This window comes from Poecile atricapillus, chromosome 6 (assembly GCF_030490865.1).
Source record: "Poecile atricapillus isolate bPoeAtr1 chromosome 6, bPoeAtr1.hap1, whole genome shotgun sequence".
Taxonomy (NCBI): Eukaryota; Metazoa; Chordata; class Aves; order Passeriformes; family Paridae; genus Poecile; species Poecile atricapillus.
In genome coordinates, this window is record NC_081254.1 from 909,445 (window position 1) to 1,197,802 (window position 288,358).

The window sequence follows — 288,358 nt, forward strand, 5'->3', positions numbered from 1 at the left end:
GGAGAACACCTTTGTCAGGAGCTTGCACCTCCACCTTACACACACACAGATTTGCATCACATCTAAATGGCCAAGCTCTTTCTTAGAAAAGTTGAAAGCTGCTGTTAGAAGGCTGTGCTCTTTGTCAGATGGAAGCAACAGCACGCACATAGAAGTTTGGCAAGAACTAAAGAGCCACAGAAGAGCGTGGTCTAGCAAAATGAAACAGGAAAAAGCATTTGCTGCATGTGCCCTTGTTGTCGCCTAACAACAGGTAGCAGCATAAACCAGATGCGGGTGAAGATCTTGCAGGCGACATCTGACGTCAAATGAGCAAACGGGCTTACCACAGCTGCGGTCCTCTGGCAGTCTGAAAGCTTTGCGCACAAGCCGGATGCTAAGCGCCTTCCTTTGCCTTTTGGCAGTGCTCGTGCATTGCCAGCAGTAGGCGGGAATGGTCACTTACCCAGAGACACGTTTCGTTGTGCCCGTTGCTAAGCGCTCTGGAGCACTGTTTATGACATAAGCGGAACACCTCTTGCCGTTCCATTCTCAGAGCTCCTGAGTTAAGTAATCTGCTACTCTTGGTGCGAATGCCAGAGGAAAACATTTCCAATGTGTCTGGCAGGGAGAAACTGAACCTGGAGAACACCTTTGTCAGGTGCTTGCACCTGCACCTTAGACACACACAGATTTGCATCACATCTAAATGGCCAAGCTCTTTCTTAGACAAGTTGAAAGCTGCTGTCAGAAGGCTGTGCTCCTTGTCAGATGGAAGCAGCAGCACGCACATAGGAGTTTGGCAAGAACTAAAGAGCCACAGAAGAGCGTGGCCTAGGAAAATGAGGCAGGAAAAAGCATATCGCTACATGTGTCCTTGTTGTCACCTAACAACAGGTAGCAGCATAAACCAGATGCGGGTGAAGTTCTTGCAGGTGACATCTAACGTCAAATGAGCAAACGGGCTTACCACAGCTGCGGTCCTCTGGCAGTCTGAAAGCTTTGCACACAAGGCGGATGCTAAGCGCCTTCCTTTGCCTTTTGGCAGTGCTCGTGCATTGCCAGCACTAGGCGGGAATGGTCACTATCCCACAGACACGTTTCGTTGTGCCCGTTGCTAAGCGCTCTGGAGCACTGTTTATGACGTAAGCGGAACACCTCTTGCCGTTCCATTCTCAGAGCTCCTGAGTTAATCAAACTGAGACTCTTGGTGCGAATGCCAGAGGAAAACATTTCCAATGTGTCTGGCAAGGAGAAACTGAACCTGGAGAACACCTTTGTCAGGAGCTTGCACCTCCACCTTACACACACACAGATTTGCATCACATCTAAATGGCCAAGCTCTTTCTTAGAAAAGTTGAAAGCTGCTGTTAGAAGGCTGTTCTCCTTGTCAGATGGAAGCAGCAGCACGCACATAGGAGTTTGGCAAGAACTAAAGAGCCACAGAAGAGCGTGGTCTAGCAAAATGAAACAGGAAAAAGCATTTCCTGCATGTGCCCTTGTTGTCGCCTAACAACAGGTAGCAGCATAAACCAGATGCGGGTGAAGATCTTGCAGGCGACTTCTAACGTCAAATGAGCAAACGGGCTTACCACAGCTGCGGTCCTCTGGCAGTCTGAAAGCTTTGCGCACAAGCCGGACGCTAAGCGCCTTCCTTTGCCTTTTGGCAGTGCTCGTGCATTGCCAGCACTAGGCGGGAATGGTCACTATCCCACAGACACGTTTCGTTGTGCCCGTTGCTAAGCGCTCTGGAGCACTGTTTATGACGTAAGCGGAACACCTCTTGCCGTTCCATTCTCAGAGCTCCTGAGTTAAGTAATCTGCGACTCTTGGTGCGAATGATAGAGGAAAACATTTCCAATGTGTCTGGCAAGGAGAAACTGAACCTGGAGAACACCTTTGTCAGGAGCTTGCACCTGCACCTTAGACACACACAGATTTGCATCACATCTAAATGGCCAAGCTCTTTCTTAGACAAGTTGAAAGCTGCTGTCAGAAGGCTGTGCTCCTTGTCAGATGGAAGCAGCAGCACGCACATAGGAGTTTGGAAAGCACTAAAGAGCCACAGAAGAGCGTGGCCTAGGAAAATGAGGCAGGAAAAACGCTACATGTGCCCTTGTTGTCGCCTAACAACAGGTAGCAACATAAACCAGATGCGGGTGAAGATCTTGCAGGCGACATCTAACGTCAAATGAGCAAACGGGCTTACCACAGCTGCGGTCCTCTGGCAGTCTGAAAGCTTTGCGCACAAGCTGGATGCTAAGCGCCTTCCTTTGCCTTTTGGCAGTGCTCGTGCATTGCCAGCAGTAGGCGGGAATGGTCACTTACCCAGAGACACGTTTCGTTGTGCCCGTTGCTAAGCGCTCTGGAGCACTGTTTATGACGTAAGCGGAACACCTCTTGCCGTTCCATTCTCAGAGCTCCTGAGTTAAGTAATCTGCTACTCTTGGTGCGAATGCCAGAGAAAAACATTTCCAATGTGTCTGGCAGGGAGAAACTGAATCTGGAGAACACCTTTGTCAGGTGCTTGCACCTGCACCTTAGACACACACAGATTTGCATCACATCTAAATGGCCAAGCTCTTTCTTAGACAAGTTGAAAGCTGCTGTCAGAAGGCTGTGCTCCTTGTCAGATGGAAGCAGCAGCACGCACATAGGAGTTTGGCAAGAACTAAAGAGCCACAGAAGAGCGTGGTCTAGCAAAATGAGGCAGGAAAAACGCTACATGTGCCCTTGTTGTCGCCTAACAACAGGTAGCAGCATAAACCAGATGCGGGTGAAGATCTTGCAGGCGACATCTAACGTCAAATGAGCAAACGGGCTTACCACAGCTGCGGTCCTCTGGCAGTCTGAAAGCTTTGCACACAAGGCGGATGCTAAGCGCCTTCCTTTGCCTTTTGGCAGTGCTCGTGCATTGCCAGCACTAGGCGGGAATGGTCACTATCCCACAGACACGTTTCGTTGTGCCCGTTGCTAAGCGCTCTGGAGCACTGTTTATGACGTAAGCGGAACACCTCTTGCCGTTCCATTCTCAGAGCTCCTGAGTTAATCAAACTGAGACTCTTGGTGCGAATGCCAGAGGAAAACATTTCCAATGTGTCTGGCAGGGAGAAACTGAACCTGGAGAACACCTTTGTCAGGAGCTTGCACCTCCACCTTACACACACACAGATTTGCATCACATCTAAATGGCCAAGCTCTTTCTTAGAAAAGTTGAAAGCTGCTGTTAGAAGGCTGTGCTCTTTGTCAGATGGAAGCAACAGCACGCACATAGAAGTTTGGCAAGAACTAAAGAGCCACAGAAGAGCGTGGTCTAGCAAAATGAAACAGGAAAAAGCATTTGCTGCATGTGCCCTTGTTGTCGCCTAACAACAGGTAGCAGCATAAACCAGATGCGGGTGAAGATCTTGCAGGCGACATCTGACGTCAAATGAGCAAACGGGCTTACCACAGCTGCGGTCCTCTGGCAGTCTGAAAGCTTTGCGCACAAGCCGGATGCTAAGCGCCTTCCTTTGCCTTTTGGCAGTGCTCGTGCATTGCCAGCAGTAGGCGGGAATGGTCACTTACCCAGAGACACGTTTCGTTGTGCCCGTTGCTAAGCGCTCTGGAGCACTGTTTATGACATAAGCGGAACACCTCTTGCCGTTCCATTCTCAGAGCTCCTGAGTTAAGTAATCTGCTACTCTTGGTGCGAATGCCAGAGGAAAACATTTCCAATGTGTCTGGCAGGGAGAAACTGAACCTGGAGAACACCTTTGTCAGGTGCTTGCACCTGCACCTTAGACACACACAGATTTGCATCACATCTAAATGGCCAAGCTCTTTCTTAGACAAGTTGAAAGCTGCTGTCAGAAGGCTGTGCTCCTTGTCAGATGGAAGCAGCAGCACGCACATAGGAGTTTGGCAAGAACTAAAGAGCCACAGAAGAGCGTGGCCTAGGAAAATGAGGCAGGAAAAAGCATATCGCTACATGTGTCCTTGTTGTCACCTAACAACAGGTAGCAGCATAAACCAGATGCGGGTGAAGTTCTTGCAGGTGACATCTAACGTCAAATGAGCAAACGGGCTTACCACAGCTGCGGTCCTCTGGCAGTCTGAAAGCTTTGCACACAAGTCGGATGCTAAGCGCCTTCCTTTGCCTTTTGGCAGTGCTCGTGCATTGCCAGCACTAGGCGGGAATGGTCACTATCCCACAGACACGTTTCGTTGTGCCCGTTGCTAAGCGCTCTGGAGCACTGTTTATGACGTAAGCGGAACACCTCTTGCCGTTCCATTCTCAGAGCTCCTGAGTTAATCAAACTGAGACTCTTGGTGCGAATGCCAGAGGAAAACATTTCCAATGTGTCTGGCAAGGAGAAACTGAACCTGGAGAACACCTTTGTCAGGAGCTTGCACCTCCACCTTACACACACACAGATTTGCATCACATCTAAATGGCCAAGCTCTTTCTTAGAAAAGTTGAAAGCTGCTGTTAGAAGGCTGTTCTCCTTGTCAGATGGAAGCAGCAGCACGCACATAGGAGTTTGGCAAGAACTAAAGAGCCACAGAAGAGCGTGGTCTAGCAAAATGAAACAGGAAAAAGCATTTCCTGCATGTGCCCTTGTTGTCGCCTAACAACAGGTAGCAGCATAAACCAGATGCGGGTGAAGATCTTGCAGGCGACTTCTAACGTCAAATGAGCAAACGGGCTTACCACAGCTGCGGTCCTCTGGCAGTCTGAAAGCTTTGCGCACAAGCCGGACGCTAAGCGCCTTCCTTTGCCTTTTGGCAGTGCTCGTGCATTGCCAGCACTAGGCGGGAATGGTCACTATCCCACAGACACGTTTCGTTGTGCCCGTTGCTAAGCGCTCTGGAGCACTGTTTATGACGTAAGCGGAACACCTCTTGCCGTTCCATTCTCAGAGCTCCTGAGTTAAGTAATCTGCGACTCTTGGTGCGAATGATAGAGGAAAACATTTCCAATGTGTCTGGCAAGGAGAAACTGAACCTGGAGAACACCTTTGTCAGGAGCTTGCACCTGCACCTTAGACACACACAGATTTGCATCACATCTAAATGGCCAAGCTCTTTCTTAGACAAGTTGAAAGCTGCTGTCAGAAGGCTGTGCTCCTTGTCAGATGGAAGCAGCAGCACGCACATAGGAGTTTGGAAAGCACTAAAGAGCCACAGAAGAGCGTGGCCTAGGAAAATGAGGCAGGAAAAACGCTACATGTGCCCTTGTTGTCGCCTAACAACAGGTAGCAACATAAACCAGATGCGGGTGAAGATCTTGCAGGCGACATCTAACGTCAAATGAGCAAACGGGCTTACCACAGCTGCGGTCCTCTGGCAGTCTGAAAGCTTTGCGCACAAGCTGGATGCTAAGCGCCTTCCTTTGCCTTTTGGCAGTGCTCGTGCATTGCCAGCAGTAGGCGGGAATGGTCACTTACCCAGAGACACGTTTCGTTGTGCCCGTTGCTAAGCGCTCTGGAGCACTGTTTATGACGTAAGCGGAACACCTCTTGCCGTTCCATTCTCAGAGCTCCTGAGTTAAGTAATCTGCTACTCTTGGTGCGAATGCCAGAGAAAAACATTTCCAATGTGTCTGGCAGGGAGAAACTGAATCTGGAGAACACCTTTGTCAGGTGCTTGCACCTGCACCTTAGACACACACAGATTTGCATCACATCTAAATGGCCAAGCTCTTTCTTAGACAAGTTGAAAGCTGCTGTCAGAAGGCTGTGCTCCTTGTCAGATGGAAGCAGCAGCACGCACATAGGAGTTTGGCAAGAACTAAAGAGCCACAGAAGAGCGTGGTCTAGCAAAATGAAACAGGAAAAAGCATTTGCTGCATGTGCCCTTGTTGTCGCCTAACAACAGGTAGCAGCATAAACCAGATGCGGGTGAAGATCTTGCAGGCGACATCTGATGTCAAATGAGCAAACGGGCTTACCACAGCTGCGGTCCTCTGGCAGTCTGAAAGCTTTGCGCACAAGCCGGATGCTAAGCGCCTTCCTTTGCCTTTTGACAGTGCTCGTGCATTGCCAGCAGTAGGCGGGAATGGTCACTATCCCAGAGACACGTTTCGTTGTGCCCGTTGCTAAGCGCTCTGGAGCACTGTTTATGACGTAAGCGGAACACCTCTTGCCGTTCCATTCTCAGAGCTCCTGAGTTAAGTAATCTGCTACTCTTGGTGCGAATGCCAGAGAAAAACATTTCCAATGTGTCTGGCAGGGAGAAACTGAATCTGGAGAACACCTTTGTCAGGAGCTTGCACCTGCACCTTAGACACACACAGATTTGCATCACATCTAAATGGCCAAGCTCTTTCTTAGACAAGTTGAAAGCTGCTGTCAGAAGGCTGTGCTCCTTGTCAGATGGAAGCAGCAGCACGCACATAGGAGTTTGGCAAGAACTAAAGAGCCACAGAAGAGCGTGGTCTAGCAAAATGAGGCAGGAAAAACGCTACATGTGCCCTTGTTGTCGCCTAACAACAGGTAGCAGCATAAACCAGATGCGGGTGAAGATCTTGCAGGCGACATCTAACGTCAAATGAGCAAACGGGCTTACCACAGCTGCGGTCCTCTGGCAGTCTGAAAGCTTTGCACACAAGGCGGATGCTAAGCGCCTTCCTTTGCCTTTTGGCAGTGCTCGTGCATTGCCAGCACTAGGCGGGAATGGTCACTATCCCACAGACACGTTTCGTTGTGCCCGTTGCTAAGCGCTCTGGAGCACTGTTTATGACGTAAGCGGAACACCTCTTGCCGTTCCATTCTCAGAGCTCCTGAGTTAATCAAACTGAGACTCTTGGTGCGAATGCCAGAGGAAAACATTTCCAATGTGTCTGGCAGGGAGAAACTGAACCTGGAGAACACCTTTGTCAGGAGCTTGCACCTCCACCTTACACACACACAGATTTGCATCACATCTAAATGGCCAAGCTCTTTCTTAGAAAAGTTGAAAGCTGCTGTTAGAAGGCTGTGCTCTTTGTCAGATGGAAGCAACAGCACGCACATAGAAGTTTGGCAAGAACTAAAGAGCCACAGAAGAGCGTGGTCTAGCAAAATGAAACAGGAAAAACGCTACATGTGCCCTTGTTGTCGCCTAACAACAGGTAGCAGCATAAACCAGATGCGGGTGAAGATCTTGCAGGCGACATCTAACGTCAAATGAGCAAACGGGCTTACCACAGCTGCGGTCCTCTGGCAGTCTGAAAGCTTTGCGCACAAGCCGGACGCTAAGCACCTTCCTTTGCCTTTTGGCAGTGCTCGTGCATTGCCAGCACTAGGCGGGAATGGTCACTTACCCAGAGACACGTTTCGTTGTGCCCGTTGCTAAGCGCTCTGGAGCACTGTTTATGACGTAAGCGGAACACCTCTTGCCGTTCCATTCTCAGAGCTCCTGAGTTAATCAAACTGAGACTCTTGGTGCGAATGCCAGAGGAAAACATTTCCAATGTGTCTGGCAGGGAGAAACTGAACCTGGAGAACACCTTTGTCAAGAGCTTGCACCTCCACCTTACACACACAGAGATTTGCATCACATCTAAATGGCCAATCTCTTTCTTAGAAAAGTTGAAAGCTGCTGTTAGAAGGCTGTGCTCCTTGTCAGATGGAAGCAGCAGCACGCACATAGGAGTTTGGCAAGAACTAAAGAGCCACAGAAGAGCGTGGTCTAGCAAAATGAAACAGGAAAAAGCATTTGCTGCATGTGCCCTTGTTGTCGCCTAACAACAGGTAGCAGCATAAACCAGATGCGGGTGAAGATCTTGCAGGCGACATCTAACGTCAAATGAGCAAACGGGCTTACCACAGCTGCGGTCCTCTGGCAGTCTGAAAGCTTTGCGCACAAGCCGGACGCTAAGCGCCTTCCTTTGCCTTTTGGCAGTGCTCGTGCATTGCCAGCACTAGGCGGGAATGGTCACTATCCCACAGACACGTTTCGTTGTGCCCGTTGCTAAACGCTCTGGAGCACTGTTTATGACGTAAGCGGAACACCTCTTGCCGTTCCATTCTCAGAGCTCCTGAGTTAATCAAACTGAGACTCTTGGTGCGAATGCCAGAGGAAAACATTTCCAATGTGTCTGGCAAGGAGAAACTGAACCTGGAGAACACCTTTGTCAAGAGCTTGCACCTGCACCTTAGACACACACAGATTTGCATCACATCTAAATGGCCAAGCTCTTTCTTAGACAAGTTGAAAGCTGCTGTCAGAAGGCTGTGCTCCTTGTCAGATGGAAGCAGCAGCACGCACATAGGAGTTTGGCAAGAACTAAAGAGCCACAGAAGAGCGTGGCCTAGGAGAATGAGGCAGGAAAAAGCATATCGCTACATGTGTCCTTGTTGTCACCTAACAACAGGTAGCAGCATAAACCAGATGCGGGTGAAGTTCTTGCAGGCGACATCTAACGTCAAATGAGCAAGCGGGTTTACCGCAGCTGCGGTCCTCTGGCAGTCTGAAAGCTTTGTGCACAAGCCGGATGCTAAGCGCCTTCCTTTGCCTTTTGGCAGTGCTCGTGCATTGCCAGCACTAGGCGGGAATGGTCACTTACCCAGAGACACGTTTCGTTGTGCCCGTTGCTAAGCGCTCTGGAGCACTGTTTATGACGTAAGCGGAACACCTCTTGCCGTTCCATTCTCAGAGCTCCTGAGTTAATCAAACTGAGACTCTTGGTGCGAATGCCAGAGGAAAACATTTCCAATGTGTCTGGCAGGGAGAAACTGAACCTGGAGAACACCTTTGTCAGGAGCTTGCACCTCCACCTTACACACACAGAGATTTGCATCACATCTAAATGGCCAAGCTCTTTCTTAGAAAAGTTGAAAGCTGCTGTTAGAAGGCTGTGCTCCTTGTCAGATGGAAGCAGCAGCACGCACATAGGAGTTTGGCAAGAACTAAAGAGCCACAGAAGAGCGTGGTCTAGCAAAATGAAACAGGAAAAAGCATTTCCTGCATGTGCCCTTGTTGTCGCCTAACAACAGGTAGCAGCATAAACCAGATGCGGGTGAAGATCTTGCAGGCGACTTCTAACGTCAAATGAGCAAACGGGCTTACCACAGCTGCGGTCCTCTGGCAGCCTGAAAGCTTTGCGCACAAGCCGGACGCTAAGCGCCTTCCTTTGCCTTTTGGCAGTGCTCGTGCATTGCCAGCACTAGGCGGGAATGGTCACTTACCCAGAGACACGTTTCGTTGTGCCCGTTGCTAAGCGCTCTGGAGCACTGTTTATGACGTAAGCGGAACACCTCTTGCCGTTCCATTCTCAGAGCTCCTGAGTTAATCAAACTGAGACACTTGGTGCGAATGCCAGAGAAAAACATTTCCAATGTGTCTGGCAGGGAGAAACTGAACCTGGAGAACACCTTTGTCAGGAGCTTGCACCTCCACCTTAGACACACACAGATTTGCATCACATCTAAATGGCCAAGCTCTTTCTTAGACAAGTTGAAAGCTGCTGTCAGAAGGCTGTGCTCCTTGTCAGATGGAAGCAGCAGCACGCACATAGGAGTTTGGAAAGCACTAAAGAGCCACAGAAGAGCGTGGCCTAGGAAAATGAGGCAGGAAAAACGCTACATGTGCCCTTGTTGTCGCCTAACAACAGGTAGCAGCATAAACCAGATGCGGGTGAAGATCTTGCAGGCGACTTCTAACGTCAAATGAGCAAACGGGCTTACCACAGCTGCGGTCCTCTGGCAGTCTGAAAGCTTTGCGCACAAGCTGGATGCTAAGCGCCTTCCTTTGCCTTTTGGCAGTGCTCGTGCATTGCCAGCACTAGGCGGGAATGGTCACTTACCCAGAGACACGTTTCGTTGTGCCCGTTGCTAAGCGCTCTGGAGCACTGTTTATGACGTAAGCGGAACACCTCTTGCCGTTCCATTCTCAGAGCTCCTGAGTTAATCAAACTGAGACTCTTGGTGCGAATGCCAGAGGAAAACATTTCCAATGTGTCTGGCAGGGAGAAACTGAACCTGGAGAACACCTTTGTCAGGAGCTTGCACCTCCACCTTACACACAAACAGATTTGCATCACATCTAAATGGCCAAGCTCTTTCTTAGACAAGTTGAAAGCTGCTGTCAGAAGGCTGTGCTCCTTGTCAGATGGAAGCAGCAGCACGCACATAGGAGTTTGGCAAGAACTAAAGAGCCACAGAAGAGCGTGGTCTAGCAAAATGAGGCAGGAAAAACGCTACATGTGCCCTTGTTGTCGCCTAACAACAGGTAGCAGCATAAACCAGATGCGGGTGAAGATCTTGCAGGCGACATCTGACGTCAAATGAGCAAACGGGCTTACCACAGCTGCGGTCCTCTGGCAGTCTGAAAGCTTTGCGCACAAGCCGGATGCTAAGCACCTTCCTTTGCCTTTTGGCAGTGCTCGTGCATTGCCAGCACTAGGCGGGAATGGTCACTTACCCAGAGACACGTTTCGTTGTGCCCGTTGCTAAGCGCTCTGGAGCACTGTTTATGACGTAAGCGGAACACCTCTTGCCGTTCCATTCTCAGAGCTCCTGAGTTAAGTAATCTGCTACTCTTGGTGCGAATGCCAGAGGAAAACATTTCCAATGTGTCTGGCAGGGAGAAACTGAACCTGGAGAACACCTTTGTCAAGAGCTTGCACCTGCACCTTAGACACACACAGATTTGCATCACATCTAAATGGCCAAGCTCTTTCTTAGACAAGTTGAAAGCTGCTGTCAGAAGGCTGTGCTCCTTGTCAGATGGAAGCAGCAGCACGCACATAGGAGTTTGGCAAGAACTAAAGAGCCACAGAAGAGCGTGGCCTAGGAAAATGAGGCAGGAAAAAGCATATCGCTACATGTGTCCTTGTTGTCACCTAACAACAGGTAGCAGCATAAACCAGATGCGGGTGAAGATCTTGCAGGTGACATCTGACGTCAAATGAGCAAACGGGCTTACCACAGCTGCGGTCCTCTGGCAGTCTGAAAGCTTTGCGCACAAGCCGGATGCTAAGCACCTTCCTTTGCCTTTTGGCAGTGCTCGTGCATTGCCAGCACTAGGCGGGAATGGTCACTTACCCAGAGACACGTTTCGTTGTGCCCGTTGCTAAGCGCTCTGGAGCACTGTTTATGACGTAAGCGGAACACCTCTTGCCGTTCCATTCTCAGAGCTCCTGAGTTAATCAAACTGAGACTCTTGGTGCGAATGCCAGAGGAAAACATTTCCAATGTGTCTGGCAGGGAGAAACTGAACCTGGAGAACACCTTTGTCAGGAGCTTGCACCTCCACCTTACACACACACAGATTTGCATCACATCTAAATGGCCAAGCTCTTTCTTAGAAAAGTTGAAAGCTGCTGTTAGAAGGCTGTGCTCCTTGTCAGATGGAAGCAGCAGCACGCACATAGGAGTTTGGCAAGAACTAAAGAGCCACAGAAGAGCGTGGTCTAGCAAAATGAAACAGGAAAAAGCATTTGCTGCATGTGCCCTTGTTGTCGCCTAACAACAGGTAGCAGCATAAACCAGATGCGGGTGAAGATCTTGCAGGCGACATCTAACGTCAAATGAGCAAACGGGCTTACCACAGCTGCGGTCCTCTGGCAGTCTGAAAGCTTTGCACACAAGGCGGATGCTAAGCGCCTTCCTTTGCCTTTTGGCAGTGCTCGTGCATTGCCAGCACTAGGCGGGAATGGTCACTATCCCACAGACACGTTTCGTTGTGCCCGTTGCTAAGCGCTCTGGAGCACTGTTTATGACGTAAGCGGAACACCTCTTGCCGTTCCATTCTCAGAGCTCCTGAGTTAATCAAACTGAGACTCTTGGTGCGAATGCCAGAGGAAAACATTTCCAATGTGTCTGGCAGGGAGAAACTGAACCTGGAGAACACCTTTGTCAAGAGCTTGCACCTCCACCTTAGACACACAGAGATTTGCATCACATCTAAATGGCCAAGCTCTTTCTTAGAAAAGTTGAAAGCTGCTGTTAGAAGGCTGTGCTCCTTGTCAGATGGAAGCAGCAGCACGCACATAGGAGTTTGGCAAGAACTAAAGAGCCACAGAAGAGCGTGGTCTAGCAAAATGAAACAGGAAAAAGCATTTCCTGCATGTGCCCTTGTTGTCGCCTAACAACATGTAGCAGCATAAACCAGATGCGGGTGAAGATCTTGCAGGCGACTTCTAACGTCAAATGAGCAAACGGGCTTACCACAGCTGCGGTCCTCTGGCAGTCTGAAAGCTTTGCGCACAAGCCGGACGCTAAGCGCCTTCCTTTGCCTTTTGGCAGTGCTCGTGCATTGCCAGCACTAGGCGGGAATGGTCACTATCCCACAGACACGTTTCGTTGTGCCCGTTGCTAAGCGCTCTGGAGCACTGTTTATGACGTAAGCGGAACACCTCTTGCCGTTCCATTCTCAGAGCTCCTGAGTTAAGTAATCTGCTACTCTTGGTTCGAATGCCAGAGGAAAACATTTCCAATGTGTCTGGCAGAGAGAAACTGAACCTGGAGAACACCTTTGTCAAGAGCTTGCACCTGCACCTTAGACACACACAGATTTGCATCACATCTAAATGGCCAAGCTCTTTCTTAGACAAGTTGAAAGCTGCTGTCAGAAGGCTGTGCTCCTTGTCAGATGGAAGCAGCAGCACGCACATAGGAGTTTGGCAAGAACTAAAGAGCCACAGAAGAGCGTGGCCTAGGAAAATGAGGCAGGAAAAAGCATATCGCTACATGTGTCCTTGTTGTCGCCTAACAACAGGTAGCAGCATAAACCAGATGCGGGTGAAGTTCTTGCAGGTGACATCTAACGTCAAATGAGCAAACGGGCTTACCACAGCTGCGGTCCTCTGGCAGTCTGAAAGCTTTGCACACAAGGCGGATGCTAAGCGCCTTCCTTTGCCTTTTGGCAGTGCTCGTGCATTGCCAGCACTAGGCGGGAATGGTCACTATCCCACAGACACGTTTCGTTGTGCCCGTTGCTAAGCGCTCTGGAGCACTGTTTATGACGTAAGCGGAACACCTCTTGCCGTTCCATTCTCAGAGCTCCTGAGTTAATCAAACTGAGACTCTTGGTGCGAATGCCAGAGGAAAACATTTCCAATGTGTCTGGCAGGGAGAAACTGAACCTGGAGAACACCTTTGTCAGGAGCTTCCACCTCCACCTTACACACACACAGATTTGCATCACATCTAAATGGCCAAGCTCTTTCTTAGACAAGTTGAAAGCTGCTGTCAGAAGGCTGTGCTCCTTGTCAGATGGAAGCAGCAGCACGCACATAGGAGTTTGGCAAGAACTAAAGAGCCACAGAAGAGCGTGGTCTAGCAAAATGAGGCAGGAAAAACGCTACATGTGCCCTTGTTGTCGCCTAACAACAGGTAGCAGCATAAACCAGATGCGGGTGAAGATCTTGCAGGCGACATCTAACGTCAAATGAGCAAACGGGCTTACCACAGCTGCGGTCCTCTGGCAGTCTGAAAGCTTTGCACACAAGGCGGATGCTAAGCGCCTTCCTTTGCCTTTTGGCAGTGCTCGTGCATTGCCAGCACTAGGCGGGAATGGTCACTTACCCAGAGACACGTTTCGTTGTGCCCGTTGCTAAGCGCTCTGGATCACTGTTTATGACGTAAGCGGAACACCTCTTGCCGTTCCATTCTCAGAGCTCCTGAGTTAATCAAACTGAGACTCTTGGTGCGAATGCCAGAGGAAAACATTTCCAATGTGTCTGGCAGGGAGAAACTGAACCTGGAGAACACCTTTGTCAGGAGCTTGCACCTGCACCTTAGACACACACAGATTTGCATCACATCTAAATGGCCAAGCTCTTTCTTAGACAAGTTGAAAGCTGCTGTCAGAAGGCTGTGCTCCTTGTCAGATGGAAGCAGCAGCACACACATAGGAGTTTGGCAAGAACTAAAGAGCCACAGAAGAGCGTGGTCTAGCAAAATGAGGCAGGAAAAACGCTACATGTGCCCTTGTTGTCGCCTAACAACAGGTAGCAGCATAAACCAGATGCGGGTGAAGATCTTGCAGGCGACATCTGACGTCAAATGAGCAAACGGGCTTACCACAGCTGCGGTCCTCTGGCAGTCTGAAAGCTTTGCGCACAAGCCGGATGCTAAGCGCCTTCCTTTGCCTTTTGGCAGTGCTCGTGCATTGCCAGCACTAGGCGGGAATGGTCACTTACCCAGAGACACGTTTCGTTGTGCCCGTTGCTAAGCGCTCTGGAGCACTGTTTATGACGTAAGCGGAACACCTCTTGCCGTTCCATTCTCAGAGCTCCTCAGTTAAGTAATCTGCTACTCTTGGTGCGAATGCCAGAGGAAAACATTTCCAATGTGTCTGGCAGGGAGAAACTGAACCTGGAGAACACCTTTGTCAAGAGCTTGCACCTGCACCTTAGACACACACAGATTTGCATCACATCTAAATGGCCAAGCTCTTTCTTAGACAAGTTGAAAGCTGCTGTCAGAAGGCTGTGCTCCTTGTCAGATGGAAGCAGCAGCACGCACATAGGAGTTTGGCAAGAACTAAAGAGCCACAGAAGAGCGTGGCCTAGGAAAATGAGGCAGGAAAAAGCATATCGCTACATGTGTCCTTGTTGTCGCCTAACAACAGGTAGCAGCATAAACCAGATGCGGGTGAAGTTCTTGCAGGTGACATCTAACGTCAAATGAGCAAACGGGCTTACCACAGCTGCGGTCCTCTGGCAGTCTGAAAGCTTTGCACACAAGGCGGATGCTAAGCGCCTTCCTTTGCCTTTTGGCAGTGCTCGTGCATTGCCAGCACTAGGCGGGAATGGTCACTATCCCACAGACACGTTTCGTTGTGCCCGTTGCTAAGCGCTCTGGAGCACTGTTTATGACGTAAGCGGAACACCTCTTGCCGTTCCATTCTCAGAGCTCCTGAGTTAATCAAACTGAGACTCTTGGTGCGAATGCCAGAGGAAAACATTTCCAATGTGTCTGGCAGGGAGAAACTGAACCTGGAGAACACCTTTGTCAGGAGCTTGCACCTGCACCTTAGACACACACAGATTTGCATCACATCTAAATGGCCAAGCTCTTTCTTAGAAAAGTTGAAAGCTGCTGTTAGAAGGCTGTGCTCCTTGTCAGATGGAAGCAGCAGCACGCACATAGAAGTTTGGCAAGAACTAAAGAGCCACAGAAGAGCGTGGCCTAGGAAAATGAGGCAGGAAAAACGCTACATGTGCCCTTGTTGTCGCCTAACAACAGGTAGCAGCATAAACCAGATGCGGGTGAAGATCTTGCAGGCGACTTCTAACGTCAAATGAGCAAACCAGCTTACCACAGCTGCGGTCCTCTGGCAGTCTGAAAGCTTTGCGCACAAGCCGGATGCTAAGCACCTTCCTTTGCCTTTTGGCAGTGCTCGTGCATTGCCAGCACTAGGCGGGAATGGTCACTTACCCAGAGACACGTTTCGTTGTGCCCGTTGCTAAGCGCTCTGGAGCACTGTTTATGACGTAAGCGGAACACCTCTTGCCGTTCCATTCTCAGAGCTCCTGAGGTAAGTAATGTGCGACTCTTGCTGCGAATGCCAGAGAAAGACATTTCCAATGTGTCTGGCAGGGAGAAACTGAACCTGGAGAACACCTTTGTCAGGAGCTTGCACCTGCACCTTAGACACACACAGATTTGCATCACATCTAAATGGCCAAGCTCTTTCTTAGACAAGTTGAAAGCTGCTGTCAGAAGGCTGTGCTCCTTGTCAGATGGAAGCAGCAGCACGCACATAGGAGTTTGGCAAGAACTAAAGAGCCACAGAAGAGCGTGGTCTAGCAAAATGAGGCAGGAAAAACGCTACATGTGCCCTTGTTGTCGCCTAACAACAGGTAGCAGCATAAACCAGATGCGGGTGAAGATCTTGCAGGCGACATCTAACGTCAAATGAGCAAACGGGCTTACCACAGCTGCGGTCCTCTGGCAGTCTGAAAGCTTTGCGCACAAGCCGGATGCTAAGCACCTTCCTTTGCCTTTTGGCAGTGCTCGTGCATTGCCAGCAGTAGGCGGGAATGGTCACTTACCCAGAGACACGTTTCGTTGTGCCCGTTGCTAAGCGCTCTGGAGCACTGTTTATGACGTAAGCGGAACACCTCTTGCCGTTCCATTCTCAGAGCTCCTGAGTTAATCAAACTGAGACTCTTGGTGCGAATGCCAGAGGAAAACATTTCCAATGTGTCTGGCAGGGAGAAACTGAACCTGGAGAACACCTTTGTCAGGAGCTTGCACCTCCACCTTACACACACACAGATTTGCATCACATCTAAATGGCCAAGCTCTTTCTTAGAAAAGTTGAAAGCTGCTGTTAGAAGGCTGTGCTCCTTGTCAGATGGAAGCAGCAGCACGCACATAGGAGTTTGGCAAGAACTAAAGAGCCACAGAAGAGCGTGGTCTAGCAAAATGAAACAGGAAAAAGCATTTCCTGCATGTGCCCTTGTTGTCGCCTAACAACAGGTAGCAGCATAAACCAGATGCGGGTGAAGATCTTGCAGGCGACTTCTAACGTCAAATGAGCAAACGGGCTTACCACAGCTGCGGTCCTCTGGCAGTCTGAAAGCTTTGCGCACAAGCCGGACGCTAAGCGCCTTCCTTTGCCTTTTGGCAGTGCTCGTGCATTGCCAGCACTAGGCGGGAATGGTCACTTACCCAGAGACACGTTTCGTTGTGCCCGTTGCTAAGCGCTCTGGAGCACTGTTTATGACGTAAGCGGAACACCTCTTGCCGTTCCATTCTCAGAGCTCCTGAGTTAATCAAACTGAGACACTTGGTGCGAATGCCAGAGAAAAACATTTCCAATGTGTCTGGCAGGGAGAAACTGAACCTGGAGAACACCTTTGTCAGGAGCTTGCACCTCCACCTTAGACACACACAGATTTGCATCACATCTAAATGGCCAAGCTCTTTCTTAGACAAGTTGAAAGCTGCTGTCAGAAGGCTGTGCTCCTTGTCAGATGGAAGCAGCAGCACGCACATAGGAGTTTGGAAAGCACTAAAGAGCCACAGAAGAGCGTGGCCTAGGAAAATGAGGCAGGAAAAACGCTACATGTGCCCTTGTTGTCGCCTAACAACAGGTAGCAGCATAAACCAGATGCGGGTGAAGATCTTGCAGGCGACTTCTAACGTCAAATGAGCAAACGGGCTTACCACAGCTGCGGTCCTCTGGCAGTCTGAAAGCTTTGCGCACAAGCTGGATGCTAAGCGCCTTCCTTTGCCTTTTGGCAGTGCTCGTGCATTGCCAGCACTAGGCGGGAATGGTCACTTACCCAGAGACACGTTTCGTTGTGCCCGTTGCTAAGCGCTCTGGAGCACTGTTTATGACGTAAGCGGAACACCTCTTGCCGTTCCATTCTCAGAGCTCCTGAGTTAAGTAATCTGCTACTCTTGGTGCGAATGCCAGAGAAAAACATTTCCAATGTGTCTGGCAGGGAGAAACTGAATCTGGAGAACACCTTTGTCAGGTGCTTGCACCTGCACCTTAGACACACACAGATTTGCATCACATCTAAATGGCCAAGCTCTTTCTTAGACAAGTTGAAAGCTGCTGTCAGAAGGCTGTGCTGCTTGTCAGATGGAAGCAGCAGCACGCACATAGGAGTTTGGAAAGCACTAAAGAGCCACAGAAGAGCGTGGCCTAGGAAAATGAGGCAGGAAAAACGCTACATGTGCCCTTGTTGTCGCCTAACAACAGGTAGCAGCATAAACCAGATGCGGGTGAAGATCTTGCAGGCGACTTCTAACGTCAAATGAGCAAACCAGCTTACCACAGCTGCGGTCCTCTGGCAGTCTGAAAGCTTTGCGCACAAGCCGGATGCTAAGCACCTTCCTTTGCCTTTTGGCAGTGCTCGTGCATTGCCAGCACTAGGCGGGAATGGTCACTTACCCAGAGACACGTTTCGTTGTGCCCGTTGCTAAGCGCTCTGGAGCACTGTTTATGACGTAAGCGGAACACCTCTTGCCGTTCCATTCTCAGAGCTCCTGAGGTAAGTAATGTGCGACTCTTGCTGCGAATGCCAGAGAAAGACATTTCCAATGTGTCTGGCAGGGAGAAACTGAACCTGGAGAACACCTTTGTCAGGAGCTTGCACCTGCACCTTAGACACACACAGATTTGCATCACATCTAAATGGCCAAGCTCTTTCTTAGACAAGTTGAAAGCTGCTGTCAGAAGGCTGTGCTCCTTGTCAGATGGAAGCAGCAGCACGCACATAGGAGTTTGGCAAGAACTAAAGAGCCACAGAAGAGCGTGGTCTAGCAAAATGAGGCAGGAAAAACGCTACATGTGCCCTTGTTGTCGCCTAACAACAGGTAGCAGCATAAACCAGATGCGGGTGAAGATCTTGCAGGCGACATCTAACGTCAAATGAGCAAACGGGCTTACCACAGCTGCGGTCCTCTGGCAGTCTGAAAGCTTTGCGCACAAGCCGGATGCTAAGCACCTTCCTTTGCCTTTTGGCAGTGCTCGTGCATTGCCAGCAGTAGGCGGGAATGGTCACTTACCCAGAGACACGTTTCGTTGTGCCCGTTGCTAAGCGCTCTGGAGCACTGTTTATGACGTAAGCGGAACACCTCTTGCCGTTCCATTCTCAGAGCTCCTGAGTTAAGTAATCTGCTACTCTTGGTGCGAATGCCAGAGAAAAACATTTCCAATGTGTCTGGCAGGGAGAAACTGAATCTGGAGAACACCTTTGTCAGGTGCTTGCACCTGCACCTTAGACACACACAGATTTGCATCACATCTAAATGGCCAAGCTCTTTCTTAGACAAGTTGAAAGCTGCTGTCAGAAGGCTGTGCTCCTTGTCAGATGGAAGCAGCAGCACGCACATAGGAGTTTGGCAAGAACTAAAGAGCCACAGAAGAGCGTGGTCTAGCAAAATGAAACAGGAAAAAGCATTTGCTGCATGTGCCCTTGTTGTCGCCTAACAACAGGTAGCAGCATAAACCAGATGCGGGTGAAGTTCTTGCAGGCGACATCTAACGTCAAATGAGCAAACGGGCTTACCACAGCTGCGGTCCTCTGGCAGTCTGAAAGCTTTGCACACAAGGCGGATGCTAAGCGCCTTCCTTTGCCTTTTGGCAGTGCTCGTGCATTGCCAGCACTAGGCGGGAATGGTCACTATCCCACAGACACGTTTCGTTGTGCCCGTTGCTAAGCGCTCTGGAGCACTGTTTATGACGTAAGCGGAACACCTCTTGCCGTTCCATTCTCAGAGCTCCTGAGTTAATCAAACTGAGACTCTTGGTGCGAATGCCAGAGGAAAACATTTCCAATGTGTCTGGCAGGGAGAAACTGAACCTGGAGAACACCTTTGTCAGGAGCTTGCACCTGCACCTTAGATACACACAGATTTGCATCACATCTAAATGGCCAAGCTCTTTCTTAGAAAAGTTGAAAGCTGCTGTTAGAAGGCTGTGCTCCTTGTCAGATGGAAGCAGCAGCACGCACATAGAAGTTTGGCAAGAACTAAAGAGCCACAGAAGAGCGTGGTCTAGCAAAATGAAACAGGAAAAAGCATTTCCTGCATGTGCCCTTGTTGTCGCCTAACAACAGGTAGCAGCATAAACCAGATGCGGGTGAAGATCTTGCAGGCGACTTCTAACGTCAAATGAGCAAACGGGCTTACCACAGCTGCGGTCCTCTGGCAGTCTGAAAGCTTTGCGCACAAGCCGGATGCTAAGCGCCTTCCTTTGCCTTTTGGCAGTGCTCGTGCATTGCCAGCACTAGGCGGGAATGGTCACTTACCCAGAGACACGTTTCGTTGTGCCCGTTGCTAAGCGCTCTGGAGCACTGTTTATGACGTAAGCGGAACACCTCTTGCCGTTCCATTCTCAGAGCTCCTGAGTTAATCAAACTGAGACTCTTGGTGCGAATGCCAGAGAAAAACATTTCCAATGTGTCTGGCAGGGAGAAACTGAACCTGGAGAACACCTTTGTCAGGAGCTTGCACCTCCACCTTAGACACACACAGATTTGCATCACATCTAAATGGCCAAGCTCTTTCTTAGACAAGTTGAAAGCTGCTGTCAGAAGGCTGTGCTGCTTGTCAGATGGAAGCAGCAGCACGCACATAGGAGTTTGGAAAGCACTAAAGAGCCACAGAAGAGCGTGGCCTAGGAAAATGAGGCAGGAAAAACGCTACATGTGCCCTTGTTGTCACCTAACAACAGGTAGCAGCATAAACCAGATGCGGGTGAAGATCTTGCAGGCGACTTCTAACGTCAAATGAGCAAACCAGCTTACCACAGCTGCGGTCCTCTGGCAGTCTGAAAGCTTTGCGCACAAGCCAGATGCTAAGCACCTTCCTTTGCCTTTTGGCAGTGCTCGTGCATTGCCAGCACTAGGCGGGAATGGTCACTTACCCAGAGACACGTTTCGTTGTGCCCGTTGCTAAGCGCTCTGGAGCACTGTTTATGACGTAAGCGGAACACCTCTTGCCGTTCCATTCTCAGAGCTCCTGAGTTAAGTAATCTGCTGCTCTTGGTGCGAATGCCAGAGGAAAACATTTCCAATGTGTCTGGCAGGGAGAAACTGAACCTGGAGAACACCTTTGTCAAGAGCTTGCACCTGCACCTTAGACACACACAGATTTGCATCACATCTAAATGGCCAAGCTCTTTCTTAGACAAGTTGAAAGCTGCTGTCAGAAGGCTGTGCTCCTTGTCAGATGGAAGCAGCAGCACGCACATAGGAGTTTGGCAAGAACTAAAGAGCCACAGAAGAGCGTGGCCTAGGAAAATGAGGCAGGAAAAAGCATATCGCTACATGTGTCCTTGTTGTCACCTAACAACAGGTAGCAGCATAAACCAGATGCGGGTGAAGTTCTTGCAGGTGACATCTAACGTCAAATGAGCAAACGGGCTTACCACAGCTGCGGTCCTCTGGCAGTCTGAAAGCTTTGCACACAAGGCGGATGCTAAGCGCCTTCCTTTGCCTTTTGGCAGTGCTCGTGCATTGCCAGCACTAGGCGGGAATGGTCACTATCCCACAGACAAGTTTCGTTGTGCCCGTTGCTAAGCGCTCTGGAGCACTGTTTATGACGTAAGCGGAACACCTCTTGCCGTTCCATTCTCAGAGCTCCTGAGTTAATCAAACTGAGACTCTTGGTGCGAATGCCAGAGGAAAACATTTCCAATGTGTCTGGCAGGGAGAAACTGAACCTGGAGAACACCTTTGTCAGGAGCTTGCACCTCCACCTTACACACACAGAGATTTGCATCACATCTAAATGGCCAAGCTCTTTCTTAGAAAAGTTGAAAGCTGCTGTTAGAAGGCTGTGCTCCTTGTCAGATGGAAGCAGCAGCACGCACATAGGAGTTTGGCAAGAACTAAAGAGCCACAGAAGAGCGTGGTCTAGCAAAATGAAACAGGAAAAAGCATTTCCTGCATGTGCCCTTGTTGTCGCCTAACAACAGGTAGCAGCATAAACCAGATGCGGGTGAAGATCTTGCAGGCGACTTCTAACGTCAAATGAGCAAACCAGCTTACCACAGCTGCGGTCCTCTGGCAGTCTGAAAGCTTTGCACACAAGCCGGATGCTAAGCACCTTCCTTTGCCTTTTGGCAGTGCTCGTGCATTGCCAGCACTAGGCGGGAATGGTCACTTACCCAGAGACACGTTTCGTTGTGCCCGTTGCTAAGCGCTCTGGAGCACTGTTTATGACGTAAGCGGAACACCTCTTGCCGTTCCATTCTCAGAGCTCCTGAGGTAAGTAATGTGCGACTCTTGCTGCGAATGCCAGAGAAAGACATTTCCAATGTGTCTGGCAGGGAGAAACTGAACCTGGAGAACACCTTTGTCAGGAGCTTGCACCTGCACCTTAGACACACACAGATTTGCATCACATCTAAATGGCCAAGCTCTTTCTTAGACAAGTTGAAAGCTGCTGTCAGAAGGCTGTGCTCCTTGTCAGATGGAAGCAGCAGCACGCACATAGGAGTTTGGCAAGAACTAAAGAGCCACAGAAGAGCGTGGTCTAGCAAAATGAGGCAGGAAAAACGCTACATGTGCCCTTGTTGTCGCCTAACAACAGGTAGCAGCATAAACCAGATGCGGGTGAAGATCTTGCAGGCGACATCTGACGTCAAATGAGCAAACGGGCTTACCACAGCTGCGGTCCTCTGGCAGTCTGAAAGCTTTGCGCACAAGGCGGATGCTAAGCGCCTTCCTTTGCCTTTTGGCAGTGCTCGTGCATTGCCAGCACTAGGCGGGAATGGTCACTATCCCACAGACACGTTTCGTTGTGCCCGTTGCTAAGCGCTCTGGAGCACTGTTTATGACGTAAGCGGAACACCTCTTGCCGTTCCATTCTCAGAGCTCCTGAGTTAATCAAACTGAGACTCTTGGTGCGAATGCCAGAGAAAAACATTTCCAATGTGTCTGGCAGGGAGAAACTGAACCTGGAGAACACCTTTGTCAGGAGCTTGCACCTGCACCTTAGACACACACAGATTTGCATCACATCTAAATGGCCAAGCTCTTTCTTAGACAAGTTGAAAGCTGCTGTCAAAAGGCTGTGCTCCTTGTCAGATGGAAGCAGCAGCACGCACATAGGAGTTTGGAAAGCACTAAAGAGCCACAGAAGAGCGTGGCCTAGGAAAATGAGGCAGGAAAAACGCTACATGTGCCCTTGTTGTCGCCTAACAACAGGTAGCAGCATAAACCAGATGCGGGTGAAGATCTTGCAGGCGACATCTAACGTCAAATGAGCAAACGGGCTTACCACAGCTGCGGTCCTCTGGCAGTCTGAAAGCTTTGCGCACAAGCCGGATGCTAAGCGCCTTCCTTTGCCTTTTGGCAGTGCTCGTGCATTGCCAGCACTAGGCGGGAATGGTCACTATCCCACAGACACGTTTCGTTGTGCCCGTTGCTAAGCGCTCTGGAGCACTGTTTATGACGTAAGCGGAACACCTCTTGCCGTTCCATTCTCAGAGCTCCTGAGTTAAGTAATCTGCTACTCTTGGTGCGAATGCCAGAGAAAAACATTTCCAATGTGTCTGGCAGGGAGAAACTGAATCTGGAGAACACCTTTGTCAGGTGCTTGCACCTGCACCTTAGACACACACAGATTTGCATCACATCTAAATGGCCAAGCTCTTTCTTAGACAAGTTGAAAGCTGCTGTCAGAAGGCTGTGCTCCTTGTCAGATGGAAGCAGCAGCACGCACATAGGAGTTTGGCAAGAACTAAAGAGCCACAGAAGAGCGTGGTCTAGCAAAATGAGGCAGGAAAAACGCTACATGTGCCCTTGTTGTTGCCTAACAACAGGTAGCAGCATAAACCAGATGCGGGTGAAGATCTTGCAGGCGACATCTAACGTCAAATGAGCAAACGGGCTTACCACAGCTGCGGTCCTCTGGCAGTCTGAAAGCTTTGCGCACAAGCCAGATGCTAAGCACCTTCCTTTGCCTTTTGGCAGTGCTCGTGCATTGCCAGCACTAGGCGGGAATGGTCACTTACCCAGAGACACGTTTCGTTGTGCCCGTTGCTAAGCGCTCTGGAGCACTGTTTATGACGTAAGCGGAACACCTCTTGCCGTTCCATTCTCAGAGCTCCTGAGTTAAGTAATCTGCTACTCTTGGTGCGAATGCCAGAGGAAAACATTTCCAATGTGTCTGGCAGGGAGAAACTGAACCTGGAGAACACCTTTGTCAAGAGCTTGCACCTGCACCTTAGACACACACAGATTTGCATCACATCTAAATGGCCAAGCTCTTTCTTAGACAAGTTGAAAGCTGCTGTCAGAAGGCTGTGCTCCTTGTCAGATGGAAGCAGCAGCACGCACATAGGAGTTTGGCAAGAACTAAAGAGCCACAGAAGAGCGTGGCCTAGGAAAATGAGGCAGGAAAAAGCATATCGCTACATGTGTCCTTGTTGTCACCTAACAACAGGTAGCAGCATAAACCAGATGCGGGTGAAGTTCTTGCAGGTGACATCTAACGTCAAATGAGCAAACGGGCTTACCACAGCTGCGGTCCTCTGGCAGTCTGAAAGCTTTGCACACAAGGCGGATGCTAAGCGCCTTCCTTTGCCTTTTGGCAGTGCTCGTGCATTGCCAGCACTAGGCGGGAATGGTCACTATCCCACAGACAAGTTTCGTTGTGCCCGTTGCTAAGCGCTCTGGAGCACTGTTTATGACGTAAGCGGAACACCTCTTGCCGTTCCATTCTCAGAGCTCCTGAGTTAATCAAACTGAGACTCTTGGTGCGAATGCCAGAGGAAAACATTTCCAATGTGTCTGGCAGGGAGAAACTGAACCTGGAGAACACCTTTGTCAGGAGCTTGCACCTCCACCTTACACACACAGAGATTTGCATCACATCTAAATGGCCAAGCTCTTTCTTAGAAAAGTTGAAAGCTGCTGTTAGAAGGCTGTGCTCCTTGTCAGATGGAAGCAGCAGCACGCACATAGGAGTTTGGCAAGAACTAAAGAGCCACAGAAGAGCGTGGTCTAGCAAAATGAAACAGGAAAAAGCATTTCCTGCATGTGCCCTTGTTGTCGCCTAACAACAGGTAGCAGCATAAACCAGATGCGGGTGAAGTTCTTGCAGGTGACATCTAACGTCAAATGAGCAAACGGGCTTACCACAGCTGCGGTCCTCTGGCAGTCTGAAAGCTTTGCACACAAGGCGGATGCTAAGCGCCTTCCTTTGCCTTTTGGCAGTGCTCGTGCATTGCCAGCACTAGGCGGGAATGGTCACTATCCCACAGACAAGTTTCGTTGTGCCCGTTGCTAAGCGCTCTGGAGCACTGTTTATGACGTAAGCGGAACACCTCTTGCCGTTCCATTCTCAGAGCTCCTGAGTTAATCAAACTGAGACTCTTGGTGCGAATGCCAGAGGAAAACATTTCCAATGTGTCTGGCAGGGAGAAACTGAACCTGGAGAACACCTTTGTCAGGAGCTTGCACCTCCACCTTACACACACAGAGATTTGCATCACATCTAAATGGCCAAGCTCTTTCTTAGAAAAGTTGAAAGCTGCTGTTAGAAGGCTGTGCTCCTTGTCAGATGGAAGCAGCAGCACGCACATAGGAGTTTGGCAAGAACTAAAGAGCCACAGAAGAGCGTGGTCTAGCAAAATGAAACAGGAAAAAGCATTTCCTGCATGTGCCCTTGTTGTCGCCTAACAACAGGTAGCAGCATAAACCAGATGCGGGTGAAGATCTTGCAGGCGACTTCTAACGTCAAATGAGCAAACCAGCTTACCACAGCTGCGGTCCTCTGGCAGTCTGAAAGCTTTGCGCACAAGCCGGATGCTAAGCACCTTCCTTTGCCTTTTGGCAGTGCTCGTGCATTGCCAGCACTAGGCGGGAATGGTCACTTACCCAGAGACACGTTTCGTTGTGCCCGTTGCTAAGCGCTCTGGAGCACTGTTTATGACGTAAGCGGAACACCTCTTGCCGTTCCATTCTCAGAGCTCCTGAGGTAAGTAATGTGCGACTCTTGCTGCGAATGCCAGAGAAAGACATTTCCAATGTGTCTGGCAGGGAGAAACTGAACCTGGAGAACACCTTTGTCAGGAGCTTGCACCTGCACCTTAGACACACACAGATTTGCATCACATCTAAATGGCCAAGCTCTTTCTTAGACAAGTTGAAAGCTGCTGTCAGAAGGCTGTGCTCCTTGTCAGATGGAAGCAGCAGCACGCACATAGGAGTTTGGCAAGAACTAAAGAGCCACAGAAGAGCGTGGTCTAGCAAAATGAGGCAGGAAAAACGCTACATGTGTCCTTGTTGTCGCCTAACAACAGGTAGCAGCATAAACCAGATGCGGGTGAAGATCTTGCAGGCGACATCTGACGTCAAATGAGCAAACGGGCTTACCACAGCTGCGGTCCTCTGGCAGTCTGAAAGCTTTGCGCACAAGGCGGATGCTAAGCGCCTTCCTTTGCCTTTTGGCAGTGCTCGTGCATTGCCAGCACTAGGCGGGAATGGTCACTATCCCACAGACACGTTTCGTTGTGCCCGTTGCTAAGCGCTCTGGAGCACTGTTTATGACGTAAGCGGAACACCTCTTGCCGTTCCATTCTCAGAGCTCCTGAGTTAAGTAATCTGCTACTCTTGGTGCGAATGCCAGAGGAAAACATTTCCAATGTGTCTGGCAGGGAGAAACTGAACCTGGAGAACACCTTTGTCAGGAGCTTGCACCTCCACCTTACACACACAGAGATTTGCATCACATCTAAATGGCCAAGCTCTTTCTTAGAAAAGTTGAAAGCTGCTGTTAGAAGGCTGTGCTCCTTGTCAGATGGAAGCAGCAGCACGCACATAGGAGTTTGGCAAGAACTAAAGAGCCACAGAAGAGCGTGGTCTAGCAAAATGAGGCAGGAAAAACGCTACATGTGCCCTTGTTGTCGCCTAACAACAGGTAGCAGCATAAACCAGATGCGGGTGAAGATCTTGCAGGCGACTTCTAACGTCAAATGAGCAAACGGGCTTACCACAGCTGCGGTCCTCTGGCAGTCTGAAAGCTTTGCGCACAAGCCGGACGCTAAGCGCCTTCCTTTGCCTTTTGGCAGTGCTCGTGCATTGCCAGCACTAGGCGGGAATGGTCACTATCCCACAGACACGTTTCGTTGTGCCCGTTGCTAAGCGCTCTGGAGCACTGTTTATGACGTAAGCGGAACACCTCTTGCCGTTCCATTCTCAGAGCTCCTGAGTTAATCAAACTGAGACTCTTGGTGCGAATGCCAGAGAAAAACATTTCCAATGTGTCTGGCAGGGAGAAACTGAACCTGGAGAACACCTTTGTCAGGAGCTTGCACCTGCACCTTAGACACACACAGATTTGCATCACATCTAAATGGCCAAGCTCTTTCTTAGACAAGTTGAAAGCTGCTGTCAAAAGGCTGTGCTCCTTGTCAGATGGAAGCAGCAGCACGCACATAGGAGTTTGGAAAGCACTAAAGAGCCACAGAAGAGCGTGGCCTAGGAAAATGAGGCAGGAAAAACGCTACATGTGCCCTTGTTGTCGCCTAACAACAGGTAGCAGCATAAACCAGATGCGGGTGAAGATCTTGCAGGCGACATCTAACGTCAAATGAGCAAACGGGCTTACCACAGCTGCGGTCCTCTGCCAGTCTGAAAGCTTTGCGCACAAGCCGGATGCTAAGCGCCTTCCTTTGCCTTTTGGCAGTGCTCGTGCATTGCCAGCACTAGGCGGGAATGGTCACTATCCCACAGACACGTTTCGTTGTGCCCGTTGCTAAGCGCTCTGGAGCACTGTTTATGACGTAAGCGGAACACCTCTTGCCGTTCCATTCTCAGAGCTCCTGAGTTAAGTAATCTGCTACTCTTGGTGCGAATGCCAGAGAAAAACATTTCCAATGTGTCTGGCAGGGAGAAACTGAATCTGGAGAACACCTTTGTCAGGTGCTTGCACCTGCACCTTAGACACACACAGATTTGCATCACATCTAAATGGCCAAGCTCTTTCTTAGACAAGTTGAAAGCTGCTGTCAGAAGGCTGTGCTCCTTGTCAGATGGAAGCAGCAGCACGCACATAGGAGTTTGGCAAGAACTAAAGAGCCACAGAAGAGCGTGGTCTAGCAAAATGAGGCAGGAAAAACGCTACATGTGCCCTTGTTGTTGCCTAACAACAGGTAGCAGCATAAACCAGATGCGGGTGAAGATCTTGCAGGCGACATCTAACGTCAAATGAGCAAACGGGCTTACCACAGCTGCGGTCCTCTGGCAGTCTGAAAGCTTTGCGCACAAGCCAGATGCTAAGCACCTTCCTTTGCCTTTTGGCAGTGCTCGTGCATTGCCAGCACTAGGCGGGAATGGTCACTTACCCAGAGACACGTTTCGTTGTGCCCGTTGCTAAGCGCTCTGGAGCACTGTTTATGACGTAAGCGGAACACCTCTTGCCGTTCCATTCTCAGAGCTCCTGAGTTAAGTAATCTGCTACTCTTGGTGCGAATGCCAGAGGAAAACATTTCCAATGTGTCTGGCAGGGAGAAACTGAACCTGGAGAACACCTTTGTCAAGAGCTTGCACCTGCACCTTAGACACACACAGATTTGCATCACATCTAAATGGCCAAGCTCTTTCTTAGACAAGTTGAAAGCTGCTGTTAGAAGGCTGTGCTCCTTGTCAGATGGAAGCAGCAGCACGCACATAGGAGTTTGGCAAGAACTAAAGAGCCACAGAAGAGCGTGGTCTAGCAAAATGAAACAGGAAAAAGCATTTCCTGCATGTGCCCTTGTTGTCGCCTAACAACAGGTAGCAGCATAAACCAGATGCGGGTGAAGATCTTGCAGGCGACATCTAACGTCAAATGAGCAAACGGGCTTACCACAGCTGCGGTCCTCTGGCAGTCTGAAAGCTTTGCGCACAAGCCGGATGCTAAGCACCTTCCTTTGCCTTTTGGCAGTGCTCGTGCATTGCCAGCACTAGGCGGGAATGGTCACTATCCCAGAGACACGTTTCGTTGTGCCCGTTGCTAAGCGCTCTGGAGCACTGTTTATGACGTAAGCGGAACACCTCTTGCCGTTCCATTCTCAGAGCTCCTGAGTTAAGTAATCTGCGACTCTTGGTGCGAATGATAGAGGAAAACATTTCCAATGTGTCTGGCAAGGAGAAACTGAACCTGGAGAACACCTTTGTCAGGAGCTTGCACCTGCACCTTAGACACACACAGATTTGCATCACATCTAAATGGCCAAGCTCTTTCTTAGACAAGTTGAAAGCTGCTGTCAGAAGGCTGTGCTCCTTGTCAGATGGAAGCAGCAGCACGCACATAGGAGTTTGGAAAGCACTAAAGAGCCACAGAAGAGCGTGGCCTAGGAAAATGAGGCAGGAAAAACGCTACATGTGCCCTTGTTGTCGCCTAACAACAGGTAGCAGCATAAACCAGATGCGGGTGAAGATCTTGCAGGCGACATCTAACGTCAAATGAGCAAACGGGCTTACCACAGCTGCGGTCCTCTGGCAGTCTGAAAGCTTTGCGCACAAGCCGGACGCTAAGCGCCTTCCTTTGCCTTTTGGCAGTGCTCGTGCATTGCCAGCACTAGGCGGGAATGGTCACTTACCCAGAGACACGTTTCGTTGTGCCCGTTGCTAAGCGCTCTGGAGCACTGTTTATGACGTAAGCGGAACACCTCTTGCCGTTCCATTCTCAGAGCTCCTGAGGTAAGTAATGTGCGACTCTTGCTGCGAATGCCAGAGAAAGACATTTCCAATGTGTCTGGCAGGGAGAAACTGAACCTGGAGAACACCTTTGTCAGGAGCTTGCACCTGCACCTTAGACACACACAGATTTGCATCACATCTAAATGGCCAAGCTCTTTCTTAGACAAGTTGAAAGCTGCTGTCAGAAGGCTGTGCTCCTTGTCAGATGGAAGCAGCAGCACGCACATAGGAGTTTGGCAAGAACTAAAGAGCCACAGAAGAGCGTGGTCTAGCAAAATGAGGCAGGAAAAACGCTACATGTGCCCTTGTTGTCGCCTAACAACAGGTAGCAGCATAAACCAGATGCGGGTGAAGATCTTGCAGGCGACTTCTAACGTCAAATGAGCAAACGGGCTTACCACAGCTGCGGTCCTCTGGCAGTCTGAAAGCTTTGCGCACAAGCCGGATGCTAAGCGCCTTCCTTTGCCTTTTGGCAGTGCTCGTGCATTGCCAGCACTAGGCGGGAATGGTCACTTACCCAGAGACACGTTTCGTTGTGCCCGTTGCTAAGCGCTCTGGAGCACTGTTTATGACGTAAGCGGAACACCTCTTGCCGTTCCATTCTCAGAGCTCCTGAGTTAATCAAACTGAGACTCTTGGTGCGAATGCCAGAGAAAAACATTTCCAATGTGTCTGGCAGGGAGAAACTGAATCTGGAGAACACCTTTGTCAGGAGCTTGCACCTGCACCTTAGACACACACAGATTTGCATCACATCTAAATGGCCAAGCTCTTTCTTAGACAAGTTGAAAGCTGCTGTCAGAAGGCTGTGCTCCTTGTCAGATGGAAGCAGCAGCACGCACATAGGAGTTTGGAAAGCACTAAAGAGCCACAGAAGAGCGTGGCCTAGGAAAATGAGGCAGGAAAAACGCTACATGTGCCCTTGTTGTCGCCTAACAACAGGTAGCAGCATAAACCAGATGCGGGTGAAGATCTTGCAGGCGACATCTAACGTCAAATGAGCAAACGGGCTTACCACAGCTGCGGTCCTCTGGCAGTCTGAAAGCTTTGCGCACAAGCTGGATGCTAAGCGCCTTCCTTTGCCTTTTGGCAGTGCTCGTGCATTGCCAGCACTAGGCGGGAATGGTCACTTACCCAGAGACACGTTTCGTTGTGCCCGTTGCTAAGCGCTCTGGAGCACTGTTTATGACGTAAGCGGAACACCTCTTGCCGTTCCATTCTCAGAGCTCCTGAGTTAAGTAATCTGCTACTCTTGGTGCGAATGCCAGAGAAAAACATTTCCAATGTGTCTGGCAGGGAGAAACTGAATCTGGAGAACACCTTTGTCAGGTGCTTGCACCTGCACCTTAGACACACACAGATTTGCATCACATCTAAATGGCCAAGCTCTTTCTTAGACAAGTTGAAAGCTGCTGTCAGAAGGCTGTGCTCCTTGTCAGATGGAAGCAGCAGCACGCACATAGGAGTTTGGCAAGAACTAAAGAGCCACAGAAGAGCGTGGTCTAGCAAAATGAGGCAGGAAAAACGCTACATGTGCCCTTGTTGTCGCCTAACAACAGGTAGCAGCATAAACCAGATGCGGGTGAAGATCTTGCAGGCGACATCTAACGTCAAATGAGCAAACGGGCTTACCACAGCTGCGGTCCTCTGGCAGTCTGAAAGCTTTGCGCACAAGCCGGATGCTAAGCACCTTCCTTTGCCTTTTGGCAGTGCTCGTGCATTGCCAGCACTAGGCGGGAATGGTCACTATCCCACAGACACGTTTCGTTGTGCCCGTTGCTAAGCGCTCTGGAGCACTGTTTATGACGTAAGCGGAACACCTCTTGCCGTTCCATTCTCAGAGCTCCTGAGTTAAGTAATCTGCTACTCTTGGTGCGAATGCCAGAGGAAAACATTTCCAATGTGTCTGGCAGGGAGAAACTGAACCTGGAGAACACCTTTGTCAAGAGCTTGCACCTGCACCTTAGACACACACAGATTTGCATCACATCTAAATGGCCAAGCTCTTTCTTAGACAAGTTGAAAGCTGCTGTCAGAAGGCTGTGCTCCTTGTCAGATGGAAGCAGCAGCACGCACATAGGAGTTTGGCAAGAACTAAAGAGCCACAGAAGAGCGTGGTCTAGCAAAATGAGGCAGGAAAAACGCTACATGTGCCCTTGTTGTCGCCTAACAACAGGTAGCAGCATAAACCAGATGCGGGTGAAGATCTTGCAGGCGACATCTAACGTCAAATGAGCAAACGGGCTTACCACAGCTGCGGTCCTCTGGCAGTCTGAAAGCTTTGCACACAAGGCGGATGCTAAGCGCCTTCCTTTGCCTTTTGGCAGTGCTCGTGCATTGCCAGCACTAGGCGGGAATGGTCACTATCCCACAGACACGTTTCGTTGTGCCCGTTGCTAAGCGCTCTGGATCACTGTTTATGACGTAAGCGGAACACCTCTTGCCGTTCCATTCTCAGAGCTCCTGAGTTAATCAAACTGAGACTCTTGGTGCGAATGCCAGAGGAAAACATTTCCAATGTGTCTGGCAGGGAGAAACTGAACCTGGAGAACACCTTTGTCAGGAGCTTGCACCTCCACCTTACACACACACAGATTTGCATCACATCTAAATGGCCAAGCTCTTTCTTAGACAAGTTGAAAGCTGGTGTCAGAAGGCTGTGCTCCTTGTCAGATGGAAGCAGCAGCACGCACATAGGAGTTTGGCAAGAACTAAAGAGCCACAGAAGAGCGTGGCCTAGGAAAATGAGGCAGGAAAAAGCATATCGCTACATGTGTCCTTGTTGTCACCTAACAACAGGTAGCAGCATAAACCAGATGCGGGTGAAGTTCTTGCAGGTGACATCTAACGTCAAATGAGCAAACGGGCTTACCACAGCTGCGGTCCTCTGGCAGTCTGAAAGCTTTGCACACAAGGCGGATGCTAAGCGCCTTCCTTTGCCTTTTGGCAGTGCTCGTGCATTGCCAGCACTAGGCGGGAATGGTCACTATCCCACAGACACGTTTCGTTGTGCCCGTTGCTAAGCGCTCTGGAGCACTGTTTATGACGTAAGCGGAACACCTCTTGCCGTTCCATTCTCAGAGCTCCTGAGTTAATCAAACTGAGACTCTTGGTGCGAATGCCAGAGGAAAACATTTCCAATGTGTCTGGCAAGGAGAAACTGAACCTGGAGAACACCTTTGTCAGGAGCTTGCACCTCCACCTTACACACACACAGATTTGCATCACATCTAAATGGCCAAGCTCTTTCTTAGAAAAGTTGAAAGCTGCTGTTAGAAGGCTGTTCTCCTTGTCAGATGGAAGCAGCAGCACGCACATAGGAGTTTGGCAAGAACTAAAGAGCCACAGAAGAGCGTGGTCTAGCAAAATGAAACAGGAAAAAGCATTTCCTGCATGTGCCCTTGTTGTCGCCTAACAACAGGTAGCAGCATAAACCAGATGCGGGTGAAGATCTTGCAGGCGACTTCTAACGTCAAATGAGCAAACGGGCTTACCACAGCTGCGGTCCTCTGGCAGTCTGAAAGCTTTGCGCACAAGCCGGACGCTAAGCGCCTTCCTTTGCCTTTTGGCAGTGCTCGTGCATTGCCAGCACTAGGCGGGAATGGTCACTTACCCAGAGACACGTTTCGTTGTGCCCGTTGCTAAGCGCTCTGGAGCACTGTTTATGACGTAAGCGAAACACCTCTTGCCGTTCCATTCTCAGAGCTCCTGAGTTAAGTAATCTGCGACTCTTGGTGCGAATGATAGAGGAAAATATTTCCAATGTGTCTGGCAAGGAGAAACTGAACCTGGAGAACACCTTTGTCAGGAGCTTGCACCTGCACCTTAGACACACACAGATTTGCATCACATCTAAATGGCCAAGCTCTTTCTTCGACAAGTTGAAAGCTGCTGTCAGAAGGCTGTGCTCCTTGTCAGATGGAAGCAGCAGCACGCACATAGGAGTTTGGAAAGCACTAAAGAGCCACAGAAGAGCGTGGCCTAGGAAAATGAGGCAGGAAAAACACTACATGTGCCCTTGTTGTCGCCTAACAACAGGTAGCAGCATAAACCAGATGCGGGTGAAGATCTTGCAGGCGACATCTAACGTCAAATGAGCAAACGGGCTTACCACAGCTGCGGTCCTCTGGCAGTCTGAAAGCTTTGCGCACAAGCCGGACGCTAAGCGCCTTCCTTTGCCTTTTGGCAGTGCTCGTGCATTGCCAGCACTAGGCGGGAATGGTCACTTACCCAGAGACACGTTTCGTTGTGCCCGTTGCTAAGCGCTCTGGAGCACTGTTTATGACGTAAGCGGAACACCTCTTGCCGTTCCATTCTCAGAGCTCCTGAGGTAAGTAATGTGCGACTCTTGCTGCGAATGCCAGAGAAAGACATTTCCAATGTGTCTGGCAGGGAGAAACTGAACCTGGAGAACACCTTTGTCAGGAGCTTGCACCTGCACCTTAGACACACACAGATTTGCATCACATCTAAATGGCCAAGCTCTTTCTTAGACAAGTTGAAAGCTGCTGTCAGAAGGCTGTGCTCCTTGTCAGATGGAAGCAGCAGCACGCACATAGGAGTTTGGCAAGAACTAAAGAGCCACAGAAGAGCGTGGTCTAGCAAAATGAGGCAGGAAAAACGCTACATGTGCCCTTGTTGTCGCCTAACAACAGGTAGCAGCATAAACCAGATGCGGGTGAAGATCTTGCAGGCGACTTCTAACGTCAAATGAGCAAACGGGCTTACCACAGCTGCGGTCCTCTGGCAGTCTGAAAGCTTTGCGCACAAGCCGGATGCTAAGCGCCTTCCTTTGCCTTTTGGCAGTGCTCGTGCATTGCCAGCACTAGGCGGGAATGGTCACTTACCCAGAGACACGTTTCGTTGTGCCCGTTGCTAAGCGCTCTGGAGCACTGTTTATGACGTAAGCGGAACACCTCTTGCCGTTCCATTCTCAGAGCTCCTGAGTTAATCAAACTGAGACTCTTGGTGCGAATGCCAGAGAAAAACATTTCCAATGTGTCTGGCAGGGAGAAACTGAATCTGGAGAACACCTTTGTCAGGAGCTTGCACCTGCACCTTAGACACACACAGATTTGCATCACATCTAAATGGCCAAGCTCTTTCTTAGACAAGTTGAAAGCTGCTGTCAGAAGGCTGTGCTCCTTGTCAGATGGAAGCAGCAGCACGCACATAGGAGTTTGGAAAGCACTAAAGAGCCACAGAAGAGCGTGGCCTAGGAAAATGAGGCAGGAAAAACGCTACATGTGCCCTTGTTGTCGCCTAACAACAGGTAGCAGCATAAACCAGATGCGGGTGAAGATCTTGCAGGCGACATCTAACGTCAAATGAGCAAACGGGCTTACCACAGCTGCGGTCCTCTGGCAGTCTGAAAGCTTTGCGCACAAGGCGGATGCTAAGCGCCTTCCTTTGCCTTTTGGCAGTGCTCGTGCATTGCCAGCAGTAGGCGGGAATGGTCACTTACCCAGAGACACGTTTCGTTGTGCCCGTTGCTAAGCGCTCTGGAGCACTGTTTATGACGTAAGCGGAACACCTCTTGCCGTTCCATTCTCAGAGCTCCTGAGTTAAGTAATCTGCTACTCTTGGTGCGAATGCCAGAGAAAAACATTTCCAATGTGTCTGGCAGGGAGAAACTGAATCTGGAGAACACCTTTGTCAGGTGCTTGCACCTGCACCTTAGACACACACAGATTTGCATCACATCTAAATGGCCAAGCTCTTTCTTAGACAAGTTGAAAGCTGCTGTCAGAAGGCTGTGCTCCTTGTCAGATGGAAGCAGCAGCACGCACATAGGAGTTTGGCAAGAACTAAAGAGCCACAGAAGAGCGTGGTCTAGCAAAATGAGGCAGGAAAAACGCTACATGTGCCCTTGTTGTCGCCTAACAACAGGTAGCAGCATAAACCAGATGCGGGTGAAGATCTTGCAGGCGACATCTAACGTCAAATGAGCAAACGGGCTTACCACAGCTGCGGTCCTCTGGCAGTCTGAAAGCTTTGCGCACAAGCCGGATGCTAAGCACCTTCCTTTGCCTTTTGGCAGTGCTCGTGCATTGCCAGCACTAGGCGGGAATGGTCACTATCCCAGAGACACGTTTCGTTGTGCCCGTTGCTAAGCGCTCTGGAGCACTGTTTATGACGTAAGCGGAACACCTCTTGCCGTTCCATTCTCAGAGCTCCTGAGTTAAGTAATCTGCTACTCTTGGTGCGAATGCCAGAGGAAAACATTTCCAATGTGTCTGGCAGGGAGAAACTGAACCTGGAGAACACCTTTGTCAAGAGCTTGCACCTGCACCTTAGACACACACAGATTTGCATCACATCTAAATGGCCAAGCTCTTTCTTAGACAAGTTGAAAGCTGCTGTCAGAAGGCTGTGCTCCTTGTCAGATGGAAGCAGCAGCACGCACATAGGAGTTTGGCAAGAACTAAAGAGCCACAGAAGAGCGTGGTCTAGCAAAATGAGGCAGGAAAAACGCTACATGTGCCCTTGTTGTCGCCTAACAAAAGGTAGCAGCATAAACCAGATGCGGGTGAAGATCTTGCAGGCGACTTCTAACGTCAAATGAGCAAACGGGCTTACCACAGCTGCGGTCCTCTGGCAGTCTGAAAGCTTTGCACACAAGGCGGATGCTAAGCGCCTTCCTTTGCCTTTTGGCAGTGCTCGTGCATTGCCAGCACTAGGCGGGAATGGTCACTATCCCACAGACACGTTTCGTTGTGCCCGTTGCTAAGCGCTCTGGATCACTGTTTATGACGTAAGCGGAACACCTCTTGCCGTTCCATTCTCAGAGCTCCTGAGTTAATCAAACTGAGACTCTTGGTGCGAATGCCAGAGGAAAACATTTCCAATGTGTCTGGCAGGGAGAAACTGAACCTGGAGAACACCTTTGTCAGGAGCTTGCACCTCCACCTTACACACACACAGATTTGCATCACATCTAAATGGCCAAGCTCTTTCTTAGACAAGTTGAAAGCTGCTGTCAGAAGGCTGTGCTCCTTGTCAGATGGAAGCAGCAGCACGCACATAGGAGTTTGGCAAGAACTAAAGAGCCACAGAAGAGCGTGGCCTAGGAAAATGAGGCAGGAAAAAGCATATCGCTACATGTGTCCTTGTTGTCACCTAACAACAGGTAGCAGCATAAACCAGATGCGGGTGAAGTTCTTGCAGGTGACATCTAACGTCAAATGAGCAAACGGGCTTACCACAGCTGCGGTCCTCTGGCAGTCTGAAAGCTTTGCACACAAGGCGGATGCTAAGCGCCTTCCTTTGCCTTTTGGCAGTGCTCGTGCATTGCCAGCAGTAGGCGGGAATGGTCACTATCCCACAGACACGTTTCGTTGTGCCCGTTGCTAAGCGCTCTGGAGCACTGTTTATGACGTAAGCGGAACACCTCTTGCCGTTCCATTCTCAGAGCTCCTGAGTTAATCAAACTGAGACTCTTGGTGCGAATGCCAGAGGAAAACATTTCCAATGTGTCTGGCAAGGAGAAACTGAACCTGGAGAACACCTTTGTCAGGAGCTTGCACCTCCACCTTACACACACACAGATTTGCATCACATCTAAATGGCCAAGCTCTTTCTTAGAAAAGTTGAAAGCTGCTGTTAGAAGGCTGTTCTCCTTGTCAGATGGAAGCAGCAGCACGCACATAGGAGTTTGGCAAGAACTAAAGAGCCACAGAAGAGCGTGGTCTAGCAAAATGAAACAGGAAAAAGCATTTCCTGCATGTGCCCTTGTTGTCGCCTAACAACAGGTAGCAGCATAAACCAGATGCGGGTGAAGATCTTGCAGGCGACTTCTAACGTCAAATGAGCAAACGGGCTTACCACAGCTGCGGTCCTCTGGCAGTCTGAAAGCTTTGCGCACAAGCCGGACGCTAAGCGCCTTCCTTTGCCTTTTGGCAGTGCTCGTGCATTGCCAGCACTAGGCGGGAATGGTCACTTACCCAGAGACACGTTTCGTTGTGCCCGTTGCTAAGCGCTCTGGAGCACTGTTTATGACGTAAGCGAAACACCTCTTGCCGTTCCATTCTCAGAGCTCCTGAGTTAAGTAATCTGCGACTCTTGGTGCGAATGATAGAGGAAAATATTTCCAATGTGTCTGGCAAGGAGAAACTGAACCTGGAGAACACCTTTGTCAGGAGCTTGCACCTGCACCTTAGACACACACAGATTTGCATCACATCTAAATGGCCAAGCTCTTTCTTAGACAAGTTGAAAGCTGCTGTCAGAAGGCTGTGCTCCTTGTCAGATGGAAGCAGCAGCACGCACATAGGAGTTTGGCAAGAACTAAAGAGCCACAGAAGAGCGTGGCCTAGGAAAATGAGGCAGGAAAAACGCTACATGTGCCCTTGTTGTCGCCTAACAACAGGTAGCAACATAAACCAGATGCGGGTGAAGATCTTGCAGGCGACATCTAACTTCAAATGAGCAAACGGGCTTACCACAGCTGCGGTCCTCTGGCAGTCTGAAAGCTTTGCACACAAGGCGGATGCTAAGCGCCTTCCTTTGCCTTTTGGCAGTGCTCGTGCATTGCCAGCACTAGGCGGGAATGGTCACTATCCCACAGACACGTTTCGTTGTGCCCGTTGCTAAGCGCTCTGGAGCACTGTTTATGACGTAACCGGAACACCTCTTGCCGTTCCATTCTCAGAGCTCCTGAGTTAATCAAACTGAGACTCTTGGTGCGAATGCCAGAGGAAAACATTTCCAATGTGTCTGGCAGGGAGAAACTGAACCTGGAGAACACCTTTGTCAGGAGCTTGCACCTCCACCTTACACACACACAGATTTGCATCACATCTAAATGGCCAAGCTCTTTCTTAGAAAAGTTGAAAGCTGCTGTTAGAAGGCTGTGCTCCTTGTCAGATGGAAGCAGCAGCACGCACATAGAAGTTTGGCAAGAACTAAAGAGCCACAGAAGAGCGTGGTCTAGCAAAATGAAACAGGAAAAAGCATTTCCTGCATGTGCCCTTGTTGTCGCCTAACAACAGGTAGCAGCATAAACCAGATGCGGGTGAAGTTCTTGCAGGCGACATCTAACGTCAAATGAGCAAACGGGCTTACCACAGCTGCGGTCCTCTGGCAGTCTGAAAGCTTTGCACACAAGGCGGATGCTAAGCGCCTTCCTTTGCCTTTTGGCAGTGCTCGTGCATTGCCAGCACTAGGCGGGAATGGTCACTATCCCACAGACACGTTTCGTTGTGCCCGTTGCTAAGCGCTCTGGAGCACTGTTTATGACGTAAGCGGAACACCTCTTGCCGTTCCATTCTCAGAGCTCCTGAGTTAATCAAACTGAGACTCTTGGTGCGAATGCCAGAGAAAGACATTTCCAATGTGTCTGGCAGGGAGAAACTGAATCTGGAGAACACCTTTGTCAGGTGCTTGCACCTGCACCTTAGACAAACACAGATTTGCATCACATCTAAATGGCCAAGCTCTTTCTTAGACAAGTTGAAAGCTGCTGTCAGAAGGCTGTGCTCCTTGTCAGATGGAAGCAGCAGCACGCACATAGGAGTTTGGCAAGAACTAAAGAGCCACAGAAGAGCGTGGTCTAGCAAAATGAGGCAGGAAAAACGCTACATGTGCCCTTGTTGTCGCCTAACAACAGGTAGCAGCATAAACCAGATGCGGGTGAAGATCTTGCAGGCGACATCTGACGTCAAATGAGCAAACGGGCTTACCACAGCTGCGGTCCTCTGGCAGTCTGAAAGCTTTGCGCACAAGCCGGATGCTAAGCACCTTCCTTTGCCTTTTGGCAGTGCTCGTGCATTGCCAGCAGTAGGCGGGAATGGTCACTTACCCAGAGACACGTTTCGTTGTGCCCGTTGCTAAGCGCTCTGGAGCACTGTTTATGACGTAAGCGGAACACCTCTTGCCGTTCCATTCTCAGAGCTCCTGAGTTAAGTAATCTGCTACTCTTGGTGCGAATGCCAGAGGAAAACATTTCCAATGTGTCTGGCAGGGAGAAACTGAACCTGGAGAACACCTTTGTCAAGAGCTTGCACCTGCACCTTAGACACACACAGATTTGCATCACATCTAAATGGCCAAGCTCTTTCTTAGACAAGTTGAAAGCTGCTGTCAGAAGGCTGTGCTCCTTGTCAGATGGAAGCAGCAGCACGCACATAGGAGTTTGGCAAGAACTAAAGAGCCACAGAAGAGCGTGGCCTAGGAAAATGAGGCAGGAAAAAGCATATCGCTACATGTGTCCTTGTTGTCACCTAACAACAGGTAGCAGCATAAACCAGATGCGGGTGAAGTTCTTGCAGGTGACATCTAACGTCAAATGAGCAAACGGGCTTACCACAGCTGCGGTCCTCTGGCAGTCTGAAAGCTTTGCACACAAGGCGGATGCTAAGCGCCTTCCTTTGCCTTTTGGCAGTGCTCGTGCATTGCCAGCACTAGGCGGGAATGGTCACTATCCCACAGACACGTTTCGTTGTGCCCGTTGCTAAGCGCTCTGGAGCACTGTTTATGACGTAAGCGGAACACCTCTTGCCGTTCCATTCTCAGAGCTCCTGAGTTAATCAAACTGAGACTCTTGGTGCGAATGCCAGAGGAAAACATTTCCAATGTGTCTGGCAGGGAGAAACTGAACCTGGAGAACACCTTTGTCAGGAGCTTGCACCTCCACCTTACACACACACAGATTTGCATCACATCTAAATGGCCAAGCTCTTTCTTAGAAAAGTTGAAAGCTGCTGTTAGAAGGCTGTGCTCCTTGTCAGATGGAAGCAGCAGCACGCACATAGAAGTTTGGCAAGAACTAAAGAGCCACAGAAGAGCGTGGTCTAGCAAAATGAAACAGGAAAAAGCATTTGCTGCATGTGCCCTTGTTGTCGCCTAACAACAGGTAGCAGCATAAACCAGATGCGGGTGAAGTTCTTGCAGGCGACATCTAACGTCAAATGAGCAAACGGGCTTACCACAGCTGCGGTCCTCTGGCAGTCTGAAAGCTTTGCGCACAAGCCGGACGCTAAGCGCCTTCCTTTGCCTTTTGGCAGTGCTCGTGCATTGCCAGCAGTAGGCGGGAATGGTCACTATCCCACAGACACGTTTCGTTGTGCCCGTTGCTAAGCGCTCTGGAGCACTGTTTATGACGTAAGCGGAACACCTCTTGCCGTTCCATTCTCAGAGCTCCTGAGTTAATCAAACTGAGACTCTTGGTGCGAATGCCAGAGAAAGACATTTCCAATGTGTCTGGCAGGGAGAAACTGAACCTGGAGAACACCTTTGTCAGGAGCTTGCACCTGCACCTTAGACACACACAGATTTGCATCACATCTAAATGGCCAAGCTCTTTCTTAGACAAGTTGAAAGCTGCTGTCAGAAGGCTGTGCTCCTTGTCAGATGGAAGCAGCAGCACGCACATAGGAGTTTGGAAAGCACTAAAGAGCCACAGAAGAGCGTGGCCTAGGAAAATGAGGCAGGAAAAACACTACATGTGCCCTTGTTGTCGCCTAACAACAGGTAGCAGCATAAACCAGATGCGGGTGAAGATCTTGCAGGCGACATCTAACGTCAAATGAGCAAACGGGCTTACCACAGCTGCGGTCCTCTGGCAGTCTGAAAGCTTTGCGCACAAGCCGGACGCTAAGCGCCTTCCTTTGCCTTTTGGCAGTGCTCGTGCATTGCCAGCACTAGGCGGGAATGGTCACTTACCCAGAGACACGTTTCGTTGTGCCCGTTGCTAAGCGCTCTGGAGCACTGTTTATGACGTAAGCGGAACACCTCTTGCCGTTCCATTCTCAGAGCTCCTGAGGTAAGTAATGTGCGACTCTTGCTGCGAATGCCAGAGAAAGACATTTCCAATGTGTCTGGCAGGGAGAAACTGAACCTGGAGAACACCTTTGTCAGGAGCTTGCACCTGCACCTTAGACACACACAGATTTGCATCACATCTAAATGGCCAAGCTCTTTCTTAGACAAGTTGAAAGCTGCTGTCAGAAGGCTGTGCTCCTTGTCAGATGGAAGCAGCGGCACGCACATAGGAGTTTGGCAAGCACTAAAGAGCCACAAAAGAGCGTGGCATAGCAAAATGAAACAGGAAAAAGCATTTGCTACATGTGTCCTTGTTGTGGCCTAACAACAGGTAGCAGCATAAACCAGATGCGGGTGAAGTTCTTGCAGGCGACATCTAACGTCAAATGAGCAAGCCGGCTTACCACAGCTGCGGTCCTCTGCCAGTCTGAAAGCTTTGCGCACAAGCCGGATGCTAAGCGCCTTCCTTTGCCTTTTGGCAGTGCTCGTGCATTACCAGCACTAGGCGTGAATGCTCACTATCCCGCACACACGATTCGTTATGCCCGTTGCTAAGCGCTCTGGAGCACTGTTTATGACGTAAGCAGAACACCTCTTGCCATTCCATTCTCAGAGCTCCTGAGTTAAGTAATCTGCGACTCTTGGTGCGAATGATAGAGGAAAACATTTCCAATGTGTCTGGCAGATAGAAACTGAACCTGGAGAACACCTTTGCAGGAGCTTGCACGTGCACCTTAAACACACACAGATTTGCATCACATCTAAATGGCCAAGCTCTTTCTTCGGCAAGTTGAAAGCTGCTGTCAGAATGCTGTGCTCCTTGTCAGGTGGAAGCAGCAGCACGCACATTGGAGATTGGCAAGCACTAAAGAGCCACAGAAGAGCGTGGCCTAGGAAAATGAGGCAGGAAAAAGCATATCGCTACATGTGCCCTTGTTGTCGCCTAACAACAGGTAGCAGCATAAACCAGATGCGGGTGAAGTTCTTGCAGGCGACATCTAACGTCAAATGAGCAAGCGGGCTTACCACAGCTGCGGTCCTCTGCCAGTCTGAAAGCTTTGCACAGAAGCTGGATGCTAAGCGCCTTCCTTTGCCTTTTGGCAGTGCTCGCGCATTGCCAGCACTAGGCGGGAATGGTCACTATCCCAGAGACACGTTTCGTTGTGCCCGTTGCTAAGCGCTCTGGAGCACTGTTTATGACGTAAGCAGAACACCTCTTGCCATTCCATTCTCAGAGCTCCTGAGTTAAGTAATCTGCGACTCTTGGTGCGAATGATAGAGGAAAACATTTCCAATGTGTCTGGCAAATAGAAACTGAACCTGGAGAACACCTTTGTCAGGAGCTTGCACCTGCACCTTAAACACACACAGATTTGCATCACATCTAAATGGCCAAGCTCTTTCTTCGGCAAGTTGAAACCTGCTGTCAGAAGGCTGTGCTCCTTGTCAGATGGAAGCAGCGGCACGCACATAGGAGTTTGGCAAGCACTAAAGAGCCACAGAAGAGCGTGGCCTAGGAAAATGAGGCAGGAAAAAGCATATCGCTACATGTACCCTTGTTGTCGCCTAACAACAGGTAGCAGCATAAACCAGATGCGGGTGAAGTTCTTGCAGGCGACATCTAACGTCAAATGAGCAAGCGGGCTTACCACAGCTGCGGTCCTCTGGCAGTCTGAAAGCTTTGCACACAAGCCAGATGCTAAGCGCCTTCCTTTGCCTTTTGGCAGTGCTCGTGCATTGCCAGCACTAGGCGGGAAGGGTCACTATCCCACAGACACGTTTCATTGTCCCCGTTGCTAAGCGCTCTGGAGCACTGTTTATGACGTAAGTGGAACACCTCTTGCCGTTCCATTCTCAGAGCTCCTGAGTTAATCAAACTGAGAGTCTTGGTGCGAATGCCAGACGAAAACATTTCCAATGTGTCTGGCAAGGAGAAACTGAACCTGGAGAACACCTTTGTCAGGAGCTTGCACCTGCACCTTACACACACACAGATTTGCATCACATCTAAATGGCCAAGCTCTTTCTTAGACAAGTTGAAAGCTGCTGTCAGAAGGCTGTGCTCCTTCTCAGATGAAAGCAGCAGCACGCACATAGCAGTTTGGCAAGACTAAAGAGCCACAGAAGAGCGTGGCCTAGGAAAATGAGGCAGGAAAAAGCATATCGCTACATGTGCCCTTGTTGTCGCCTAACAACAGGTAGCAGCATAAACCAGATGCGGGTGAAGTTCTTGCAGGCGACATCTAACGTCAAATGAGCAAGCGGGCTTACCACAGCTGCGGTCCTCTGCCAGTCTGAAAGCTTTGCACAGAAGCTGGATGCTAAGCGCCTTCCTTTGCCTTTTGGCAGTGCTCGCGCATTGCCAGCACTAGGCGGGAATGGTCACTATCCCAGAGACACGTTTCGTTGTGCCCGTTGCTAAGCGCTCTGGAGCACTGTTTATGACGTAAGCAGAACACCTCTTGCCATTCCATTCTCAGAGCTCCTGAGTTAAGTAATCTGCGACTCTTGGTGCGAATGATAGAGGAAAACATTTCCAATGTGTCTGGCAGATAGAAACTGAACCTGGAGAACACCTTTGTCAGGAGCTTGCACCTGCACCTTAAACACACACAGATTTGCATCACATCTAAATGGCCAAGCTCTTTCTTCGGCAAGTTGAAAGCTGCTGTCAGAAGGCTGTGCTCCTTGTCAGATGGAAGCAGCGGCACGCACATAGGAGTTTGGCAAGCACTAAAGAGCCACAGAAGAGCGTGTTCTAGCAAAATGAAACAGGAAAAAACATTTGCTACATGTGTCCTTGTTGTCGCCTAACAACAGGTAGCAGCATAAACCAGATGTGGGTGAAGTTCTTGCAGGCGACATCTAACATCAAATGAGCAAGCAGGCTTACCACAGCTGCGGTCCTCTGCCAGTCTGAAAGCTTTGCACAGAAGCCGGATGCTAAGCGCCTTCCTTTGCCTTTTGGCAGTGCTCATGCATTGCCAGCACTAGGCGGGAATGGTCACTATCCCAGAGACACGTTTCGTTGTGCCCGTTGCTAAGCGCTCTGGAGCACTGTTTATGACGTAAGCGGAACACCTCTTGCCGTTCCATTCTCAGAGCTCCTGAGTTACGTAATCTGCGACTCTTGGTGCGAATGATAGAGGAAAACATTTCAAATGCGTCTGGCAAGGAGAAACTGAACCTGGGGAACACCTTTGTCAGGAGCTTGCATTTGCACCTTAGACACACACAGATTTGCATCACATCTAAATGGCCAAGCTCTTTCTTCGGCAAGTTGAAAGCCGCTGTGAGAAGGCTGTGCTCCTTGTCGGGTGGAAGCACCAGCAAGCACATTGGAGATTGGCAAGCACTAAAGAGCCACAGAAGAGCGTGGCCTAGGAAAATGAGGCAGGAAAAAGCATATCGCTACATGTGCCCTTGGTGTCGCCTAACAACAGGTAGCAGCATAAACCAGATGCGGGTGAAGTTCTTGCAGGCGACATCTAACATCAAATGAGCAAGCGGGCTTACCACAGCTGCGGTCCTCTGGCAGTCTGAAAGCTTTGCACACAAGCCGGATGCTAAGCGCCTTCCTTTGCCTTTTGGCAGTGCTCGCGCATTGCCAGCACTAGGCGGGAATGGTCACTATCCCGCACACACGTTTCGTTGTGCCCGTTGCTAAGCGCTCTGGAGCACTGTTTATGACGTAAGCGGAACACCTCTTGCCGTTCCATTCTCAGAGCTCCTGAGTTAAGTAATCTGCGACTCTTGGTGCTAATGATAGAGGAAAACATTTCCAATGTGTCTGGCAAGGAGAAACTGAACCTGGGGAACACCTTTGTCAGGAGCTTGCACCTGCACCTTAGACACACACAGATTTGCATCACATCTAAATGGCCAAGCTCTTTCTTAGACAAGTTGAAAGCTGCTGTCAGAAGGCTGTGCTCCTTGTCAGATAGAAGCAGCGGCACGCACATAGGAGTTTGGCAAGCACTAAAGAGCCACAGAAGAGCGTGGCCTAGGAAAATGAGGCAGGAAAAAGCATATCGCTACATGTACCCTTGTTGTCGCTTAACAACAGGTAGCAGCATAAACCAGATGCGGGTGAAGTTCTTGCAGGCGACATCTAACGTCAAATGAGCAAGCGGGCTTACCACAGCTGCGGTCCTCTGCCAGTCTGAAAGCTTTGCACACAAGCCAGATGCTAAGCGCCTTCCTTTGCCTTTTGGCAGTGCTCGTGCATTGCCAGCACTAGACGGGAAGGGTCACCATCCCACAGTCACGTTTCGTTGTGCCCGTTGCTAAGCGCTCTGGAGCACTGTTTATGACGTAAGCGGAACACCTCTTGCCGTTCCATTCTCAGAGCTCCTGAGTTAATCAAACTGAGACTCTTGGTGCGAATGCCAGAGGAAAACATTTCCAATGTGTCTGGCAAGGAGAAACTGAACCTGGAGAACACCTTTGTCAGGAGCTTTCACCTGCACCTTACACACACACAGATTTGCATCACATCTAAATGGCCAAGCTCTTTCTTAGACAAGTTGAAAGCTGCTGTCAGAAGGTTGTGCTCCTTGTCAGATGGAAGCAGCAGCATGCACATAGGAGTTTGGCAAGCACTAAAGAGCCACAGAAGAGCGTGGCCTAGGAAAATGAGTCAGGAAAAAGCATATCGCTACATGTGTCCTTGTTGTCGCCTAACAACAGGTAGCAGCACAAACCAGATGCGGGTGAAGTTCTTGCAGGCGACATCTAACATCAAATGAGCAAACGGGCTTACCACAGCTGCGGTCCTCTGGCAGTCTGAAAGCTTTGCGCACAAGCCGGATGCTAAGCGCCTTCCTTTGCCTTTTGGCAGTGCTCGTGCATTGCCAGCACTAGGCGGGAATGGTCACTATCCCGCACACACGTTTCATTGTGCCCGTTGCTAAGCGCTCTGGAGCACTGTTTATGACGTAAGCGGAACACCTCTTGCCGTTCCATTCTCAGAGCTCCTCAGTTAAGTAATCTGCGACTCTTGGTGCGAATGATAGAGGAAAACATTTCCAATGTGTCTGGCATATAGAAACTGAACCTGGAGAACACCTTTGTCAGGAGCTTTCACCTGCACTGTAGACACACACAGATTTGCATCACATCTAAATGGCCAAGCTCTTTCTTAGACAAGTTGAAAGCTGCTGTCAGAAGGCTGTGCTCCTTGTCAGATGGAAGCAGCAGCATGAACATAGGAGTTTGACAAGAACTAAAGAGCCACAGAAGAGCGTGGCCTAGGAAAATGAGTCAGGAAAAAGCATATCGCTACATGTGTCCTTGTTGTCGCCTAACAACAGGTAGCAGCATAAACCAGATGCGGGTGAAGTTCTTGCTGGCGACATCTAACGTCAAATGAGCAAACGGGCTTACCACAGCTGCGGTCCTCTGGCAGTCTGAAAGCTTTGCGCACAAGCCGGATGCTAAGCGCCTTCCTTTGCCTTTTGGCAGTGCTCGTGCATTGCCAGCACTAGGCGGGAATGGTCACTATCCCGCACACACGTTTCGTTGTGCCCGTTGCTAAGCGCTCTGGAGCACTGTTTATGACGTAAGCGGAGCACCTCTTGCCATTCCATTCTCAGAGCTCCTGAGTTAAGTAATCTGCGACTCTTGGTGCGAATGATAGAGGAAAACATTTCCAATGTGTCTGGCAGGGAGAAACTGAACCTGGAGAACACCTTTGTCAGGAGCTTTCACCTGAACCGTAGACACACACAGATTTGCATCACATCTAAATGGCCAAGCTCTTTCTTAGACAAGTTGAAAGCTGCTGTCAGAAGGCTGTGCTCCTTGTCAGATGGAAGCAGCAGCATGAACATAGGAGTTTGACAAGAACTAAAGAGCCACAGAAGAGCGTGGCCTAGGAAAATGAGTCAGGAAAAAGCATATCGCTACATGTGTCCTTGTTGTCGCCTAACAACAGGTAGCAGCATAAACCAGATGCGGGTGAAGTTCTTGCTGGCGACATCTAACGTCAAATGAGCAAACGGGCTTACCACAGCTGCGGTCCTCTGGCAGTCTGAAAGCTTTGTGCACAAGCCGGATGCTAAGCGCCTTCCTTTGCCTTTTGGCAGTGCTCGTGCATTGCCAGCACTAGGCGGGAATGGTCACTATCCCACAGACACGTTTCGTTGTGCCCGTTGCTAAGTGCTCTGGATACTGTTTATGACGTAAGCGGAACACATCTTGCCTTTCCATTCTCAGAGCTCCTGAGTTAATCAAACTGAGACTCTTGGTGCGAATGCCAGAGGAAAACATTTCCAATGTGTCTGGCATATAGAAACTGAACCTGGAGAACACCTTTGTCAGGAGCTTGCACCTGCACCTTACACACACACAGATTTGCATCACATCTAAATGGCCAAGCTCTTTCTTAGACAAGTTGAAAGCTGCTGTCAGAAGGCTGTGCTCCTTGTCAGATGGAAGCAGCAGCATGAACATAGGAGTTTGGCAAGAACTAAAGAGCCACAGAAGAGCGTGGCCTAGGAAAATGAGTCAGGAAAAAGCATATCGCTACATGTGTCCTTGTTGTCGCCTAACAACAGGTAGCAGCATAAACCAGATGCGGGTGAAGTTCTTGCTGGCGACATCTAACGTCAAATGAGCAAACGGGCTTACCACAGCTGCGGTCCTCTGGCAGTCTGAAAGCTTTGCGCACAAGCCGCATGCTAAGCGCCTTCCTTTGCCTTTTGGCAGTGCTCGTGCATTGCCAGCACTAGGCGGGAATGGTCACTATCCCGCACACACGTTTCGTTGTGCCCGTTGCTAAGCGCTCTGGAGCACTGTTTATGACGTAAGCGGAACACCTCTTGCCGTTCCATTCTCAGAGCTCCTGAGTTACGTAATCTGCGACTCTTGGTGCGAATGCCAGAGGAAAACATTTCCAATGTGTCTGGCAAGGAGAAACTGAACCTGGAGAACACCTTTGTCAGGAGCTTTCACCTGCACCTTACACACACACAGATTTGCATCACATCTAAATGGCCAAGCTCTTTCTTAGACAAGTTGAAAGCTGCTGTCAGAAGGTTGTGCTCCTTGTCAGATGGAAGCAGCAGCATGCACATAGGAGTTTGGCAAGCACTAAAGAGCCACAGAAGAGCGTGGCCTAGGAAAATGAGTCAGGAAAAAGCATATCGCTACATGTGTCCTTGTTGTCGCCTAACAACAGGTAGCAGCATAAACCAGATGCGGGTGAAGTTCTTGCTGGCGACATCTAACGTCAAATGAGCAAGCGGGCTTACCACAGCTACGGTCCTCTGGCAGTCTGAAAGCTTTGCGCACAAGCCGGATGCTAAGCGCCTTCCTTTGCCTTTTGGCAGTGCTCGTGTATTGCCAGTAGTAGGCGGGAATGGTCACTATCCCACAGACACGTTTCGTTGTGCCCGTTGCTAAGCGCTCTGGAGCACTGTTTATGACGTAAGCGGAACACCTCTTGCCATTCCATTCTCAGAGCTCTTGAGTTACGTAATCTGCGACTCTTGGTGCGAATGATAGAGGAAAACATTTCCAATGTGTCTGGCAAGGAGAAACTGAACCTGGAGAACACCTTTGTCAGGAGCTTTCACCTGAACCGTAGACACACACAGATTTGCATCACATCTAAATGGCCAAGCTCTTTCTTAGACAAGTTGAAAGCTGCTGTCAGAAGGCTGTGCTCCTTGTCAGATGGAAGCAGCAGCACTCACATAGGAGTTTGGCAAGCACTAAAGAGCCACAGAAGAGCGTGGCCTAGGAAAATGAGTCAGGAAAAAGCATTTGCTACATGTGTCCTTGTTGTCGCCTAACAACAGGTAGCAGCATAAACCAGATGTGGTTGAAGTTCTTGCTGGCGACATCTAACGTCAAATGAGCAAACGGGCTTACCACAGCTGCGGTCCTCTGGCAGTCTGAAAGCTTTGCGCACAAGCCGGATGCTAAACGCCTTCCTTTGCCTTTTGGCAGTGCTCGTGCATTGCCAGCACTAGGCGGGAATGGTCACTATCCCGCACACACGTTTCTTTGTGCCCGTTGCTAAGCGCTCTGGAGCACTGTTTATGACGTAAGCGGAACACCTCTTGCCGTTCCATTCTCAGAGCTCCTCAGTTAAGTAATCTGCGACTTTTGGTGCGAATGCCAGAGGAAAACATTTCCAATGTGTCTGGCAGGGAGAAACTGAACCTGGAGAACACCTTTGTCAGGAGCTTGCACCTGCACCTTACACACACACAGATTTGCATCACATCTAAATGGCCAAGCTCTTTCTTAGACAAGTTGAAAGCTGCTGTCAGAAGGTTGTGCTCCTTGTCAGATGGAAGCGGCAACACTCACATAGGAGTTTGGCAAGCACTAAAGAGCCACAGAAGAGCGTGGCCTAGGAAAATGAGTCAGGAAAAAGCATATCGCTACATGTGTCCTTGTTGTCGCCTAACAACAGGTAGCAGCATAAACCAGATGTGGGTGAAGTTCTTGCAGGCGACATCTAACATCAAATGAGCAAGCGGGATTACCACAGCTACAGTCCTCTGGCAGTCTGAAAGCTTTGCGCGCAAGCCGGATGCTAAGCGCCTTCCTTTGCCTTTTGGCAGTGCTCGTGCATTGCCAGCACTAGGTGGGAATGGTCACTATCCCACAGACACGTTTCGTTGTGCCCGTTGCTAAGCGCTCTGGAGCACTGTTTATGACGTAAGCGGAACACCTCTTGCCGTTCCATTCTCAGAGCTCCTGAGTTAAGTAATCTGCGACTCTTGGTGCGAATGATAGAGGAAAACATTTCCAATGTGTCTGGCAGGGAGAAACTGAACCTGGAGAACACCTTTGTCAGGAGCTTGCACCTGCACCTTACACACACACAGATTTGCATCACATCTAAATGGCCAAGCTCTTTCTTAGACAAGTTGAAAGCTGCTGTCAGAAGGCTGTGCTCCTTGTCAGATGGAAGCAGCAGCATGAACATAGGAGTTTGACAAGAACTAAAGAGTCACAGAAGAGCGTGGCCTAGGAAAATGAGTCAGGAAAAAGCATATCGCTACATGTGTCCTTGTTGTCGCCTAACAACAGGTAGCAGCATAAACCAGATGCGGGTGAAGTTCTTGCTGGCGACATCTAACGTCAAATGAGCAAACGGGCTTACCACAGCTGCGGTCCTCTGGCAGTCTGAAAGCTTTGCGCACAAGCCGGATGCTAAGCGCCTTCCTTTGCCTTTTGGCAGTGCTCGTGCATTGCCAGCACTAGGCGGGAATGGTCACTATCCCGCACACACGTTTCGTTGTGCCCGTTGCTAAGTGCCCTGGAGCACTGTTTATGACGTAAGCGGAACACCTCTTGCCGTTCCATTCTCAGAGCTCCTGAGTTAAGTAATCTGCGACTCTTGGTGCGAATGATAGAGGAAAACATTTCCAATGTGTCTGGCATATAGAAACTGAACCTGGAGAACACCTTTGTCAGGAGCTTGCACCTGCACCGTAGACACACACAGATTTGCATCACATCTAAATGGCCAAGCTCTTTCTTAGACAAGTTGAAAGCTGCTGTCAGAAGGCTGTGCTCCTTGTCAGATGGAAGCAGCAGCATGAACATAGGAGTTTGACAAGAACTAAAGAGCCACAGAAGAGCGTGGCCTAGGAAAATGAGTCAGGAAAAAGCATATCGCTACATGTGTCCTTGTTGTCGCCTAACAACAGGTAGCAGCATAAACCAGATGCGGGTGAAGTTCTTGCTGGCGACATCTAACGTCAAATGAGCAAACGGGCTTACCACAGCTGCGGTCCTCTGGCAGTCTGAAAGCTTTGCGCACAAGCCGGATGCTAAGCGCCTTCCTTTGCCTTTTGGCAGTGCTCGTGCATTGCCAGCACTAGGCGAGAATGGTCACTATCCCACAGACACGTTTCGTTGTGCCCGTTGCTAAGCGCTCTGGAGCACTGTTTATGACGTAAGCGGAACACCTCTTGCCGTTCCATTCTCAGAGCTCCTGAGTTAAGTAATCTGCGACTCTTGGTGCGAATGATAGAGGAAAACATTTCCAATGTGTCTGGCAAGGAGAAACTGAACCTGGAGAACACCTTTGTCAGGAGCTTGCACCTGCACCTTAAACACACACAGATTTGCATCACATCTAAATGGCGAAGCTCTTTCTTCGGCAAGTTGAAAGCTGCTGTCAGAAGGCTGTGCTCCTTGTCAGATGGAAGCAGCGGCACGCACATAGGAGTTTGGCAAGCACTAAAGAGCCACAGAAGAGCGTGTTCTAGCAAAATGAAACAGGAAAAAACATTTGCTACAGGTGTCCTTGTTGTCGCCTAACAACAGGTAGCAGCATAAACCAGATGCGGGTGAAGTTCTTGCAGGCGACATCTAACGTCAAATGAGTAAGCGGGCTTACCACAGCTGCGGTCCTCTGGCAGTCTGAAAGCTTTGCGCACAAGCCGGATGCTAAGCGCCTTCCTTTGCCTTTTGGCAGTGCTCATGCATTGCCAGCACTAGGCGGGAAGGGTCACTATCCCAGAGACACGTTTCGTTGTGCCCGTTGCTAAGCGCTCTGGAGCACTGTTTATGACGTAAGCGGAACACCTCTTGCCGTTCCATTCTCAGAGCTCCTGAGTTAAGCAATCTGCAACTCTTGGTGCGAATGATAGAGGAAAACATTTCCAATGTGTCTGGCAAGGAGAAACTGAACCTGGAGAACACCTTTGTCAGGAGCTTGCACCTGCACCTTACACACACACAGATTTGCATCACATCTAAATGGCCAAGCTCTTTCTTAGACAAGTTGAAAGCTGCTGTCAGAAGGCTGTGCTCCTTGTCAGATGGAAGCAGCAGCACGCACATAGGTGTTTGGCAAGACTAAAGAGCCACAGAAGAGCGTGGTCTAGCAAAATGAAACAGGAAAAAGCATTTGCTACATGTGTCCTTGTTGTCGCCTAACAACAGGTAGCAGCATAAACCAGATGCGGGTGAAGTTCTTGCAGGCGACATCTAACGTCAAATGAGCAAGCGGGCTTACCACAGCTGCGGTCCTCTGCCAGTCTGAAAGCTTTGCGCACAAGCCGCATGCTAAGCGCCTTCCTTTGCCTTTTGGCAGTGCTCATGCATTGCCAGCACTAGGCTGGAATGGTCACTATCCCAGAGACACGTTTCGTTGTGCCCGTTGCTAAGCGCTCTGGAGCACTGTTTATGACGTAAGCGGAACACCTCTTGCCGTTCCATTCTCAGAGCTCCTGAGTTAAGCAATCTGCAACTCTTGGTGCGAATGATAGAGGAAAACATTTCAAATGCGTCTGGCAAGGAGAAACTGAACCTGGAGAACACCTTTGTCAGGAGCTTGCATTTGCACCTTAGACACACACAGATTTGCATCACATCTAAATGGCCAAGCTCTTTCTTCGGCAAGTTGAAAGCTGCTGTCAGAAGGCTGTGCTCCTTGTCAGATGGAAGCAGCGGCACGCACATAGGAGTTTGGCAAGCACTAAAGAGCCACAGAAGAGCGTGGCCTAGGAAAATGAGGCAGGAAAAAGCATATCGCTACATGTGCCCTTGTTGTCGCCTAACAACAGGTAGCAGCATAAACCAGATGCGGGTGAAGTTCTTGCAGGCGACATCTAACGTCAAATGAGCAAGCGGGCTTACCACAGCTGCGGTCCTCTGCCAGTCTGAAAGCTTTGCACACAAGCCAGATGCTAAGCGCCTTCCTTTGCCTTTTGGCAGTGCTCGTTCATTGCCAGCACTTGGCGGGAAGGGTCACTATCCCACAGACACGTTTCGTTGTGCCCGTTGCTAAGCGCTCTGGAGCACTGTTTATGACGTAAGCAGAACACCTCTTGCCGTTCCATTCTCAGAGCTCCTGAGTTAATCAAACTGAGAGTCTTGGTGCGAATGCCAGACGAAAACATTTCCAATGTGTCTGGCAAGGAGAAACTGAACCTGGAGAACACCTTTGTCAGGAGCTTGCACCTGCACCTTAGACACACACAGATTTGCATCACATCTAAATGGCCAAGCTCTTTCTTAGACAAGTTGAAAGCTGCTGTCAGAAGGCTGTGCTCCTTGTCAGATGAAAGCAGCAGCACGCACATAGGTGTTTGGCAAGACTAAAGAGCCACAGAAGAGCGTGGCCTAGGAAAATGAGGCAGGAAAAAGCATATCGCTACATGTGCCCTTGTTGTCGCCTAACAACAGGTAGCAGCATAAACCAGATGCGGGTGAAGTTCTTGCAGGCGACATCTAACGTCAAATGAGCAAGCGGGCTTACCACAGCTGCGGTCCTCTGCCAGTCTGAAAGCTTTGCACAGAAGCTGGATGCTAAGCGCCTTCCTTTGCCTTTTGGCAGTGCTCGCGCATTGCCAGCACTAGGCGGGAATGGTCACTATCCCAGAGACACGTTTCGTTGTGCCCGTTGCTAAGCGCTCTGGAGCACTGTTTATGACGTAAGCGGAACACCTCTTGCCGTTCCATTCTCAGAGCTCCTGAGTTAAGTAATCTGCGACTCTTGGTGCGAATGATAGAGGAAAACATTTCCAATGTGTCTGGCAGATAGAAACTGAACCTGGAGAACACCTTTGTCAGGAGCTTGCACGTGCACCTTAAACACACACAGATTTGCATCACATCTAAATGGCCAAGCTCTTTCTTCGGCAAGTTAAAAGCTGCTGTCAGAATGCTGTGCTCCTTGTCAGGTGGAAGCAGCAGCACGAACATTGGAGATTGGCAAGCACTAAAGAGCCACAGAAGAGCGTGGCCTAGGAAAATGAGGCAGGAAAAAGCATATCGCTACATGTGCCCTTGTTGTCGCCTAACAACAGGTAGCAGCATAAACCAGATGCGGGTGAAGTTCTTGCAGGCGACATCTAACGTCAAATGAGCAAGCGGGCTTACCACAGCTGCGGTCCTCTGCCAGTCTGAAAGCTTTGCACAGAAGCTGGATGCTAAGCGCCTTCCTTTGCCTTTTGGCAGTGCTCGCGCATTGCCAGCACTAGGCGGGAATGGTCACTATCCCAGAGACACGTTTCGTTGTGCCCGTTGCTAAGCGCTCTGGAGCACTGTTTATGACGTAAGCAGAACACCTCTTGCCGTTCCATTCTCAGAGCTCCTGAGTTAATCAAACTGAGAGTCTTGGTGCGAATGCCAGACGAAAACATTTCCAATGTGTCTGGCAAGGAGAAACTGAACCTGGAGAACACCTTTGTCAGGAGCTTGCACCTGCACCTTACACACACAGATTTGCATCACATCTAAATGGCCAAGCTCTTTCTTCGGCAAGTTGAAAGCTGCTGTCAGAAGGCTGTGCTCCTTGTCAGATGGAAGCAGCGGCACGCACATAGGAGTTTGGCAAGCACTAAAGAGCCACAGAAGAGCGTGTTCTAGCAAAATGAAACAGGAAAAAACATTTGCTACATGTGTCCTTGTTGTCGCCTAACAACAGGTAGCAGCATAAACCAGATGTGGGTGAAGTTCTTGCAGGCGACATCTAACATCAAATGAGCAAGCGGGCTTACCACAGCTGCGGTCCTCTGCCAGTCTGAAAGCTTTGCACAGAAGCCGGATGCTAAGCGCCTTCCTTTGCCTTTTGGCAGTGCTCATGCATTGCCAGCACTAGGCGGGAATGGTCACTATCCCGCACACACGTTTCGTTGTGCCCGTTGCTAAGCGCTCTGGAGCACTGTTTATGACGTAAGCGGAACACCTCTTGCCGTTCCATTCTCAGAGCTCCTGAGTTAAGCAATCTGCAACTCTTGGTGCGAATGATAGAGGAAAACATTTCAAATGCGTCTGGCAAGGAGAAACTGAACCTGGGGAACACCTTTGTCAGGAGCTTGCATTTGCACCTTAGACACACACAGATTTGCATCACATCTAAATGGCCAAGCTCTTTCTTCGGCAAGTTGAAAGCCGCTGTGAGAAGGCTGTGCTCCTTGTCGGGTGGAAGCACCAGCAAGCACATTGGAGATTGGCAAGCACTAAAGAGCCACAGAAGAGCGTGGCCTAGGAAAATGAGGCAGGAAAAAGCATATCGCTACATGTACCCTTGTTGTCGCTTAACAACAGGTAGCAGCATAAACCAGATGCGGGTGAAGTTCTTGCAGGCGACATCTAACGTCAAATGAGCAAGCGGGCTTACCACAGCTGCGGTCCTCTGCCAGTCTGAAAGCTTTGCACACAAGCCAGATGCTAAGCGCCTTCCTTTGCCTTTTGGCAGTGCTCGTGCATTGCCAGCACTAGGCGGGAAGGGTCACTATCCCACAGTCACGTTTCGTTGTCCCCGTTGCTAAGCGCTCTGGAGCACTGTTTATGACGTAAGCGGAACACCTCTTGCCGTTCCATTCTCAGAGCTCCTGAGTTAATCAAACTGAGACTCTTGGTGCGAATGCCAGAGGAAAACATTTCCAATGTGTCTGGCAAGGAGAAACTGAACCTGGAGAACACCTTTGTCAGGAGCTTTCACCTGCACCTTACACACTCACAGATTTGCATCACATCTAAATGGCCAAGCTCTTTCTTAGACAAGTTGAAAGCTGCTGTCAGAAGGTTGTGCTCCTTGTCAGATGGAAGCAGCAGCATGCACATAGGAGTTTGGCAAGCACTAAAGAGCCACAGAAGAGCGTGGCCTAGGAAAATGAGTCAGGAAAAAGCATATCGCTACATGTGTCCTTGTTGTCGCCTAACAACAGGTAGCAGCACAAACCAGATGCGGGTGAAGTTCTTGCAGGCGACATCTAACATCAAATGAGCAAACGGGCTTACCACAGCTGCGGTCCTCTGGCAGTCTGAAAGCTTTGCGCACAAGCCGGATGCTAAGCGCCTTCCTTTGCCTTTTGGCAGTGCTCGTGCATTGCCAGCACTAGGCGGGAATGGTCACTATCCCGCACACACGTTTCATTGTGCCCGTTGCTAAGCGCTCTGGAGCACTGTTTATGACGTAAGCGGAACACCTCTTGCCGTTCCATTCTCAGAGCTCCTCAGTTAAGTAATCTGCGACTCTTGGTGCGAATGATAGAGGAAAACATTTCCAATGTGTCTGGCATATAGAAACTGAACCTGGAGAACACCTTTGTCAGGAGCTTTCACCTGCACTGTAGACACACACAGATTTGCATCACATCTAAATGGCCAAGCTCTTTCTTAGACAAGTTGAAAGCTGCTGTCAGAAGGCTGTGCTCCTTGTCAGATGGAAGCAGCAGCATGAACATAGGAGTTTGACAAGAACTAAAGAGTCACAGAAGAGCGTGGCCTAGGAAAATGAGTCAGGAAAAAGCATATCGCTACATGTGTCCTTGTTGTCGCCTAACAACAGGTAGCAGCATAAACCAGATGCGGGTGAAGTTCTTGCTGGCGACATCTAACGTCAAATGAGCAAACGGGCTTACCACAGCTGCGGTCCTCTGCCAGTCTGAAAGCTTTGCGCACAAGCCGGATGCTAAGCGCCTTCCTTTGCCTTTTGGCAGTGCTCGTGCATTGCCAGCACTAGGCGGGAATGGTCACTATCCCGCACACACGTTTCGTTGTGCCCGTTGCTAAGCGCTCTGGAGCACTGTTTATGACGTAAGCGGAACACCTCTTGCCATTCCATTCTCAGAGCTCCTGAGTTAAGTAATCTGCGACTCTTGGTGCGAATGATAGAGGAAAACATTTCCAATGTGTCTGGCAGGGAGAAACTGAACCTGGAGAACACCTTTGTCAGGAGCTTTCACCTGCACCTTACACACACACAGATTTGCATCACATCTAAATGGCCAAGCTCTTTCTTAGTCAAGTTGAAAGCTGCTGTCAGAAGGCTGTGCTCCTTGTCAGATGGAAGCAGCAGCATGAACATAGGAGTTTGGCAAGCACTAAAGAGCCACAGAAGAGCGTGGCCTAGGAAAATGAGTCAGGAAAAAGCATATCGCTACATGTGTCCTTGTTGTCGCCTAACAACAGGTAGCAGCATAAACCAGATGCGGGTGAAGTTCTTGCTGGCGACATCTAATGTCAAATGAGCAAACGGGCTTACCACAGCTGCGGTCCTCTGGCAGTCTGAAAGCTTTGCGCACAAGCCGGATCCTAAGCGCCTTCCTTTGCCTTTTGGCAGTGCTCGTGCATTGCCAGCACTAGGCGGGAATGGTCACTATGCCACAGACACACGTTTCGTTGTGCCCGTTGCTAAGCGCTCTGGAGCACTGTTTATGACGTAAGCGGAACACCTCTTGCCATTCCATTCTCAGAGCTCCTGAGTTAAGTAATCTGCTACTCTTGGTGCGAATGATAGAGGAAAACATTTCCAATGTGTCTGGCAGGGAGAAACTGAACCTGGAGAACACCTTTGTCAGGAGCTTTCACCTGCACCGTAGACACACACAGATTTGCATCACATCTAAATGGCCAAGCTCTTTCTTAGACAAGTTGAAAGCTGCTGTCAGAAGGCTGTGCTCCTTGTCAGATGGAAGCAGCAGCATGAACATAGGAGTTAGACAAGAACTAAAGAGCCACAGAAGAGCGTGGCCTAGGAAAATGAGTCAGGAAAAAGCATATCGCTACATGTGTCCTTGTTGTCGCCTAACAACAGGTAGCAGCATAAACCAGATGCGGGTGAAGTTCTTGCTGGCGACATCTAACGTCAAATGAGCAAACGGGCTTACCACAGCTGCGGTCCTCTGGCAGTCTGAAAGCTTTGCGCACAAGCCGCATGCTAAGCGCCTTCCTTTGCCTTTTGGCAGTGCTCGTGCATTGCCAGCACTAGGCGGGAATGGTCACTATCCCACAGACACGTTTCGTTGTGCCCGTTGCTAAGTGCTCTGGATACTGTTTATGACGTAAGCGGAACACATCTTGCCTTTCCATTCTCAGAGCTCCTGAGTTAATCAAACTGAGACTCTTGGTGCGAATGCCAGAGGAAAACATTTCCAATGTGTCTGGCATATAGAAACTGAACCTGGAGAACACCTTTGTCAGGAGCTTGCACCTGCACCTTACACACACACAGATTTGCATCACATCTAAATGGCCAAGCTCTTTCTTAGACAAGTTGAAAGCTGCTGTCAGAAGGCTGTGCTCCTTGTCAGATGGAAGCAGCAGCATGAACATAGGAGTTTGGCAAGCACTAAAGAGCCACAGAAGAGCGTGTTCTAGCAAAATGAAACAGGAAAAAACATTTGCTACATGTGTCCTTGTTGTCGCCTAACAACAGGTAGCAGCATAAACCAGATGTGGGTGAAGTTCTTGCAGGCGACATCTAACATCAAATGAGCAAGCGGGCTTACCACAGCTGCGGTCCTCTGCCAGTCTGAAAGCTTTGCACAGAAGCCGGACGCTAAGCGCCTTCCTTTGCCTTTTGGCAGTGCTCATGCATTGCCAGCACTAGGCGGGAATGGTCACTATCCCAGAGACACGTTTCGTTGTGCCCGTTGCTAAGCGCTCTGGAGCACTGTTTATGACGTAAGCAGAACACCTCTTGCCGTTCCATTCTCAGAGCTCCTGAGTTAAGCAATCTGCAACTCTTGGTGCGAATGATAGAGGAAAACATTTCAAATGCGTCTGGCAAGGAGAAACTGAACCTGGAGAACACCTTTGTCAGGAGCTTGCATTTGCACCTTAGACACACACAGATTTGCATCACATCTAAATGGCCAAGCTCTTTCTTCGGCAAGTTGAAAGCTGCTGTCAGAAGGCTGTGCTCCTTGTCAGATGGAAGCAGCAGCATGCACATAGGAGTTTGGCAAGCACTAAAGAGCCACAGAAGAGCGTGGCCTAGGAAAATGAGTCAGGAAAAAGCATATCGCTACATGTGTCCTTGTTGTCGCCTAACAACAGGTAGCAGCATAAACCAGATGCGGGTGAAGTTCTTGCAGGCGACATCTAACGTCAAATGAGCAAGCGGGCTTACCACAGCAACAGTCCTCTGGTAGTCTGAAAGCTTTGCGCACAAGCCGGATGCTAAGCGCCTTCCTTTGCCTTTTGGCAGTGCTCGTGCATTGCCAGCACTAGGCGGGAATGGTCACTATCCCGCACACACGTTTCGTTGTGCCCGTTGCTAAGCGCTCTGGAGCACTGTTTATGACGTAAGCGGAACACCTCTTGCCGTTCCATTCTCAGAGCTCCTCAGTTAAGTAATCTGCGACTCTTGGTGCGAATGATAGAGGAAAACATTTCCAATGTGTCTGGCAAGGAGAAACTGAACCTGGAGAACACCTTTGTCAGGAGCTTGCACCTGCACCTTACACACACACAGATTTGCATCACATCTAAATGGCCAAGCTCTTTCTTAGACAAGTTGAAAGCTGCTGTCAGAAGGCTGTGCTCCTTGTCAGATGGAAGCAGCAGCATGAACATAGGAGTTTGACAAGAACTAAAGAGCCACAGAAGAGCGTGGCCTAGGAAAATGAGTCAGGAAAAAGCATATCGCTACATGTGTCCTTGTTGTCGCCTAACAACAGGTAGCAGCATAAACCAGATGCGGGTGAAGTTCTTGCAGGCGACATCTAACGTCAAATGAGCAAACGGGCTTACCACAGCTGCGGTCCTCTGGCAGTCTGAAAGCTTTGCGCACAAGCCGCATGCTAAGCGCCTTCCTTTGCCTTTTGGCAGTGCTCGTGCATTGCCAGCACTAGGCGGGAATGGTCACTATCCCGCACACACGTTTCGTTGTGCCCGTTGCTAAGCGCTCTGGAGCACTGTTTATGACGTAAGCGGAACACCTCTTGCCGTTCCATTCTCAGAGCTCCTCAGTTAAGTAATCTGCGACTCTTGGTGCGAATGATAGAGGAAAACATTTCCAATGTGTCTGGCATATAGAAACTGAACCTGGAGAACACCTTTGTCAGGAGCTTTCACCTGCACTGTAGACACACACAGATTTGCATCACATCTAAATGGCCAAGCTCTTTCTTAGACAAGTTGAAAGCTGCTGTCAGAAGGCTGTGCTCCTTGTCAGATGGAAGCAGCAGCATGAACATAGGAGTTTGACAAGAACTAAAGAGCCACAGAAGAGCGTGGCCTAGGAAAATGAGTCAGGAAAAAGCATATCGCTACATGTGTCCTTGTTGTCGCCTAACAACAGGTAGCAGCATAAACCAGATGCGGGTGAAGTTCTTGCTGGCGACATCTAACGTCAAATGAGCAAACGGGCTTACCACAGCTGCGGTCCTCTGCCAGTCTGAAAGCTTTGTGCACAAGCCGGATGCTAAGCGCCTTCCTTTGCCTTTTGGCAGTGCTCGTGCATTGCCAGCACTAGGCGGGAAGGGTCACTATCCCAGAGACACGTTTCGTTGTGCCCGTTGCTAAGCGCTCTGGAGCACTGTTTATGACGTAAGCGGAACACCTCTTGCCGTTCCATTCTCAGAGCTCCTGAGTTAAGCAATCTGCAACTCTTGGTGCGAATGATAGAGGAAAACATTTCCAATGTGTCTGGCAAGGAGAAACTGAACCTGGAGAACACCTTTGTCAGGAGCTTGCACCTGCACCTTACACACACACAGATTTGCATCACATCTAAATGGCCAAGCTCTTTCTTAGACAAGTTGAAAGCTGCTGTCAGAAGGCTGTGCTCCTTGTCAGATGGAAGCAGCAGCACGCACATAGGTGTTTGGCAAGACTAAAGAGCCACAGAAGAGCGTGGTCTAGCAAAATGAAACAGGAAAAAGCATTTGCTACATGTGTCCTTGTTGTCGCCTAACAACAGGTAGCAGCATAAACCAGATGCGGGTGAAGTTCTTGCAGGCGACATCTAACGTCAAATGAGCAAGCGGGCTTACCACAGCTGCGGTCCTCTGCCAGTCTGAAAGCTTTGCGCACAAGCCGCATGCTAAGCGCCTTCCTTTGCCTTTTGGCAGTGCTCATGCATTGCCAGCACTAGGCTGGAATGGTCACTATCCCAGAGACACGTTTCGTTGTGCCCGTTGCTAAGCGCTCTGGAGCACTGTTTATGACGTAAGCGGAACACCTCTTGCCGTTCCATTCTCAGAGCTCCTGAGTTAAGCAATCTGCAACTCTTGGTGCGAATGATAGAGGAAAACATTTCAAATGCGTCTGGCAAGGAGAAACTGAACCTGGAGAACACCTTTGTCAGGAGCTTGCATTTGCACCTTAGACACACACAGATTTGCATCACATCTAAATGGCCAAGCTCTTTCTTCGGCAAGTTGAAAGCTGCTGTCAGAAGGCTGTGCTCCTTGTCAGATGGAAGCAGCGGCACGCACATAGGAGTTTGGCAAGCACTAAAGAGCCACAGAAGAGCGTGGCCTAGGAAAATGAGGCAGGAAAAAGCATATCGCTACATGTGCCCTTGTTGTCGCCTAACAACAGGTAGCAGCATAAACCAGATGCGGGTGAAGTTCTTGCAGGCGACATCTAACGTCAAATGAGCAAGCGGGCTTACCACAGCTGCGGTCCTCTGCCAGTCTGAAAGCTTTGCACACAAGCCAGATGCTAAGCGCCTTCCTTTGCCTTTTGGCAGTGCTCGTGCATTGCCAGCACTTGGCGGGAAGGGTCACTATCCCACAGACACGTTTCGTTGTGCCCGTTGCTAAGCGCTCTGGAGCACTGTTTATGACGTAAGCAGAACACCTCTTGCCGTTCCATTCTCAGAGCTCCTGAGTTAATCAAACTGAGAGTCTTGGTGCGAATGCCAGACGAAAACATTTCCAATGTGTCTGGCAAGGAGAAACTGAACCTGGAGAACACCTTTGTCAGGAGCTTGCACCTGCACCTTACACACACACAGATTTGCATCACATCTAAATGGCCAAGCTCTTTCTTAGACAAGTTGAAAGCTGCTGTCAGAAGGCTGTGCTCCTTGTCAGATGAAAGCAGCAGCACGCACATAGGTGTTTGGCAAGACTAAAGAGCCACAGAAGAGCGTGGCCTAGGAAAATGAGGCAGGAAAAAGCATATCGCTACATGTGCCCTTGTTGTCGCCTAACAACAGGTAGCAGCATAAACCAGATGCGGGTGAAGTTCTTGCAGGCGACATCTAACGTCAAATGAGCAAGCGGGCTTACCACAGCTGCGGTCCTCTGCCAGTCTGAAAGCTTTGCACAGAAGCTGGATGCTAAGCGCCTTCCTTTGCCTTTTGGCAGTGCTCGCGCATTGCCAGCACTAGGCGGGAATGGTCACTATCCCAGAGACACGTTTCGTTGTGCCCGTTGCTAAGCGCTCTGGAGCACTGTTTATGACGTAAGCGGAACACCTCTTGCCATTCCATTCTCAGAGCTCCTGAGTTAAGTAATCTGCGACTCTTGGTGCGAATGATAGAGGAAAACATTTCCAATGTGTCTGGCAGATAGAAACTGAACCTGGAGAACACCTTTGTCAGGAGCTTGCACGTGCACCTTAAACACACACAGATTTGCATCACATCTAAATGGCCAAGCTCTTTCTTCGGCAAGTTAAAAGCTGCTGTCAGAATGCTGTGCTCCTTGTCAGGTGGAAGCAGCAGCACGAACATTGGAGATTGGCAAGCACTAAAGAGCCACAGAAGAGCGTGGCCTAGGAAAATGAGGCAGGAAAAAGCATATCGCTACATGTGCCCTTGTTGTCGCCTAACAACAGGTAGCAGCATAAACCAGATGCGGGTGAAGTTCTTGCAGGCGACATCTAACGTCAAATGAGCAAGCGGGCTTACCACAGCTGCGGTCCTCTGCCAGTCTGAAAGCTTTGCACAGAAGCTGGATGCTAAGCGCCTTCCTTTGCCTTTTGGCAGTGCTCGCGCATTGCCAGCACTAGGCGGGAATGGTCACTATCCCAGAGACACGTTTCGTTGTGCCCGTTGCTAAGCGCTCTGGAGCACTGTTTATGACGTAAGCAGAACACCTCTTGCCGTTCCATTCTCAGAGCTCCTGAGTTAATCAAACTGAGAGTCTTGGTGCGAATGCCAGACGAAAACATTTCCAATGTGTCTGGCAAGGAGAAACTGAACCTGGAGAACACCTTTGTCAGGAGCTTGCACCTGCACCTTACACACACAGATTTGCATCACATCTAAATGGCCAAGCTCTTTCTTCGGCAAGTTGAAAGCTGCTGTCAGAAGGCTGTGCTCCTTGTCAGATGGAAGCAGCGGCACGCACATAGGAGTTTGGCAAGCACTAAAGAGCCACAGAAGAGCGTGTTCTAGCAAAATGAAACAGGAAAAAACATTTGCTACATGTGTCCTTGTTGTCGCCTAACAACAGGTAGCAGCATAAACCAGATGTGGGTGAAGTTCTTGCAGGCGACATCTAACATCAAATGAGCAAGCGGGCTTACCACAGCTGCGGTCCTCTGCCAGTCTGAAAGCTTTGCACAGAAGCCGGATGCTAAGCGCCTTCCTTTGCCTTTTGGCAGTGCTCATGCATTGCCAGCACTAGGCGGGAATGGTCACTATCCCGCACACACGTTTCGTTGTGCCCGTTGCTAAGCGCTCTGGAGCACTGTTTATGACGTAAGCGGAACACCTCTTGCCGTTCCATTCTCAGAGCTCCTGAGTTAAGCAATCTGCAACTCTTGGTGCGAATGATAGAGGAAAACATTTCAAATGCGTCTGGCAAGGAGAAACTGAACCTGGGGAACACCTTTGTCAGGAGCTTGCATTTGCACCTTAGACACACACAGATTTGCATCACATCTAAATGGCCAAGCTCTTTCTTCGGCAAGTTGAAAGCCGCTGTGAGAAGGCTGTGCTCCTTGTCGGGTGGAAGCACCAGCAAGCACATTGGAGATTGGCAAGCACTAAAGAGCCACAGAAGAGCGTGGCCTAGGAAAATGAGGCAGGAAAAAGCATATCGCTACATGTGCCCTTGGTGTCGCCTAACAACAGGTAGCAGCATAAACCAGATGCGGGTGAAGTTCTTGCAGGCGACATCTAACATCAAATGAGCAAGCGGGCTTACCACAGCTGCGGTCCTCTGGCAGTCTGAAAGCTTTGCACACAAGCCGGATGCTAAGCGCCTTCCTTTGCCTTTTGGCAGTGCTCGCGCATTGCCAGCACTAGGCGGGAATGGTCACTATCCCGCACACACGTTTCGTTGTGCCCGTTGCTAAGCGCTCTGGAGCACTGTTTATGACGTAAGCGGAACACCTCTTGCCGTTCCATTCTCAGAGCTCCTGAGTTAAGTAATCTGCGACTCTTGGTGCGAATGATAGAGGAAAACATTTCCAATGTGTCTGGCAAGGAGAAACTGAACCTGGAGAACACCTTTGTCAGGAGCTTGCACCTGCACCTTAGACACACACAGATTTGCATCACATCTAAATGGCCAAGCTCTTTCTTAGACAAGTTGAAAGCTGCTGTCAGAAGGCTGTGCTCCTTGTCAGATGGAAGCAGCAGCATGAACATAGGAGTTTGACAAGAACTAAAGAGCCACAGAAGAGCGTGGCCTAGGAAAATGAGTCAGGAAAAAGCATATCGCTACATGTGTCCTTGTTGTCGCCTAACAACAGGTAGCAGCATAAACCAGATGCGGGTGAAGTTCTTGCTGGCGACATCTAACGTCAAATGAGCAAACGGGCTTACCACAGCTGCGGTCCTCTGGCAGTCTGAAAGCTTTGCGCACAAGCCGGATGCTAAGCGCCTTCCTTTGCCTTTTGGCAGTGCTCGTGCATTGCCAGCACTAGGCGGGAATGGTCACTATCCCGCACACACGTTTCGTTGTGCCCGTTGCTAAGCGCTCTGGAGCACTGTTTATGACGTAAGCGGAACACCTCTTGCCATTCCATTCTCAGAGCTCCTGAGTTAAGTAATCTGCGACTCTTGGTGCGAATGATAGAGGAAAACATTTCCAATGTGTCTGGCAGGGAGAAACTGAACCTGGAGAACACCTTTGTCAGGAGCTTTCACCTGCACCTTACACACACACAGATTTGCATCACATCTAAATGGCCAAGCTCTTTCTTAGTCAAGTTGAAAGCTGCTGTCAGAAGGCTGTGCTCCTTGTCAGATGGAAGCAGCAGCATGAACATAGGAGTTTGGCAAGCACTAAAGAGCCACAGAAGAGCGTGGCCTAGGAAAATGAGTCAGGAAAAAGCATATCGCTACATGTGTCCTTGTTGTCGCCTAACAACAGGTAGCAGCATAAACCAGATGCGGGTGAAGTTCTTGCTGGCGACATCTAATGTCAAATGAGCAAACGGGCTTACCACAGCTGCGGTCCTCTGCCAGTCTGAAAGCTTTGCGCACAAGCCGGATCCTAAGCGCCTTCCTTTGCCTTTTGGCAGTGCTCGTGCATTGCCAGCACTAGGCGGGAATGGTCACTATGCCACAGACACACGTTTCGTTGTGCCCGTTGCTAAGCGCTCTGGAGCACTGTTTATGACGTAAGCGGAACACCTCTTGCCATTCCATTCTCAGAGCTCCTGAGTTAAGTAATCTGCTACTCTTGGTGCGAATGATAGAGGAAAACATTTCCAATGTGTCTGGCAGGGAGAAACTGAACCTGGAGAACACCTTTGTCAGGAGCTTTCACCTGCACCGTAGACACACACAGATTTGCATCACATCTAAATGGCCAAGCTCTTTCTTAGACAAGTTGAAAGCTGCTGTCAGAAGGCTGTGCTCCTTGTCAGATGGAAGCAGCAGCATGAACATAGGAGTTAGACAAGAACTAAAGAGCCACAGAAGAGCGTGGCCTAGGAAAATGAGTCAGGAAAAAGCATATCGCTACATGTGTCCTTGTTGTCGCCTAACAACAGGTAGCAGCATAAACCAGATGCGGGTGAAGTTCTTGCTGGCGACATCTAACGTCAAATGAGCAAACGGGCTTACCACAGCTGCGGTCCTCTGGCAGTCTGAAAGCTTTGCGCACAAGCCGCATGCTAAGCGCCTTCCTTTGCCTTTTGGCAGTGCTCGTGCATTGCCAGCACTAGGCGGGAATGGTCACTATCCCACAGACACGTTTCGTTGTGCCCGTTGCTAAGTGCTCTGGATACTGTTTATGACGTAAGCGGAACACATCTTGCCTTTCCATTCTCAGAGCTCCTGAGTTAATCAAACTGAGACTCTTGGTGCGAATGCCAGAGGAAAACATTTCCAATGTGTCTGGCATATAGAAACTGAACCTGGAGAACACCTTTGTCAGGAGCTTGCACCTGCACCTTACACACACACAGATTTGCATCACATCTAAATGGCCAAGCTCTTTCTTAGACAAGTTGAAAGCTGCTGTCAGAAGGCTGTGCTCCTTGTCAGATGGAAGCAGCAGCATGAACATAGGAGTTTGGCAAGCACTAAAGAGCCACAGAAGAGCGTGTTCTAGCAAAATGAAACAGGAAAAAACATTTGCTACATGTGTCCTTGTTGTCGCCTAACAACAGGTAGCAGCATAAACCAGATGTGGGTGAAGTTCTTGCAGGCGACATCTAACATCAAATGAGCAAGCGGGCTTACCACAGCTGCGGTCCTCTGCCAGTCTGAAAGCTTTGCACAGAAGCCGGACGCTAAGCGCCTTCCTTTGCCTTTTGGCAGTGCTCATGCATTGCCAGCACTAGGCGGGAATGGTCACTATCCCAGAGACACGTTTCGTTGTGCCCGTTGCTAAGCGCTCTGGAGCACTGTTTATGACGTAAGCAGAACACCTCTTGCCGTTCCATTCTCAGAGCTCCTGAGTTAAGCAATCTGCAACTCTTGGTGCGAATGATAGAGGAAAACATTTCAAATGCGTCTGGCAAGGAGAAACTGAACCTGGAGAACACCTTTGTCAGGAGCTTGCATTTGCACCTTAGACACACACAGATTTGCATCACATCTAAATGGCCAAGCTCTTTCTTCGGCAAGTTGAAAGCTGCTGTCAGAAGGCTGTGCTCCTTGTCAGATGGAAGCAGCAGCATGCACATAGGAGTTTGGCAAGCACTAAAGAGCCACAGAAGAGCGTGGCCTAGGAAAATGAGTCAGGAAAAAGCATATCGCTACATGTGTCCTTGTTGTCGCCTAACAACAGGTAGCAGCATAAACCAGATGCGGGTGAAGTTCTTGCAGGCGACATCTAACGTCAAATGAGCAAGCGGGCTTACCACAGCAACAGTCCTCTGGTAGTCTGAAAGCTTTGCGCACAAGCCGGATGCTAAGCGCCTTCCTTTGCCTTTTGGCAGTGCTCGTGCATTGCCAGCACTAGGCGGGAATGGTCACTATCCCGCACACACGTTTCGTTGTGCCCGTTGCTAAGCGCTCTGGAGCACTGTTTATGACGTAAGCGGAACACCTCTTGCCGTTCCATTCTCAGAGCTCCTCAGTTAAGTAATCTGCGACTCTTGGTGCGAATGATAGAGGAAAACATTTCCAATGTGTCTGGCAAGGAGAAACTGAACCTGGAGAACACCTTTGTCAGGAGCTTGCACCTGCACCTTACACACACACAGATTTGCATCACATCTAAATGGCCAAGCTCTTTCTTAGACAAGTTGAAAGCTGCTGTCAGAAGGCTGTGCTCCTTGTCCGATGGAAGCAGCAGCATGAACATAGGAGTTTGACAAGAACTAAAGAGCCACAGAAGAGCGTGGCCTAGGAAAATGAGTCAGGAAAAAGCATATCGCTACATGTGTCCTTGTTGTCGCCTAACAACAGGTAGCAGCATAAACCAGATGCGGGTGAAGTTCTTGCAGGCGACATCTAACGTCAAATGAGCAAGCGGGCTTACCACAGCTGCGGTCCTCTGCCAGTCTGAAAGCTTTGCACACAAGCCAGATGCTAAGCGCCTTCCTTTGCCTTTTGGCAGTGCTCGTGCATTGCCAGCACTAGGCGGGAAGGGTCACTATCCCACAGTCACGTTTCGTTGTCCCCGTTGCTAAGCGCTCTGGAGCACTGTTTATGACGTAAGCGGAACACCTCTTGCCGTTCCATTCTCAGAGCTCCTGAGTTAATCAAACTGAGACTCTTGGTGCGAATGCCAGAGGAAAACATTTCCAATGTGTCTGGCAAGGAGAAACTGAACCTGGAGAACACCTTTGTCAGGAGCTTTCACCTGCACCTTACACACTCACAGATTTGCATCACATCTAAATGGCCAAGCTCTTTCTTAGACAAGTTGAAAGCTGCTGTCAGAAGGTTGTGCTCCTTGTCAGATGGAAGCAGCAGCATGCACATAGGAGTTTGGCAAGCACTAAAGAGCCACAGAAGAGCGTGGCCTAGGAAAATGAGTCAGGAAAAAGCATATCGCTACATGTGTCCTTGTTGTCGCCTAACAACAGGTAGCAGCACAAACCAGATGCGGGTGAAGTTCTTGCAGGCGACATCTAACATCAAATGAGCAAACGGGCTTACCACAGCTGCGGTCCTCTGGCAGTCTGAAAGCTTTGCGCACAAGCCGGATGCTAAGCGCCTTCCTTTGCCTTTTGGCAGTGCTCGTGCATTGCCAGCACTAGGCGGGAATGGTCACTATCCCGCACACACGTTTCATTGTGCCCGTTGCTAAGCGCTCTGGAGCACTGTTTATGACGTAAGCGGAACACCTCTTGCCGTTCCATTCTCAGAGCTCCTCAGTTAAGTAATCTGCGACTCTTGGTGCGAATGATAGAGGAAAACATTTCCAATGTGTCTGGCATATAGAAACTGAACCTGGAGAACACCTTTGTCAGGAGCTTTCACCTGCACTGTAGACACACACAGATTTGCATCACATCTAAATGGCCAAGCTCTTTCTTAGACAAGTTGAAAGCTGCTGTCAGAAGGCTGTGCTCCTTGTCAGATGGAAGCAGCAGCATGAACATAGGAGTTTGACAAGAACTAAAGAGCCACAGAAGAGCGTGGCCTAGGAAAATGAGTCAGGAAAAAGCATATCGCTACATGTGTCCTTGTTGTCGCCTAACAACAGGTAGCAGCATAAACCAGATGCGGGTGAAGTTCTTGCTGGCGACATCTAACGTCAAATGAGCAAACGGGCTTACCACAGCTGCGGTCCTCTGGCAGTCTGAAAGCTTTGCGCACAAGCCGGATGCTAAGCGCCTTCCTTTGCCTTTTGGCAGTGCTCGTGCATTGCCAGCACTAGGCGGGAATGGTCACTATCCCGCACACACGTTTCGTTGTGCCCGTTGCTAAGCGCTCTGGAGCACTGTTTATGACGTAAGCGGAACACCTCTTGCCATTCCATTCTCAGAGCTCCTGAGTTAAGTAATCTGCGACTCTTGGTGCGAATGATAGAGGAAAACATTTCCAATGTGTCTGGCAGGGAGAAACTGAACCTGGAGAACACCTTTGTCAGGAGCTTTCACCTGCACCTTACACACACACAGATTTGCATCACATCTAAATGGCCAAGCTCTTTCTTAGTCAAGTTGAAAGCTGCTGTCAGAAGGCTGTGCTCCTTGTCAGATGGAAGCAGCAGCATGAACATAGGAGTTTGGCAAGCACTAAAGAGCCACAGAAGAGCGTGGCCTAGGAAAATGAGTCAGGAAAAAGCATATCGCTACATGTGTCCTTGTTGTCGCCTAACAACAGGTAGCAGCATAAACCAGATGCGGGTGAAGTTCTTGCTGGCGACATCTAATGTCAAATGAGCAAACGGGCTTACCACAGCTGCGGTCCTCTGCCAGTCTGAAAGCTTTGCGCACAAGCCGGATCCTAAGCGCCTTCCTTTGCCTTTTGGCAGTGCTCGTGCATTGCCAGCACTAGGCGGGAATGGTCACTATGCCACAGACACACGTTTCGTTGTGCCCGTTGCTAAGCGCTCTGGAGCACTGTTTATGACGTAAGCGGAACACCTCTTGCCATTCCATTCTCAGAGCTCCTGAGTTAAGTAATCTGCTACTCTTGGTGCGAATGATAGAGGAAAACATTTCCAATGTGTCTGGCAGGGAGAAACTGAACCTGGAGAACACCTTTGTCAGGAGCTTTCACCTGCACCGTAGACACACACAGATTTGCATCACATCTAAATGGCCAAGCTCTTTCTTAGACAAGTTGAAAGCTGCTGTCAGAAGGCTGTGCTCCTTGTCAGATGGAAGCAGCAGCATGAACATAGGAGTTAGACAAGAACTAAAGAGCCACAGAAGAGCGTGGCCTAGGAAAATGAGTCAGGAAAAAGCATATCGCTACATGTGTCCTTGTTGTCGCCTAACAACAGGTAGCAGCATAAACCAGATGCGGGTGAAGTTCTTGCTGGCGACATCTAACGTCAAATGAGCAAACGGGCTTACCACAGCTGCGGTCCTCTGGCAGTCTGAAAGCTTTGCGCACAAGCCGCATGCTAAGCGCCTTCCTTTGCCTTTTGGCAGTGCTCGTGCATTGCCAGCACTAGGCGGGAATGGTCACTATCCCACAGACACGTTTCGTTGTGCCCGTTGCTAAGTGCTCTGGATACTGTTTATGACGTAAGCGGAACACATCTTGCCTTTCCATTCTCAGAGCTCCTGAGTTAATCAAACTGAGACTCTTGGTGCGAATGCCAGAGGAAAACATTTCCAATGTGTCTGGCATATAGAAACTGAACCTGGAGAACACCTTTGTCAGGAGCTTGCACCTGCACCTTACACACACACAGATTTGCATCACATCTAAATGGCCAAGCTCTTTCTTAGACAAGTTGAAAGCTGCTGTCAGAAGGCTGTGCTCCTTGTCAGATGGAAGCAGCAGCATGAACATAGGAGTTTGGCAAGCACTAAAGAGCCACAGAAGAGCGTGTTCTAGCAAAATGAAACAGGAAAAAACATTTGCTACATGTGTCCTTGTTGTCGCCTAACAACAGGTAGCAGCATAAACCAGATGTGGGTGAAGTTCTTGCAGGCGACATCTAACATCAAATGAGCAAGCGGGCTTACCACAGCTGCGGTCCTCTGCCAGTCTGAAAGCTTTGCACAGAAGCCGGACGCTAAGCGCCTTCCTTTGCCTTTTGGCAGTGCTCATGCATTGCCAGCACTAGGCGGGAATGGTCACTATCCCAGAGACACGTTTCGTTGTGCCCGTTGCTAAGCGCTCTGGAGCACTGTTTATGACGTAAGCAGAACACCTCTTGCCGTTCCATTCTCAGAGCTCCTGAGTTAAGCAATCTGCAACTCTTGGTGCGAATGATAGAGGAAAACATTTCAAATGCGTCTGGCAAGGAGAAACTGAACCTGGAGAACACCTTTGTCAGGAGCTTGCATTTGCACCTTAGACACACACAGATTTGCATCACATCTAAATGGCCAAGCTCTTTCTTCGGCAAGTTGAAAGCTGCTGTCAGAAGGCTGTGCTCCTTGTCAGATGGAAGCAGCAGCATGCACATAGGAGTTTGGCAAGCACTAAAGAGCCACAGAAGAGCGTGGCCTAGGAAAATGAGTCAGGAAAAAGCATATCGCTACATGTGTCCTTGTTGTCGCCTAACAACAGGTAGCAGCATAAACCAGATGCGGGTGAAGTTCTTGCAGGCGACATCTAACGTCAAATGAGCAAGCGGGCTTACCACAGCAACAGTCCTCTGGTAGTCTGAAAGCTTTGCGCACAAGCCGGATGCTAAGCGCCTTCCTTTGCCTTTTGGCAGTGCTCGTGCATTGCCAGCACTAGGCGGGAATGGTCACTATCCCGCACACACGTTTCGTTGTGCCCGTTGCTAAGCGCTCTGGAGCACTGTTTATGACGTAAGCGGAACACCTCTTGCCGTTCCATTCTCAGAGCTCCTCAGTTAAGTAATCTGCGACTCTTGGTGCGAATGATAGAGGAAAACATTTCCAATGTGTCTGGCAAGGAGAAACTGAACCTGCAGAACACCTTTGTCAGGAGCTTGCACCTGCACCTTACACACACACAGATTTGCATCACATCTAAATGGCCAAGCTCTTTCTTAGACAAGTTGAAAGCTGCTGTCAGAAGGCTGTGCTCCTTGTCCGATGGAAGCAGCAGCATGAACATAGGAGTTTGACAAGAACTAAAGAGCCACAGAAGAGCGTGGCCTAGGAAAATGAGTCAGGAAAAAGCATATCGCTACATGTGTCCTTGTTGTCGCCTAACAACAGGTAGCAGCATAAACCAGATGCGGGTGAAGTTCTTGCAGGCGACATCTAACGTCAAATGAGCAAACGGGCTTACCACAGCTGCGGTCCTCTGGCAGTCTGAAAGCTTTGCGCACAAGCCGCATGCTAAGCGCCTTCCTTTGCCTTTTGGCAGTGCTCGTGCATTGCCAGCACTAGGCGGGAATGGTCACTATCCCGCACACACGTTTCGTTGTGCCCGTTGCTAAGCGCTCTGGAGCACTGTTTATGACGTAAGCGGAACACCTCTTGCCGTTCCATTCTCAGAGCTCCTCAGTTAAGTAATCTGCGACTCTTGGTGCGAATGATAGAGGAAAACATTTCCAATGTGTCTGGCATATAGAAACTGAACCTGGAGAACACCTTTGTCAGGAGCTTTCACCTGCACTGTAGACACACACAGATTTGCATCACATCTAAATGGCCAAGCTCTTTCTTAGACAAGTTGAAAGCTGCTGTCAGAAGGCTGTGCTCCTTGTCAGATGGAAGCAGCAGCATGAACATAGGAGTTTGGCAAGAACTAAAGAGCCACAGAAGAGCGTGGCCTAGGAAAATGAGTCAGGAAAAAGCATATCGCTACATGTGTCCTTGTTGTCGCCTAACAACAGGTAGCAGCATAAACCAGATGCGGGTGAAGTTCTTGCTGGCGACATCTAACGTCAAATGAGCAAACGGGCTTACCACAGCTGCGGTCCTCTGGCAGTCTGAAAGCTTTGCGCACAAGCCGCATGCTAAGCGCCTTCCTTTGCCTTTTGGCAGTGCTCGTGCATTGCCAGCACTAGGCGGGAATGGTCACTATCCCGCACACACGTTTCGTTGTGCCCGTTGCTAAGCGCTCTGGAGCACTGTTTATGACGTAAGCGGAACACCTCTTGCCGTTCCATTCTCAGAGCTCCTGAGTTACGTAATCTGCGACTCTTGGTGCGAATGCCAGAGGAAAACATTTCCAATGTGTCTGGCAAGGAGAAACTGAACCTGGAGAACACCTTTGTCAGGAGCTTTCACCTGCACCTTACACACACACAGATTTGCATCACATCTAAATGGCCAAGCTCTTTCTTAGACAAGTTGAAAGCTGCTGTCAGAAGGCTGTGCTCCTTGTCAGATGGAAGCAGCAGCACGCACATAGGAGTTTGGCAAGCACTAAAGAGCCACAGAAGAGCGTGGCCTAGGAAAATGAGTCAGGAAAAAGCATATCGCTACATGTGTCCTTGTTGTCGCCTAACAACAGGTAGCAGCATAAACCAGATGCGGGTGAAGTTCTTGCTGGCGACATCTAACGTCAAATGAGCAAACGGGCTTACCACAGCTGCGGTCCTCTGGCAGTCTGAAAGCTTTGCGCACAAGCCGGATGCTAAGCGCCTTCCTTTGCCTTTTGGCAGTGCTCGTGCATTGCCAGCACTAGGCGGGAATGGTCACTATGCCACAGACACACGTTTCGTTGTGCCCGTTGCTAAGCGCTCTGGAGCACTGTTTATGACGTAAGCGGAACACCTCTTGCCATTCCATTCTCAGAGCTCCTGAGTTAAGTAATCTGCGACTCTTGGTGCGAATGATAGAGGAAAACATTTCCAATGTGTCTGGCAGGGAGAAACTGAACCTGGAGAACACCTTTGTCAGGAGCTTGCATTTGCACCTTAGACACACACAGATTTGCATCACATCTAAATGGCCAAGCTCTTTCTTAGACAAGTTGAAAGCTGCTGTCAGAAGGCTGTGCTCCTTGTCAGATGGAAGCAGCAGCATGCACATAGGAGTTTGGCAAGCACTAAAGAGCCACAGAAGAGCGTGGCCTAGGAAAATGAGTCAGGAAAAAGCATATCGCTACATGTGTCCTTGTTGTCGCCTAACAACAGGTAGCGGCATAAACCAGATGCGGGTGAAGTTCTTGCAGGCGACATCTAACGTCAAATGAGCAAGCGGGCTTACCACAGCAACAGTCCTCTGGTAGTCTGAAAGCTTTGCGCACAAGCCGGATGCTAAGCGCCTTCCTTTGCCTTTTGGCAGTGCTCGTGCATTGCCAGCACTAGGCGGGAATGGTCACTATCCCACAGACACGTTTCGTTGTGCCCGTTGCTAAGCGCTCTGGAGCACTGTTTATGACGTAAGCGGAACACCTCTTGCCGTTCCATTCTCAGAGCTCCTCAGTTAAGTAATCTGCGACTCTTGGTGCGAATGATAGAGGAAAACATTTCCAATGTGTCTGGCAAGGAGAAACTGAACCTGGAGAACACCTTTGTCAGGAGCTTGCACCTGCACCTTACACACACACAGATTTGCATCACATCTAAATGGCCAAGCTCTTTCTTAGACAAGTTGAAAGCTGCTGTCAGAAGGCTGTGCTCCTTGTCCGATGGAAGCAGCAGCATGAACATAGGAGTTTGACAAGAACTAAAGAGCCACAGAAGAGCGTGGCCTAGGAAAATGAGTCAGGAAAAAGCATATCGCTACATGTGTCCTTGTTGTCGCCTAACAACAGGTAGCAGCATAAACCAGATGCGGGTGAAGTTCTTGCAGGCGACATCTAACGTCAAATGAGCAAACGGGCTTACCACAGCTGCGGTCCTCTGGCAGTCTGAAAGCTTTGCGCACAAGCCGCATGCTAAGCGCCTTCCTTTGCCTTTTGGCAGTGCTCGTGCATTGCCAGCACTAGGCGGGAATGGTCACTATCCCGCACACACGTTTCGTTGTGCCCGTTGCTAAGCGCTCTGGAGCACTGTTTATGACGTAAGCGGAACACCTCTTGCCATTCCATTCTCAGAGCTCCTGAGTTAAGTAATCTGCGACTCTTGGTGCGAATGATAGAGGAAAACATTTCCAATGTGTCTGGCAGGGAGAAACTGAACCTGGAGAACACCTTTGTCAGGAGCTTTCACCTGAACCGTAGACACACACAGATTTGCATCACATCTAAATGGCCAAGCTCTTTCTTAGACAAGTTGAAAGCTGCTGTCAGAAGGCTGTGCTCCTTGTCAGATGGAAGCAGCAGCATGAACATAGGAGTTTGACAAGAACTAAAGAGCCACAGAAGAGCGTGGCCTAGGAAAATGAGTCAGGAAAAAGCATATCGCTACATGTGTCCTTGTTGTCGCCTAACAACAGGTAGCAGCATAAACCAGATGCGGGTGAAGTTCTTGCTGGCGACATCTAACGTCAAATGAGCAAACGGGCTTACCACAGCTGCGGTCCTCTGCCAGTCTGAAAGCTTTGTGCACAAGCCGGATGCTAAGCGCCTTCCTTTGCCTTTTGGCAGTGCTCGTGCATTGCCAGCACTAGGCGGGAATGGTCACTTACCCAGAGACACGTTTCGTTGTGCCCGTTGCTAAGTGCTCTGGATACTGTTTATGACGTAAGCGGAACACATCTTGCCTTTCCATTCTCAGAGCTCCTGAGTTAATCAAACTGAGACTCTTGGTGCGAATGCCAGAGGAAAACATTTCCAATGTGTCTGGCATATAGAAACTGAACCTGGAGAACACCTTTGTCAGGAGCTTGCACCTGCACCTTACACACACACAGATTTGCATCACATCTAAATGGCCAAGCTCTTTCTTAGACAAGTTGAAAGCTGCTGTCAGAAGGCTGTGCTCCTTGTCAGATGGAAGCAGCAGCATGAACATAGGAGTTTGGCAAGAACTAAAGAGCCACAGAAGAGCGTGGCCTAGGAAAATGAGTCAGGAAAAAGCATATCGCTACATGTGTCCTTGTTGTCGCCTAACAACAGGTAGCAGCATAAACCAGATGCGGGTGAAGTTCTTGCTGGCGACATCTAACGTCAAATGAGCAAACGGGCTTACCACAGCTGCGGTCCTCTGGCAGTCTGAAAGCTTTGCGCACAAGCCGCATGCTAAGCGCCTTCCTTTGCCTTTTGGCAGTGCTCGTGCATTGCCAGCACTAGGCGGGAATGGTCACTATCCCGCACACACGTTTCGTTGTGCCCGTTGCTAAGCGCTCTGGAGCACTGTTTATGACGTAAGCGGAACACCTCTTGCCGTTCCATTCTCAGAGCTCCTGAGTTACGTAATCTGCGACTCTTGGTGCGAATGCCAGAGGAAAACATTTCCAATGTGTCTGGCAAGGAGAAACTGAACCTGGAGAACACCTTTGTCAGGAGCTTTCACCTGCACCTTACACACACACAGATTTGCATCACATCTAAATGGCCAAGCTCTTTCTTAGACAAGTTGAAAGCTGCTGTCAGAAGGCTGTGCTCCTTGTCAGATGGAAGCAGCAGCATGAACATAGGAGTTTGACAAGAACTAAAGAGCCACAGAAGAGCGTGGCCTAGGAAAATGAGTCAGGAAAAAGCATATCGCTACATGTGTCCTTGTTGTCGCCTAACAACAGGTAGCAGCATAAACCAGATGCGGGTGAAGTTCTTGCTGGCGACATCTAACGTCAAATGAGCAAACGGGCTTACCACAGCTGCGGTCCTCTGCCAGTCTGAAAGCTTTGTGCACAAGCCGGATGCTAAGCGCCTTCCTTTGCCTTTTGGCAGTGCTCGTGCATTGCCAGCACTAGGCGGGAATGGTCACTATCCCACAGACACGTTTCGTTGTGCCCGTTGCTAAGTGCTCTGGATACTGTTTATGACGTAAGCGGAACACATCTTGCCTTTCCATTCTCAGAGCTCCTGAGTTAATCAAACTGAGACTCTTGGTGCGAATGCCAGAGGAAAACATTTCCAATGTGTCTGGCATATAGAAACTGAACCTGGAGAACACCTTTGTCAGGAGCTTGCACCTGCACCTTACACACACACAGATTTGCATCACATCTAAATGGCCAAGCTCTTTCTTAGACAAGTTGAAAGCTGCTGTCAGAAGGCTGTGCTCCTTGTCAGATGGAAGCAGCAGCATGAACATAGGAGTTTGGCAAGAACTAAAGAGCCACAGAAGAGCGTGGCCTAGGAAAATGAGTCAGGAAAAAGCATATCGCTACATGTGTCCTTGTTGTCGCCTAACAACAGGTAGCAGCATAAACCAGATGCGGGTGAAGTTCTTGCTGGCGACATCTAACGTCAAATGAGCAAACGGGCTTACCACAGCTGCGGTCCTCTGGCAGTCTGAAAGCTTTGCGCACAAGCCGCATGCTAAGCGCCTTCCTTTGCCTTTTGGCAGTGCTCGTGCATTGCCAGCACTAGGCGGGAATGGTCACTATCCCGCACACACGTTTCGTTGTGCCCGTTGCTAAGCGCTCTGGAGCACTGTTTATGACGTAACCGGAACACCTCTTGCCGTTCCATTCTCAGAGCTCCTGAGTTACGTAATCTGCGACTCTTGGTGCGAATGCCAGAGGAAAACATTTCCAATGTGTCTGGCAAGGAGAAACTGAACCTGGAGAACACCTTTGTCAGGAGCTTTCACCTGCACCTTACACACACACAGATTTGCATCACATCTAAATGGCCAAGCTCTTTCTTAGACAAGTTGAAAGCTGCTGTCAGAAGGTTGTGCTCCTTGTCAGATGGAAGCAGCAGCATGCACATAGGAGTTTGGCAAGCACTAAAGAGCCACAGAAGAGCGTGGCCTAGGAAAATGAGTCAGGAAAAAGCATATCGCTACATGTGTCCTTGTTGTCGCCTAACAACAGGTAGCAGCATAAACCAGATGCGGGTGAAGTTCTTGCTGGCGACATCTAACGTCAAATGAGCAAGCGGGCTTACCACAGCTACGGTCCTCTGGCAGTCTGAAAGCTTTGCGCACAAGCCGGATGCTAAGCGCCTTCCTTTGCCTTTTGGCAGTGCTCGTGTATTGCCAGTAGTAGGCGGGAATGGTCACTATCCCACAGACACGTTTCGTTGTGCCCGTTGCTAAGCGCTCTGGAGCACTGTTTATGACGTAAGCGGAACACCTCTTGCCATTCCATTCTCAGAGCTCCTGAGTTACGTAATCTGCGACTCTTGGTGCGAATGATAGAGGAAAACATTTCCAATGTGTCTGGCAAGGAGAAACTGAACCTGGAGAACACCTTTGTCAGGAGCTTTCACCTGCACCGTAGACACACACAGATTTGCATCACATCTAAATGGCCAAGCTCTTTCTTAGACAAGTTGAAAGCTGCTGTCAGAAGGCTGTGCTCCTTGTCAGATGGAAGCAGCAGCACTCACATAGGAGTTTGGCAAGCACTAAAGAGCCACAGAAGAGCGTGGCCTAGGAAAATGAGTCAGGAAAAAGCATTTGCTACATGTGTCCTTGTTGTCGCCTAACAACAGGTAGCAGCATAAACCAGATGTGGTTGAAGTTCTTGCTGGCGACATCTAACGTCAAATGAGCAAACGGGCTTACCACAGCTGCGGTCCTCTGGCAGTCTGAAAGCTTTGCGCACAAGCCGGATGCTAAGCGCCTTCCTTTGCCTTTTGGCAGTGCTCGTGCATTGCCAGCACTAGGCGGGAATGGTCACTATCCCGCACACACGTTTCTTTGTGCCCGTTGCTAAGCGCTCTGGAGCACTGTTTATGACGTAAGCGGAACACCTCTTGCCGTTCCATTCTCAGAGCTCCTGAGTTAAGTAATCTGCGACTTTTGGTGCGAATGCCAGAGGAAAACATTTCCAATGTGTCTGGCAGGGAGAAACTGAACCTGGAGAACACCTTTGTCAGGAGCTTGCACCTGCACCTTACACACACACAGATTTGCATCACATCTAAATGGCCAAGCTCTTTCTTAGACAAGTTGAAAGCTGCTGTCAGAAGGTTGTGCTCCTTGTCAGATGGAAGCGGCAACACTCACATAGGAGTTTGGCAAGCACTAAAGAGCCACAGAAGAGCGTGGCCTAGGAAAATGAGTCAGGAAAAAGCATATCGCTACATGTGTCCTTGTTGTCGCCTAACAACAGGTAGCAGCATAAACCAGATGTGGGTGAAGTTCTTGCAGGCGACATCTAACATCAAATGAGCAAGCGGGATTACCACAGCTACAGTCCTCTGGCAGTCTGAAAGCTTTGCGCGCAAGCCGGATGCTAAGCGCCTTCCTTTGCCTTTTGGCAGTGCTCGTGCATTGCCAGCACTAGGTGGGAATGGTCACTATCCCACAGACACGTTTCGTTGTGCCCGTTGCTAAGCGCTCTGGAGCACTGTTTATGACGTAAGCGGAACACCTCTTGCCGTTCCATTCTCAGAGCTCCTCAGTTAAGTAATCTGCGACTCTTGGTGCGAATGATAGAGGAAAACATTTCCAATGTGTCTGGCAGGGAGAAACTGAACCTGGAGAACACCTTTGTCAGGAGCTTGCACCTGCACCTTACACACACACAGATTTGCATCACATCTAAATGGCCAAGCTCTTTCTTAGACAAGTTGAAAGCTGCTGTCAGAAGGCTGTGCTCCTTGTCAGATGGAAGCAGCAGCATGAACATAGGAGTTTGACAAGAACTAAAGAGTCACAGAAGAGCGTGGCCTAGGAAAATGAGTCAGGAAAAAGCATATCGCTACATGTGTCCTTGTTGTCGCCTAACAACAGGTAGCAGCATAAACCAGATGCGGGTGAAGTTCTTGCTGGCGACATCTAACGTCAAATGAGCAAACGGGCTTACCACAGCTGCGGTCCTCTGGCAGTCTGAAAGCTTTGCGCACAAGCCGGATGCTAAGCGCCTTCCTTTGCCTTTTGGCAGTGCTCGTGCATTGCCAGCACTAGGCGGGAATGGTCACTATCCCACAGACACGTTTCGTTGTGCCCGTTGCTAAGCGCTCTGGAGCACTGTTTATGACGTAAGCGGAACACCTCTTGCCGTTCCATTCTCAGAGCTCCTGAGTTAAGTAATCTGCGACTCTTGGTGCGAATGATAGAGGAAAACATTTCCAATGTGTCTGGCAAGGAGAAACTGAACCTGGAGAACACCTTTGTCAGGAGCTTGCACCTGCACCTTACACACACACAGATTTGCATCACATCTAAATGGCCAAGCTCTTTCTTAGACAAGTTGAAAGCTGCTGTCAGAAGGCTGTGCTCCTTGTCAGATGGAAGCAGCAGCATGAACATAGGAGTTTGACAAGAACTAAAGAGCCACAGAAGAGCGTGGCCTAGGAAAATGAGTCAGGAAAAAGCATATCGCTACATGTGTCCTTGTTGTCGCCTAACAACAGGTAGCAGCATAAACCAGATGCGGGTGAAGTTCTTGCTGGCGACATCTAACGTCAAATGAGCAAACGGGCTTACCACAGCTGCGGTCCTCTGGCAGTCTGAAAGCTTTGCGCACAAGCCTGATGCTAAGCGCCTTCCTTTGCCTTTTGGCAGTGCTCGTGCATTGCCAGCACTAGGCGGGAATGGTCACTATCCCGCACACACGTTTCGTTGTGCCCGTTGCTAAGCGCTCTGGAGCACTGTTTATGACGTAAGCGGAACACATCTTGCCTTTCCATTCTCAGAGCTCCTGAGTTAATCAAACTGAGACTCTTGGTGCGAATGCCAGAGGCAAACATTTCCAATGTGTCTGGCATATAGAAACTGAACCTGGAGAACACCTTTGTCAGGAGCTTTCACCTGCACCGTAGACACACACAGATTTGCATCACATCTAAATGGCCAAGCTCTTTCTTAGACAAGTTGAAAGCTGCTGTCAGAAGGCTGTGCTCCTTGTCAGATGGAAGCAGCAGCATGAACATAGGAGTTTGACAAGAACTAAAGAGCCACAGAAGAGCGTGGCCTAGGAAAATGAGTCAGGAAAAAGCATATCGCTACATGTGCCCTTGTTGTCGCCTAACAACAGGTAGCAGCATAAACCAGATGCGGGTGAAGTTCTTGCTGGCGACATCTAACGTCAAATGAGCAAACGGGCTTACCACAGCTGCGGTCCTCTGGCAGTCTGAAAGCTTTGCGCACAAGCCGCATGCTAAGCGCCTTCCTTTGCCTTTTGGCAGTGCTCGTGCATTGCCAGCACTAGGCGGGAATGGTCACTATCCCGCACACACGTTTCGTTGTGCCCGTTGCTAAGCGCTCTGGAGCACTGTTTATGACGTAAGCGGAACACCTCTTGCCGTTCCATTCTCAGAACTCCTGAGTTACGTAATCTGCGACTCTTGGTGCGAATGCCAGAGGAAAACATTTCCAATGTGTCTGGCAAGGAGAAACTGAACCTGGAGAACACCTTTGTCAGGAGCTTTCACCTGCACCTTACACACACACAGATTTGCATCACATCTAAATGGCCAAGCTCTTTCTTAGACAAGTTGAAAGCTGCTGTAAGAAGGTTGTGCTCCTTGTCAGATGGAAGCAGCAGCATGCACATAGGAGTTTGGCAAGCACTAAAGAGCCACAGAAGAGCGTGGCCTAGGAAAATGAGTCAGGAAAAAGCATATCGCTACATGTGTCCTTGTTGTCGCCTAACAACAGGTAGCAGCATAAACCAGATGCGGGTGAAGTTCATGCAGGCGACATCTAACGTCAAATGAGCAAGCGGGCTTACCACAGCTACGGTCCTCTGGCAGTCTGAAAGCTTTGCGCACAAGCCGGATGCTAAGCGCCTTCCTTTGCCTTTTGGCAGTGCTCGTGCATTGCCAGCACTAGGCGGGAATGGTCACTATCCCGCACACACGTTTCGTTGTGCCCGTTGCTAAGCGCTCTGGAGCACTGTTTATGACGTAAGCGGAACACCTCTTGCCGTTCCATTCTCAGAGCTCCTCAGTTAAGTAATCTGCGACTTTTGGTGCGAATGCCAGAGGAAAACATTTCCAATGTGTCTGGCAGGGAGAAACTGAACCTGGAGAACACCTTTGTCAGGAGCTTGCACCTGCACCTTACACACACACAGATTTGCATCACATCTAAATGGCCAAGCTCTTTCTTAGACAAGTTGAAAGCTGCTGTCAGAAGGTTGTGCTCCTTGTCAGATGGAAGCAGCAGCATGAACATAGGAGTTTGACAAGAACTAAAGAGTCACAGAAGAGCGTGGCCTAGGAAAATGAGTCAGGAAAAAGCATATCGCTACATGTGTCCTTGTTGTCGCCTAACAACAGGTAGCAGCATAAACCAGATGCGGGTGAAGTTCTTGCAGGCGACATCTAACGTCAAATGAGCAAACGGGCTTACCACAGCTGCGGTCCTCTGGCAGTCTGAAAGCTTTGCGCACAAGCCGCATGCTAAGCGCCTTCCTTTGCCTTTTGGCAGTGCTCGTGCATTGCCAGCACTAGGCGGGAATGGTCACTATCCCACAGACACGTTTCGTTGTGCCCGTTGCTAAGCGCTCTGGAGCACTGTTTATGACGTAAGCGGAACACCTCTTGCCATTCCATTCTCAGAGCTCCTGAGTTAAGTAATCTGCGACTCTTGGTACGAATGATAGAGGAAAACATTTCCAATGTGTCTGGCATATAGAAACGGAACCTGGAGAACACCTTTGTCAGGAGCTTTCACCTGCACCTTACACACACACAGATTTGCATCACATCTAAATGGCCAAGCTCTTTCTTAGACAAGTTGAAAGCTGCTGTCAGAAGGCTGTGCTCCTTGTCAGATGGAAGCAGCAGCACTCACATAGGAGTTTGGCAAGCACTAAAGAGCCACAGAAGAGCGTGGCCTAGGAAAATGAGTCAGGAAAAAGCATATCGCTACATGTGTCCTTGTTGTCGCCTAACAACAGGTAGCAGCATAAACCAGATGCGGGTGAAGTTCTTGCTGGCGACATCTAACGTCAAATGAGCAAACGGGCTTACCACAGCTGCGGTCCTCTGGCAGTCTGAAAGCTTTGCGCACAAGCCGCATGCTAAGCGCCTTCCTTTGCCTTTTGGCAGTGCTCGTGCATTGCCAGCACTAGGCGGGAATGGTCACTATGCCACAGACACACGTTTCGTTGTGCCCGTTGCTAAGCGCTCTGGAGCACTGTTTATGACGTAAGCGGAACACCTCTTGCCATTCCATTCTCAGAGCTCCTGAGTTACGTAATCTGCGACTCTTGGTGCGAATGCCAGAGGAAAACATTTCCAATGTGTCTGGCAGGGAGAAACTGAACCTGGAGAACACCTTTGTCAGGAGCTTTCACCTGCACCGTAGACACACACAGATTTGCATCACATCTAAATGGCCAAGCTCTTTCTTAGACAAGTTGAAAGCTGCTGTCAGAAGGCTGTGCTCCTTGTCAGATGGAAGCAGCAGCATGAACATAGGAGTTTGACAAGAACTAAAGAGTCACAGAAGAGCGTGGCCTAGGAAAATGAGTCAGGAAAAAGCATATCGCTACATGTGTCCTTGTTGTCGCCTAACAACAGGTAGCAGCATAAACCAGATGCGGGTGAAGTTCTTGCTGGCGACATCTAACGTCAAATGAGCAAACGGGCTTACCACAGCTGCGGTCCTCTGGCAGTCTGAAAGCTTTGCGCACAAGCCGGATGCTAAGCGCCTTCCTTTGCCTTTTGGCAGTGCTCGTGCATTGCCAGCACTAGGCGGGAATGGTCACTATCCCGCACACACGTTTCGTTGTGCCCGTTGCTAAGCGCTCTGGAGCACTGTTTATGACGTAAGCGGAACACCTCTTGCCGTTCCATTCTCAGAGCTCCTGAGTTAAGTAATCTGCGACTCTTGGTGCGAATGATAGAGGAAAACATTTCCAATGTGTCTGGCAGGGAGAAACTGAACCTGGAGAACACCTTTGTCAGGAGCTTTCACCTGCACCGTAGACACACACAGATTTGCATCACATCTAAATGGCCAAGCTCTTTCTTAGACAAGTTGAAAGCTGCTGTCAGAAGGCTGTGCTCCTTGTCAGATGGAAGCAGCAGCATGAACATAGGAGTTTGACAAGAACTAAAGAGCCACAGAAGAGCGTGGCCTAGGAAAATGAGTCAGGAAAAAGCATATCGCTACATGTGTCCTTGTTGTCGCCTAACAACAGGTAGCAGCATAAACCAGATGCGGGTGAAGTTCTTGCTGGCGACATCTAACGTCAAATGAGCAAACGGGCTTACCACAGCTGCGGTCCTCTGGCAGTCTGAAAGCTTTGCGCACAAGCCGGATGCTAAGCGCCTTCCTTTGCCTTTTGGCAGTGCTCGTGCATTGCCAGCACTAGGCGGGAATGGTCACTATCCCACAGACACGTTTCGTTGTGCCCGTTGCTAAGTGCTCTGGATACTGTTTATGACGTAAGCGGAACACATCTTGCCTTTCCATTCTCAGAGCTCCTGAGTTAATCAAACTGAGACTCTTGGTGCGAATGCCAGAGGAAAACATTTCCAATGTGTCTGGCATATAGAAACTGAACCTGGAGAACACCTTTGTCAGGAGCTTTCACCTGCACCGTAGACACACACAGATTTGCATCACATCTAAATGGCCAAGCTCTTTCTTAGACAAGTTGAAAGCTGCTGTCAGAAGGCTGTGCTCCTTGTCAGATGGAAGCAGCAGCATGAACATAGGAGTTTGACAAGAACTAAAGAGCCACAGAAGAGCGTGGCCTAGGAAAATGAGTCAGGAAAAAGCATATCGCTACATGTGTCCTTGTTGTCGCCTAACAACAGGTAGCAGCATAAACCAGATGCGGGTGAAGTTCTTGCTGGCGACATCTAACGTCAAATGAGCAAACGGGCTTACCACAGCTGCGGTCCTCTGGCAGTCTGAAAGCTTTGCGCACAAGCCGCATGCTAAGCGCCTTCCTTTGCCTTTTGGCAGTGCTCGTGCATTGCCAGCACTAGGCGGGAATGGTCACTATCCCGCACACACGTTTCGTTGTGCCCGTTGCTAAGCGCTCTGGAGCACTGTTTATGACGTAAGCGGAACACCTCTTGCCGTTCCATTCTCAGAACTCCTGAGTTACGTAATCTGCGACTCTTGGTGCGAATGCCAGAGGAAAACATTTCCAATGTGTCTGGCAAGGAGAAACTGAACCTGGAGAACACCTTTGTCAGGAGCTTTCACCTGCACCTTACACACACACAGATTTGCATCACATCTAAATGGCCAAGCTCTTTCTTAGACAAGTTGAAAGCTGCTGTCAGAAGGTTGTGCTCCTTGTCAGATGGAAGCAGCAGCATGCACATAGGAGTTTGGCAAGCACTAAAGAGCCACAGAAGAGCGTGGCCTAGGAAAATGAGTCAGGAAAAAGCATATCGCTACATGTGTCCTTGTTGTCGCCTAACAACAGGTAGCAGCATAAACCAGATGCGGGTGAAGTTCATGCAGGCGACATCTAACATCAAATGAGCAAGCGGGCTTACCACAGCTACGGTCCTCTGGCAGTCTGAAAGCTTTGCGCACAAGCCGGATGCTAAGCGCCTTCCTTTGCCTTTTGGCAGTGCTCGTGCATTGCCAGCACTAGGCGGGAATGGTCACTATCCCGCACACACGTTTCGTTGTGCCCGTTGCTAAGCGCTCTGGAGCACTGTTTATGACGTAAGCGGAACACCTCTTGCCGTTCCATTCTCAGAGCTCCTCAGTTAAGTAATCTGCGACTTTTGGTGCGAATGCCAGAGGAAAACATTTCCAATGTGTCTGGCAGGGAGAAACTGAACCTGGAGAACACCTTTGTCAGGAGCTTGCACCTGCACCTTACACACACACAGATTTGCATCACATCTAAATGGCCAAGCTCTTTCTTAGACAAGTTGAAAGCTGCTGTCAGAAGGTTGTGCTCCTTGTCAGATGGAAGCAGCAGCATGAACATAGGAGTTTGACAAGAACTAAAGAGTCACAGAAGAGCGTGGCCTAGGAAAATGAGTCAGGAAAAAGCATATCGCTACATGTGTCCTTGTTGTCGCCTAACAACAGGTAGCAGCATAAACCAGATGCGGGTGAAGTTCTTGCAGGCGACATCTAACGTCAAATGAGCAAACGGGCTTACCACAGCTGCGGTCCTCTGGCAGTCTGAAAGCTTTGCGCACAAGCCGCATGCTAAGCGCCTTCCTTTGCCTTTTGGCAGTGCTCGTGCATTGCCAGCACTAGGCGGGAATGGTCACTATCCCACAGACACGTTTCGTTGTGCCCGTTGCTAAGCGCTCTGGAGCACTGTTTATGACGTAAGCGGAACACCTCTTGCCATTCCATTCTCAGAGCTCCTGAGTTAAGTAATCTGCGACTCTTGGTACGAATGATAGAGGAAAACATTTCCAATGTGTCTGGCATATAGAAACGGAACCTGGAGAACACCTTTGTCAGGAGCTTTCACCTGCACCTTACACACACACAGATTTGCATCACATCTAAATGGCCAAGCTCTTTCTTAGACAAGTTGAAAGCTGCTGTCAGAAGGCTGTGCTCCTTGTCAGATGGAAGCAGCAGCACTCACATAGGAGTTTGGCAAGCACTAAAGAGCCACAGAAGAGCGTGGCCTAGGAAAATGAGTCAGGAAAAAGCATATCGCTACATGTGTCCTTGTTGTCGCCTAACAACAGGTAGCAGCATAAACCAGATGCGGGTGAAGTTCTTGCTGGCGACATCTAACGTCAAATGAGCAAACGGGCTTACCACAGCTGCGGTCCTCTGGCAGTCTGAAAGCTTTGCGCACAAGCCGGATGCTAAGCGCCTTCCTTTGCCTTTTGGCAGTGCTCGTGCATTGCCAGCACTAGGCGGGAATGGTCACTATGCCACAGACACACGTTTCGTTGTGCCCGTTGCTAAGCGCTCTGGAGCACTGTTTATGACGTAAGCGGAACACCTCTTGCCATTCCATTCTCAGAGCTCCTGAGTTACGTAATCTGCGACTCTTGGTGCGAATGCCAGAGGAAAACATTTCCAATGTGTCTGGCATATAGAAACTGAACCTGGAGAACACCTTTGTCAGGAGCTTTCACCTGCACCGTAGACACACACAGATTTGCATCACATCTAAATGGCCAAGCTCTTTCTTAGACAAGTTGAAAGCTGCTGTCAGAAGGCTGTGCTCCTTGTCAGATGGAAGCAGCAGCATGAACATAGGAGTTTGACAAGAACTAAAGAGCCACAGAAGAGCGTGGCCTAGGAAAATGAGTCAGGAAAAAGCATATCGCTACATGTGTCCTTGTTGTCGCCTAACAACAGGTAGCAGCATAAACCAGATGCGGGTGAAGTTCTTGCTGGCGACATCTAACGTCAAATGAGCAAACGGGCTTACCACAGCTGCGGTCCTCTGGCAGTCTGAAAGCTTTGCGCACAAGCCGCATGCTAAGCGCCTTCCTTTGCCTTTTGGCAGTGCTCGTGCATTGCCAGCACTAGGCGGGAATGGTCACTATCCCGCACACACGTTTCGTTGTGCCCGTTGCTAAGCGCTCTGGAGCACTGTTTATGACGTAAGCGGAACACCTCTTGCCGTTCCATTCTCAGAACTCCTGAGTTACGTAATCTGCGACTCTTGGTGCGAATGCCAGAGGAAAACATTTCCAATGTGTCTGGCAAGGAGAAACTGAACCTGGAGAACACCTTTGTCAGGAGCTTTCACCTGCACCTTACACACACACAGATTTGCATCACATCTAAATGGCCAAGCTCTTTCTTAGACAAGTTGAAAGCTGCTGTAAGAAGGTTGTGCTCCTTGTCAGATGGAAGCAGCAGCATGCACATAGGAGTTTGGCAAGCACTAAAGAGCCACAGAAGAGCGTGGCCTAGGAAAATGAGTCAGGAAAAAGCATATCGCTACATGTGTCCTTGTTGTCGCCTAACAACAGGTAGCAGCATAAACCAGATGCGGGTGAAGTTCATGCAGGCGACATCTAACGTCAAATGAGCAAGCGGGCTTACCACAGCTACGGTCCTCTGGCAGTCTGAAAGCTTTGCGCACAAGCCGGATGCTAAGCGCCTTCCTTTGCCTTTTGGCAGTGCTCGTGCATTGCCAGCACTAGGCGGGAATGGTCACTATCCCGCACACACGTTTCGTTGTGCCCGTTGCTAAGCGCTCTGGAGCACTGTTTATGACGTAAGCGGAACACCTCTTGCCGTTCCATTCTCAGAGCTCCTCAGTTAAGTAATCTGCGACTTTTGGTGCGAATGCCAGAGGAAAACATTTCCAATGTGTCTGGCAGGGAGAAACTGAACCTGGAGAACACCTTTGTCAGGAGCTTGCACCTGCACCTTACACACACACAGATTTGCATCACATCTAAATGGCCAAGCTCTTTCTTAGACAAGTTGAAAGCTGCTGTCAGAAGGTTGTGCTCCTTGTCAGATGGAAGCAGCAGCATGAACATAGGAGTTTGACAAGAACTAAAGAGTCACAGAAGAGCGTGGCCTAGGAAAATGAGTCAGGAAAAAGCATATCGCTACATGTGTCCTTGTTGTCGCCTAACAACAGGTAGCAGCATAAACCAGATGCGGGTGAAGTTCTTGCAGGCGACATCTAACGTCAAATGAGCAAACGGGCTTACCACAGCTGCGGTCCTCTGGCAGTCTGAAAGCTTTGCGCACAAGCCGCATGCTAAGCGCCTTCCTTTGCCTTTTGGCAGTGCTCGTGCATTGCCAGCACTAGGCGGGAATGGTCACTATCCCACAGACACGTTTCGTTGTGCCCGTTGCTAAGCGCTCTGGAGCACTGTTTATGACGTAAGCGGAACACCTCTTGCCATTCCATTCTCAGAGCTCCTGAGTTAAGTAATCTGCGACTCTTGGTACGAATGATAGAGGAAAACATTTCCAATGTGTCTGGCATATAGAAACGGAACCTGGAGAACACCTTTGTCAGGAGCTTTCACCTGCACCTTACACACACACAGATTTGCATCACATCTAAATGGCCAAGCTCTTTCTTAGACAAGTTGAAAGCTGCTGTCAGAAGGCTGTGCTCCTTGTCAGATGGAAGCAGCAGCACTCACATAGGAGTTTGGCAAGCACTAAAGAGCCACAGAAGAGCGTGGCCTAGGAAAATGAGTCAGGAAAAAGCATATCGCTACATGTGTCCTTGTTGTCGCCTAACAACAGGTAGCAGCATAAACCAGATGCGGGTGAAGTTCTTGCTGGCGACATCTAACGTCAAATGAGCAAACGGGCTTACCACAGCTGCGGTCCTCTGGCAGTCTGAAAGCTTTGCGCACAAGCCGGATGCTAAGCGCCTTCCTTTGCCTTTTGGCAGTGCTCGTGCATTGCCAGCACTAGGCGGGAATGGTCACTATGCCACAGACACACGTTTCGTTGTGCCCGTTGCTAAGCGCTCTGGAGCACTGTTTATGACGTAAGCGGAACACCTCTTGCCATTCCATTCTCAGAGCTCCTGAGTTACGTAATCTGCGACTCTTGGTGCGAATGCCAGAGGAAAACATTTCCAATGTGTCTGGCAGGGAGAAACTGAACCTGGAGAACACCTTTGTCAGGAGCTTTCACCTGCACCGTAGACACACACAGATTTGCATCACATCTAAATGGCCAAGCTCTTTCTTAGACAAGTTGAAAGCTGCTGTCAGAAGGCTGTGCTCCTTGTCAGATGGAAGCAGCAGCATGAACATAGGAGTTTGACAAGAACTAAAGAGTCACAGAAGAGCGTGGCCTAGGAAAATGAGTCAGGAAAAAGCATATCGCTACATGTGTCCTTGTTGTCGCCTAACAACAGGTAGCAGCATAAACCAGATGCGGGTGAAGTTCTTGCTGGCGACATCTAACGTCAAATGAGCAAACGGGCTTACCACAGCTGCGGTCCTCTGCCAGTCTGAAAGCTTTGCGCACAAGCCGGATGCTAAGCGCCTTCCTTTGCCTTTTGGCAGTGCTCGTGCATTGCCAGCACTAGGCGGGAATGGTCACTATCCCGCACACACGTTTCGTTGTGCCCGTTGCTAAGCGCTCTGGAGCACTGTTTATGACGTAAGCGGAACACCTCTTGCCGTTCCATTCTCAGAGCTCCTGAGTTAAGTAATCTGCGACTCTTGGTGCGAATGATAGAGGAAAACATTTCCAATGTGTCTGGCAGGGAGAAACTGAACCTGGAGAACACCTTTGTCAGGAGCTTTCACCTGCACCGTAGACACACACAGATTTGCATCACATCTAAATGGCCAAGCTCTTTCTTAGACAAGTTGAAAGCTGCTGTCAGAAGGCTGTGCTCCTTGTCAGATGGAAGCAGCAGCATGAACATAGGAGTTTGACAAGAACTAAAGAGCCACAGAAGAGCGTGGCCTAGGAAAATGAGTCAGGAAAAAGCATATCGCTACATGTGTCCTTGTTGTCGCCTAACAACAGGTAGCAGCATAAACCAGATGCGGGTGAAGTTCTTGCTGGCGACATCTAACGTCAAATGAGCAAACGGGCTTACCACAGCTGCGGTCCTCTGGCAGTCTGAAAGCTTTGCGCACAAGCCGGATGCTAAGCGCCTTCCTTTGCCTTTTGGCAGTGCTCGTGCATTGCCAGCACTAGGCGGGAATGGTCACTATCCCACAGACACGTTTCGTTGTGCCCGTTGCTAAGTGCTCTGGATACTGTTTATGACGTAAGCGGAACACATCTTGCCTTTCCATTCTCAGAGCTCCTGAGTTAATCAAACTGAGACTCTTGGTGCGAATGCCAGAGGAAAACATTTCCAATGTGTCTGGCATATAGAAACTGAACCTGGAGAACACCTTTGTCAGGAGCTTTCACCTGCACCGTAGACACACACAGATTTGCATCACATCTAAATGGCCAAGCTCTTTCTTAGACAAGTTGAAAGCTGCTGTCAGAAGGCTGTGCTCCTTGTCAGATGGAAGCAGCAGCATGAACATAGGAGTTTGACAAGAACTAAAGAGCCACAGAAGAGCGTGGCCTAGGAAAATGAGTCAGGAAAAAGCATATCGCTACATGTGTCCTTGTTGTCGCCTAACAACAGGTAGCAGCATAAACCAGATGCGGGTGAAGTTCTTGCTGGCGACATCTAACGTCAAATGAGCAAACGGGCTTACCACAGCTGCGGTCCTCTGGCAGTCTGAAAGCTTTGCGCACAAGCCGCATGCTAAGCGCCTTCCTTTGCCTTTTGGCAGTGCTCGTGCATTGCCAGCACTAGGCGGGAATGGTCACTGTCCCACAGACACGTTTCGTTGTGCCCGTTGCTAAACGCTCTGGAGCACTGTTTATGACGTAAGCGGAACACCTCTTGCCGTTCCATTCTCAGAGCTCCTGAGTTACGTAATCTGCGACTCTTGGTGCGAATGATAGAGGAAAACATTTCCAATGTGTCTGGCAAGGAGAAACTGAACCTGGAGAACACCTTTGTCAGGAGCTTGCACCTGCACCTTACACACACACAGATTTGCATCACATCTAAATGGCCAAGCTCTTTCTTAGACAAGTTGAAAGCTGCTGTCAGAAGGTTGTGCTCCTTGTCAGATGGAAGCAGCAGCATGCACATAGGAGTTTGGCAAGCACTAAAGAGCCACAGAAGAGCGTGGCCTAGGAAAATGAGTCAGGAAAAAGCATATCGCTACATGTGTCCTTGTTGTCGCCTAACAACAGGTAGCAGCATAAACCAGATGTGGGTGAAGTTCTTGCAGGCGACATCTAACATCAAATGAGCAAGCGGGATTACCACAGCTACAGTCCTCTGGCAGTCTGAAAGCTTTGCGCACAAGCCGGATGCTAAGCGCCTTCCTTTGCCTTTTGGCAGTGCTCGTGCATTGCCAGCACTAGGTGGGAATGGTCACTATCCCACAGACACGTTTCGTTGTGCCCGTTGCTAAGCGCTCTGGAGCACTGTTTATGACGTAAGCGGAACACCTCTTGCCGTTCCATTCTCAGAGCTCCTCAGTTAAGTAATCTGCGATTCTTGGTGCGAATGATAGAGGAAAACATTTCCAATGTGTCTGGCATATAGAAACTGAACCTGGAGAACACCTTTGTCAGGAGCTTTCACCTGCATCTTACACACACACAGATTTGCATCACATCTAAATGGCCAAGCTCTTTCTTAGACAAGTTGAAAGCTGCTGTCAGAAGGCTGTGCTCCTTGTCAGATGGAAGCAGCAGCATGAACATAGGAGTTTGACAAGAACTAAAGAGTCACAGAAGAGCGTGGCCTAGGAAAATGAGTCAGGAAAAAGCATATCGCTACATGTGTCCTTGTTGTCGCCTAACAACAGGTAGCAGCATAAACCAGATGCGGGTGAAGTTCTTGCTGGCGACATCCAACGTCAAATGAGCAAACGGGCTTACCACAGCTGCGGTCCTCTGGCAGTCTGAAAGCTTTGCGCACAAGCCGGATGCTAAGCGCCTTCCTTTGCCTTTTGGCAGTGCTCGTGCATTGCCAGCACTAGGCGGGAATGGTCACTATCCCGCACACACGTTTCGTTGTGCCCGTTGCTAAGTGCTCTGGAGCACTGTTTATGACGTAAGCGGAACACCTCTTTCCGTTCCATTCTCAGAGCTCCTGAGTTAAGTAATCTGCGACTCTTGGTGCGAATGATAGAGGAAAACATTTCCAATGTGTCTGGCATATAGAAACTGAACCTGGAGAACACCTTTGTCAGGAGCTTTCACCTGCACCGTAGACACACACAGATTTGCATCACATCTAAATGGCCAAGCTCTTTCTTAGACAAGTTGAAAGCTGCTGTCAGAAGGCTGTGCTCCTTGTCAGATGGAAGCAGCAGCATGAACATAGGAGTTTGACAAGAACTAAAGAGTCACAGAAGAGCGTGGCCTAGGAAAATGAGTCAGGAAAAAGCATATCGCTACATGTGTCCTTGTTGTCGCCTAACAACAGGTAGCAGCATAAACCAGATGCGGGTGAAGTTCTTGCTGGCGACATCTAACGTCAAATGAGCAAACGGGCTTACCACAGCTGCGGTCCTCTGGCAGTCTGAAAGCTTTGCGCACAAGCCGGATGCTAAGCGCCTTCCTTTGCCTTTTGGCAGTGCTCGTGCATTGCCAGCACTAGGCGGGAATGGTCACTATCCCGCACACACGTTTCGTTGTGCCCGTTGCTAAGCGCTCTGGAGCACTGTTTATGACGTAAGCGGAACACCTCTTGCCGTTCCATTCTCAGAGCTCCTCAGTTAAGTAATCTGCGACTCTTGGTGCGAATGATAGAGGAAAACATTTCCAATGTGTCTGGCAGGGAGAAACTGAACCTGGAGAACACCTTTGTCAGGAGCTTTCACCTGCACCTTACACACACACAGATTTGCATCACATCTAAATGGCCAAGCTCTTTCTTAGACAAGTTGAAAGCTGCTGTCAGAAGGCTGTGCTCCTTGTCAGATGGAAGCAGCAGCATGAACATAGGAGTTTGACAAGAACTAAAGAGCCACAGAAGAGCGTGGCCTAGGAAAATGAGTCAGGAAAAAGCATATCGCTACATGTGTCCTTGTTGTCGCCTAACAACAGGTAGCAGCATAAACCAGATGCGGGTGAAGTTCTTGCTGGCGACATCTAACGTCAAATGAGCAAACGGGCTTACCACAGCTGCGGTCCTCTGGCAGTCTGAAAGCTTTGCGCACAAGCCGGATGCTAAGCGCCTTCCTTTGCCTTTTGGCAGTGCTCGTGCATTGCCAGCACTAGGCGGGAATGGTCACTATCCCGCACACACGTTTCGTTGTGCCCGTTGCTAAGCGCTCTGGAGCACTGTTTATGACGTAAGCGGAACACCTCTTGCCGTTCCATTCTCAGAGCTCCTGAGTTAATCAAACTGAGACTCTTGGTGCGAATGATAGAGGAAAACATTTCCAATGTGTCTGGCATATAGAAACTGAACCTGGAGAACACCTTTGTCAGGAGCTTTCACCTGCACCTTACACACACACAGATTTGCATCACATCTAAATGGCCAAGCTCTTTCTTAGACAAGTTGAAAGCTGCTGTCAGAAGGCTGTGCTCCTTGTCAGATGGAAGCAGCAGCACTCACATAGGAGTTTGGCAAGCACTAAAGAGCCACAGAAGAGCGTGGCCTAGGAAAATGAGTCAGGAAAAAGCATATCGCTACATGTGTCCTTGTTGTCGCCTAACAACAGGTAGCAGCATAAACCAGATGCGGGTGAAGTTCTTGCAGGCGACATCTAACGTCAAATGAGCAAACGGGCTTACCACAGCTGCGGTCCTCTGGCAGTCTGAAAGCTTTGCGCACAAGCCGGATGCTAAGCGCCTTCCTTTGCCTTTTGGCAGTGCTCGTGCATTGCCAGCACTAGGCGGGAATGGTCACTATCCCACAGACACACGTTTCGTTGTGCCCGTTGCTAAGCGCTCTGGAGCACTGTTTATGACGTAAGCGGAACACCTCTTGCCATTCCATTCTCAGAGCTCCTGAGTTACGTAATCTGCGACTCTTGGTGCGAATGCCAGAGGAAAACATTTCCAATGTGTCTGGCAAGGAGAAACTGAACCTGGAGAACACCTTTGTCAGGAGCTTTCACCTGCACCTTACACACACACAGATTTGCATCACATCTAAATGGCCAAGCTCTTTCTTAGACAAGTTGAAAGCTGCTGTCAGAAGGCTGTGCTCCTTGTCAGATGGAAGCAGCAGCATGAACATAGGAGTTTGACAAGAACTAAAGAGCCACAGAAGAGCGTGGCCTAGGAAAATGAGTCAGGAAAAAGCATATCGCTACATGTGTCCTTGTTGTCGCCTAACAACAGGTAGCAGCATAAACCAGATGCGGGTGAAGTTCTTGCTGGCGACATCTAACGTCAAATGAGCAAACGGGCTTACCACAGCTGCGGTCCTCTGGCAGTCTGAAAGCTTTGCGCACAAGCCGGATGCTAAGCGCCTTCCTTTGCCTTTTGGCAGTGCTCGTGCATTGCCAGCACTAGGCGGGAATGGTCACTATCCCGCACACACGTTTCGTTGTGCCCGTTGCTAAGCGCTCTGGAGCACTGTTTATGACGTAAGCGGAACACCTCTTGCCGTTCCATTCTCAGAGCTCCTGAGTTAATCAAACTGAGACTCTTGGTGCGAATGATAGAGGAAAACATTTCCAATGTGTCTGGCATATAGAAACTGAACCTGGAGAACACCTTTGTCAGGAGCTTTCACCTGCACCTTACACACACACAGATTTGCATCACATCTAAATGGCCAAGCTCTTTCTTAGACAAGTTGAAAGCTGCTGTCAGAAGGCTGTGCTCCTTGTCAGATGGAAGCAGCAGCATGAACATAGGAGTTTGACAAGAACTAAAGAGCCACAGAAGAGCGTGGCCTAGGAAAATGAGTCAGGAAAAAGCATATCGCTACATGTGTCCTTGTTGTCGCCTAACAACAGGTAGCAGCATAAACCAGATGCGGGTGAAGTTCTTGCTGGCGACATCCAACGTCAAATGAGCAAACGGGCTTACCACAGCTGCGGTCCTCTGGCAGTCTGAAAGCTTTGCGCACAAGCCGGATGCTAAGCGCCTTCCTTTGCCTTTTGGCAGTGCTCGTGCATTGCCAGCACTAGGCGGGAATGGTCACTATCCCGCACACACGTTTCGTTGTGCCCGTTGCTAAGTGCTCTGGAGCACTGTTTATGACGTAAGCGGAACACCTCTTTCCGTTCCATTCTCAGAGCTCCTGAGTTAAGTAATCTGCGACTCTTGGTGCGAATGATAGAGGAAAACATTTCCAATGTGTCTGGCATATAGAAACTGAACCTGGAGAACACCTTTGTCAGGAGCTTTCACCTGCACCGTAGACACACACAGATTTGCATCACATCTAAATGGCCAAGCTCTTTCTTAGACAAGTTGAAAGCTGCTGTCAGAAGGCTGTGCTCCTTGTCAGATGGAAGCAGCAGCATGAACATAGGAGTTTGACAAGAACTAAAGAGTCACAGAAGAGCGTGGCCTAGGAAAATGAGTCAGGAAAAAGCATATCGCTACATGTGTCCTTGTTGTCGCCTAACAACAGGTAGCAGCATAAACCAGATGCGGGTGAAGTTCTTGCTGGCGACATCTAACGTCAAATGAGCAAACGGGCTTACCACAGCTGCGGTCCTCTGGCAGTCTGAAAGCTTTGCGCACAAGCCGGATGCTAAGCGCCTTCCTTTGCCTTTTGGCAGTGCTCGTGCATTGCCAGCACTAGGCGGGAATGGTCACTATCCCGCACACACGTTTCGTTGTGCCCGTTGCTAAGCGCTCTGGAGCACTGTTTATGACGTAAGCGGAACACCTCTTGCCGTTCCATTCTCAGAGCTCCTCAGTTAAGTAATCTGCGACTCTTGGTGCGAATGATAGAGGAAAACATTTCCAATGTGTCTGGCAGGGAGAAACTGAACCTGGAGAACACCTTTGTCAGGAGCTTTCACCTGCACCTTACACACACACAGATTTGCATCACATCTAAATGGCCAAGCTCTTTCTTAGACAAGTTGAAAGCTGCTGTCAGAAGGCTGTGCTCCTTGTCAGATGGAAGCAGCAGCATGAACATAGGAGTTTGACAAGAACTAAAGAGCCACAGAAGAGCGTGGCCTAGGAAAATGAGTCAGGAAAAAGCATATCGCTACATGTGTCCTTGTTGTCGCCTAACAACAGGTAGCAGCATAAACCAGATGCGGGTGAAGTTCTTGCTGGCGACATCTAACGTCAAATGAGCAAACGGGCTTACCACAGCTGCGGTCCTCTGGCAGTCTGAAAGCTTTGCGCACAAGCCGGATGCTAAGCGCCTTCCTTTGCCTTTTGGCAGTGCTCGTGCATTGCCAGCACTAGGCGGGAATGGTCACTATCCCGCACACACGTTTCGTTGTGCCCGTTGCTAAGCGCTCTGGAGCACTGTTTATGACGTAAGCGGAACACCTCTTGCCGTTCCATTCTCAGAGCTCCTGAGTTAATCAAACTGAGACTCTTGGTGCGAATGATAGAGGAAAACATTTCCAATGTGTCTGGCATATAGAAACTGAACCTGGAGAACACCTTTGTCAGGAGCTTTCACCTGCACCTTACACACACACAGATTTGCATCACATCTAAATGGCCAAGCTCTTTCTTAGACAAGTTGAAAGCTGCTGTCAGAAGGCTGTGCTCCTTGTCAGATGGAAGCAGCAGCACTCACATAGGAGTTTGGCAAGCACTAAAGAGCCACAGAAGAGCGTGGCCTAGGAAAATGAGTCAGGAAAAAGCATATCGCTACATGTGTCCTTGTTGTCGCCTAACAACAGGTAGCAGCATAAACCAGATGCGGGTGAAGTTCTTGCAGGCGACATCTAACGTCAAATGAGCAAACGGGCTTACCACAGCTGCGGTCCTCTGGCAGTCTGAAAGCTTTGCGCACAAGCCGGATGCTAAGCGCCTTCCTTTGCCTTTTGGCAGTGCTCGTGCATTGCCAGCACTAGGCGGGAATGGTCACTATCCCACAGACACACGTTTCGTTGTGCCCGTTGCTAAGCGCTCTGGAGCACTGTTTATGACGTAAGCGGAACACCTCTTGCCATTCCATTCTCAGAGCTCCTGAGTTACGTAATCTGCGACTCTTGGTGCGAATGCCAGAGGAAAACATTTCCAATGTGTCTGGCAAGGAGAAACTGAACCTGGAGAACACCTTTGTCAGGAGCTTGCACCTGCACCTTACACACACACAGATTTGCATCACATCTAAATGGCCAAGCTCTTTCTTAGACAAGTTGAAAGCTGCTGTCAGAAGGCTGTGCTCCTTGTCAGATGGAAGCAGCAGCATGAACATAGGAGTTTGACAAGAACTAAAGAGCCACAGAAGAGCGTGGCCTAGGAAAATGAGTCAGGAAAAAGCATATCGCTACATGTGTCCTTGTTGTCGCCTAACAACAGGTAGCAGCATAAACCAGATGCGGGTGAAGTTCTTGCTGGCGACATCTAACGTCAAATGAGCAAACGGGCTTACCACAGCTGCGGTCCTCTGGCAGTCTGAAAGCTTTGCGCACAAGCCGGATGCTAAGCGCCTTCCTTTGCCTTTTGGCAGTGCTCGTGCATTGCCAGCACTAGGCGGGAATGGTCACTATCCCGCACACACGTTTCGTTGTGCCCGTTGCTAAGCGCTCTGGAGCACTGTTTATGACGTAAGCGGAACACCTCTTGCCGTTCCATTCTCAGAGCTCCTGAGTTAATCAAACTGAGACTCTTGGTGCGAATGATAGAGGAAAACATTTCCAATGTGTCTGGCATATAGAAACTGAACCTGGAGAACACCTTTGTCAGGAGCTTTCACCTGCACCTTACACACACACAGATTTGCATCACATCTAAATGGCCAAGCTCTTTCTTAGACAAGTTGAAAGCTGCTGTCAGAAGGCTGTGCTCCTTGTCAGATGGAAGCAGCAGCATGAACATAGGAGTTTGACAAGAACTAAAGAGCCACAGAAGAGCGTGGCCTAGGAAAATGAGTCAGGAAAAAGCATATCGCTACATGTGTCCTTGTTGTCGCCTAACAACAGGTAGCAGCATAAACCAGATGCGGGTGAAGTTCTTGCTGGCGACATCTAACGTCAAATGAGCAAACGGGCTTACCACAGCTGCGGTCCTCTGGCAGTCTGAAAGCTTTGCGCACAAGCCGGATGCTAAGCGCCTTCCTTTGCCTTTTGGCAGTGCTCGTGCATTGCCAGCACTAGGCGGGAATGGTCACTATCCCGCACACACGTTTCGTTGTGCCCGTTGCTAAGCGCTCTGGAGCACTGTTTATGACATAAGCGGAACACCTCTTGCCGTTCCATTCTCAGAGCTCCTGAGTTAATCAAACTGAGACTCTTGGTGCGAATGATAGAGGAAAACATTTCCAATGTGTCTGGCAGGGAGAAACTGAACCTGGAGAACACCTTTGTCAGGAGCTTTCACCTGCACCTTACACACACACAGATTTGCATCACATCTAAATGGCCAAGCTCTTTCTTAGACAAGTTGAAAGCTGCTGTCAGAAGGCTGTGCTCCTTGTCAGATGGAAGCAGCAGCATGAACATAGGAGTTTGACAAGAACTAAAGAGCCACAGAAGAGCGTGGCCTAGGAAAATGAGTCAGGAAAAAGCATATCGCTACATGTGTCCTTGTTGTCGCCTAACAACAGGTAGCAGCATAAACCAGATGCGGGTGAAGTTCTTGCTGGCGACATCTAACGTCAAATGAGCAAACGGGCTTACCACAGCTGCGGTCCTCTGGCAGTCTGAAAGCTTTGCGCACAAGCCGGATGCTAAGCGCCTTCCTTTGCCTTTTGGCAGTGCTCGTGCATTGCCAGCACTAGGCGGGAATGGTCACTATCCCGCACACACGTTTCGTTGTGCCCGTTGCTAAGCGCTCTGGAGCACTGTTTATGACGTAAGCGGAACACCTCTTGCCGTTCCATTCTCAGAGCTCCTGAGTTAATCAAACTGAGACTCTTGGTGCGAATGATAGAGGAAAACATTTCCAATGTGTCTGGCATATAGAAACTGAACCTGGAGAACACCTTTGTCAGGAGCTTTCACCTGCACCTTACACACACACAGATTTGCATCACATCTAAATGGCCAAGCTCTTTCTTAGACAAGTTGAAAGCTGCTGTCAGAAGGCTGTGCTCCTTGTCAGATGGAAGCAGCAGCACTCACATAGGAGTTTGGCAAGCACTAAAGAGCCACAGAAGAGCGTGGCCTAGGAAAATGAGTCAGGAAAAAGCATATCGCTACATGTGTCCTTGTTGTCGCCTAACAACAGGTAGCAGCATAAACCAGATGCGGGTGAAGTTCTTGCAGGCGACATCTAACGTCAAATGAGCAAACGGGCTTACCACAGCTGCGGTCCTCTGGCAGTCTGAAAGCTTTGCGCACAAGCCGGATGCTAAGCGCCTTCCTTTGCCTTTTGGCAGTGCTCGTGCATTGCCAGCACTAGGCGGGAATGGTCACTATCCCACAGACACACGTTTCGTTGTGCCCGTTGCTAAGCGCTCTGGAGCACTGTTTATGACGTAAGCGGAACACCTCTTGCCATTCCATTCTCAGAGCTCCTGAGTTACGTAATCTGCGACTCTTGGTGCGAATGCCAGAGGAAAACATTTCCAATGTGTCTGGCAAGGAGAAACTGAACCTGGAGAACACCTTTGTCAGGAGCTTGCACCTGCACCTTACACACACACAGATTTGCATCACATCTAAATGGCCAAGCTCTTTCTTAGACAAGTTGAAAGCTGCTGTCAGAAGGCTGTGCTCCTTGTCAGATGGAAGCAGCAGCATGAACATAGGAGTTTGACAAGAACTAAAGAGCCACAGAAGAGCGTGGCCTAGGAAAATGAGTCAGGAAAAAGCATATCGCTACATGTGTCCTTGTTGTCGCCTAACAACAGGTAGCAGCATAAACCAGATGCGGGTGAAGTTCTTGCTGGCGACATCTAACGTCAAATGAGCAAACGGGCTTACCACAGCTGCGGTCTTCTGGCAGTCTGAAAGCTTTGCGCACAAGCCGGATGCTAAGCGCCTTCCTTTGCCTTTTGGCAGTGCTCGTGCATTGCCAGCACTAGGCGGGAATGGTCACTATCCCGCACACACGTTTCGTTGTGCCCGTTGCTAAGCGCTCTGGAGCACTGTTTATGACGTAAGCGGAACACCTCTTGCCGTTCCATTCTCAGAGCTCCTGAGTTAATCAAACTGAGACTCTTGGTGCGAATGATAGAGGAAAACATTTCCAATGTGTCTGGCATATAGAAACTGAACCTGGAGAACACCTTTGTCAGGAGCTTTCACCTGCACCTTACACACACACAGATTTGCATCACATCTAAATGGCCAAGCTCTTTCTTAGACAAGTTGAAAGCTGCTGTCAGAAGGCTGTGCTCCTTGTCAGATGGAAGCAGCAGCATGAACATAGGAGTTTGACAAGAACTAAAGAGCCACAGAAGAGCGTGGCCTAGGAAAATGAGTCAGGAAAAAGCATATCGCTACATGTGTCCTTGTTGTCGCCTAACAACAGGTAGCAGCATAAACCAGATGCGGGTGAAGTTCTTGCTGGCGACATCTAACGTCAAATGAGCAAACGGGCTTACCACAGCTGCGGTCCTCTGGCAGTCTGAAAGCTTTGCGCACAAGCCGGATGCTTAGCGCCTTCCTTTGCCTTTTGGCAGTGCTCGTGCATTGCCAGCACTAGGCGGGAATGGTCACTATCCCGCACACACGTTTCGTTGTGCCCGTTGCTAAGCGCTCTGGAGCACTGTTTATGACGTAAGCGGAACACCTCTTGCCGTTCCATTCTCAGAGCTCCTGAGTTAATCAAACTGAGACTCTTGGTGCGAATGATAGAGGAAAACATTTCCAATGTGTCTGGCATATAGAAACTGAACCTGGAGAACACCTTTGTCAGGAGCTTTCACCTGCACCGTAGACACACACAGATTTGCATCACATCTAAATGGCCAAGCTCTTTCTTAGACAAGTTGAAAGCTGCTTTCAGAAGGTTGTGCTCCTTGTCAGATGGAAGCAGCAGCATGAACATAGGAGTTTGACAAGAACTAAAGAGTCACAGAAGAGCGTGGCCTAGGAAAATGAGTCAGGAAAAAGCATATCGCTACATGTGTCCTTGTTGTCGCCTAACAACAGGTAGCAGCATAAACCAGATGCGGGTGAAGTTCTTGCTGGCGACATCTAACGTCAAATGAGCAAACGGGCTTACCACAGCTGCGGTCCTCTGGCAGTCTGAAAGCTTTGCGCACAAGCCGGATGCTAAGCGCCTTCCTTTGCCTTTTGGCAGTGCTCGTGCATTGCCAGCACTAGGCGGGAATGGTCACTATCCCACAGACACACGTTTCGTTGTGCCCGTTGCTAAGCGCTCTGGAGCACTGTTTATGACGTAAGCGGAACACCTCTTGCCATTCCATTCTCAGAGCTCCTGAGTTACGTAATCTGCGACTCTTGGTGCGAATGCCAGAGGAAAACATTTCCAATGTGTCTGGCAAGGAGAAACTGAACCTGGAGAACACCTTTGTCAGGAGCTTGCACCTGCACCTTACACACACACAGATTTGCATCACATCTAAATGGCCAAGCTCTTTCTTAGACAAGTTGAAAGCTGCTGTCAGAAGGCTGTGCTCCTTGTCAGATGGAAGCAGCAGCATGAACATAGGAGTTTGACAAGAACTAAAGAGCCACAGAAGAGCGTGGCCTAGGAAAATGAGTCAGGAAAAAGCATATCGCTACATGTGTCCTTGTTGTCGCCTAACAACAGGTAGCAGCATAAACCAGATGCGGGTGAAGTTCTTGCTGGCGACATCTAACGTCAAATGAGCAAACGGGCTTACCACAGCTGCGGTCCTCTGGCAGTCTGAAAGCTTTGCGCACAAGCCGGATGCTAAGCGCCTTCCTTTGCCTTTTGGCAGTGCTCGTGCATTGCCAGCACTAGGCGGGAATGGTCACTATCCCGCACACACGTTTCGTTGTGCCCGTTGCTAAGCGCTCTGGAGCACTGTTTATGACGTAAGCGGAACACCTCTTGCCGTTCCATTCTCAGAGCTCCTGAGTTAATCAAACTGAGACTCTTGGTGCGAATGATAGAGGAAAACATTTCCAATGTGTCTGGCATATAGAAACTGAACCTGGAGAACACCTTTGTCAGGAGCTTTCACCTGCACCTTACACACACACAGATTTGCATCACATCTAAATGGCCAAGCTCTTTCTTAGACAAGTTGAAAGCTGCTGTCAGAAGGCTGTGCTCCTTGTCAGATGGAAGCAGCAGCATGAACATAGGAGTTTGACAAGAACTAAAGAGCCACAGAAGAGCGTGGCCTAGGAAAATGAGTCAGGAAAAAGCATATCGCTACATGTGTCCTTGTTGTCGCCTAACAACAGGTAGCAGCATAAACCAGATGCGGGTGAAGTTCTTGCTGGCGACATCTAACGTCAAATGAGCAAACGGGCTTACCACAGCTGCGGTCCTCTGGCAGTCTGAAAGCTTTGCGCACAAGCCGGATGCTAAGCGCCTTCCTTTGCCTTTTGGCAGTGCTCGTGCATTGCCAGCACTAGGCGGGAATGGTCACTATCCCGCACACACGTTTCGTTGTGCCCGTTGCTAAGCGCTCTGGAGCACTGTTTATGACATAAGCGGAACACCTCTTGCCGTTCCATTCTCAGAGCTCCTGAGTTAATCAAACTGAGACTCTTGGTGCGAATGATAGAGGAAAACATTTCCAATGTGTCTGGCATATAGAAACTGAACCTGGAGAACACCTTTGTCAGGAGCTTTCACCTGCACCTTACACACACACAGATTTGCATCACATCTAAATGGCCAAGCTCTTTCTTAGACAAGTTGAAAGCTGCTGTCAGAAGGCTGTGCTCCTTGTCAGATGGAAGCAGCAGCATGAACATAGGAGTTTGACAAGAACTAAAGAGCCACAGAAGAGCGTGGCCTAGGAAAATGAGTCAGGAAAAAGCATATCGCTACATGTGTCCTTGTTGTCGCCTAACAACAGGTAGCAGCATAAACCAGATGCGGGTGAAGTTCTTGCTGGCGACATCTAACGTCAAATGAGCAAACGGGCTTACCACAGCTGCGGTCCTCTGGCAGTCTGAAAGCTTTGCGCACAAGCCGGATGCTAAGCGCCTTCCTTTGCCTTTTGGCAGTGCTCGTGCATTGCCAGCACTAGGCGGGAATGGTCACTATCCCGCACACACGTTTCGTTGTGCCCGTTGCTAAGCGCTCTGGAGCACTGTTTATGACGTAAGCGGAACACCTCTTGCCGTTCCATTCTCAGAGCTCCTGAGTTAATCAAACTGAGACTCTTGGTGCGAATGATAGAGGAAAACATTTCCAATGTGTCTGGCATATAGAAACTGAACCTGGAGAACACCTTTGTCAGGAGCTTTCACCTGCACCTTACACACACACAGATTTGCATCACATCTAAATGGCCAAGCTCTTTCTTAGACAAGTTGAAAGCTGCTGTCAGAAGGCTGTGCTCCTTGTCAGATGGAAGCAGCAGCACTCACATAGGAGTTTGGCAAGCACTAAAGAGCCACAGAAGAGCGTGGCCTAGGAAAATGAGTCAGGAAAAAGCATATCGCTACATGTGTCCTTGTTGTCGCCTAACAACAGGTAGCAGCATAAACCAGATGCGGGTGAAGTTCTTGCAGGCGACATCTAACGTCAAATGAGCAAACGGGCTTACCACAGCTGCGGTCCTCTGGCAGTCTGAAAGCTTTGCGCACAAGCCGGATGCTAAGCGCCTTCCTTTGCCTTTTGGCAGTGCTCGTGCATTGCCAGCACTAGGCGGGAATGGTCACTATCCCACAGACACACGTTTCGTTGTGCCCGTTGCTAAGCGCTCTGGAGCACTGTTTATGACGTAAGCGGAACACCTCTTGCCATTCCATTCTCAGAGCTCCTGAGTTACGTAATCTGCGACTCTTGGTGCGAATGCCAGAGGAAAACATTTCCAATGTGTCTGGCAAGGAGAAACTGAACCTGGAGAACACCTTTGTCAGGAGCTTGCACCTGCACCTTACACACACACAGATTTGCATCACATCTAAATGGCCAAGCTCTTTCTTAGACAAGTTGAAAGCTGCTGTCAGAAGGCTGTGCTCCTTGTCAGATGGAAGCAGCAGCATGAACATAGGAGTTTGACAAGAACTAAAGAGCCACAGAAGAGCGTGGCCTAGGAAAATGAGTCAGGAAAAAGCATATCGCTACATGTGTCCTTGTTGTCGCCTAACAACAGGTAGCAGCATAAACCAGATGCGGGTGAAGTTCTTGCTGGCGACATCTAACGTCAAATGAGCAAACGGGCTTACCACAGCTGCGGTCTTCTGGCAGTCTGAAAGCTTTGCGCACAAGCCGGATGCTAAGCGCCTTCCTTTGCCTTTTGGCAGTGCTCGTGCATTGCCAGCACTAGGCGGGAATGGTCACTATCCCGCACACACGTTTCGTTGTGCCCGTTGCTAAGCGCTCTGGAGCACTGTTTATGACGTAAGCGGAACACCTCTTGCCGTTCCATTCTCAGAGCTCCTGAGTTAATCAAACTGAGACTCTTGGTGCGAATGATAGAGGAAAACATTTCCAATGTGTCTGGCATATAGAAACTGAACCTGGAGAACACCTTTGTCAGGAGCTTTCACCTGCACCTTACACACACACAGATTTGCATCACATCTAAATGGCCAAGCTCTTTCTTAGACAAGTTGAAAGCTGCTGTCAGAAGGCTGTGCTCCTTGTCAGATGGAAGCAGCAGCATGAACATAGGAGTTTGACAAGAACTAAAGAGCCACAGAAGAGCGTGGCCTAGGAAAATGAGTCAGGAAAAAGCATATCGCTACATGTGTCCTTGTTGTCGCCTAACAACAGGTAGCAGCATAAACCAGATGCGGGTGAAGTTCTTGCTGGCGACATCTAACGTCAAATGAGCAAACGGGCTTACCACAGCTGCGGTCCTCTGGCAGTCTGAAAGCTTTGCGCACAAGCCGGATGCTTAGCGCCTTCCTTTGCCTTTTGGCAGTGCTCGTGCATTGCCAGCACTAGGCGGGAATGGTCACTATCCCGCACACACGTTTCGTTGTGCCCGTTGCTAAGCGCTCTGGAGCACTGTTTATGACGTAAGCGGAACACCTCTTGCCGTTCCATTCTCAGAGCTCCTGAGTTAATCAAACTGAGACTCTTGGTGCGAATGATAGAGGAAAACATTTCCAATGTGTCTGGCATATAGAAACTGAACCTGGAGAACACCTTTGTCAGGAGCTTTCACCTGCACCGTAGACACACACAGATTTGCATCACATCTAAATGGCCAAGCTCTTTCTTAGACAAGTTGAAAGCTGCTTTCAGAAGGTTGTGCTCCTTGTCAGATGGAAGCAGCAGCATGAACATAGGAGTTTGACAAGAACTAAAGAGTCACAGAAGAGCGTGGCCTAGGAAAATGAGTCAGGAAAAAGCATATCGCTACATGTGTCCTTGTTGTCGCCTAACAACAAGTAGCAGCATAAACCAGATGCGGGTGAAGTTCTTGCTGGCGACATCTAACGTCAAATGAGCAAACGGGCTTACCACAGCTGCGGTCCTCTGCCAGTCTGAAAGCTTTGCGCACAAGCCGGATGCTAAGCGCCTTCCTTTGCCTTTTGGCAGTGCTCGTGCATTGCCAGCACTAGGCGGGAATGGTCACTATCCCACAGACACGTTTCGTTGTGCCCGTTGCTAAGCGCTCTGGAGCACTGTTTATGACGTAAGCGGAACACCTCTTGCCGTTCCATTCTCAGAGCTCCTGAGTTACGTAATCTGCGACTCTTGGTGCGAATGATAGAGGAAAACATTTCCAATGTGTCTGGCAAGGAGAAACTGAACCTGGAGAACACCTTTGTCAGGAGCTTTCACCTGCACCTTACACACACACAGATTTGCATCACATCTAAATGGCCAAGCTCTTTCTTAGACAAGTTGAAAGCTGCTGTCAGAAGGCTGTGCTCCTTGTCAGATGGAAGCAGCAGCACTCACATAGGAGTTTGGCAAGCACTAAAGAGCCACAGAAGAGCGTGGCCTAGGAAAATGAGTCAGGAAAAAGCATTTGCTACATGTGTCCTTGTTGTCGCCTAACAACAGGTAGCAGCATAAACCAGATGTGGTTGAAGTTCTTGCAGGCGACATCTAACGTCAAATGAGCAAACGGGCTTACCACAGCTGCGGTCCTCTGGCAGTCTGAAAGCTTTGCGCACAAGCCGGATGCTAAGCGCCTTCCTTTGCCTTTTGGCAGTGCTCGTGCATTGCCAGCACTAGGCGGGAATGGTCACTATCCCGCACACACGTTTCGTTGTGCCCGTTGCTAAGCGCTCTGGAGCACTGTTTATGACGTAAGCGGAACACATCTTGCCGTTCCATTCTCAGAGCTCCTGAGTTAATCAAACTGAGACTCTTGGTGGAAATGCCAGAGGAAAACATTTCCAATGTGTCTGGCAAGGAGAAACTGAACCTGGAGAACACCTTTGTCAGGAGCTTTCACCTGCACCTTACACACACACAGATTTGCATCACATCTAAATGGCCAAGCTCTTTCTTAGACAAGTTGAAAGCTGCTGTCAGAAGGCTGTGCTCCTTGTCAGATGGAAGCAGCAGCACTCACATAGGAGTTTGGCAAGCACTAAAGAGCCACAGAAGAGCGTGGCCTAGGAAAATGAGTCAGGAAAAAGCATATCGCTACATGTGTCCTTGTTGTCGCCTAACAACAAGTAGCAGCATAAACCAGATGTGGTTGAAGTTCTTGCTGGCGACATCTAACGTCAAATGAGCAAACGGGCTTACCACAGCTGCGGTCCTCTGCCAGTCTGAAAGCTTTGCGCACAAGCCGGATGCTAAGCGCCTTCCTTTGCCTTTTGGCAGTGCTCATGCATTGCCAGCACTAGGCGGGAATGGTCACTATCCCGCACACACGTTTCGTTGTGCCCGTTGCTAAGCGCTCTGGAGCACTGTTTATGACGTAAGCGGAACACCTCTTGCCGTTCCATTCTCAGAGCTCCTGAGTTAAGTAATCTGCGACTTTTGGTGCGAATGCCAGAGGAAAACATTTCAAATGCGTCTGGCAAGGAGAAACTGAACCTGGAGAACACCTTTGTCAGGAGCTTGCATTTGCACCTTAGACACACACAGATTTGCATCACATCTAAATGGCCAAGCTCTTTCTTCGGCAAGTTGAAAGCCGCTGTCAGAAGGCTGTGCTCCTTGTCGGGTGGAAGCACCAGCAAGCACATTGGAGATTGGCAAGCACTAAAGAGCCACAGAAGAGCGTGGCCTAGGAAAATGAGGCAGGAAAAAGCATATCGCTACATGTGCCCTTGTTGTCGCCTAACAACAGGTAGCAGCATAAACCAGATGCGGGTGAAGTTCTTGCAGGCGACATCTAACGTCAAATGAGCAAGCGGGCTTACCACAGCTGCGGTCCTCTGGCAGTCTGAAAGCTTTGCACACAAGCCGGATGCTAAGCGCCTTCCTTTGCCTTTTGGCAGTGCTCGCGCATTGCCAGCACTAGGCGGGAATGGTCACTATCCCAGAGACACGTTTCGTTGTGCCCGTTGCTAAGCGCTCTGGAGCACTGTTTATGACGTAAGCGGAACACCTCTTGCCGTTCCATTCTCAGAGCTCCTGAGTTAAGTAATCTGCGACTCTTGGTGCGAATGATAGAGGAAAACATTTCCAATGTGTCTGGCAAGGAGAAACTGAACCTGGAGAACACCTTTGTCAGGAGCTTGCACCTGCACCTTAGACACACACAGATTTGCATCACATCTAAATGGCCAAGCTCTTTCTTAGACAAGTTGAAACCTGCTGTCAGAAGGCTGTGCTCCTTGTCAGATAGAAGCAGCGGCACGCACATAGGAGTTTGGCAAGCACTAAAGAGCCACAGAAGAGCGTGGCCTAGGAAAATGAGGCAGGAAAAAGCATATCGCTACATGTACCCTTGTTGTCGCTTAACAACAGGTAGCAGCATAAACCAGATGCGGGTGAAGTTCTTGCAGGCGACATCTAACGTCAAATGAGCAAGCGGGCTTACCACAGCTGCGGTCCTCTGCCAGTCTGAAAGCTTTGCACACAAGCCAGATGCTAAGCGCCTTCCTTTGCCTTTTGGCAGTGCTCGTGCATTGCCAGCACTAGGCGGGAAGGGTCACTATCCCACAGTCACGTTTCGTTGTCCCCGTTGCTAAGCGCTCTGGAGCACTGTTTATGACGTAAGCGGAACACCTCTTGCCGTTCCATTCTCAGAGCTCCTGAGTTAATCAAACTGAGACTCTTGGTGCGAATGCCAGAGGAAAACATTTCCAATGTGTCTGGCAAGGAGAAACTGAACCTGGAGAACACCTTTGTCAGGAGCTTTCACCTGCACCTTACACACACACAGATTTGCATCACATCTAAATGGCCAAGCTCTTTCTTAGACAAGTTGAAAGCTGCTGTCAGAAGGTTGTGCTCCTTGTCAGATGGAAGCAGCAGCATGCACATAGGAGTTTGGCAAGCACTAAAGAGCCACAGAAGAGCGTGGCCTAGGAAAATGAGTCAGGAAAAAGCATATCGCTACATGTGTCCTTGTTGTCGCCTAACAACAGGTAGCAGCATAAACCAGATGCGGGTGAAGTTCTTGCAGGCGACATCTAACGTCAAATGAGCAAGCGGGCTTACCACAGCTACAGTCCTCTGGTAGTCTGAAAGCTTTGCGCACAAGCCGGATGCTAAGCGCCTTCCTTTGCCTTTTGGCAGTGCTCGTGCATTGCCAGCACTAGGCGGGAATGGTCACTATCCCACAGACACGTTTCGTTGTGCCCGTTGCTAAGCGCTCTGGAGCACTGTTTATGACGTAAGCGGAACACCTCTTGCCGTTCCATTCTCAGAGCTCCTCAGTTAAGTAATCTGCGATTCTTGGTGCGAATGATAGAGGAAAACATTTCCAATGTGTCTGGCAAGGAGAAACTGAACCTGGAGAACACCTTTGTCAGGAGCTTGCACCTGCACCTTACACACACACAGATTTGCATCACATCTAAATGGCCAAGCTCTTTCTTAGACAAGTTGAAAGCTGCTGTCAGACGGCTGTGCTCCTTGTCCGATGGAAGCAGCAGCATGAACATAGGAGTTTGACAAGAACTAAAGAGCCACAGAAGAGCGTGGCCTAGGAAAATGAGTCAGGAAAAAGCATATCGCTACATGTGTCCTTGTTGTCGCCTAACAACAGATAGCAGCATAAACCAGATGCGGGTGAAGTTCTTGCAGGCGACATCTAACGTCAAATGAGCAAACGGGCTTACCACAGCTGCGGTCCTCTGGCAGTCTGAAAGCTTTGCGCACAAGCCGGATGCTAAGCGCCTTCCTTTGCCTTTTGGCAGTGCTCGTGCATTGCCAGCACTAGGCGGGAATGGTCACTATCCCGCACACACGTTTCGTTGTGCCCGTTGCTAAGCGCTCTGGAGCACTGTTTATGACGTAAGCGGAACACCTCTTGCCGTTCCATTCTCAGAGCTCCTCAGTTAAGTAATCTGCGACTCTTGGTGCGAATGATAGAGGAAAACATTTCCAATGTGTCTGGCATATAGAAACTGAACCTGGAGAACACCTTTGTCAGGAGCTTTCACCTGCACTGTAGACACACACAGATTTGCATCACATCTAAATGGCCAAGCTCTTTCTTAGACAAGTTGAAAGCTGCTGTCAGAAGGCTGTGCTCCTTGTCAGATGGAAGCAGCAGCATGAACATAGGAGTTTGACAAGAACTAAAGAGCCACAGAAGAGCGTGGCCTAGGAAAATGAGTCAGGAAAAAGCATATCGCTACATGTGTCCTTGTTGTCGCCTAACAACAGGTAGCAGCATAAACCAGATGCGGGTGAAGTTCTTGCAGGCGACATCTAACGTCAAATGAGCAAACGGGCTTACCACAGCTGCGGTCCTCTGCCAGTCTGAAAGCTTTGCGCACAAGCCGGATGCTAAGCGCCTTCCTTTGCCTTTTGGCAGTGCTCGTGCATTGCCAGCACTAGGCGGGAATGGTCACTATCCCGCACACACGTTTCGTTGTGCCCGTTGCTAAGCGCTCTGGAGCACTGTTTATGACGTAAGCGGAACACCTCTTGCCATTCCATTCTCAGAGCTCCTGAGTTAAGTAATCTGCGACTCTTGGTGCGAATGATAGAGGAAAACATTTCCAATGTGTCTGGCAAGGAGAAACTGAACCTGGAGAACACCTTTGTCAGGAGCTTTCACCTGCACCTTACACACACACAGATTTGCATCACATCTAAATGGCCAAGCTCTTTCTTAGACAAGTTGAAAGCTGCTGTCAGAAGGCTGTGCTCCTTGTCAGATGGAAGCAGCAGCATGAACATAGGAGTTTGACAAGAACTAAAGAGCCACAGAAGAGCGTGGCCTAGGAAAATGAGTCAGGAAAAAGCATATCGCTACATGTGTCCTTGTTGTCGCCTAACAACAGGTAGCAGCATAAACCAGATGCGGGTGAAGTTCTTGCTGGCGACATCTAACGTCAAATGAGCAAACGGGCTTACCACAGCTGCGGTCCTCTGGCAGTCTGAAAGCTTTGCGCACAAGCCGGATGCTAAGCGCCTTCCTTTGCCTTTTGGCAGTGCTCATGCATTGCCAGCACTAGGCGGGAATGGTCACTATCCCGCACACACGTTTCGTTGTGCCCGTTGCTAAGCGCTCTGGAGCACTGTTTATGACGTAAGCGGAACACCTCTTGCCGTTCCATTCTCAGAGCTCCTCAGTTAAGTAATCTGCGACTTTTGGTGCGAATGCCAGAGGAAAACATTTCCAATGTGTCTGGCAGGGAGAAACTGAACCTGGAGAACACCTTTGTCAGGAGCTTGCATTTGCACCTTAGACACACACAGATTTGCATCACATCTAAATGGCCAAGCTCTTTCTTCGGCAAGTTGAAAGCCGCTGTCAGAAGGCTGTGCTCCTTGTCGGGTGGAAGCACCAGCAAGCACATTGGAGATTGGCAAGCACTAAAGAGCCACAGAAGAGCGTGGCCTAGGAAAATGAGGCAGGAAAAAGCATATCGCTACATGTGCCCTTGTTGTCGCCTAACAACAGGTAGCAGCATAAACCAGATGCGGGTGAAGTTCTTGCAGGCGACATCTAACATCAAATGAGCAAGCGGGCTTACCACAGCTGCGGTCCTCTGGCAGTCTGAAAGCTTTGCACACAAGCCGGATGCTAAGCGCCTTCCTTTGCCTTTTGGCAGTGCTCGCGCATTGCCAGCACTAGGCGGGAATGGTCACTATCCCAGAGACACGTTTCGTTGTGCCCGTTGCTAAGCGCTCTGGAGCACTGTTTATGACGTAAGCGGAACACCTCTTGCCGTTCCATTCTCAGAGCTCCTGAGTTAAGTAATCTGCGACTCTTGGTGCGAATGATAGAGGAAAACATTTCCAATGTGTCTGGCAAGGAGAAACTGAACCTGGAGAACACCTTTGTCAGGAGCTTGCACCTGCACCTTAGACACACACAGATTTGCATCACATCTAAATGGCCAAGCTCTTTCTTAGACAAGTTGAAACCTGCTGTCAGAAGGCTGTGCTCCTTGTCAGATAGAAGCAGCGGCACGCACATAGGAGTTTGGCAAGCACTAAAGAGCCACAGAAGAGCGTGGCCTAGGAAAATGAGGCAGGAAAAAGCATATCGCTACATGTACCCTTGTTGTCGCTTAACAACAGGTAGCAGCATAAACCAGATGCGGGTGAAGTTCTTGCAGGCGACATCTAACGTCAAATGAGCAAGCGGGCTTACCACAGCTGCGGTCCTCTGCCAGTCTGAAAGCTTTGCACACAAGCCAGATGCTAAGCGCCTTCCTTTGCCTTTTGGCAGTGCTCGTGCATTGCCAGCACTAGGCGGGAAGGGTCACTATCCCACAGTCACGTTTCGTTGTCCCCGTTGCTAAGCGCTCTGGAGCACTGTTTATGACGTAAGCGGAACACCTCTTGCCGTTCCATTCTCAGAGCTCCTGAGTTAATCAAACTGAGACTCTTGGTGCGAATGATAGAGGAAAACATTTCCAATGTGTCTGGCATATAGAAACTGAACCTGGAGAACACCTTTGTCAGGAGCTTTCACCTGCACCTTACACACACACAGATTTGCATCACATCTAAATGGCCAAGCTCTTTCTTAGACAAGTTGAAAGCTGCTGTCAGAAGGCTGTGCTCCTTGTCAGATGGAAGCAGCAGCATGAACATAGGAGTTTGACAAGAACTAAAGAGCCACAGAAGAGCGTGGCCTAGGAAAATGAGTCAGGAAAAAGCATATCGCTACATGTGTCCTTGTTGTCGCCTAACAACAGGTAGCAGCATAAACCAGATGCGGGTGAAGTTCTTGCTGGCGACATCTAACGTCAAATGAGCAAACGGGCTTACCACAGCTGCGGTCCTCTGGCAGTCTGAAAGCTTTGCGCACAAGCCGGATGCTAAGCGCCTTCCTTTGCCTTTTGGCAGTGCTCGTGCATTGCCAGCACTAGGCGGGAATGGTCACTATCCCGCACACACGTTTCGTTGTGCCCGTTGCTAAGCGCTCTGGAGCACTGTTTATGACGTAAGCGGAACACCTCTTGCCGTTCCATTCTCAGAGCTCCTGAGTTAATCAAACTGAGACTCTTGGTGCGAATGATAGAGGAAAACATTTCCAATGTGTCTGGCATATAGAAACTGAACCTGGAGAACACCTTTGTCAGGAGCTTTCACCTGCACCTTACACACACACAGATTTGCATCACATCTAAATGGCCAAGCTCTTTCTTAGACAAGTTGAAAGCTGCTGTCAGAAGGCTGTGCTCCTTGTCAGATGGAAGCAGCAGCACTCACATAGGAGTTTGGCAAGCACTAAAGAGCCACAGAAGAGCGTGGCCTAGGAAAATGAGTCAGGAAAAAGCATATCGCTACATGTGTCCTTGTTGTCGCCTAACAACAGGTAGCAGCATAAACCAGATGCGGGTGAAGTTCTTGCAGGCGACATCTAACGTCAAATGAGCAAACGGGCTTACCACAGCTGCGGTCCTCTGGCAGTCTGAAAGCTTTGCGCACAAGCCGGATGCTAAGCGCCTTCCTTTGCCTTTTGGCAGTGCTCGTGCATTGCCAGCACTAGGCGGGAATGGTCACTATCCCACAGACACACGTTTCGTTGTGCCCGTTGCTAAGCGCTCTGGAGCACTGTTTATGACGTAAGCGGAACACCTCTTGCCATTCCATTCTCAGAGCTCCTGAGTTACGTAATCTGCGACTCTTGGTGCGAATGCCAGAGGAAAACATTTCCAATGTGTCTGGCAAGGAGAAACTGAACCTGGAGAACACCTTTGTCAGGAGCTTGCACCTGCACCTTACACACACACAGATTTGCATCACATCTAAATGGCCAAGCTCTTTCTTAGACAAGTTGAAAGCTGCTGTCAGAAGGCTGTGCTCCTTGTCAGATGGAAGCAGCAGCATGAACATAGGAGTTTGACAAGAACTAAAGAGCCACAGAAGAGCGTGGCCTAGGAAAATGAGTCAGGAAAAAGCATATCGCTACATGTGTCCTTGTTGTCGCCTAACAACAGGTAGCAGCATAAACCAGATGCGGGTGAAGTTCTTGCTGGCGACATCTAACGTCAAATGAGCAAACGGGCTTACCACAGCTGCGGTCTTCTGGCAGTCTGAAAGCTTTGCGCACAAGCCGGATGCTAAGCGCCTTCCTTTGCCTTTTGGCAGTGCTCGTGCATTGCCAGCACTAGGCGGGAATGGTCACTATCCCGCACACACGTTTCGTTGTGCCCGTTGCTAAGCGCTCTGGAGCACTGTTTATGACGTAAGCGGAACACCTCTTGCCGTTCCATTCTCAGAGCTCCTGAGTTAATCAAACTGAGACTCTTGGTGCGAATGATAGAGGAAAACATTTCCAATGTGTCTGGCATATAGAAACTGAACCTGGAGAACACCTTTGTCAGGAGCTTTCACCTGCACCTTACACACACACAGATTTGCATCACATCTAAATGGCCAAGCTCTTTCTTAGACAAGTTGAAAGCTGCTGTCAGAAGGCTGTGCTCCTTGTCAGATGGAAGCAGCAGCATGAACATAGGAGTTTGACAAGAACTAAAGAGCCACAGAAGAGCGTGGCCTAGGAAAATGAGTCAGGAAAAAGCATATCGCTACATGTGTCCTTGTTGTCGCCTAACAACAGGTAGCAGCATAAACCAGATGCGGGTGAAGTTCTTGCTGGCGACATCTAACGTCAAATGAGCAAACGGGCTTACCACAGCTGCGGTCCTCTGGCAGTCTGAAAGCTTTGCGCACAAGCCGGATGCTTAGCGCCTTCCTTTGCCTTTTGGCAGTGCTCGTGCATTGCCAGCACTAGGCGGGAATGGTCACTATCCCGCACACACGTTTCGTTGTGCCCGTTGCTAAGCGCTCTGGAGCACTGTTTATGACGTAAGCGGAACACCTCTTGCCGTTCCATTCTCAGAGCTCCTGAGTTAATCAAACTGAGACTCTTGGTGCGAATGATAGAGGAAAACATTTCCAATGTGTCTGGCATATAGAAACTGAACCTGGAGAACACCTTTGTCAGGAGCTTTCACCTGCACCGTAGACACACACAGATTTGCATCACATCTAAATGGCCAAGCTCTTTCTTAGACAAGTTGAAAGCTGCTTTCAGAAGGTTGTGCTCCTTGTCAGATGGAAGCAGCAGCATGAACATAGGAGTTTGACAAGAACTAAAGAGTCACAGAAGAGCGTGGCCTAGGAAAATGAGTCAGGAAAAAGCATATCGCTACATGTGTCCTTGTTGTCGCCTAACAACAGGTAGCAGCATAAACCAGATGCGGGTGAAGTTCTTGCTGGCGACATCTAACGTCAAATGAGCAAACGGGCTTACCACAGCTGCGGTCCTCTGCCAGTCTGAAAGCTTTGCGCACAAGCCGGATGCTAAGCGCCTTCCTTTGCCTTTTGGCAGTGCTCGTGCATTGCCAGCACTAGGCGGGAATGGTCACTATCCCACAGACACGTTTCGTTGTGCCCGTTGCTAAGCGCTCTGGAGCACTGTTTATGACGTAAGCGGAACACCTCTTGCCGTTCCATTCTCAGAGCTCCTGAGTTACGTAATCTGCGACTCTTGGTGCGAATGATAGAGGAAAACATTTCCAATGTGTCTGGCAAGGAGAAACTGAACCTGGAGAACACCTTTGTCAGGAGCTTTCACCTGCACCTTACACACACACAGATTTGCATCACATCTAAATGGCCAAGCTCTTTCTTAGACAAGTTGAAAGCTGCTGTCAGAAGGCTGTGCTCCTTGTCAGATGGAAGCAGCAGCACTCACATAGGAGTTTGGCAAGCACTAAAGAGCCACAGAAGAGCGTGGCCTAGGAAAATGAGTCAGGAAAAAGCATTTGCTACATGTGTCCTTGTTGTCGCCTAACAACAGGTAGCAGCATAAACCAGATGTGGTTGAAGTTCTTGCAGGCGACATCTAACGTCAAATGAGCAAACGGGCTTACCACAGCTGCGGTCCTCTGGCAGTCTGAAAGCTTTGCGCACAAGCCGGATGCTAAGCGCCTTCCTTTGCCTTTTGGCAGTGCTCGTGCATTGCCAGCACTAGGCGGGAATGGTCACTATCCCGCACACACGTTTCGTTGTGCCCGTTGCTAAGCGCTCTGGAGCACTGTTTATGACGTAAGCGGAACACATCTTGCCGTTCCATTCTCAGAGCTCCTGAGTTAATCAAACTGAGACTCTTGGTGGAAATGCCAGAGGAAAACATTTCCAATGTGTCTGGCAAGGAGAAACTGAACCTGGAGAACACCTTTGTCAGGAGCTTTCACCTGCACCTTACACACACACAGATTTGCATCACATCTAAATGGCCAAGCTCTTTCTTAGACAAGTTGAAAGCTGCTGTCAGAAGGCTGTGCTCCTTGTCAGATGGAAGCAGCAGCATGAACATAGGAGTTTGGCAAGCACTAAAGAGCCACAGAAGAGCGTGGCCTAGGAAAATGAGTCAGGAAAAAGCATATCGCTACATGTGTCCTTGTTGTCGCCTAACAACAAGTAGCAGCATAAACCAGATGTGGTTGAAGTTCTTGCTGGCGACATCTAACGTCAAATGAGCAAACGGGCTTACCACAGCTGCGGTCCTCTGCCAGTCTGAAAGCTTTGCGCACAAGCCGGATGCTAAGCGCCTTCCTTTGCCTTTTGGCAGTGCTCATGCATTGCCAGCACTAGGCGGGAATGGTCACTATCCCGCACACACGTTTCGTTGTGCCCGTTGCTAAGCGCTCTGGAGCACTGTTTATGACGTAAGCGGAACACCTCTTGCCGTTCCATTCTCAGAGCTCCTGAGTTAAGTAATCTGCGACTTTTGGTGCGAATGCCAGAGGAAAACATTTCAAATGCGTCTGGCAAGGAGAAACTGAACCTGGAGAACACCTTTGTCAGGAGCTTGCATTTGCACCTTAGACACACACAGATTTGCATCACATCTAAATGGCCAAGCTCTTTCTTCGGCAAGTTGAAAGCCGCTGTCAGAAGGCTGTGCTCCTTGTCGGGTGGAAGCACCAGCAAGCACATTGGAGATTGGCAAGCACTAAAGAGCCACAGAAGAGCGTGGCCTAGGAAAATGAGGCAGGAAAAAGCATATCGCTACATGTGCCCTTGTTGTCGCCTAACAACAGGTAGCAGCATAAACCAGATGCGGGTGAAGTTCTTGCAGGCGACATCTAACGTCAAATGAGCAAGCGGGCTTACCACAGCTGCGGTCCTCTGGCAGTCTGAAAGCTTTGCACACAAGCCGGATGCTAAGCGCCTTCCTTTGCCTTTTGGCAGTGCTCGCGCATTGCCAGCACTAGGCGGGAATGGTCACTATCCCAGAGACACGTTTCGTTGTGCCCGTTGCTAAGCGCTCTGGAGCACTGTTTATGACGTAAGCGGAACACCTCTTGCCGTTCCATTCTCAGAGCTCCTGAGTTAAGTAATCTGCGACTCTTGGTGCGAATGATAGAGGAAAACATTTCCAATGTGTCTGGCAAGGAGAAACTGAACCTGGAGAACACCTTTGTCAGGAGCTTGCACCTGCACCTTAGACACACACAGATTTGCATCACATCTAAATGGCCAAGCTCTTTCTTAGACAAGTTGAAACCTGCTGTCAGAAGGCTGTGCTCCTTGTCAGATAGAAGCAGCGGCACGCACATAGGAGTTTGGCAAGCACTAAAGAGCCACAGAAGAGCGTGGCCTAGGAAAATGAGGCAGGAAAAAGCATATCGCTACATGTACCCTTGTTGTCGCTTAACAACAGGTAGCAGCATAAACCAGATGCGGGTGAAGTTCTTGCAGGCGACATCTAACGTCAAATGAGCAAGCGGGCTTACCACAGCTGCGGTCCTCTGCCAGTCTGAAAGCTTTGCACACAAGCCAGATGCTAAGCGCCTTCCTTTGCCTTTTGGCAGTGCTCGTGCATTGCCAGCACTAGGCGGGAAGGGTCACTATCCCACAGTCACGTTTCGTTGTCCCCGTTGCTAAGCGCTCTGGAGCACTGTTTATGACGTAAGCGGAACACCTCTTGCCGTTCCATTCTCAGAGCTCCTGAGTTAATCAAACTGAGACTCTTGGTGCGAATGCCAGAGGAAAACATTTCCAATGTGTCTGGCAAGGAGAAACTGAACCTGGAGAACACCTTTGTCAGGAGCTTTCACCTGCACCTTACACACACACAGATTTGCATCACATCTAAATGGCCAAGCTCTTTCTTAGACAAGTTGAAAGCTGCTGTCAGAAGGTTGTGCTCCTTGTCAGATGGAAGCAGCAGCATGCACATAGGAGTTTGGCAAGCACTAAAGAGCCACAGAAGAGCGTGGCCTAGGAAAATGAGTCAGGAAAAAGCATATCGCTACATGTGTCCTTGTTGTCGCCTAACAACAGGTAGCAGCATAAACCAGATGCGGGTGAAGTTCTTGCAGGCGACATCTAACGTCAAATGAGCAAGCGGGCTTACCACAGCTACAGTCCTCTGGTAGTCTGAAAGCTTTGCGCACAAGCCGGATGCTAAGCGCCTTCCTTTGCCTTTTGGCAGTGCTCGTGCATTGCCAGCACTAGGCGGGAATGGTCACTATCCCACAGACACGTTTCGTTGTGCCCGTTGCTAAGCGCTCTGGAGCACTGTTTATGACGTAAGCGGAACACCTCTTGCCGTTCCATTCTCAGAGCTCCTCAGTTAAGTAATCTGCGATTCTTGGTGCGAATGATAGAGGAAAACATTTCCAATGTGTCTGGCAAGGAGAAACTGAACCTGGAGAACACCTTTGTCAGGAGCTTGCACCTGCACCTTACACACACACAGATTTGCATCACATCTAAATGGCCAAGCTCTTTCTTAGACAAGTTGAAAGCTGCTGTCAGACGGCTGTGCTCCTTGTCCGATGGAAGCAGCAGCATGAACATAGGAGTTTGACAAGAACTAAAGAGCCACAGAAGAGCGTGGCCTAGGAAAATGAGTCAGGAAAAAGCATATCGCTACATGTGTCCTTGTTGTCGCCTAACAACAGATAGCAGCATAAACCAGATGCGGGTGAAGTTCTTGCAGGCGACATCTAACGTCAAATGAGCAAACGGGCTTACCACAGCTGCGGTCCTCTGGCAGTCTGAAAGCTTTGCGCACAAGCCGGATGCTAAGCGCCTTCCTTTGCCTTTTGGCAGTGCTCGTGCATTGCCAGCACTAGGCGGGAATGGTCACTATCCCGCACACACGTTTCGTTGTGCCCGTTGCTAAGCGCTCTGGAGCACTGTTTATGACGTAAGCGGAACACCTCTTGCCGTTCCATTCTCAGAGCTCCTCAGTTAAGTAATCTGCGACTCTTGGTGCGAATGATAGAGGAAAACATTTCCAATGTGTCTGGCATATAGAAACTGAACCTGGAGAACACCTTTGTCAGGAGCTTTCACCTGCACTGTAGACACACACAGATTTGCATCACATCTAAATGGCCAAGCTCTTTCTTAGACAAGTTGAAAGCTGCTGTCAGAAGGCTGTGCTCCTTGTCAGATGGAAGCAGCAGCATGAACATAGGAGTTTGACAAGAACTAAAGAGCCACAGAAGAGCGTGGCCTAGGAAAATGAGTCAGGAAAAAGCATATCGCTACATGTGTCCTTGTTGTCGCCTAACAACAGGTAGCAGCATAAACCAGATGCGGGTGAAGTTCTTGCAGGCGACATCTAACGTCAAATGAGCAAACGGGCTTACCACAGCTGCGGTCCTCTGCCAGTCTGAAAGCTTTGCGCACAAGCCGGATGCTAAGCGCCTTCCTTTGCCTTTTGGCAGTGCTCGTGCATTGCCAGCACTAGGCGGGAATGGTCACTATCCCGCACACACGTTTCGTTGTGCCCGTTGCTAAGCGCTCTGGAGCACTGTTTATGACGTAAGCGGAACACCTCTTGCCATTCCATTCTCAGAGCTCCTGAGTTAAGTAATCTGCGACTCTTGGTGCGAATGATAGAGGAAAACATTTCCAATGTGTCTGGCAAGGAGAAACTGAACCTGGAGAACACCTTTGTCAGGAGCTTTCACCTGCACCTTACACACACACAGATTTGCATCACATCTAAATGGCCAAGCTCTTTCTTAGACAAGTTGAAAGCTGCTGTCAGAAGGCTGTGCTCCTTGTCAGATGGAAGCAGCAGCATGAACATAGGAGTTTGACAAGAACTAAAGAGCCACAGAAGAGCGTGGCCTAGGAAAATGAGTCAGGAAAAAGCATATCGCTACATGTGTCCTTGTTGTCGCCTAACAACAGGTAGCAGCATAAACCAGATGCGGGTGAAGTTCTTGCTGGCGACATCTAACGTCAAATGAGCAAACGGGCTTACCACAGCTGCGGTCCTCTGGCAGTCTGAAAGCTTTGCGCACAAGCCGGATGCTAAGCGCCTTCCTTTGCCTTTTGGCAGTGCTCATGCATTGCCAGCACTAGGCGGGAATGGTCACTATCCCGCACACACGTTTCGTTGTGCCCGTTGCTAAGCGCTCTGGAGCACTGTTTATGACGTAAGCGGAACACCTCTTGCCGTTCCATTCTCAGAGCTCCTCAGTTAAGTAATCTGCGACTTTTGGTGCGAATGCCAGAGGAAAACATTTCAAATGCGTCTGGCAAGGAGAAACTGAACCTGGAGAACACCTTTGTCAGGAGCTTGCATTTGCACCTTAGACACACACAGATTTGCATCACATCTAAATGGCCAAGCTCTTTCTTCGGCAAGTTGAAAGCCGCTGTCAGAAGGCTGTGCTCCTTGTCGGGTGGAAGCACCAGCAAGCACATTGGAGATTGGCAAGCACTAAAGAGCCACAGAAGAGCGTGGCCTAGGAAAATGAGTCAGGAAAAAGCATATCGCTACATGTGCCCTTGTTGTCGCCTAACAACAGGTAGCAGCATAAACCAGATGCGGGTGAAGTTCTTGCAGGCGACATCTAACATCAAATGAGCAAGCGGGCTTACCACAGCTGCGGTCCTCTGGCAGTCTGAAAGCTTTGCACACAAGCCGGATGCTAAGCGCCTTCCTTTGCCTTTTGGCAGTGCTCGCGCATTGCCAGCACTAGGCGGGAATGGTCACTATCCCAGAGACACGTTTCGTTGTGCCCGTTGCTAAGCGCTCTGGAGCACTGTTTATGACGTAAGCGGAACACCTCTTGCCGTTCCATTCTCAGAGCTCCTGAGTTAAGTAATCTGCGACTCTTGGTGCGAATGATAGAGGAAAACATTTCCAATGTGTCTGGCAAGGAGAAACTGAACCTGGAGAACACCTTTGTCAGGAGCTTGCACCTGCACCTTAGACACACACAGATTTGCATCACATCTAAATGGCCAAGCTCTTTCTTAGACAAGTTGAAACCTGCTGTCAGAAGGCTGTGCTCCTTGTCAGATAGAAGCAGCGGCACGCACATAGGAGTTTGGCAAGCACTAAAGAGCCACAGAAGAGCGTGGCCTAGGAAAATGAGGCAGGAAAAAGCATATCGCTACATGTACCCTTGTTGTCGCTTAACAACAGGTAGCAGCATAAACCAGATGCGGGTGAAGTTCTTGCAGGCGACATCTAACGTCAAATGAGCAAGCGGGCTTACCACAGCTGCGGTCCTCTGCCAGTCTGAAAGCTTTGCACACAAGCCAGATGCTAAGCGCCTTCCTTTGCCTTTTGGCAGTGCTCGTGCATTGCCAGCACTAGGCGGGAATAGTCACTATCCCGCACACACGTTTCGTTGTGCCCGTTGCTAAGCGCTCTGGAGCACTGTTTATGACGTAAGCGGAACACCTCTTGCCGTTCCATTCTCAGAGCTCCTCAGTTAAGTAATCTGCGACTCTTGGTGCGAATGATAGAGGAAAACATTTCCAATGTGTCTGGCATATAGAAACTGAACCTGGAGAACACCTTTGTCAGGAGCTTTCACCTGCACTGTAGACACACACAGATTTGCATCACATCTAAATGGCCAAGCTCTTTCTTAGACAAGTTGAAAGCTGCTGTCAGAAGGCTGTGCTCCTTGTCCGATGGAAGCAGCAGCACTCACATAGGAGTTTGACAAGAACTAAAGAGCCACAGAAGAGCGTGGCCTAGGAAAATGAGTCAGGAAAAAGCATATCGCTACATGTGTCCTTGTTGTCGCCTAACAACAGGTAGCAGCATAAACCAGATGCGGGTGAAGTTCTTGCAGGCGACATCTAACGTCAAATGAGCAAACGGGCTTACCACAGCTGCGGTCCTCTGCCAGTCTGAAAGCTTTGCGCACAAGCCGGATGCTAAGCGCCTTCCTTTGCCTTTTGGCAGTGCTCGTGCATTGCCAGCACTAGGCGGGAATGGTCACTATCCCGCACACACGTTTCGTTGTGCCCGTTGCTAAGCGCTCTGGAGCACTGTTTATGACGTAAGCGGAACACCTCTTGCCATTCCATTCTCAGAGCTCCTGAGTTAAGTAATCTGCGACTCTTGGTGCGAATGATAGAGGAAAACATTTCCAATGTGTCTGGCAGGGAGAAACTGAACCTGGAGAACACCTTTGTCAGGAGCTTTCACCTGCACCTTACACACACACAGATTTGCATCACATCTAAATGGCCAAGCTCTTTCTTAGACAAGTTGAAAGCTGCTGTCAGAAGGCTGTGCTCCTTGTCAGATGGAAGCAGCAGCATGAACATAGGAGTTTGACAAGAACTAAAGAGCCACAGAAGAGCGTGGCCTAGGAAAATGAGTCAGGAAAAAGCATATCGCTACATGTGTCCTTGTTGTCGCCTAACAACAGGTAGCAGCATAAACCAGATGCGGGTGAAGTTCTTGCTGGCGACATCTAACGTCAAATGAGCAAACGGGCTTACCACAGCTGCGGTCCTCTGGCAGTCTGAAAGCTTTGCGCACAAGCCGGATGCTAAGCGCCTTCCTTTGCCTTTTGGCAGTGCTCGTGCATTGCCAGCACTAGGCGGGAATGGTCACTATCCCGCACACACGTTTCGTTGTGCCCGTTGCTAAGCGCTCTGGAGCACTGTTTATGACGTAAGCGGAACACCTCTTGCCATTCCATTCTCAGAGCTCCTGAGTTACGTAATCTGCGACTCTTGGTGCGAATGCCAGAGGAAAACATTTCCAATGTGTCTGGCATATAGAAACTGAACCTGGAGAACACCTTTGTCAGGAGCTTTCACCTGCACCTTACACACACACAGATTTGCATCACATCTAAATGGCCAAGCTCTTTCTTAGACAAGTTGAAACCTGCTGTCAGAAGGCTGTGCTCCTTGTCAGATAGAAGCAGCGGCACGCACATAGGAGTTTGGCAAGCACTAAAGAGCCACAGAAGAGCGTGGCCTAGGAAAATGAGTCAGGAAAAAGCATATCGCTACATGTACCCTTGTTGTCGCCTAACAACAGGTAGCAGCATAAACCAGATGCGGGTGAAGTTCTTGCTGGCGACATCTAACGTCAAATGAGCAAGCGGGCTTACCACAGCTGCGGTCCTCTGCCAGTCTGAAAGCTTTGCACACAAGCCAGATGCTAAGCGCCTTCCTCTGCCTTTTGGCAGTGCTCGTGCATTGCCAGCACTAGGCGGGAAGGGTCACTATCCCACAGTCACGTTTCGTTGTCCCCGTTGCTAAGCGCTCTGGAGCACTGTTTATGACGTAAGCGGAACACCTCTTGCCGTTCCATTCTCAGAGCTCCTGAGTTAATCAAACTGAGACTCTTGGTGCGAATGCCAGAGGAAAACATTTCCAATGTGTCTGGCAGGGAGAAACTGAACCTGGAGAACACCTTTGTCAGGAGCTTGCACCTGCACCTTACACACACACAGATTTGCATCACATCTAAATGGCCAAGCTCTTTCTTAGACAAGTTGAAAGCTGCTGTCAGAAGGTTGTGCTCCTTGTCAGATGGAAGCAGCAGCATGCACATAGGAGTTTGGCAAGCACTAAAGAGCCACAGAAGAGCGTGGCCTAGGAAAATGAGTCAGGAAAAAGCATATCGCTACATGTGTCCTTGTTGTCGCCTAACAACAGGTAGCAGCATAAACCAGATGCGGGTGAAGTTCTTGCAGGCGACATCTAACGTCAAATGAGCAAGCGGGCTTACCACAGCTACAGTCCTCTGGTAGTCTGAAAGCTTTGCGCACAAGCCGGATGCTAAGCGCCTTCCTTTGCCTTTTGGCAGTGCTCATGCATTGCCAGCACTAGGCGGGAATGGTCACTATCCCGCACACACGTTTCGTTGTGCCCGTTGCTAAGCGCTCTGGAGCACTGTTTATGACGTAAGCGGAACACCTCTTGCCGTTCCATTCTCAGAGCTCCTGAGTTAAGTAATCTGCGACTTTTGGTGCGAATGCCAGAGGAAAACATTTCAAATGCGTCTGGCAAGGAGAAACTGAACCTGGAGAACACCTTTGTCAGGAGCTTGCATTTGCACCTTAGACACACACAGATTTGCATCACATCTAAATGGCCAAGCTCTTTCTTCGGCAAGTTGAAAGCCGCTGTCAGAAGGCTGTGCTCCTTGTCGGGTGGAAGCACCAGCAAGCACATTGGAGATTGGCAAGCACTAAAGAGCCACAGAAGAGCGTGGCCTAGGAAAATGAGGCAGGAAAAAGCATATCGCTACATGTGCCCTTGTTGTCGCCTAACAACAGGTAGCAGCATAAACCAGATGCGGGTGAAGTTCTTGCAGGCGACATCTAACATCAAATGAGCAAGCGGGCTTACCACAGCTGCGGTCCTCTGGCAGTCTGAAAGCTTTGCACACAAGCCGGATGCTAAGCGCCTTCCTTTGCCTTTTGGCAGTGCTCGCGCATTGCCAGCACTAGGCGGGAATGGTCACTATCCCAGAGACACGTTTCGTTGTGCCCGTTGCTAAGCGCTCTGGAGCACTGTTTATGACGTAAGCGGAACACCTCTTGCCGTTCCATTCTCAGAGCTCCTGAGTTAAGTAATCTGCGACTCTTGGTGCGAATGATAGAGGAAAACATTTCCAATGTGTCTGGCAAGGAGAAACTGAACCTGGAGAACACCTTTGTCAGGAGCTTGCACCTGCACCTTAGACACACACAGATTTGCATCACATCTAAATGGCCAAGCTCTTTCTTAGACAAGTTGAAACCTGCTGTCAGAAGGCTGTGCTCCTTGTCAGATAGAAGCAGCGGCACGCACATAGGAGTTTGGCAAGCACTAAAGAGCCACAGAAGAGCGTGGCCTAGGAAAATGAGGCAGGAAAAAGCATATCGCTACATGTACCCTTGTTGTCGCTTAACAACAGGTAGCAGCATAAACCAGATGCGGGTGAAGTTCTTGCAGGCGACATCTAACGTCAAATGAGCAAGCGGGCTTACCACAGCTGCGGTCCTCTGCCAGTCTGAAAGCTTTGCACACAAGCCAGATGCTAAGCGCCTTCCTTTGCCTTTTGGCAGTGCTCGTGCATTGCCAGCACTAGGCGGGAAGGGTCACTATCCCACAGTCACGTTTCGTTGTCCCCGTTGCTAAGCGCTCTGGAGCACTGTTTATGACGTAAGCGGAACACCTCTTGCCGTTCCATTCTCAGAGCTCCTGAGTTAATCAAACTGAGACTCTTGGTGCGAATGCCAGAGGAAAACATTTCCAATGTGTCTGGCAAGGAGAAACTGAACCTGGAGAACACCTTTGTCAGGAGCTTTCACCTGCACCTTACACACACACAGATTTGCATCACATCTAAATGGCCAAGCTCTTTCTTAGACAAGTTGAAAGCTGCTGTCAGAAGGTTGTGCTCCTTGTCAGATGGAAGCAGCAGCATGCACATAGGAGTTTGGCAAGCACTAAAGAGCCACAGAAGAGCGTGGCCTAGGAAAATGAGTCAGGAAAAAGCATATCGCTACATGTGTCCTTGTTGTCGCCTAACAACAGGTAGCAGCATAAACCAGATGCGGGTGAAGTTCTTGCAGGCGACATCTAACGTCAAATGAGCAAGCGGGCTTACCACAGCTACAGTCCTCTGGTAGTCTGAAAGCTTTGCGCACAAGCCGGATGCTAAGCGCCTTCCTTTGCCTTTTGGCAGTGCTCGTGCATTGCCAGCACTAGGCGGGAATGGTCACTATCCCACAGACACGTTTCGTTGTGCCCGTTGCTAAGCGCTCTGGAGCACTGTTTATGACGTAAGCGGAACACCTCTTGCCGTTCCATTCTCAGAGCTCCTCAGTTAAGTAATCTGCGATTCTTGGTGCGAATGATAGAGGAAAACATTTCCAATGTGTCTGGCAAGGAGAAACTGAACCTGGAGAACACCTTTGTCAGGAGCTTGCACCTGCACCTTACACACACACAGATTTGCATCACATCTAAATGGCCAAGCTCTTTCTTAGACAAGTTGAAAGCTGCTGTCAGACGGCTGTGCTCCTTGTCCGATGGAAGCAGCAGCATGAACATAGGAGTTTGACAAGAACTAAAGAGCCACAGAAGAGCGTGGCCTAGGAAAATGAGTCAGGAAAAAGCATATCGCTACATGTGTCCTTGTTGTCGCCTAACAACAGATAGCAGCATAAACCAGATGCGGGTGAAGTTCTTGCAGGCGACATCTAACGTCAAATGAGCAAACGGGCTTACCACAGCTGCGGTCCTCTGGCAGTCTGAAAGCTTTGCGCACAAGCCGGATGCTAAGCGCCTTCCTTTGCCTTTTGGCAGTGCTCGTGCATTGCCAGCACTAGGCGGGAATGGTCACTATCCCGCACACACGTTTCGTTGTGCCCGTTGCTAAGCGCTCTGGAGCACTGTTTATGACGTAAGCGGAACACCTCTTGCCGTTCCATTCTCAGAGCTCCTGAGTTAATCAAACTGAGACTCTTGGTGCGAATGATAGAGGAAAACATTTCCAATGTGTCTGGCATATAGAAACTGAACCTGGAGAACACCTTTGTCAGGAGCTTTCACCTGCACTGTAGACACACACAGATTTGCATCACATCTAAATGGCCAAGCTCTTTCTTAGACAAGTTGAAAGCTGCTGTCAGAAGGCTGTGCTCCTTGTCAGATGGAAGCAGCAGCATGAACATAGGAGTTTGACAAGAACTAAAGAGCCACAGAAGAGCGTGGCCTAGGAAAATGAGTCAGGAAAAAGCATATCGCTACATGTGTCCTTGTTGTCGCCTAACAACAGGTAGCAGCATAAACCAGATGCGGGTGAAGTTCTTGCAGGCGACATCTAACGTCAAATGAGCAAACGGGCTTACCACAGCTGCGGTCCTCTGCCAGTCTGAAAGCTTTGCGCACAAGCCGGATGCTAAGCGCCTTCCTTTGCCTTTTGGCAGTGCTCGTGCATTGCCAGCACTAGGCGGGAATGGTCACTATCCCGCACACACGTTTCGTTGTGCCCGTTGCTAAGCGCTCTGGAGCACTGTTTATGACGTAAGCGGAACACCTCTTGCCATTCCATTCTCAGAGCTCCTGAGTTAAGTAATCTGCGACTCTTGGTGCGAATGATAGAGGAAAACATTTCCAATGTGTCTGGCAAGGAGAAACTGAACCTGGAGAACACCTTTGTCAGGAGCTTTCACCTGCACCTTACACACACACAGATTTGCATCACATCTAAATGGCCAAGCTCTTTCTTAGACAAGTTGAAAGCTGCTGTCAGAAGGCTGTGCTCCTTGTCAGATGGAAGCAGCAGCATGAACATAGGAGTTTGACAAGAACTAAAGAGCCACAGAAGAGCGTGGCCTAGGAAAATGAGTCAGGAAAAAGCATATCGCTACATGTGTCCTTGTTGTCGCCTAACAACAGGTAGCAGCATAAACCAGATGCGGGTGAAGTTCTTGCTGGCGACATCTAACGTCAAATGAGCAAACGGGCTTACCACAGCTGCGGTCCTCTGGCAGTCTGAAAGCTTTGCGCACAAGCCGGATGCTAAGCGCCTTCCTTTGCCTTTTGGCAGTGCTCATGCATTGCCAGCACTAGGCGGGAATGGTCACTATCCCGCACACACGTTTCGTTGTGCCCGTTGCTAAGCGCTCTGGAGCACTGTTTATGACGTAAGCGGAACACCTCTTGCCGTTCCATTCTCAGAGCTCCTCAGTTAAGTAATCTGCGACTTTTGGTGCGAATGCCAGAGGAAAACATTTCAAATGCGTCTGGCAAGGAGAAACTGAACCTGGAGAACACCTTTGTCAGGAGCTTGCATTTGCACCTTAGACACACACAGATTTGCATCACATCTAAATGGCCAAGCTCTTTCTTCGGCAAGTTGAAAGCCGCTGTCAGAAGGCTGTGCTCCTTGTCGGGTGGAAGCACCAGCAAGCACATTGGAGATTGGCAAGCACTAAAGAGCCACAGAAGAGCGTGGCCTAGGAAAATGAGGCAGGAAAAAGCATATCGCTACATGTGCCCTTGGTGTCGCCTAACAACAGGTAGCAGCATAAACCAGATGCGGGTGAAGTTCTTGCAGGCGACATCTAACATCAAATGAGCAAGCGGGCTTACCACAGCTGCGGTCCTCTGGCAGTCTGAAAGCTTTGCACACAAGCCGGATGCTAAGCGCCTTCCTTTGCCTTTTGGCAGTGCTCGCGCATTGCCAGCACTAGGCGGGAATGGTCACTATCCCAGAGACACGTTTCGTTGTGCCCGTTGCTAAGCGCTCTGGAGCACTGTTTATGACGTAAGCGGAACACCTCTTGCCGTTCCATTCTCAGAGCTCCTGAGTTAAGTAATCTGCGACTCTTGGTGCGAATGATAGAGGAAAACATTTCCAATGTGTCTGGCAAGGAGAAACTGAACCTGGAGAACACCTTTGTCAGGAGCTTTCACCTGCACTGTAGACACACACAGATTTGCATCACATCTAAATGGCCAAGCTCTTTCTTAGACAAGTTGAAAGCTGCTGTCAGAAGGCTGTGCTCCTTGTCCGATGGAAGCAGCAGCATGAACATAGGAGTTTGACAAGAACTAAAGAGCCACAGAAGAGCGTGGCCTAGGAAAATGAGTCAGGAAAAAGCATATCGCTACATGTGTCCTTGTTGTCGCCTAACAACAGGTAGCAGCATAAACCAGATGCGGGTGAAGTTCTTGCAGGCGACATCTAACGTCAAATGAGCAAACGGGCTTACCACAGCTGCGGTCCTCTGCCAGTCTGAAAGCTTTGCGCACAAGCCGGATGCTAAGCGCCTTCCTTTGCCTTTTGGCAGTGCTCGTGCATTGCCAGCACTAGGCGGGAATGGTCACTATCCCGCACACACGTTTCGTTGTGCCCGTTGCTAAGCGCTCTGGAGCACTGTTTATGACGTAAGCGGAACACCTCTTGCCATTCCATTCTCAGAGCTCCTGAGTTAAGTAATCTGCGACTCTTGGTGCGAATGATAGAGGAAAACATTTCCAATGTGTCTGGCAGGGAGAAACTGAACCTGGAGAACACCTTTGTCAGGAGCTTTCACCTGCACCTTACACACACACAGATTTGCATCACATCTAAATGGCCAAGCTCTTTCTTAGACAAGTTGAAAGCTGCTGTCAGAAGGCTGTGCTCCTTGTCAGATGGAAGCAGCAGCATGAACATAGGAGTTTGACAAGAACTAAAGAGCCACAGAAGAGCGTGGCCTAGGAAAATGAGTCAGGAAAAAGCATATCGCTACATGTGTCCTTGTTGTCGCCTAACAACAGGTAGCAGCATAAACCAGATGCGGGTGAAGTTCTTGCTGGCGACATCTAACGTCAAATGAGCAAACGGGCTTACCACAGCTGCGGTCCTCTGCCAGTCTGAAAGCTTTGCGCACAAGCCGGATGCTAAGCGCCTTCCTTTGCCTTTTGGCAGTGCTCGTGCATTGCCAGCACTAGGCGGGAATGGTCACTATCCCGCACACACGTTTCGTTGTGCCCGTTGCTAAGCGCTCTGGAGCACTGTTTATGACGTAAGCGGAACACCTCTTGCCATTCCATTCTCAGAGCTCCTGAGTTACGTAATCTGCGACTCTTGGTGCGAATGCCAGAGGAAAACATTTCCAATGTGTCTGGCATATAGAAACTGAACCTGGAGAACACCTTTGTCAGGAGCTTTCACCTGCACCTTACACACACACAGATTTGCATCACATCTAAATGGCCAAGCTCTTTCTTAGACAAGTTGAAACCTGCTGTCAGAAGGCTGTGCTCCTTGTCAGATAGAAGCAGCGGCACGCACATAGGAGTTTGGCAAGCACTAAAGAGCCACAGAAGAGCGTGGCCTAGGAAAATGAGGCAGGAAAAAGCATATCGCTACATGTACCCTTGTTGTCGCTTAACAACAGGTAGCAGCATAAACCAGATGCGGGTGAAGTTCTTGCTGGCGACATCTAACGTCAAATGAGCAAGCGGGCTTACCACAGCTGCGGTCCTCTGCCAGTCTGAAAGCTTTGCACACAAGCCAGATGCTAAGCGCCTTCCTTTGCCTTTTGGCAGTGCTCGTGCATTGCCAGCACTAGGCGGGAAGGGTCACTATCCCACAGTCACGTTTCGTTGTCCCCGTTGCTAAGCGCTCTGGAGCACTGTTTATGACGTAAGCGGAACACCTCTTGCCGTTCCATTCTCAGAGCTCCTGAGTTAATCAAACTGAGACTCTTGGTGCGAATGCCAGAGGAAAACATTTCCAATGTGTCTGGCAGGGAGAAACTGAACCTGGAGAACACCTTTGTCAGGAGCTTGCACCTGCACCTTACACACACACAGATTTGCATCACATCTAAATGGCCAAGCTCTTTCTTAGACAAGTTGAAAGCTGCTGTCAGAAGGTTGTGCTCCTTGTCAGATGGAAGCAGCAGCATGCACATAGGAGTTTGGCAAGCACTAAAGAGCCACAGAAGAGCGTGGCCTAGGAAAATGAGTCAGGAAAAAGCATATCGCTACATGTGTCCTTGTTGTCGCCTAACAACAGGTAGCAGCATAAACCAGATGCGGGTGAAGTTCTTGCAGGCGACATCTAACGTCAAATGAGCAAGCGGGCTTACCACAGCTACAGTCCTCTGGTAGTCTGAAAGCTTTGCGCACAAGCCGGATGCTAAGCGCCTTCCTTTGCCTTTTGGCAGTGCTCGTGCATTGCCAGCACTAGGCGGGAATGGTCACTATCCCACAGACACGTTTCGTTGTGCCCGTTGCTAAGCGCTCTGGAGCACTGTTTATGACGTAAGCGGAACACCTCTTGCCGTTCCATTCTCAGAGCTCCTCAGTTAAGTAATCTGCGATTCTTGGTGCGAATGATAGAGGAAAACATTTCCAATGTGTCTGGCAAGGAGAAACTGAACCTGGAGAACACCTTTGTCAGGAGCTTGCACCTGCACCTTACACACACACAGATTTGCATCACATCTAAATGGCCAAGCTCTTTCTTAGACAAGTTGAAAGCTGCTGTCAGACGGCTGTGCAACTTGTCCGATGGAAGCAGCAGCATGAACATAGGAGTTTGACAAGAACTAAAGAGCCACAGAAGAGCGTGGCCTAGGAAAATGAGGCAGGAAAAAGCATATCGCTACATGTGCCCTTGTTGTCGCCTAACAACAGATAGCAGCATAAACCAGATGCGGGTGAAGTTCTTGCAGGCGACATCTAACGTCAAATGAGCAAACGGGCTTACCACAGCTGCGGTCCTCTGGCAGTCTGAAAGCTTTGCGCACAAGCCGGATGCTAAGCGCCTTCCTTTGCCTTTTGGCAGTGCTCGTGCATTGCCAGCACTAGGCGGGAATGGTCACTATCCCGCACACACGTTTCGTTGTGCCCGTTGCTAAGCGCTCTGGAGCACTGTTTATGACGTAAGCGGAACACCTCTTGCCGTTCCATTCTCAGAGCTCCTCAGTTAAGTAATCTGCGACTCTTGGTGCGAATGATAGAGGAAAACATTTCCAATGTGTCTGGCATATAGAAACTGAACCTGGAGAACACCTTTGTCAGGAGCTTTCACCTGCACTGTAGACACACACAGATTTGCATCACATCTAAATGGCCAAGCTCTTTCTTAGACAAGTTGAAAGCTGCTGTCAGAAGGCTGTGCTCCTTGTCAGATGGAAGCAGCAGCATGAACATAGGAGTTTGACAAGAACTAAAGAGCCACAGAAGAGCGTGGCCTAGGAAAATGAGTCAGGAAAAAGCATATCGCTACATGTGTCCTTGTTGTCGCCTAACAACAGGTAGCAGCATAAACCAGATGCGGGTGAAGTTCTTGCTGGCGACATCTAACGTCAAATGAGCAAACGGGCTTACCACAGCTGCGGTCCTCTGGCAGTCTGAAAGCTTTGCGCACAAGCCGGATGCTAAGCGCCTTCCTTTGCCTTTTGGCAGTGCTCGTGCATTGCCAGCACTAGGCGGGAATGGTCACTATCCCGCACACACGTTTCGTTGTGCCCGTTGCTAAGCGCTCTGGAGCACTGTTTATGACGTAAGCGGAACACCTCTTGCCATTCCATTCTCAGAGCTCCTGAGTTACGTAATCTGCGACTCTTGGTGCGAATGATAGAGGAAAACATTTCCAATGTGTCTGGCATATAGAAACTGAACCTGGAGAACACCTTTGTCAGGAGCTTTCACCTGCACCTTACACACACACAGATTTGCATCACATCTAAATGGCCAAGCTCTTTCTTAGACAAGTTGAAAGCTGCTGTCAGAAGGCTGTGCTCCTTGTCAGATGGAAGCAGCAGCATGAACATAGGAGTTTGGCAAGCACTAAAGAGCCACAGAAGAGCGTGGCCTAGGAAAATGAGTCAGGAAAAAGCATATCGCTACATGTGTCCTTGTTGTCGCCTAACAACAGGTAGCAGCATAAACCAGATGCGGGTGAAGTTCTTGCTGGCGACATCTAACGTCAAATGAGCAAACGGGCTTACCACAGCTGCGGTCCTCTGGCAGTCTGAAAGCTTTGCGCACAAGCCGGATCCTAAGCGCCTTCCTTTGCCTTTTGGCAGTGCTCGTGCATTGCCAGCACTAGGCGGGAATGGTCACTATCCCACAGACACGTTTCGTTGTGCCCGTTGCTAAGTGCTCTGGATACTGTTTATGACGTAAGCGGAACACATCTTGCCTTTCCATTCTCAGAGCTCCTGAGTTAATCAAACTGAGACTCTTGGTGCGAATGCCAGAGGAAAACATTTCCAATGTGTCTGGCATATAGAAACTGAACCTGGAGAACACCTTTGTCAGGAGCTTGCACCTGCACCTTACACACACACAGATTTGCATCACATCTAAATGGCCAAGCTCTTTCTTAGACAAGTTGAAAGCTGCTGTCAGAAGGCTGTGCTCCTTGTCAGATGGAAGCAGCAGCATGAACATAGGAGTTTGGCAAGCACTAAAGAGCCACAGAAGAGCGTGTTCTAGCAAAATGAAACAGGAAAAAACATTTGCTACATGTGTCCTTGTTGTCGCCTAACAACAGGTAGCAGCACAAACCAGATGTGGGTGAAGTTCTTGCAGGCGACATCTAACATCAAATGAGCAAGCGGGCTTACCACAGCTGCGGTCCTCTGCCAGTCTGAAAGCTTTGCACAGAAGCCGGATGCTAAGCGCCTTCCTTTGCCTTTTGGCAGTGCTCATGCATTGCCAGCACTAGGCGGGAATGGTCACTATCCCAGAGACACGTTTCGTTGTGCCCGTTGCTAAGCGCTCTGGAGCACTGTTTATGACGTAAGCGGAACACCTCTTGCCGTTCCATTCTCAGAGCTCCTGAGTTAAGCAATCAGCAACTCTTGGTGCGAATGATAGAGGAAAACATTTCAAATGCGTCTGGCAAGGAGAAACTGAACCTGGAGAACACCTTTGTCAGGAGCTTGCATTTGCACCTTAGACACACACAGATTTGCATCACATCTAAATGGCCAAGCTCTTTCTTCGGCAAGTTGAAAGCCGCTGTCAGAAGGCTGTGCTCCTTGTCGGGTGGAAGCACCAGCAAGCACATTGGAGATTGGCAAGCACTAAAGAGCCACAGAAGAGCGTGGCCTAGGAAAATGAGGCAGGAAAAAGCATATCGCTACATGTGCCCTTGGTGTCGCCTAACAACAGGTAGCAGCATAAACCAGATGCGGGTGAAGTTCTTGCAGGCGACATCTAACATCAAATGAGCAAGCGGGCTTACCACAGCTGCGGTCCTCTGGCAGTCTGAAAGCTTTGCACACAAGCCGGATGCTAAGCGCCTTCCTTTGCCTTTTGGCAGTGCTCGCGCATTGCCAGCACTAGGCGGGAATGGTCACTATCCCAGAGACACGTTTCGTTGTGCCCGTTGCTAAGCGCTCTGGAGCACTGTTTATGACGTAAGCGGAACACCTCTTGCCGTTCCATTCTCAGAGCTCCTGAGTTAAGTAATCTGCGACTCTTGGTGCGAATGATAGAGGAAAACATTTCCAATGTGTCTGGCAAGGAGAAACTGAACCTGGAGAACACCTTTGTCAGGAGCTTGCACCTGCACCTTAGACACACACAGATTTGCATCACATCTAAATGGCCAAGCTCTTTCTTAGACAAGTTGAAAGCTGCTGTCAGAAGGTTGTGCTCCTTGTCAGATAGAAGCAGCGGCACGCACATAGGAGTTTGGCAAGCACTAAAGAGCCACAGAAGAGCGTGGCCTAGGAAAATGAGTCAGGAAAAAGCATATCGCTACATGTGTCCTTGTTGTCGCCTAACAACAGGTAGCAGCATAAACCAGATGCGGGTGAAGTTCTTGCTGGCGACATCTAACGTCAAATGAGCAAACGGGCTTACCACAGCTGCGGTCCTCTGCCAGTCTGAAAGCTTTGCACACAAGCCAGATGCTAAGCGCCTTCCTTTGCCTTTTGGCAGTGCTCGTGCATTGCCAGCACTAGGCGGGAAGGGTCACTATACCACAGTCACGTTTCGTTGTCCCCGTTGCTATGCGCTCTGGAGCACTGTTTATGACGTAAGCGGAACACCTCTTGCCGTTCCATTCTCAGAGCTCCTGAGTTAATCAAACTGCGACTCTTGGTGCGAATGCCAGAGGAAAACATTTCCAATGTGTCTGGCAAGGAGAAACTGAACCTGGAGAACACCTTTGTCAGGAGCTTTCACCTGCACCTTACACACACACAGATTTGCATCACATCTAAATGGCCAAGCTCTTTCTTAGACAAGTTGAAAGCTGCTGTCAGAAGGTTGTGCTCCTTGTCAGATGGAAGCAGCAGCATGCACATAGGAGTTTGGCAAGCACTAAAGAGCCACAGAAGAGCGTGGCCTAGGAAAATGAGTCAGGAAAAAGCATATCGCTACATGTGTCCTTGTTGTCGCCTAACAACAAGGTAGCAGCATAAACCAGATGCGGGTGAAGTTCTTGCAGGCGACATCTAACGTCAAATGAGCAAGCGGGCTTACCACAGCTACAGTCCTCTGGTAGTCTGAAAGCTTTGCGCACAAGCCGGATGCTAAGCGCCTTCCTTTGCCTTTTGGCAGTGCTCGTGCATTGCCAGCACTAGGCGGGAATGGTCACTATCCCGCACACACGTTTCGTTGTGCCCGTTGCTAAGCGCTCTGGAGCACTGTTTATGACGTAAGCGGAACACCTCTTGCCGTTCCATTCTCAGAGCTCCTCAGTTAAGTAATCTGCGACTCTTGGTGCGAATGATAGAGGAAAACATTTCCAATGTGTCTGGCATATAGAAACTGAACCTGGAGAACACCTTTGTCAGGAGCTTTCACCTGCACTGTAGACACACACAGATTTGCATCACATCTAAATGGCCAAGCTCTTTCTTAGACAAGTTGAAAGCTGCTGTCAGAAGGCTGTGCTCCTTGTCAGATGGAAGCAGCAGCATGAACATAGGAGTTTGACAAGAACTAAAGAGCCACAGAAGAGCGTGGCCTAGGAAAATGAGTCAGGAAAAAGCATATCGCTACATGTGTCCTTGTTGTCGCCTAACAACAGGTAGCAGCATAAACCAGATGCGGGTGAAGTTCTTGCTGGCGACATCTAACGTCAAATGAGCAAACGGGCTTACCACAGCTGCGGTCCTCTGGCAGTCTGAAAGCTTTGCGCACAAGCCGGATGCTAAGCGCCTTCCTTTGCCTTTTGGCAGTGCTCGTGCATTGCCAGCACTAGGCGGGAATGGTCACTATCCCGCACACACGTTTCGTTGTGCCCGTTGCTAAGCGCTCTGGAGCACTGTTTATGACGTAAGCGGAACACCTCTTGCCATTCCATTCTCAGAGCTCCTGAGTTACGTAATCTGCGACTCTTGGTGCGAATGCCAGAGGAAAACATTTCCAATGTGTCTGGCATATAGAAACTGAACCTGGAGAACACCTTTGTCAGGAGCTTTCACCTGCACCTTACACACACACAGATTTGCATCACATCTAAATGGCCAAGCTCTTTCTTAGACAAGTTGAAAGCTGCTGTCAGAAGGCTGTGCTCCTTGTCAGATGGAAGCAGCAGCACTCACATAGGAGTTTGGCAAGCACTAAAGAGCCACAGAAGAGCGTGGCCTAGGAAAATGAGTCAGGAAAAAGCATATCGCTACATGTGTCCTTGTTGTCGCCTAACAACAGGTAGCAGCATAAACCAGATGCGGGTGAAGTTCTTGCTGGCGACATCTAACGTCAAATGAGCAAACGGGCTTACCACAGCTGCGGTCCTCTGGCAGTCTGAAAGCTTTGCGCACAAGCCGGATCCTAAGCGCCTTCCTTTGCCTTTTGGCAGTGCTCGTGCATTGCCAGCACTAGGCGGGAATGGTCACTATCCCACAGACACGTTTCGTTGTGCCCGTTGCTAAGTGCTCTGGATACTGTTTATGACGTAAGCGGAACACATCTTGCCTTTCCATTCTCAGAGCTCCTGAGTTAATCAAACTGAGACTCTTGGTGCGAATGCCAGAGGAAAACATTTCCAATGTGTCTGGCATATAGAAACTGAACCTGGAGAACACCTTTGTCAGGAGCTTGCACCTGCACCTTACACACACACAGATTTGCATCACATCTAAATGGCCAAGCTCTTTCTTAGACAAGTTGAAAGCTGCTGTCAGAAGGCTGTGCTCCTTGTCAGATGGAAGCAGCAGCATGAACATAGGAGTTTGGCAAGCACTAAAGAGCCACAGAAGAGCGTGTTCTAGCAAAATGAAACAGGAAAAAACATTTGCTACATGTGTCCTTGTTGTCGCCTAACAACAGGTAGCAGCACAAACCAGATGTGGGTGAAGTTCTTGCAGGCGACATCTAACATCAAATGAGCAAGCGGGCTTACCACAGCTGCGGTCCTCTGCCAGTCTGAAAGCTTTGCACAGAAGCCGGATGCTAAGCGCCTTCCTTTGCCTTTTGGCAGTGCTCATGCATTGCCAGCACTAGGCGGGAATGGTCACTATCCCAGAGACACGTTTCGTTGTGCCCGTTGCTAAGCGCTCTGGAGCACTGTTTATGACGTAAGCGGAACACCTCTTGCCGTTCCATTCTCAGAGCTCCTGAGTTAAGCAATCAGCAACTCTTGGTGCGAATGATAGAGGAAAACATTTCAAATGCGTCTGGCAAGGAGAAACTGAACCTGGAGAACACCTTTGTCAGGAGCTTGCATTTGCACCTTAGACACACACAGATTTGCATCACATCTAAATGGCCAAGCTCTTTCTTCGGCAAGTTGAAAGCCGCTGTCAGAAGGCTGTGCTCCTTGTCGGGTGGAAGCACCAGCAAGCACATTGGAGATTGGCAAGCACTAAAGAGCCACAGAAGAGCGTGGCCTAGGAAAATGAGGCAGGAAAAAGCATATCGCTACATGTGCCCTTGGTGTCGCCTAACAACAGGTAGCAGCATAAACCAGATGCGGGTGAAGTTCTTGCAGGCGACATCTAACATCAAATGAGCAAGCGGGCTTACCACAGCTGCGGTCCTCTGGCAGTCTGAAAGCTTTGCACACAAGCCGGATGCTAAGCGCCTTCCTTTGCCTTTTGGCAGTGCTCGCGCATTGCCAGCACTAGGCGGGAATGGTCACTATCCCAGAGACACGTTTCGTTGTCCCCGTTGCTATGCGCTCTGGAGCACTGTTTATGACGTAAGCGGAACACCTCTTGCCGTTCCATTCTCAGAGCTCCTGAGTTAATCAAACTGCGACTCTTGGTGCGAATGCCAGAGGAAAACATTTCCAATGTGTCTGGCAAGGAGAAACTGAACCTGGAGAACACCTTTGTCAGGAGCTTTCACCTGCACCTTACACACACACAGATTTGCATCACATCTAAATGGCCAAGCTCTTTCTTAGACAAGTTGAAAGCTGCTGTCAGAAGGTTGTGCTCCTTGTCAGATGGAAGCAGCAGCATGCACATAGGAGTTTGGCAAGCACTAAAGAGCCACAGAAGAGCGTGGCCTAGGAAAATGAGTCAGGAAAAAGCATATCGCTACATGTGTCCTTGTTGTCGCCTAACAACAGGTAGCAGCATAAACCAGATGCGGGTGAAGTTCTTGCAGGCGACATCTAACGTCAAATGAGCAAGCGGGCTTACCACAGCTACAGTCCTCTGGTAGTCTGAAAGCTTTGCGCACAAGCCGGATGCTAAGCGCCTTCCTTTGCCTTTTGGCAGTGCTCGTGCATTGCCAGCACTAGGCGGGAATGGTCACTATCCCACAGACACGTTTCGTTGTGCCCGTTGCTAAGCGCTCTGGAGCACTGTTTATGACGTAAGCGGAACACCTCTTGCCGTTCCATTCTCAGAGCTCCTCAGTTAAGTAATCTGCGACTCTTGGTGCGAATGATAGAGGAAAACATTTCCAATGTGTCTGGCATATAGAAACTGAACCTGGAGAACACCTTTGTCAGGAGCTTTCACCTGCACTGTAGACACACACAGATTTGCATCACATCTAAATGGCCAAGCTCTTTCTTAGACAAGTTGAAAGCTGCTGTCAGAAGGCTGTGCTCCTTGTCAGATGGAAGCAGCAGCATGAACATAGGAGTTTGACAAGAACTAAAGAGCCACAGAAGAGCGTGGCCTAGGAAAATGAGTCAGGAAAAAGCATATCGCTACATGTGTCCTTGTTGTCGCCTAACAACAGGTAGCAGCATAAACCAGATGCGGGTGAAGTTCTTGCTGGCGACATCTAACGTCAAATGAGCAAACGGGCTTACCACAGCTGCGGTCCTCTGGCAGTCTGAAAGCTTTGCGCACAAGCCGGATCCTAAGCGCCTTCCTTTGCCTTTTGGCAGTGCTCGTGCATTGCCAGCACTAGGCGGGAATGGTCACTATCCCGCACACACGTTTCGTTGTGCCCGTTGCTAAGCGCTCTGGAGCACTGTTTATGACGTAAGCGGAACACCTCTTGCCATTCCATTCTCAGAGCTCCTGAGTTACGTAATCTGCGACTCTTGGTGCGAATGCCAGAGGAAAACATTTCCAATGTGTCTGGCATATAGAAACTGAACCTGGAGAACACCTTTGTCAGGAGCTTTCACCTGCACCTTACACACACACAGATTTGCATCACATCTAAATGGCCAAGCTCTTTCTTAGACAAGTTGAAAGCTGCTGTCAGAAGGCTGTGCTCCTTGTCAGATGGAAGCAGCAGCACTCACATAGGAGTTTGGCAAGCACTAAAGAGCCACAGAAGAGCGTGGCCTAGGAAAATGAGTCAGGAAAAAGCATATCGCTACATGTGTCCTTGTTGTCGCCTAACAACAGGTGGCAGCATAAACCAGATGCGGGTGAAGTTCTTGCTGGCGACATCTAACGTCAAATGAGCAAACGGGCTTACCACAGCTGCGGTCCTCTGGCAGTCTGAAAGCTTTGCGCACAAGCCGGATGCTAAGCGCCTTCCTTTGCCTTTTGGCAGTGCTCGTGCATTGCCAGCACTAGGCGGGAATGGTCACTATGCCACAGACACACGTTTCGTTGTGCCCGTTGCTAAGCGCTCTGGAGCACTGTTTATGACGTAAGCGGAACACCTCTTGCCATTCCATTCTCAGAGCTCCTGAGTTAAGTAATCTGCGACTCTTGGTGCGAATGATAGAGGAAAACATTTCCAATGTGTCTGGCAGGGAGAAACTGAACCTGGAGAACACCTTTGTCAGGAGCTTGCACCTGAACCGTAGACACACACAGATTTGCATCACATCTAAATGGCCAAGCTCTTTCTTAGACAAGTTGAAAGCTGCTGTCAGAAGGCTGTGCTCCTTGTCAGATGGAAGCAGCAGCATGAACATAGGAGTTTGACAAGAACTAAAGAGTCACAGAAGAGCGTGGCCTAGGAAAATGAGTCAGGAAAAAGCATATCGCTACATGTGTCCTTGTTGTCGCCTAACAACAGGTAGCAGCATAAACCAGATGCGGGTGAAGTTCTTGCTGGCGACATCTAACGTCAAATGAGCAAACGGGCTTACCACAGCTGCGGTCCTCTGGCAGTCTGAAAGCTTTGTGCACAAGCCGGATGCTAAGCGCCTTCCTTTGCCTTTTGGCAGTGCTCGTGCATTGCCAGCACTAGGCGGGAATGGTCACTATCCCACAGACACGTTTCGTTGTGCCCGTTGCTAAGTGCTCTGGATACTGTTTATGACGTAAGCGGAACACATCTTGCCTTTCCATTCTCAGAGCTCCTGAGTTAATCAAACTGAGACTCTTGGTGCGAATGCCAGAGGAAAACATTTCCAATGTGTCTGGCATATAGAAACTGAACCTGGAGAACACCTTTGTCAGGAGCTTGCACCTGCACCTTACACACACACAGATTTGCATCACATCTAAATGGCCAAGCTCTTTCTTAGACAAGTTGAAAGCTGCTGTCAGAAGGCTGTGCTCCTTGTCAGATGGAAGCAGCAGCATGAACATAGGAGTTTGACAAGAACTAAAGAGCCACAGAAGAGCGTGGCCTAGGAAAATGAGTCAGGAAAAAGCATATCGCTACATGTGTCCTTGTTGTCGCCTAACAACAGGTAGCAGCATAAACCAGATGCGGGTGAAGTTCTTGCTGGCGACATCTAACGTCAAATGAGCAAACGGGCTTACCACAGCTGCGGTCCTCTGGCAGTCTGAAAGCTTTGCGCACAAGCCGGATGCTAAGCGCCTTCCTTTGCCTTTTGGCAGTGCTCGTGCATTGCCAGCACTAGGCGGGAATGGTCACTATCCCGCACACACGTTTCGTTGTGCCCGTTGCTAAGCGCTCTGGAGCACTGTTTATGACGTAAGCGGAACACCTCTTGCCGTTCCATTCTCAGAGCTCCTGAGTTACGTAATCTGCGACTCTTGGTGCGAATGCCAGAGGAAAACATTTCCAATGTGTCTGGCATATAGAAACTGAACCTGGAGAACACCTTTGTCAGGAGCTTTCACCTGCACCGTAGACACACACAGATTTGCATCACATCTAAATGGCCAAGCTCTTTCTTAGACAAGTTGAAAGCTGCTGTCAGAAGGCTGTGCTCCTTGTCAGATGGAAGCAGCAGCACTCACATAGGAGTTTGGCAAGCACTAAAGAGCCACAGAAGAGCGTGGCCTAGGAAAATGAGTCAGGAAAAAGCATTTGCTACATGTGTCCTTGTTGTCGCCTAACAACAGGTAGCAGCACAAACCAGATGTGGTTGAAGTTCTTGCTGGCGACATCTAACGTCAAATGAGCAAACGGGCTTACCACAGCTGCGGTCCTCTGGCAGTCTGAAAGCTTTGCGCACAAGCCGGATGCTAAGCGCCTTCCTTTGCCTTTTGGCAGTGCTCGTGCATTGCCAGCACTAGGCGGGAATGGTCACTATCCCGCACACACGTTTCTTTGTGCCCGTTGCTAAGCGCTCTGGAGCACTGTTTATGACGTAAGCGGAACACCTCTTGCCGTTCCATTCTCAGAGCTCCTGAGTTACGTAATCTGCGACTCTTGGTGCGAATGCCAGAGGAAAACATTTCCAATGTGTCTGGCAAGGAGAAACTGAACCTGGAGAACACCTTTGTCAGGAGCTTTCACCTGCACCGTAGACACACACAGATTTGCATCACATCTAAATGGCCAAGCTCTTTCTTAGACAAGTTGAAAGCTGCTGTCAGAAGGCTGTGCTCCTTGTCAGATGGAAGCAGCAGCACTCACATAGGAGTTTGGCAAGCACTAAAGAGCCACAGAAGAGCGTGGCCTAGGAAAATGAGTCAGGAAAAAGCATTTGCTACATGTGTCCTTGTTGTCGCCTAACAACAGGTAGCAGCACAAACCAGATGTGGTTGAAGTTCTTGCTGGCGACATCTAACGTCAAATGAGCAAACGGGCTTACCACAGCTGCGGTCCTCTGGCAGTCTGAAAGCTTTGCGCACAAGCCGGATGCTAAGCGCCTTCCTTTGCCTTTTGGCAGTGCTCATGCATTGCCAGCACTAGGCGGGAATGGTCACTATCCCGCACACACGTTTCGTTGTGCCCGTTGCTAAGCGCTCTGGAGCACTGTTTATGACGTAAGCGGAACACCTCTTGCCGTTCCATTCTCAGAGCTCCTGAGTTACGTAATCTGCGACTCTTGGTGCGAATGATAGAGGAAAACATTTCCAATGTGTCTGGCATATAGAAACTGAACCTGGAGAACACCTTTGTCAGGAGCTTTCACCTGCACCTTACACACACACAGATTTGCATCACATCTAAATGGCCAAGCTCTTTCTTAGACAAGTTGAAAGCTGCTGTCAGAAGGCTGTGCTCCTTGTCAGATGGAAGCAGCAGCATGCACATAGGAGTTTGGCAAGCACTAAAGAGCCACAGAAGAGCGTGGCCTAGGAAAATCAGTCAGGAAAAAGCATATCGCTACATGTGTCCTTGTTGTCGCCTAACAACAGGTAGCAGCATAAACCAGATGCGGGTGAAGTTCTTGCAGGCGACATCTAACGTCAAATGAGCAAGCGGGCTTACCACAGCTACGGTCCTCTGGCAGTCTGAAAGCTTTGCGCACAAGCCGGATGCTAAGCGCCTTCCTTTGCCTTTTGGCAGTGCTCGTGCATTGCCAGCACTAGGCGGGAATGGTCACTATGCCACAGACACACGTTTCGTTGTGCCCGTTGCTAAGCGCTCTGGAGCACTGTTTATGACGTAAGCGGAACACCTCTTGCCGTTCCATTCTCAGAGCTCCTCAGTTAAGTAATCTGCGACTTTTGGTGCGAATGCCAGAGGAAAACATTTCCAATGTGTCTGGCAGGGAGAAACTGAACCTGGAGAACACCTTTGTCAGGAGCTTTCACCTGCACCTTACACACACACAGATTTGCATCACATCTAAATGGCCAAGCTCTTTCTTAGACAAGTTGAAAGCTGCTGTCAGAAGGCTGTGCTCCTTGTCAGATGGAAGCAGCAGCATGAACATAGGAGTTTGACAAGAACTAAAGAGCCACAGAAGAGCGTGGCCTAGGAAAATGAGTCAGGAAAAAGCATATCGCTACATGTGTCCTTGTTGTCGCCTAACAACAGGTAGCAGCATAAACCAGATGCGGGTGAAGTTCTTGCTGGCGACATCTAACGTCAAATGAGCAAACGGGCTTACCACAGCTGCGGTCCTCTGGCAGTCTGAAAGCTTTGCGCACAAGCCGGATGCTAAGCGCCTTCCTTTGCCTTTTGGCAGTGCTCGTGCATTGCCAGCACTAGGCGGGAATGGTCACTATCCCACAGACACGTTTCGTTGTGCCCGTTGCTAAGCGCTCTGGAGCACTGTTTATGACGTAAGCGGAACACCTCTTGCCATTCCATTCTCAGAGCTCCTGAGTTACGTAATCTGCGACTCTTGGTGCGAATGCCAGAGGAAAACATTTCCAATGTGTCTGGCATATAGAAACTGAACCTGGAGAACACCTTTGTCAGGAGCTTTCACCTGCACCTTACACACACACAGATTTGCATCACATCTAAATGGCCAAGCTCTTTCTTAGACAAGTTGAAAGCTGCTGTCAGAAGGCTGTGCTCCTTGTCAGATGGAAGCAGCAGCACTCACATAGGAGTTTGGCAAGCACTAAAGAGCCACAGAAGAGCGTGGCCTAGGAAAATGAGTCAGGAAAAAGCATATCGCTACATGTGTCCTTGTTGTCGCCTAACAACAGGTAGCAGCATAAACCAGATGCGGGTGAAGTTCTTGCTGGCGACATCTAACGTCAAATGAGCAAACGGGCTTACCACAGCTGCGGTCCTCTGGCAGTCTGAAAGATTTGCGCACAAGCCGGATGCTAAGCGCCTTCCTTTGCCTTTTGGCAGTGCTCGTGCATTGCCAGCACTAGGCGGGAATGGTCACTATGCCACAGACACACGTTTCGTTGTGCCCGTTGCTAAGCGCTCTGGAGCACTGTTTATGACGTAAGCGGAACACCTCTTGCCATTCCATTCTCAGAGCTCCTGAGTTACGTAATCTGCGACTCTTGGTGCGAATGCCAGAGGAAAACATTTCCAATGTGTCTGGCAGGGAGAAACTGAACCTGGAGAACACCTTTGTCAGGAGCTTTCACCTGCACCGTAGACACACACACAGATTTGCATCACATCTAAATGGCCAAGCTCTTTCTTAGACAAGTTGAAAGCTGCTGTCAGAAGGCTGTGCTCCTTGTCAGATGGAAGCAGCAGCATGAACATAGGAGTTTGACAAGAACTAAAGAGTCACAGAAGAGCGTGGCCTAGGAAAATGAGTCAGGAAAAAGCATATCGCTACATGTGTCCTTGTTGTCGCCTAACAACAGGTAGCAGCATAAACCAGATGCGGGTGAAGTTCTTGCTGGCGACATCTAACGTCAAATGAGCAAACGGGCTTACCACAGCTGCGGTCCTCTGGCAGTCTGAAAGCTTTGCGCACAAGCCGGATGCTAAGCGCCTTCCTTTGCCTTTTGGCAGTGCTCGTGCATTGCCAGCACTAGGCGGGAATGGTCACTATCCCGCACACACGTTTCGTTGTGCCCGTTGCTAAGCGCTCTGGAGCACTGTTTATGACGTAAGCGGAACACCTCTTGCCGTTCCATTCTCAGAGCTCCTGAGTTAAGTAATCTGCGACTCTTGGTGCGAATGATAGAGGAAAACATTTCCAATGTGTCTGGCATATAGAAACTGAACCTGGAGAACACCTTTGTCAGGAGCTTTCACCTGCACCGTAGACACACACAGATTTGCATCACATCTAAATGGCCAAGCTCTTTCTTAGACAAGTTGAAAGCTGCTGTCAGAAGGCTGTGCTCCTTGTCAGATGGAAGCAGCAGCATGAACATAGGAGTTTGACAAGAACTAAAGAGCCACAGAAGAGCGTGGCCTAGGAAAATGAGTCAGGAAAAAGCATATCGCTACATGTGTCCTTGTTGTCGCCTAACAACAGGTAGCAGCATAAACCAGATGCGGGTGAAGTTCTTGCTGGCGACATCTAACGTCAAATGAGCAAACGGGCTTACCACAGCTGCGGTCCTCTGGCAGTCTGAAAGCTTTGCGCACAAGCCGGATGCTAAGCGCCTTCCTTTGCCTTTTGGCAGTGCTCGTGCATTGCCAGCACTAGGCGGGAATGGTCACTATCCCACAGACACGTTTCGTTGTGCCCGTTGCTAAGTGCTCTGGATACTGTTTATGACGTAAGCGGAACACATCTTGCCTTTCCATTCTCAGAGCTCCTGAGTTAATCAAACTGAGACTCTTGGTGCGAATGCCAGAGGAGAACATTTCCAATGTGTCTGGCATATAGAAACTGAACCTGGAGAACACCTTTGTCAGGAGCTTTCACCTGCACCTTACACACACACAGATTTGCATCACATCTAAATGGCCAAGCTCTTTCTTAGACAAGTTGAAAGCTGCTGTCAGAAGGTTGTGCTCCTTGTCAGATGGAAGCAGCAGCATGCACATAGGAGTTTGGCAAGCACTAAAGATCCACAGAAGAGCGTGGCCTAGGAAAATGAGTCAGGAAAAAGCATATCGCTACATGTGTCCTTGTTGTCGCCTAACAACAGGTAGCAGCATAAACCAGATGTGGGTGAAGTTCTTGCAGGCGACATCTAACATCAAATGAGCAAGCGGGATTACCACAGCTACAGTCCTCTGGCAGTCTGAAAGCTTTGCGCACAAGCCGGATGCTAAGCGCCTTCCTTTGCCTTTTGGCAGTGCTCGTGCATTGCCAGCACTAGGTGGGAATGGTCACTATCCCACAGACACGTTTCGTTGTGCCCGTTGCTAAGCGCTCTGGAGCACTGTTTATGACGTAAGCGGAACACCTCTTGCTGTTCCATTCTCAGAGCTCCTCAGTTAAGTAATCTGCGATTCTTGGTGCGAATGATAGAGGAAAACATTTCCAATGTGTCTGGCATATAGAAACTGAACCTGGAGAACACCTTTGTCAGGAGCTTTCACCTGCACCTTACACACACACAGATTTGCATCACATCTAAATGGCCAAGCTCTTTCTTAGACAAGTTGAAAGCTGCTGTCAGAAGGCTGTGCTCCTTGTCAGATGGAAGCAGCAGCATGAACATAGGAGTTTGACAAGAACTAAAGAGTCACAGAAGAGCGTGGCCTAGGAAAATGAGTCAGGAAAAAGCATATCGCTACATGTGTCCTTGTTGTCGCCTAACAACAGGTAGCAGCATAAACCAGATGCGGGTGAAGTTCTTGCTGGCGACATCCAACGTCAAATGAGCAAACGGGCTTACCACAGCTGCGGTCCTCTGGCAGTCTGAAAGCTTTGCGCACAAGCCGGATGCTAAGCGCCTTCCTTTGCCTTTTGGCAGTGCTCGTGCATTGCCAGCACTAGGCGGGAATGGTCACTATCCCGCACACACGTTTCGTTGTGCCCGTTGCTAAGCGCTCTGGAGCACTGTTTATGACGTAAGCGGAACACCTCTTGCCATTCCATTCTCAGAGCTCCTGAGTTACATAATCTGCGACTCTTGGTGCGAATGCCAGAGGAAAACATTTCCAATGTGTCTGGCATATAGAAACTGAACCTGGAGAACACCTTTGTCAGGAGCTTTCACCTGCACCGTAGACACACACAGATTTGCATCACATCTAAATGGCCAAGCTCTTTCTTAGACAAGTTGAAAGCTGCTGTCAGAAGGCTGTGCTCCTTGTCAGATGGAAGCAGCAGCACTCACATAGGAGTTTGACAAGAACTAAAGAGTCACAGAAGAGCGTGGCCTAGGAAAATGAGTCAGGAAAAAGCATATCGCTACATGTGTCCTTGTTGTCGCCTAACAACAGGTAGCAGCATAAACCAGATGCGGGTGAAGTTCTTGCAGGCGACATCTAACGTCAAATGAGCAAGCGGGCTTACCACAGCTACGGTCCTCTGGCAGTCTGAAAGCTTTGCGCACAAGCCGGATGCTAAGCGCCTTCCTTTGCCTTTTGGCAGTGCTCGTGCATTGCCAGCACTAGGCGGGAATGGTCACTATCCCGCACACACGTTTCGTTGTGCCCGTTGCTAAGCGCTCTGGAGCACTGTTTATGACGTAAGCGGAACACCTCTTGCCGTTCCATTCTCAGAGCTCCTCAGTTAAGTAATCTGCGACTTTTGGTGCGAATGCCAGAGGAAAACATTTCCAATGTGTCTGGCAGGGAGAAACTGAACCTGGAGAACACCTTTGTCAGGAGCTTGCACCTGCACCTTACACACACACAGATTTGCATCACATCTAAATGGCCAAGCTCTTTCTTAGACAAGTTGAAAGCTGCTGTCAGAAGGTTGTGCTCCTTGTCAGATGGAAGCAGCAGCATGAACATAGGAGTTTGACAAGAACTAAAGAGTCACAGAAGAGCGTGGCCTAGGAAAATGAGTCAGGAAAAAGCATATCGCTACATGTGTCCTTGTTGTCGCCTAACAACAGGTAGCAGCATAAACCAGATGCGGGTGAAGTTCTTGCTGGCGACATCTAACGTCAAATGAGCAAACGGGCTTACCACAGCTGCGGTCCTCTGGCAGTCTGAAAGCTTTGCGCACAAGCCGGATGCTAAGCGCCTTCCTTTGCCTTTTGGCAGTGCTCGTGCATTGCCAGCACTAGGCGGGAATGGTCACTATCCCACAGACACGTTTCGTTGTGCCCGTTGCTAAGCGCTCTGGAGCACTGTTTATGACGTAAGCGGAACACCTCTTGCCATTCCATTCTCAGAGCTCCTGAGTTAAGTAATCTGCGACTCTTGGTGCGAATGCCAGAGGAAAACATTTCCAATGTGTCTGGCAGGGAGAAACTGAACCTGGAGAACACCTTTGTCAGGAGCTTTCACCTGCACCTTACACACACACAGATTTGCATCACATCTAAATGGCCAAGCTCTTTCTTAGACAAGTTGAAAGCTGCTGTCAGAAGGCTGTGCTCCTTGTCAGATGGAAGCAGCAGCACTCACATAGGAGTTTGGCAAGCACTAAAGAGCCACAGAAGAGCGTGGCCTAGGAAAATGAGTCAGGAAAAAGCATATCGCTACATGTGTCCTTGTTGTCGCCTAACAACAGGTAGCAGCATAAACCAGATGCGGGTGAAGTTCTTGCTGGCGACATCTAACGTCAAATGAGCAAACGGGCTTACCACAGCTGCGGTCCTCTGGCAGTCTGAAAGATTTGCGCACAAGCCGGATGCTAAGCGCCTTCCTTTGCCTTTTGGCAGTGCTCGTGCATTGCCAGCACTAGGCGGGAATGGTCACTATGCCACAGACACACGTTTCGTTGTGCCCGTTGCTAAGCGCTCTGGAGCACTGTTTATGACGTAAGCGGAACACCTCTTGCCATTCCATTCTCAGAGCTCCTGAGTTACGTAATCTGCGACTCTTGGTGCGAATGCCAGAGGAAAACATTTCCAATGTGTCTGGCAGGGAGAAACTGAACCTGGAGAACACCTTTGTCAGGAGCTTTCACCTGCACCGTAGACACACACAGATTTGCATCACATCTAAATGGCCAAGCTCTTTCTTAGACAAGTTGAAAGCTGCTGTCAGAAGGCTGTGCTCCTTGTCAGATGGAAGCAGCAGCATGAACATAGGAGTTTGACAAGAACTAAAGAGCCACAGAAGAGCGTGGCCTAGGAAAATGAGTCAGGAAAAAGCATATCGCTACATGTGTCCTTGTTGTCGCCTAACAACAGGTAGCAGCATAAACCAGATGCGGGTGAAGTTCTTGCTGGCGACATCTAACGTCAAATGAGCAAACGGGCTTACCACAGCTGCGGTCCTCTGGCAGTCTGAAAGCTTTGCGCACAAGCCGGATGCTAAGCGCCTTCCTTTGCCTTTTGGCAGTGCTCGTGCATTGCCAGCACTAGGCGGGAATGGTCACTATCCCACAGACACGTTTCGTTGTGCCCGTTGCTAAGTGCTCTGGATACTGTTTATGACGTAAGCGGAACACATCTTGCCTTTCCATTCTCAGAGCTCCTGAGTTAATCAAACTGAGACTCTTGGTGCGAATGCCAGAGGAAAACATTTCCAATGTGTCTGGCATATAGAAACTGAACCTGGAGAACACCTTTGTCAGGAGCTTTCACCTGCACCTTACACACACACAGATTTGCATCACATCTAAATGGCCAAGCTCTTTCTTAGACAAGTTGAAAGCTGCTGTCAGAAGGTTGTGCTCCTTGTCAGATGGAAGCAGCAGCATGCACATAGGAGTTTGGCAAGCACTAAAGATCCACAGAAGAGCGTGGCCTAGGAAAATGAGTCAGGAAAAAGCATATCGCTACATGTGTCCTTGTTGTCGCCTAACAACAGGTAGCAGCATAAACCAGATGTGGGTGAAGTTCTTGCAGGCGACATCTAACATCAAATGAGGAAGCGGGATTACCACAGCTACAGTCCTCTGGCAGTCTGAAAGCTTTGCGCACAAGCCGGATGCTAAGCGCCTTCCTTTGCCTTTTGGCAGTGCTCGTGCATTGCCAGCACTAGGTGGGAATGGTCACTATCCCACAGACACGTTTCGTTGTGCCCGTTGCTAAGCGCTCTGGAGCACTGTTTATGACGTAAGCGGAACACCTCTTGCTGTTCCATTCTCAGAGCTCCTGAGTTAAGTAATCTGCGATTCTTGGTGCGAATGATAGAGGAAAACATTTCCAATGTGTCTGGCATATAGAAACTGAACCTGGAGAACACCTTTGTCAGGAGCTTTCACCTGCACCTTACACACACACAGATTTGCATCACATCTAAATGGCCAAGCTCTTTCTTAGACAAGTTGAAAGCTGCTGTCAGAAGGCTGTGCTCCTTGTCAGATGGAAGCAGCAGCATGAACATAGGAGTTTGACAAGAACTAAAGAGTCACAGAAGAGCGTGGCCTAGGAAAATGAGTCAGGAAAAAGCATATCGCTACATGTGTCCTTGTTGTCGCCTAACAACAGGTAGCAGCATAAACCAGATGCGGGTGAAGTTCTTGCTGGCGACATCTAACGTCAAATGAGCAAACGGGCTTACCACAGCTGCGGTCCTCTGGCAGTCTGAAAGCTTTGCGCACAAGCCGGATGCTAAGCGCCTTCCTTTGCCTTTTGGCAGTGCTCGTGCATTGCCAGCACTAGGCGGGAATGGTCACTATCCCGCACACACGTTTCGTTGTGCCCGTTGCTAAGCGCTCTGGAGCACTGTTTATGACGTAAGCGGAACACCTCTTGCCATTCCATTCTCAGAGCTCCTGAGTTACGTAATCTGCGACTCTTGGTGCGAATGCCAGAGGAAAACATTTCCAATGTGTCTGGCATATAGAAACTGAACCTGGAGAACACCTTTGTCAGGAGCTTTCACCTGCACCGTAGACACACACAGATTTGCATCACATCTAAATGGCCAAGCTCTTTCTTAGACAAGTTGAAAGCTGCTGTCAGAAGGCTGTGCTCCTTGTCAGATGGAAGCAGCAGCACTCACATAGGAGTTTGACAAGAACTAAAGAGTCACAGAAGAGCGTGGCCTAGGAAAATGAGTCAGGAAAAAGCATATCGCTACATGTGTCCTTGTTGTCGCCTAACAACAGGTAGCAGCATAAACCAGATGCGGGTGAAGTTCTTGCTGGCGACATCCAACGTCAAATGAGCAAACGGGCTTACCACAGCTGCGGTCCTCTGGCAGTCTGAAAGCTTTGCGCACAAGCCGGATGCTAAGCGCCTTCCTTTGCCTTTTGGCAGTGCTCGTGCATTGCCAGCACTAGGCGGGAATGGTCACTATCCCGCACACACGTTTCGTTGTGCCCGTTGCTAAGCGCTCTGGAGCACTGTTTATGACGTAAGCGGAACACCTCTTGCCGTTCCATTCTCAGAGCTCCTGAGTTAATCAAACTGAGACTCTTGGTGCGAATGCCAGAGGAAAACATTTCCAATGTGTCTGGCAGGGAGAAACTGAACCTGGAGAACACCTTTGTCAGGAGCTTGCACCTGCACCTTACACACACACAGATTTGCATCACATCTAAATGGCCAAGCTCTTTCTTAGACAAGTTGAAAGCTGCTGTCAGAAGGTTGTGCTCCTTGTCAGATGGAAGCAGCAGCACTCACATAGGAGTTTGACAAGAACTAAAGAGTCACAGAAGAGCGTGGCCTAGGAAAATGAGTCAGGAAAAAGCATATCGCTACATGTGTCCTTGTTGTCGCCTAACAACAGGTAGCAGCATAAACCAGATGCGGGTGAAGTTCTTGCTGGCGACATCTAACGTCAAATGAGCAAACGGGCTTACCACAGCTGCGGTCCTCTGGCAGTCTGAAAGCTTTGCGCACAAGCCGGATGCTAAGCGCCTTCCTTTGCCTTTTGGCAGTGCTCGTGCATTGCCAGCACTAGGCGGGAATGGTCACTATCCCGCACACACGTTTCGTTGTGCCCGTTGCTAAGTGCTCTGGAGCACTGTTTATGACGTAAGCGGAACACCTCTTGCCGTTCCATTCTCAGAGCTCTTGAGTTAAGTAATCTGCGACTCTTGGTGCGAATGATAGAGGAAAACATTTCCAATGTGTCTGGCAGGGAGAAACTGAACCTGGAGAACACCTTTGTCAGGAGCTTTCACCTGCACCTTACACACACACAGATTTGCATCACATCTAAATGGCCAAGCTCTTTCTTAGACAAGTTGAAAGCTGCTGTCAGAAGGCTGTGCTCCTTGTCAGATGGAAGCAGCAGCATGAACATAGGAGTTTGACAAGAACTAAAGAGTCACAGAAGAGCGTGGCCTAGGAAAATGAGTCAGGAAAAAGCATATCGCTACATGTGTCCTTGTTGTCGCCTAACAACAGGTAGCAGCATAAACCAGATGCGGGTGAAGTTCTTGCTGGCGACATCTAACGTCAAATGAGCAAACGGGCTTACCACAGCTGCGGTCCTCTGGCAGTCTGAAAGCTTTGCGCACAAGCCGGATGCTAAGCGCCTTCCTTTGCCTTTTGGCAGTGCTCGTGCATTGCCAGCACTAGGCGGCAATGGTCACTATCCCACAGACACGTTTCGTTGTGCCCGTTGCTAAGCGCTCTGGAGCACTGTTTAAACGTAAGCGGAACACCTCTTTCCGTTCCATTCTCAGAGCTCCTCAGTTAAGTAATCTGCGATTCTTGGTGCGAATGATAGAGGAAAACATTTCCAATGTGTCTGGCAGGGAGAAACTGAACCTGGAGAACACCTTTGTCAGGAGCTTGCACCTGCACCTTACACACACACAGATTTGCATCACATCTAAATGGCCAAGCTCTTTCTTAGACAAGTTGAAAGCTGCTGTCAGAAGGCTGTGCTCCTTGTCAGATGGAAGCAGCAGCATGAACATAGGAGTTTGACAAGAACTAAAGAGTCACAGAAGAGCGTGGCCTAGGAAAATGAGTCAGGAAAAAGCATATCGCTACATGTGTCCTTGTTGTCGCCTAACAACAGGTAGCAGCATAAACCAGATGCGGGTGAAGTTCTTGCTGGCGACATCTAACGTCAAATGAGCAAACGGGCTTACCACAGCTGCGGTCCTCTGGCAGTCTGAAAGCTTTGCGCACAAGCCGCATGCTAAGTGCCTTCCTTTGCCTTTTGGCAGTGCTCGTGCATTGCAAGCACTAGGCGTGAATGGTCACTATCCCGCACACACGTTTCGTTGTGCCCGTTGCTAAGCGCTCTGGAGCACTGTTTATGACGTAAGCGGAACACCTCTTGCCGTTCCATTCTCAGAGCTCCTGAGTTAAGTAATCTGCGACTCTTGGTGCGAATGATAGAGGAAAACATTTCCAATGTGTCTGGCAGGGAGAAACTGAACCTGGAGAACACCTTTGTCAGGAGCTTTCACCTGCACCTTACACACACACAGATTTGCATCACATCTAAATGGCCAAGCTCTTTCTTAGACAAGTTGAAAGCTGCTGTCAGAAGGCTGTGCTCCTTGTCAGATGGAAGCAGCAGCACTCACATAGGAGTTTGGCAAGCACTAAAGAGCCACAGAAGAGCGTGGCCTAGGAAAATGAGTCAGGAAAAAGCATATCGCTACATGTGTCCTTGTTGTCGCCTAACAACAGGTAGCAGCATAAACCAGATGCGGGTGAAGTTCTTGCTGGCGACATCTAACGTCAAATGAGCAAACGGGCTTACCACAGCTGCGGTCCTCTGGCAGTCTGAAAGCTTTGCGCACAAGCCGGATGCTAAGCGCCTTCCTTTGCCTTTTGGCAGTGCTCGTGCATTGCCAGCACTAGGCGGGAATGGTCACTATCCCGCACACACGTGTCGTTGTGCCCGTTGCTAAGCGCTCTGGAGCACTGTTTATGACGTAAGCGGAACACCTCTTGCCGTTCCATTCTCAGAGCTCCTGAGTTAATCAAACTGAGACTCTTGGTGCGAATGCCAGAGGAAAACATTTCCAATGTGTCTGGCAGGGAGAAACTGAACCTGGAGAACACCTTTGTCAGGAGCTTTCACCTGCACCTTACACACACACAGATTTGCATCACATCTAAATGGCCAAGCTCTTTCTTAGACAAGTTGAAAGCTGCTGTCAGAAGGCTGTGCTCCTTGTCAGATGGAAGCAGCAGCATGAACATAGGAGTTTGACAAGAACTAAAGAGCCACAGAAGAGCGTGGCCTAGGAAAATGAGTCAGGAAAAAGCATATCGCTACATGTGTCCTTGTTGTCGCCTAACAACAGGTAGCAGCATAAACCAGATGCGGGTGAAGTTCTTGCTGGCGACATCTAACGTCAAATGAGCAAACGGGCTTACCACAGCTGCGGTCCTCTGGCAGTCTGAAAGCTTTGCGCACAAGCCGGATGCTAAGCGCCTTCCTTTGCCTTTTGGCAGTGCTCGTGCATTGCCAGCACTAGGCGGGAATGGTCACTATCCCGCACACACGTTTCGTTGTGCCCGTTGCTAAGCGCTCTGGAGCACTGTTTATGACGTAAGCGGAACACCTCTTGCCGTTCCATTCTCAGAGCTCCTGAGTTAATCAAACTGAGACTCTTGGTGCGAATGATAGAGGAAAACATTTCCAATGTGTCTGGCATATAGAAACTGAACCTGGAGAACACCTTTGTCAGGAGCTTTCACCTGCACCGTAGACACACACAGATTTGCATCACATCTAAATGGCCAAGCTCTTTCTTAGACAAGTTGAAAGCTGCTTTCAGAAGGTTGTGCTCCTTGTCAGATGGAAGCAGCAGCATGAACATAGGAGTTTGACAAGCACTAAAGAGTCACAGAAGAGCGTGGCCTAGGAAAATGAGTCAGGAAAAAGCATATCGCTACATGTGTCCTTGTTGTCGCCTAACAACAGGTAGCAGCATAAACCAGATGCGGGTGAAGTTCTTGCTGGCGACATCTAACGTCAAATGAGCAAACGGGCTTACCACAGCTGCGGTCCTCTGGCAGTCTGAAAGCTTTGCGCACAAGCCGGATGCTAAGCGCCTTCCTTTGCCTTTTGGCAGTGCTCGTGCATTGCCAGCACTAGGCGGGAATGGTCACTATCCCACAGACACGTTTCGTTGTGCCCGTTGCTAAGCGCTCTGGAGCACTGTTTATGACGTAAGCGGAACACCTCTTGCCGTTCCATTCTCAGAGCTCCTGAGTTACGTAATCTGCGACTCTTGGTGCGAATGATAGAGGAAAACATTTCCAATGTGTCTGGCATATAGAAACTGAACCTGGAGAACACCTTTGTCAGGAGCTTTCACCTGCACCGTAGACACACACAGATTTGCATCACATCTAAATGGCCAAGCTCTTTCTTAGACAAGTTGAAAGCTGCTGTCAGAAGGCTGTGCTCCTTGTCAGATGGAAGCAGCAGCATGAACATAGGAGTTTGACAAGAACTAAAGAGCCACAGAAGAGCGTGGCCTAGGAAAATCAGTCAGGAAAAAGCATATCGCTACATGTGTCCTTGTTGTCGCCTAACAACAGGTAGCAGCATAAACCAGATGCGGGTGAAGTTCTTGCTGGCGACATCTAACGTCAAATGAGCAAACGGGCTTACCACAGCTGCGGTCCTCTGGCAGTCTGAAAGCTTTGCGCACAAGCCGGATGCTAAGCGCCTTCCTTTGCCTTTTGGCAGTGCTCGTGCATTGCCAGCACTAGGTGGGAATGGTCACTATCCCACAGACACGTTTCGTTGTGCCCGTTGCTAAGCGCTCTGGAGCACTGTTTATGACGTAAGCGGAACACCTCTTGCTGTTCCATTCTCAGAGCTCCTCAGTTAAGTAATCTGCGATTCTTGGTGCGAATGATAGAGGAAAACATTTCCAATGTGTCTGGCATATAGAAACTGAACCTGGAGAACACCTTTGTCAGGAGCTTTCACCTGCACCTTACACACACACAGATTTGCATCACATCTAAATGGCCAAGCTCTTTCTTAGACAAGTTGAAAGCTGCTGTCAGAAGGCTGTGCTCCTTGTCAGATGGAAGCAGCAGCATGAACATAGGAGTTTGACAAGAACTAAAGAGTCACAGAAGAGCGTGGCCTAGGAAAATGAGTCAGGAAAAAGCATATCGCTACATGTGTCCTTGTTGTCGCCTAACAACAGGTAGCAGCATAAACCAGATGCGGGTGAAGTTCTTGCTGGCGACATCTAACGTCAAATGAGCAAACGGGCTTACCACAGCTGCGGTCCTCTGGCAGTCTGAAAGCTTTGCGCACAAGCCGGATGCTAAGCGCCTTCCTTTGCCTTTTGGCAGTGCTCGTGCATTGCCAGCACTAGGCGGCAATGGTCACTATCCCACAGACACGTTTCGTTGTGCCCGTTGCTAAGCGCTCTGGAGCACTGTTTAAACGTAAGCGGAACACCTCTTTCCGTTCCATTCTCAGAGCTCCTCAGTTAAGTAATCTGCGATTCTTGGTGCGAATGATAGAGGAAAACATTTCCAATGTGTCTGGCAGGGAGAAACTGAACCTGGAGAACACCTTTGTCAGGAGCTTGCACCTGCACCTTACACACACACAGATTTGCATCACATCTAAATGGCCAAGCTCTTTCTTAGACAAGTTGAAAGCTGCTGTCAGAAGGCTGTGCTCCTTGTCAGATGGAAGCAGCAGCATGAACATAGGAGTTTGACAAGAACTAAAGAGTCACAGAAGAGCGTGGCCTAGGAAAATGAGTCAGGAAAAAGCATATCGCTACATGTGTCCTTGTTGTCGCCTAACAACAGGTAGCAGCATAAACCAGATGCGGGTGAAGTTCTTGCTGGCGACATCTAACGTCAAATGAGCAAACGGGCTTACCACAGCTGCGGTCCTCTGGCAGTCTGAAAGCTTTGCGCACAAGCCGCATGCTAAGTGCCTTCCTTTGCCTTTTGGCAGTGCTCGTGCATTGCAAGCACTAGGCGTGAATGGTCACTATCCCGCACACACGTTTCGTTGTGCCCGTTGCTAAGCGCTCTGGAGCACTGTTTATGACGTAAGCGGAACACCTCTTGCCGTTCCATTCTCAGAGCTCCTGAGTTAAGTAATCTGCGACTCTTGGTGCGAATGATAGAGGAAAACATTTCCAATGTGTCTGGCAGGGAGAAACTGAACCTGGAGAACACCTTTGTCAGGAGCTTTCACCTGCACCTTACACACACACAGATTTGCATCACATCTAAATGGCCAAGCTCTTTCTTAGACAAGTTGAAAGCTGCTGTCAGAAGGCTGTGCTCCTTGTCAGATGGAAGCAGCAGCACTCACATAGGAGTTTGGCAAGCACTAAAGAGCCACAGAAGAGCGTGGCCTAGGAAAATGAGTCAGGAAAAAGCATATCGCTACATGTGTCCTTGTTGTCGCCTAACAACAGGTAGCAGCATAAACCAGATGCGGGTGAAGTTCTTGCTGGCGACATCTAACGTCAAATGAGCAAACGGGCTTACCACAGCTGCGGTCCTCTGGCAGTCTGAAAGCTTTGCGCACAAGCCGGATGCTAAGCGCCTTCCTTTGCCTTTTGGCAGTGCTCGTGCATTGCCAGCACTAGGCGGGAATGGTCACTATCCCGCACACACGTGTCGTTGTGCCCGTTGCTAAGCGCTCTGGAGCACTGTTTATGACGTAAGCGGAACACCTCTTGCCGTTCCATTCTCAGAGCTCCTGAGTTAATCAAACTGAGACTCTTGGTGCGAATGCCAGAGGAAAACATTTCCAATGTGTCTGGCAGGGAGAAACTGAACCTGGAGAACACCTTTGTCAGGAGCTTTCACCTGCACCTTACACACACACAGATTTGCATCACATCTAAATGGCCAAGCTCTTTCTTAGACAAGTTGAAAGCTGCTGTCAGAAGGCTGTGCTCCTTGTCAGATGGAAGCAGCAGCATGAACATAGGAGTTTGACAAGAACTAAAGAGCCACAGAAGAGCGTGGCCTAGGAAAATGAGTCAGGAAAAAGCATATCGCTACATGTGTCCTTGTTGTCGCCTAACAACAGGTAGCAGCATAAACCAGATGCGGGTGAAGTTCTTGCTGGCGACATCTAACGTCAAATGAGCAAACGGGCTTACCACAGCTGCGGTCCTCTGGCAGTCTGAAAGCTTTGCGCACAAGCCGGATGCTAAGCGCCTTCCTTTGCCTTTTGGCAGTGCTCGTGCATTGCCAGCACTAGGCGGGAATGGTCACTATCCCGCACACACGTTTCGTTGTGCCCGTTGCTAAGCGCTCTGGAGCACTGTTTATGACGTAAGCGGAACACCTCTTGCCGTTCCATTCTCAGAGCTCCTGAGTTAATCAAACTGAGACTCTTGGTGCGAATGATAGAGGAAAACATTTCCAATGTGTCTGGCATATAGAAACTGAACCTGGAGAACACCTTTGTCAGGAGCTTTCACCTGCACCGTAGACACACACAGATTTGCATCACATCTAAATGGCCAAGCTCTTTCTTAGACAAGTTGAAAGCTGCTTTCAGAAGGTTGTGCTCCTTGTCAGATGGAAGCAGCAGCATGAACATAGGAGTTTGACAAGCACTAAAGAGTCACAGAAGAGCGTGGCCTAGGAAAATGAGTCAGGAAAAAGCATATCGCTACATGTGTCCTTGTTGTCGCCTAACAACAGGTAGCAGCATAAACCAGATGCGGGTGAAGTTCTTGCTGGCGACATCTAACGTCAAATGAGCAAACGGGCTTACCACAGCTGCGGTCCTCTGGCAGTCTGAAAGCTTTGCGCACAAGCCGGATGCTAAGCGCCTTCCTTTGCCTTTTGGCAGTGCTCGTGCATTGCCAGCACTAGGCGGGAATGGTCACTATCCCACAGACACGTTTCGTTGTGCCCGTTGTTAAGCGCTCTGGAGCACTGTTTATGACGTAAGCGGAACACCTCTTGCCGTTCCATTCTCAGAGCTCCTGAGTTACGTAATCTGCGACTCTTGGTGCGAATGATAGAGGAAAACATTTCCAATGTGTCTGGCATATAGAAACTGAACCTGGAGAACACCTTTGTCAGGAGCTTTCACCTGCACCGTAGACACACACAGATTTGCATCACATCTAAATGGCCAAGCTCTTTCTTAGACAAGTTGAAAGCTGCTGTCAGAAGGCTGTGCTCCTTGTCAGATGGAAGCAGCAGCATGAACATAGGAGTTTGACAAGAACTAAAGAGCCACAGAAGAGCGTGGCCTAGGAAAATCAGTCAGGAAAAAGCATATCGCTACATGTGTCCTTGTTGTCGCCTAACAACAGGTAGCAGCATAAACCAGATGCGGGTGAAGTTCTTGCTGGCGACATCTAACGTCAAATGAGCAAACGGGCTTACCACAGCTGCGGTCCTCTGGCAGTCTGAAAGCTTTGCGCACAAGCCGGATGCTAAGCGCCTTCCTTTGCCTTTTGGCAGTGCTCGTGCATTGCCAGCACTAGGTGGGAATGGTCACTATCCCACAGACACGTTTCGTTGTGCCCGTTGCTAAGCGCTCTGGAGCACTGTTTATGACGTAAGCGGAACACCTCTTGCTGTTCCATTCTCAGAGCTCCTCAGTTAAGTAATCTGCGATTCTTGGTGCGAATGATAGAGGAAAACATTTCCAATGTGTCTGGCATATAGAAACTGAACCTGGAGAACACCTTTGTCAGGAGCTTTCACCTGCACCTTACACACACACAGATTTGCATCACATCTAAATGGCCAAGCTCTTTCTTAGACAAGTTGAAAGCTGCTGTCAGAAGGCTGTGCTCCTTGTCAGATGGAAGCAGCAGCATGAACATAGGAGTTTGACAAGAACTAAAGAGTCACAGAAGAGCGTGGCCTAGGAAAATGAGTCAGGAAAAAGCATATCGCTACATGTGTCCTTGTTGTCGCCTAACAACAGGTAGCAGCATAAACCAGATGCGGGTGAAGTTCTTGCTGGCGACATCCAACGTCAAATGAGCAAACGGGCTTACCACAGCTGCGGTCCTCTGGCAGTCTGAAAGCTTTGCGCACAAGCCGGATGCTAAGCGCCTTCCTTTGCCTTTTGGCAGTGCTCGTGCATTGCCAGCACTAGGCGGGAATGGTCACTATCCCGCACACACGTTTCGTTGTGCCCGTTGCTAAGCGCTCTGGAGCACTGTTTATGACGTAAGCGGAACACCTCTTGCCATTCCATTCTCAGAGCTCCTGAGTTACGTAATCTGCGACTCTTGGTGCGAATGCCAGAGGAAAACATTTCCAATGTGTCTGGCATATAGAAACTGAACCTGGAGAACACCTTTGTCAGGAGCTTTCACCTGCACCGTAGACACACACAGATTTGCATCACATCTAAATGGCCAAGCTCTTTCTTAGACAAGTTGAAAGCTGCTGTCAGAAGGCTGTGCTCCTTGTCAGATGGAAGCAGCAGCACTCACATAGGAGTTTGACAAGAACTAAAGAGTCACAGAAGAGCGTGGCCTAGGAAAATGAGTCAGGAAAAAGCATATCGCTACATGTGTCCTTGTTGTCGCCTAACAACAGGTAGCAGCATAAACCAGATGCGGGTGAAGTTCTTGCTGGCGACATCTAACGTCAAATGAGCAAACGGGCTTACCACAGCTGCGGTCCTCTGGCAGTCTGAAAGCTTTGCGCACAAGCCGGATGCTAAGCGCCTTCCTTTGCCTTTTGGCAGTGCTCGTGCATTGCCAGCACTAGGCGGGAATGGTCACTATCCCGCACACACGTTTCGTTGTGCCCGTTGCTAAGCGCTCTGGAGCACTGTTTATGACGTAAGCGGAACACCTCTTGCCGTTCCATTCTCAGAGCTCCTGAGTTAATCAAACTGAGACTCTTGGTGCGAATGCCAGAGGAAAACATTTCCAATGTGTCTGGCAGGGAGAAACTGAACCTGGAGAACACCTTTGTCAGGAGCTTGCACCTGCACCTTACACACACACAGATTTGCATCACATCTAAATGGCCAAGCTCTTTCTTAGACAAGTTGAAAGCTGCTGTCAGAAGGTTGTGCTCCTTGTCAGATGGAAGCAGCAGCATGAACATAGGAGTTTGACAAGAACTAAAGAGTCACAGAAGAGCGTGGCCTAGGATAATGAGTCAGGAAAAAGCATATCGCTACATGTGTCCTTGTTGTCGCCTAACAACAGGTAGCAGCATAAACCAGATGCGGGTGAAGTTCTTGCTGGCGACATCTAACGTCAAATGAGCAAACGGGCTTACCACAGCTGCGGTCCTCTGGCAGTCTGAAAGCTTTGCGCACAAGCCGCATGCTAAGTGCCTTCCTTTGCCTTTTGGCAGTGCTCGTGCATTGCAAGCACTAGGCGTGAATGGTCACTATCCCGCACACACGTTTCGTTGTGCCCGTTGCTAAGCGCTCTGGAGCACTGTTTATGACGTAAGCGGAACACCTCTTGCCGTTCCATTCTCAGAGCTCCTGAGTTAAGTAATCTGCGACTCTTGGTGCGAATGATAGAGGAAAACATTTCCAATGTGTCTGGCAGGGAGAAACTGAACCTGGAGAACACCTTTGTCAGGAGCTTTCACCTGCACCTTACACACACACAGATTTGCATCACATCTAAATGGCCAAGCTCTTTCTTAGACAAGTTGAAAGCTGCTGTCAGAAGGATGTGCTCCTTGTCAGATGGAAGCAGCAGCACTCACATAGGAGTTTGGCAAGCACTAAAGAGCCACAGAAGAGCGTGGCCTAGGAAAATGAGTCAGGAAAAAGCATATCGCTACATGTGTCCTTGTTGTCGCCTAACAACAGGTAGCAGCATAAACCAGATGCGGGTGAAGTTCTTGCTGGCGACATCTAACGTCAAATGAGCAAACGGGCTTACCACAGCTGCGGTCCTCTGGCAGTCTGAAAGCTTTGCGCACAAGCCGGATGCTAAGCGCCTTCCTTTGCCTTTTGGCAGTGCTCGTGCATTGCCAGCACTAGGCGGGAATGGTCACTATCCCACAGACACGTTTCGTTGTGCCCGTTGCTAAGTGCTCTGGATACTGTTTATGACGTAAGCGGAACACCTCTTGCCGTTCCATTCTCAGAGCTCCTGAGTTAATCAAACTGAGACTCTTGGTGCGAATGCCAGAGGAAAACATTTCCAATGTGTCTGGCAGGGAGAAACTGAACCTGGAGAACACCTTTGTCAGGAGCTTTCACCTGCACCTTACACACACACAGATTTGCATCACATCTAAATGGCCAAGCTCTTTCTTAGACAAGTTGAAAGCTGCTGTCAGAAGGCTGTGCTCCTTGTCAGATGGAAGCAGCAGCACTCACATAGGAGTTTGGCAAGCACTAAAGAGCCACAGAAGAGCGTGGCCTAGGAAAATGAGTCAGGAAAAAGCATATCGCTACATGTGTCCTTGTTGTCGCCTAACAACAGGTAGCAGCATAAACCAGATGTGGGTGAAGTTCTTGCAGGCGACATCTAACGTCAAATGAGCAAACGGGCTTACCACAGCTGCGGTCCTCTGGCAGTCTGAAAGCTTTGCGCACAAGCCGGATGCTAAGCGCCTTCCTTTGCCTTTTGGCAGTGCTCGTGCATTGCCAGCACTAGGCGGGAATGGTCACTATCCCACAGACACACGTTTCGTTGTGCCCGTTGCTAAGCGCTCTGGAGCACTGTTTATGACGTAAGCGGAACACCTCTTGCCATTCCATTCTCAGAGCTCCTGAGTTAAGTAATCTGCGACTCTTGGTGCGAATGCCAGAGGAAAACATTTCCAATGTGTCTGGCAGGGAGAAACTGAACCTGGAGAACACCTTTGTCAGGAGCTTTCACCTGCACCTTACACACACACAGATTTGCATCACATCTAAATGGCCAAGCTCTTTCTTAGACAAGTTGAAAGCTGCTGTCAGAAGGCTGTGCTCCTTGTCAGATGGAAGCAGCAGCACTCACATAGGAGTTTGGCAAGCACTAAAGAGCCACAGAAGAGCGTGGCCTAGGAAAATGAGTCAGGAAAAAGCATATCGCTACATGTGTCCTTGTTGTCGCCTAACAACAGGTAGCAGCATAAACCAGATGCGGGTGAAGTTCTTGCTGGCGACATCTAACGTCAAATGAGCAAACGGGCTTACCACAGCTGCGGTCCTCTGGCAGTCTGAAAGCTTTGCGCACAAGCCGGATGCTAAGCGCCTTCCTTTGCCTTTTGGCAGTGCTCGTGCATTGCCAGCACTAGGCGGGAATGGTCACTATCCCGCACACACGTTTCGTTGTGCCCGTTGCTAAGCGCTCTGGAGCACTGTTTATGACGTAAGCGGAACACCTCTTGCCGTTCCATTCTCAGAGCTCCTGAGTTAAGTAATCTGCGACTCTTGGTGCGAATGATAGAGGAAAACATTTCCAATGTGTCTGGCATATAGAAACTGAACCTGGAGAACACCTTTGTCAGGAGCTTTCACCTGCACCGTAGACACACACAGATTTGCATCACATCTAAATGGCCAAGCTCTTTCTTAGACAAGTTGAAAGCTGCTGTCAGAAGGCTGTGCTCCTTGTCAGATGGAAGCAGCAGCATGAACATAGGAGTTTGACAAGAACTAAAGAGTCACAGAAGAGCGTGGCCTAGGAAAATGAGTCAGGAAAAAGCATATCGCTACATGTGTCCTTGTTGTCGCCTAACAACAGGTAGCAGCATAAACCAGATGTGGGTGAAGTTCTTGCAGGCGACATCTAACATCAAATGAGCAAGCGGGATTACCACAGCTACAGTCCTCTGGCAGTCTGAAAGCTTTGCGCACAAGCCGGATGCTAAGCGCCTTCCTTTGCCTTTTGGCAGTGCTCGTGCATTGCCAGCACTAGGTGGGAATGGTCACTATCCCACAGACACGTTTCGTTGTGCCCGTTGCTAAGCGCTCTGGAGCACTGTTTATGACGTAAGCGGAACACCTCTTGCTGTTCCATTCTCAGAGCTCCTCAGTTAAGTAATCTGCGATTCTTGGTGCGAATGATAGAGGAAAACATTTCCAATGTGTCTGGCAGGGAGAAACTGAACCTGGAGAACACCTTTGTCAGGAGCTTTCACCTGCACCTTACACACACACAGATTTGCATCACATCTAAATGGCCAAGCTCTTTCTTAGACAAGTTGAAAGCTGCTGTCAGAAGGCTGTGCTCCTTGTCAGATGGAAGCAGCAGCATGAACATAGGAGTTTGACAAGAACTAAAGAGTCACAGAAGAGCGTGGCCTAGGAAAATGAGTCAGGAAAAAGCATATCGCTACATGTGTCCTTGTTGTCGCCTAACAACAGGTAGCAGCATAAACCAGATGCGGGTGAAGTTCTTGCTGGCGACATCCAACGTCAAATGAGCAAACGGGCTTACCACAGCTGAGGTCCTCTGGCAGTCTGAAAGCTTTGCGCACAAGCCGGATGCTAAGCGCCTTCCTTTGCCTTTTGGCAGTGCTCGTGCATTGCCAGCACTAGGCGGGAATGGTCACTATCCCGCACACACGTTTCGTTGTGCCCGTTGCTAAGCGCTCTGGAGCACTGTTTATGACGTAAGCGGAACACCTCTTGCCATTCCATTCTCAGAGCTCCTGAGTTACGTAATCTGCGACTCTTGGTGCGAATGCCAGAGGAAAACATTTCCAATGTGTCTGGCATATAGAAACTGAACCTGGAGAACACCTTTGTCAGGAGCTTTCACCTGCACCGTAGACACACACAGATTTGCATCACATCTAAATGGCCAAGCTCTTTCTTAGACAAGTTGAAAGCTGCTGTCAGAAGGCTGTGCTCCTTGTCAGATGGAAGCAGCAGCACTCACATAGGAGTTTGACAAGAACTAAAGAGTCACAGAAGAGCGTGGCCTAGGAAAATGAGTCAGGAAAAAGCATATCGCTACATGTGTCCTTGTTGTCGCCTAACAACAGGTAGCAGCATAAACCAGATGCGGGTGAAGTTCTTGCTGGCGACATCTAACGTCAAATGAGCAAACGGGCTTACCACAGCTGCGGTCCTCTGGCAGTCTGAAAGCTTTGCGCACAAGCCGGATGCTAAGCGCCTTCCTTTGCCTTTTGGCAGTGCTCGTGCATTGCCAGCACTAGGCGGGAATGGTCACTATCCCGCACACACGTTTCGTTGTGCCCGTTGCTAAGTGCTCTGGAGCACTGTTTATGACGTAAGCGGAACACCTCTTGCCGTTCCATTCTCAGAGCTCTTGAGTTAAGTAATCTGCGACTCTTGGTGCGAATGATAGAGGAAAACATTTCCAATGTGTCTGGCAGGGAGAAACTGAACCTGGAGAACACCTTTGTCAGGAGCTTTCACCTGCACCGTAGACACACACAGATTTGCATCACATCTAAATGGCCAAGCTCTTTCTTAGACAAGTTGAAAGCTGCTGTCAGAAGGCTGTGCTCCTTGTCAGATGGAAGCAGCAGCATGAACATAGGAGTTTGACAAGAACTAAAGAGTCACAGAAGAGCGTGGCCTAGGAAAATGAGTCAGGAAAAAGCATATCGCTACATGTGTCCTTGTTGTCGCCTAACAACAGGTAGCAGCATAAACCAGATGCGGGTGAAGTTCTTGCTGGCGACATCTAACGTCAAATGAGCAAACGGGCTTACCACAGCTGCGGTCCTCTGGCAGTCTGAAAGCTTTGCGCACAAGCCGGATGCTAAGCGCCTTCCTTTGCCTTTTGGCAGTGCTCGTGCATTGCCAGCACTAGGCGGGAATGGTCACTATCCCGCACACACGTTTCGTTGTGCCCGTTGCTAAGCGCTCTGGAGCACTGTTTATGACGTAAGCGGAACACCTCTTGCCGTTCCATTCTCAGAGCTCCTGAGTTAATCAAACTGAGACTCTTGGTGCGAATGCCAGAGGAAAACATTTCCAATGTGTCTGGCAGGGAGAAACTGAACCTGGAGAACACCTTTGTCAGGAGCTTGCACCTGCACCTTACACACACAGATTTGCATCACATCTAAATGGCCAAGCTCTTTCTTAGACAAGTTGAAAGCTGCTGTCAGAAGGTTGTGCTCCTTGTCAGATGGAAGCAGCAGCATGAACATAGGAGTTTGACAAGAACTAAAGAGTCACAGAAGAGCGTGGCCTAGGAAAATGAGTCAGGAAAAAGCATATCGCTACATGTGTCCTTGTTGTCGCCTAACAACAGGTAGCAGCATAAACCAGATGCGGGTGAAGTTCTTGCTGGCGACATCTAACGTCAAATGAGCAAACGGGCTTACCACAGCTGCGGTCCTCTGGCAGTCTGAAAGCTTTGCGCACAAGCCGGATGCTAAGCGCCTTCCTTTGCCTTTTGGCAGTGCTCGTGCATTGCCAGCACTAGGCGGGAATGGTCACTATCCCACAGACACGTTTCGTTGTGCCCGTTGCTAAGCGCTCTGGAGCACTGTTTAAACGTAAGCGGAACACCTCTTTCCGTTCCATTCTCAGAGCTCCTCAGTTAAGTAATCTGCGATTCTTGGTGCGAATGATAGAGGAAAACATTTCCAATGTGTCTGGCAGGGAGAAACTGAACCTGGAGAACACCTTTGTCAGGAGCTTGCACCTGCACCTTACACACACACAGATTTGCATCACATCTAAATGGCCAAGCTCTTTCTTAGACAAGTTGAAAGCTGCTGTCAGAAGGCTGTGCTCCTTGTCAGATGGAAGCAGCAGCATGAACATAGGAGTTTGACAAGAACTAAAGAGTCACAGAAGAGCGTGGCCTAGGAAAATGAGTCAGGAAAAAGCATATCGCTACATGTGTCCTTGTTGTCGCCTAACAACAGGTAGCAGCATAAACCAGATGCGGGTGAAGTTCTTGCTGGCGACATCTAACGTCAAATGAGCAAACGGGCTTACCACAGCTGCGGTCCTCTGGCAGTCTGAAAGCTTTGCGCACAAGCCGCATGCTAAGTGCCTTCCTTTGCCTTTTGGCAGTGCTCGTGCATTGCAAGCACTAGGCGTGAATGGTCACTATCCCGCACACACGTTTCGTTGTGCCCGTTGCTAAGCGCTCTGGAGCACTGTTTATGACGTAAGCGGAACACCTCTTGCCGTTCCATTCTCAGAGCTCCTGAGTTAAGTAATCTGCGACTCTTGGTGCGAATGATAGAGGAAAACATTTCCAATGTGTCTGGCAGGGAGAAACTGAACCTGGAGAACACCTTTGTCAGGAGCTTTCACCTGCACCTTACACACACACAGATTTGCATCACATCTAAATGGCCAAGCTCTTTCTTAGACAAGTTGAAAGCTGCTGTCAGAAGGCTGTGCTCCTTGTCAGATGGAAGCAGCAGCACTCACATAGGAGTTTGGCAAGCACTAAAGAGCCACAGAAGAGCGTGGCCTAGGAAAATGAGTCAGGAAAAAGCATATCGCTACATGTGTCCTTGTTGTCGCCTAACAACAGGTAGCAGCATAAACCAGATGCGGGTGAAGTTCTTGCTGGCGACATCTAACGTCAAATGAGCAAACGGGCTTACCACAGCTGCGGTCCTCTGGCAGTCTGAAAGCTTTGCGCACAAGCCGGATGCTAAGCGCCTTCCTTTGCCTTTTGGCAGTGCTCGTGCATTGCCAGCACTAGGCGGGAATGGTCACTATCCCGCACACACGTGTCGTTGTGCCCGTTGCTAAGCGCTCTGGAGCACTGTTTATGACGTAAGCGGAACACCTCTTGCCGTTCCATTCTCAGAGCTCCTGAGTTAATCAAACTGAGACTCTTGGTGCGAATGCCAGAGGAAAACATTTCCAATGTGTCTGGCATATAGAAACTGAACCTGGAGAACACCTTTGTCAGGAGCTTTCACCTGCACCTTACACACACACAGATTTGCATCACATCTAAATGGCCAAGCTCTTTCTTAGACAAGTTGAAAGCTGCTGTCAGAAGGTTGTGCTCCTTGTCAGATGGAAGCAGCAGCATGCACATAGGAGTTTGGCAAGCACTAAAGATCCACAGAAGAGCGTGGCCTAGGAAAATGAGGCAGGAAAAAGCATATCGCTACATGTGTCCTTGTTGTCGCCTAACAACAGGTAGCAGCATAAACCAGATGTGGGTGAAGTTCTTGCAGGCGACATCTAACGTCAAATGAGCAAACGGGCTTACCACAGCTGCGGTCCTCTGGCAGTCTGAAAGCTTTGCGCACAAGCCGGATGCTAAGCGCCTTCCTTTGCCTTTTGGCAGTGCTCGTGCATTGCCAGCACTAGGCGGGAATGGTCACTATCCCACAGACACACGTTTCGTTGTGCCCGTTGCTAAGCGCTCTGGAGCACTGTTTATGACGTAAGCGGAACACCTCTTGCCATTCCATTCTCAGAGCTCCTGAGTTACGTAATCTGCGACTCTTGGTGCGAATGATAGAGGAAAACATTTCCAATGTGTCTGGCAGGGAGAAACTGAACCTGGAGAACACCTTTGTCAGGAGCTTTCACCTGCACCTTACACACACACAGATTTGCATCACATCTAAATGGCCAAGCTCTTTCTTAGACAAGTTGAAAGCTGCTGTCAGAAGGCTGTGCTCCTTGTCAGATGGAAGCAGCAGCATGAACATAGGAGTTTGACAAGAACTAAAGAGTCACAGAAGAGCGTGGCCTAGGAAAATGAGTCAGGAAAAAGCATATCGCTACATGTGTCCTTGTTGTCGCCTAACAACAGGTAGCAGCATAAACCAGATGCGGGTGAAGTTCTTGCTGGCGACATCTAACGTCAAATGAGCAAACGGGCTTACCACAGCTGCGGTCCTCTGGCAGTCTGAAAGCTTTGCGCACAAGCCGCATGCTAAGTGCCTTCCTTTGCCTTTTGGCAGTGCTCGTGCATTGCAAGCACTAGGCGTGAATGGTCACTATCCCGCACACACGTTTCGTTGTGCCCGTTGCTAAGCGCTCTGGAGCACTGTTTATGACGTAAGCGGAACACCTCTTGCCGTTCCATTCTCAGAGCTCCTGAGTTAAGTAATCTGCGACTCTTGGTGCGAATGATAGAGGAAAACATTTCCAATGTGTCTGGCAGGGAGAAACTGAACCTGGAGAACACCTTTGTCAGGAGCTTTCACCTGCACCTTACACACACACAGATTTGCATCACATCTAAATGGCCAAGCTCTTTCTTAGACAAGTTGAAAGCTGCTGTCAGAAGGCTGTGCTCCTTGTCAGATGGAAGCAGCAGCACTCACATAGGAGTTTGGCAAGCACTAAAGAGCCACAGAAGAGCGTGGCCTAGGAAAATGAGTCAGGAAAAAGCATATCGCTACATGTGTCCTTGTTGTCGCCTAACAACAGGTAGCAGCATAAACCAGATGCGGGTGAAGTTCTTGCTGGCGACATCTAACGTCAAATGAGCAAACGGGCTTACCACAGCTGCGGTCCTCTGGCAGTCTGAAAGCTTTGCGCACAAGCCGGATGCTAAGCGCCTTCCTTTGCCTTTTGGCAGTGCTCGTGCATTGCCAGCACTAGGCGGGAATGGTCACTATCCCGCACACACGTGTCGTTGTGCCCGTTGCTAAGCGCTCTGGAGCACTGTTTATGACGTAAGCGGAACACCTCTTGCCGTTCCATTCTCAGAGCTCCTGAGTTAATCAAACTGAGACTCTTGGTGCGAATGCCAGAGGAAAACATTTCCAATGTGTCTGGCATATAGAAACTGAACCTGGAGAACACCTTTGTCAGGAGCTTTCACCTGCACCTTACACACACACAGATTTGCATCACATCTAAATGGCCAAGCTCTTTCTTAGACAAGTTGAAAGCTGCTGTCAGAAGGTTGTGCTCCTTGTCAGATGGAAGCAGCAGCATGCACATAGGAGTTTGGCAAGCACTAAAGATCCACAGAAGAGCGTGGCCTAGGAAAATGAGGCAGGAAAAAGCATATCGCTACATGTGTCCTTGTTGTCGCCTAACAACAGGTAGCAGCATAAACCAGATGTGGGTGAAGTTCTTGCAGGCGACATCTAACGTCAAATGAGCAAACGGGCTTACCACAGCTGCGGTCCTCTGGCAGTCTGAAAGCTTTGCGCACAAGCCGGATGCTAAGCGCCTTCCTTTGCCTTTTGGCAGTGCTCGTGCATTGCCAGCACTAGGCGGGAATGGTCACTATCCCACAGACACACGTTTCGTTGTGCCCGTTGCTAAGCGCTCTGGAGCACTGTTTATGACGTAAGCGGAACACCTCTTGCCATTCCATTCTCAGAGCTCCTGAGTTACGTAATCTGCGACTCTTGGTGCGAATGATAGAGGAAAACATTTCCAATGTGTCTGGCAGGGAGAAACTGAACCTGGAGAACACCTTTGTCAGGAGCTTTCACCTGCACCTTACACACACACAGATTTGCATCACATCTAAATGGCCAAGCTCTTTCTTAGACAAGTTGAAAGCTGCTGTCAGAAGGCTGTGCTCCTTGTCAGATGGAAGCAGCAGCATGAACATAGGAGTTTGACAAGAACTAAAGAGCCACAGAAGAGCGTGGCCTAGGAAAATGAGTCAGGAAAAAGCATATCGCTACATGTGTCCTTGTTGTCGCCTAACAACAGGTAGCAGCATAAACCAGATGCGGGTGAAGTTCTTGCTGGCGACATCTAACGTCAAATGAGCAAACGGGCTTACCACAGCTGCGGTCCTCTGGCAGTCTGAAAGCTTTGCGCACAAGCCGGATGCTAAGCGCCTTCCTTTGCCTTTTGGCAGTGCTCGTGCATTGCCAGCACTAGGCGGGAATGGTCACTATCCCGCACACACGTTTCGTTGTGCCCGTTGCTAAGCGCTCTGGAGCACTGTTTATGACGTAAGCGGAACACCTCTTGCCGTTCCATTCTCAGAGCTCCTGAGTTAATCAAACTGAGACTCTTGGTGCGAATGATAGAGGAAAACATTTCCAATGTGTCTGGCATATAGAAACTGAACCTGGAGAACACCTTTGTCAGGAGCTTTCACCTGCACCGTAGACACACACAGATTTGCATCACATCTAAATGGCCAAGCTCTTTCTTAGACAAGTTGAAAGCTGCTTTCAGAAGGTTGTGCTCCTTGTCAGATGGAAGCAGCAGCATGAACATAGGAGTTTGACAAGCACTAAAGAGTCACAGAAGAGCGTGGCCTAGGAAAATGAGTCAGGAAAAAGCATATCGCTACATGTGTCCTTGTTGTCGCCTAACAACAGGTAGCAGCATAAACCAGATGCGGGTGAAGTTCTTGCTGGCGACATCTAACGTCAAATGAGCAAACGGGCTTACCACAGCTGCGGTCCTCTGGCAGTCTGAAAGCTTTGCGCACAAGCCGGATGCTAAGCGCCTTCCTTTGCCTTTTGGCAGTGCTCGTGCATTGCCAGCACTAGGCGGGAATGGTCACTATCCCACAGACACGTTTCGTTGTGCCCGTTGCTAAGCGCTCTGGAGCACTGTTTATGACGTAAGCGGAACACCTCTTGCCGTTCCATTCTCAGAGCTCCTGAGTTACGTAATCTGCGACTCTTGGTGCGAATGATAGAGGAAAACATTTCCAATGTGTCTGGCATATAGAAACTGAACCTGGAGAACACCTTTGTCAGGAGCTTTCACCTGCACCGTAGACACACACAGATTTGCATCACATCTAAATGGCCAAGCTCTTTCTTAGACAAGTTGAAAGCTGCTGTCAGAAGGCTGTGCTCCTTGTCAGATGGAAGCAGCAGCATGAACATAGGAGTTTGACAAGAACTAAAGAGCCACAGAAGAGCGTGGCCTAGGAAAATGAGTCAGGAAAAAGCATATCGCTACATGTGTCCTTGTTGTCGCCTAACAACAGGTAGCAGCATAAACCAGATGCGGGTGAAGTTCTTGCTGGCGACATCTAACGTCAAATGAGCAAACGGGCTTACCACAGCTGCGGTCCTCTGGCAGTCTGAAAGCTTTGCGCACAAGCCGGATGCTAAGCGCCTTCCTTTGCCTTTTGGCAGTGCTCGTGCATTGCCAGCACTAGGCGGGAATGGTCACTATCCCACAGACACGTTTCGTTGTGCCCGTTGCTAAGTGCTCTGGATACTGTTTATGACGTAAGCGGAACACATCTTGCCGTTCCATTCTCAGAGCTCCTGAGTTAATCAAACTGAGACTCTTGGTGCGAATGCCAGAGGAAAACATTTCCAATGTGTCTGGCATATAGAAACTGAACCTGGAGAACACCTTTGTCAGGAGCTTTCACCTGCACCTTACACACACACAGATTTGCATCACATCTAAATGGCCAAGCTCTTTCTTAGACAAGTTGAAAGCTGCTGTCAGAAGGTTGTGCTCCTTGTCAGATGGAAGCAGCAGCATGCACATAGGAGTTTGGCAAGCACTAAAGATCCACAGAAGAGCGTGGCCTAGGAAAATGAGTCAGGAAAAAGCATATCGCTACATGTGTCCTTGTTGTCGCCTAACAACAGGTAGCAGCATAAACCAGATGTGGGTGAAGTTCTTGCAGGCGACATCTAACATCAAATGAGCAAGCGGGATTACCACAGCTACAGTCCTCTGGCAGTCTGAAAGCTTTGCGCACAAGCCGGATGCTAAGCGCCTTCCTTTGCCTTTTGGCAGTGCTCGTGCATTGCCAGCACTAGGTGGGAATGGTCACTATCCCACAGACACGTTTCGTTGTGCCCGTTGCTAAGCGCTCTGGAGCACTGTTTATGACGTAAGCGGAACACCTCTTGCTGTTCCATTCTCAGAGCTCCTCAGTTAAGTAATCTGCGATTCTTGGTGCGAATGATAGAGGAAAACATTTCCAATGTGTCTGGCATATAGAAACTGAACCTGGAGAACACCTTTGTCAGGAGCTTTCACCTGCACCTTACACACACACAGATTTGCATCACATCTAAATGGCCAAGCTCTTTCTTAGACAAGTTGAAAGCTGCTGTCAGAAGGCTGTGCTCCTTGTCAGATGGAAGCAGCAGCATGAACATAGGAGTTTGACAAGAACTAAAGAGTCACAGAAGAGCGTGGCCTAGGAAAATGAGTCAGGAAAAAGCATATCGCTACATGTGTCCTTGTTGTCGCCTAACAACAGGTAGCAGCATAAACCAGATGCGGGTGAAGTTCTTGCTGGCGACATCCAACGTCAAATGAGCAAACGGGCTTACCACAGCTGCGGTCCTCTGGCAGTCTGAAAGCTTTGCGCACAAGCCGGATGCTAAGCGCCTTCCTTTGCCTTTTGGCAGTGCTCGTGCATTGCCAGCACTAGGCGGGAATGGTCACTATCCCGCACACACGTTTCGTTGTGCCCGTTGCTAAGCGCTCTGGAGCACTGTTTATGACGTAAGCGGAACACCTCTTGCCGTTCCATTCTCAGAGCTCCTGAGTTAATCAAACTGAGACTCTTGGTGCGAATGCCAGAGGAAAACATTTCCAATGTGTCTGGCAGGGAGAAACTGAACCTGGAGAACACCTTTGTCAGGAGCTTGCACCTGCACCTTACACACACACAGATTTGCATCACATCTAAATGGCCAAGCTCTTTCTTAGACAAGTTGAAAGCTGCTGTCAGAAGGTTGTGCTCCTTGTCAGATGGAAGCAGCAGCATGAACATAGGAGTTTGACAAGAACTAAAGAGTCACAGAAGAGCGTGGCCTAGGAAAATGAGTCAGGAAAAAGCATATCGCTACATGTGTCCTTGTTGTCGCCTAACAACAGGTAGCAGCATAAACCAGATGCGGGTGAAGTTCTTGCTGGCGACATCTAACGTCAAATGAGCAAACGGGCTTACCACAGCTGCGGTCCTCTGGCAGTCTGAAAGCTTTGCGCACAAGCCGGATGCTAAGCGCCTTCCTTTGCCTTTTGGCAGTGCTCGTGCATTGCCAGCACTAGGCGGGAATGGTCACTATCCCGCACACACGTTTCGTTGTGCCCGTTGCTAAGTGCTCTGGAGCACTGTTTATGACGTAAGCGGAACACCTCTTGCCGTTCCATTCTCAGAGCTCTTGAGTTAAGTAATCTGCGACTCTTGGTGCGAATGATAGAGGAAAACATTTCCAATGTGTCTGGCAGGGAGAAACTGAACCTGGAGAACACCTTTGTCAGGAGCTTTCACCTGCACCGTAGACACACACAGATTTGCATCACATCTAAATGGCCAAGCTCTTTCTTAGACAAGTTGAAAGCTGCTGTCAGAAGGCTGTGCTCCTTGTCAGATGGAAGCAGCAGCATGAACATAGGAGTTTGACAAGAACTAAAGAGTCACAGAAGAGCGTGGCCTAGGAAAATGAGTCAGGAAAAAGCATATCGCTACATGTGTCCTTGTTGTCGCCTAACAACAGGTAGCAGCATAAACCAGATGCGGGTGAAGTTCTTGCTGGCGACATCTAACGTCAAATGAGCAAACGGGCTTACCACAGCTGCGGTCCTCTGGCAGTCTGAAAGCTTTGCGCACAAGCCGGATGCTAAGCGCCTTCCTTTGCCTTTTGGCAGTGCTCGTGCATTGCCAGCACTAGGCGGGAATGGTCACTATCCCGCACACACGTTTCGTTGTGCCCGTTGCTAAGCGCTCTGGAGCACTGTTTATGACGTAAGCGGAACACCTCTTGCCGTTCCATTCTCAGAGCTCCTGAGTTAATCAAACTGAGACTCTTGGTGCGAATGCCAGAGGAAAACATTTCCAATGTGTCTGGCAGGGAGAAACTGAACCTGGAGAACACCTTTGTCAGGAGCTTGCACCTGCACCTTACACACACAGATTTGCATCACATCTAAATGGCCAAGCTCTTTCTTAGACAAGTTGAAAGCTGCTGTCAGAAGGTTGTGCTCCTTGTCAGATGGAAGCAGCAGCATGAACATAGGAGTTTGACAAGAACTAAAGAGTCACAGAAGAGCGTGGCCTAGGAAAATGAGTCAGGAAAAAGCATATCGCTACATGTGTCCTTGTTGTCGCCTAACAACAGGTAGCAGCATAAACCAGATGCGGGTGAAGTTCTTGCTGGCGACATCTAACGTCAAATGAGCAAACGGGCTTACCACAGCTGCGGTCCTCTGGCAGTCTGAAAGCTTTGCGCACAAGCCGGATGCTAAGCGCCTTCCTTTGCCTTTTGGCAGTGCTCGTGCATTGCCAGCACTAGGCGGGAATGGTCACTATCCCACAGACACGTTTCGTTGTGCCCGTTGCTAAGCGCTCTGGAGCACTGTTTAAACGTAAGCGGAACACCTCTTTCCGTTCCATTCTCAGAGCTCCTCAGTTAAGTAATCTGCGATTCTTGGTGCGAATGATAGAGGAAAACATTTCCAATGTGTCTGGCAGGGAGAAACTGAACCTGGAGAACACCTTTGTCAGGAGCTTGCGCCTGCACCTTACACACACACAGATTTGCATCACATCTAAATGGCCAAGCTCTTTCTTAGACAAGTTGAAAGCTGCTGTCAGAAGGCTGTGCTCCTTGTCAGATGGAAGCAGCAGCATGAACATAGGAGTTTGACAAGAACTAAAGAGTCACAGAAGAGCGTGGCCTAGGAAAATGAGTCAGGAAAAAGCATATCGCTACATGTGTCCTTGTTGTCGCCTAACAACAGGTAGCAGCATAAACCAGATGCGGGTGAAGTTCTTGCTGGCGACATCTAACGTCAAATGAGCAAACGGGCTTACCACAGCTGCGGTCCTCTGGCAGTCTGAAAGCTTTGCGCACAAGCCGCATGCTAAGTGCCTTCCTTTGCCTTTTGGCAGTGCTCGTGCATTGCAAGCACTAGGCGTGAATGGTCACTATCCCGCACACACGTTTCGTTGTGCCCGTTGCTAAGCGCTCTGGAGCACTGTTTATGACGTAAGCGGAACACCTCTTGCCGTTCCATTCTCAGAGCTCCTGAGTTAAGTAATCTGCGACTCTTGGTGCGAATGATAGAGGAAAACATTTCCAATGTGTCTGGCAGGGAGAAACTGAACCTGGAGAACACCTTTGTCAGGAGCTTTCACCTGCACCTTACACACACACAGATTTGCATCACATCTAAATGGCCAAGCTCTTTCTTAGACAAGTTGAAAGCTGCTGTCAGAAGGCTGTGCTCCTTGTCAGATGGAAGCAGCAGCACTCACATAGGAGTTTGGCAAGCACTAAAGAGCCACAGAAGAGCGTGGCCTAGGAAAATGAGTCAGGAAAAAGCATATCGCTACATGTGTCCTTGTTGTCGCCTAACAACAGGTAGCAGCATAAACCAGATGCGGGTGAAGTTCTTGCTGGCGACATCTAACGTCAAATGAGCAAACGGGCTTACCACAGCTGCGGTCCTCTGGCAGTCTGAAAGCTTTGCGCACAAGCCGGATGCTAAGCGCCTTCCTTTGCCTTTTGGCAGTGCTCGTGCATTGCCAGCACTAGGCGGGAATGGTCACTATCCCACAGACACACGTTTCGTTGTGCCCGTTGCTAAGCGCTCTGGAGCACTGTTTATGACGTAAGCGGAACACCTCTTGCCATTCCATTCTCAGAGCTCCTGAGTTACGTAATCTGCGACTCTTGGTGCGAATGATAGAGGAAAACATTTCCAATGTGTCTGGCAGGGAGAAACTGAACCTGGAGAACACCTTTGTCAGGAGCTTTCACCTGCACCTTACACACACACAGATTTGCATCACATCTAAATGGCCAAGCTCTTTCTTAGACAAGTTGAAAGCTGCTGTCAGAAGGCTGTGCTCCTTGTCAGATGGAAGCAGCAGCATGAACATAGGAGTTTGACAAGAACTAAAGAGCCACAGAAGAGCGTGGCCTAGGAAAATGAGTCAGGAAAAAGCATATCGCTACATGTGTCCTTGTTGTCGCCTAACAACAGGTAGCAGCATAAACCAGATGCGGGTGAAGTTCTTGCTGGCGACATCTAACGTCAAATGAGCAAACGGGCTTACCACAGCTGCGGTCCTCTGGCAGTCTGAAAGCTTTGCGCACAAGCCGGATGCTAAGCGCCTTCCTTTGCCTTTTGGCAGTGCTCGTGCATTGCCAGCACTAGGCGGGAATGGTCACTATCCCGCACACACGTTTCGTTGTGCCCGTTGCTAAGCGCTCTGGAGCACTGTTTATGACGTAAGCGGAACACCTCTTGCCGTTCCATTCTCAGAGCTCCTGAGTTAATCAAACTGAGACTCTTGGTGCGAATGATAGAGGAAAACATTTCCAATGTGTCTGGCATATAGAAACTGAACCTGGAGAACACCTTTGTCAGGAGCTTTCACCTGCACCTTACACACACACAGATTTGCATCACATCTAAATGGCCAAGCTCTTTCTTAGACAAGTTGAAAGCTGCTGTCAGAAGGCTGTGCTCCTTGTCAGATGGAAGCAGCAGCATGAACATAGGAGTTTGACAAGAACTAAAGAGCCACAGAAGAGCGTGGCCTAGGAAAATGAGTCAGGAAAAAGCATATCGCTACATGTGTCCTTGTTGTCGCCTAACAACAGGTAGCAGCATAAACCAGATGCGGGTGAAGTTCTTGCTGGCGACATCTAACGTCAAATGAGCAAACGGGCTTACCACAGCTGCGGTCCTCTGGCAGTCTGAAAGCTTTGCGCACAAGCCGGATGCTAAGCGCCTTCCTTTGCCTTTTGGCAGTGCTCGTGCATTGCCAGCACTAGGCGGGAATGGTCACTATCCCGCACACACGTTTCGTTGTGCCCGTTGCTAAGCGCTCTGGAGCACTGTTTATGACGTAAGCGGAACACCTCTTGCCGTTCCATTCTCAGAGCTCCTGAGTTAATCAAACTGAGACTCTTGGTGCGAATGATAGAGGAAAACATTTCCAATGTGTCTGGCATATAGAAACTGAACCTGGAGAACACCTTTGTCAGGAGCTTTCACCTGCACCGTAGACACACACAGATTTGCATCACATCTAAATGGCCAAGCTCTTTCTTAGACAAGTTGAAAGCTGCTTTCAGAAGGTTGTGCTCCTTGTCAGATGGAAGCAGCAGCATGAACATAGGAGTTTGGCAAGCACTAAAGAGTCACAGAAGAGCGTGGCCTAGGAAAATGAGTCAGGAAAAAGCATATCGCTACATGTGTCCTTGTTGTCGCCTAACAACAGGTAGCAGCATAAACCAGATGCGGGTGAAGTTCTTGCTGGCGACATCTAACGTCAAATGAGCAAACGGGCTTACCACAGCTGCGGTCCTCTGGCAGTCTGAAAGCTTTGCGCACAAGCCGGATGCTAAGCGCCTTCCTTTGCCTTTTGGCAGTGCTCGTGCATTGCCAGCACTAGGCGGGAATGGTCACTATCCCACAGACACGTTTCGTTGTGCCCGTTGCTAAGCGCTCTGGAGCACTGTTTATGACGTAAGCGGAACACCTCTTGCCGTTCCATTCTCAGAGCTCCTCAGTTACGTAATCTGCGACTCTTGGTGCGAATGATAGAGGAAAACATTTCCAATGTGTCTGGCATATAGAAACTGAACCTGGAGAACACCTTTGTCAGGAGCTTTCACCTGCACCGTAGACACACACAGATTTGCATCACATCTAAATGGCCAAGCTCTTTCTTAGACAAGTTGAAAGCTGCTGTCAGAAGGCTGTGCTCCTTGTCAGATGGAAGCAGCAGCACTCACATAGGAGTTTGGCAAGCACTAAAGAGCCACAGAAGAGCGTGGCCTAGGAAAATGAGGCAGGAAAAAGCATTTGCTACATGTGTCCTTGTTGTCGCCTAACAACAGGTAGCAGCATAAACCAGATGCGGGTGAAGTTCTTGCTGGCGACATCTAACGTCAAATGAGCAAACGGGCTTACCACAGCTGCGGTCCTCTGGCAGTCTGAAAGCTTTGCGCACAAGCCGGATGCTAAGCGCCTTCCTTTGCCTTTTGGCAGTGCTCGTGCATTGCCAGCACTAGGCGGGAATGGTCACTATCCCGCACACACGTTTCGTTGTGCCCGTTGCTAAGCGCTCTGGAGCACTGTTTATGACGTAAGCGGAACACCTCTTGCCGTTCCATTCTCAGAGCTCCTCAGTTAAGTAATCTGCGACTTTTGGTGCGAATGCCAGAGGAAAACATTTCCAATGTGTCTGGCAGGGAGAAACTGAACCTGGAGAACACCTTTGTCAGGAGCTTTCACCTGCACCTTACACACACACAGATTTGCATCATATCTAAATGGCCAAGCTCTTTCTTAGACAAGTTGAAAGCTGCTGTCAGAAGGTTGTGCTCCTTGTCAGATGGAAGCAGCAGCATGCACATAGGAGTTTGGCAAGCACTAAAGATCCACAGAAGAGCGTGGCCTAGGAAAATGAGTCAGGAAAAAGCATATCGCTACATGTGTCCTTGTTGTCGCCTAACAACAGGTAGCAGCATAAACCAGATGTGGGTGAAGTTCTTGCAGGCGACATCTAACATCAAATGAGCAAGCGGGATTACCACAGCTACAGTCCTCTGGCAGTCTGAAAGCTTTGCGCACAAGCCGGATGCTAAGCGCCTTCCTTTGCCTTTTGGCAGTGCTCGTGCATTGCCAGCACTAGGTGGGAATGGTCACTATCCCACAGACACGTTTCGTTGTGCCCGTTGCTAAGCGCTCTGGAGCACTGTTTATGACGTAAGCGGAACACCTCTTGCTGTTCCATTCTCAGAGCTCCTCAGTTAAGTAATCTGCGATTCTTGGTGCGAATGATAGAGGAAAACATTTCCAATGTGTCTGGCATATAGAAACTGAACCTGGAGAACACCTTTGTCAGGAGCTTTCACCTGCACCTTACACACACACAGATTTGCATCACATCTAAATGGCCAAGCTCTTTCTTAGACAAGTTGAAAGCTGCTGTCAGAAGGCTGTGCTCCTTGTCAGATGGAAGCAGCAGCATGAACATAGGAGTTTGACATGAACTAAAGAGTCACAGAAGAGCGTGGCCTAGGAAAATGAGTCAGGAAAAAGCATATCGCTACATGTGTCCTTGTTGTCGCCTAACAACAGGTAGCAGCATAAACCAGATGCGGGTGAAGTTCTTGCTGGCGACATCCAACGTCAAATGAGCAAACGGGCTTACCACAGCTGCGGTCCTCTGGCAGTCTGAAAGCTTTGCGCACAAGCCGGATGCTAAGCGCCTTCCTTTGCCTTTTGGCAGTGCTCGTGCATTGCCAGCACTAGGCGGGAATGGTCACTATCCCGCACACACGTTTCGTTGTGCCCGTTGCTAAGCGCTCTGGAGCACTGTTTATGACGTAAGCGGAACACCTCTTGCCGTTCCATTCTCAGAGCTCCTGAGTTAATCAAACTGAGACTCTTGGTGCGAATGATAGAGGAAAACATTTCCAATGTGTCTGGCATATAGAAACTGAACCTGGAGAACACCTTTGTCAGGAGCTTTCACCTGCACCTTACACACACACAGATTTGCATCACATCTAAATGGCCAAGCTCTTTCTTAGACAAGTTGAAAGCTGCTGTCAGAAGGCTGTGCTCCTTGTCAGATGGAAGCAGCAGCATGAACATAGGAGTTTGACAAGAACTAAAGAGCCACAGAAGAGCGTGGCCTAGGAAAATGAGTCAGGAAAAAGCATATCGCTACATGTGTCCTTGTTGTCGCCTAACAACAGGTAGCAGCATAAACCAGATGCGGGTGAAGTTCTTGCTGGCGACATCTAACGTCAAATGAGCAAACGGGCTTACCACAGCTGCGGTCCTCTGGCAGTCTGAAAGCTTTGCGCACAAGCCGGATGCTAAGCGCCTTCCTTTGCCTTTTGGCAGTGCTCGTGCATTGCCAGCACTAGGCAGGAATGGTCACTATCCCGCACACACGTTTCGTTGTGCCCGTTGCTAAGCGCTCTGGAGCACTGTTTATGACGTAAGCGGAACACCTCTTGCCGTTCCATTCTCAGAGCTCCTGAGTTAATCAAACTGAGACTCTTGGTGCGAATGATAGAGGAAAACATTTCCAATGTGTCTGGCATATAGAAACTGAACCTGGAGAACACCTTTGTCAGGAGCTTTCACCTGCACCGTAGACACACACAGATTTGCATCACATCTAAATGGCCAAGCTCTTTCTTAGACAAGTTGAAAGCTGCTTTCAGAAGGTTGTGCTCCTTGTCAGATGGAAGCAGCAGCATGAACATAGGAGTTTGACAAGCACTAAAGAGTCACAGAAGAGCGTGGCCTAGGAAAATGAGTCAGGAAAAAGCATATCGCTACATGTGTCCTTGTTGTCGCCTAACAACAGGTAGCAGCATAAACCAGATGCGGGTGAAGTTCTTGCTGGCGACATCTAACGTCAAATGAGCAAACGGGCTTACCACAGCTGCGGTCCTCTGGCAGTCTGAAAGCTTTGCGCACAAGCCGGATGCTAAGCGCCTTCCTTTGCCTTTTGGCAGTGCTCGTGCATTGCCAGCACTAGGCGGGAATGGTCACTATCCCACAGACACGTTTCGTTGTGCCCGTTGCTAAGCGCTCTGGAGCACTGTTTATGACGTAAGCGGAACACCTCTTGCCGTTCCATTCTCAGAGCTCCTGAGTTACGTAATCTGCGACTCTTGGTGCGAATGATAGAGGAAAACATTTCCAATGTGTCTGGCATATAGAAACTGAACCTGGAGAACACCTTTGTCAGGAGCTTTCACCTGCACCTTACACACACACAGATTTGCATCACATCTAAATGGCCAAGCTCTTTCTTAGACAAGTTGAAAGCTGCTGTCAGAAGGCTGTGCTCCTTGTCAGATGGAAGCAGCAGCACTCACATAGGAGTTTGGCAAGCACTAAAGAGCCACAGAAGAGCGTGGCCTAGGAAAATGAGGCAGGAAAAAGCATTTGCTACATGTGTCCTTGTTGTCGCCTAACAACAGGTAGCAGCATAAACCAGATGCGGGTGAAGTTCTTGCTGGCGACATCTAACGTCAAATGAGCAAACGGGCTTACCACAGCTGCGGTCCTCTGGCAGTCTGAAAGCTTTGCGCACAAGCCGGATGCTAAGCGCCTTCCTTTGCCTTTTGGCAGTGCTCGTGCATTGCCAGCACTAGGCGGGAATGGTCACTATCCCGCACACACGTTTCGTTGTGCCCGTTGCTAAGCGCTCTGGAGCACTGTTTATGACGTAAGCGGAACACCTCTTGCCGTTCCATTCTCAGAGCTCCTCAGTTAAGTAATCTGCGACTTTTGGTGCGAATGCCAGAGGAAAACATTTCCAATGTGTCTGGCAGGGAGAAACTGAACCTGGAGAACACCTTTGTCAGGAGCTTTCACCTGCACCTTACACACACACAGATTTGCATCACATCTAAATGGCCAAGCTCTTTCTTAGACAAGTTGAAAGCTGCTGTCAGAAGGTTGTGCTCCTTGTCAGATGGAAGCAGCAGCATGCACATAGGAGTTTGGCAAGCACTAAAGATCCACAGAAGAGCGTGGCCTAGGAAAATGAGTCAGGAAAAAGCATATCGCTACATGTGTCCTTGTTGTCGCCTAACAACAGGTAGCAGCATAAACCAGATGTGGGTGAAGTTCTTGCAGGCGACATCTAACATCAAATGAGCAAGCGGGATTACCACAGCTACAGTCCTCTGGCAGTCTGAAAGCTTTGCGCACAAGCCGGATGCTAAGCGCCTTCCTTTGCCTTTTGGCAGTGCTCGTGCATTGCCAGCACTAGGTGGGAATGGTCACTATCCCACAGACACGTTTCGTTGTGCCCGTTGCTAAGCGCTCTGGAGCACTGTTTATGACGTAAGCGGAACACCTCTTGCTGTTCCATTCTCAGAGCTCCTCAGTTAAGTAATCTGCGATTCTTGGTGCGAATGATAGAGGAAAACATTTCCAATGTGTCTGGCATATAGAAACTGAACCTGGAGAACACCTTTGTCAGGAGCTTTCACCTGCACCTTACACACACACAGATTTGCATCACATCTAAATGGCCAAGCTCTTTCTTAGACAAGTTGAAAGCTGCTGTCAGAAGGCTGTGCTCCTTGTCAGATGGAAGCAGCAGCATGAACATAGGAGTTTGACAAGAACTAAAGAGTCACAGAAGAGCGTGGCCTAGGAAAATGAGTCAGGAAAAAGCATATCGCTACATGTGTCCTTGTTGTCGCCTAACAACAGGTAGCAGCATAAACCAGATGCGGGTGAAGTTCTTGCTGGCGACATCCAACGTCAAATGAGCAAACGGGCTTACCACAGCTGCGGTCCTCTGGCAGTCTGAAAGCTTTGCGCACAAGCCGGATGCTAAGCGCCTTCCTTTGCCTTTTGGCAGTGCTCGTGCATTGCCAGCACTAGGCGGGAATGGTCACTATCCCGCACACACGTTTCGTTGTGCCCGTTGCTAAGCGCTCTGGAGCACTGTTTATGACGTAAGCGGAACACCTCTTGCCATTCCATTCTCAGAGCTCCTGAGTTACGTAATCTGCGACTCTTGGTGCGAATGCCAGAGGGAAACATTTCCAATGTGTCTGGCATATAGAAACTGAACCTGGAGAACACCTTTGTCAGGAGCTTTCACCTGCACCGTAGACACACACAGATTTGCATCACATCTAAATGGCCAAGCTCTTTCTTAGACAAGTTGAAAGCTGCTGTCAGAAGGCTGTGCTCCTTGTCAGATGGAAGCAGCAGCATGAACATAGGAGTTTGACAAGAACTAAAGAGTCACAGAAGAGCGTGGCCTAGGAAAATGAGTCAGGAAAAAGCATATCGCTACATGTGTCCTTGTTGTCGCCTAACAACAGGTAGCAGCATAAACCAGATGCGGGTGAAGTTCTTGCTGGCGACATCTAACGTCAAATGAGCAAACGGGCTTACCACAGCTGCGGTCCTCTGGCAGTCTGAAAGCTTTGCGCACAAGCCGGATGCTAAGCGCCTTCCTTTGCCTTTTGGCAGTGCTCGTGCATTGCCAGCACTAGGCGGGAATGGTCACTATCCCGCACACACGTTTCGTTGTGCCCGTTGCTAAGCGCTCTGGAGCACTGTTTATGACGTAAGCGGAACACCTCTTGCCGTTCCATTCTCAGAGCTCCTGAGTTAATCAAACTGAGACTCTTGGTGCGAATGCCAGAGGAAAACATTTCCAATGTGTCTGGCAGGGAGAAACTGAACCTGGAGAACACCTTTGTCAGGAGCTTGCACCTGCACCTTACACACACACAGATTTGCATCACATCTAAATGGCCAAGCTCTTTCTTAGACAAGTTGAAAGCTGCTGTCAGAAGGTTGTGCTCCTTGTCAGATGGAAGCAGCAGCATGAACATAGGAGTTTGACAAGAACTAAAGAGTCACAGAAGAGCGTGGCCTAGGAAAATGAGTCAGGAAAAAGCATATCGCTACATGTGTCCTTGTTGTCGCCTAACAACAGGTAGCAGCATAAACCAGATGCGGGTGAAGTTCTTGCTGGCGACATCTAACGTCAAATGAGCAAACGGGCTTACCACAGCTGCGGTCCTCTGGCAGTCTGAAAGCTTTGCGCACAAGCCGGATGCTAAGCGCCTTCCTTTGCCTTTTGGCAGTGCTCGTGCATTGCCAGCACTAGGCGGGAATGGTCACTATCCCACAGACACGTTTCGTTGTGCCCGTTGCTAAGCGCTCTGGAGCACTGTTTAAACGTAAGCGGAACACCTCTTTCCGTTCCATTCTCAGAGCTCCTCAGTTAAGTAATCTGCGATTCTTGGTGCGAATGATAGAGGAAAACATTTCCAATGTGTCTGGCAGGGAGAAACTGAACCTGGAGAACACCTTTGTCAGGAGCTTGCGCCTGCACCTTACACACACACAGATTTGCATCACATCTAAATGGCCAAGCTCTTTCTTAGACAAGTTGAAAGCTGCTGTCAGAAGGCTGTGCTCCTTGTCAGATGGAAGCAGCAGCATGAACATAGGAGTTTGACAAGAACTAAAGAGTCACAGAAGAGCGTGGCCTAGGAAAATGAGTCAGGAAAAAGCATATCGCTACATGTGTCCTTGTTGTCGCCTAACAACAGGTAGCAGCATAAACCAGATGCGGGTGAAGTTCTTGCTGGCGACATCTAACGTCAAATGAGCAAACGGGCTTACCACAGCTGCGGTCCTCTGGCAGTCTGAAAGCTTTGCGCACAAGCCGCATGCTAAGTGCCTTCCTTTGCCTTTTGGCAGTGCTCGTGCATTGCAAGCACTAGGCGTGAATGGTCACTATCCCGCACACACGTTTCGTTGTGCCCGTTGCTAAGCGCTCTGGAGCACTGTTTATGACGTAAGCGGAACACCTCTTGCCGTTCCATTCTCAGAGCTCCTCAGTTAAGTAATCTGCGACTCTTGGTGCGAATGATAGAGGAAAACATTTCCAATGTGTCTGGCAGGGAGAAACTGAACCTGGAGAACACCTTTGTCAGGAGCTTTCACCTGCACCTTACACACACACAGATTTGCATCACATCTAAATGGCCAAGCTCTTTCTTAGACAAGTTGAAAGCTGCTGTCAGAAGGCTGTGCTCCTTGTCAGATGGAAGCAGCAGCACTCACATAGGAGTTTGGCAAGCACTAAAGAGCCACAGAAGAGCGTGGCCTAGGAAAATGAGTCAGGAAAAAGCATATCGCTACATGTGTCCTTGTTGTCGCCTAACAACAGGTAGCAGCATAAACCAGATGCGGGTGAAGTTCTTGCTGGCGACATCTAACGTCAAATGAGCAAACGGGCTTACCACAGCTGCGGTCCTCTGGCAGTCTGAAAGCTTTGCGCACAAGCCGGATGCTAAGCGCCTTCCTTTGCCTTTTGGCAGTGCTCGTGCATTGCCAGCACTAGGCGGGAATGGTCACTATCCCGCACACACGTGTCGTTGTGCCCGTTGCTAAGCGCTCTGGAGCACTGTTTATGACGTAAGCGGAACACCTCTTGCCGTTCCATTCTCAGAGCTCCTGAGTTAATCAAACTGAGACTCTTGGTGCGAATGCCAGAGGAAAACATTTCCAATGTGTCTGGCAGGGAGAAACTGAACCTGGAGAACACCTTTGTCAGGAGCTTTCACCTGCACCTTACACACACACAGATTTGCATCACATCTAAATGGCCAAGCTCTTTCTTAGACAAGTTGAAAGCTGCTGTCAGAAGGCTGTGCTCCTTGTCAGATGGAAGCAGCAGCACTCACATAGGAGTTTGGCAAGCACTAAAGAGCCACAGAAGAGCGTGGCCTAGGAAAATGAGTCAGGAAAAAGCATATCGCTACATGTGTCCTTGTTGTCGCCTAACAACAGGTAGCAGCATAAACCAGATGTGGGTGAAGTTCTTGCAGGCGACATCTAACGTCAAATGAGCAAACGGGCTTACCACAGCTGCGGTCCTCTGCCAGTCTGAAAGCTTTGCGCACAAGCCGGATGCTAAGCGCCTTCCTTTGCCTTTTGGCAGTGCTCGTGCATTGCCAGCACTAGGCGGGAATGGTCACTATCCCACAGACACACGTTTCGTTGTGCCCGTTGCTAAGCGCTCTGGAGCACTGTTTATGACGTAAGCGGAACACCTCTTGCCATTCCATTCTCAGAGCTCCTGAGTTACGTAATCTGCGACTCTTGGTGCGAATGATAGAGGAAAACATTTCCAATGTGTCTGGCAGGGAGAAACTGAACCTGGAGAACACCTTTGTCAGGAGCTTTCACCTGCACCTTACACACACACAGATTTGCATCACATCTAAATGGCCAAGCTCTTTCTTAGACAAGTTGAAAGCTGCTGTCAGAAGGCTGTGCTCCTTGTCAGATGGAAGCAGCAGCATGAACATAGGAGTTTGACAAGAACTAAAGAGCCACAGAAGAGCGTGGCCTAGGAAAATGAGTCAGGAAAAAGCATATCGCTACATGTGTCCTTGTTGTCGCCTAACAACAGGTAGCAGCATAAACCAGATGCGGGTGAAGTTCTTGCTGGCGACATCTAACGTCAAATGAGCAAACGGGCTTACCACAGCTGCGGTCCTCTGGCAGTCTGAAAGCTTTGCGCACAAGCCGCATGCTAAGCGCCTTCCTTTGCCTTTTGGCAGTGCTCGTGCATTGCCAGCACTAGGCGGGAATGGTCACTATCCCGCACACACGTTTCGTTGTGCCCGTTGCTAAGCGCTCTGGAGCACTGTTTATGACGTAAGCGGAACACCTCTTGCCGTTCCATTCTCAGAGCTCCTGAGTTAATCAAACTGAGACTCTTGGTGCGAATGATAGAGGAAAACATTTCCAATGTGTCTGGCATATAGAAACTGAACCTGGAGAACACCTTTGTCAGGAGCTTTCACCTGCACCTTACACACACACAGATTTGCATCACATCTAAATGGCCAAGCTCTTTCTTAGACAAGTTGAAAGCTGCTGTCAGAAGGCTGTGCTCCTTGTCAGATGGAAGCAGCAGCACTCACATAGGAGTTTGGCAAGCACTAAAGAGCCACAGAAGAGCGTGGCCTAGGAAAATGAGGCAGGAAAAAGCATTTGCTACATGTGTCCTTGTTGTCGCCTAACAACAGGTAGCAGCATAAACCAGATGCGGGTGAAGTTCTTGCTGGCGACATCTAACGTCAAATGAGCAAACGGGCTTACCACAGCTGCGGTCCTCTGGCAGTCTGAAAGCTTTGCGCACAAGCCGGATGCTAAGCGCCTTCCTTTGCCTTTTGGCAGTGCTCGTGCATTGCCAGCACTAGGCGGGAATGGTCACTATCCCGCACACACGTTTCGTTGTGCCCGTTGCTAAGCGCTCTGGAGCACTGTTTATGACGTAAGCGGAACACCTCTTGCCGTTCCATTCTCAGAGCTCCTCAGTTAAGTAATCTGCGACTTTTGGTGCGAATGCCAGAGGAAAACATTTCCAATGTGTCTGGCAGGGAGAAACTGAACCTGGAGAACACCTTTGTCAGGAGCTTTCACCTGCACCTTACACACACACAGATTTGCATCACATCTAAATGGCCAAGCTCTTTCTTAGACAAGTTGAAAGCTGCTGTCAGAAGGTTGTGCTCCTTGTCAGATGGAAGCAGCAGCATGCACATAGGAGTTTGGCAAGCACTAAAGATCCACAGAAGAGCGTGGCCTAGGAAAATGAGTCAGGAAAAAGCATATCGCTACATGTGTCCTTGTTGTCGCCTAACAACAGGTAGCAGCATAAACCAGATGTGGGTGAAGTTCTTGCAGGCGACATCTAACATCAAATGAGCAAGCGGGATTACCACAGCTACAGTCCTCTGGCAGTCTGAAAGCTTTGCGCACAAGCCGGATGCTAAGCGCCTTCCTTTGCCTTTTGGCAGTGCTCGTGCATTGCCAGCACTAGGTGGGAATGGTCACTATCCCACAGACACGTTTCGTTGTGCCCGTTGCTAAGCGCTCTGGAGCACTGTTTATGACGTAAGCGGAACACCTCTTGCTGTTCCATTCTCAGAGCTCCTCAGTTAAGTAATCTGCGATTCTTGGTGCGAATGATAGAGGAAAACATTTCCAATGTGTCTGGCATATAGAAACTGAACCTGGAGAACACCTTTGTCAGGAGCTTTCACCTGCACCTTACACACACACAGATTTGCATCACATCTAAATGGCCAAGCTCTTTCTTAGACAAGTTGAAAGCTGCTGTCAGAAGGCTGTGCTCCTTGTCAGATGGAAGCAGCAGCATGAACATAGGAGTTTGACAAGAACTAAAGAGTCACAGAAGAGCGTGGCCTAGGAAAATGAGTCAGGAAAAAGCATATCGCTACATGTGTCCTTGTTGTCGCCTAACAACAGGTAGCAGCATAAACCAGATGCGGGTGAAGTTCTTGCTGGCGACATCCAACGTCAAATGAGCAAACGGGCTTACCACAGCTGCGGTCCTCTGGCAGTCTGAAAGCTTTGCGCACAAGCCGGATGCTAAGCGCCTTCCTTTGCCTTTTGGCAGTGCTCGTGCATTGCCAGCACTAGGCGGGAATGGTCACTATCCCGCACACACGTTTCGTTGTGCCCGTTGCTAAGCGCTCTGGAGCACTGTTTATGACGTAAGCGGAACACCTCTTGCCATTCCATTCTCAGAGCTCCTGAGTTACGTAATCTGCGACTCTTGGTGCGAATGCCAGAGGGAAACATTTCCAATGTGTCTGGCATATAGAAACTGAACCTGGAGAACACCTTTGTCAGGAGCTTGCACCTGCACCTTACACACACACAGATTTGCATCACATCTAAATGGCCAAGCTCTTTCTTAGACAAGTTGAAAGCTGCTGTCAGAAGGCTGTGCTCCTTGTCAGATGGAAGCAGCAGCACTCACATAGGAGTTTGACAAGAACTAAAGAGTCACAGAAGAGCGTGGCCTAGGAAAATGAGTCAGGAAAAAGCATATCGCTACATGTGTCCTTGTTGTCGCCTAACAACAGGTAGCAGCATAAACCAGATGCGGGTGAAGTTCTTGCTGGCGACATCTAACGTCAAATGAGCAAACGGGCTTACCACAGCTGCGGTCCTCTGGCAGTCTGAAAGCTTTGCGCACAAGCCGGATGCTAAGCGCCTTCCTTTGCCTTTTGGCAGTGCTCGTGCATTGCCAGCACTAGGCGGGAATGGTCACTATCCCGCACACACGTTTCGTTGTGCCCGTTGCTAAGCGCTCTGGAGCACTGTTTATGACGTAAGCGGAACACCTCTTGCCGTTCCATTCTCAGAGCTCCTGAGTTAATCAAACTGAGACTCTTGGTGCGAATGCCAGAGGAAAACATTTCCAATGTGTCTGGCAGGGAGAAACTGAACCTGGAGAACACCTTTGTCAGGAGCTTGCACCTGCACCTTACACACACACAGATTTGCATCACATCTAAATGGCCAAGCTCTTTCTTAGACAAGTTGAAAGCTGCTGTCAGAAGGTTGTGCTCCTTGTCAGATGGAAGCAGCAGCATGAACATAGGAGTTTGACAAGAACTAAAGAGTCACAGAAGAGCGTGGCCTAGGAAAATGAGTCAGGAAAAAGCATATCGCTACATGTGTCCTTGTTGTCGCCTAACAACAGGTAGCAGCATAAACCAGATGCGGGTGAAGTTCTTGCTGGCGACATCTAACGTCAAATGAGCAAACGGGCTTACCACAGCTGCGGTCCTCTGGCAGTCTGAAAGCTTTGCGCACAAGCCGGATGCTAAGCGCCTTCCTTTGCCTTTTGGCAGTGCTCGTGCATTGCCAGCACTAGGCGGGAATGGTCACTATCCCGCACACACGTTTCGTTGTGCCCGTTGCTAAGTGCTCTGGAGCACTGTTTATGACGTAAGCGGAACACCTCTTGCCGTTCCATTCTCAGAGCTCCTCAGTTAAGTAATCTGCGATTCTTGGTGCGAATGATAGAGGAAAACATTTCCAATGTGTCTGGCAGGGAGAAACTGAACCTGGAGAACACCTTTGTCAGGAGCTTGCACCTGCACCTTACACACACACAGATTTGCATCACATCTAAATGGCCAAGCTCTTTCTTAGACAAGTTGAAAGCTGCTGTCAGAAGGCTGTGCTCCTTGTCAGATGGAAGCAGCAGCATGAACATAGGAGTTTGACAAGAACTAAAGAGCCACAGAAGAGCGTGGCCTAGGAAAATGAGTCAGGAAAAAGCATATCGCTACATGTGTCCTTGTTGTCGCCTAACAACAGGTAGCAGCATAAACCAGATGCGGGTGAAGTTCTTGCTGGCGACATCTAACGTCAAATGAGCAAACGGGCTTACCACAGCTGCGGTCCTCTGGCAGTCTGAAAGCTTTGCGCACAAGCCGCATGCTAAGCGCCTTCCTTTGCCTTTTGGCAGTGCTCGTGCATTGCCAGCACTAGGCGGGAATGGTCACTATCCCGCACACACGTTTCGTTGTGCCCGTTGCTAAGCGCTCTGGAGCAGTTTATGACGTAAGCGGAACACATCTTGCCATTCCATTCTCAGAGCTCCTGAGTTAATCAAACTGAGACTCTTGGTGCGAATGCCAGAGGAAAACATTTCCAATGTGTCTGGCAGGGAGAAACTGAACCTGGAGAACACCTTTGTCAGGAGCTTGCACCTGCACCTTACACACACAGATTTGCATCACATCTAAATGGCCAAGCTCTTTCTTAGACAAGTTGAAAGCTGCTGTCAGAAGGTTGTGCTCCTTGTCAGATGGAAGCAGCAGCATGAACATAGGAGTTTGACAAGAACTAAAGAGTCACAGAAGAGCGTGGCCTAGGAAAATGAGTCAGGAAAAAGCATATCGCTACATGTGTCCTTGTTGTCGCCTAACAACAGGTAGCAGCATAAACCAGATGCGGGTGAAGTTCTTGCTGGCGACATCTAACGTCAAATGAGCAAACGGGCTTACCACAGCTGCGGTCCTCTGGCAGTCTGAAAGCTTTGCGCACAAGCCGGATGCTAAGCGCCTTCCTTTGCCTTTTGGCAGTGCTCGTGCATTGCCAGCACTAGGCGGGAATGGTCACTATCCCACAGACACGTTTCGTTGTGCCCGTTGCTAAGCGCTCTGGAGCACTGTTTAAACGTAAGCGGAACACCTCTTTCCGTTCCATTCTCAGAGCTCCTCAGTTAAGTAATCTGCGATTCTTGGTGCGAATGATAGAGGAAAACATTTCCAATGTGTCTGGCAGGGAGAAACTGAACCTGGAGAACACCTTTGTCAGGAGCTTGCGCCTGCACCTTACACACACACAGATTTGCATCACATCTAAATGGCCAAGCTCTTTCTTAGACAAGTTGAAAGCTGCTGTCAGAAGGCTGTGCTCCTTGTCAGATGGAAGCAGCAGCATGAACATAGGAGTTTGACAAGAACTAAAGAGTCACAGAAGAGCGTGGCCTAGGAAAATGAGTCAGGAAAAAGCATATCGCTACATGTGTCCTTGTTGTCGCCTAACAACAGGTAGCAGCATAAACCAGATGTGGGTGAAGTTCTTGCAGGCGACATCTAACATCAAATGAGCAAGCGGGCTTACCACAGCTGCGGTCCTCTGCCAGTCTGAAAGCTTTGCACAGAAGCCGGACGCTAAGCGCCTTCCTTTGCCTTTTGGCAGTGCTCGTGCATTGCAAGCACTAGGCGTGAATGGTCACTATCCCGCACACACGTTTCGTTGTGCCCGTTGCTAAGCGCTCTGGAGCACTGTTTATGACGTAAGCGGAACACCTCTTGCCGTTCCATTCTCAGAGCTCCTGAGTTAAGTAATCTGCGACTCTTGGTGCGAATGATAGAGGAAAACATTTCCAATGTGTCTGGCAGGGAGAAACTGAACCTGGAGAACACCTTTGTCAGGAGCTTTCACCTGCACCTTACACACACACAGATTTGCATCACATCTAAATGGCCAAGCTCTTTCTTAGACAAGTTGAAAGCTGCTGTCAGAAGGCTGTGCTCCTTGTCAGATGGAAGCAGCAGCACTCACATAGGAGTTTGGCAAGCACTAAAGAGCCACAGAAGAGCGTGGCCTAGGAAAATGAGTCAGGAAAAAGCATATCGCTACATGTGTCCTTGTTGTCGCCTAACAACAGGTAGCAGCATAAACCAGATGCGGGTGAAGTTCTTGCTGGCGACATCTAACGTCAAATGAGCAAACGGGCTTACCACAGCTGCGGTCCTCTGGCAGTCTGAAAGCTTTGCGCACAAGCCGGATGCTAAGCGCCTTCCTTTGCCTTTTGGCAGTGCTCGTGCATTGCCAGCACTAGGCGGGAATGGTCACTATCCCGCACACACGTGTCGTTGTGCCCGTTGCTAAGCGCTCTGGAGCACTGTTTATGACGTAAGCGGAACACCTCTTGCCGTTCCATTCTCAGAGCTCCTGAGTTAATCAAACTGAGACTCTTGGTGCGAATGCCAGAGGAAAACATTTCCAATGTGTCTGGCAGGGAGAAACTGAACCTGGAGAACACCTTTGTCAGGAGCTTTCACCTGCACCTTACACACACACAGATTTGCATCACATCTAAATGGCCAAGCTCTTTCTTAGACAAGTTGAAAGCTGCTGTCAGAAGGCTGTGCTCCTTGTCAGATGGAAGCAGCAGCACTCACATAGGAGTTTGGCAAGCACTAAAGAGCCACAGAAGAGCGTGGCCTAGGAAAATGAGTCAGGAAAAAGCATATCGCTACATGTGTCCTTGTTGTCGCCTAACAACAGGTAGCAGCATAAACCAGATGTGGGTGAAGTTCTTGCAGGCGACATCTAACGTCAAATGAGCAAACGGGCTTACCACAGCTGCGGTCCTCTGGCAGTCTGAAAGCTTTGCGCACAAGCCGGATGCTAAGCGCCTTCCTTTGCCTTTTGGCAGTGCTCGTGCATTGCCAGCACTAGGCGGGAATGGTCACTATCCCACAGACACACGTTTCGTTGTCCCCGTTGCTAAGCGCTCTGGAGCACTGTTTATGACGTAAGCGGAACACCTCTTGCCATTCCATTCTCAGAGCTCCTGAGTTACGTAATCTGCGACTCTTGGTGCGAATGATAGAGGAAAACATTTCCAATGTGTCTGGCAGGGAGAAACTGAACCTGGAGAACACCTTTGTCAGGAGCTTTCACCTGCACCTTACACACACACAGATTTGCATCACATCTAAATGGCCAAGCTCTTTCTTAGACAAGTTGAAAGCTGCTGTCAGAAGGCTGTGCTCCTTGTCAGATGGAAGCAGCAGCATGAACATAGGAGTTTGACAAGAACTAAAGAGCCACAGAAGAGCGTGGCCTAGGAAAATGAGTCAGGAAAAAGCATATCGCTACATGTGTCCTTGTTGTCGCCTAACAACAGGTAGCAGCATAAACCAGATGCGGGTGAAGTTCTTGCTGGCGACATCTAACGTCAAATGAGCAAACGGGCTTACCACAGCTGCGGTCCTCTGGCAGTCTGAAAGCTTTGCGCACAAGCCGCATGCTAAGCGCCTTCCTTTGCCTTTTGGCAGTGCTCGTGCATTGCCAGCACTAGGCGGGAATGGTCACTATCCCGCACACACGTTTCGTTGTGCCCGTTGCTAAGCGCTCTGGAGCACTGTTTATGACGTAAGCGGAACACCTCTTGCCGTTCCATTCTCAGAGCTCCTGAGTTAATCAAACTGAGACTCTTGGTGCGAATGATAGAGGAAAACATTTCCAATGTGTCTGGCATATAGAAACTGAACCTGGAGAACACCTTTGTCAGGAGCTTTCACCTGCACCTTACACACACACAGATTTGCATCACATCTAAATGGCCAAGCTCTTTCTTAGACAAGTTGAAAGCTGCTGTCAGAAGGCTGTGCTCCTTGTCAGATGGAAGCAGCAGCATGAACATAGGAGTTTGACAAGAACTAAAGAGCCACAGAAGAGCGTGGCCTAGGAAAATGAGTCAGGAAAAAGCATATCGCTACATGTGTCCTTGTTGTCGCCTAACAACAGGTAGCAGCATAAACCAGATGCGGGTGAAGTTCTTGCTGGCGACATCTAACGTCAAATGAGCAAACGGGCTTACCACAGCTGCGGTCCTCTGGCAGTCTGAAAGCTTTGCGCACAAGCCGGATGCTAAGCGCCTTCCTTTGCCTTTTGGCAGTGCTCGTGCATTGCCAGCACTAGGCGGGAATGGTCACTATCCCACAGACACGTTTCGTTGTGCCCGTTGCTAAGCGCTCTGGAGCACTGTTTATGACGTAAGCGGAACACCTCTTGCCGTTCCATTCTCAGAGCTCCTGAGTTACGTAATCTGCGACTCTTGGTGCGAATGATAGAGGAAAACATTTCCAATGTGTCTGGCATATAGAAACTGAACCTGGAGAACACCTTTGTCAGGAGCTTTCACCTGCACCTTACACACACACAGATTTGCATCACATCTAAATGGCCAAGCTCTTTCTTAGACAAGTTGAAAGCTGCTGTCAGAAGGCTGTGCTCCTTGTCAGATGGAAGCAGCAGCACTCACATAGGAGTTTGGCAAGCACTAAAGAGCCACAGAAGAGCGTGGCCTAGGAAAATGAGGCAGGAAAAAGCATTTGCTACATGTGTCCTTGTTGTCGCCTAACAACAGGTAGCAGCATAAACCAGATGCGGGTGAAGTTCTTGCTGGCGACATCTAACGTCAAATGAGCAAACGGGCTTACCACAGCTGCGGTCCTCTGGCAGTCTGAAAGCTTTGCGCACAAGCCGGATGCTAAGCGCCTTCCTTTGCCTTTTGGCAGTGCTCGTGCATTGCCAGCACTAGGCGGGAATGGTCACTATCCCGCACACACGTTTCGTTGTGCCCGTTGCTAAGCGCTCTGGAGCACTGTTTATGACGTAAGCGGAACACCTCTTGCCGTTCCATTCTCAGAGCTCCTCAGTTAAGTAATCTGCGACTTTTGGTGCGAATGCCAGAGGAAAACATTTCCAATGTGTCTGGCAGGGAGAAACTGAACCTGGAGAACACCTTTGTCAGGAGCTTGCACCTGCACCTTACACACACACAGATTTGCATCACATCTAAATGGCCAAGCTCTTTCTTAGACAAGTTGAAAGCTGCTGTCAGAAGGTTGTGCTCCTTGTCAGATGGAAGCAGCAACACTCACATAGGAGTTTGGCAAGCACTAAAGAGCCACAGAAGAGCGTGGCCTAGGAAAATGAGTCAGGAAAAAGCATATCGCTACATGTGTCCTTGTTGTCGCCTAACAACAGGTAGCAGCATAAACCAGATGTGGGTGAAGTTCTTGCTGGCGACATCTAACGTCTAATGAGCAAACGGGCTTACCACAGCTGCGGTCCTCTGGCAGTCTGAAAGCTTTGCGCACAAGCCGGATGCTAAGCGCCTTCCTTTGCCTTTTGGCAGTGCTCGTGCATTGCCAGCACTAGGCGGGAATGGTCACTATCCCACAGACACGTTTCGTTGTGCCCGTTGCTAAGCGCTCTGGAGCACTGTTTATGACGTAAGCGGAACACCTCTTGCCATTCCATTCTCAGAGCTCCTGAGTTACGTAATCTGCGACTCTTGGTCCGAATGCCAGAGGAAAACATTTCCAATGTGTCTGGCAGGGAGAAACTGAACCTGGAGAACACCTTTGTCAGGAGCTTTCACCTGCACCGTAGACACACACAGATTTGCATCACATCTAAATGGCCAAGCTCTTTCTTAGACAAGTTGAAAGCTGCTGTCAGAAGGCTGTGCTCCTTGTCAGATGGAAGCAGCAGCACTCACATAGGAGTTTGGCAAGCACTAAAGAGCCACAGAAGAGCGTGGCCTAGGAAAATGAGTCAGGAAAAAGCATATCGCTACATGTGTCCTTGTTGTCGCCTAACAACAGGTAGCAGCATAAACCAGATGCGGGTGAAGTTCTTGCTGGCGACATCTAACGTCAAATGAGCAAACGGGCTTACCACAGCTGCGGTCCTCTGGCAGTCTGAAAGCTTTGCGCACAAGCCGCATGCTAAGCGCCTTCCTTTGCCTTTTGGCAGTGCTCGTGCATTGCCAGCACTAGGCGGGAATGGTCACTATCCCACAGACACACGTTTCGTTGTGCCCGTTGCTAAGCGCTCTGGAGCACTGTTTATGACGTAAGCGGAACACCTCTTGCCGTTCCATTCTCAGAGCTCCTGAGTTAATCAAACTGAGACTCTTGGTGCGAATGCCAGAGGAAAACATTTCCAATGTGTCTGGCAAGGAGAAACTGAACCTTGAGAACACTTTTGTCAAGAGCTTTCACCTGCACCGTAGACACACACAGATTTGCATCACATCTAAATGGCCAAGCTCTTTCTTAGACAAGTTGAAAGCTGCTGTCAGAAGGCTGTGCTCCTTGTCAGATGGAAGCAGCAGCATGAACATAGGAGTTTGACAAGCACTAAAGAGCCACAGAAGAGCGTGGCCTAGGAAAATGAGTCAGGAAAAAGCATATCGCTACATGTGTCCTTGTTGTCGCCTAACAACAGGTAGCAGCATAAACCAGATGCGGGTGAAGTTCTTGCTGGCGACATCTAACGTCAAATGAGCAAACGGGCTTACCACAGCTGCGGTCCTCTGGCAGTCTGAAAGCTTTGCGCACAAGCCGGATGCTAAGCGCCTTCCTTTGCCTTTTGGCAGTGCTCGTGCATTGCCAGCACTAGGCGGGAATGGTCACTATCCCACAGACACGTTTCGTTGTGCCCGTTGCTAAGCGCTCTGGAGCACTGTTTATGACGTAAGCGGAACACCTCTTGCCGTTCCATTCTCAGAGCTCCTGAGTTAATCAAACTGAGACTCTTGGTGCGAATGCCAGAGGAAAACATTTCCAATGTGTCTGGCATATAGAAACTGAACCTGGAGAACACCTTTGTCAGGAGCTTTCACCTGCACCTTACACACACACAGATTTGCATCACATCTAAATGGCCAAGCTCTTTCTTAGACAAGTTGAAAGCTGCTGTCAGAAGGCTGTGCTCCTTGTCAGATGGAAGCAGCAGCATGAACATAGGAGTTTGACAAGAACTAAAGAGTCACAGAAGAGTGTGGCCTAGGAAAATGAGTCAGGAAAAAGCATATCGCTACATGTGTCCTTGTTGTCGCCTAACAACAGGTAGCAGCATAAACCAGATGCGGGTGAAGTTCTTGCTGGCGACATCTAACGTCAAATGAGCAAACGGGCTTACCACAGCTGCGGTCCTCTGGCAGTCTGAAAGCTTTGCGCACAAGCCGCATGCTAAGCGCCTTCCTTTGCCTTTTGGCAGTGCTCGTGCATTGCCAGCACTAGGCGGGAATGGTCACTATCCCACAGACACACGTTTCGTTGTGCCCGTTGCTAAGCGCTCTGGAGCACTGTTTATGACGTAAGCGGAACACCTCTTGCCATTCCATTCTCAGAGCTCCTGAGTTACGTAATCTGCGACTCTTGGTGCGAATGCCAGAGGAAAACATTTCCAATGTGTCTGGCAGGGAGAAACTGAACCTGGAGAACACCTTTGTCAGGAGCTTTCACCTGCACCGTAGACACACACAGATTTGCATCACATCTAAATGGCCAAGCTCTTTCTTAGACAAGTTGAAAGCTGCTGTCAGAAGGCTGTGCTCCTTGTCAGATGGAAGCAGCAGCATGAACATAGGAGTTTGACAAGAACTAAAGAGCCACAGAAGAGCGTGGCCTAGGAAAATGAGTCAGGAAAAAGCATATCGCTACATGTGTCCTTGTTGTCGCCTAACAACAGGTAGCAGCATAAACCAGATGCGGGTGAAGTTCTTGCAGGCGACATCTAACGTCAAATGAGCAAACGGGCTTACCACAGCTGCGGTCCTCTGGCAGTCTGAAAGCTTTGCGCACAAGCCGCATGCTAAGCGCCTTCCTTTGCCTTTTGGCAGTGCTTGTGCATTGCCAGCACTAGGCGGGAATGGTCACTATCCCGCACACACGTTTCGTTGTGCCCGTTGCTAAGCGCTCTGGAGCACTGTTTATGACGTAAGCGGAACACCTCTTGCCGTTCCATTCTCAGAGCTCCTCAGTTAAGTAATCTGCGACTCTTGGTGCGAATGATAGAGGAAAACATTTCCAATGTGTCTGGCATATAGAAACTGAACCTGGAGAACACCTTTGTCAGGAGCTTTCACCTGCACCTTACACACACACAGATTTGCATCACATCTAAATGGCCAAGCTCTTTCTTAGACAAGTTGAAAGCTGCTGTCAGAAGGCTGTGCTCCTTGTCAGATGGAAGCAGCAGCATGAACATAGGAGTTTGACAAGAACTAAAGAGTCACAGAAGAGCGTGGCCTAGGAAAATGAGGCAGGAAAAAGCATATCGCTACATGTGTCCTTGTTGTCGCCTAACAACAGGTAGCAGCATAAACCAGATGCGGGTGAAGTTCTTGCTGGCGACATCTAACGTCAAATGAGCAAACGGGCTTACCACAGCTGCGGTCCTCTGGCAGTCTGAAAGCTTTGCGCACAAGGCGGATGCTAAGCGCCTTCCTTTGCCTTTTGGCAGTGCTCGTGCATTGCCAGCACTAGGCGGGAATGGTCACTATCCCACAGACACACGTTTCGTTGTGCCCGTTGCTAAGCGCTCTGGAGCACTGTTTATGACGTAAGCGGAACACCTCTTGCCGTTCCATTCTCAGAGCTCCTGAGTTAATCAAACTGAGACTCTTGGTGCGAATGCCAGAGGAAAACATTTCCAATGTGTCTGGCAAGGAGAAACTGAACCTTGAGAACACTTTTGTCAAGAGCTTTCACCTGCACCGTAGACACACACAGATTTGCATCACATCTAAATGGCCAAGCTCTTTCTTAGACAAGTTGAAAGCTGCTGTCAGAAGGCTGTGCTCCTTGTCAGATGGAAGCAGCAGCATGAACATAGGAGTTTGACAAGCACTAAAGAGCCACAGAAGAGCGTGGCCTAGGAAAATGAGTCAGGAAAAAGCATATCGCTACATGTGTCCTTGTTGTCGCCTAACAACAGGTAGCAGCATAAACCAGATGCGGGTGAAGTTCTTGCTGGCGACATCTAACGTCAAATGAGCAAACGGGCTTACCACAGCTGCGGTCCTCTGGCAGTCTGAAAGCTTTGCGCACAAGCCGGATGCTAAGCGCCTTCCTTTGCCTTTTGGCAGTGCTCGTGCATTGCCAGCACTAGGCGGGAATGGTCACTATCCCACAGACACGTTTCGTTGTGCCCGTTGCTAAGCGCTCTGGAGCACTGTTTATGACGTAAGCGGAACACCTCTTGCCGTTCCATTCTCAGAGCTCCTGAGTTAATCAAACTGAGACTCTTGGTGCGAATGCCAGAGGAAAACATTTCCAATGTGTCTGGCATATAGAAACTGAACCTGGAGAACACCTTTGTCAGGAGCTTTCACCTGCACCTTACACACACACAGATTTGCATCACATCTAAATGGCCAAGCTCTTTCTTAGACAAGTTGAAAGCTGCTGTCAGAAGGCTGTGCTCCTTGTCAGATGGAAGCAGCAGCATGAACATAGGAGTTTGACAAGAACTAAAGAGTCACAGAAGAGCGTGGCCTAGGAAAATGAGTCAGGAAAAAGCATATCGCTACATGTGTCCTTGTTGTCGCCTAACAACAGGTAGCAGCATAAACCAGATGCGGGTGAAGTTCTTGCTGGCGACATCTAACGTCAAATGAGCAAACGGGCTTACCACAGCTGCGGTCCTCTGGCAGTCTGAAAGCTTTGCGCACAAGCCGCATGCTAAGCGCCTTCCTTTGCCTTTTGGCAGTGCTCGTGCATTGCCAGCACTAGGCGGGAATGGTCACTATCCCACAGACACACGTTTCGTTGTGCCCGTTGCTAAGCGCTCTGGAGCACTGTTTATGACGTAAGCGGAACACCTCTTGCCATTCCATTCTCAGAGCTCCTGAGTTACGTAATCTGCGACTCTTGGTCCGAATGCCAGAGGAAAACATTTCCAATGTGTCTGGCAGGGAGAAACTGAACCTGGAGAACACCTTTGTCAGGAGCTTTCACCTGCACCGTAGACACACACAGATTTGCATCACATCTAAATGGCCAAGCTCTTTCTTAGACAAGTTGAAAGCTGCTGTCAGAAGGCTGTGCTCCTTGTCAGATGGAAGCAGCAGCATGAACATAGGAGTTTGACAAGAACTAAAGAGCCACAGAAGAGCGTGGCCTAGGAAAATGAGTCAGGAAAAAGCATATCGCTACATGTGTCCTTGTTGTCGCCTAACAACAGGTAGCAGCATAAACCAGATGCGGGTGAAGTTCTTGCAGGCGACATCTAACGTCAAATGAGCAAACGGGCTTACCACAGCTGCGGTCCTCTGGCAGTCTGAAAGCTTTGCGCACAAGCCGCATGCTAAGCGCCTTCCTTTGCCTTTTGGCAGTGCTTGTGCATTGCCAGCACTAGGCGGGAATGGTCACTATCCCGCACACACGTTTCGTTGTGCCCGTTGCTAAGCGCTCTGGAGCACTGTTTATGACGTAAGCGGAACACCTCTTGCCGTTCCATTCTCAGAGCTCCTCAGTTAAGTAATCTGCGACTCTTGGTGCGAATGATAGAGGAAAACATTTCCAATGTGTCTGGCATATAGAAACTGAACCTGGAGAACACCTTTGTCAGGAGCTTTCACCTGCACCTTACACACACACAGATTTGCATCACATCTAAATGGCCAAGCTCTTTCTTAGACAAGTTGAAAGCTGCTGTCAGAAGGCTGTGCTCCTTGTCAGATGGAAGCAGCAGCATGAACATAGGAGTTTGACAAGAACTAAAGAGTCACAGAAGAGCGTGGCCTAGGAAAATGAGGCAGGAAAAAGCATATCGCTACATGTGTCCTTGTTGTCGCCTAACAACAGGTAGCAGCATAAACCAGATGCGGGTGAAGTTCTTGCTGGCGACATCTAACGTCAAATGAGCAAACGGGCTTACCACAGCTGCGGTCCTCTGGCAGTCTGAAAGCTTTGCGCACAAGGCGGATGCTAAGCGCCTTCCTTTGCCTTTTGGCAGTGCTCGTGCATTGCCAGCACTAGGCGGGAATGGTCACTATCCCACAGACACACGTTTCGTTGTGCCCGTTGCTAAGCGCTCTGGAGCACTGTTTATGACGTAACCGGAACACCTCTTGCCGTTCCATTCTCAGAGCTCCTCAGTTAAGTAATCTGCGATTCTTGGTGCGAATGATAGAGGAAAACATTTCCAATGTGTCTGGCAGGGAGAAACTGAACCTGGAGAACACCTTTGTCAGGAGCTTGCACCTGCACCGTAGACACACACAGATTTGCATCACATCTAAATGGCCAAGCTCTTTCTTAGACAAGTTGAAAGCTGCTGTCAGAAGGCTGTGCTCCTTGTCAGATGGAAGCAGCAGCATGCACATAGGAGTTTGGCAAGCACTAAAGAGCCACAGAAGAGCGTGGCCTAGGAAAATGAGGCAGGAAAAAGCATATCGCTACATGTGTCCTTGTTGTCGCCTAACAACAGGTAGCAGCATAAACCAGATGCGGGTGAAGTTCTTGCAGGCGACATCTAACGTCAAATGAGCAAGCGGGCTTACCACAGCTACAGTCCTCTGGTAGTCTGAAAGCTTTGCGCACAAGCCGGATGCTAAGCGCCTTCCTTTGCCTTTTGGCAGTGCTCGTGCATTGCCAGCACTAGGCGGGAATGGTCACTATCCCACAGACACGTTTCGTTGTGCCCGTTGCTAAGCGCTCTGGAGCACTGTTTATGACGTAAGCGGAACACCTCTTGCCGTTCCATTCTCAGAGCTCCTCAGTTAAGTAATCTGCGATTCTTGGTGCGAATGATAGAGGAAAACATTTCCAATGTGTCTGGCAGGGAGAAACTGAACCTGGAGAACACCTTTGTCAGGAGCTTGCACCTGCACCTTACACACACACAGATTTGCATCACATCTAAATGGCCAAGCTCTTTCTTAGACAAGTTGAAAGCTGCTGTCAGAAGGCTGTGCTCCTTGTCAGATGGAAGCAGCAGCATGAACATAGGAGTTTGACAAGAACTAAAGAGCCACAGAAGAGCGTGGCCTAGGAAAATGAGTCAGGAAAAAGCATATCGCTACATGTGTCCTTGTTGTCGCCTAACAACAGGTAGCAGCATAAACCAGATGCGGGTGAAGTTCTTGCTGGCGACATCTAACGTCAAATGAGCAAACGGGCTTACCACAGCTGCGGTCCTCTGGCAGTCTGAAAGCTTTGCGCACAAGCCGGATGCTAAGCGCCTTCCTTTGCCTTTTGGCAGTGCTCGTGCATTGCCAGCACTAGGCGGGAATGGTCACTATCCCGCACACACGTTTCGTTGTGCCCGTTGCTAAGCGCTCTGGAGCACTGTTTATGACGTAAGCGGAACACCTCTTGCCGTTCCATTCTCAGAGCTCCTGAGTTACGTAATCTGCGACTCTTGGTGCGAATGATAGAGGAAAACATTTCCAATGTGTCTGGCACGGAGAAACTGAACCTGGAGAACACCTTTGTCAGGAGCTTTCACCTGCACCGTAGACACACACAGATTTGCATCACATCTAAATGGCCAAGCTCTTTCTTAGACAACTTGAAAGCTGCTGTCAGAAGGTTGTGTTCCTTGTCAGATGGAAGCAGCAGCATGCACATAGGAGTTTGGCAAGCACTAAAGAGCCACAGAAGAGCGTGGCCTAGGAAAATGAGGCAGGAAAAAGCATATCGCTACATGTGTCCTTGTTGTCGCCTAACAACAGGTAGCAGCATAAACCAGATGCGGGTGAAGTTCTTGCAGGCGACATCTAACGTCAAATGAGCAAGCGGGCTTACCACAGCTACAGTCCTCTGGTAGTCTGAAAGCTTTGCGCACAAGCCGGATGCTAAGCGCCTTCCTTTGCCTTTTGGCAGTGCTCGTGCATTGCCAGCACTAGGCGGGAATGGTCACTATCCCGCACACACGTTTCGTTGTGCCCGTTGCTAAGCGCTCTGGAGCACTGTTTATGACGTAAGCGGAACACCTCTTGCCATTCCATTCTCAGAGCTCCTGAGTTACGTAATCTGCGACTCTTGGTGCGAATGCCAGAGGGAAACATTTCCAATGTGTCTGGCATATAGAAACTGAACCTGGAGAACACCTTTGTCAGGAGCTTTCACCTGCACCGTAGACACACACAGATTTGCATCACATCTAAATGGCCAAGCTCTTTCTTAGACAAGTTGAAAGCTGCTGTCAGAAGGCTGTGCTCCTTGTCAGATGGAAGCAGCAGCACTCACATAGGAGTTTGACAAGAACTAAAGAGTCACAGAAGAGCGTGGCCTAGGAAAATGAGTCAGGAAAAAGCATATCGCTACATGTGTCCTTGTTGTCGCCTAACAACAGGTAGCAGCATAAACCAGATGCGGGTGAAGTTCTTGCTGGCGACATCTAACGTCAAATGAGCAAACGGGCTTACCACAGCTGCGGTCCTCTGGCAGTCTGAAAGCTTTGCGCACAAGCCGGATGCTAAGCGCCTTCCTTTGCCTTTTGGCAGTGCTCGTGCATTGCCAGCACTAGGCGGGAATGGTCACTATCCCGCACACACGTTTCGTTGTGCCCGTTGCTAAGCGCTCTGGAGCACTGTTTATGACGTAAGCGGAACACCTCTTGCCGTTCCATTCTCAGAGCTCCTGAGTTAATCAAACTGAGACTCTTGGTGCGAATGCCAGAGGAAAACATTTCCAATGTGTCTGGCAGGGAGAAACTGAACCTGGAGAACACCTTTGTCAGGAGCTTGCACCTGCACCTTACACACACACAGATTTGCATCACATCTAAATGGCCAAGCTCTTTCTTAGACAAGTTGAAAGCTGCTGTCAGAAGGTTGTGCTCCTTGTCAGATGGAAGCAGCAGCATGAACATAGGAGTTTGACAAGAACTAAAGAGTCACAGAAGAGCGTGGCCTAGGAAAATGAGTCAGGAAAAAGCATATCGCTACATGTGTCCTTGTTGTCGCCTAACAACAGGTAGCAGCATAAACCAGATGCGGGTGAAGTTCTTGCTGGCGACATCTAACGTCAAATGAGCAAACGGGCTTACCACAGCTGCGGTCCTCTGGCAGTCTGAAAGCTTTGCGCACAAGCCGGATGCTAAGCGCCTTCCTTTGCCTTTTGGCAGTGCTCGTGCATTGCCAGCACTAGGCAGGAATGGTCACTATCCCGCACACACGTTTCGTTGTGCCCGTTGCTAAGTGCTCTGGAGCACTGTTTATGACGTAAGCGGAACACCTCTTGCCGTTCCATTCTCAGAGCTCCTCAGTTAAGTAATCTGCGATTCTTGGTGCGAATGATAGAGGAAAACATTTCCAATGTGTCTGGCAGGGAGAAACTGAACCTGGAGAACACCTTTGTCAGGAGCTTTCACCTGCACCGTAGACACACACAGATTTGCATCACATCTAAATGGCCAAGCTCTTTCTTAGACAAGTTGAAAGCTGCTGTCAGAAGGCTGTGCTCCTTGTCAGATGGAAGCAGCAGCATGAACATAGGAGTTTGACAAGAACTAAAGAGCCACAGAAGAGCGTGGCCTAGGAAAATGAGTCAGGAAAAAGCATATCGCTACATGTGTCCTTGTTGTCGCCTAACAACAGGTAGCAGCATAAACCAGATGCGGGTGAAGTTCTTGCTGGCGACATCTAACGTCAAATGAGCAAACGGGCTTACCACAGCTGCGGTCCTCTGGCAGTCTGAAAGCTTTGCGCACAAGCCGGATGCTAAGCGCCTTCCTTTGCCTTTTGGCAGTGCTCGTGCATTGCCAGCACTAGGCGGGAATGGTCACTATCCCGCACACACGTTTCGTTGTGCCCGTTGCTAAGCGCTCTGGAGCACTGTTTATGACGTAAGCGGAACACCTCTTGCCGTTCCATTCTCAGAGCTCCTGAGTTAATCAAACTGAGACTCTTGGTGCGAATGCCAGAGGAAAACATTTCCAATGTGTCTGGCAGGGAGAAACTGAACCTGGAGAACACCTTTGTCAGGAGCTTGCACCTGCACCTTACACACACAGATTTGCATCACATCTAAATGGCCAAGCTCTTTCTTAGACAAGTTGAAAGCTGCTGTCAGAAGGTTGTGCTCCTTGTCAGATGGAAGCAGCAGCATGAACATAGGAGTTTGACAAGAACTAAAGAGTCACAGAAGAGCGTGGCCTAGGAAAATGAGTCAGGAAAAAGCATATCGCTACATGTGTCCTTGTTGTCGCCTAACAACAGGTAGCAGCATAAACCAGATGCGGGTGAAGTTCTTGCTGGCGACATCTAACGTCAAATGAGCAAACGGGCTTACCACAGCTGCGGTCCTCTGGCAGTCTGAAAGCTTTGCGCACAAGCCGGATGCTAAGCGCCTTCCTTTGCCTTTTGGCAGTGCTCGTGCATTGCCAGCACTAGGCGGGAATGGTCACTATCCCACAGACACGTTTCGTTGTGCCCGTTGCTAAGCGCTCTGGAGCACTGTTTAAACGTAAGCGGAACACCTCTTTCCGTTCCATTCTCAGAGCTCCTCAGTTAAGTAATCTGCGATTCTTGGTGCGAATGATAGAGGAAAACATTTCCAATGTGTCTGGCAGGGAGAAACTGAACCTGGAGAACACCTTTGTCAGGAGCTTGCGCCTGCACCTTACACACACACAGATTTGCATCACATCTAAATGGCCAAGCTCTTTCTTAGACAAGTTGAAAGCTGCTGTCAGAAGGCTGTGCTCCTTGTCAGATGGAAGCAGCAGCATGAACATAGGAGTTTGACAAGAACTAAAGAGTCACAGAAGAGCGTGGCCTAGGAAAATGAGTCAGGAAAAAGCATATCGCTACATGTGTCCTTGTTGTCGCCTAACAACAGGTAGCAGCATAAACCAGATGCGGGTGAAGTTCTTGCTGGCGACATCTAACGTCAAATGAGCAAACGGGCTTACCACAGCTGCGGTCCTCTGGCAGTCTGAAAGCTTTGCGCACAAGCCGGATGCTAAGTGCCTTCCTTTGCCTTTTGGCAGTGCTCGTGCATTGCAAGCACTAGGCGTGAATGGTCACTATCCCGCACACACGTTTCGTTGTGCCCGTTGCTAAGCGCTCTGGAGCACTGTTTATGACGTAAGCGGAACACCTCTTGCCGTTCCATTCTCAGAGCTCCTGAGTTAAGTAATCTGCGACTCTTGGTGCGAATGATAGAGGAAAACATTTCCAATGTGTCTGGCAGGGAGAAACTGAACCTGGAGAACACCTTTGTCAGGAGCTTTCACCTGCACCTTACACACACACAGATTTGCATCACATCTAAATGGCCAAGCTCTTTCTTAGACAAGTTGAAAGCTGCTGTCAGAAGGCTGTGCTCCTTGTCAGATGGAAGCAGCAGCACTCACATAGGAGTTTGGCAAGCACTAAAGAGCCACAGAAGAGCGTGGCCTAGGAAAATGAGTCAGGAAAAAGCATATCGCTACATGTGTCCTTGTTGTCGCCTAACAACAGGTAGCAGCATAAACCAGATGCGGGTGAAGTTCTTGCTGGCGACATCTAACGTCAAATGAGCAAACGGGCTTACCACAGCTGCGGTCCTCTGGCAGTCTGAAAGCTTTGCGCACAAGCCGGATGCTAAGCGCCTTCCTTTGCCTTTTGGCAGTGCTCGTGCATTGCCAGCACTAGGCGGGAATGGTCACTATCCCGCACACACGTGTCGTTGTGCCCGTTGCTAAGCGCTCTGGAGCACTGTTTATGACGTAAGCGGAACACCTCTTGCCGTTCCATTCTCAGAGCTCCTGAGTTAATCAAACTGAGACTCTTGGTGCGAATGCCAGAGGAAAACATTTCCAATGTGTCTGGCAGGGAGAAACTGAACCTGGAGAACACCTTTGTCAGGAGCTTTCACCTGCACCTTACACACACACAGATTTGCATCACATCTAAATGGCCAAGCTCTTTCTTAGACAAGTTGAAAGCTGCTGTCAGAAGGCTGTGCTCCTTGTCAGATGGAAGCAGCAGCACTCACATAGGAGTTTGGCAAGCACTAAAGAGCCACAGAAGAGCGTGGCCTAGGAAAATGAGTCAGGAAAAAGCATATCGCTACATGTGTCCTTGTTGTCGCCTAACAACAGGTAGCAGCATAAACCAGATGTGGGTGAAGTTCTTGCAGGCGACATCTAACGTCAAATGAGCAAACGGGCTTACCACAGCTGCGGTCCTCTGCCAGTCTGAAAGCTTTGCGCACAAGCCGGATGCTAAGCGCCTTCCTTTGCCTTTTGGCAGTGCTCGTGCATTGCCAGCACTAGGCGGGAATGGTCACTATCCCACAGACACACGTTTCGTTGTCCCCGTTGCTAAGCGCTCTGGAGCACTGTTTATGACGTAAGCGGAACACCTCTTGCCATTCCATTCTCAGAGCTCCTGAGTTACGTAATCTGCGACTCTTGGTGCGAATGATAGAGGAAAACATTTCCAATGTGTCTGGCAGGGAGAAACTGAACCTGGAGAACACCTTTGTCAGGAGCTTTCACCTGCACCTTACACACACACAGATTTGCATCACATCTAAATGGCCAAGCTCTTTCTTAGACAAGTTGAAAGCTGCTGTCAGAAGGCTGTGCTCCTTGTCAGATGGAAGCAGCAGCATGAACATAGGAGTTTGACAAGAACTAAAGAGCCACAGAAGAGCGTGGCCTAGGAAAATGAGTCAGGAAAAAGCATATCGCTACATGTGTCCTTGTTGTCGCCTAACAACAGGTAGCAGCATAAACCAGATGCGGGTGAAGTTCTTGCTGGCGACATCTAACGTCAAATGAGCAAACGGGCTTACCACAGCTGCGGTCCTCTGGCAGTCTGAAAGCTTTGCGCACAAGCCGCATGCTAAGCGCCTTCCTTTGCCTTTTGGCAGTGCTCGTGCATTGCCAGCACTAGGCGGGAATGGTCACTATCCCGCACACACGTTTCGTTGTGCCCGTTGCTAAGCGCTCTGGAGCACTGTTTATGACGTAAGCGGAACACCTCTTGCCGTTCCATTCTCAGAGCTCCTGAGTTAATCAAACTGAGACTCTTGGTGCGAATGATAGAGGAAAACATTTCCAATGTGTCTGGCATATAGAAACTGAACCTGGAGAACACCTTTGTCAGGAGCTTTCACCTGCACCTTACACACACACAGATTTGCATCACATCTAAATGGCCAAGCTCTTTCTTAGACAAGTTGAAAGCTGCTGTCAGAAGGCTGTGCTCCTTGTCAGATGGAAGCAGCAGCATGAACATAGGAGTTTGACAAGAACTAAAGAGCCACAGAAGAGCGTGGCCTAGGAAAATGAGTCAGGAAAAAGCATATCGCTACATGTGTCCTTGTTGTCGCCTAACAACAGGTAGCAGCATAAACCAGATGCGGGTGAAGTTCTTGCTGGCGACATCTAACGTCAAATGAGCAAACGGGCTTACCACAGCTGCGGTCCTCTGGCAGTCTGAAAGCTTTGCGCACAAGCCGGATGCTAAGCGCCTTCCTTTGCCTTTTGGCAGTGCTCGTGCATTGCCAGCACTAGGCGGGAATGGTCACTATCCCACAGACACGTTTCGTTGTGCCCGTTGCTAAGCGCTCTGGAGCACTGTTTATGACGTAAGCGGAACACCTCTTGCCGTTCCATTCTCAGAGCTCCTGAGTTACGTAATCTGCGACTCTTGGTGCGAATGATAGAGGAAAACATTTCCAATGTGTCTGGCATATAGAAACTGAACCTGGAGAACACCTTTGTCAGGAGCTTTCACCTGCACCTTACACACACACAGATTTGCATCACATCTAAATGGCCAAGCTCTTTCTTAGACAAGTTGAAAGCTGCTGTCAGAAGGCTGTGCTCCTTGTCAGATGGAAGCAGCAGCACTCACATAGGAGTTTGGCAAGCACTAAAGAGCCACAGAAGAGCGTGGCCTAGGAAAATGAGGCAGGAAAAAGCATTTGCTACATGTGTCCTTGTTGTCGCCTAACAACAGGTAGCAGCATAAACCAGATGCGGGTGAAGTTCTTGCTGGCGACATCTAACGTCAAATGAGCAAACGGGCTTACCACAGCTGCGGTCCTCTGGCAGTCTGAAAGCTTTGCGCACAAGCCGGATGCTAAGCGCCTTCCTTTGCCTTTTGGCAGTGCTCGTGCATTGCCAGCACTAGGCGGGAATGGTCACTATCCCGCACACACGTTTCGTTGTGCCCGTTGCTAAGCGCTCTGGAGCACTGTTTATGACGTAAGCGGAACACCTCTTGCCGTTCCATTCTCAGAGCTCCTCAGTTAAGTAATCTGCGACTTTTGGTGCGAATGCCAGAGGAAAACATTTCCAATGTGTCTGGCAGGGAGAAACTGAACCTGGAGAACACCTTTGTCAGGAGCTTGCACCTGCACCTTACACACACACAGATTTGCATCACATCTAAATGGCCAAGCTCTTTCTTAGACAAGTTGAAAGCTGCTGTCAGAAGGTTGTGCTCCTTGTCAGATGGAAGCAGCAACACTCACATAGGAGTTTGGCAAGCACTAAAGAGCCACAGAAGAGCGTGGCCTAGGAAAATGAGTCAGGAAAAAGCATATCGCTACATGTGTCCTTGTTGTCGCCTAACAACAGGTAGCAGCATAAACCAGATGTGGGTGAAGTTCTTGCTGGCGACATCTAACGTCTAATGAGCAAACGGGCTTACCACAGCTGCGGTCCTCTGGCAGTCTGAAAGCTTTGCGCACAAGCCGGATGCTAAGCGCCTTCCTTTGCCTTTTGGCAGTGCTCGTGCATTGCCAGCACTAGGCGGGAATGGTCACTATCCCACAGACACGTTTCGTTGTGCCCGTTGCTAAGCGCTCTGGAGCACTGTTTATGACGTAAGCGGAACACCTCTTGCCATTCCATTCTCAGAGCTCCTGAGTTACGTAATCTGCGACTCTTGGTCCGAATGCCAGAGGAAAACATTTCCAATGTGTCTGGCAGGGAGAAACTGAACCTGGAGAACACCTTTGTCAGGAGCTTTCACCTGCACCGTAGACACACACAGATTTGCATCACATCTAAATGGCCAAGCTCTTTCTTAGACAAGTTGAAAGCTGCTGTCAGAAGGCTGTGCTCCTTGTCAGATGGAAGCAGCAGCATGAACATAGGAGTTTGACAAGCACTAAAGAGCCACAGAAGAGCGTGGCCTAGGAAAATGAGTCAGGAAAAAGCATATCGCTACATGTGTCCTTGTTGTCGCCTAACAACAGGTAGCAGCATAAACCAGATGCGGGTGAAGTTCTTGCTGGCGACATCTAACGTCAAATGAGCAAACGGGCTTACCACAGCTGCGGTCCTCTGGCAGTCTGAAAGCTTTGCGCACAAGCCGGATGCTAAGCGCCTTCCTTTGCCTTTTGGCAGTGCTCGTGCATTGCCAGCACTAGGCGGGAATGGTCACTATCCCACAGACACGTTTCGTTGTGCCCGTTGCTAAGCGCTCTGGAGCACTGTTTATGACGTAAGCGGAACACCTCTTGCCGTTCCATTCTCAGAGCTCCTGAGTTAATCAAACTGAGACTCTTGGTGCGAATGCCAGAGGAAAACATTTCCAATGTGTCTGGCATATAGAAACTGAACCTGGAGAACACCTTTGTCAGGAGCTTTCACCTGCACCTTACACACACACAGATTTGCATCACATCTAAATGGCCAAGCTCTTTCTTAGACAAGTTGAAAGCTGCTGTCAGAAGGCTGTGCTCCTTGTCAGATGGAAGCAGCAGCATGAACATAGGAGTTTGACAAGAACTAAAGAGTCACAGAAGAGCGTGGCCTAGGAAAATGAGTCAGGAAAAAGCATATCGCTACATGTGTCCTTGTTGTCGCCTAACAACAGGTAGCAGCATAAACCAGATGCGGGTGAAGTTCTTGCTGGCGACATCTAACGTCAAATGAGCAAACGGGCTTACCACAGCTGCGGTCCTCTGGCAGTCTGAAAGCTTTGCGCACAAGCCGCATGCTAAGCGCCTTCCTTTGCCTTTTGGCAGTGCTCGTGCATTGCCAGCACTAGGCGGGAATGGTCACTATCCCACAGACACACGTTTCGTTGTGCCCGTTGCTAAGCGCTCTGGAGCACTGTTTATGACGTAAGCGGAACACCTCTTGCCATTCCATTCTCAGAGCTCCTGAGTTACGTAATCTGCGACTCTTGGTGCGAATGCCAGAGGAAAACATTTCCAATGTGTCTGGCAGGGAGAAACTGAACCTGGAGAACACCTTTGTCAGGAGCTTTCACCTGCACCGTAGACACACACAGATTTGCATCACATCTAAATGGCCAAGCTCTTTCTTAGACAAGTTGAAAGCTGCTGTCAGAAGGCTGTGCTCCTTGTCAGATGGAAGCAGCAGCATGAACATAGGAGTTTGACAAGAACTAAAGAGCCACAGAAGAGCGTGGCCTAGGAAAATGAGTCAGGAAAAAGCATATCGCTACATGTGTCCTTGTTGTCGCCTAACAACAGGTAGCAGCATAAACCAGATGCGGGTGAAGTTCTTGCAGGCGACATCTAACGTCAAATGAGCAAACGGGCTTACCACAGCTGCGGTCCTCTGGCAGTCTGAAAGCTTTGCGCACAAGCCGCATGCTAAGCGCCTTCCTTTGTCTTTTGGCAGTGCTTGTGCATTGCCAGCACTAGGCGGGAATGGTCACTATCCCGCACACACGTTTCGTTGTGCCCGTTGCTAAGCGCTCTGGAGCACTGTTTATGACGTAAGCGGAACACCTCTTGCCGTTCCATTCTCAGAGCTCCTCAGTTAAGTAATCTGCGACTCTTGGTGCGAATGATAGAGGAAAACATTTCCAATGTGTCTGGCATATAGAAACTGAACCTGGAGAACACCTTTGTCAGGAGCTTTCACCTGCACCTTACACACACACAGATTTGCATCACATCTAAATGGCCAAGCTCTTTCTTAGACAAGTTGAAAGCTGCTGTCAGAAGGCTGTGCTCCTTGTCAGATGGAAGCAGCAGCATGAACATAGGAGTTTGACAAGAACTAAAGAGTCACAGAAGAGCGTGGCCTAGGAAAATGAGGCAGGAAAAAGCATATCGCTACATGTGTCCTTGTTGTCGCCTAACAACAGGTAGCAGCATAAACCAGATGCGGGTGAAGTTCTTGCTGGCGACATCTAACGTCAAATGAGCAAACGGGCTTACCACAGCTGCGGTCCTCTGGCAGTCTGAAAGCTTTGCGCACAAGGCGGATGCTAAGCGCCTTCCTTTGCCTTTTGGCAGTGCTCGTGCATTGCCAGCACTAGGCGGGAATGGTCACTATCCCACAGACACACGTTTCGTTGTGCCCGTTGCTAAGCGCTCTGGAGCACTGTTTATGACGTAACCGGAACACCTCTTGCCGTTCCATTCTCAGAGCTCCTCAGTTAAGTAATCTGCGATTCTTGGTGCGAATGATAGAGGAAAACATTTCCAATGTGTCTGGCAGGGAGAAACTGAACCTGGAGAACACCTTTGTCAGGAGCTTGCACCTGCACCGTAGACACACACAGATTTGCATCACATCTAAATGGCCAAGCTCTTTCTTAGACAAGTTGAAAGCTGCTGTCAGAAGGCTGTGCTCCTTGTCAGATGGAAGCAGCAGCATGCACATAGGAGTTTGGCAAGCACTAAAGAGCCACAGAAGAGCGTGGCCTAGGAAAATGAGGCAGGAAAAAGCATATCGCTACATGTGTCCTTGTTGTCGCCTAACAACAGGTAGCAGCATAAACCAGATGCGGGTGAAGTTCTTGCAGGCGACATCTAACGTCAAATGAGCAAGCGGGCTTACCACAGCTACAGTCCTCTGGTAGTCTGAAAGCTTTGCGCACAAGCCGGATGCTAAGCGCCTTCCTTTGCCTTTTGGCAGTGCTCGTGCATTGCCAGCACTAGGCGGGAATGGTCACTATCCCACAGACACGTTTCGTTGTGCCCGTTGCTAAGCGCTCTGGAGCACTGTTTATGACGTAAGCGGAACACCTCTTGCCGTTCCATTCTCAGAGCTCCTCAGTTAAGTAATCTGCGATTCTTGGTGCGAATGATAGAGGAAAACATTTCCAATGTGTCTGGCAGGGAGAAACTGAACCTGGAGAACACCTTTGTCAGGAGCTTGCACCTGCACCTTACACACACACAGATTTGCATCACATCTAAATGGCCAAGCTCTTTCTTAGACAAGTTGAAAGCTGCTGTCAGAAGGCTGTGCTCCTTGTCAGATGGAAGCAGCAGCATGAACATAGGAGTTTGACAAGAACTAAAGAGCCACAGAAGAGCGTGGCCTAGGAAAATGAGTCAGGAAAAAGCATATCGCTACATGTGTCCTTGTTGTCGCCTAACAACAGGTAGCAGCATAAACCAGATGCGGGTGAAGTTCTTGCTGGCGACATCTAACGTCAAATGAGCAAACGGGCTTACCACAGCTGCGGTCCTCTGGCAGTCTGAAAGCTTTGCGCACAAGCCGGATGCTAAGCGCCTTCCTTTGCCTTTTGGCAGTGCTCGTGCATTGCCAGCACTAGGCGGGAATGGTCACTATCCCGCACACACGTTTCGTTGTGCCCGTTGCTAAGCGCTCTGGAGCACTGTTTATGACGTAAGCGGAACACCTCTTGCCGTTCCATTCTCAGAGCTCCTGAGTTACGTAATCTGCGACTCTTGGTGCGAATGATAGAGGAAAACATTTCCAATGTGTCTGGCACGGAGAAACTGAACCTGGAGAACACCTTTGTCAGGAGCTTTCACCTGCACCGTAGACACACACAGATTTGCATCACATCTAAATGGCCAAGCTCTTTCTTAGACAACTTGAAAGCTGCTGTCAGAAGGTTGTGTTCCTTGTCAGATGGAAGCAGCAGCATGCACATAGGAGTTTGGCAAGCACTAAAGAGCCACAGAAGAGCGTGGCCTAGGAAAATGAGGCAGGAAAAAGCATATCGCTACATGTGTCCTTGTTGTCGCCTAACAACAGGTAGCAGCATAAACCAGATGCGGGTGAAGTTCTTGCAGGCGACATCTAACGTCAAATGAGCAAGCGGGCTTACCACAGCTACAGTCCTCTGGTAGTCTGAAAGCTTTGCGCACAAGCCGGATGCTAAGCGCCTTCCTTTGCCTTTTGGCAGTGCTCGTGCATTGCCAGCACTAGGCGGGAATGGTCACTATCCCACAGACACGTTTAGTTGTGCCCGTTGCTAAGCGCTCTGGAGCACTGTTTATGACGTAAGCGGAACACCTCTTGCCGTTCCATTCTCAGAGCTCCTCAGTTAAGTAATCTGCGATTCTTGGTGCGAATGATAGAGGAAAACATTTCCAATGTGTCTGGCAGGGAGAAACTGTACCTGGAGAACACCTTTGTCAGGAGCTTGCACCTGCGCCTTACACACACACAGATTTGCATCACATCTAAATGGCCAAGCTCTTTCTTAGACAAGTTGAAAGCTGCTGTCAGAAGGCTGTGCTCCTTGTCAGATGGAAGCAGCAGCATGAACATAGGAGTTTGACAAGAACTAAAGAGCCACAGAAGAGCGTGGCCTAGGAAAATGAGTCAGGAAAAAGCATATCGCTACATGTGTCCTTGTTGTCGCCTAACAACAGGTAGCAGCATAAACCAGATGCGGGTGAAGTTCTTGCTGGCGACATCTAACGTCAAATGAGCAAACGGGCTTACCACAGCTGCGGTCCTCTGGCAGTCTGAAAGCTTTGCGCACAAGCCGGATGCTAAGCGCCTTCCTTTGCCTTTTGGCAGTGCTCGTGCATTGCCAGCACTAGGCGGGAATGGTCACTATCCCGCACACACGTTTCGTTGTGCCCGTTGCTAAGCGCTCTGGAGCACTGTTTATGACGTAAGCGGAACACCTCTTGCCGTTCCATTCTCAGAGCACCTGAGTTACGTAATCTGCGACTCTTGGTGCGAATGCCAGAGGAAAACATTTCCAATGTGTCTGGCATATAGAAACTGAACCTGGAGAACACCTTTGTCAGGAGCTTTCACCTGCACCGTAGACACACACAGATTTGCATCACATCTAAATGGCCAAGCTCTTTCTTAGACAAGTTGAAAGCTGCTGTCAGAAGGCTGTGCTCCTTGTCAGATGGAAGCAGCAGCATGAACATAGGAGTTTGACAAGAACTAAAGAGCCACAGAAGAGCGTGGCCTAGGAAAATGAGTCAGGAAAAAGCATATCGCTACATGTGTCCTTGTTGTCGCCTAACAACAGGTAGCAGCATAAACCAGATGCGGGTGAAGTTTTTGCAGGCGACATCTAACGTCAAATGAGCAAGCGGGCTTACCACAGCTGCGGTCCTCTGGCAGTCTGAAAGCTTTGCGCACAAGCCGGATGCTAAGCGCCTTCCTTTGCCTTTTGGCAGTGCTCGTGCATTGCCAGCACTAGGCGGGAATGGTCACTATTCCGCACACACGTTTCGTTGTGCCCGTTGCTAAGCGCTCTGGAGCACTGTTTATGACGTAAGCGGAACACCTCTTGCCGTTCCATTCTCAGAGCTCCTGAGTTACGAAATCTGCGACTCTTGGTGCGAATGCCAGAGGAAAACATTTCCAATGTGTCTGGCATATAGAAACTGAACCTGGAGAACACCTTTGTCAGGAGCTTTCACCTGCACCGTAGACACACACAGATTTGCATCACATCTAAATGGCCAAGCTCTTTCTTAGACAAGTTGAAAGCTGCTGTCAGAAGGCTGTGCTCCTTGTCAGATGGAAGCAGCAGCACTCACATAGGAGTTTGGCAAGCACTAAAGAGCCACAGAAGAGCGTGGCCTAGGAAAATGAGTCAGGAAAAAGCATTTGCTACATGTGTCCTTGTTGTCGCCTAACAACAGGTAGCAGCATAAACCAGATGTGGTTGAAGTTCATGCTGGCGACATCTAACGTCAAATGAGCAAACGGGCTTACCACAGCTGCGGTCCTCTGGCAGTCTGAAAGCTTTGCGCACAAGCCGGATGTTAAGCGCCTTCCTTTGCCTTTTGGCAGTGCTCGTGCATTGCCAGCACTAGGCGGGAATGGTCACTATCCCGCACACACGTTTCGTTGTGCCCGTTGCTAAGCGCTCTGGAGCACTGTTTATGACGTAAGCGGAACACCTCTTGCCGTTCCATTCTCAGAGCTCCTCAGTTAAGTAATCTGCAACTCTTGGTGCGAATGATAGAGGAAAACATTTCCAATGTGTCTGGCAGGGAGAAACTGAACCTGGAGAACACCTTTGTCAGGAGCTTTCACCTGCACCGTAGACACACACAGATTTGCATCACATCTAAATGGCCAAGCTCTTTCTTAGACAAGTTGAAAGCTGCTGTCAGAAGGCTGTGCTCCTTGTCAGATGGAAGCAGCAGCATGAACATAGGAGTTTGACAACAACTAAAGAGCCACAGAAGAGCGTGGCCTAGGAAAATGAGTCAGGAAAAAGCATATCGCTACATGTGTCCTTGTTGTCGCCTAACAACAGGTAGCAGCATAAACCAGATGTGGGTGAAGTTCTTGCAGGCGACATCTAACATCAAATGAGCAAGCGGGATTACCACAGCTACAGTCCTCTGGCAGTCTGAAAGCTTTGCGCACAAGCCGGATGCTAAGCGCCTTCCTTTGCCTTTTGGCAGTGCTCGTGCATTGCCAGCACTAGGCGGGAATGGTCACTATCCCACAGACACGTTTCGTTGTGCCCGTTGCTAAGCGCTCTGGAGCACTGTTTATGACGTAAGCGGAACACCTCTTGCCGTTCCATTCTCAGAGCTCCTCAGTTAAGTAATCTGCGATTCTTGGTGCGAATGATAGAGGAAAACATTTCCAATGTGTCTGGCAGGGAGAAACTGAACCTGGAGAACACCTTTGTCAGGAGCTTTCACCTGCACCGTAGACACACACAGATTTGCATCACATCTAAATGGCCAAGCTCTTTCTTAGACAAGTTGAAAGCTGCTGTCAGAAGGCTGTGCTCCTTGTCAGATGGAAGCAGCAGCACTCACATAGGAGTTTGGCAAGCACTAAAGAGCCACAGAAGAGCGTGGCCTAGGAAAATGAGTCAGGAAAAAGCATATCGCTACATGTGTCCTTGTTGTCGCCTAACAACAGGTAGCAGCATAAACCAGATGCGGGTGAAGTTCTTGCTGGCGACATCTAACGTCAAATGAGCAAACGGGCTTACCACAGCTGCGGTCCTCTGGCAGTCTGAAAGCTTTGCGCACAAGCCGGATGCAAAGCGCCTTCCTTTGCCTTTTGGCAGTGCTCGTGCATTGCCAGCACTAGGCGGGAATGGTCACTATCCCGCACACACGTTTCGTTGTGCCCGTTGCTAAGCGCTCTGGAGCACTGTTTATGACGTAAGCGGAACACCTCTTGCCGTTCCATTCTCAGAGCTCCTGAGTTAATCAAACTGAGACTCTTGGTGCGAATGCCAGAGGAAAACATTTCCAATGTGTCTGGCAGGGAGAATCTGAACCTGGAGAACACCTTTGTCAGGAGCTTTCACCTGCACCGTAGACACACACAGATTTGCATCACATCTAAATGGCCAAGCTCTTTCTTAGACAAGTTGAAAGCTGCTGTCAGAAGGTTGTGCTCCTTGTCAGATGGAAGCAGCAGCACTCACATAGGAGTTTGGCAAGCACTAAAGAGCCACAGAAGAGCGTGGCCTAGGAAAATGAGTCAGGAAAAAGCATATCGCTACATGTGTCCTTGTTGTCGCCTAACAACAGGTAGCAGCATAAACCAGATGTGGTTGAAGTTCTTGCTGGCAACATCTAACGTCAAATGAGCAAACGGGCTTACCACAGCTGCGGTCCTCTGGCAGTCTGAAAGCTTTGCGCACAAGCCGGATGCTAAGCGCCTTCCTTTGCCTTTTGGCAGTGCTCGTGCATTGCCAGCACTAGGCGGGAATGGTCACTATCCCGCACACACGTTTCGTTGTGCCCGTTGCTAAGCGCTCTGGAGCACTGTTTATGACGTAAGCGGAACACCTCTTGCCGTTCCATTCTCAGAGCTCCTCAGTTAAGTAATCTGCAACTCTTGGTGCGAATGATAGAGGAAAACATTTCCAATGTGTCTGGCAGGGAGAAACTGAACCTGGAGAACACCTTTGTCAGGAGCTTGCACCTGCACCTTACACACACACAGATTTGCATCACATCTAAATGGCCAAGCTCTTTCTTAGACAAGTTGAAAGCTGCTGTCAGAAGGCTGTGCTCCTTGTCAGATGGAAGCAGCAGCATGAACATAGGAGTTTGACAAGAACTAAAGAGCCACAGAAGAGCGTGGCCTAGGAAAATGAGTCAGGAAAAAGCATATCGCTACATGTGTCCTTGTTGTCGCCTAACAACAGGTAGCAGCATAAACCAGATGCGGGTGAAGTTCTTGCAGGCGACATCTAACATCAAATGAGCAAGCGGGATTACCACAGCTACAGTCCTCTGGCAGTCTGAAAGCTTTGCGCACAAGCCGCATGCTAAGCGCCTTCCTTTGCCTTTTGGCAGTGCTCGTGCATTGCCAGCACTAGGTGGGAATGGTCACTATCCCACAGACACGTTTCGTTGTGCCCGTTGCTAAGCGCTCTGGAGCACTGTTTATGACGTAAGCGGAACACGTCTTGCCGTTCCATTCTCAGAGCTCCTGAGTTAAGTAATCTGCGATTCTTGGTGCGAATGATAGAGGAAAACATTTCCAATGTGTCTGGCAGGGAGAAACTGAACCTGGAGAACACCTTTGTCAGGAGCTTGCACCTGCACCGTAGACACACACAGATTTGCATCACATCTAAATGGCCAAGCTCTTTCTTAGACAAGTTGAAAGCTGCTGTCAGAAGGCTGTGCTCCTTGTCAGATGGAAGCAGCAGCATGCACATAGGAGTTTGACAAGAACTAAAGAGCCACAGAAGAGCGTGGCCTAGGAAAATGAGTCAGGAAAAAGCATATCGCTACATGTGTCCTTGTTGTCGCCTAACAACAGGTAGCAGCATAAACCAGATGCGGGTGAAGTTCTTGCTGGCAACATCTAACGTCAAATGAGCAAACGGGCTTACCACAGCTGCGGTCCTCTGGCAGTCTGAAAGCTTTGCGCACAAGCCGGATGCTAAGCGCCTTCCTTTGCCTTTTGGCAGTGCTCGTGCATTGCCAGCACTAGGCGGGAATGGTCACTATGCCACAGACACGTTTCGTTGTGCCCGTTGCTAAGCGCTCTGGAGCACTGTTTATGACGTAAGAGGAACACCTCTTGCCATTCCATTCTCAGAGCTCCTGAGTTACGAAATCTGCGACTCTTGGTGCGAATGCCAGAGGAAAACATTTCCAATGTGTCTGGCATATAGAAACTGAACCTGGAGAACACCTTTGTCAGGAGCTTTCACCTGCACCGTAGACACACACAGATTTGCATCACATCTAAATGGCCAAGCTCTTTCTTAGACAAGTTGAAAGCTGCTGTCAGAAGGCTGTGCTCCTTGTCAGATGGAAGCAGCAGCACTCACATAGGAGTTTGGCAAGCACTAAAGAGCCACAGAAGAGCGTGGCCTAGGAAAATGAGTCAGGAAAAAGCATTTGCTACATGTGTCCTTGTTGTCGCCTAACAACAGGTAGCAGCATAAACCAGATGTGGTTGAAGTTCATGCTGGCGACATCTAACGTCAAATGAGCAAACGGGCTTACCACAGCTGCGGTCCTCTGGCAGTCTGAAAGCTTTGCGCACAAGCCGGATGTTAAGCGCCTTCCTTTGCCTTTTGGCAGTGCTCGTGCATTGCCAGCACTAGGCGGGAATGGTCACTATCCCGCACACACGTTTCGTTGTGCCCGTTGCTAAGCGCTCTGGAGCACTGTTTATGACGTAAGCGGAACACCTCTTGCCGTTCCATTCTCAGAGCTCCTCAGTTAAGTAATCTGCGATTCTTGGTGCGAATGATAGAGGAAAACATTTCCAATGTGTCTGGCAGGGAGAAACTGAACCTGGAGAACACCTTTGTCAGGAGCTTTCACCTGCACCGTAGACACACACAGATTTGCATCACATCTAAATGGCCAAGCTCTTTCTTAGACAAGTTGAAAGCTGCTGTCAGAAGGCTGTGCTCCTTGTCAGATGGAAGCAGCAGCATGCACATAGGAGTTTGACAAGAACTAAAGAGCCACAGAAGAGCGTGGCCTAGGAAAATGAGTCAGGAAAAAGCATATCGCTACATGTGTCCTTGTTGTCGCCTAACAACAGGTAGCAGCATAAACCAGATGCGGGTGAAGTTCTTGCTGGCAACATCTAACGTCAAATGAGCAAACCAGCTTACCACAGCTGCGGTCCTCTGGCAGTCTGAAAGCTTTGCGCACAAGCCGGATGCTAAGCGCCTTCCTTTGCCTTTTGGCAGTGCTCGTGCATTGCCAGCACTAGGCGGGAATGGTCACTATCCCACAGACACGTTTCGTTGTGCCCGTTGCTAAGCGCTCTGGAGCACTGTTTATGACGTAAGCGGAACACCTCTTGCCGTTCCATTCTCAGAGCTCCTGAGTTACGTAATCTGCGACTCTTGGTGCGAATGCCAGAGGAAAACATTTCCAATGTGTCTGGCAAGGAGAAACTGAACCTGGAGAACACCTTTGTCAGGAGCTTTCACCTGCACCTTACACACACACAGATTTGCATCACATCTAAATGGCCAAGCTCTTTCTTAGACAAGTTGAAAGCTGCTGTCAGAAGGTTGTGTTCCTTGTCAGATGGAAGCAGCAGCATGCACATAGGAGTTTGGCAAGCACTAAAGAGCCACAGAAGAGCGTGGCCTAGGAAAATGAGGCAGGAAAAAGCATATCGCTACATGTGTCCTTGTTGTCGCCTAACAACAGGTAGCAGCATAAACCAGATGCGGGTGAAGTTCTTGCAGGCGACATCTAACGTCAAATGAGCAAGCGGGCTTACCACAGCTACAGTCCTCTGGTAGTCTGAAAGCTTTGCGCACAAGCCGGATGCTAAGCGCCTTCCTTTGCCTTTTGGCAGTGCTCGTGCATTGCCAGCACTAGGCGGGAATGGTCACTATCCCACAGACACGTTTCGTTGTGCCCGTTGCTAAGCGCTCTGGAGCACTGTTTATGACGTAAGCGGAACACCTCTTGCCGTTCCATTCTCAGAGCTCCTCAGTTAAGTAATCTGCGATTCTTGGTGCGAATGATAGAGGAAAACATTTCCAATGTGTCTGGCAGGGAGAAACTGAACCTGGAGAACACCTTTGTCAGGAGCTTGCACCTGCACCTTACACACACACAGATTTGCATCACATCTAAATGGCCAAGCTCTTTCTTAGACAAGTTGAAAGCTGCTGTCAGAAGGCTGTGCTCCTTGTCAGATGGAAGCAGCAGCACTCACATAGGAGTTTGGCAAGCACTAAAGAGCCACAGAAGAGCGTGGCCTAGGAAAATGAGTCAGGAAAAAGCATATCGCTACATGTGTCCTTGTTGTCGCCTAACAACAGGTAGCAGCATAAACCAGATGCGGGTGAAGTTCTTGCTGGCGACATCTAACGTCAAATGAGCAAACGGGCTTACCACAGCTGCGGTCCTCTGGCAGTCTGAAAGCTTTGCGCACAAGCCGGATGCTAAGCGCCTTCCTTTGCCTTTTGGCAGTGCTCGTGCATTGCCAGCACTAGGCGGGAATGGTCACTATCCCGCACACACGTTTTGTTGTGCCCGTTGCTAAGCGCTCTGGAGCACTGTTTATGACGTAAGCGGAACACCTCTTGCCGTTCCATTCTCAGAGCTCCTGAGTTACGTAATCTGCGACTCTTGGTGCGAATGCCAGAGGAAAACATTTCCAATGTGTCTGGCACGGAGAAACTGAACCTGGAGAACACCTTTGTCAGGAGCTTTCACCTGCACCTTACACACACACAGATTTGCATCACATCTAAATGGCCAAGCTCTTTCTTAGACAACTTGAAAGCTGCTGTCAGAAGGTTGTGTTCCTTGTCAGATGGAAGCAGCAGCATGCACATAGGAGTTTGGCAAGCACTAAAGAGCCACAGAAGAGCGTGGCCTAGGAAAATGAGGCAGGAAAAAGCATATCGCTACATGTGTCCTTGTTGTCGCCTAACAACAGGTAGCAGCATAAACCAGATGCGGGTGAAGTTCTTGCAGGCGACATCTAACGTCAAATGAGCAAGCGGGCTTACCACAGCTACAGTCCTCTGGTAGTCTGAAAGCTTTGCGCACAAGCCGGATGCTAAGCGCCTTCCTTTGCCTTTTGGCAGTGCTCGTGCATTGCCAGCACTAGGCGGGAATGGTCACTATCCCACAGACACGTTTAGTTGTGCCCGTTGCTAAGCGCTCTGGAGCACTGTTTATGACGTAAGCGGAACACCTCTTGCCGTTCCATTCTCAGAGCTCCTCAGTTAAGTAATCTGCGATTCTTGGTGCGAATGATAGAGGAAAACATTTCCAATGTGTCTGGCAGGGAGAAACTGTACCTGGAGAACACCTTTGTCAGGAGCTTGCACCTGCGCCTTACACACACACAGATTTGCATCACATCTAAATGGCCAAGCTCTTTCTTAGACAAGTTGAAAGCTGCTGTCAGAAGGCTGTGCTCCTTGTCAGATGGAAGCAGCAGCATGAACATAGGAGTTTGACAAGAACTAAAGAGCCACAGAAGAGCGTGGCCTAGGAAAATGAGTCAGGAAAAAGCATATCGCTACATGTGTCCTTGTTGTCGCCTAACAACAGGTAGCAGCATAAACCAGATGCGGGTGAAGTTCTTGCTGGCGACATCTAACGTCAAATGAGCAAACGGGCTTACCACAGCTGCGGTCCTCTGGCAGTCTGAAAGCTTTGCGCACAAGCCGGATGCTAAGCGCCTTCCTTTGCCTTTTGGCAGTGCTCGTGCATTGCCAGCACTAGGCGGGAATGGTCACTATCCCGCACACACGTTTCGTTGTGCCCGTTGCTAAGCGCTCTGGAGCACTGTTTATGACGTAAGCGGAACACCTCTTGCCGTTCCATTCTCAGAGCTCCTGAGTTACGTAATCTGCGACTCTTGGTGCGAATGCCAGAGGAAAACATTTCCAATGTGTCTGGCAGGGAGAAACTGAACCTGGAGAACACCTTTGTCAGGAGCTTTCACCTGCACCGTAGACACACACAGATTTGCATCACATCTAAATGGCCAAGCTCTTTCTTAGACAAGTTGAAAGCTGCTGTCAGAAGGCTGTGCTCCTTGTCAGATGGAAGCAGCAGCACTCACATAGGAGTTTGGCAAGCACTAAAGAGCCACAGAAGAGCGTGGCCTAGGAAAATGAGTCAGGAAAAAGCATTTGCTACATGTGTCCTTGTTGTCGCCTAACAACAGGTAGCAGCATAAACCAGATGTGGTTGAAGTTCATGCTGGCGACATCTAACGTCAAATGAGCAAACGGGCTTACCACAGCTGCGGTCCTCTGGCAGTCTGAAAGCTTTGCGCACAAGCCGGATGTTAAGCGCCTTCCTTTGCCTTTTGGCAGTGCTCGTGCATTGCCAGCACTAGGCGGGAATGGTCACTATCCCGCACACACGTTTCGTTGTGCCCGTTGCTAAGCGCTCTGGAGCACTGTTTATGACGTAAGCGGAACACCTCTTGCCGTTCCATTCTCAGAGCTCCTGAGTTACGTAATCTGCGACTCTTGGTGCGAATGCCAGAGGAAAACATTTCCAATGTGTCTGGCAGGGAGAAACTGAACCTGGAGAACACCTTTGTCAGGAGCTTTCACCTGCACCGTAGACACACACAGATTTGCATCACATCTAAATGGCCAAGCTCTTTCTTAGACAAGTTGAAAGCTGCTGTCAGAAGGCTGTGCTCCTTGTCAGATGGAAGCAGCAGCACTCACATAGGAGTTTGGCAAGCACTAAAGAGCCACAGAAGAGCGTGGCCTAGGAAAATGAGTCAGGAAAAAGCATTTGCTACATGTGTCCTTGTTGTCGCCTAACAACAGGTAGCAGCATAAACCAGATGTGGTTGAAGTTCATGCTGGCGACATCTAACGTCAAATGAGCAAACGGGCTTACCACAGCTGCGGTCCTCTGGCAGTCTGAAAGCTTTGCGCACAAGCCGGATGTTAAGCGCCTTCCTTTGCCTTTTGGCAGTGCTCGTGCATTGCCAGCACTAGGCGGGAATGGTCACTATCCCGCACACACGTTTCGTTGTGCCCGTTGCTAAGCGCTCTGGAGCACTGTTTATGACGTAAGCGGAACACCTCTTGCCGTTCCATTCTCAGAGCTCCTCAGTTAAGTAATCTGCAACTCTTGGTGCGAATGATAGAGGAAAACATTTCCAATGTGTCTGGCAGGGAGAAACTGAACCTGGAGAACACCTTTGTCAGGAGCTTTCACCTGCACCGTAGACACACACAGATTTGCATCACATCTAAATGGCCAAGCTCTTTCTTAGACAAGTTGAAAGCTGCTGTCAGAAGGCTGTGCTCCTTGTCAGATGGAAGCAGCAGCATGAACATAGGAGTTTGACAAGAACTAAAGAGCCACAGAAGAGCGTGGCCTAGGAAAATGAGTCAGGAAAAAGCATATCGCTACATGTGTCCTTGTTGTCGCCTAACAACAGGTAGCAGCATAAACCAGATGTGGGTGAAGTTCTTGCTGGCGACATCTAACATCAAATGAGCAAGCGGGATTACCACAGCTACAGTCCTCTGGCAGTCTGAAAGCTTTGCGCACAAGCCGGATGCTAAGCGCCTTCCTTTGCCTTTTGGCAGTGCTCGTGCATTGCCAGCACTAGGCGGGAATGGTCACTATCCCACAGACACGTTTCGTTGTGCCCGTTGCTAAGCGCTCTGGAGCACTGTTTATGACGTAAGCGGAACACCTCTTGCCGTTCCATTCTCAGAGCTCCTCAGTTAAGTAATCTGCGATTCTTGGTGCGAATGATAGAGGAAAACATTTCCAATGTGTCTGGCAGGGAGAAACTGAACCTGGAGAACACCTTTGTCAGGAGCTTTCACCTGCACCGTAGACACACACAGATTTGCATCACATCTAAATGGCCAAGCTCTTTCTTAGACAAGTTGAAAGCTGCTGTCAGAAGGCTGTGCTCCTTGTCAGATGGAAGCAGCAGCATGCACATAGGAGTTTGACAAGAACTAAAGAGCCACAGAAGAGCGTGGCCTAGGAAAATGAGTCAGGAAAAAGCATATCGCTACATGTGTCCTTGTTGTCGCCTAACAACAGGTAGCAGCATAAACCAGATGCGGGTGAAGTTCTTGCTGGCGACATCTAACGTCAAATGAGCAAACGGGCTTACCACAGCTGCGGTCCTCTGGCAGTCTGAAAGCTTTGCGCACAAGCCGGATGCAAAGCGCCTTCCTTTGCCTTTTGGCAGTGCTCGTGCATTGCCAGCACTAGGCGGGAATGGTCACTATCCCGCACACACGTTTCGTTGTGCCCGTTGCTAAGCGCTCTGGAGCACTGTTTATGACGTAAGCGGAACACCTCTTGCCGTTCCATTCTCAGAGCTCCTGAGTTAATCAAACTGAGACTCTTGGTGCGAATGCCAGAGGAAAACATTTCCAATGTGTCTGGCAGGGAGAATCTGAACCTGGAGAACACCTTTGTCAGGAGCTTTCACCTGCACCGTAGACACACACAGATTTGCATCACATCTAAATGGCCAAGCTCTTTCTTAGACAAGTTGAAAGCTGCTGTCAGAAGGTTGTGCTCCTTGTCAGATGGAAGCAGCAGCACTCACATAGGAGTTTGGCAAGCACTAAAGAGCCACAGAAGAGCGTGGCCTAGGAAAATGAGTCAGGAAAAAGCATATCGCTACATGTGTCCTTGTTGTCGCCTAACAACAGGTAGCAGCATAAACCAGATGTGGTTGAAGTTCTTGCTGGCGACATCTAACGTCAAATGAGCAAACGGGCTTACCACAGCTGCGGTCCTCTGGCAGTCTGAAAGCTTTGCGCACAAGCCGGATGCTAAGCGCCTTCCTTTGCCTTTTGGCAGTGCTCGTGCATTGCCAGCACTAGGCGGGAATGGTCACTATCCCGCACACACGTTTCGTTGTGCCCGTTGCTAAGCGCTCTGGAGCACTGTTTATGACGTAAGCGGAACACCTCTTGCCGTTCCATTCTCAGAGCTCCTCAGTTAAGTAATCTGCAACTCTTGGTGCGAATGATAGAGGAAAACATTTCCAATGTGTCTGGCAGGGAGAAACTGAACCTGGAGAACACCTTTGTCAGGAGCTTGCACCTGCACCTTACACACACACAGATTTGCATCACATCTAAATGGCCAAGCTCTTTCTTAGACAAGTTGAAAGCTGCTGTCAGAAGGCTGTGCTCCTTGTCAGATGGAAGCAGCAGCATGAACATAGGAGTTTGACAAGAACTAAAGAGCCACAGAAGAGCGTGGCCTAGGAAAATGAGTCAGGAAAAAGCATATCGCTACATGTGTCCTTGTTGTCGCCTAACAACAGGTAGCAGCATAAACCAGATGCGGGTGAAGTTCTTGCAGGCGACATCTAACATCAAATGAGCAAGCGGGATTACCACAGCTACAGTCCTCTGGCAGTCTGAAAGCTTTGCGCACAAGCCGCATGCTAAGCGCCTTCCTTTGCCTTTTGGCAGTGCTCGTGCATTGCCAGCACTAGGTGGGAATGGTCACTATCCCACAGACACGTTTCGTTGTGCCCGTTGCTAAGCGCTCTGGAGCACTGTTTATGACGTAAGCGGAACACGTCTTGCCGTTCCATTCTCAGAGCTCCTGAGTTAAGTAATCTGCGATTCTTGGTGCAAATGATAGAGGAAAACATTTCCAATGTGTCTGGCAGGGAGAAACTGAACCTGGAGAACACCTTTGTCAGGAGCTTGCACCTGCACCGTAGACACACACAGATTTGCATCACATCTAAATGGCCAAGCTCTTTCTTAGACAAGTTGAAAGCTGCTGTCAGAAGGCTGTGCTCCTTGTCAGATGGAAGCAGCAGCATGCACATAGGAGTTTGGCAAGCGCTAAAGAGCCACAGAAGAGCGTGGCTTAGGAAAATGAGGCAGGAAAAAGCGTATCGCTACATATGTCCTTGTTGTCGCCTAACAACAGGTAGCAGCATAAACCAGATGCGGGTGAAGTTTTTGCAGGCGACATCTAACGTCAAATGAGCAAGCGGGCTTACCACAGCTACAGTCCTCTGGTAGTCTGAAAGCTTTGCGCACAAGCCGGATGCTAAGCGCCTTCCTTTGCCTTTTGGCAGTGCTCGTGCATTGCCAGCACTAGGCGGGAATGGTCACTATCCCACAGACACGTTTCGTTGTGCCCGTTGCTAAGCGCTCTGGAGCACTGTTTATGACGTAAGCGGAACACCTCTTGCCGTTCCATTCTCAGAGCTCCTGAGTTAAGTAATCTGCGACTCTTGGTGCGAATGATAGAGGAAAACATTTCCAATGTGTCTGGCAGGGAGAAACTGAACCTGGAGAACACCTTTGTCAGGAGCTTTCACCTGCACCTTACGCACACACAGATTTGCATCACATCTAAATGGCCAAGCTCTTTCTTAGACAAGTTGAAAGCTGCTGTCAGAAGGCTGTGCTCCTTGTCAGATGGAAGCAGCAGCACTCACATAGGAGTTTGGCAAGCACTAAAGAGCCACAGAAGAGCGTGGCCTAGGAAAATGAGTCAGGAAAAAGCATATCGCTACATGTGTCCTTGTTGTCGCCTAACAACAGGTAGCAGCATAAACCAGATGCGGGTGAAGTTCTTGCTGGCGACATCTAACGTCAAATGAGCAAACGGGCTTACCACAGCTGCGGTCCTCTGGCAGTCTGAAAGCTTTGCGCACAAGCCGGATGCTAAGCGCCTTCCTTTGCCTTTTGGCAGTGCTCGTGCATTGCCAGCACTAGGCGGGAATGGTCACTATCCCGCACACACGTTTCGTTGTGCCCGTTGCTAAGCGCTCTGGAGCACTGTTTATGACGTAAGCGGAACACCTCTTGCTGTTCCATTCTCAGAGCTTCTGAGTTAATCAAACTGAGACTCTTGGTGCGAATGCCAGAGGAAAACATTTCCAATGTGTCTGGCAGGGAGAAACTGAACCTGGAGAACACCTTTGTCAGGAGCTTTCACCTGCACCGTAGACACACACAGATTTGCATCACATCTAAATGGCCAAGCTCTTTCTTAGACAAGTTGAAAGCTGCTGTCAGAAGGCTGTGCTCCTTGTCCGATGGAAGCAGCAGCATGAACATAGGAGTTTGACAAGAACTAAAGAGTCACAGAAGAGCGTGGCCTAGGAAAATGAGGCAGGAAAAAGCATATCGCTACATGTGTCCTTGTTGTCGCCTAACAACAGGTAACAGCATAAACCAGATGCGGGTGAAGTTCTTGCTGGCGACATCTAATGTCAAATGAGCAAACGGGCTTACCACAGCTGCGGTCCTCTGGCAGTCTGAAAGCTTTGCGCACAAGCCGGATGCTAAGCGCCTTCCTTTGCCTTTTGGCAGTGCTCGTGCATTGCCAGCACTAGGCGGGAATGGTCACTATGCCACAGACACACGTTTCGTTGTGCCCGTTGCTAAGCGCTCTGGAGCACTGTTTATGACGTAAGCGGAACACCTCTTGCCATTCCATTCTCAGAGCTCCTGAGTTAATCAAACTGAGACTCTTGGTGCGAATGCCAGAGGAAAACATTTCCAATGTGTCTGGCATATAGAAACTGAACCTGGAGAACACCTTTGTCAGGAGCTTTCACCTGCACCGTAGACACACACAGATTTGCATCACATCTAAATGGCCAAGCTCTTTCTTAGACAAGTTGAAAGCTGCTGTCAGAAGGTTGTGCTCCTTGTCAGATGGAAGCAGCAGCATGAACATAGGAGTTTGACAAGAACTAAAGAGTCACAGAAGAGCGTGGCCTAGGAAAATGAGTCAAGAAAAAGCATATCGCTACATGTGTCCTTGTTGTCGCCTAACAACAGGTAGCAGCATAAACCAGATGCGGGTGAAGTTCTTGCTGGCGACATCTAATGTCAAATGAGCAAACGGGCTTACCACAGCTGCGGTCCTCTGGCAGTCTGAAAGCTTTGCGCACAAGCCGGATGCTAAGCGCCTTCCTTTGCCTTTTGGCAGTGCTCGTGCATTGCCAGCACTAGGCGGGAATGGTCACTATCCCACAGACACGTTTCGTTGTGCCCGTTGCTAAGCGCTCTGGAGCACTGTTTATGACGTAAGCGGAACACCTCTTGCCGTTCCATTCTCAGAGCTCCTGAGTTAAGTAATCTGCGACTCTTGGTGCGAATGATAGAGGAAAACATTTCCAATGTGTCTGGCAGGGAGAAACTGAACCTGGAGAACACCTTTGTCAGGAGCTTTCACCTGCACCTTACGCACACACAGATTTGCATCACATCTAAATGGCCAAGCTCTTTCTTAGACAAGTTGAAAGCTGCTGTCAGAAGGCTGTGCTCCTTGTCAGATGGAAGCAGCAGCACTCACATAGGAGTTTGGCAAGCACTAAAGAGCCACAGAAGAGCGTGGCCTAGGAAAATGAGTCAGGAAAAAGCATATCGCTACATGTGTCCTTGTTGTCGCCTAACAACAGGTAGCAGCATAAACCAGATGCGGGTGAAGTTCTTGCTGGCGACATCTAACGTCAAATGAGCAAACGGGCTTACCACAGCTGCGGTCCTCTGGCAGTCTGAAAGCTTTGCGCACAAGCCGGATGCTAAGCGCCTTCCTTTGCCTTTTGGCAGTGCTCGTGCATTGCCAGCACTAGGCGGGAATGGTCACTATCCCACAGACACGTTTCGTTGTGCCCGTTGCTAAGCGCTCTGGAGCACTGTTTATGACGTAAGCGGAACACCTCTTGCCATTCCATTCTCAGAGCTCCTGAGTTACGTAATCTGCGACTTTTGGTGCGAATGCCAGAGGAAAACATTTCCAATGTGTCTGGCAGGGAGAAACTGAACCTGGAGAACACCTTTGTCAGGAGCTTTCACCTGCACCTTACACACACACAGATTTGCATCACATCTAAATGGCCAAGCTCTTTCTTAGACAAGTTGAAAGCTGCTGTCAGAAGGCTGTGCTCCTTGTCAGATGGAAGCAGCAGCATGAACATAGGAGTTTGACAAGAACTAAAGAGCCACAGAAGAGCGTGGCCTAGGAAAATGAGTCAGGAAAAAGCATATCGCTACATGTGTCCTTGTTGTCGCCTAACAACAGGTAGCAGCATAAACCAGATGCGGGTGAAGTTCTTGCTGGCGACATCTAACGTCAAATGAGCAAACGGGCTTACCACAGCTGCGGTCCTCTGGCAGTCTGAAAGCTTTGCGCACAAGCCGGATGCTAAGCGCCTTCCTTTGCCTTTTGGCAGTGCTCGTGCATTGCCAGCACTAGGCGGGAATGGTCACTATCCCGCACACACGTTTCGTTGTGCCCGTTGCTAAGCGCTCTGGAGCACTGTTTATGACGTAAGCGGAACACCTCTTGCCGTTCCATTCTCAGAGCTCCTGAGTTAATCAAACTGAGACTCTTGGTGCGAATGCCAGAGGAAAACATTTCCAATGTGTCTGGCAGGGAGAAACTGAACCTGGAGAACACCTTTGTCAGGAGCTTTCACCTGCACCGTAGACACACACAGATTTGCATCACATCTAAATGGCCAAGCTCTTTCTTAGACAAGTTGAAAGCTGCTGTCAGAAGGCTGTGCTCCTTGTCCGATGGAAGCAGCAGCATGAACATAGGAGTTTGACAAGAACTAAAGAGTCACAGAAGAGCGTGGCCTAGGAAAATGAGGCAGGAAAAAGCATATCGCTACATGTGTCCTTGTTGTCGCCTAACAACAGGTAGCAGCATAAACCAGATGCGGGTGAAGTTCTTGCAGGCGACATCTAACGTCAAATGAGCAAGCGGGCTTACCACAGCTACGGTCCTCTGGCAGTCTGAAAGCTTTGCGCACAAGCCGGATGCTAAGCGCCTTCCTTTGCCTTTTGGCAGTGCTCGTGCATTGCCAGCACTAGGCGGGAATGGTCACTATCCCACAGACACGTTTCGTTGTGCCCGTTGCTAAGTGCTCTGGAGCACTGTTTATGATGTAAGCGGAACACCTCTTGCCATTCCATTCTCAGAGCTCCTGAGTTACGTAATCTGCGACTCTTGGTGCGAATGCCAGAGGAAAACATTTCCAATGTGTCTGGCAGGGAGAAACTGAACCTGGAGAACACCTTTGTCAGGAGCTTTCACCTGCACCTTACACACACACAGATTTGCATCACATCTAAATGGCCAAGCTCTTTCTTAGACAAGTTGAAAGCTGCTGTCAGAAGGCTGTGCTCCTTGTCAGATGGAAGCAGCAGCACTCACATAGGAGTTTGGCAAGCACTAAAGAGCCACAGAAGAGCGTGGCCTAGGAAAATGAGTCAGGAAAAAGCATATCGCTACATGTGTCCTTGTTGTCGCCTAACAACAGGTAGCAGCATAAACCAGATGCGGGTGAAGTTCTTGCTGGCGACATCTAACGTCAAATGAGCAAACGGGCTTACCACAGCTGCGGTCCTCTGGCAGTCTGAAAGCTTTGCGCACAAGCCGGATGCTAAGCGCCTTCCTTTGCCTTTTGGCAGTGCTCGTGCATTGCCAGCACTAGGCGGGAATGGTCACTATCCCACAGACACGTTTCGTTGTGCCCGTTGCTAAGCGCTCTGGAGCACTGTTTATGACGTAAGCGGAACACCTCTTGCCATTCCATTCTCAGAGCTCCTGAGTTACGTAATCTGCGACTTTTGGTGCGAATGCCAGAGGAAAACATTTCCAATGTGTCTGGCAGGGAGAAACTGAACCTGGAGAACACCTTTGTCAGGAGCTTTCACCTGCACCTTACACACACACAGATTTGCATCACATCTAAATGGCCAAGCTCTTTCTTAGACAAGTTGAAAGCTGCTGTCAGAAGGCTGTGCTCCTTGTCAGATGGAAGCAGCAGCATGAACATAGGAGTTTGACAAGAACTAAAGAGCCACAGAAGAGCGTGGCCTAGGAAAATGAGTCAGGAAAAAGCATATCGCTACATGTGTCCTTGTTGTCGCCTAACAACAGGTAGCAGCATAAACCAGATGCGGGTGAAGTTCTTGCTGGCGACATCTAACGTCAAATGAGCAAACGGGCTTACCACAGCTGCGGTCCTCTGGCAGTCTGAAAGCTTTGCGCACAAGCCGGATGCTAAGCGCCTTCCTTTGCCTTTTGGCAGTGCTCGTGCATTGCCAGCACTAGGCGGGAATGGTCACTATCCCGCACACACGTTTCGTTGTGCCCGTTGCTAAGCGCTCTGGAGCACTGTTTATGACGTAAGCGGAACACCTCTTGCTGTTCCATTCTCAGAGCTCCTGAGTTAATCAAACTGAGACTCTTGGTGCGAATGCCAGAGGAAAACATTTCCAATGTGTCTGGCAGGGAGAAACTGAACCTGGAGAACACCTTTGTCAGGAGCTTTCACCTGCACCGTAGACACACACAGATTTGCATCACATCTAAATGGCCAAGCTCTTTCTTAGACAAGTTGAAAGCTGCTGTCAGAAGGCTGTGCTCCTTGTCCGATGGAAGCAGCAGCATGAACATAGGAGTTTGACAAGAACTAAAGAGTCACAGAAGAGCGTGGCCTAGGAAAATGAGTCAAGAAAAAGCATATCGCTACATGTGTCCTTGTTGTCGCCTAACAACAGGTAGCAGCATAAACCAGATGCGGGTGAAGTTCTTGCTGGCGACATCTAATGTCAAATGAGCAAACGGGCTTACCACAGCTGCGGTCCTCTGGCAGTCTGAAAGCTTTGCGCACAAGCCGGATGCTAAGCGCCTTCCTTTGCCTTTTGGCAGTGCTCGTGCATTGCCAGCACTAGGCGGGAATGGTCACTATCCCACAGACACGTTTCGTTGTGCCCGTTGCTAAGCGCTCTGGAGCACTGTTTATGACGTAAGCGGAACACCTCTTGCCGTTCCATTCTCAGAGCTCCTGAGTTAAGTAATCTGCGACTCTTGGTGCGAATGATAGAGGAAAACATTTCCAATGTGTCTGGCAGGGAGAAACTGAACCTGGAGAACACCTTTGTCAGGAGCTTTCACCTGCACCTTACGCACACACAGATTTGCATCACATCTAAATGGCCAAGCTCTTTCTTAGACAAGTTGAAAGCTGCTGTCAGAAGGCTGTGCTCCTTGTCAGATGGAAGCAGCAGCATGAACATAGGAGTTTGGCAAGCACTAAAGAGCCACAGAAGAGCGTGGCCTAGGAAAATGAGTCAGGAAAAAGCATATCGCTACATGTGTCCTTGTTGTCGCCTAACAACAGGTAGCAGCATAAACCAGATGCGGGTGAAGTTCTTGCTGGCGACATCTAACGTCAAATGAGCAAACGGGCTTACCACAGCTGCGGTCCTCTGGCAGTCTGAAAGCTTTGCGCACAAGCCGGATGCTAAGCGCCTTCCTTTGCCTTTTGGCAGTGCTCGTGCATTGCCAGCACTAGGCGGGAATGGTCACTATCCCACAGACACGTTTCGTTGTGCCCGTTGCTAAGTGCTCTGGATACTGTTTATGACGTAAGCGGAACACATCTTGCCTTTCCATTCTCAGAGCTCCTGAGTTAATCAAACTGAGACTCTTGGTGCGAATGCCAGAGGAAAACATTTCCAATGTGTCTGGCATATAGAAACTGAACCTGGAGAACACCTTTGTCAGGAGCTTTCACCTGCACCTTACACACACACAGATTTGCATCACATCTAAATGGCCAAGCTCTTTCTTAGACAAGTTGAAAGCTGCTGTCAGAAGGCTGTGCTCCTTGTCAGATGGAAGCAGCAGCATGAACATAGGAGTTTGACAAGAACTAAAGAGCCACAGAAGAGCGTGGCCTAGGAAAATGAGTCAGGAAAAAGCATATCGCTACATGTGTTCTTGTTGTCGCCTAACAACAGGTAGCAGCATAAACCAGATGCGGGTGAAGTTCTTGCTGGCGACATCTAACGTCAAATGAGCAAACGGGCTTACCACAGCTGCGGTCCTCTGGCAGTCTGAAAGCTTTGCGCACAAGCCGGATGCTAAGCGCCTTCCTTTGCCTTTTGGCAGTGCTCGTGCATTGCCAGCACTAGGCGGGAATGGTCACTATCCCGCACACACGTTTCGTTGTGCCCGTTGCTAAGCGCTCTGGAGCACTGTTTATGACGTAAGCGGAACACCTCTTGCCGTTCCATTCTCAGAGCTCCTGAGTTAATCAAACTGAGACTCTTGGTGCGAATGCCAGAGGAAAACATTTCCAATGTGTCTGGCATATAGAAACTGAACCTGGAGAACACCTTTGTCAGGAGCTTTCACCTGCACCGTAGACACACACAGATTTGCATCACATCTAAATGGCCAAGCTCTTTCTTAGACAAGTTGAAAGCTGCTGTCAGAAGGCTGTGCTCCTTGTCAGATGGAAGCAGCAGCATGAACATAGGAGTTTGACAAGAACTAAAGAGTCACAGAAGAGCGTGGCCTAGGAAAATGAGTCAGGAAAAAGCATATCGCTACATGTGTCCTTGTTGTCGCCTAACAACAGGTAGCAGCATAAACCAGATGCGGGTGAAGTTCTTGCTGGCGACATCTAACGTCAAATGAGCAAACGGGCTTACCACAGCTGCGGTCCTCTGGCAGTCTGAAAGCTTTGCGCACAAGCCGGATGCTAAGCGCCTTCCTTTGCCTTTTGGCAGTGCTCGTGCATTGCCAGCACTAGGCGGGAATGGTCACTATCCCACAGACACGTTTCGTTGTGCCCGTTGCTAAGCGCTCTGGAGCACTGTTTATGACGTAAGCGGAACACCTCTTGCCGTTCCATTCTCAGAGCTCCTGAGTTAAGTAATCTGCGACTCTTGGTGCGAATGATAGAGGAAAACATTTCCAATGTGTCTGGCAGGGAGAAACTGAACCTGGAGAACACCTTTGTCAGGAGCTTTCACCTGCACCTTACGCACACACAGATTTGCATCACATCTAAATGGCCAAGCTCTTTCTTAGACAAGTTGAAAGCTGCTGTCAGAAGGCTGTGCTCCTTGTCAGATGGAAGCAGCAGCATGAACATAGGAGTTTGGCAAGCACTAAAGAGCCACAGAAGAGCGTGGCCTAGGAAAATGAGTCAGGAAAAAGCATATCGCTACATGTGTCCTTGTTGTCGCCTAACAACAGGTAGCAGCATAAACCAGATGCGGGTGAAGTTCTTGCTGGCGACATCTAACGTCAAATGAGCAAACGGGCTTACCACAGCTGCGGTCCTCTGGCAGTCTGAAAGCTTTGCGCACAAGCCGGATGCTAAGCGCCTTCCTTTGCCTTTTGGCAGTGCTCGTGCATTGCCAGCACTAGGCGGGAATGGTCACTATCCCACAGACACGTTTCGTTGTGCCCGTTGCTAAGCGCTCTGGAGCACTGTTTATGACGTAAGCGGAACACCTCTTGCCATTCCATTCTCAGAGCTCCTGAGTTACGTAATCTGCGACTTTTGGTGCGAATGCCAGAGGAAAACATTTCCAATGTGTCTGGCAGGGAGAAACTGAACCTGGAGAACACCTTTGTCAGGAGCTTTCACCTGCACCTTACACACACACAGATTTGCATCACATCTAAATGGCCAAGCTCTTTCTTAGACAAGTTGAAAGCTGCTGTCAGAAGGCTGTGCTCCTTGTCAGATGGAAGCAGCAGCATGAACATAGGAGTTTGACAAGAACTAAAGAGCCACAGAAGAGCGTGGCCTAGGAAAATGAGTCAGGAAAAAGCATATCGCTACATGTGTCCTTGTTGTCGCCTAACAACAGGTAGCAGCATAAACCAGATGCGGGTGAAGTTCTTGCTGGCGACATCTAACGTCAAATGAGCAAACGGGCTTACCACAGCTGCGGTCCTCTGGCAGTCTGAAAGCTTTGCGCACAAGCCGGATGCTAAGCGCCTTCCTTTGCCTTTTGGCAGTGCTCGTGCATTGCCAGCACTAGGCGGGAATGGTCACTATCCCACAGACACGTTTCGTTGTGCCCGTTGCTAAGCGCTCTGGAGCACTGTTTATGACGTAAGCGGAACACCTCTTGCCATTCCATTCTCAGAGCTCCTGAGTTACGTAATCTGCGACTTTTGGTGCGAATGCCAGAGGAAAACATTTCCAATGTGTCTGGCAGGGAGAAACTGAACCTGGAGAACACCTTTGTCAGGAGCTTTCACCTGCACCGTAGACACACACAGATTTGCATCACATCTAAATGGCCAAGCTCTTTCTTAGACAAGTTGAAAGCTGCTGTCAGAAGGCTGTGCTCCTTGTCAGATGGAAGCAGCAGCATGAACATAGGAGTTTGACAAGAACTAAAGAGCCACAGAAGAGCGTGGCCTAGGAAAATGAGTCAGGAAAAAGCATATCGCTACATGTGTCCTTGTTGTCGCCTAACAACAGGTAGCAGCATAAACCAGATGCGGGTGAAGTTCTTGCTGGCGACATCTAACGTCAAATGAGCAAACGGGCTTACCACAGCTGCGGTCCTCTGGCAGTCTGAAAGCTTTGCGCACAAGCCGGATGCTAAGCGCCTTCCTTTGCCTTTTGGCAGTGCTCGTGCATTGCCAGCACTAGGCGGGAATGGTCACTATCCCGCACACACGTTTCGTTGTGCCCGTTGCTAAGCGCTCTGGAGCACTGTTTATGACGTAAGCGGAACACCTCTTGCCGTTCCATTCTCAGAGCTCCTGAGTTAATCAAACTGAGACTCTTGGTGCGAATGCCAGAGGAAAACATTTCCAATGTGTCTGGCAGGGAGAAACTGAACCTGGAGAACACCTTTGTCAGGAGCTTTCACCTGCACCGTAGACACACACAGATTTGCATCACATCTAAATGGCCAAGCTCTTTCTTAGACAAGTTGAAAGCTGCTGTCAGAAGGCTGTGCTCCTTGTCCGATGGAAGCAGCAGCATGAACATAGGAGTTTGACAAGAACTAAAGAGTCACAGAAGAGCGTGGCCTAGGAAAATGAGGCAGGAAAAAGCATATCGCTACATGTGTCCTTGTTGTCGCCTAACAACAGGTAGCAGCATAAACCAGATGCGGGTGAAGTTCTTGCAGGCGACATCTAACGTCAAATGAGCAAGCGGGCTTACCACAGCTACGGTCCTCTGGCAGTCTGAAAGCTTTGCGCACAAGCCGGATGCTAAGCGCCTTCCTTTGCCTTTTGGCAGTGCTCGTGCATTGCCAGCACTAGGCGGGAATGGTCACTATCCCACAGACACGTTTCGTTGTGCCCGTTGCTAAGCGCTCTGGAGCACTGTTTATGATGTAAGCGGAACACCTCTTGCCATTCCATTCTCAGAGCTCCTGAGTTACGTAATCTGCGACTCTTGGTGCGAATGCCAGAGGAAAACATTTCCAATGTGTCTGGCAGGGAGAAACTGAACCTGGAGAACACCTTTGTCAGGAGCTTTCACCTGCACCTTACACACACACAGATTTGCATCACATCTAAATGGCCAAGCTCTTTCTTAGACAAGTTGAAAGCTGCTGTCAGAAGGCTGTGCTCCTTGTCAGATGGAAGCAGCAGCACTCACATAGGAGTTTGGCAAGCACTAAAGAGCCACAGAAGAGCGTGGCCTAGGAAAATGAGTCAGGAAAAAGCATATCGCTACATGTGTCCTTGTTGTCGCCTAACAACAGGTAGCAGCATAAACCAGATGCGGGTGAAGTTCTTGCTGGCGACATCTAACGTCAAATGAGCAAACGGGCTTACCACAGCTGCGGTCCTCTGGCAGTCTGAAAGCTTTGCGCACAAGCCGGATGCTAAGCGCCTTCCTTTGCCTTTTGGCAGTGCTCGTGCATTGCCAGCACTAGGCGGGAATGGTCACTATCCCACAGACACGTTTCGTTGTGCCCGTTGCTAAGCGCTCTGGAGCACTGTTTATGACGTAAGCGGAACACCTCTTGCCATTCCATTCTCAGAGCTCCTGAGTTACGTAATCTGCGACTTTTGGTGCGAATGCCAGAGGAAAACATTTCCAATGTGTCTGGCAGGGAGAAACTGAACCTGGAGAACACCTTTGTCAGGAGCTTTCACCTGCACCTTACACACACACAGATTTGCATCACATCTAAATGGCCAAGCTCTTTCTTAGACAAGTTGAAAGCTGCTGTCAGAAGGCTGTGCTCCTTGTCAGATGGAAGCAGCAGCATGAACATAGGAGTTTGACAAGAACTAAAGAGCCACAGAAGAGCGTGGCCTAGGAAAATGAGTCAGGAAAAAGCATATCGCTACATGTGTCCTTGTTGTCGCCTAACAACAGGTAGCAGCATAAACCAGATGCGGGTGAAGTTCTTGCTGGCGACATCTAACGTCAAATGAGCAAACGGGCTTACCACAGCTGCGGTCCTCTGGCAGTCTGAAAGCTTTGCGCACAACCCGGATGCTAAGCGCCTTCCTTTGCCTTTTGGCAGTGCTCGTGCATTGCCAGCACTAGGCGGGAATGGTCACTATCCCGCACACACGTTTCGTTGTGCCCGTTGCTAAGCGCTCTGGAGCACTGTTTATGACGTAAGCGGAACACCTCTTGCTGTTCCATTCTCAGAGCTCCTGAGTTAATCAAACTGAGACTCTTGGTGCGAATGCCAGAGGAAAACATTTCCAATGTGTCTGGCAGGGAGAAACTGAACCTGGAGAACACCTTTGTCAGGAGCTTTCACCTGCACCGTAGACACACACAGATTTGCATCACATCTAAATGGCCAAGCTCTTTCTTAGACAAGTTGAAAGCTGCTGTCAGAAGGCTGTGCTCCTTGTCCGATGGAAGCAGCAGCATGAACATAGGAGTTTGACAAGAACTAAAGAGTCACAGAAGAGCGTGGCCTAGGAAAATGAGTCAAGAAAAAGCATATCGCTACATGTGTCCTTGTTGTCGCCTAACAACAGGTAGCAGCATAAACCAGATGCGGGTGAAGTTCTTGCTGGCGACATCTAATGTCAAATGAGCAAACGGGCTTACCACAGCTGCGGTCCTCTGGCAGTCTGAAAGCTTTGCGCACAAGCCGGATGCTAAGCGCCTTCCTTTGCCTTTTGGCAGTGCTCGTGCATTGCCAGCACTAGGCGGGAATGGTCACTATCCCAGAGACACGTTTCGTTGTGCCCGTTGCTAAGCGCTCTGGAGCACTGTTTATGACGTAAGCGGAACACCTCTTGCCGTTCCATTCTCAGAGCTCCTGAGTTAAGTAATCTGCGACTCTTGGTGCGAATGATAGAGGAAAACATTTCCAATGTGTCTGGCAGGGAGAAACTGAACCTGGAGAACACCTTTGTCAGGAGCTTTCACCTGCACCTTACGCACACACAGATTTGCATCACATCTAAATGGCCAAGCTCTTTCTTAGACAAGTTGAAAGCTGCTGTCAGAAGGCTGTGCTCCTTGTCAGATGGAAGCAGCAGCATGAACATAGGAGTTTGGCAAGCACTAAAGAGCCACAGAAGAGCGTGGCCTAGGAAAATGAGTCAGGAAAAAGCATATCGCTACATGTGTCCTTGTTGTCGCCTAACAACAGGTAGCAGCATAAACCAGATGCGGGTGAAGTTCTTGCTGGCGACATCTAACGTCAAATGAGCAAACGGGCTTACCACAGCTGCGGTCCTCTGGCAGTCTGAAAGCTTTGCGCACAAGCCGGATGCTAAGCGCCTTCCTTTGCCTTTTGGCAGTGCTCGTGCATTGCCAGCACTAGGCGGGAATGGTCACTATCCCACAGACACGTTTCGTTGTGCCCGTTGCTAAGTGCTCTGGATACTGTTTATGACGTAAGCGGAACACATCTTGCCTTTCCATTCTCAGAGCTCCTGAGTTAATCAAACTGAGACTCTTGGTGCGAATGCCAGAGGAAAACATTTCCAATGTGTCTGGCATATAGAAACTGAACCTGGAGAACACCTTTGTCAGGAGCTTTCACCTGCACCGTAGACACACACAGATTTGCATCACATCTAAATGGCCAAGCTCTTTCTTAGACAAGTTGAAAGCTGCTGTCAGAGGGCTGTGCTCCTTGTCAGATGGAAGCAGCAGCATGAACATAGGAGTTTGACAAGAACTAAAGAGTCACAGAAGAGCGTGGCCTAGGAAAATGAGTCAGGAAAAAGCATATCGCTACATGTGTCCTTGTTGTCGCCTAACAACAGGTAGCAGCATAAACCAGATGCGGGTGAAGTTCTTGCTGGCGACATCTAACGTCAAATGAGCAAACGGGCTTACCACAGCTGCGGTCCTCTGGCAGTCTGAAAGCTTTGCGCACAAGCCGGATGCTAAGCGCCTTCCTTTGCCTTTTGGCAGTGCTCGTGCATTGCCAGCACTAGGCGGGAATGGTCACTATCCCACAGACACGTTTCGTTGTGCCCGTTGCTAAGCGCTCTGGAGCACTGTTTATGACGTAAGCGGAACACCTCTTGCCGTTCCATTCTCAGAGCTCCTGAGTTAAGTAATCTGCGACTCTTGGTGCGAATGATAGAGGAAAACATTTCCAATGTGTCTGGCAGGGAGAAACTGAACCTGGAGAACACCTTTGTCAGGAGCTTTCACCTGCACCTTACACACACACAGATTTGCATCACATCTAAATGGCCAAGCTCTTTCTTAGACAAGTTGAAAGCTGCTGTCAGAAGGCTGTGCTCCTTGTCCGATGGAAGCAGCAGCACTCACATAGGAGTTTGGCAAGCACTAAAGAGCCACAGAAGAGCGTGGCCTAGGAAAATGAGTCAGGAAAAAGCATATCGCTACATGTGTCCTTGTTGTCGCCTAACAACAGGTAGCAGCATAAACCAGATGCGGGTGAAGTTCTTGCTGGCAACATCTAACGTCAAATGAGCAAACGGGCTTACCACAGCTGCGGTCCTCTGGCAGTCTGAAAGCTTTGCGCACAAGCCGGATGCTAAGCGCCTTCCTTTGCCTTTTGGCAGTGCTCGTGCATTGCCAGCACTAGGCGGGAATGGTCACTATCCCACAGACACGTTTCGTTGTGCCCGTTGCTAAGCGCTCTGGAGCACTGTTTATGACGTAAGCGGAACACCTCTTGCCGTTCCATTCTCAGAGCTCCTGAGTTAATCAAACTGAGACTCTTGGTGCGAATGCCAGAGGAAAACATTTCCAATGTGTCTGGCAGGGAGAAACTGAACCTGGAGAACACCTTTGTCAGGAGCTTTCACCTGCACCGTAGACACACACAGATTTGCATCACATCTAAATGGCCAAGCTCTTTCTTAGACAAGTTGAAAGCTGCTGTCAGAAGGCTGTGCTCCTTGTCCGATGGAAGCAGCAGCATGAACATAGGAGTTTGACAAGAACTAAAGAGTCACAGAAGAGCGTGGCCTAGGAAAATGAGTCAGGAAAAAGCATATCGCTACATGTGTCCTTGTTGTCGCCTAACAACAGGTAGCAGCATAAACCAGATGCGGGTGAAGTTCTTGCAGGCGACATCTAACGTCAAATGAGCAAGCGGGCTTACCACAGCTACGGTCCTCTGGCAGTCTGAAAGCTTTGCGCACAAGCCGGATGCTAAGCGCCTTCCTTTGCCTTTTGGCAGTGCTCGTGCATTGCCAGCACTAGGCGGGAATGGTCACTATCCCACAGACACGTTTCGTTGTGCCCGTTGCTAAGCGCTCTGGAGCACTGTTTATGATGTAAGCGGAACACCTCTTGCCATTCCATTCTCAGAGCTCCTGAGTTACGTAATCTGCGACTCTTGGTGCGAATGCCAGAGGAAAACATTTCCAATGTGTCTGGCAGGGAGAAACTGAACCTGGAGAACACCTTTGTCAGGAGCTTTCACCTGCACCTTACACACACACAGATTTGCATCACATCTAAATGGCCAAGCTCTTTCTTAGACAAGTTGAAAGCTGCTGTCAGAAGGCTGTGCTCCTTGTCAGATGGAAGCAGCAGCACTCACATAGGAGTTTGGCAAGCACTAAAGAGCCACAGAAGAGCGTGGCCTAGGAAAATGAGTCAGGAAAAAGCATATCGCTACATGTGTCCTTGTTGTCGCCTAACAACAGGTAGCAGCATAAACCAGATGCGGGTGAAGTTCTTGCTGGCGACATCTAACGTCAAATGAGCAAACGGGCTTACCACAGCTGCGGTCCTCTGGCAGTCTGAAAGCTTTGCGCACAAGCCGGATGCTAAGCGCCTTCCTTTGCCTTTTGGCAGTGCTCGTGCATTGCCAGCACTAGGCGGGAATGGTCACTATGCCACAGACACACGTTTCGTTGTGCCCGTTGCTAAGCGCTCTGGAGCACTGTTTATGACGTAAGCGGAACACCTCTTGCCGTTCCATTCTCAGAGCTCCTGAGTTAATCAAACTGAGACTCTTGGTGCGAATGCCAGAGGAAAACATTTCCAATGTGTCTGGCAGGGAGAAACTGAACCTGGAGAACACCTTTGTCAGGAGCTTTCACCTGCACCGTAGACACACACAGATTTGCATCACATCTAAATGGCCAAGCTCTTTCTTAGACAAGTTGAAAGCTGCTGTCAGAAGGCTGTGCTCCTTGTCCGATGGAAGCAGCAGCATGAACATAGGAGTTTGACAAGAACTAAAGAGTCACAGAAGAGCGTGGCCTAGGAAAATGAGGCAGGAAAAAGCATATCGCTACATGTGTCCTTGTTGTCGCCTAACAACAGGTAGCAGCATAAACCAGATGCGGGTGAAGTTCTTGCAGGCGACATCTAACGTCAAATGAGCAAGCGGGCTTACCACAGCTACGGTCCTCTGGCAGTCTGAAAGCTTTGCGCACAAGCCGGATGCTAAGCGCCTTCCTTTGCCTTTTGGCAGTGCTCGTGCATTGCCAGCACTAGGCGGGAATGGTCACTATCCCACAGACACGTTTCGTTGTGCCCGTTGCTAAGCGCTCTGGAGCACTGTTTATGATGTAAGCGGAACACCTCTTGCCATTCCATTCTCAGAGCTCCTGAGTTACGTAATCTGCGACTCTTGGTGCGAATGCCAGAGGAAAACATTTCCAATGTGTCTGGCATATAGAAACTGAACCTGGAGAACACCTTTGTCAGGAGCTTTCACCTGCACCTTACACACACACAGATTTGCATCACATCTAAATGGCCAAGCTCTTTCTTAGACAAGTTGAAAGCTGCTGTCAGAAGGCTGTGCTCCTTGTCAGATGGAAGCAGCAGCACTCACATAGGAGTTTGGCAAGCACTAAAGAGCCACAGAAGAGCGTGGCCTAGGAAAATGAGTCAGGAAAAAGCATATCGCTACATGTGTCCTTGTTGTCGCCTAACAACAGGTAGCAGCATAAACCAGATGCGGGTGAAGTTCTTGCTGGCGACATCTAACGTCAAATGAGCAAACGGGCTTACCACAGCTGCGGTCCTCTGGCAGTCTGAAAGCTTTGCGCACAAGCCGGATGCTAAGCGCCTTCCTTTGCCTTTTGGCAGTGCTCGTGCATTGCCAGCACTAGGCGGGAATGGTCACTATGCCACAGACACACGTTTCGTTGTGCCCGTTGCTAAGCGCTCTGGAGCACTGTTTATGACGTAAGCGGAACACCTCTTGCCGTTCCATTCTCAGAGCTCCTGAGTTAATCAAACTGAGACTCTTGGTGCGAATGCCAGAGGAAAACATTTCCAATGTGTCTGGCAGGGAGAAACTGAACCTGGAGAACACCTTTGTCAGGAGCTTTCACCTGCACCGTAGACACACACAGATTTGCATCACATCTAAATGGCCAAGCTCTTTCTTAGACAAGTTGAAAGCTGCTGTCAGAAGGCTGTGCTCCTTGTCCGATGGAAGCAGCAGCATGAACATAGGAGTTTGACAAGAACTAAAGAGTCACAGAAGAGCGTGGCCTAGGAAAATGAGGCAGGAAAAAGCATATCGCTACATGTGTCCTTGTTGTCGCCTAACAACAGGTAGCAGCATAAACCAGATGCGGGTGAAGTTCTTGCAGGCGACATCTAACGTCAAATGAGCAAGCGGGCTTACCACAGCTGCGGTCCTCTGGCAGTCTGAAAGCTTTGCGCACAAGCCGGATGCTAAGCGCCTTCCTTTGCCTTTTGGCAGTGCTCGTGCATTGCCAGCACTAGGCGGGAATGGTCACTATCCCACAGACACGTTTCGTTGTGCCCGTTGCTAAGCGCTCTGGAGCACTGTTTATGATGTAAGCGGAACACCTCTTGCCATTCCATTCTCAGAGCTCCTGAGTTACGTAATCTGCGACTCTTGGTGCGAATGCCAGAGGAAAACATTTCCAATGTGTCTGGCAGGGAGAAACTGAACCTGGAGAACACCTTTGTCAGGAGCTTTCACCTGCACCTTACACACACACAGATTTGCATCACATCTAAATGGCCAAGCTCTTTCTTAGACAAGTTGAAAGCTGCTGTCAGAAGGCTGTGCTCCTTGTCAGATGGAAGCAGCAGCATGAACATAGGAGTTTGACAAGAACTAAAGAGCCACAGAAGAGCGTGGCCTAGGAAAATGAGTCAGGAAAAAGCATATCGCTACATGTGTCCTTGTTGTCGCCTAACAACAGGTAGCAGCATAAACCAGATGCGGGTGAAGTTCTTGCTGGCGACATCTAACGTCAAATGAGCAAACGGGCTTACCACAGCTGCGGTCCTCTGGCAGTCTGAAAGCTTTGCGCACAAGCCGGATGCTAAGCGCCTTCCTTTGCCTTTTGGCAGTGCTCGTGCATTGCCAGCACTAGGCGGGAATGGTCACTATCCCGCACACACGTTTCGTTGTGCCCGTTGCTAAGCGCTCTGGAGCACTGTTTATGACGTAAGCGGAACACCTCTTGCTGTTCCATTCTCAGAGCTCCTGAGTTAATCAAACTGAGACTCTTGGTGCGAATGCCAGAGGAAAACATTTCCAATGTGTCTGGCAGGGAGAAACTGAACCTGGAGAACACCTTTGTCAGGAGCTTTCACCTGCACCGTAGACACACACAGATTTGCATCACATCTAAATGGCCAAGCTCTTTCTTAGACAAGTTGAAAGCTGCTGTCAGAAGGCTGTGCTCCTTGTCCGATGGAAGCAGCAGCATGAACATAGGAGTTTGACAAGAACTAAAGAGTCACAGAAGAGCGTGGCCTAGGAAAATGAGTCAAGAAAAAGCATATCGCTACATGTGTCCTTGTTGTCGCCTAACAACAGGTAGCAGCATAAACCAGATGCGGGTGAAGTTCTTGCTGGCGACATCTAATGTCAAATGAGCAAACGGGCTTACCACAGCTGCGGTCCTCTGGCAGTCTGAAAGCTTTGCGCACAAGCCGGATGCTAAGCGCCTTCCTTTGCCTTTTGGCAGTGCTCGTGCATTGCCAGCTCTAGGCGGGAATGGTCACTATCCCACAGACACGTTTCGTTGTGCCCGTTGCTAAGTGCTCTGGATACTGTTTATGACGTAAGCGGAACACATCTTGCCTTTCCATTCTCAGAGCTCCTGAGTTAATCAAACTGAGACTCTTGGTGCGAATGCCAGAGGAAAACATTTCCAATGTGTCTGGCATATAGAAACTGAACCTGGAGAACACCTTTGTCAGGAGCTTTCACCTGCACCTTACACACACACAGATTTGCATCACATCTAAATGGCCAAGCTCTTTCTTAGACAAGTTGAAAGCTGCTGTCAGAAGGCTGTGCTCCTTGTCAGATGGAAGCAGCAGCATGAACATAGGAGTTTGACAAGAACTAAAGAGCCACAGAAGAGCGTGGCCTAGGAAAATGAGTCAGGAAAAAGCATATCGCTACATGTGTCCTTGTTGTCGCCTAACAACAGGTAGCAGCATAAACCAGATGCGGGTGAAGTTCTTGCTGGCGACATCTAACGTCAAATGAGCAAACGGGCTTACCACAGCTGCGGTCCTCTGGCAGTCTGAAAGCTTTGCGCACAAGCCGGATGCTAAGCGCCTTCCTTTGCCTTTTGGCAGTGCTCGTGCATTGCCAGCACTAGGCGGGAATGGTCACTATCCCACAGACACGTTTCGTTGTGCCCGTTGCTAAGTGCTCTGGATACTGTTTATGACGTAAGCGGAACACATCTTGCCTTTCCATTCTCAGAGCTCCTGAGTTAATCAAACTGAGACTCTTGGTGCGAATGCCAGAGGAAAACATTTCCAATGTGTCTGGCATATAGAAACTGAACCTGGAGAACACCTTTGTCAGGAGCTTTCACCTGCACCTTACACACACACAGATTTGCATCACATCTAAATGGCCAAGCTCTTTCTTAGACAAGTTGAAAGCTGCTGTCAGAAGGCTGTGCTCCTTGTCAGATGGAAGCAGCAGCATGAACATAGGAGTTTGACAAGAACTAAAGAGCCACAGAAGAGCGTGGCCTAGGAAAATGAGTCAGGAAAAAGCATATCGCTACATGTGTTCTTGTTGTCGCCTAACAACAGGTAGCAGCATAAACCAGATGCGGGTGAAGTTCTTGCTGGCGACATCTAACGTCAAATGAGCAAACGGGCTTACCACAGCTGCGGTCCTCTGGCAGTCTGAAAGCTTTGCGCACAAGCCGGATGCTAAGCGCCTTCCTTTGCCTTTTGGCAGTGCTCGTGCATTGCCAGCACTAGGCGGGAATGGTCACTATCCCGCACACACGTTTCGTTGTGCCCGTTGCTAAGCGCTCTGGAGCACTGTTTATGACGTAAGCGGAACACCTCTTGCCGTTCCATTCTCAGAGCTCCTGAGTTAAGTAATCTGCGACTCTTGGTGCGAATGATAGAGGAAAACATTTCCAATGTGTCTGGCAGGGAGAAACTGAACCTGGAGAACACCTTTGTCAGGAGCTTTCACCTGCACCTTACACACACACAGATTTGCATCACATCTAAATGGCCAAGCTCTTTCTTAGACAAGTTGAAAGCTGCTGTCAGAAGGCTGTGCTCCTTGTCAGATGGAAGCAGCAGCACTCACATAGGAGTTTGGCAAGCACTAAAGAGCCACAGAAGAGCGTGGCCTAGGAAAATGAGTCAGGAAAAAGCATATCGCTACATGTGTCCTTGTTGTCGCCTAACAACAGGTAGCAGCATAAACCAGATGCGGGTGAAGTTCTTGCTGGCGACATCTAACGTCAAATGAGCAAACGGGCTTACCACAGCTGCGGTCCTCTGGCAGTCTGAAAGCTTTGCGCACAAGCCGGATGCTAAGCGCCTTCCTTTGCCTTTTGGCAGTGCTCGTGCATTGCCAGCACTAGGCGGGAATGGTCACTATCCCACAGACACGTTTCGTTGTGCCCGTTGCTAAGCGCTCTGGAGCACTGTTTATGACGTAAGCGGAACACCTCTTGCCGTTCCATTCTCAGAGCTCCTGAGTTACGTAATCTGCGACTTTTGGTGCGAATGCCAGAGGAAAACATTTCCAATGTGTCTGGCAGGGAGAAACTGAACCTGGAGAACACCTTTGTCAGGAGCTTTCACCTGCACCTTACACACACACAGATTTGCATCACATCTAAATGGCCAAGCTCTTTCTTAGACAAGTTGAAAGCTGCTGTCAGAAGGTTGTGCTCCTTGTCAGATGGAAGCAGCAACACTCACATAGGAGTTTGGCAAGCACTAAAGAGCCACAGAAGAGCGTGGCCTAGGAAAATGAGTCAGGAAAAAGCATATCGCTACATGTGTCCTTGTTGTCGCCTAACAACAGGTAGCAGCATAAACCAGATGCGGGTGAAGTTCTTGCTGGCGACATCTAACGTCAAATGAGCAAGCGGGCTTACCACAGCTGCGGTCCTCTGGCAGTCTGAAAGCTTTGCGCACAAGCCGGATGCTAAGCGCCTTCCTTTGCCTTTTGGCAGTGCTCGTGCATTGCCAGCACTAGGCGGGAATGGTCACTATCCCACAGACATGTTTCGTTGTGCCCGTTGCTAAGCGCTCTGGAGCACTGTTTATGACGTAAGCGGAACACATCTTGCCTTTCCATTCTCAGAGCTCCTGAGTTAATCAAACTGAGACTCTTGGTGCGAATGCCAGAGGAAAACATTTCCAATGTGTCTGGCAAGGAGAAACTGAACCTGGAGAACACTTTTGTCAAGAGCTTTCACCTGCACCGTAGACACACACAGATTTGCATCACATCTAAATGGCCAAGCTCTTTCTTAGACAAGTTGAAAGCTGCTGTCAGAAGGCTGTGCTCCTTGTCAGATGGAAGCAGCAGCATGCACATAGGAGTTTGACAAGAACTAAAGAGCCACAGAAGAGCGTGGCCTAGGAAAATGAGTCAGGAAAAAGCATATCGCTACATGTGTCCTTGTTGTCGCCTAACAACAGGTAGCAGCATAAACCAGATGCGGGTGAAGTTCTTGCTGGCAACATCTAACGTCAAATGAGCAAACGGGCTTACCACAGCTGCGGTCCTCTGGCAGTCTGAAAGCTTTGCGCACAAGCCGGATGCTAAGCGCCTTCCTTTGCCTTTTGGCAGTGCTCGTGCATTGCCAGCACTAGGCGGGAATGGTCACTATCCCACAGACACGTTTCGTTGTGCCCGTTGCTAAGCGCTCTGGAGCACTGTTTATGACGTAAGCGGAACACATCTTGCCGTTCCATTCTCAGAGCTCCTGAGTTACGTAATCTGCGACTCTTGGTGCCAATGCCAGAGGAAAACATTTCCAATGTGTCTGGCAAGGAGAAACTGAACCTGGAGAACACCTTTGTCAGGAGCTTTCACCTGCACCTTACACACACACAGATTTGCATCACATCTAAATGGCCAAGCTCTTTCTTAGACAAGTTGAAAGCTGCTGTCAGAAGGTTGTGCTCCTTGTCAGATGGAAGCAGCAGCATGCACATAGGAGTTTGGCAAGCGCTAAAGAGCCACAGAAGAGCGTGGCTTAGGAAAATGAGGCAGGAAAAAGCGTATCGCTACATATGTCCTTGTTGTCGCCTAACAACAGGTAGCAGCATAAACCAGATGCGGGTGAAGTTTTTGCAGGCGACATCTAACGTCAAATGAGCAAGCGGGCTTACCACAGCTACAGTCCTCTGGTAGTCTGAAAGCTTTGCGCACAAGCCGGATGCTAAGCGCCTTCCTTTGCCTTTTGGCAGTGCTCGTGCATTGCCAGCACTAGGCGGGAATGGTCACTATCCCACAGACACGTTTCGTTGTGCCCGTTGCTAAGCGCTCTGGAGCACTGTTTATGACGTAAGCGGAACACCTCTTGCCGTTCCATTCTCAGAGCTCTTGAGTTAAGTAATCTGCGACTCTTGGTGCGAATGATAGAGGAAAACATTTCCAATGTGTCTGGCAGGGAGAAACTGAACCTGGAGAACACCTTTGTCAGGAGCTTTCACCTGCACCGTAGACACACACAGATTTGCATCACATCTAAATGGCCAAGCTCTTTCTTAGACAAGTTGAAAGCTGCTGTCAGAAGGCTGTGCTCCTTGTCAGATGGAAGCAGCAGCATGAACATAGGAGTTTGACAAGAACTAAAGAGCCACAGAAGAGCGTGGCCTAGGAAAATGAGTCAGGAAAAAGCATATCGCTACATGTGTCCTTGTTGTCGCCTAACAACAGGTAGCAGCATAAACCAGATGCGGGTGAAGTTCTTGCTGGCGACATCTAACGTCAAATGAGCAAACGGGCTTACCACAGCTGCGGTCCTCTGGCAGTCTGAAAGCTTTGCGCACAAGCCGGATGCTAAGCGCCTTCCTTTGCCTTTTGGCAGTGCTCGTGCATTGCCAGCACTAGGCGGGAATGGTCACTATCCCGCACACACGTTTCGTTGTGCCCGTTGCTAAGCGCTCTGGAGCACTGTTTATGACGTAAGCGGAACACCTCTTGCTGTTCCATTCTCAGAGCTCCTGAGTTAATCAAACTGAGACTCTTGGTGCGAATGCCAGAGGAAAACATTTCCAATGTGTCTGGCAGGGAGAAACTGAACCTGGAGAACACCTTTGTCAGGAGCTTTCACCTGCACCGTAGACACACACAGATTTGCATCACATCTAAATGGCCAAGCTCTTTCTTAGACAAGTTGAAAGCTGCTGTCAGAAGGCTGTGCTCCTTGTCCGATGGAAGCAGCAGCATGAACATAGGAGTTTGACAAGAACTAAAGAGTCACAGAAGAGCGTGGCCTAGGAAAATGAGGCAGGAAAAAGCATATCGCTACATGTGTCCTTGTTGTCGCCTAACAACAGGTAACAGCATAAACCAGATGCGGGTGAAGTTCTTGCTGGCGACATCTAACGTCAAATGAGCAAACGGGCTTACCACAGCTGCGGTCCTCTGGCAGTCTGAAAGCTTTGCGCACAAGCCGGATGCTAAGCGCCTTCCTTTGCCTTTTGGCAGTGCTCGTGCATTGCCAGCACTAGGCGGGAATGGTCACTATCCCGCACACACGTTTCGTTGTGCCCGTTGCTAAGCGCTCTGGAGCACTGTTTATGACGTAAGCGGAACACCTCTTGCCGTTCCATTCTCAGAGCTCCTGAGTTAATCAAACTGAGACTCTTGGTGCGAATGCCAGAGGAAAACATTTCCAATGTGTCTGGCATATAGAAACTGAACCTGGAGAACACCTTTGTCAGGAGCTTTCACCTGCACCGTAGACACACACAGATTTGCATCACATCTAAATGGCCAAGCTCTTTCTTAGACAAGTTGAAAGCTGCTGTCAGAAGGTTGTGCTCCTTGTCAGATGGAAGCAGCAGCATGCACATAGGAGTTTGGCAAGCACTAAAGAGCCACAGAAGAGCGTGGCCTAGGAAAATGAGTCAGGAAAAAGCATATCGCTACATGTGTCCTTGTTGTCGCCTAACAACAGGTAGCAGCATAAACCAGATGCGGGTGAAGTTCTTGCAGGCGACATCTAACGTCAAATGAGCAAGCGGGCTTACCACAGCTACGGTCCTCTGGCAGTCTGAAAGCTTTGCGCACAAGCCGGATGCTAAGCGCCTTCCTTTGCCTTTTGGCAGTGCTCGTGCATTGCCAGCACTAGGCGGGAATGGTCACTATCCCACAGACACGTTTCGTTGTGCCCGTTGCTAAGCGCTCTGGAGCACTGTTTATGACGTAAGCGGAACACCTCTTGCCATTCCATTCTCAGAGCTCCTGAGTTACGTAATCTGCGACTCTTGGTGCGAATGCCAGAGGAAAACATTTCCAATGTGTCTGGCATATAGAAACTGAACCTGGAGAACACCTTTGTCAGGAGCTTTCACCTGCACCGTAGACACACACAGATTTGCATCACATCTAAATGGCCAAGCTCTTTCTTAGACAAGTTGAAAGCTGCTGTCAGAAGGCTGTGCTCCTTGTCAGATGGAAGCAGCAGCATGAACATAGGAGTTTGACAAGAACTAAAGAGCCACAGAAGAGCGTGGCCTAGGAAAATGAGTCAGGAAAAAGCATATCGCTACATGTGTCCTTGTTGTCGCCTAACAACAGGTAGCAGCATAAACCAGATGCGGGTGAAGTTCTTGCTGGCGACATCTAACGTCAAATGAGCAAACGGGCTTACCACAGCTGCGGTCCTCTGGCAGTCTGAAAGCTTTGCGCACAAGCCGGATGCTAAGCGCCTTCCTTTGCCTTTTGGCAGTGCTCGTGCATTGCCAGCACTAGGCGGGAATGGTCACTATCCCGCACACATGTTTCGTTGTGCCCGTTGCTAAGCGCTCTGGAGCACTGTTTATGACGTAAGCGGAACACATCTTGCCTTTCCATTCTCAGAGCTCCTGAGTTAATCAAACTGAGACTCTTGGTGCGAATGCCAGAGGAAAACATTTCCAATGTGTCTGGCAAGGAGAAACTGAACCTGGAGAACACTTTTGTCAAGAGCTTTCACCTGCACCGTAGACACACACAGATTTGCATCACATCTAAATGGCCAAGCTCTTTCTTAGACAAGTTGAAAGCTGCTGTCAGAAGGCTGTGCTCCTTGTCAGATGGAAGCAGCAGCATGAACATAGGAGTTTGACAAGCACTAAAGAGCCACAGAAGAGCGTGGCCTAGGAAAATGAGTCAGGAAAAAGCATATCGCTACATGTGTCCTTGTTGTCGCCTAACAACAGGTAGCAGCATAAACCAGATGCGGGTGAAGTTCTTGCTGGCGACATCTAACGTCAAATGAGCAAACGGGCTTACCACAGCTGCGGTCCTCTGGCAGTCTGAAAGCTTTGCGCACAAGCCGGATGCTAAGCGCCTTCCTTTGCCTTTTGGCAGTGCTCGTGCATTGCCAGCACTAGGCGGGAATGGTCACTATCCCGCACACACGTTTCGTTGTGCCCGTTGTTAAGCGCTCTGGAGCACTGTTTATGACGTAAGCGGAACACCTCTTGCCGTTCCATTCTCAGAGCTCCTGAGTTACGTAATCTGCGACTCTTGGTGCGAATGCCAGAGGAAAACATTTCCAATGTGTCTGGCAAGGAGAAACTGAACCTGGAGAACACCTTTGTCAGGAGCTTTCACCTGCACCGTAGACACACACAGATTTGCATCACATCTAAATGGCCAAGCTCTTTCTTAGACAAGTTGAAAGCTGCTGTCAGAAGGTTGTGCTCCTTGTCAGATGGAAGCAGCAGCATGCACATAGGAGTTTGGCAAGCACTAAAGAGCCACAGAAGAGCGTGGCCTAGGAAAATGAGTCAGGAAAAAGCATATCGCTACATGTGTCCTTGTTGTCGCCTAACAACAGGTAGCAGCATAAACCAGATGCGGGTGAAGTTCTTGCAGGCGACATCTAACGTCAAATGAGCAAGCGGGCTTACCACAGCTACGGTCCTCTGGCAGTCTGAAAGCTTTGCGCACAAGCCGGATGCTAAGCGCCTTCCTTTGCCTTTTGGCAGTGCTCGTGCATTGCCAGCACTAGGCGGGAATGGTCACTATCCCACAGACACGTTTCGTTGTGCCCGTTGCTAAGCGCTCTGGAGCACTGTTTATGACGTAAGCGGAACACCTCTTGCCATTCCATTCTCAGAGCTCCTGAGTTACGTAATCTGCGACTCTTGGTGCGAATGCCAGAGGAAAACATTTCCAATGTGTCTGGCAAGGAGAAACTGAACCTGGAGAACACTTTTGTCAAGAGCTTGCACCTGCACCGTAGACACACACAGATTTGCATCACATCTAAATGGCCAAGCTCTTTCTTAGACAAGTTGAAAGCTGCTGTCAGAAGGCTGTGCTCCTTGTCAGATGGAAGCAGCAGCATGAACATAGGAGTTTGACAAGCACTAAAGAGCCACAGAAGAGCGTGGCCTAGGAAAATGAGTCAGGAAAAAGCATATCGCTACATGTGTCCTTGTTGTCGCCTAACAACAGGTAGCAGCATAAACCAGATGCGGGTGAAGTTCTTGCTGGCGACATCTAATGTCAAATGAGCAAACGGGCTTACCACAGCTGCGGTCCTCTGGCAGTCTGAAAGCTTTGCGCACAAGCCGGATGCTAAGCGCCTTCCTTTGCCTTTTGGCAGTGCTCGTGCATTGCCAGCACTAGGCGGGAATGGTCACTATCCCGCACACACGTTTCGTTGTGCCCGTTGCTAAGCGCTCTGGAGCACTGTTTATGACGTAAGCGGAACACCTCTTGCCGTTCCATTCTCAGAGCTCCTGAGTTACGTAATCTGCGACTCTTGGTGCGAATGCCAGAGGAAAACATTTCCAATGTGTCTGGCATATAGAAACTGAACCTGGAGAACACCTTTGTCAGGAGCTTTCACCTGCACCGTAGACACACACAGATTTGCATCACATCTAAATGGCCAAGCTCTTTCTTAGACAAGTTGAAAGCTGCTGTCAGAAGGCTGTGCTCCTTGTCAGATGGAAGCAGCAGCATGAACATAGGAGTTTGACAAGAACTAAAGAGCCACAGAAGAGCGTGGCCTAGGAAAATGAGTCAGGAAAAAGCATATCGCTACATGTGTTCTTGTTGTCGCCTAACAACAGGTAGCAGCATAAACCAGATGCGGGTGAAGTTCTTGCTGGCGACATCTAACGTCAAATGAGCAAACGGGCTTACCACAGCTGCGGTCCTCTGGCAGTCTGAAAGCTTTGCACACAAGCCGGATGCTAAGCGCCTTCCTTTGCCTTTTGGCAGTGCTCGTGCATTGCCAGCACTAGGCGGGAATGGTCACTATCCCACACACACGTTTCGTTGTGCCCGTTGCTAAGCGCTCTGGAGCGCTGTTTATGACGTAAGCGGAACACCTCTTGCCGTTCCATTCTCAGAGCTCCTGAGTTAAGTAATCTGCGACTCTTGGTGCGAATGCCAGAGGAAAACATTTCCAATGTGTCTGGCAGGGAGAAACTGAACCTGGAGAACACCTTTGTCAGGAGCTTTCACCTGCACCTTACACACACACAGATTTGCATCACATCTAAATGGCCAAGCTCTTTCTTAGACAAGTTGAAAGCTGCTGTCAGAAGGCTGTGCTCCTTGTCAGATGGAAGCAGCAGCATGCACATAGGAGTTTGGCAAGCACTAAAGAGCCACAGAAGAGCGTGGCCTAGGAAAATGAGTCAGGAAAAAGCATATCGCTACATGTGTCCTTGTTGTCGCCTAACAACAGGTAGCAGCATAAACCAGATGCGGGTGAAGTTCTTGCAGGCGACATCTAACGTCAAATGAGCAAGCGGGCTTACCACAGCTGCGGTCCTCTGGCAGTCTGAAAGCTTTGCGCACAAGCCGGATGCTAAGCGCCTTCCTTTGCCTTTTGGCAGTGCTCGTGCATTGCCAGCACTAGGCGGGAATGGTCACTATCCCACAGACACGTTTCGTTGTGCCCGTTGCTAAGTGCTCTGGATACTGTTTATGACGTAAGCGGAACACATCTTGCCTTTCCATTCTCAGAGCTCCTGAGTTAATCAAACTGAGACTCTTGGTGCGAATGCCAGAGGAAAACATTTCCAATGTGTCTGGCATATAGAAACTGAACCTGGAGAACACCTTTGTCAGGAGCTTTCACCTGCACCTTACACACACACAGATTTGCATCACATCTAAATGGCCAAGCTCTTTCTTAGACAAGTTGAAAGCTGCTGTCAGAAGGCTGTGCTCCTTGTCAGATGGAAGCAGCAGCATGAACATAGGAGTTTGACAAGAACTAAAGAGTCACAGAAGAGCGTGGCCTAGGAAAATGAGGCAGGAAAAAGCATATCGCTACATGTGTCCTTGTTGTCGCCTAACAACAGGTAGCAGCATAAACCAGATGCGGGTGAAGTTCTTGCTGGCGACATCTAACGTCAAATGAGCAAACGGGCTTACCACAGCTGCGGTCCTCTGGCAGTCTGAAAGCTTTGCGCACAAGGCGGATGCTAAGCGCCTTCCTTTGCCTTTTGGCAGTGCTCGTGCATTGCCAGCACTAGGCGGGAATGGTCACTATCCCGCACACACGTTTCGTTGTGCCCGTTGCTAAGCGCTCTGGAGCACTGTTTATGACGTAAGCGGAACACCTCTTGCCGTTCCATTCTCAGAGATCCTCAGTTACGTAATCTGCGACTCTTGGTGCGAATGCCAGAGGAAAACATTTCCAATGTGTCTGGCAAGGAGAAACTGAACCTGGAGAACACCTTTGTCAGGAGCTTTCACCTGCACCTTACACACACACAGATTTGCATCACATCTAAATGGCCAAGCTCTTTCTTAGACAAGTTGAAAGCTGCTGTCAGAAGGTTGTGCTCCTTGTCAGATGGAAGCAGCAGCATGCACATAGGAGTTTGGCAAGCACTAAAGAGCCACAGAAGAGCGTGGCCTAGGAAAATGAGTCAGGAAAAAGCATATCGCTACATGTGTTCTTGTTGTCGCCTAACAACAGGTAGCAGCATAAACCAGATGCGGGTGAAGTTCTTGCTGGCGACATCTAACGTCAAATGAGCAAACGGGCTTACCACAGCTGCGGTCCTCTGGCAGTCTGAAAGCTTTGCGCACAAGCCGGATGCTAAGCGCCTTCCTTTGCCTTTTGGCAGTGCTCGTGCATTGCCAGCACTAGGCGGGAATGGTCACTATCCCACACACACGTTTCGTTGTGCCCGTTGCTAAGCGCTCTGGAGCACTGTTTATGACGTAAGCGGAACACCTCTTGCCGTTCCATTCTCAGAGCTCCTGAGTTAATCAAACTGAGACTCTTGGTGCGAATGCCAGAGGAAAACATTTCCAATGTGTCTGGCATATAGAAACTGAACCTGGAGAACACCTTTGTCAGGAGCTTGCACCTGCACCGTAGACACACACAGATTTGCATCACATCTAAATGGCCAAGCTCTTTCTTAGACAAGTTGAAAGCTGCTGTCAGAAGGCTGTGCTCCTTGTCAGATGGAAGCAGCAGCATGAACATAGGAGTTTGACAAGAACTAAAGAGTCACAGAAGAGCGTGGCCTAGGAAAATGAGTCAGGAAAAAGCATATCGCTACATGTGTCCTTGTTGTCGCCTAACAACAGGTAGCAGCATAAACCAGATGCGGGTGAAGTTCTTGCTGGCGACATCTAACGTCAAATGAGCAAACGGGCTTACCACAGCTGCGGTCCTCTGGCAGTCTGAAAGCTTTGCGCACAAGCCGGATGCTAAGCGCCTTCCTTTGCCTTTTGGCAGTGCTCGTGCATTGCCAGCACTAGGCGGGAATGGTCACTATCCCACAGACACGTTTCGTTGTGCCCGTTGCTAAGCGCTCTGGAGCACTGTTTATGACGTAAGCGGAACACCTCTTGCCATTCCATTCTCAGAGCTCCTGAGTTACGTAATCTGCGACTTTTGGTGCGAATGCCAGAGGAAAACATTTCCAATGTGTCTGGCAGGGAGAAACTGAACCTGGAGAACACCTTTGTCAGGAGCTTTCACCTGCACCTTACACACACACAGATTTGCATCACATCTAAATGGCCAAGCTCTTTCTTAGACAAGTTGAAAGCTGCTGTCAGAAGGTTGTGCTCCTTGTCAGATGGAAGCAGCAGCATGAACATAGGAGTTTGGCAAGCACTAAAGAGCCACAGAAGAGCGTGGCCTAGGAAAATGAGTCAGGAAAAAGCATATCGCTACATGTGTCCTTGTTGTCGCCTAACAACAGGTAGCAGCATAAACCAGATGCGGGTGAAGTTCTTGCTGGCGACATCTAATGTCAAATGAGCAAACGGGCTTACCACAGCTGCGGTCCTCTGGCAGTCTGAAAGCTTTGCGCACAAGCCGGATGCTAAGCGCCTTCCTTTGCCTTTTGGCAGTGCTCGTGCATTGCCAGCACTAGGCGGGAATGGTCACTATCCCGCACACACGTTTCGTTGTGCCCGTTGTTAAGCGCTCTGGAGCACTGTTTATGACGTAAGCGGAACACCTCTTGCCGTTCCATTCTCAGAGCTCCTGAGTTACGTAATCTGCGACTCTTGGTGCGAATGCCAGAGGAAAACATTTCCAATGTGTCTGGCAAGGAGAAACTGAACCTGGAGAACACCTTTGTCAGGAGCTTTCACCTGCACCTTACACACACACAGATTTGCATCACATCTAAATGGCCAAGCTCTTTCTTAGACAAGTTGAAAGCTGCTGTCAGAAGGTTGTGCTCCTTGTCAGATGGAAGCAGCAGCATGCACATAGGAGTTTGGCAAGCACTAAAGAGCCACAGAAGAGCGTGGCCTAGGAAAATGAGTCAGGAAAAAGCATATCGCTACATGTGTCCTTGTTGTCGCCTAACAACAGGTAGCAGCATAAACCAGATGCGGGTGAAGTTCTTGCTGGCGACATCTAACGTCAAATGAGCAAACGGGCTTACCACAGCTGCGGTCCTCTGGCAGTCTGAAAGCTTTGCGCACAAGCCGGATGCTAAGCGCCTTCCTTTGCCTTTTGGCAGTGCTCGTGCATTGCCAGCACTAGGCGGGAATGGTCACTATCCCACAGACACGTTTCGTTGTGCCCGTTGCTAAGCGCTCTGGAGCACTATTTATGACGTAAGCAGAACACCTCTTGCCGTTCCATTCTCAGAGCTCCTGAGTTAATCAAACTGAGACTCTTGGTGCGAATGCCAGAGGAAAACATTTCCAATGTGTCTGGCATATAGAAACTGAACCTGGAGAACACCTTTGTCAGGAGCTTTCACCTGCACCGTAGACACACACAGATTTGCATCACATCTAAATGGCCAAGCTCTTTCTTAGACAAGTTGAAAGCTGCTGTCAGAAGGCTGTGCTCCTTGTCAGATGGAAGCAGCAGCATGAACATAGGAGTTTGACAAGAACTAAAGAGTCACAGAAGAGCGTGGCCTAGGAAAATGAGTCAGGAAAAAGCATATCGCTACATGTGTCCTTGTTGTCGCCTAACAACAGGTAGCAGCATAAACCAGATGCGGGTGAAGTTCTTGCTGGCGACATCTAACGTCAAATGAGCAAACGGGCTTACCACAGCTGCGGTCCTCTGGCAGTCTGAAAGCTTTGCGCACAAGCCGGATGCTAAGCGCCTTCCTTTGCCTTTTGGCAGTGCTCGTGCATTGCCAGCACTAGGCGGGAATGGTCACTATCCCACAGACATGTTTCGTTGTGCCTGTTGCTAAGCGCTCTGGAGCACTGTTTATGACGTAAGCGGAACACATCTTGCCTTTCCATTCTCAGAGCTCCTGAGTTAATCAAACTGAGACTCTTGGTGCGAATGCCAGAGGAAAACATTTCCAATGTGTCTGGCAAGGAGAAACTGAACCTGGAGAACACTTTTGTCAAGAGCTTTCACCTGCACCGTAGACACACACAGATTTGCATCACATCTAAATGGCCAAGCTCTTTCTTAGACAAGTTGAAAGCTGCTGTCAGAAGGCTGTGCTCCTTGTCAGATGGAAGCAGCAGCATGAACATAGGAGTTTGACAACAACTAAAGAGCCACAGAAGAGCGTGGCCTAGGAAAATGAGTCAGGAAAAAGCATATCGCTACATGTGTCCTTGTTGTCGCCTAACAACAGGTAGCAGCATAAACCAGATGCGGGTGAAGTTCTTGCTGGCGACATCTAATGTCAAATGAGCAAACGGGCTTACCACAGCTGCGGTCCTCTGGCAGTCTGAAAGCTTTGCGCACAAGGCGGATGCTAAGCGCCTTCCTTTGCCTTTTGGCAGTGCTCGTGCATTGCCAGCACTAGGCGGGAATGGTCACTATCCCGCACACACGTTTCGTTGTGCCCGTTGTTAAGCGCTCTGGAGCACTGTTTATGACGTAACCGGAACACCTCTTGCCATTCCATTCTCAGAGCTCCTGAGTTAAGTAATCTGCGACTCTTGGTGCGAATGATAGAGGAAAACATTTCCAATGTGTCTGGCAGGGAGAAACTGAACCTGGAGAACACCTTTGTCAGGAGCTTTCACCTGCACCGTAGACACACACAGATTTGCATCACATCTAAATGGCCAAGCTCTTTCTTAGACAAGTTGAAAGCTGCTGTCAGAAGGCTGTGCTCCTTGTCAGATGGAAGCAGCAGCACTCACATAGGAGTTTGACAAGAACTAAAGAGTCACAGAAGAGCGTGGCCTAGGAAAATGAGTCAGGAAAAAGCATATCGCTACATGTGTCCTTGTTGTCGCCTAACAACAGGTAGCAGCATAAACCAGATGTGGGTGAAGTTCTTGCAGGCGACATCTAACGTCAAATGAGCAAGTGGGCTTACCACAGCTACGGTCCTCTGGCAGTCTGAAAGCTTTGCGCACAAGCCGGATGCTAAGCGCCTTCCTTTGCCTTTTGGCAGTGCTCGTGCATTGCCAGCACTAGGCGGGAATGGTCACTATCCCGCACACACGTTTCGTTGTGCCCGTTGCTAAGCGCTCTGGAGCACTGTTTATGACGTAAGCGGAACACCTCTTGCCGTTCCATTCTCAGAGCTCCTGAGTTAATCAAACTGAGACTCTTGGTGCGAATGCCAGAGGAAAACATTTCCAATGTGTCTGGCATATAGAAACTGAACCTGGAGAACACCTTTGTCAGGAGCTTTCACCTGCACCGTAGACACACACAGATTTGCATCACATCTAAATGGCCAAGCTCTTTCTTAGACAAGTTGAAAGCTGCTGTCAGAAGGCTGTGCTCCTTGTCAGATGGAAGCAGCAGCATGAACATAGGAGTTTGACAAGAACTAAAGAGTCACAGAAGAGCGTGGCCTAGGAAAATGAGTCAGGAAAAAGCATATCGCTACATGTGTCCTTGTTGTCGCCTAACAACAGGTAGCAGCATAAACCAGATGCTGGTGAAGTTCTTGCTGGCGACATCTAATGTCAAATGAGCAAACGGGCTTACCACAGCTGCGGTCCTCTGGCAGTCTGAAAGCTTTGCGCACAAGCCGGATGCTAAGCGCCTTCCTTTGCCTTTTGGCAGTGCTCGTGCATTGCCAGCACTAGGCGGGAATGGTCACTATCCCGCACACACGTTTCGTTGTGCCCGTTGTTAAGCGCTCTGGAGCACTGTTTATGACGTAACCGGAACACCTCTTGCCATTCCATTCTCAGAGCTCCTGAGTTAAGTAATCTGCGACTCTTGGTGCGAATGATAGAGGAAAACATTTCCAATGTGTCTGGCAGGGAGAAACTGAACCTGGAGAACACCTTTGTCAGGAGCTTTCACCTGCACCGTAGACACACACAGATTTGCATCACATCTAAATGGCCAAGCTCTTTCTTAGACAAGTTGAAAGCTGCTGTCAGAAGGCTGTGCTCCTTGTCAGATGGAAGCAGCAGCACTCACATAGGAGTTTGACAAGAACTAAAGAGTCACAGAAGAGCGTGGCCTAGGAAAATGAGTCAGGAAAAAGCATATCGCTACATGTGTCCTTGTTGTCGCCTAACAACAGGTAGCAGCATAAACCAGATGTGGGTGAAGTTCTTGCAGGCGACATCTAACGTCAAATGAGCAAGTGGGCTTACCACAGCTACGGTCCTCTGGCAGTCTGAAAGCTTTGCGCACAAGCCGGATGCTAAGCGCCTTCCTTTGCCTTTTGGCAGTGCTCGTGCATTGCCAGCACTAGGCGGGAATGGTCACTATCCCGCACACACGTTTCGTTGTGCCCGTTGCTAAGCGCTCTGGAGCACTGTTTATGACGTAAGCGGAACACCTCTTGCCGTTCCATTCTCAGAGCTCCTGAGTTAATCAAACTGAGACTCTTGGTGCGAATGCCAGAGGAAAACATTTCCAATGTGTCTGGCATATAGAAACTGAACCTGGAGAACACCTTTGTCAGGAGCTTTCACCTGCACCGTAGACACACACAGATTTGCATCACATCTAAATGGCCAAGCTCTTTCTTAGACAAGTTGAAAGCTGCTGTCAGAAGGCTGTGCTCCTTGTCAGATGGAAGCAGCAGCATGAACATAGGAGTTTGACAAGAACTAAAGAGTCACAGAAGAGCGTGGCCTAGGAAAATGAGTCAGGAAAAAGCATATCGCTACATGTGTCCTTGTTGTCGCCTAACAACAGGTAGCAGCATAAACCAGATGCGGGTGAAGTTCTTGCTGGCGACATCTAACGTCAAATGAGCAAACGGGCTTACCACAGCTGCGGTCCTCTGGCAGTCTGAAAGCTTTGCGCACAAGCCGGATGCTAAGCGCCTTCCTTTGCCTTTTGGCAGTGCTCGTGCATTGCCAGCACTAGGCGGGAATGGTCACTATCCCACAGACACGTTTCGTTGTGCCCGTTGCTAAGCGCTCTGGAGCACTGTTTATGACGTAAGCGGAACACCTCTTGCCGTTCCATTCTCAGAGCTCCTGAGTTAAGTAATCTGCGACTCTTGGTGCGAATGATAGAGGAAAACATTTCCAATGTGTCTGGCAGGGAGAAACTGAGCCTGGAGAACACCTTTGTCAGGAGCTTTCACCTGCACCGTAGACACACACAGATTTGCATCACATCTAAATGGCCAAGCTCTTTCTTAGACAAGTTGAAAGCTGCTGTCAGAAGGCTGTGCTCCTTGTCAGATGGAAGCAGCAGCACTCACATAGGTGTTTGGCAAGCACTAAAGAGCCACAGAAGAGCGTGGCCTAGGAAAATGAGTCAGGAAAAAGCATATCGCTACATGTGTCCTTGTTGTCGCCTAACAACAGGTAGCAGCATAAACCAGATGTGGGTGAAGTTCTTGCAGGCGACATCTAACATCAAATGAGCAAGCGGGATTACCACAGCTACAGTCCTCTGGCAGTCTGAAAGCTTTGCGCACAAGCCGGATGCTAAGCGCCTTCCTTTGCCTTTTGGCAGTGCTCGTGCATTGCCAGCACTAGGTGGGAATGGTCACTATCCCACAGACACGTTTCGTTGTGCCCGTTGCTAAGCGCTCTGGAGCACTGTTTATGACGTAAGAGGAACACCTCTTGCCGTTCCATTCTCAGAGCTCCTCAGTTAAGTAATCTGCGATTCTTGGTGCGAATGATAGAGGAAAACATTTCCAATGTGTCTGGCATATAGAAACTGAACCTGGAGAACACCTTTGTCAGGAGCTTTCACCTGCACCGTAGACACACACAGATTTGCATCACATCTAAATGGCCAAGCTCTTTCTTAGACAAGTTGAAAGCTGCTGTCAGAAGGCTGTGCTCCTTGTCAGATGGAAGCAGCAGCATGAACATAGGAGTTTGGCAAGCACTAAAGAGCCACAGAAGAGCGTGGCCTAGGAAAATGAGTCAGGAAAAAGCATATCGCTACATGTGTCCTTGTTGTCGCCTAACAACAGGTAGCAGCATAAACCAGATGCGGGTGAAGTTCTTGCTGGCGACATCTAATGTCAAATGAGCAAACGGGCTTACCACAGCTGCGGTCCTCTGGCAGTCTGAAAGCTTTGCGCACAAGCCGGATGCTAAGCGCCTTCCTTTGCCTTTTGGCAGTGCTCGTGCATTGCCAGCACTAGGCGGGAATGGTCACTATCCCGCACACACGTTTCGTTGTGCCCGTTGTTAAGCGCTCTGGAGCACTGTTTATGACGTAAGCGGAACACCTCTTGCCGTTCCATTCTCAGAGCTCCTGAGTTACGTAATCTGCGACTCTTGGTGCGAATGCCAGAGGAAAACATTTCCAATGTGTCTGGCAGGGAGAAACTGAACCTGGTGAACACCTTTGTCAGGAGCTTTCACCTGCACCTTACACACACACAGATTTGCATCACATCTAAATGGCCAAGCTCTTTCTTAGACAAGTTGAAAGCTGCTGTCAGAAGGTTGTGCTCCTTGTCAGATGGAAGCAGCAGCATGCACATAGGAGTTTGGCAAGCACTAAAGAGCCACAGAAGAGCGTGGCCTAGGAAAATGAGTCAGGAAAAAGCATATCGCTACATGTGTCCTTGTTGTCGCCTAACAACAGGTAGCAGCATAAACCAGATGCGGGTGAAGTTCTTGCTGGCGACATCTAACGTCAAATGAGCAAACGGGCTTACCACAGCTGCGGTCCTCTGGCAGTCTGAAAGCTTTGCGCACAAGCCGGATGCTAAGCGCCTTCCTTTGCCTTTTGGCAGTGCTCGTGCATTGCCAGCACTAGGCGGGAATGGTCACTATCCCGCACACACGTTTCGTTGTGCCCGTTGCTAAGCGCTCTGGAGCACTGTTTATGACGTAAGCGGAACACCTCTTGCCGTTCCATTCTCAGAGCTCCTGAGTTAATCAAACTGAGACTCTTGGTGCGAATGCCAGAGGAAAACATTTCCAATGTGTCTGGCATATAGAAACTGAACCTGGAGAACACCTTTGTCAGGAGCTTTCACCTGCACCTTACACACACACAGATTTGCATCACATCTAAATGGCCAAGCTCTTTCTTAGACAAGTTGAAAGCTGCTGTCAGAAGGCTGTGCTCCTTGTCAGATGGAAGCAGCAGCATGAACATAGGAGTTTGACAAGAACTAAAGAGTCACAGAAGAGCGTGGCCTAGGAAAATGAGTCAGGAAAAAGCATATCGCTACATGTGTCCTTGTTGTCGCCTAACAACAGGTAGCAGCATAAACCAGATGCGGGTGAAGTTCTTGCTGGCGACATCTAACGTCAAATGAGCAAACGGGCTTACCACAGCTGCGGTCCTCTGGCAGTCTGAAAGCTTTGCGCACAAGCCGGATGCTAAGCGCCTTCCTTTGCCTTTTGGCAGTGCTCGTGCATTGCCAGCACTAGGCGGGAATGGTCACTATCCCACAGACACGTTTCGTTGTGCCCGTTGCTAAGCGCTCTGGAGCACTGTTTATGACGTAAGAGGAACACCTCTTGCCGTTCCATTCTCAGAGCTCCTCAGTTAAGTAATCTGCGATTCTTGGTGCGAATGATAGAGGAAAACATTTCCAATGTGTCTGGCATATAGAAACTGAACCTGGAGAACACCTTTGTCAGGAGCTTTCACCTGCACCGTAGACACACACAGATTTGCATCACATCTAAATGGCCAAGCTCTTTCTTAGACAAGTTGAAAGCTGCTGTCAGAAGGCTGTGCTCCTTGTCAGATGGAAGCAGCAGCATGAACATAGGAGTTTGGCAAGCACTAAAGAGCCACAGAAGAGCGTGGCCTAGGAAAATGAGTCAGGAAAAAGCATATCGCTACATGTGTCCTTGTTGTCGCCTAACAACAGGTAGCAGCATAAACCAGATGCGGGTGAAGTTCTTGCTGGCGACATCTAATGTCAAATGAGCAAACGGGCTTACCACAGCTGCGGTCCTCTGGCAGTCTGAAAGCTTTGCGCACAAGCCGGATGCTAAGCGCCTTCCTTTGCCTTTTGGCAGTGCTCGTGCATTGCCAGCACTAGGTGGGAATGGTCACTATCCCACAGACACGTTTCGTTGTGCCCGTTGCTAAGCGCTCTGGAGCACTGTTTATGACGTAAGAGGAACACCTCTTGCCGTTCCATTCTCAGAGCTCCTCAGTTAAGTAATCTGCGATTCTTGGTGCGAATGATAGAGGAAAACATTTCCAATGTGTCTGGCATATAGAAACTGAACCTGGAGAACACCTTTGTCAGGAGCTTTCACCTGCACCGTAGACACACACAGATTTGCATCACATCTAAATGGCCAAGCTCTTTCTTAGACAAGTTGAAAGCTGCTGTCAGAAGGCTGTGCTCCTTGTCAGATGGAAGCAGCAGCATGAACATAGGAGTTTGGCAAGCACTAAAGAGCCACAGAAGAGCGTGGCCTAGGAAAATGAGTCAGGAAAAAGCATATCGCTACATGTGTCCTTGTTGTCGCCTAACAACAGGTAGCAGCATAAACCAGATGCGGGTGAAGTTCTTGCTGGCGACATCTAATGTCAAATGAGCAAACGGGCTTACCACAGCTGCGGTCCTCTGGCAGTCTGAAAGCTTTGCGCACAAGCCGGATGCTAAGCGCCTTCCTTTGCCTTTTGGCAGTGCTCGTGCATTGCCAGCACTAGGCGGGAATGGTCACTATCCCGCACACACGTTTCGTTGTGCCCGTTGTTAAGCGCTCTGGAGCACTGTTTATGACGTAAGCGGAACACCTCTTGCCGTTCCATTCTCAGAGCTCCTGAGTTACGTAATCTGCGACTCTTGGTGCGAATGCCAGAGGAAAACATTTCCAATGTGTCTGGCAGGGAGAAACTGAACCTGGTGAACACCTTTGTCAGGAGCTTTCACCTGCACCTTACACACACACAGATTTGCATCACATCTAAATGGCCAAGCTCTTTCTTAGACAAGTTGAAAGCTGCTGTCAGAAGGTTGTGCTCCTTGTCAGATGGAAGCAGCAGCATGCACATAGGAGTTTGGCAAGCACTAAAGAGCCACAGAAGAGCGTGGCCTAGGAAAATGAGTCAGGAAAAAGCATATCGCTACATGTGTCCTTGTTGTCGCCTAACAACAGGTAGCAGCATAAACCAGATGCGGGTGAAGTTCTTGCTGGCGACATCTAACGTCAAATGAGCAAACGGGCTTACCACAGCTGCGGTCCTCTGGCAGTCTGAAAGCTTTGCGCACAAGCCGGATGCTAAGCGCCTTCCTTTGCCTTTTGGCAGTGCTCGTGCATTGCCAGCACTAGGCGGGAATGGTCACTATCCCACAGACACGTTTCGTTGTGCCCGTTGCTAAGCGCTCTGGAGCACTGTTTATGACGTAAGCAGAACACCTCTTGCCGTTCCATTCTCAGAGCTCCTGAGTTAATCAAACTGAGACTCTTGGTGCGAATGATAGAGGAAAACATTTCCAATGTGTCTGGCAGGGAGAAACTGAACCTGGAGAACACCTTTGTCAGGAGCTTTCACCTGCACCGTAGACACACACAGATTTGCATCACATCTAAATGGCCAAGCTCTTTCTTAGACAAGTTGAAAGCTGCTGTCAGAAGGCTGTGCTCCTTGTCAGATGGAAGCAGCAGCACTCACATAGGAGTTTGACAAGAACTAAAGAGTCACAGAAGAGCGTGGCCTAGGAAAATGAGTCAGGAAAAAGCATATCGCTACATGTGTCCTTGTTGTCGCCTAACAACAGGTAGCAGCATAAACCAGATGTGGTTGAAGTTCTTGCAGGCGACATCTAACGTCAAATGAGCAAGTGGGCTTACCACAGCTACGGTCCTCTGGCAGTCTGAAAGCTTTGCGCACAAGCCGGATGCTAAGCGCCTTCCTTTGCCTTTTGGCAGTGCTCGTGCATTGCCAGCACTAGGCGGGAATGGTCACTATCCCGCACACACGTTTCGTTGTGCCCGTTGCTAAGCGCTCTGGAGCACTGTTTATGACGTAAGCGGAACACCTCTTGCCGTTCCATTCTCAGAGCTCCTCAGTTAAGTAATCTGCGATTCTTGGTGCGAATGATAGAGGAAAACATTTCCAATGTGTCTGGCATATAGAAACTGAACCTGGAGAACACCTTTGTCAGGAGCTTTCACCTGCACCGTAGACACACACAGATTTGCATCACATCTAAATGGCCAAGCTCTTTCTTAGACAAGTTGAAAGCTGCTGTCAGAAGGCTGTGCTCCTTGTCAGATGGAAGCAGCAGCATGAACATAGGAGTTTGGCAAGCACTAAAGAGCCACAGAAGAGCGTGGCCTAGGAAAATGAGTCAGGAAAAAGCATATCGCTACATGTGTCCTTGTTGTCGCCTAACAACAGGTAGCAGCATAAACCAGATGCGGGTGAAGTTCTTGCTGGCGACATCTAATGTCAAATGAGCAAACGGGCTTACCACAGCTGCGGTCCTCTGGCAGTCTGAAAGCTTTGCGCACAAGCCGGATGCTAAGCGCCTTCCTTTGCCTTTTGGCAGTGCTCGTGCATTGCCAGCACTAGGCGGGAATGGTCACTATCCCACAGACACGTTTCGTTGTGCCCGTTGCTAAGCGCTCTGGAGCACTGTTTATGACGTAAGCGGAACACCTCTTGCCATTCCATTCTCAGAGCTCCTGAGTTAAGTAATCTGCGACTCTTGGTGCGAATGATAGAGGAAAACATTTCCAATGTGTCTGGCAGGGAGAAACTGAGCCTGGAGAACACCTTTGTCAGGAGCTTTCACCTGCACCGTAGACACACACAGATTTGCATCACATCTAAATGGCCAAGCTCTTTCTTAGACAAGTTGAAAGCTGCTGTCAGAAGGCTGTGCTCCTTGTCAGATGGAAGCAGCAGCATGAACATAGGAGTTTGACAAGAACTAAAGAGCCACAGAAGAGCGTGGCCTAGGAAAATGAGTCAGGAAAAAGCATATCGCTACATGTGTCCTTGTTGTCGCCTAACAACAGGTAGCAGCATAAACCAGATGCGGGTGAAGTTCTTGCTGGCGACATCTAACGTCAAATGAGCAAACGGGCTTACCACAGCTGCGGTCCTCTGGCAGTCTGAAAGCTTTGCGCACAAGCCGGATGCTAAGCGCCTTCCTTTGCCTTTTGGCAGTGCTCGTGCATTGCCAGCACTAGGCGGGAATGGTCACTATCCCACAGACATGTTTCGTTGTGCCCGTTGCTAAGCGCTCTGGAGCACTGTTTATGACGTAAGCGGAACACATCTTGCCTTTCCATTCTCAGAGCTCCTGAGTTAATCAAACTGAGACTCTTGGTGCGAATGCCAGAGGAAAACATTTCCAATGTGTCTGGCATATAGAAACTGAACCTGGAGAACACCTTTGTCAGGAGCTTTCACCTGCACCGTAGACACACACAGATTTGCATCACATCTAAATGGCCAAGCTCTTTCTTAGACAAGTTGAAAGCTGCTGTCAGAAGGCTGTGCTCCTTGTCAGATGGAAGCAGCAGCATGAACATAGGAGTTTGACAAGAACTAAAGAGTCACAGAAGAGCGTGGCCTAGGAAAATGAGTCAGGAAAAAGCATATCGCTACATGTGTCCTTGTTGTCGCCTAACAACAGGTAGCAGCATAAACCAGATGCGGGTGAAGTTCTTGCTGGCGACATCTAACGTCAAATGAGCAAACGGGCTTACCACAGCTGCGGTCCTCTGGCAGTCTGAAAGCTTTGCGCACAAGCCGGATGCTAAGCGCCTTCCTTTGCCTTTTGGCAGTGCTCGTGCATTGCCAGCACTAGGCGGGAATGGTCACTATCCCACAGACATGTTTCGTTGTGCCCGTTGCTAAGCGCTCTGGAGCACTGTTTATGACGTAAGCGGAACACATCTTGCCTTTCCATTCTCAGAGCTCCTGAGTTAATCAAACTGAGACTCTTGGTGCGAATGCCAGAGGAAAACATTTCCAATGTGTCTGGCAAGGAGAAACTGAACCTGGAGAACACTTTTGTCAAGAGCTTTCACCTGCACCGTAGACACACACAGATTTGCATCACATCTAAATGGCCAAGCTCTTTCTTAGACAAGTTGAAAGCTGCTGTCAGAAGGCTGTGCTCCTTGTCAGATGGAAGCAGCAGCATGAACATAGGAGTTTGACAAGCACTAAAGAGCCACAGAAGAGCGTGGCCTAGGAAAATGAGTCAGGAAAAAGCATATCGCTACATGTGTCCTTGTTGTCGCCTAACAACAGGTAGCAGCATAAACCAGATGCGGGTGAAGTTCTTGCTGGCGACATCTAACGTCAAATGAGCAAACGGGCTTACCACAGCTGCGGTCCTCTGGCAGTCTGAAAGCTTTGCGCACAAGCCGGATGCTAAGCGCCTTCCTTTGCCTTTTGGCAGTGCTCGTGCATTGCCAGCACTAGGCGGGAATGGTCACTATCCCACAGACATGTTTCGTTGTGCCCGTTGCTAAGCGCTCTGGAGCACTGTTTATGACGTAAGCGGAACACATCTTGCCTTTCCATTCTCAGAGCTCCTGAGTTAATCAAACTGAGACTCTTGGTGCGAATGCCAGAGGAAAACATTTCCAATGTGTCTGGCAAGGAGAAACTGAACCTGGAGAACACTTTTGTCAAGAGCTTTCACCTGCACCGTAGACACACACAGATTTGCATCACATCTAAATGGCCAAGCTCTTTCTTAGACAAGTTGAAAGCTGCTGTCAGAAGGCTGTGCTCCTTGTCAGATGGAAGCAGCAGCATGAACATAGGAGTTTGACAAGCACTAAAGAGCCACAGAAGAGCGTGGCCTAGGAAAATGAGTCAGGAAAAAGCATATCGCTACATGTGTCCTTGTTGTCGCCTAACAACAGGTAGCAGCATAAACCAGATGCGGGTGAAGTTCTTGCTGGCGACATCTAATGTCAAATGAGCAAACGGGCTTACCACAGCTGCGGTCCTCTGGCAGTCTGAAAGCTTTGCGCACAAGCCGGATGCTAAGCGCCTTCCTTTGCCTTTTGGCAGTGCTCGTGCATTGCCAGCACTAGGCGGGAATGGTCACTATCCCACAGACACGTTTCGTTGTGCCCGTTGCTAAGCGCTCTGGAGCACTGTTTATGACGTAAGCGGAACACCTCTTGCCGTTCCATTCTCAGAGCTCCTGAGTTAATCAAACTGAGACTCTTGGTGCGAATGCCAGAGGAAAACATTTCCAATGTGTCTGGCAGGGAGAAACTGAACCTGGAGAACACCTTTGTCAGGAGCTTTCACCTGCACCGTAGACACACACAGATTTGCATCACATCTAAATGGCCAAGCTCTTTCTTAGACAAGTTGAAAGCTGCTGTCAGAAGGCTGTGCTCCTTGTCAGATGGAAGCAGCAGCATGAACATAGGAGTTTGACAAGAACTAAAGAGTCACAGAAGAGCGTGGCCTAGGAAAATGAGTCAGGAAAAAGCATATCGCTACATGTGTCCTGGTTGTCGCCTAACAACAGGTAGCAGCATAAACCAGATGCGGGTGAAGTTCTTGCAGGCGACATCTAACATCAAATGAGCAAGCGGGATTACCACAGCTACAGTCCTCTGGCAGTCTGAAAGCTTTGCGCACAAGCCGGATGCTAAGCGCCTTCCTTTGCCTTTTGGCAGTGCTCGTGCATTGCCAGCACTAGGTGGGAATGGTCACTATCCCACAGACACGTTTCGTTGTGCCCGTTGCTAAGCGCTCTGGAGCACTGTTTATGACGTAAGCAGAACACCTCTTGCCGTTCCATTCTCAGAGCTCCTCAGTTAAGTAATCTGCGATTCTTGGTGCGAATGATAGAGGAAAACATTTCCAATGTGTCTGGCAGGGAGAAACTGAACCTGGAGAACACCTTTGTCAGGAGCTTTCACCTGCACCGTAGACACACACAGATTTGCATCACATCTAAATGGCCAAGCTCTTTCTTAGACAAGTTGAAAGCTGCTGTCAGAAGGCTGTGCTCCTTGTCAGATGGAAGCAGCAGCATGAACATAGGAGTTTGACAAGAACTAAAGAGCCACAGAAGAGTGTGGCCTAGGAAAATGAGTCAGGAAAAAGCATATCGCTACATGTGTTCTTGTTGTCGCCTAACAACAGGTAGCAGCATAAACCAGATGCGGGTGAAGTTCTTGCTGGCGACATCTAACGTCAAATGAGCAAACGGGCTTACCACAGCTGCGGTCCTCTGGCAGTCTGAAAGCTTTGCGCACAAGCCGGATGCTAAGCGCCTTCCTTTGCCTTTTGGCAGTGCTCGTGCATTGCCAGCACTAGGCGGGAATGGTCACTATCCCACAGACACGTTTTGTTGTGCCCGTTGCTAAGCGCTCTGGAGCACTGTTTATGACGTAAGCGGAACACCTCTTGCCGTTCCATTCTCAGAGCTCCTGAGTTAATCAAACTGAGACTCTTGGTGCGAATGCCAGAGGAAAACATTTCCAATGTGTCTGGCATATAGAAACTGAACCTGGAGAACACCTTTGTCAGGAGCTTTCACCTGCACCGTAGACACACACAGATTTGCATCACATCTAAATGGCCAAGCTCTTTCTTAGACAAGTTGAAAGCTGCTGTCAGAAGGCTGTGCTCCTTGTCAGATGGAAGCAGCAGCATGAACATAGGAGTTTGACAAGCACTAAAGAGCCACAGAAGAGCGTGGCCTAGGAAAATGAGTCAGGAAAAAGCATATCGCTACATGTGTCCTTGTTGTCGCCTAACAACAGGTAGCAGCATAAACCAGATGCGGGTGAAGTTCTTGCTGGCGACATCTAATGTCAAATGAGCAAACGGGCTTACCACAGCTGCGGTCCTCTGGCAGTCTGAAAGCTTTGCGCACAAGCCGGATGCTAAGCGCCTTCCTTTGCCTTTTGGCAGTGCTCGTGCATTGCCAGCACTAGGCGGGAATGGTCACTATCCCACAGACACGTTTCGTTGTGCCCGTTGCTAAGCGCTCTGGAGCACTGTTTATGACGTAAGCGGAACACCTCTTGCCATTCCATTCTCAGAGCTCCTGAGTTACGTAATCTGCGACTTTTGGTGCGAATGCCAGAGGAAAACATTTCCAATGTGTCTGGCAGGGAGAAACTGAACCTGGAGAACACCTTTGTCAGGAGCTTTCACCTGCACCGTAGACACACACAGATTTGCATCACATCTAAATGGCCAAGCTCTTTCTTAGACAAGTTGAAAGCTGCTGTCAGAAGGCTGTGCTCCTTGTCAGATGGAAGCAGCAGCATGAACATAGGAGTTTGACAAGAACTAAAGAGTCACAGAAGAGCGTGGCCTAGGAAAATGAGTCAGGAAAAAGCATATCGCTACATGTGTCCTTGTTGTCGCCTAACAACAGGTAGCAGCATAAACCAGATGCGGGTGAAGTTCTTGCTGGCGACATCTAACGTCAAATGAGCAAACGGGCTTACCACAGCTGCGGTCCTCTGGCAGTCTGAAAGCTTTGCGCACAAGCCGCATGCTAAGCGCCTTCCTTTGCCTTTTGGCAGTGCTCGTGCATTGCCAGCACTAGGCGGGAATGGTCACTATCCCACAGACACGTTTCGTTGTGCCCGTTGCTAAGCGCTCTGGAGCACTGTTTATGACGTAAGCGGAACACCTCTTGCCGTTCCATTCTCAGAGCTCCTGAGTTAATCAAACTGAGACTCTTGGTGCGAATGCCAGAGGAAAACATTTCCAATGTGTCTGGCAGGGAGAAACTGAACCTGGAGAACACCTTTGTCAGGAGCTTTCACCTGCACCGTAGACACACACAGATTTGCATCACATCTAAATGGCCAAGCTCTTTCTTAGACAAGTTGAAAGCTGCTGTCAGAAGGCTGTGCTCCTTGTCAGATGGAAGCAGCAGCATGAACATAGGAGTTTGACAAGAACTAAAGAGTCACAGAAGAGCGTGGCCTAGGAAAATGAGTCAGGAAAAAGCATATCGCTACATGTGTCCTGGTTGTCGCCTAACAACAGGTAGCAGCATAAACCAGATGCGGGTGAAGTTCTTGCTGGCGACATCTAACGTCAAATGAGCAAACGGGCTTACCACAGCTGCGGTCCTCTGGCAGTCTGAAAGCTTTGCGCACAAGCCGGATGCTAAGCGCCTTCCTTTGCCTTTTGGCAGTGCTCGTGCATTGCCAGCACTAGGCGGGAATGGTCACTATCCCACAGACACGTTTCGTTGTGCCTGTTGCTAAGCGCTCTGGAGCACTGTTTATGACGTAAGCGGAACACCTCTTGCCGTTCCATTCTCAGAGCTCCTGAGTTAAGTAATCTGCGACTCTTGGTGCGAATGATAGAGGAAAACATTTCCAATGTGTCTGGCAGGGAGAAACTGAGCCTGGAGAACACCTTTGTCAGGAGCTTTCACCTGCACCGTAGACACACACAGATTTGCATCACATCTAAATGGCCAAGCTCTTTCTTAGACAAGTTGAAAGCTGCTGTCAGAAGGCTGTGCTCCTTGTCAGATGGAAGCAGCAGCATGAACATAGGAGTTTGGCAAGCACTAAAGAGCCACAGAAGAGCGTGGCCTAGGAAAATGAGTCAGGAAAAAGCATATCGCTACATGTGTCCTTGTTGTCGCCTAACAACAGGTAGCAGCATAAACCAGATGTGGGTGAAGTTCTTGCAGGCGACATCTAACATCAAATGAGCAAGCGGGATTACCACAGCTACAGTCCTCTGGCAGTCTGAAAGCTTTGCGCACAAGCCGGATGCTAAGCGCCTTCCTTTGCCTTTTGGCAGTGCTCGTGCATTGCCAGCACTAGGTGGGAATGGTCACTATCCCACAGACACGTTTCGTTGTGCCCGTTGCTAAGCGCTCTGGAGCACTGTTTATGACGTAAGCAGAACACCTCTTGCCGTTCCATTCTCAGAGCTCCTCAGTTAAGTAATCTGCGATTCTTGGTGTGAATGATAGAGGAAAACATTTCCAATGTGTCTGGCAGGGAGAAACTGAACCTGGAGAACACCTTTGTCAGGAGCTTTCACCTGCACCGTAGACACACACAGATTTGCATCACATCTAAATGGCCAAGCTCTTTCTTAGACAAGTTGAAAGCTGCTGTCAGAAGGCTGTGCTCCTTGTCAGATGGAAGCAGCAGCATGAACATAGGAGTTTGACAAGAACTAAAGAGCCACAGAAGAGTGTGGCCTAGGAAAATGAGTCAGGAAAAAGCATATCGCTACATGTGTTCTTGTTGTCGCCTAACAACAGGTAGCAGCATAAACCAGATGCGGGTGAAGTTCTTGCTGGCGACATCTAACGTCAAATGAGCAAACGGGCTTACCACAGCTGCGGTCCTCTGGCAGTCTGAAAGCTTTGCGCACAAGCCGGATGCTAAGCGCCTTCCTTTGCCTTTTGGCAGTGCTCGTGCATTGCCAGCACTAGGCGGGAATGGTCACTATCCCACAGACACGTTTCGTTGTGCCCGTTGCTAAGCGCTCTGGAGCACTGTTTATGACGTAAGCGGAACACCTCTTGCCATTCCATTCTCAGAGCTCCTGAGTTACGTAATCTGCGACTTTTGGTGCGAATGCCAGAGGAAAACATTTCCAATGTGTCTGGCATATAGAAACTGAACCTGGAGAACACCTTTGTCAGGAGCTTTCACCTGCACCGTAGACACACACAGATTTGCATCACATCTAAATGGCCAAGCTCTTTCTTAGACAAGTTGAAAGCTGCTGTCAGAAGGCTGTGCTCCTTGTCAGATGGAAGCAGCAGCATGAACATAGGAGTTTGACAAGAACTAAAGAGTCACAGAAGAGCGTGGCCTAGGAAAATGAGTCAGGAAAAAGCATATCGCTACATGTGTCCTTGTTGTCGCCTAACAACAGGTAGCAGCATAAACCAGATGCGGGTGAAGTTCTTGCTGGCGACATCTAACGTCAAATGAGCAAGTGGGCTTACCACAGCTGCGGTCCTCTGGCAGTCTGAAAGCTTTGCGCACAAGCCGGATGCTAAGCGCCTTCCTTTGCCTTTTGGCAGTGCTCGTGCATTGCCAGCACTAGGCGGGAATGGTCACTATCCCACAGACATGTTTCGTTGTGCCCGTTGCTAAGCGCTCTGGAGCACTGTTTATGACGTAAGCGGAACACATCTTGCCTTTCCATTCTCAGAGCTCCTGAGTTAATCAAACTGAGACTCTTGGTGCGAATGCCAGAGGAAAACATTTCCAATGTGTCTGGCAAGGAGAAACTGAACCTGGAGAACACTTTTGTCAAGAGCTTTCACCTGCACCGTAGACACACACAGATTTGCATCACATCTAAATGGCCAAGCTCTTTCTTAGACAAGTTGAAAGCTGCTGTCAGAAGGCTGTGCTCCTTGTCAGATGGAAGCAGCAGCATGAACATAGGAGTTTGACAAGCACTAAAGAGCCACAGAAGAGCGTGGCCTAGGAAAATGAGTCAGGAAAAAGCATATCGCTACATGTGTCCTTGTTGTCGCCTAACAACAGGTAGCAGCATAAACCAGATGCGGGTGAAGTTCTTGCTGGCGACATCTAATGTCAAATGAGCAAACGGGCTTACCACAGCTGCGGTCCTCTGGCAGTCTGAAAGCTTTGCGCACAAGCCGGATGCTAAGCGCCTTCCTTTGCCTTTTGGCAGTGCTCGTGCATTGCCAGCACTAGGCGGGAATGGTCACTATCCCGCACACACGTTTCGTTGTGCCCGTTGTTAAGCGCTCTGGAGCACTGTTTATGACGTAACCGGAACACCTCTTGCCGTTCCATTCTCAGAGCTCCTGAGTTAAGTAATCTGCGACTCTTGGTGCGAATGATAGAGGAAAACATTTCCAATGTGTCTGGCAGGGAGAAACTGAACCTGGAGAACACCTTTGTCAGGAGCTTTCACCTGCACCGTAGACACACACAGATTTGCATCACATCTAAATGGCCAAGCTCTTTCTTAGACAAGTTGAAAGCTGCTGTCAGAAGGCTGTGCTCCTTGTCAGATGGAAGCAGCAGCACTCACATAGGAGTTTGACAAGAACTAAAGAGTCACAGAAGAGCGTGGCCTAGGAAAATGAGTCAGGAAAAAGCATATCGCTACATGTGTCCTTGTTGTCGCCTAACAACAGGTAGCAGCATAAACCAGATGTGGTTGAAGTTCTTGCAGGCGACATCTAACGTCAAATGAGCAAGTGGGCTTACCACAGCTACGGTCCTCTGGCTGTCTGAAAGCTTTGCGCACAAGCCGGATGCTAAGCGCCTTCCTTTGCCTTTTGGCAGTGCTCGTGCATTGCCAGCACTAGGCGGGAATGGTCACTATCCCACAGACACGTTTCATTGTGCCCGTTGCTAAGCGCTCTGGAGCACTGTTTATGACGTAAGCAGAACACCTCTTGCCGTTCCATTCTCAGAGCTCCTGAGTTAATCAAACTGAGACTCTTGGTGCGAATGCCAGAGGAAAACATTTCCAATGTGTCTGGCATATAGAAACTGAACCTGGAGAACACCTTTGTCAGGAGCTTTCACCTGCACCGTAGACACACACAGATTTGCATCACATCTAAATGGCCAAGCTCTTTCTTAGACAAGTTGAAAGCTGCTGTCAGAAGGCTGTGCTCCTTGTCAGATGGAAGCAGCAGCATGAACATAGGAGTTTGACAAGAACTAAAGAGTCACAGAAGAGCGTGGCCTAGGAAAATGAGTCAGGAAAAAGCATATAGCTACATGTGTCCTTGTTGTCGCCTAACAACAGGTAGCAGCATAAACCAGATGCGGGTGAAGTTCTTGCTGGCGACATCTAACGTCAAATGAGCAAACGGGCTTACCACAGCTGCGGTCCTCTGGCAGTCTGAAAGCTTTGCGCACAAGCCGGATGCTAAGCGCCTTCCTTTGCCTTTTGGCAGTGCTCGTGCATTGCCAGCACTAGGCGGGAATGGTCACTATCCCACAGACATGTTTCGTTGTGCCCGTTGCTAAGCGCTCTGGAGCACTGTTTATGACGTAAGCGGAACACATCTTGCCTTTCCATTCTCAGAGCTCCTGAGTTAATCAAACTGAGACTCTTGGTGCGAATGCCAGAGGAAAACATTTCCAATGTGTCTGGCAAGGAGAAACTGAACCTGGAGAACACTTTTGTCAAGAGCTTTCACCTGCACCGTAGACACACACAGATTTGCATCACATCTAAATGGCCAAGCTCTTTCTTAGACAAGTTGAAAGCTGCTGTCAGAAGGCTGTGCTCCTTGTCAGATGGAAGCAGCAGCACTCACATAGGAGTTTGACAAGAACTAAAGAGTCACAGAAGAGCGTGGCCTAGGAAAATGAGTCAGGAAAAAGCATATCGCTACATGTGTCCTTGTTGTCGCCTAACAACAGGTAGCAGCATAAACCAGATGCGGGTGAAGTTCTTGCTGGCGACATCTAACGTCAAATGAGCAAACGGGCTTACCACAGCTGCGGTCCTCTGGCAGTCTGAAAGCTTTGCGCACAAGCCGGATGCTAAGCGCCTTCCTTTGCCTTTTGGCAGTGCTCGTGCATTGCCAGCACTAGGCGGGAATGGTCACTATCCCACAGACACGTTTTGTTGTGCCCGTTGCTAAGCGCTCTGGAGCACTGTTTATGACGTAAGCGGAACACCTCTTGCCATTCCATTCTCAGAGCTCCTGAGTTACGTAATCTGCGACTTTTGGTGCGAATGCCAGAGGAAAACATTTCCAATGTGTCTGGCAGGGAGAAACTGAACCTGGAGAACACCTTTGTCAGGAGCTTTCACCTGCACCGTAGACACACACAGATTTGCATCACATCTAAATGGCCAAGCTCTTTCTTAGACAAGTTGAAAGCTGCTGTCAGAAGGCTGTGCTCCTTGTCAGATGGAAGCAGCAGCATGAACATAGGAGTTTGACAAGAACTAAAGAGTCACAGAAGAGCGTGGCCTAGGAAAATGAGTCAGGAAAAAGCATATCGCTACATGTGTCCTTGTTGTCGCCTAACAACAGGTAGCAGCATAAACCAGATGCGGGTGAAGTTCTTGCTGGCGACATCTAACGTCAAATGAGCAAACGGGCTTACCACAGCTGCGGTCCTCTGGCAGTCTGAAAGCTTTGCGCACAAGCCGGATGCTAAGCGCCTTCCTTTGCCTTTTGGCAGTGCTCGTGCATTGCCAGCACTAGGCGGGAATGGTCACTATCCCGCACACACGTGTCGTTGTGCCCGTTGCTAAGCGCTCTGGAGCACTGTTTATGACGTAAGCGGAACACCTCTTGCCGTTCCATTCTCAGAGCTCCTGAGTTAATCAAACTGAGACTCTTGGTGCGAATGCCAGAGGAAAACATTTCCAATGTGTCTGGCATATAGAAACTGAACCTGGAGAACACCTTTGTCAGGAGCTTTCACCTGCACCGTAGACACACACAGATTTGCATCACATCTAAATGGCCAAGCTCTTTCTTAGACAAGTTGAAAGCTGCTGTCAGAAGGCTGTGCTCCTTGTCAGATGGAAGCAGCAGCATGAACATAGGAGTTTGACAAGCACTAAAGAGCCACAGAAGAGCGTGGCCTAGGAAAATGAGTCAGGAAAAAGCATATCGCTACATGTGTCCTTGTTGTCGCCTAACAACAGGTAGCAGCATAAACCAGATGCGGGTGAAGTTCTTGCTGGCGACATCTAATGTCAAATGAGCAAACGGGCTTACCACAGCTGCGGTCCTCTGGCAGTCTGAAAGCTTTGCGCACAAGCCGGATGCTAAGCGCCTTCCTTTGCCTTTTGGCAGTGCTCGTGCATTGCCAGCACTAGGCGGGAATGGTCACTATCCCACAGACACGTTTCGTTGTGCCCGTTGCTAAGCGCTCTGGAGCACTGTTTATGACGTAAGCGGAACACCTCTTGCCATTCCATTCTCAGAGCTCCTGAGTTACGTAATCTGCGACTTTTGGTGCGAATGCCAGAGGAAAACATTTCCAATGTGTCTGGCAGGGAGAAACTGAACCTGGAGAACACCTTTGTCAGGAGCTTTCACCTGCACCGTAGACACACACAGATTTGCATCACATCTAAATGGCCAAGCTCTTTCTTAGACAAGTTGAAAGCTGCTGTCAGAAGGCTGTGCTCCTTGTCAGATGGAAGCAGCAGCATGAACATAGGAGTTTGACAAGAACTAAAGAGTCACAGAAGAGCGTGGCCTAGGAAAATGAGTCAGGAAAAAGCATATCGCTACATGTGTCCTTGTTGTCGCCTAACAACAGGTAGCAGCATAAACCAGATGCGGGTGAAGTTCTTGCTGGCGACATCTAATGTCAAATGAGCAAACGGGCTTACCACAGCTGCGGTCCTCTGGCAGTCTGAAAGCTTTGCGCACAAGCCGGATGCTAAGCGCCTTCCTTTGCCTTTTGGCAGTGCTCGTGCATTGCCAGCACTAGGCGGGAATGGTCACTATCCCACAGACACGTTTCGTTGTGCCCGTTGCTAAGCGCTCTGGAGCACTGTTTATGACGTAAGCGGAACACCTCTTGCCGTTCCATTCTCAGAGCTCCTGAGTTAATCAAACTGAGACTCTTGGTGTGAATGCCAGAGGAAAACATTTCCAATGTGTCTGGCAGGGAGAAACTGAACCTGGAGAACACCTTTGTCAGGAGCTTTCACCTGCACCGTAGACACACACAGATTTGCATCACATCTAAATGGCCAAGCTCTTTCTTAGACAACTTGAAAGCTGCTGTCAGAAGGCTGTGCTCCTTGTCAGATGGAAGCAGCAGCATGAACATAGGAGTTTGACAAGAACTAAAGAGTCACAGAAGAGCGTGGCCTAGGAAAATGAGTCAGGAAAAAGCATATCGCTACATGTGTCCTGGTTGTCGCCTAACAACAGGTAGCAGCATAAACCAGATGCGGGTGAAGTTCTTGCTGGCGACATCTAACGTCAAATGAGCAAACGGGCTTACCACAGCTGCGGTCCTCTGGCAGTCTGAAAGCTTTGCGCACAAGCCGGATGCTAAGCGCCTTCCTTTGCCTTTTGGCAGTGCTCGTGCATTGCCAGCACTAGGCGGGAATGGTCACTATCCCACAGACACGTTTCGTTGTGCCTGTTGCTAAGCGCTCTGGAGCACTGTTTATGACGTAAGCGGAACACCTCTTGCCGTTCCATTCTCAGAGCTCCTGAGTTAAGTAATCTGCGACTCTTGGTGCGAATGATAGAGGAAAACATTTCCAATGTGTCTGGCAGGGAGAAACTGAGCCTGGAGAACACCTTTGTCAGGAGCTTTCACCTGCACCGTAGACACACACAGATTTGCATCACATCTAAATGGCCAAGCTCTTTCTTAGACAAGTTGAAAGCTGCTGTCAGAAGGCTGTGCTCCTTGTCAGATGGAAGCAGCAGCATGAACATAGGAGTTTGGCAAGCACTAAAGAGCCACAGAAGAGCGTGGCCTAGGAAAATGAGTCAGGAAAAAGCATATCGCTACATGTGTCCTTGTTGTCGCCTAACAACAGGTAGCAGCATAAACCAGATGTGGGTGAAGTTCTTGCAGGCGACATCTAACATCAAATGAGCAAGCGGGATTACCACAGCTACAGTCCTCTGGCAGTCTGAAAGCTTTGCGCACAAGCCGGATGCTAAGCGCCTTCCTTTGCCTTTTGGCAGTGCTCGTGCATTGCCAGCACTAGGTGGGAATGGTCACTATCCCACAGACACGTTTCGTTGTGCCCGTTGCTAAGCGCTCTGGAGCACTGTTTATGACGTAAGCAGAACACCTCTTGCCGTTCCATTCTCAGAGCTCCTCAGTTAAGTAATCTGCGATTCTTGGTGTGAATGATAGAGGAAAACATTTCCAATGTGTCTGGCAGGGAGAAACTGAACCTGGAGAACACCTTTGTCAGGAGCTTTCACCTGCACCGTAGACACACACAGATTTGCATCACATCTAAATGGCCAAGCTCTTTCTTAGACAAGTTGAAAGCTGCTGTCAGAAGGCTGTGCTCCTTGTCAGATGGAAGCAGCAGCATGAACATAGGAGTTTGACAAGAACTAAAGAGCCACAGAAGAGTGTGGCCTAGGAAAATGAGTCAGGAAAAAGCATATCGCTACATGTGTTCTTGTTGTCGCCTAACAACAGGTAGCAGCATAAACCAGATGCGGGTGAAGTTCTTGCTGGCGACATCTAACGTCAAATGAGCAAACGGGCTTACCACAGCTGCGGTCCTCTGGCAGTCTGAAAGCTTTGCGCACAAGCCGGATGCTAAGCGCCTTCCTTTGCCTTTTGGCAGTGCTCGTGCATTGCCAGCACTAGGCGGGAATGGTCACTATCCCACAGACACGTTTCGTTGTGCCCGTTGCTAAGCGCTCTGGAGCACTGTTTATGACGTAAGCGGAACACCTCTTGCCATTCCATTCTCAGAGCTCCTGAGTTACGTAATCTGCGACTTTTGGTGCGAATGCCAGAGGAAAACATTTCCAATGTGTCTGGCAGGGAGAAACTGAACCTGGAGAACACCTTTGTCAGGAGCTTTCACCTGCACCGTAGACACACACAGATTTGCATCACATCTAAATGGCCAAGCTCTTTCTTAGACAAGTTGAAAGCTGCTGTCAGAAGGCTGTGCTCCTTGTCAGATGGAAGCAGCAGCATGAACATAGGAGTTTGACAAGAACTAAAGAGTCACAGAAGAGCGTGGCCTAGGAAAATGAGTCAGGAAAAAGCATATCGCTACATGTGTCCTTGTTGTCGCCTAACAACAGGTAGCAGCATAAACCAGATGCGGGTGAAGTTCTTGCTGGCGACATCTAACGTCAAATGAGCAAGTGGGCTTACCACAGCTGCGGTCCTCTGGCAGTCTGAAAGCTTTGCGCACAAGCCGGATGCTAAGCGCCTTCCTTTGCCTTTTGGCAGTGCTCGTGCATTGCCAGCACTAGGCGGGAATGGTCACTATCCCACAGACATGTTTCGTTGTGCCCGTTGCTAAGCGCTCTGGAGCACTGTTTATGACGTAAGCGGAACACATCTTGCCTTTCCATTCTCAGAGCTCCTGAGTTAATCAAACTGAGACTCTTGGTGCGAATGCCAGAGGAAAACATTTCCAATGTGTCTGGCAAGGAGAAACTGAACCTGGAGAACACTTTTGTCAAGAGCTTTCACCTGCACCGTAGACACACACAGATTTGCATCACATCTAAATGGCCAAGCTCTTTCTTAGACACGTTGAAAGCTGCTGTCAGAAGGCTGTGCTCCTTGTCAGATGGAAGCAGCAGCATGAACATAGGAGTTTGACAAGAACTAAAGAGCCACAGAAGAGCGTGGCCTAGGAAAATGAGTCAGGAAAAAGCATATCGCTACATGTGTCCTTGTTGTCGCCTAACAACAGGTAGCAGCATAAACCAGATGCGGGTGAAGTTCTTGCTGGCGACATCTAATGTCAAATGAGCAAACGGGCTTACCACAGCTGCGGTCCTCTGGCAGTCTGAAAGCTTTGCGCACAAGCCGGATGCTAAGCGCCTTCCTTTGCCTTTTGGCAGTGCTCGTGCATTGCCAGCACTAGGCGGGAATGGTCACTATCCCGCACACACGTTTCGTTGTGCCCGTTGTTAAGCGCTCTGGAGCACTGTTTATGACGTAACCGGAACACCTCTTGCCGTTCCATTCTCAGAGCTCCTGAGTTAAGTAATCTGCGACTCTTGGTGCGAATGATAGAGGAAAACATTTCCAATGTGTCTGGCAGGGAGAAACTGAACCTGGAGAACACCTTTGTCAGGAGCTTTCACCTGCACCGTAGACACACACAGATTTGCATCACATCTAAATGGCCAAGCTCTTTCTTAGACAAGTTGAAAGCTGCTGTCAGAAGGCTGTGCTCCTTGTCAGATGGAAGCAGCAGCACTCACATAGGAGTTTGACAAGAACTAAAGAGTCACAGAAGAGCGTGGCCTAGGAAAATGAGTCAGGAAAAAGCATATCGCTACATGTGTTCTTGTTGTCGCCTAACAACAGGTAGCAGCATAAACCAGATGTGGTTGAAGTTCTTGCAGGCGACATCTAACGTCAAATGAGCAAGTGGGCTTACCACAGCTACGGTCCTCTGGCAGTCTGAAAGCTTTGCGCACAAGCCGGATGCTAAGCGCCTTCCTTTGCCTTTTGGCAGTGCTCGTGCATTGCCAGCACTAGGCGGGAATGGTCACTATCCCACAGACACGTTTCATTGTGCCCGTTGCTAAGCGCTCTGGAGCACTGTTTATGACGTAAGCAGAACACCTCTTGCCATTCCATTCTCAGAGCTCCTGAGTTACGTAATCTGCGACTTTTGGTGCGAATGCCAGAGGAAAACATTTCCAATGTGTCTGGCAGGGAGAAACTGAACCTGGAGAACACCTTTGTCAGGAGCTTTCACCTGCACCGTAGACACACACAGATTTGCATCACATCTAAATGGCCAAGCTCTTTCTTAGACAAGTTGAAAGCTGCTGTCAGAAGGCTGTGCTCCTTGTCAGATGGAAGCAGCAGCATGAACATAGGAGTTTGACAAGAACTAAAGAGTCACAGAAGAGCGTGGCCTAGGAAAATGAGTCAGGAAAAAGCATATCGCTACATGTGTCCTTGTTGTCGCCTAACAACAGGTAGCAGCATAAACCAGATGCAGGTGAAGTTCTTGCTGGCGACATCTAATGTCAAATGAGCAAACGGGCTTACCACAGCTGCGGTCCTCTGGCAGTCTGAAAGCTTTGCGCACAAGCCGGATGCTAAGCGCCTTCCTTTGCCTTTTGGCAGTGCTCGTGCATTGCCAGCACTAGGCGGGAATGGTCACTATCCCACAGACACGTTTCGTTGTGCCCGTTGCTAAGCGCTCTGGAGCACTGTTTATGACGTAAGCGGAACACCTCTTGCCGTTCCATTCTCAGAGCTCCTGAGTTAATCAAACTGAGACTCTTGGTGCGAATGCCAGAGGAAAACATTTCCAATGTGTCTGGCAGGGAGAAACTGAACCTGGAGAACACCTTTGTCAGGAGCTTTCACCTGCACCGTAGACACACACAGATTTGCATCACATCTAAATGGCCAAGCTCTTTCTTAGACAAGTTGAAAGCTGCTGTCAGAAGGCTGTGCTCCTTGTCAGATGGAAGCAGCAGCATGAACATAGGAGTTTGACAAGAACTAAAGAGTCACAGAAGAGCGTGGCCTAGGAAAATGAGTCAGGAAAAAGCATATCGCTACATGTGTCCTGGTTGTCGCCTAACAACAGGTAGCAGCATAAACCAGATGCGGGTGAAGTTCTTGCTGGCGACATCTAACGTCAAATGAGCAAACGGGCTTACCACAGCTGCGGTCCTCTGGCAGTCTGAAAGCTTTGCGCACAAGCCGGATGCTAAGCGCCTTCCTTTGCCTTTTGGCAGTGCTCGTGCATTGCCAGCACTAGGCGGGAATGGTCACTATCCCACAGACACGTTTCGTTGTGCCTGTTGCTAAGCGCTCTGGAGCACTGTTTATGACGTAAGCGGAACACCTCTTGCCGTTCCATTCTCAGAGCTCCTGAGTTAAGTAATCTGCGACTCTTGGTGCGAATGATAGAGGAAAACATTTCCAATGTGTCTGGCAGGGAGAAACTGAGCCTGGAGAACACCTTTGTCAGGAGCTTTCACCTGCACCGTAGACACACACAGATTTGCATCACATCTAAATGGCCAAGCTCTTTCTTAGACAAGTTGAAAGCTGCTGTCAGAAGGCTGTGCTCCTTGTCAGATGGAAGCAGCAGCATGAACATAGGAGTTTGACAAGAACTAAAGAGTCACAGAAGAGCGTGGCCTAGGAAAATGAGTCAGGAAAAAGCATATCGCTACATGTGTCCTTGTTGTCGCCTAACAACAGGTAGCAGCATAAACCAGATGCGGGTGAAGTTCTTGCTGGCGACATCTAACGTCAAATGAGCAAACGGGCTTACCACAGCTGCGGTCCTCTGGCAGTCTGAAAGCTTTGCGCACAAGCCGGATGCTAAGCGCCTTCCTTTGCCTTTTGGCAGTGCTCGTGCATTGCCAGCACTAGGCGGGAATGGTCACTATCCCACAGACATGTTTCGTTGTGCCCGTTGCTAAGCGCTCTGGAGCACTGTTTATGACGTAAGCGGAACACATCTTGCCTTTCCATTCTCAGAGCTCCTGAGTTAATCAAACTGAGACTCTTGGTGCGAATGCCAGAGGAAAACATTTCCAATGTGTCTGGCAAGGAGAAACTGAACCTGGAGAACACTTTTGTCAAGAGCTTTCACCTGCACCGTAGACACACACAGATTTGCATCACATCTAAATGGCCAAGCTCTTTCTTAGACAAGTTGAAAGCTGCTGTCAGAAGGCTGTGCTCCTTGTCAGATGGAAGCAGCAGCATGAACATAGGAGTTTGACAAGCACTAAAGAGCCACAGAAGAGCGTGGCCTAGGAAAATGAGTCAGGAAAAAGCATATCGCTACATGTGTCCTTGTTGTCGCCTAACAACAGGTAGCAGCATAAACCAGATGCGGGTGAAGTTCTTGCAGGCGACATCTGAGGTCAAGTGAGCAAACGGGCTTACCACAGCTGCGGTCCTCTGGCAGTCTGAAAGCTTTGCGCACAAGGCGGATGCTAAGCGCCTTCCTTTGCCTTTTGGCAGTGCTCGTGCATTGCCAGCACTAGGCGGGAATGGTCACTATCCCGCACACACGTTTCGTTGTGCCCGTTGTTAAGCGCTCTGGAGCACTGTTTATGACGTAACCGGAACACCTCTTGCCGTTCCATTCTCAGAGCTCCTGAGTTAAGTAATCTGCGACTCTTGGTGCGAATGATAGAGGAAAACATTTCCAATGTGTCTGGCAGGGAGAAACTGAACCTGGAGAACACCTTTGTCAGGAGCTTTCACCTGCACCGTAGACACACACAGATTTGCATCACATCTAAATGGCCAAGCTCTTTCTTAGACAAGTTGAAAGCTGCTGTCAGAAGGCTGTGCTCCTTGTCAGATGGAAGCAGCAGCACTCACATAGGAGTTTGACAAGAACTAAAGAGTCACAGAAGAGCGTGGCCTAGGAAAATGAGTCAGGAAAAAGCATATCGCTACATGTGTCCTTGTTGTCGCCTAACAACAGGTAGCAGCATAAACCAGATGTGGTTGAAGTTCTTGCAGGCGACATCTAACGTCAAATGAGCAAGTGGGCTTACCACAGCTGCGGTCCTCTGGCAGTCTGAAAGCTTTGCGCACAAGCCGGATGCTAAGCGCCTTCCTTTGCCTTTTGGCAGTGCTCGTGCATTGCCAGCACTAGGCAGGAATGGTCACTATCCCGCACACACGTTTCGTTGTGCCCGTTGCTAAGCGCTCTGGAGCACTGTTTATGACGTAAGCGGAACACCTCTTGCCGTTCCATTCTCAGAGCTCCTGAGTTAATCAAACTGAGACTCTTGGTGCGAATGCCAGAGGAAAACATTTCCAATGTGTCTGGCAGGGAGAAACTGAACCTGGAGAACACCTTTGTCAGGAGCTTTCACCTGCACCGTAGACACACACAGATTTGCATCACATCTAAATGGCCAAGCTCTTTCTTAGACAAGTTGAAAGCTGCTGTCAGAAGGCTGTGCTCCTTGTCAGATGGAAGCAGCAGCATGAACATAGGAGTTTGACAAGAACTAAAGAGTCACAGAAGAGCGTGGCCTAGGAAAATGAGTCAGGAAAAAGCATATCGCTACATGTGTCCTGGTTGTCGCCTAACAACAGGTAGCAGCATAAACCAGATGCGGGTGAAGTTCTTGCTGGCGACATCTAACGTCAAATGAGCAAACGGGCTTACCACAGCTGCGGTCCTCTGGCAGTCTGAAAGCTTTGCGCACAAGCCGGATGCTAAGCGCCTTCCTTTGCCTTTTGGCAGTGCTCGTGCATTGCCAGCACTAGGCGGGAATGGTCACTATCCCACAGACACGTTTCGTTGTGCCTGTTGCTAAGCGCTCTGGAGCACTGTTTATGACGTAAGCGGAACACCTCTTGCCGTTCCATTCTCAGAGCTCCTGAGTTAAGTAATCTGCGACTCTTGGTGCGAATGATAGAGGAAAACATTTCCAATGTGTCTGGCAGGGAGAAACTGAGCCTGGAGAACACCTTTGTCAGGAGCTTTCACCTGCACCGTAGACACACACAGATTTGCATCACATCTAAATGGCCAAGCTCTTTCTTAGACAAGTTGAAAGCTGCTGTCAGAAGGCTGTGCTCCTTGTCAGATGGAAGCAGCAGCATGAACATAGGAGTTTGACAAGAACTAAAGAGTCACAGAAGAGCGTGGCCTAGGAAAATGAGTCAGGAAAAAGCATATCGCTACATGTGTCCTTGTTGTCGCCTAACAACAGGTAGCAGCATAAACCAGATGCGGGTGAAGTTCTTGCTGGCGACATCTAACGTCAAATGAGCAAACGGGCTTACCACAGCTGCGGTCCTCTGGCAGTCTGAAAGCTTTGCGCACAAGCCGGATGCTAAGCGCCTTCCTTTGCCTTTTGGCAGTGCTCGTGCATTGCCAGCACTAGGCGGGAATGGTCACTATCCCACAGACATGTTTCGTTGTGCCCGTTGCTAAGCGCTCTGGAGCACTGTTTATGACGTAAGCGGAACACATCTTGCCTTTCCATTCTCAGAGCTCCTGAGTTAATCAAACTGAGACTCTTGGTGCGAATGCCAGAGGAAAACATTTCCAATGTGTCTGGCAAGGAGAAACTGAACCTGGAGAACACTTTTGTCAAGAGCTTTCACCTGCACCGTAGACACACACAGATTTGCATCACATCTAAATGGCCAAGCTCTTTCTTAGACAAGTTGAAAGCTGCTGTCAGAAGGCTGTGCTCCTTGTCAGATGGAAGCAGCAGCATGAACATAGGAGTTTGACAAGCACTAAAGAGCCACAGAAGAGCGTGGCCTAGGAAAATGAGTCAGGAAAAAGCATATCGCTACATGTGTCCTTGTTGTCGCCTAACAACAGGTAGCAGCATAAACCAGATGCGGGTGAAGTTCTTGCAGGCGACATCTGAGGTCAAGTGAGCAAACGGGCTTACCACAGCTGCGGTCCTCTGGCAGTCTGAAAGCTTTGCGCACAAGGCGGATGCTAAGCGCCTTCCTTTGCCTTTTGGCAGTGCTCGTGCATTGCCAGCACTAGGCGGGAATGGTCACTATCCCGCACACACGTTTCGTTGTGCCCGTTGTTAAGCGCTCTGGAGCACTGTTTATGACGTAACCGGAACACCTCTTGCCGTTCCATTCTCAGAGCTCCTGAGTTAAGTAATCTGCGACTCTTGGTGCGAATGATAGAGGAAAACATTTCCAATGTGTCTGGCAGGGAGAAACTGAACCTGGAGAACACCTTTGTCAGGAGCTTTCACCTGCACCGTAGACACACACAGATTTGCATCACATCTAAATGGCCAAGCTCTTTCTTAGACAAGTTGAAAGCTGCTGTCAGAAGGCTGTGCTCCTTGTCAGATGGAAGCAGCAGCATGAACATAGGAGTTTGACAAGAACTAAAGAGTCACAGAAGAGCGTGGCCTAGGAAAATGAGTCAGGAAAAAGCATATCGCTACATGTGTCCTTGTTGTCGCCTAACAACAGGTAGCAGCATAAACCAGATGTGGTTGAAGTTCTTGCAGGCGACATCTAACGTCAAATGAGCAAGTGGGCTTACCACAGCTACGGTCCTCTGGCAGTCTGAAAGCTTTGCGCACAAGCCGGATGCTAAGCGCCTTCCTTTGCCTTTTGGCAGTGCTCGTGCATTGCCAGCACTAGGCAGGAATGGTCACTATCCCGCACACACGTTTCGTTGTGCCCGTTGCTAAGCGCTCTGGAGCACTGTTTATGACGTAAGCGGAACACCTCTTGCCGTTCCATTCTCAGAGCTCCTCAGTTAAGTAATCTGCGATTCTTGGTGCGAATGATAGAGGAAAACATTTCCAATGTGTCTGGCATATAGAAACTGAACCTGGAGAACACCTTTGTCAGGAGCTTTCACCTGCACCGTAGACACACACAGATTTGCATCACATCTAAATGGCCAAGCTCTTTCTTAGACAAGTTGAAAGCTGCTGTCAGAAGGCTGTGCTCCTTGTCAGATGGAAGCAGCAGCATGAACATAGGAGTTTGACAAGAACTAAAGAGTCACAGAAGAGCGTGGCCTAGGAAAATGAGTCAGGAAAAAGCATATCGCTACATGTGTCCTTGTTGTCGCCTAACAACAGGTAGCAGCATAAACCAGATGCGGGTGAAGTTCTTGCTGGCGACATCTAACGTCAAATGAGCAAACGGGCTTACCACAGCTGCGGTCCTCTGGCAGTCTGAAAGCTTTGCGCACAAGCCGGATGCTAAGCGCCTTCCTTTGCCTTTTGGCAGTGCTCGTGCATTGCCAGCACTAGGCGGGAATGGTCACTATCCCACAGACATGTTTCGTTGTGCCCGTTGCTAAGCGCTCTGGAGCACTGTTTATGACGTAAGCGGAACACATCTTGCCTTTCCATTCTCAGAGCTCCTGAGTTAATCAAACTGAGACTCTTGGTGCGAATGCCAGAGGAAAACATTTCCAATGTGTCTGGCAAGGAGAAACTGAACCTGGAGAACACTTTTGTCAAGAGCTTTCACCTGCACCGTAGACACACACAGATTTGCATCACATCTAAATGGCCAAGCTCTTTCTTAGACAAGTTGAAAGCTGCTGTCAGAAGGCTGTGCTCCTTGTCAGATGGAAGCAGCAGC